General features: G+C 45.5%; 1 protein-coding gene and 1 pseudogene across 1 annotated transcript; one reads left to right on the forward strand and one right to left on the reverse strand.

The window, feature by feature from the left end:
* Nucleotides 1-112,601: 112,601 nt before the first annotated feature.
* GPC4 (glypican 4) lies at nucleotides 112,602-215,762 on the reverse strand. Its single transcript, XM_032843346.1, has 9 exons — nucleotides 215,069-215,762; nucleotides 144,835-144,993; nucleotides 130,933-131,324; nucleotides 120,240-120,405; nucleotides 115,394-115,524; nucleotides 115,119-115,265; nucleotides 114,215-114,351; nucleotides 113,403-113,578; nucleotides 112,602-113,288 (listed from the first exon to the last, which is right to left on the reverse strand). The coding sequence occupies exons 1-9, from the start codon at nucleotides 215,226-215,228 to the stop codon at nucleotides 113,086-113,088; spliced, it is 1,671 nt and encodes a 556-aa protein (XP_032699237.1). The 5' UTR covers nucleotides 215,229-215,762; the 3' UTR covers nucleotides 112,602-113,085.
* LOC116858547 lies at nucleotides 215,227-232,391 on the forward strand (annotated as a pseudogene).
* The last annotated feature ends 55,967 nt before the right edge of the window (nucleotides 232,392-288,358 follow it).

Raw genomic sequence — 288,358 nt, forward strand, 5'->3', positions numbered from 1 at the left:
CACATCCTCACCTTTGAAACGAGAATGATAACAAAAGTACCTATTTTATCTTTGAGTATTAAATGACTTGATAACATCTCAAGTGCATGGGGTGCCTGGGGGCTCAGTGGGTTAAGCGTCTGACTCTTGGTTTTGGCTCAGGTCGTGATCTCAGGGTCATGATCTCAGGCTCATGAGATCGAGCCCCATGATGGGTTCCGTGCTCAGCATGGAGTCTGCTTGAGATTCTTTCTTTCCCTCTCCCTCTTTCCACTGTGCTCTCTCTCTCTCTTTCTCAAAATAATATAAAATAAAATAAAATAACATCTCAAGTGCCTAACAGGGTGCTCAGCACTTAGTAAGAGCTCCATTAGAAGTAGCTCTTAGCCTTCTTACCAAGGCACATGGATGAGCAAAAAGCCCTTTTGTTTAGTTTGAGAAACAGAAGACATTTCATTCAACTGTTTTTAAAATCAGGAGTTCATAAGTCATGGAAATGAAAAGTATGGCATAGGCAATTAAAAATAATAAAATAAAATAAAATAAAATAAGGACTTGAAATCACAAATACTATTTACAAATGATTAAAGGGTTTTCTTCCATTTTATATTATGGACAGGTGAGGGGTGGGAGACCAGGAGAGAGGGAGATGGGAAACAGGGGATGACCAGAGAGGACAGATGGAGAGGTAAAGAACTGAAATAAGACAAGGGGAAAGGGGCAGAGACACAAGTAGAGACAGAGGATAAAAACAGTCCAGAGGGAATAGGTGAGATAAACAGGGGGCTACAGGCTGCACAGGTACTGGGGCAGTGACCCACCATTTCCTGCCGTTCTCCCAAATTCTGGCCATCGGAAGAAGTTGTCACCACTCTTCGAAATAACATTGCTTTTTTTTGGCTCTCAGAAGTAGCTTTTCTGCCTTTTTGCTAAACCTCTAAGTTTATTTCTGAAATAAAATGAATTTTGTTTATGAAAGGATGAGGGCTTTATAGCTGCCCATGGATGGAGGAATGGCTGGGGATTTAGTCATGTGCTTTGCAAGGCAAAAGGGTCCTCGCATTGACCATCTCCATGTGGAAGCCTGTTGGCCACCGGGAAGCTCTCAGAATGACTCAACTCTGTTCTTTGAGGCCGCCTTCTACAAATCAGTGCAGAAAGCAGTATGGCCCCTTGGTTCTCTGCTTCTGGGAGCAAAGGCAGAGGTGAGCTCCATAGGCCAAATGTTCCTCCCGTCTGCCTGTGGACCTCAAACCAGAACATTTCAAAACAACGGGCTTCCCAGGGATATGAGGAAGTTAGAGGTTTAGTGCTTGGTGCCCTGTACCTGTTCGAGGTTTGACTCTGTGGTAGAGGAGGGGTAGGGTAGGGTGAGGCTAGATGGGCTGGGTTTGAGGGGTTGCTAGTCCCCCTCTGGGCTTGTTCCAGTAGTACAGAGGTAGCCGGAACTTGGCGTCTTCATAAACTTCTTTCCAAGTCTCTGAGAGTAGGGCTGATGGGGCTGATAGACATTTTATGGAATAGGCCAGCTGGAGGTCTGCAGGCCATACTGGCTCTTTCACAACTAATCCCCTCCCCTGTTGTGGTGCAAAGGCAGCCCGAGACAACAGGTGTATGAATGAGCATGTGCTGTGTTCCCCTAATGCTTTGTCACTTGTCACAAAATAGTATTCTTTTGATTTTTCAACCATTTTAGAAAAGTAAAGGGGTGCCTGAGTGCCTCAGTTGGTTGAGTGTCTGACTTGATTTTGGCTCAGGTCAGGATCTCAGGGTCATGAGATTGAGTCCCGCAGTGGGCTCCATCCTCAGTGAGGTGTCTGCTTGGGAGTCTCTCTCTCCCTCTGCCCTTCTTCCTGCTCTCTCTCTCTAAAATAAATAAGTCTTTAAAAAAAAAGAAAGAAAGGTAAAGATCATTATTAGCTTGCAAAACAGGTGTACAGACACAGGTGGCAGGCCAGACTTGACCTGTGTCTCACAGTTGGCTGACCACTGGTCTACCTACAGGACTGAGTATCTGGGCTTAGAAAGGACCGAGGCACAGTGGAGAGTAAGGTGCTCGAGACCCTGGATCCCACTCTTGCATGAGGAAAGTTCTCCTCTGGAGCCATTTCTCTGTAAATGGAGGAAACCCAGCACTTCCTTAGATAACCTGAATTCCCTGTTGCCTGACTTTGTCAGATAACCGAAGGGTTAACAAATTACTGTCAAAGAAATATCAATCTTGCCTTCTAATTCCAATTCCCGAATCTATTTTTGAAGGTTAATGAATTTGGAGAATGAATAAGGTAAGTTTCATCAGCAGGTAAATTAGGGACTCTTACACTAAGAAACAACTCATTGAACAGAACTGATGAAATCTGAACCAATTTAGAGAACTAACCAATGGGAAGATGCCCCAAGCCTGTAGCAACTAACATGTTTAAAAATGGACATAACTTCCCAGTAAGAAGGGACCTCCAGGGACCCTGAGTTAAGTGCCATGAACCAAGTCCAACCCTCTTATCTAATATAGGGCCACTAAAGCCCTTTCAAGGGAAATGACTTACATAAGGTCACACACTTTGCCACGGGAGGGGGGAGCAGACACTTGGATTAAGCTCCCATAGAGAAAGGTCAAAGGTTACTGGCAAAGGTGAAGAAGAGTATGCCCCAGATGAGCAAGGAATTCTCCCCAAGCGCCAGAATTTCGAGGAGGGATTGGGAGTAGGGTTGGGATCAGCTAGAGGATAAAGTGGACCAGTAAAAATCCTAAGAGATACAAGCAATCATTTTGGAAGCCTGTTAGGAGCAGCGACTCTGAACCTTGGAATATTTTGTTTTCTTCTTTTTTGTTTGCATAGTATTGAGGGTGCTTTACACACCGTGTCCTAAGTCCACACAATTACTCTACCCTACAAAAGAGGGGAGCATTATCCCATTTTACAGATGAGACAACTGACTGAGTGGTACAAAAGACTTACTAACGGTTGTTAATGCTAGTGGGGAAAGAACCCTTTGCCACAGGAAGCCACAGGAAGGGCAAGGTCCATTCAAGGTGTGACATGCCTGGGAAGTAGAAAGCTCAGCTTCCTGGTGCCTGTAAATGAGCTCTTAGGGCTTTGCTTAGGGATGCAACTTCGGGAAGGTTTGGATCACAGGGCTACTTTCACTCACATTGATTGGGACCCATTACCCACACCCCACTGTCCTCTACAACTCTATCTTGCCCCCTCCCTTCCTGCCTCTATGACCCACAGCAGCAAAGGTTTGAGTGCTAGAGCATAACAACCTTGGAAAGCATGCATATTCAAAGTCTATTCAATTATCAGTAAGTGCATTGTTCACGGTTTGGGTCATCTATGCAGACACACGAGTCTCACCTCTCTTTGCTTCATGAAGTCAGTGTCCTGTCATGACAAAGAGCACATATCTGGAACCCAGGTCCTGGAACCAGACTCTCTGGGCTCGAATCCCATTTCCATCACTCAGTGGTTACCTGAACTTGAGCAGGTCGCTTAATCTCCCTCTGTGTTCTGTACCATTATCTGTAAAACGGGGATACTCGTGTACCTCTTAGGACTGTGAGGATAAAATGAGTTGTTTCAGAGAAAGCTTGCAGTGTGGGCTGTGGGAGTGAACTGCTATTGTTAGTAACACTAAGGTCACATCCCGAGTTAGACTGAACCAGGAAAGCAGCCAAGAGCAGTACAAAGGCTGCTTGTAAGAGAGGGTGTAGAGGAGTAGGGAGGTGGGGGAGAGAACAAGGGGAGGGAGGAAAATAGAAAGGTTGAGGAGGAGGGGGAGAGAGGAAAGCAAGGCAGGTAGAGGGATGGACAGGGCTAGTGGGAGTGCAGAAGTGAGGCATAGAACTTGACAGCAAACTCAACACTGAAAGAACATTTTAACAACACACCATGGCAAACAGAAGTAATTGCTTGATATCGGCAGGCAAATACCGATGGTGGCCATATTGTTGAGTACTATGTCCCAGGCACTGTGCTAGTGCCTCATTTGTGCTTGCTCTAACTGTAGAAGAGCTTCACCACAACCCTTTGCAGAAATGAGGATTTACGCTTAGGGAGATCCAGTAATGTGTCGAAGGCCACTCATCCAGTAAGAGGCACAGAGAGGCTCGGATTCAAATTCGGATCTGCCTACCTCCAAGGCTCATGCTCCAGATGCACCCTGGACCTGTGCCAATTCTATGTACTTGAAACCTGTCGGCACTAGATTACACAGAGAGATGCACTGACTATTCATTTAGAAGAGCAGTCTAATAAAAACCATTAGTGGTCATAAAATGACTAAGTATACCACTACTTGTTAGGGGATTCCTTGAGATGACAATCAAACTAGACTGACTTAAGATGCTAGCTGTCCCAGAATGCAAATCGGTTCACATTCTTGGTGTCTTCTCGAAGAGCTCATTCCCCAGGGAAACCTACTGAATGCTGGGAAGATTTAAAGATGATTCACTTCTCCATTTTCAAGATGAGGAAAAAAGCCCCCAGAGGGGAAGTGGTCTTCTTTCCTCCACAGAGTCACTCAGTTGGGTTGAGAGGAATTCCCTTTCCTGATTTGTCCAAATAAAAGACAAATGTTGAGAGGGAAGGAAATGTGCTTTCCCCCGACCCCGATGCAGGTGTGCTCTCTAGCTGACGAGCCTGAACTCAGTCCACAGCAAAGGGATTTGTCCCTGTGTTTTTAATGAAGAAATTGTAGAAGGGGAAAAAATGCACATGCACTTAAAATTCAAGTAGTAGATTTAGGGAAAAGTGGGAATTCTCTGGAGGCGCTTCTCAGGCCTTTTGGAATGTTTATCCTCTTGTTTTTCCCCTCCCTTTCTCCCCTCTCCTCATTTCTCACTCATGAGGGGCCCCAGGTTTTCTCTTGGCTGCAAAGGCCTGGGTGGAGACTACCTTCCTGGAGCCGCTGTGTGTTTGGAAGAGTCCAGAAGGGCCCACTCTTAAAGCTAGGCTCCTCCCAGATGCAAGCCAGGCCAATAATTCACAGGGCTCGGGCTTCCCCTGGCTCTGGCCAGCCCCGGGGACCCGAATCTGAAGCTATTGCTTACATCCAAGAAAGGCTTTTGCCCCAACAAGCTTTAACAATGTATTTTAAAAATGTCCCTCAAGTCGCCTCCTTTGTTTGGCTGGAAAGTCCTATGTGAGCTTTTCCAATTTAAACACCCATTGGAATCAAGTACTTCCTCACTTTTCTTTTCTGTTCTGGCTGCGGGGGCATCTCTCACACACGCTTTAATCACATTGCTGGGAACTACAATTATTTTGCATCTCCCCAAGGCTCCTGAGAGACAGCTGTAAATAATGGCTTACTCTCTTCACCAAACAAGAAGGCAATTGATTCACACAATCGCCTGAAGACGGGGCCTGGGAACCCCTGTTTGGTTCCACAGGGAGGCAGGAAGGGGCCAGCGGAGGGAGAGGAAGGGTCCCCAACGGAGGCTGGAATGGTCATTTTCAAGCCATATGTTTTTCCAGGCTGACTCCTAATTTTAATTTGTCTTGAAATACATTTAACTTTTGCTCTAAAATTCTCTTCTCACGATTCCTCTCCCTCTCTGCCCCTCTCTCTCCTTCTGTCTTTTTTTCTTATCAATAGGAGGGTGATTCCAGCTGCCCTGGGGCCTCTGAGGGACCGTTGTCATCTATGAAACCCAACAAATGGAAAATGATCCTGGGAGGCCCACTGGCTGGCAGTTTACAAAACAGATTTAAAAAGAATGATCTTGGGTCCCTTTTCTAAACACATTAACGTTAAACTTGACATTTGTTTAGGAGCCTCCCGGAGTCCATTAAAAGCCACCTTCCCCGCTCCCCTCTCTCTGGTTCTGGGCCTGGGAAAGGGGATTGATTAGGAGCTTCTCCCCTCCGTTTGGATACTCTTCATTCTCCGAAAGGGCGCTGAGAGGGTCGGGCTCTGATTGGTGGAGATTAACCACGAACAGGTGAGGCTTGGAGGTTTGCCCTGCTTGTCTGAATTCTGATCGAAGGCAGGGCCCACAGTTTGGACTTCATTCAAATACAGCCTCCGCCTGAAGGATCCTTATGTACACCGAAGGGAGCCGACGGAAAGAAAGGCTGGATGCTGTTGTCTGAATGCCGGAGAGGTGCATTCTGGGAGGTGGTAGAGAGCTGGGGACACACAGCCGTGGGCTGGAAAGTGGCTCAGAATTCCCTCTTCCCGGCACAACAATTCTTTTGAACCGTCCCTTGAGCTTCTCAAGACCGGGCCCCGCCCTTCCAGGAACACTGAGCCCCACCCCCACCTGTCCTGAAATTCCTGAGTCAGGCCTCCTGGTAAGGGAGTCTCTTCCGATTCCACTGCCTCCTGGAAAAAAAAAAAAAAGGCGAATTCCCCTGGGAAAGATGCCACTTGAAAATGTCATTCCTGATTTTTTTTTTTTAATAGGCCCCACATCCAAAGTGGGGCTTGAACTCAAGACCCCGAGATCGAGAGTTGTAGGCTCTACTGGCTGAGCCAGCCAGTCACCCTGTCACCCCTCAATTTTGAAAGAGGCCTCAGGTTCTTTTTCTTAAGGTACTAGAGACACTTCAGAAGCATTCAGCTCATCATGAGAAAAGAAGGGACAGAAGAGAAAGGAAAGGGCCCGGGATGGGAACTGAAGGCTGAGGTAAGAACAGCAAATCTCAACTCTCGGTGCTTCATGATTTGGCCTCAGGCCCTCCCCTGGAGGTCTAATGGCACAAGTAGGCCTGAGCCTTGGGAGGGAACTGGGAGGGAACCCACACAGGCCAGCTGCCTTGGTTTCTCAGGAGCTAGGACCAAAGAGAGTCCCTGCCCCTCACAGTTTCCCCGTTTCCTTTCTCCCCTCCACCAGCTGTGAGTCAGGTAACATTTTTTTCTTCTACACACAAAATCATATACATAAGTCAGTGGTTTCCTTCTGAACTCCACCCTTCCCTTTTGGAATCTGAACATTCGTCTTCCATTTCCTGGCACATTCCCCTCCCCATTAGCCAGCTCCTTTGATCGGAGCCCTTCTTCCCAAGGGGGCTCCCTCTGTGGAGAAACAAGAGAGGGACTGGAAAGGCGGGCCTGGCCCATGAAGGAGTGGCTCCATGGCCAGCTCCGCAGACCCACACATTCCCAGACGCAAGGCCCACTGAGGGTCTTGAACCCACGCGACCCCAAATGCTAATTCCTACAAATGTCTCCCGGGCTCCTGTGAAGACCCAAGTCTCCAGGAACTCAAGCTTTTGTGGAGCAGATGATGTGTGAAAGGGCTTTCTAACAAGGCCAAGGGAACTGGGTCCAAAATGGCTGGGGGAAATGTGAATCAGGCAGCTAAAATCTTTCTCTGCCTTCCCTACCCACCCTGCCTCCTGAAACAACCAAAACTTGCTTCTGAAAGGAAAGAAAAGGAAATATGTCTGAGAAACTCATTCATATGGAGGAGCTGGGAGCTTAATGGGTGGTGGTGTTGGGGCGATTTGTATTTGTTTTTTTTCCTTACTTTATTTTTTAATTTTAATTCCAGTCTCATGAACATGCTGGGTTATATTAGTTTCCAGTGTACAATAAAGTGATTCAATAATTCCTTATATCAGCCGGGACTCATCAGAACAAGCACCCTCCTCAAAGATGGCAAGGCTGAACACAAGGATGCTCAGAAGAAGTTTCCAGCATCGGTGGGGAGGGAGTAGTGTGGAGGGAGGGGGAGACTTTGCCACTGCCCCTCAAAGCATACCGTGTAAGAGACGACCTTCCTCAATGATCAGGCGTGGCTCTCGCCTCTCATACATCTACTTTTCAGCCCCCGTGGTCATGCTTGAACCACAGAGAAGGGCAGAAATTTCCCTCTGAGATGCCCTTCTTGAACCTCTTCCCTTGGGAACACACAATTATGGATCTCCACTGCAAAACCACAACACTGGATACTCATTCTCTGTCCCCAGAAAACGTTCTTCCTAACCCACAGTTGGATTGCTCACTGAAAGCTATATTTTCTCTGGGAAGCGAAAGATGTTATGCCAGAGTTACTCTCTCAAAGTTTCTGAGAACAGCCAAGCATTGTTTGGTGCCACCAGCATTCAGGCTTAGGACAATTATATAACGAATCAGAGGCATTATAAGGTTGTGTCTCATATAACTTATCTTGCATCATTGCTTCCAAATCTCTTAATCATCCAAAGAGCTATTATATCTATGGATTACCACGTTAATTGAAGGAAATCCCAGATTTCAATCAAACTTCAATGGTGCTAAACCGCCTATCACACCTTGATTTTTTTTTTTGAGTTATGTAAAGGGTCACTGCTTTCTGGGCTTTGTTTTAATAGTGGTGGTAATGAAAGATGAGGAGGGAAGTTACTGCCTCATCTTTTACTTGCAATCTTAATGCCCTGGAGAGAGCTCTGGATTTAAAAGTCAGAAAATCTTTGTTCAAATCCTGCTACCTACAATATCAACTATTTCCACTTTGAGTTGAGGGGCATTATTCAGTTACCCAAGGAAAATTTAAAATACATGTGTATATATATATATATACATATATATATATATATATATATATGTTTAGAGAGTGCCTTTAAATATTGGCTCAGTCACTTGGGTGTCTAAGTCGTGATTTTGGCTCAGGTCATGATCTCAGCATCATGAGATGGAGCCCAACGATGGGCGCTTAGCTTGGAGTTTGCTGGGAATTCTCTCCCTCTTCCTTTTCTCCTCCTCCCACTCATGCGCATGTGTGCTCTTTCTCAAATTAATAAAATCTTTTAAAAAATATTTAAAGGATGCCTGGAAATCTTGTCCCTCATGTTCTAGAGAAGAAAAAAATCACAATGGAAAATCTATGTAAAACTATGTGAAGGTGGGCACCTGGGTGGCTCAGTGGGTTAAAGCCTCTGCCTTCAGCTCAGGTCATGGTCCCAGGGTCCTGGGATCGAGCCCCAAGTCGGGCTCTCTGCTCAGCAGGGAGCCTGCTTCCTCCTCTCTCTCTCTCTCTGCCTGCCTCTCTGCCTACTTGTGATCTCTGTCAAATAAATAAATAAAATCTTAAAAAAAAAAACTATGTGAAGGGAAGCTATTATCACAAGGATCCACCCAAATTGAAGTTTCTTTTGGAAAGGAATATAGTTTAGATTCTAGAAAAACTAAAGCAAATTGTCAACACAGTCCAACAAGCCTGTTTTGGATTTTGATTTCATTGAATTCTCATAGCTATAATGTAATATGTGTAATGTAATGTAATATGCGGTTCCTATTTAATAGATAAGAAAATTGAGGGGTGCCTGGTGGCTCAGTGGGTTAAGCCTCTGCCTTCGGCTCAGGTCATGATCCCAGGGTCCCGGGATCGAGCCCTGCATCGGGCTCTCTGCTCAGCAGGGAGCCTGCTTCCTCCTCTTTCTCTCTGCCTGCCTCTCTGCCTAGTTGTTATTTCTCTCTGTCAAGTAAATAAAATATTTTAAAAAACAAGAAATCTTTAAAAAAATAGATAAGAAAATTGAGGTGGAGAGGAAGTAGAAGACTTGGCCAAGGTCACACACCTAGTGCATCCCGCTGGCAGAGTATCCATTATAGGAACAACATATGTGGGTTGAATTCTCTTCTGAAAAGGAGAGTGACAAGGTCATCTGGCTGGCTCAGTTAGTAGAGCATGTGACTCTTGATCTTGGGATCGTGAATTCAAGCCCCATGTTGGGTGTAGAGCTTACTTTAAAAAAAAAGGTAGGGGGACAGGGACCTTGGGTGGCACAATCAGTTAAGCATCTGACTCTTGGTTTTGGCTCCGGTCATGATCTCAGGGTCATGAGATCAAGCCCAGCGTCATCTCCATGCTCAGCATAGAGTCTGCTTGAGATTCTCGCTCCCTCTCTCTCTGCCTCTCTGCTCATGTTCTCTCTCTCTTTCTCTAAAATAAATAAATAAACCTTTTTTAAAAAAAAAAAAAAAAGGAAATGTATTTTATTTTCTTATTTTAAGTAGGCTCCACACCCAACATGGGGCTTAAACTCAGGACCCTGAGATCAAGAGTCTCACACTCTACTGACTGAACCAGCCAGGTGCCCAGGAAATGTATTTTAAATAGAAATACATGAACTGATTCAAAGTTAAGAGCTGGCTTAAGGTCTATTATAGTTGATACCAAAGCCAGTAAAAAGAGTAATTTCTAATCATATAAGACAATATAGATACCACAGCAAAAGAATAGGAGACTGAACAAGGAAACCATAATAAAAAGTTAATAAAACCTGAGGCACCTGGCTGTCTCAATCGATACAACATATGACACCTGACCTTAGGGCTGTGAGTTTAAGCCCATGTTGGGTGTCAAGATTACTTTAAAAATAAAATGAAGATGAAGAGAAAGTCAACAAAACCTAATAATCTTTAGGTCCCAAAGTACAAAGCAACAACATATATTGAAAAACAAAACTGACAGAAATATCAGAAGAGTCCAATTAAATTTAATTAGCAATCTTAATACTTGAGATAGAATGGTCCACAGTATATTAGGGCGATGGTGGCTTATGTAATAAAAATAAACCCCAACATTCCAGTGACCTAACACATTAGAAGATTCTCACTGACTTAAAGAGTAGAACATGCATGTTCCTGGTTCACGGGCAGCTTTCTTCATGATAATTAAGAAACCGAATTGCTTCCATTCTGTGTTCCTACCATTGCCAAAGAATCCCAGAGTCCTCTGGCCATCAGAAGAGGAAAGGAAGAGTGGGAAAACCCCACCAGCTCTCAGAGGCCCCAGCCTAGAAGTGACACATTGCATATTAGCTCACATTCCATGGCAGAGAACACGACAACGCCTGGATGCAAAGGGTGCTGGGAAATGAAGTCCCTGGATTTACAGCAACCTTCCAGGAACAATTCCACACTGTGCAAGAGGGAACAGGATTGTTTTTCATGGACCAGCTAGCCACCTCTGTTCCAGGCAGGTGAAGAACAAAGCCAAACACAGAAGCGGAGGTGGCGTTTGTCCATGAGTTCACTGCAATGCTGAAGGGCAGATGCAACTAGGAGACACATTGCCTGAGGCGGACTCAAAGGAGCAGTTGAAGTGGTCAGAGGGAAGAAAGAAGCATTCATCCATTCATTCCTAAGACTCAAGGCACAACAGAAAGGAACTAACAAAGTCCATGGCTAGGAGAGTAAAAACAAAAAAGCAGCTTCCTTACCCCACACCCGAAAAAACCAAACAAACAAAAAGGGGACAAGGTTTGAAGTTTGAGTCCGATTAGTTCTTTGTTCAGGTCTCTTTAAAAAAAAAAAAAAAAGGTATGTTTCAGTGATCTCCCTTTAAGTGGAGGCACCTGGGGAGGGAAGCACCTGGGATAACTTTTTGAAGGTGCATCACAGGGCTGGACAGCATTATCACATGGAGATCACCTCATGATCAAGCAGTAGAAAACACTTTATTTTTAGTTACTACAGAAACATCTCAAAAACCAGTCATACACAGAAAATGCAAACGTTCATTTGGTAAATATAAAAAAAATCTACATAGCACATTCTCAGGCTATAATGAAATAACATTAAAAATATATTGCAAGAGTGGAACTAAATAATAAACAGCAATGTCGAATTTTTAAGACTCTCTTAGGTTATTTCCAAGTCAAGGAGGAAATGGAATACAAAAATGACAGAATGTTTTTAAATGAAAATATAAAGAGTTTCATAATATATGGAATGCTGCCAATTTAGTACTTAAAGGAGAACTTGTCACTGTAAATGCCTGTATTAATAAGAAAGATAGAGAGGGTGAGAGAAACATGATGAACTAAAGCCCTTTAAAAGGAAATAGGGGCGCCTGGGTGGCTCAGTGGGTTAAGCGGGGGTCTCTTGATTTTAGCTCAGGTCATAACCTCAGGGTTGTGAGATCCAGCCCCACATCAGGCTCCGTGCTCAGCACTGAGTCTGCTTGAGATTCTCTCTCTCTCCCTCTGCACCTCCCCGCCCCCTCTAAAATAAATAAAATCTTTTAAAAAATAAAATAAAAGGAAATGAAGCAACCAGCCAAAATACAGAAATAGAGAAGCCAAATAAAAATAAGCAAAATGTGGGGTGCCTGGGTGGCTCAGTGGGTTAAAGCCTCTGCCTTCGGCTCAGGTCATGATCCCAGAGTCCTGGGATCAAGCCCCACATCGGGCTCTCTGCTCAGCAGGGAGCCTGTTTCCTCCTCTCTCTCTCTCTGCCTGCCTCTCTGCCTACTTGTGATCTCTGTCAAATAAATAAAAATCTTTAATAAAAAATAAAAAAATAAGCAAAATGGAACAGATACAATACAACAGATACAGAAATATTTGGTAAACAAATTAATAGCTGTTTCTTTGAAAAATTAGCAGAATTTTTGGTCAAATGCTTTATAAAACAGAAGAAAAAAAACAATAAATCAGAGATGAGAAAAGCAATTTAACAGCACATAGGAGAGAAATTCAAAACACTTGGGACTGCATGGCCCTCTTCTCTGTTTCTATAGCACCCCATGTATATCTCTATCAAAACACGTTTGTACTATATACATTTACTTGTCTGTCTCCTTGTATTAGCCAGACTCCTGGCAGGAAACAGATGGCACACTCCAAAATGTTTTACTGGAGACTAATAAAGGCACTGTTTGTAATAATGCCCCCAGGGTTAAAGGAACTAACAAGGGAGGCTGAAGCGCTCTGGGGCTAACAACAGCAACAATACCACCTTAGCACTAAGGGGCAAGGAGCAGAAATGATGTTAGGGATGTGAAAATCAATAAAGGGAAACTTCAGTAAAATGGAGTTGGGAGGTGGCCACGGGCAGCTCTCACTCCCTACCTACTGCTCATGGTCAATTGCAGACCCAGCATGAAGAGAAGGACCTTTCAGGTGGATACTGTTTTACCATCCCAGTAGGAGGCAGGAAGACTTCCTCTTCCCCCTGGCAACAGCTCAGCCAATGAGAAGCCACTATACTTAGAACTCCCAGTTTACTCCAATGGACTTCTAGTTTACAAGAGCCCTGCCCACTGCCCCCCTTTATTAAAGAGGCTAACCCCTTCTTCTTTCTCTAGACTTACCTATGATGTTGCCCTAACTTGCTTGTCCCAGATTGTAATTCTCTGCTGTTCCCAAATAAACCCATTTTGCTGGTAAAATAACTGGCACTTTTATTTTTTAAGGTTAATGGGGACCATGGCAAGAACTGGAGCTGTAACAGAGGGGCTGCCTGACAGGAGCTGTGGCGTTAGACAAAGAATGAAGCCACCATCAAAACACCGCCTAGAAGACAGGAAGCCAGGAGAACAAATACGTCAAGCTCCCATACCTCCAGAAGATGGAATCTTACCTGAAGCCAGAGGGCAGGAGAGCCTTGATGGTTGAGTCTATAGAGGTCAAACTCCCAGGACACAGAGAAGTGCAGAGAATGGATTGGAGTGGGATTAAGGTGACCACAAAAAAGAGACTAACTAGCACACTTTACAAACTGTGGTCCAGTTGTATCTTCCTCATTTTTGTGCCACCAGAACCTAGGGCAATGATTCCAAAGTATTTGTTGAATGAGCTGAAGATTGACTTGGGTGAGTTATTATCATTAACAGCTATGTGCTAATAAAAGTGATAACAGTAGCTAGGAAAGAGGACCTACACAATATATACGATACCAATTATGACACAGGAAAGTTAATATGAATTGACTATTCACAAAGGAAATGACAGAAAAAGGAATATTCAAATAGTGTAGTCACTATACCTCAAGAAAGCTGAAATATAAGAATAAACAAAAAGAAAAGAAAAGAATGTAAAATCAGGCACCTGGCTCTGATCGATTCAATGGAGAATTTTTCCAAGAAACAATTCTTCTATTAAACAATCTGTAAGTTAAATAATAAAAATATAGAAAAAGGTATACCACCAAACTTGTTTTATGAGGCAAATATGATTTTTATTTAAATACTCAAAAACAATAATATCAGGAAAGAAAAATATAGGTTAGTTTTATGACTATGGACACTAACATTCTAAACAACATCATAACAAAAAGAAACTGTGAGTGAGCTAGGTACAAAAATGTTATAACCATAGAAACACTTTGAAAACATATCAGTTTAATGGATAAAGTATAAAATTATACCCATTTATACCTTCAAAAAATATGTATCGACTGCCTCATGTGTGTCAGGCACTGGGGAGGCAACAGTGAAGGAGACAAGCAAAAAGCCCACCTCTCTTGGAGTTTCCATTCTCATGGGGGAGGGAAGCCACTGAGGCAAAAGCTAACTAGAAGAGTTTCATATGGTGACAAGCGCTCTGACGAAAATAAGACAGAGTGACATAAGAGTGTGGCCAGAGGTGAGTGGGGCACAATAGATAAGGTCATGAAGGAAGGAAGGCCTCTCTGGGCCTGTTTGAGCTGAGGCTTGATATTCAGAAGATGGTGAGGAGACTTTTCTCAAAATTCAAAACTTCCATTGGTTACACAAAATAAAAAGGCATGGGAGTTTTTCTTTCTTTATTTTTTTATCCTGAGATAAATTATTTATTCTACAAATGATGTTTAGTGTGAAAAGAGACTTGAGGACTGCCTTGTATAATTTTTTTTTATTGAAATGTAGTTGACATACGAAAGATTATCTTTCTTAACAGGATCATTACACGCACATAAAATCAAGAGCCAGATGCACTGGAGACGTTCTATTAAAAACATAAATATGACAAGGATGTCTCTCTCATCAGTCTTAATTAACTTGGTAATAAAATAAGATTGAAAATGAGTTATAAGTATGTGGAAGGAAGAAATAAAAATATCACTCCTCTCAAATGACAGGATTATATAATGAAGTCCCAGGCGTCAACACAAAATTCATTAAAAATTAAATAAATATATTCAGGAAAGTAGTATAATAGAAGATAAATGACAAAAGCCAGTTGCATTCCTAATAAGAGTGACACCAAGCTAGACAGTATAATGCAAAAGGAGATTCAAGATGATGACAACATATTAAATACTTAGTCATTCACTTAATTTGAGAGAAAAAAAATACACTAAAAGAAAATGGCACAATACTGATGGGAGAAGTAGAGAAAGGACATGAATAAATGATGATATTTACCAAGAAGAAATAATACTTGAGGGACCAAATATTGTAAAGTTAGCTATGTTTGTATATAAATTTAACACCATAAAAATGAAAGCAGTTTTATAGACTTTGGACAACTTGTTAGAAAAATTCTTCTGAAAGAGCACAATTATTGTAGACTCCTTTTAAGATTTTTAAACAAATCATTGACACATATACTTGGATTTTAAATGCTCAAGGAACTATTAATACTCTGGAATACAATTGATTATTTAGTAACTCAACATCTGGCAAACCAGAAACAATAATAGAAAAAGAAATAGATAATAGATAATAATAGAAAAAGAAATCACCACTTAATTAACAGACTTCAGTGTGGATAAAAGTAACTGAGATCTATAGTTTAAGTCATAGAGTAAAATAAATCCGAGGTGAATGAAAGACTTAAGTATAATAAAAATATTAAGAAGAAAATGTACTCATATTTTAACCCCAGCTGTGGAAGAGGGAAAACAGTTTATCAGATAAATGGAGGCTATCATTTATCACATTTTAATAGACACCTTTGCAACGACATAAAGTATAGTCAATTGTATTTCAATTTAAGTAAATAAAACAAATATTTCCGAATCTGCAAAATGGACACACAAATGTGAAAACATTATCGGTGAGATCATGCTGTTAAAATACATTTGGGGGATGCCTGGGTGGCTCAGTCAGTTAAGTCGCTGCCTTTGGCTCAGGTCATGATTCCAGGGGCTTGGGATCAAGTCCCACATCCGGCTCCTCGCTCAGCAGGGAGCCTGCTTCTCTCTCCGCCTCTGCCTGCTTGTGCGCTTGCTCTCTCTCCAATAAATAAATAAAATCTTTAAAAAAATAAAATAAAATAAATAAAATACATTTGGAATTGAGAAAAAGACACAAAATCGACATCCAGATGCTACTAGAAAAGTGGCCAAAGGAGATGGGGAGCTTCTGCATGAGAACTACAGACAAAAATCACCCCACAGATGAACAGTCACCCTGGCAATGACAGAGTAGAAATCAAAACAGATGTAAAGTGACACCTTGTCACTAGGGTAGTAAAGAGTAAAATGAGAAAACCTAATGTTTGTGAGGCTGTGGTGAGTTAGGTACAGTTACATATGGCTCATGGAACTAGAAATTAATTTGTATTTTCAGAAAAAGCAGTCTACTGATATTTTACATACTCTTGATCTCATAATCTTGGTTTGGAGAATATAGAAATAACTTGGGTTATTCTCTGTATATTGGACAGTAACACATATAAAGATGATCCTAGCATTGTTATTTTAATTTTGAAATGTCAAAAACAACTTGGAAGGTCCCCCCAAATAAGGAACTAGCTAAGCAAAGTATAATACAGCACCATGATGCATGTAATTTTTGCTCTGCAAAATGACAAGTAGATGGGTAACTTTGAGAAAAATCAAAAAGCTATATGTGACTTGTGCATTTTTCTATGTAGCAAATCTGTTACACTTTGATTAAATTTTATTTTAAAATTGACAAACATATAAACTAGGTTAATATGACCCATTGGGATGTATGTGAAATGACATTAAGTGAAAAAAGCATGGCACACAATACTGGACACACCCTGATTATAAATACACAAATAAATATATGTGTAAGCACTGACAAGGACTGGAAGTGAATTGGGGTGATAGGAAATTTATATTTGTTTCTCTTTTTCTAATAACAGCTTTATTGAGATATAATTCACATATTATGAACCTTACCCTCCTGAATTCTGCAATTCTGTGGCTTTTAGTACATTCACCAGGTTGTACAACCACCACCACCATCGAATTTTAAAACTTCATCTCCCCAGAAAGAAACCTTTACCCATGAGACAGTGAGACCTTAATTCCTGATCTACTTCCTGCATTTGTAGATTTCCATTCTGGACATTTCATATAAATGGAATAATATATAATATATTACATTTTCTCTCTTTTTTTTCAAAGACTTTATTTATTTATTTGACAGAGATCACAAGTAGGCAGAGAGGCAGACAGAGAGAGAGAGGAGGAAGCAGGCTCCCTGCCGAGCAGAGAACCCGGTGCGGGACTCGATCCCAGGACCCTGAGATCATGACCTGAGCCAAAGGCAGAGGTTTAACCCACTGAGCCACCCAGGCGCCCCACATTTTCTCCTTTTTAAAGATTTTATCTATTTGATACAGAAAGAGTGGAGGGAGAGGGGGAGATGGAGAGGAAGAGTGAGAGGCAGAATCCTCACTGAACAGGGAACCTGATGCAGGGCTTGATGCCAGGACCCTAAGATCATGACCTGAGCTGAAGACAGACATCCAACTGACTGAGACACCCAAGATTCCCTGATCTTTTTTTTTTTTTTTAAAGCAGGTCAATCAAAGCAGTGAGAGTGGAGAAGGAACAAAGAAATCCGTAATTGGCTGTGATCAATTAATTGTAAACATTACTGCACTTGGATCAGCCTACCTGATCTTCTTTGACATGTTTCTTCACCTTAGCCTGTTTTCAAGGTTCTTCCAATCTGTAACATGTGTTAGTACTTCATTCCTTTTTATGGTTTAATAATATTCCATTGTGAGCATATACCACATTTTGTTTATCCGTTCGCCAGTTGATGGACAAGTAGGTTGTTTCCACTTTTTTTTTTGGTAGTCTAATTTGTATATGTGCATACATTTTTCTCCACTTTATTGGTAGAGTTGACAATTAAACATTACATGTATTTAAGATGTACAACTTGATTTGACATAGTATACAATGTGGAATAGTCATTATAATGAAACTAACACATCAATCATCTCACATAGTTATCACTTTTGTGTGTGTGGTGAGAACACTTAAAATGTATCCCCTTGGGGTGCCCAGCTGGCTCAGTCAGTAGAGGATGTGACTCTTGACCTAGGGTTGTGAGTTCAAGTCGCACTTGGGTGTAGAGTTTACTTAAAAACAAAATCTTTTTTAAAAAAAGTACCCTCTTAACAAATTGCAAGTATACAGTACAATGTTGTTATCTATACTCCTATTATTGTATATTAGATCTCCAGAATGTATTCGTCTTGCAAAACTGAAACATTCCCCCCTTGACCAACATCTCCCTGCCTCCCAACACTTACACCCACCCTGCCGCCCCTGGCCTGGTAACCACCATTCTACTCTCTGTTTCTACAAACTTGACATTTTTAGATTTCACATATAAGATCATACTGTATTTGGTTTTCTGCATCTGGTTTATTTCACTTAGCATAATATCTTCCAGTTTCATCCATATTGTCACAAATGGCAAGATTTTCCTTTTTAAAGACTAATAATATTCCACCATATATATTTTTTTCTTTATCCATCCATCTGTCAATGGATATTTAGAATCGTTCCATACCTTGGCTGTTGTGAATAGTGTTTCAGTGAACATGGGAGTGCAGGTTACTCCTCGAGATACTGATTTCATTTCCTTTGGCTATATACTCAGAAGTGGAATTGCTGGATCATAAGGTAGGTCTATTTTTAATTTTTTGAGGAAACTCTGTACTATTTTCTGTAATGACCGTGCCAATTTCCATTCCCACCAACAGTACACAAGGGTTCATTTTTCTCCACATACCCACCAACACCTGTTAACCTTTTGTCTTTCTGATAATAATTCTAACAGGAATGGGGTGATATCTCATTGTGGTTTTGATTTGTGTTTCCTTGATGATGAGTGATATTGAGCACCTTTTCACATATCTGTTAGTCATCTGGATGTCTCCTTTTGAGAAATATCTGTTCAGTCTTTGTCCATTTTTTAATTGGGTTATTTGGTGTTTTGCTATTGAGTTACATGAATTCCTTATATGATGCGGATTGTTTCCACTTTTTAGCTATTGCAACATGATAAGTAATGAACATTCGCCCATGAGTTTTTGTGTTAACATTTTCACTTGTCTTGGGTACATACCTAGGAATGGAATTGTTGGGTCATATGATCTCCGTTTAATTGTTTGAAGAACTGGGGCACCTGGGTGGCTCAGTGGGTTAAGCATCTGCCTTCAGTTCACGTCATGATCCCAGGGTCCCGGGATCGAGTCCTACATTGGGCTCCCTCTTCAGTGAGATGTCTGCTCCTCCCTCTCCCTCTACCCCTTTCCCTGGCTTGTGCTCTTGCTCTTGCTCATTCTCTCTCTCTCTCAAATAAACAATAAATAAATAAAATCTTTAAAAAAACTGTTTGAGAAACTGCCAGCCCATTTTTCAAAATAGCTGTACCATTTTACATTCCCACCAGCAATGTAGGGGAGTCCAATTTCTCCACATCTTTGCCAACATTAATTATTATTACTATTATTATTGTCATCCTGATAGGCATTAAGTGATGGTTAATGATGTGAGCATCTTTCCAGGTGCCTGTTGGAAATATGTATATCTTCTTTGAGAAAAGGTCTATTCAGATCCTTTGCTCACATATTAATTGGGTGGGTTGAGTTTTATTTATTTGTTTTTTTTTTTAAGATCTGATTTATTTTTTGAGAGAGAAAGTCAGAGAGGAGCAGAGGGAGAGGGACAAGCAGACTCTGCACTGAGCATGGAACCTGTCATGGGGTCCGATCCCACAACCCTGAGATCACGACTTGAGTCGAAATCAGGAGCTGGACATTTAACTGACTGAGCCACCCAGGCACCCCTGGGTGGGTTGTCTTTTGTCTTGCATTGTAAGAGTTCTTTATATACTCTGCATGCTCAATCCTTAACAGATAAAAGGCTTAACCAATATTTTCTGTCATTCTGTGGGTTTTTATCTTACCCCCTTGATCGAATCCTTTGCAGCATATAAGCTTTTAATTTTGATGAAGTCTAATTCACCTACATTTGTTTCTTTCAGGGCAGTTAAGTTCCAATTAAGTAAATAAGAGCTATGCACAACATTTAGAGGGCAATGGCTGCTGGCAGGAACAGGGACCAGCAAACTAGACACTGCATCCTCTCTGTTGCATGAGATGTTTCATCTTGGCCTCTGTCTGAGCTGCCAACGATTGCTCTCAAGGTGGATCCTTTTGACTATTGCATCCATTTATTCAATATATATGCCCTAGATCCTACTACGTGTTAAGCATTTGTTAAGAGCCTGGGCTACAAAAATGAAAGAAAACAATCCCTGCCTTCAAGGAGCTGACAAAGTAGGAAGGTGGTAAGTCTCGTACCCTCATCATTGCAACAACTGGGTATCATAATGAGAACCCTCTAAGGGGTTTATGGAAGAGTTCAGATTATGGAAAGGACACATCTGGTTGGGGACTTTCATAAATGCTGCTTTGGCTGAAGGTATTTTAAACCACGGGGGGGAAAATAAACCACCACCACCAAATCAAGGAAACCATAGTCACTGAGTAAACACAGTTATAGGAATGCTTAAATATGGGGTGGGGGGTGGTTTCCTAGACAACACTGTCTAAATTCAAACAATGCAGAGTGTTCTGTTTTCTTTTTGTTATCCTTCGGCCCACCCCCTCCCTGCAACAGTCTTCATTATTCTGATCTATATATCTGAATCGGTATAGCTAGGTATATACCATTATACTCACTGCTGATGAACGATAGCCAATCCTTTAAAAAAATTTTTTCTTCTATGAAGTTAAATTTACCACAGGTAGCATTTGAATTCGTGTGTCAAAAAGGTCTCCTTGGGGGTGGCGCCTGGGTGGCTCAGTTGGTTAAGCATCTGACTCTTGATTTCCTCTCAGGTCATGGTCTCAGGGGAGATGGAGCCCAGTGTCAGGTTCCGTGCTCAATGGAGAGTCTGCTTCAGAGTCCGTCTCTCCCCCTCTCTCTGCCCCTCCACCGCCCTTTCTTCCTGAAACAAAATTTAAAAATATTTTAAAAAAGAAAAAAGCTCTCCCAGATGAAAACAACATGAATTTCTGGAGCTTAAGTATTCACTCAACAAATGACTACGGGGCTCTTACTGTATCAAGCACAGTGGGAAGAGATAGGGGAGGGAAATAACCATAAATAAGACAGATATGCTTTCTGTCCTCTGAGAGCCCACAGTCTAGTGGAGGAGACACAGACATAAATGCACAGTTGACATAAAGTGAAATAGGGGAAGTGCAGGTTGTGTGTATGTGTGAGCCTCTAGGAGGAGCATTGAGCCTGGACTTGAGGTTAATTTAGGATGCTAGAGACTATGATGTCCAATCTGGGGCCTGAAAAATGAATAGGAGCTATTCAGTCAAAGGCAGGAGCTGGCAGGAAGAACTTCAGGCAAAAGGAAAAGTGTGGATAAAAAAGAGAATATAAAGTCTTTGAGGAATGGAAAGATTAGGCAGCCTGGGGTAGGAAAGGGGCAGTTGGGGGGAGAGAGAGAGACGAAGCTGGAGTAGAAACCAACCATGAAAGCATGGCCATGGGGCGTGACCTGACCAATTTTCTGTTTTAGATTACATGGCAGCTGTGAAAAGAATGTGTAGAAAGGGAGAAAGACAGGAGGATGAGAAGCTTTTTTGTTTGTTTGTTTTTTATCTGTTTTGTTGTTGTTTTGTTTTTTGTTTTTAGGTAAGCTCTATGCCCAATGTGGGGCTCGACCTCATGACCCCAAGACCAAGAGTCACATGTTCTACTGACTAAGCCAGCTGGGCGCCCCAAGATGGCGATACCTTAGAGGGGGCAACAAAGGAAGTGCAGAGACGGGTAGATTTGAGGGATTATTTATGAAATAGAATTGACAGGACAGGGTGATGAATCAGATTTGGTGGGTGGGAAAGTGTACTAGACTTCTCCAGAGAAACAGAACCAATGGTATACATACAGATACAATAGAGGAAATTTATTCTAGGACTTAGCTCATGTGACTTTGGAAGCTGAGCTATGCCTCACTAGGACCCATGCAAGCTCAAGAAGCAGGAGAGCTGGTAGTAAATTCAGTCCAAGTCCCTACCAGGAGCTCCAAGGCCCGAGGACAGGAGAAGACAGACATCCCAGCTCAAGAAGCAAGAGAGAGAATTTGCTCTTCAGCTGCCTTTTTGTTCTGCTGGGGCCCTCAGTGGAGTAGGCGATGCCTGGCCACATTGGTCAAGATGGATCTTTTTCTACTCAGTCCACTGATTCAAATACTAATCTTTTCCAGAAACACCATGAAAGACACACCCAGAAATAAAGTTTAATCAGCTATCTGGGCATCCCTTAGCCCAGTCAAGCTGGCATACAAAATCAACCCTCAGAAAAGGGGGAGGTGGGAGAGTCCAGTTTGACACCCACAAGGAGGACTCCAAGGAGCACTGGCCAAAGTGCTGGGGGAGGCGCAGAGATGCCTGTCCTCAAGAAGCTGTCTATCACAGAACCGCTAGCACACAGTGTTTTTGTGTAAATGAGAGAAGGTGCCTGGCTTCGGCCCCCATTTGCCCTCTCAGCCAGGCCCCTGCATTCGGGGCACCACCAGAACAACTATCAGGCAGCCCCGCTATCAGGGAAGAACACAAATCACTGAAGGACGGGCGTGGAGACTGAGCATGTCCAGCACTAGAAGAGCTCCGAAAAGAGGGAAGAAACAGGAAATGGAGGTGAGATTAAATCTGGCCCAGCCGGTGGGGTAGGATTTTCAGAGGTGGAGACAGGGCTGGTGCAGCAGAGTAAGTGGAAGACTCTAGGAAAGAGAATGAGAGCCCAAGACTGAGAGACAAGAAAAAACAGAGCAGGTTGAAGGGAGAAGAATAGTTCCACTGAGGGCGGCGTTGACTACGTAAGTAGCTCTTCTCAGCTTCTCTTCCCCGCAGAAGGTGTAGGGGCAGAAAAGTGTTCCTTTCTTCCCTTCCTGGTTCTTTGGCTGGTGTAAGGATTAGATTGATATGAGACAGAATAACGGGAGAAAAACAAAAGCTTAATATTGTGTATATCTCCTGTGTATATGGCAGAGACCCAGGAAATCTGCGTTAACTCTCCAAAAGGGCTGAAGCCATCACCTTAACTACCACCTTGGGCTAAAGACAAAAGATGTTGGAGTGGAGAGTCAGTTTTGGGAGGCAACTGGGGAAAGTACAGTAAATAAGGGTAAGATTGTTGATTTAAGTCATTACCTTCTCCACTGATTAGAGTTTCTAGAGATTTGGAGCCATCCCCTTCATCCTGGTACAGTCAGTAAGATGCTCTTAAAAATGGAGAGTTCCCTTATAAATGTAAATGTCCAGTATGAAGGGTAACTTTTACTGGGTTTTCAGAGGTATACCTGTGTCTACTGTTTCTTAACAATAACCAGCTTAGGGGCGCCTGGGTGGTCCAGTCAGTTGGACTTCCAACTCTTGGTTTTGGCTCAGGTCGTGATCTTGGGATCATGGTATAGGGCCCTGCATCAGGCTCCACACTGAGCATGGAGTCTGCCTGGGATTCTCTCTCTCCCTCTGCCCCTCCCTCCCTCTTAAAAGAATAACCAGCTTAAAATAGTCAGTGTACCAAGGAGACATATTTGGGGGTGGTATATTTTTCTCCCCTTCACACTCTTCTTAGAGCATGAGAAAAGTTGGCTGGATGATCCATATACACAGACACGCAGGTGCACACGAACCTATGTACACACATACTGAAATCCCCATAGTAATTCTCCAGTTTTTTTCTTTGTAGGGGAGGAAAACTTTCCTCTTCTTCCCTTCTAGGTTCTTTGGCTGGCCCAATAATTAAATTGACATAAGACAGATTCATGGGGAAAAAAATTAATCATGTACAGGTAGGAACTTCACAAAGACATGAGAGGCTCCCCAGTGGTTAGGCAATTGAGGTTACTGTGCCATCTTGAGCTAAGAAGAAGGGGATAGGGACCTGGGATTTCAAAGGGGAGGAAGATAATTCACAGGAAGTTGGGAAGAGCAAACGTTTGGTAAACAAATGTTGTCCATGCCAAGGAGAGAAATCTTCCTTAATGTAAAAAAAAAATTATCTTTGGTAATAGCTCTCTTCCTTGTTTCCTGGCACAGGTTCCCTACCTGGAAGTGGGGGGGGGGTATAAAAGCTCTTCTTGAGTCTGTTGGACCTCAATCATCTTCAGCTCGACATAACCTACATGCCAAAGTGGCAAATTAGCAGCATGCCCCGAACCCCATCTCCTTCTATTTTTCCCTTCCAAAGCACTTTCCAGGAGAATGCTACAGGAAACAACAAAAGGTCTACTTTGACTATTAACCATCTATCAACCCCTTAGGAGAGAGTAGTATAGTATATAAGTCAAAAGGTCCCAGACATAGGCTTGACTGCCAGGCGGGGAAGTTCTGAAGTTGGTAGGCAGTGGGGAGCAACTTGACTCCAGTGAGTAGGGAAATGCGACTCTCAGCTTGGTGTTTTGGGATAATTAATCTGCTGGTGTTGTTTAGAATGTTTCAAAGAAGCAACCTGAGCAAAAGACGGGGAGACCAGAATGTTTTTTTAAAATTATTTAAAAACTTAATGTATTTCCACAAAAAACCTGAATTAGCTTATAATGTGGAGGAAAGTCACTGTTGATGTGGAGAACAAAGGCAAAAGACATATGGGGGAAAATTAAACTTCCTCACAACTTACAGCCCATTGACAAGTCCTTGGGACAGGCAGTGACTTTCATTCAGGAACCCAGCTGCCTCAATGATGATATTTTGCTAGAGGCAAAAGACAACTTTAGCTTGACATTAGCCCCATCTCTAGGATCCTGTAAGTCTTCTTTATTGTAAGAAAATGCCTTTAGAAACTTCCTTTAACTCTATCCCACCCCACTTTATATATTACCAATCATCCTCAAAGCATATGGCACACTGATATACATCGGAAGTGTCTCATGACTACAGTTTACTAGAAAGTAGTGAATGACCTTATTCTCTCTTTTCTTTTAAGATTTTATTTATTTAAGACAGAGTAAGAGAGAGTGTGTGTGAACTGGAGGGAGGGGGAGAGAGAATCTGAAGAAGACTTTGCACTGAACAGAGAGCCTGACACAGGGCTCGATCTTACAACCTCGAGATCATGACCTGAGCCAAAACCAAGAGTTGGCCACTTAACCGACTGAGACACCCAGGTGCCCCTGAATGACCTTATTTTAACAGCAGCTAGCTCCTCAACATCCTGGAAACCTTGCTTCCAAATTCCTTAGAGACTTCTGCTCTCCCTATCTCCCTCCCGACTTGAAAGGATATAATCAGTCACCCGTCACAATCCCAGTGCAACTCTTTCTGCCCACAGGTCTTGTCCCCATGCTTTAATAAAACCACCTTTTTTGCACCAAAGACATCTCAAGAATTCTTTCTTGACCATTCGCTCCCAGACCCCAACATTTCACATCAACTGTCACACAGACCCCAGTCAGATGAGGGAAGTTACTTGTATTCTCTTCATAGTGTAAAGGTGTTTGTTGAGTAACATAGATGAGCAAGGCCACCATCAAAGACTTAACTAAAGGCCCCAAGAGAGACTACCTCTCTTTCCAGTGATTTTTTTTTCTTTTGAAGACACAACCAAAACATACTTTTACTTTTCTCACCAACTATTTTTGGAACCCCTACTGTGTGCCTGTTGCTTTACATACAGTATCACATTAAGTCCTGACAAAACTCCCCCTATTTTTCAGCTGAAAGCTAGGGCTCAGAGTCCAGTCAGGGACCTTCCTCAACATTCCGCAGCTAACAAAGAGCAGTACAAGAATTCAGAACCCAAACTATCTGACCCCAAATTCACTGTTTGTCTTACCATAGCAACATGGCCTCCCAGCCCAAATCATCAAAGGAGGAAGGAAAACTAAAAGTAATCAGATTGAAGGGGACCAAAATTTGGCACCGCAGGATATGTCCCTTTAGCGTAAGGATTATTTTGAGCCGATCGTTTTTAAGGAAGAACAGGCACAGATGAAGCTCTGAGAACCAAATGGAAGATGCATTTATAAGGGAAAAATCCTCATTTGTAAGGGTGTCTTCCCAGCTGTGCCACGAAGAGGAAGAGGACTGTAAATTTCTAGAAACTGTTGTCAGTGGAGAAGTCATGAGCTTAACTCTAACAACCTTACCCTTGTTTCCCATACTTTTCCCAGTCACTTCCCATAACTGACTCCTCATCCCAACATCTTCTTTTGTCTTTAGAGGGAAATGTTTTTTTAAGGTGATGACTTCAGCCATTTCAGAGAGTTACTCCAATTTCCTGGGTCTCTCCCATGTGCGTGGGAAATACATATATTATTAAACTTTTTTTTTTCTCCTGCCAATCTGTCTTTTATTATAAGGGGGTGGGGAGGATTCTCAGCCAAGAACCTAAAAAGGTAGAGGGAAAATTATTTTTCCTGCCCCACCAAATCAAGCAGTTTCTGTTATTATGCTCAAAGTAGAAATTGATTTGCATGTCACCATTGTATTGTTTTCTTTTCTGAACAGATGAGAAAAATGGTTGCTGCAACAGCTTGAAAGTGTGTGGTGCCAGGCACTGGGGAATCATTAGAGCCACTCTTCTTGGACCAAACACAAAGCACCAGCCTAGTGATTCCAACAGTGATGGCAGATCACCAAGAATATTTGATGACACGAAGCATTTACTTAAGGAAAAATATACTGTATAGATACATAGATATTGTAGGGGTTCAGGACAGACCCTCTCAAGAATGTGCCACTTTGGCATGTGGATTATGTTGGGCGACTCAATCGCTTGATTGATTGATTGATTTGGTGGAGGCCAGCAGCACTGGCAGGGAAAGAATTCACCCAAGGCAGGACAAAGGAAATAGAAGTTTATTGAATACACAGTGAGGGAGCAGTGGGCAGGATGGCAAAGGAGAGACTGCCAGGAGGCAGTGGTGGGGGATTACATCTATGGGGGAGGAGGGAGTGATGACGCATGGGAATGTATGGAATTTCCTTTTTTGGTACCTGTGCCCCATTGTAAGTAGCCCATGGGTCAGCTAGGGCCTATGGTGATTTTTAGGTGGGTCCCCTAATGAGCCTGTGTGCATTCAGCTCTGGGGCCACTGTGGGCCCAGATCACCAAGAGGATTTGATGACGCGAAGCATTTACTTAAGGAAGAATATACTGTATAGATACATAGATATTGAGGGGAGACCCTCACTCAGGTCTCCACTGCTCAAGCCCGATGCCTGAAAGTAGCCAGTACAGATTTTTTTCGGCTGAAAGCCCTTGAGACCCTGCCGGCTCCAGGGAAACTTTTGCCCACCCTTAACCACATAGAAAACTCTAAATTTGGGACCTTTCCCAGAATAAGTGTTATTAGCAGAGATATATTTTATCTGAGTGACCTATCTGGATGGCAGGCCAAACATCTAATTAGCAATATCTGTTCTTCTTATTGCCCTGTGAAATGCATTCCTTTCCTTTGCAATCCTAGACCCTACCCCCTTCTCCTTAGCTCAGGATGACATCTAGACCTCTTTTTGCCTGCCTTTGGAATTTCCATGTCTATATAGATTTCCCATACATCTGCCTATTAAATTTGATGTCCTGTTCATCTGTCCCATGTCAATTTGTTTCTTAGTCCAGTTAGAAGAACCTCTGAAAGGACAGGAATTCTTGCTCCCTGACAATCTCTCTCTCTCTCTCTCTTTCTACCTGCTTTTCCTTTACCCAGTAACCAAGTCAATGTTAGAACCCTTCTGTGCCTATCTATGCATCTGCTTTTCCTTCCAGTTCCTCCAGGTAAATCAGTTTGGTACTTCTACCATAGCTCATGGGCTAAAACAATGTAAAGAGTACTGTGGGAGGCTGAGGACAAGGGGAGGGACTTGAAAGTGGACATAATGAAAAAAAAAAAAACCCTTCAAACTTTCATTTCAATACCGCACTTCCAAATTGGCTTTGATATCATTCCTTATTTCAGCAGAAGGAAAAATTTGTCAAACTCTAGAGTTCCCAGTCAATTGCTTCAATCTTAGAAACAACTTAAGCAGAGATTAGACATGATAAAATGAAAATCATTCCCTAGGGCTTATTCTCTATCTGGAAATGGTGAAGAATCATGAATATCGTTTTTTAACTGATAAGCCAGTATAGTAATGGTAAACCTAACTAACACTGGAGCTGGGGTCTTTCTCTTTTTAGACCTGCCATATCCCTCAAAGAGTAAGTTCTGCCTATCTGAAACTTACCATCCCCAGCATTGCTCTGCCTGCTCTTTAGAATAATAATGCCTCTTTAGTTATATATACTGCTTTCCAGTTCACAAAGCACATTCATATACATTTGTCACATAAATTCATAACACTTTGTGAGCTTTGAAATTATTATTATTATTCTTCCCATTTTAGGGTTGAAGTACCTGAAGTTCAGAAAGATTAACTGGCATTCCAAAGGCCACATAGCTGGTAGGGAGAACTAATATTCAAGACACAGCTTCCCAGCTGCGCCTGGCTGGCTCATCTGGTAGAGTGTGCAACTGTTGATCTCAGACTCATGAGTTCAAGCCCCCCATGTTGGGCCTAGAGCTTACTTAAAAATAAATAAATAAATAAGACCTGGTTTTCTGGTTTTGAATTGAGTGCCTGTTCCCTCAAACCCCCAGAGGCCTAGCCAGATCTCCCTGCCCTCTTCCCGCCCCTTCGCACAATGCCTATAAACTCCTGGAGGTCAGGGACCACATCGCATCCTTCCTGGTATTTCTGAAAAGCAGTAGGCAATCGTCAGGTTCATTTCACTGTTTAAAACTAATTTTAATTGTCTGTACATTATAATGTTCTCACATTTTAGAAAATGTTTCTGTCTGGGGAGAAACTGCCCCTCCTGGAGTAGTCAATTCTTAGAAATAGCCAGGGACCTAATCAGGAGCATGCCTTTGATATGCAAACCAACCAGTCCAAAGCCATCTCTCCTCTGTCTGGACCCTACACACCCAGGTGACAATATCAGGGCCAGGGGACAGACAACCAGTGCCCACCCCTGGAGCCCAAAGCCCATGGACATCAAACAAGCTGAAACTGTTCACCCTGCCCCACCTTGGAACACAAGAATGGCCACCCCTGTCTTCCCCTTCTTGCTCCTGTGTTCTGCCTCTTGACCACGTGCTGTCTCCCTCGGGACCCTGGGGCACATGTGCCTTCCTCTCTAGCCCCTGTAAGTATAATAGATTTTGTGCTCCTGAGCCTCTCTTCAGCCTCCTCTTGGGGCTATAGCTGACTAGCCATCTCATAAAAGAATACAGAATATCAACAAATACTTCTTTTCTTTTTTTAAAAGATTACTTATTTATTTATTTGAGAGAGAGAGAGAGAGCATGAGCCATGGGAGAGGCAGATGAAGAGAGAGGCAGACTCCCTGCTGAGCTGGGAACCCAGTATGGGACTCGATCCCGGATCCTAGGATCATGACCTGAGCCAAAGGCAGATATCTAATAGACTGAGCTACCCAGGCGCCCCTCCACAAATATTTCTTGAGCAACTGGCTGTGTCCCAAACCATGTGCTAGGGACAGGGGCTACAATGGTGAACAAGTCACACATAGTTCCTATCCTCAAGTAACATATAATATAATGGAAGAAAAAAGACAAGGAAACAACCTATTACTTAGCATGGTATCTTGTACATGCTAGTAATAGCTCTTACCATTTTTTTTTTTAAGATTTTATTTTTAAGTCATCTCTACACCCAGGGTGGCTCTTGCACTCACAATCCCGAGATCAAGAATCACATGCTCCATGGATTCAGTGAGCCAGGCGCCCCAGCACTCACCACTTATTAAGCTATTACTGTCAGATACGAGGCTAAGCACTATGTGTTGTCTCGGTTAATACTGAAAACAAACCTATTAGATTGCTCTATTACTGTTCCCATTTTGCAGACGAGAAAACTGAGGCATAGAAAGGTAAAGTAACTTGCCTGAGGTCACACAGTCAGTGAACGGGCGTGCCAGGATTTTAGGCTCTCTCTGTGTCACCCGTGCCCTCTACGGCACGCCAAGCCTAGTCGACCTATTTTGTCGATAAGAAATAAACCCTAAACAAAAATGCGACCTTTGCGTTGCTTATCTCAGGCTTGAGGCAGTCCTACAGGAAACAGGATCATGCCTCAAAGCCTTATCCCCAGATTGCACCAAGGGGACAGCATGACTGGCATTGTATTGTGTAGTTATATTGTCCCAACAACAACTGCTGTTGTCTATCAACAGCAGCCCATTATCAACATCAAGACTTGGATTTATATTAATGTCATCACATAAATGAGAAAGAAATACACTCAGAGTCCAACTTTGGTCCCCGGAGGAAGACACTTTAAAAATGGAATGACTGTCACTCCCGAGTTCTCTTATTCCAAATCCATGGCCTCATAAACACCAGCCAATATTTGACAGCAACGTGATTTCTGCTGCACATCACAGTGAAATCGAGACCGCTCAAACATGTGCAAAGAAAACATTCTCAACTTACTTTCATTACCCAGAGACCAATTCTGAGTTGGCTAAGACAAAATGGACCACACAATATTTTCCATATTTGATTCATTTGAAAAGGAATCTCACATTTTCCAGTGAAAATGACTATTTGGATCAAGTAAAAGTCACATGAAAGCCAGGGAAAAAGGCTAGATGTCTCCTTTTACAATTTCCACTTATTTTATAGTGAAAGATAAAATAATAGTACACAAAAATTGGAAACAACAACAAAATAAACTCTTACCCTGGATGTCATGGCCTGAATGCCACTCTTTGTGCGTGTGGGTCAGTCTTTTGTAGCCCTGTCCATATGTAATCATGTTCCCTGTAATTGCGTTCGTAGTGAATATACAATGTGGTATTTTGCTTTTATCACTTGACATCATACAATGCATATTTTTGGTATTGCTCCTTAGCCTTTTTAATTATCATTTCAAGTTTTGTCACGGGTTGCATTAATATTCCATAGAGTAGTGGGACCATAATTCACTTAACCAGTCCCCTGTTGTTACACCTGCAAGTTGTTTCCAACAGTTCAGTATTATAAATAATAGACATATGAACACTCTCATTCATGTAGGACTTTTTTTCCTCTTACTTTTGGATATTTCCTCAAGATAAATTCCCTTAAGTGGAGTTGCTGGGTCAATTACGTGCAAAAAATTTCAAAGCTACAGAGCCAAATGGCTCATTGTTAGGTATAGCTCTTGCTCATCCTTCAAAATCCAGCTCAGTTTCCCTCCTTCCACTCCTACTTACACTCCACGCATAGCGAATTCCTCCCTTATTTGTGCAGGAAGTGTATCTTGTATAGACCTCAGTTATGGCATTCACAGGACAACAGAAGTCAACTTCTTTAACTTCTCTAAGCCACAGCCTCATTGTCTATAAAATGAGGCTGACTCAAAAGGCCATTGTGAGGATTCCATGAAATAATGTACACAAAGTCCTTAGCATGGACCTAGTGCTTTAAAAAGGAAAACCATGATCCAGGTGCCTGGACAGCTCAGCTGGTTAACTTGGACTCTTGGTTTCCTTTCTGGTGGTGATCTCATGGGTCATAATCCCATGGGTTGTGGGATCGAACCCCACGTCGGTCTCCACGTTAGGCTCCACACTCAGCAGGGAATCTGCTTGGAATTCTCTCCCTCTGCCTTTCCCCTTCCCCCACCCTGTACACACACTCTCTCTCTCAAATAAATATGTAAATCTTTTTGAAAAATGTAAACAATTATTGTTATAGTGTGTTGTTATTTTGTAGTTACCTATTTGGCTGTGTACTTTTGAAGGGAGGGATCATGCCTTGGTCATCTCTGTGTCCTCAGCACATAGCACACTGCCTGGCACATAATAAGCATTCAACTAAAACATTGATTCAATAATATAAATAAATGAATGTGGGTGTGAATGAATGCTCATTGAAAAAAATTCTATACAACCACCAACACTGTGTAAAAATACTATTTTTGCACTACTTTTACTAGCATTGGGTATTTATGCTTGATATCTATAAGGAAAAGTAAATTTATTTTTCATCATGTCCAAATATATCATCATGTTTCAGTAATGTGAAAAATAGATGCTCTTTGGAAATAAGCTTCAGTTTTTATTCTGCTAAAAAGTATTGGAGATACTGAGCCATAATTAGGATAGCCACTAGCCACAGGTGGCTACCTAAATTTGCCTTTTAGTAAAAAAAGAACAAGAATAAAATGAAATTTAAAATTCATTTCTTCAGTTTCACCAGCCACGTTTCAGATGCTCAATGTTTACACATGCCCAATGGCTACCCTATTGGATGGTGCAAAAATTTCTAGTAGGTAATGCTGGTCTAAAACCCAAAAAGAATTTCCTGTTTGGTTTTGAAAGCATTTAATGATGACTTTGCAGTAAAACTTACTTGAAAAGTTATATTTGACTAATTTTGGACTAAACAGACTGATTTTAAAATCAGTTAAAGGGCACATGGGGGCTCAGTTAGTTAAGCATCAACTTGATTTCAGCTCAGGTCATGATCTCAGGGTCATGAGAGGGAGCCCTGTCTCGGGCTCAGCATTTAGTGGGGAGTCTGCTTGAGATTCTCTGATTCTCTCTCTCCCTCTCCCAATGCCTCTCCCCCTCTCTTTCTCAAGTAAATCAATCTTTTTTTTTCAAATAAATAAATCTTAAAAAATAAGATCAAATCAGTTACTATGCCCTGAGGATTTATCAACTGTGCATGTGGGAATATTAGGGGCTTGAGAAGAGGTCAGGAGAAGTCCAAATGATATTAAAAATTTGCCATATGGTACCTCAAAAAGGTAAATCTAGAATTACTATATGACCCAGCAATTCCATACCTAGATATATACCCCAAAGAATTGAAAACAGCTACTGAAGCAAACATATGTACACACATATTCAGAAGCAGTACTATTTACAATAGCCAAAAGGTGGAAATGGCCCAAAGGCCCATCAAAGAACGACTGAATAAATACATTGTGGGATACCCAGGTGGTAAAATATTATTTAGCCATAAAAAGGAATGGAGTGTTATTGATCTGTGCTACCACTTGGATGAACTTTAGAGACATTATGCTGAGTAAAAGAAGTCAGACCGCAAAGATCACATATTGTATGCTTCAATTTATATGATATATCCAGAATAGGTAGAGCAACAGAGAAAAGAATGAAGACTGGTGGTTGCCAGAGACAGGGAAAGAGGGGAATGGGGTGATGGAAATGTTCTGCAACTAGATAAAGGTGGTGGTTACTCAACATCATGAATGTACTAAACGCCACTGCATTGTTCATTGAAAATAGTTAATATCATGCTATGTGAATTTCACCTCAATAAAAAAATTGCCATAAATGTTCCACAAAGTGAATCATTGGCACATAGATAAGCTGTATTATTATTCCAACTACAAAATGGGCAGTGGTTTCTTCAGCTGAGTTTTGACAGAGTGAGAAAGTTGCAGATTAGGGGAGGCAGACCTGGTCAACATCAGGTCTCTCCAAATAGTGTATTGAAGATGAGCACTCAGAAAACATAACCCAAGCTGTTGCCTTTGGTTGGCTGAGCTTGGCCCATGGATGCAAGGAAACCCAGCCTCTCCCTTTCTGTCCTCTCCTTTTTGACCACCCACCCAACTCACTCCAGACATACCTTCTGTGAATTTTATGGAATGAACACAGTGTCCTGTATAAGTTTAGAAGAGTGGAAGCAATAATTGGAGAAGAAAATAATAGAAATTTTCCAGCAGGGACTAGCTCTTGGCTGTAACCAGGAGAGACTAAGTGATAAAGCTGAAACATGTGGGAATGAAGAGAGCTTTTCTTGCTCAAGATTCCTGTACCAATCGGGAACCTTTAGAACCATAGATTAGAAAGCAATATTTTGATGTCCTTGATCCTCAGTTTGATGTCTGTGTTAAGCCAAAAGCTTAATTCTATTGCCTTAATTCTGTCCCCCCAAATTCATTACTTGGCATTGCACTGCCCTCATGCTCAAGCAACCTGGAGGCTAGGCCTGGCTCTGTTGGTGATTTACCAAGTGACTTTGACAAGTTCTTTCCTCGATATTGGCCTCAATTTCCACATCTGCAAGAACAGTGCTCTGAAAGACCTAGTTTCCAGGATAAGCTGAAAATGCACCATCTTCTTCATGAATTCACAGAAGCTAAAATATTTCATCTTTTGCTCCAACTAACCACCTAAAAATATTTGAAAAGACCAAATGATACATATGGCCATCCAAGGCTCCTTCACAGAAGAAAGCCATTTTTTATGATTGGGGTACTTGCCTAAGTCTCCTACCTGTCCTCCCTAAAGGTCATGAATAAAGTCCTGCAAAGTAATTCTGTCCCCCTCAAAACCTAAATATGCTATTTCATCAGTGGGTGTGAGGCTCATTGTTCTCTAAGCGGTGGCTCAATGTGCACTGAGCCATCTAGACTTTCCTGCCCAGGCTTGCCTGTGACCAACGTCGTGCTCACAGATGAAAGACACACCCCATCCTGCCAATCAATGGAAAACGAGGAGCATCCTACAGCTTGAAAACCAGAACCAGGGAGAAAAAAAAATAAGGCTGTGAAAACAAACCCAGAAAGGAAAAGAGGACCAGGTGCTCCCACTCTCTGTGGGGGCAATAAGATGGCGACCACCATGTGGAGACTATCGGGGAGCCAGTAGGACCAAAAAGCAGCTAAGATTCTGGTAAAGTACCAGTTATCTGGGACTACAAGTAAATTCTAACAGCCTCAGGAAAATGTCGACACAGAAAGTCTGCTTGTACTCTTTATGAAGTATTCCTTTGGGTTCTCTCCTTCATGGAGAGCAAAATAATTTGTTTAACACATCTGCCTGATCCAACTACATCTAGAGGAATTCTTTAAAGAAGTGCTTTGTCCACACTAGGGCAAGACCGTTAAAGGAGAAACACAAATCTTAAAAAAAAAAAAAAAAGAGGAGGTGATTTCTCAACACGATTTTTAAAGGTATGAAGACAAGTCCCAAAGGGAAGTGGCTCAAGAGTAAGCACCAGCCAGTGCCTTCCCTAAACACCAGGGACCTTGGTAGTGTTCTCTCTCCTCCTAGGGTGGATTGCCGCCATCTTTTTGACCCCTCCTACGTTGCTGGTGAGAATGTAAAATGGAGAATCTTCAAAAGGCTGAATGTAGAGTTCCTACATGGGCCATCAACTTCACTCTGAGGTATATACCTAAGAGCACTGGAAGCAGAGGCTTGAACAGATACTTGCACAACCATGTTCACGGTGACATTATTCCCAATACCCAAAAGGTGGAAGCAACCCAAATGTCAATTGGCAGAATGGAGAAACACGTGCAGGTGATGATGCCCCCAGCAGTAACAACTGAAGGGAGAGGACCTCAAGGCAAAGGACCCAAGAGGGTTGAGTCAACCCACTGGCACAGCCCTCTTTCTTCCCTTTGTAGCAGATCTGCCTAGAGTTTGCTCTGCTTGCCTAAAACCCTGGAGAGGTCTGCCCTGTGTTTCAATAAAACTCCCCACTTCCTTCTAATGCCTTCCTACTTCATGTAACTACAAAGTCTTTTTGGAAACCAAGGGAGTCATTACTTTCCTAGATGGAGTCAGACTTCCATAGGTAAGTTCCATAGATAACATCTCTCACTCTCTCTCTGGGCACAATCCCCATTTATGAACATGGCTCTATTTCTTTTAAATACCCACCATTCTTTGTCTTCACATAATTCTGCCCTACTAATTCCAGCACCTCAGCTTTGTCCCCAGTTGAAGTTCTCTCTCTCTACCCACCAACCCCCAATTCCTTGAACATATTCCCAGGCCTCACCACCATGTAAACCTGTAATCTTTTTATGCCACTATCCATATTGGTTTATAAAACAGAGGTATGCAAGACATTGGAAAGAAAAATGGCACCTGTCAAATACCAAACCCTATGAAATGCCTGTACAATTTCACTTTTCACCTAGTAAATATCCAATTATTTTCCAGAATAGCTCTTTCCAGAATTCAAATCTGTTTCCATTAATATTAAAAGTTTAGAGGTCTGGGAGAACAGGAAGGGGCTGATTAAAAGCAGACGGGGTTCATTATCTGGTTAATCACAATCCAGCATTTCCCACCCCCATTTCCCACTCTCCCACCCCACCCCCCAACACTGTTCTGCCTCAGAAAAGGTCACATGAAAATTCTGCAAATAAAACCTTATTCTACAACAGATCCAAGGGTGGAGCTCAATTTTGGAGGGTTTGAGCGTGGTATCATTATAAAAGAAATTGATTTCATACCATTTCACCCGGGAAAGAAAATGTCTCCCAGAACATTGCTTACCACTCCATCGCAGCGAGTGGGTGCCCGGAGTTGGTGAGAGCCAGGCTCTGTCTGAGTGTGATTCATGCAGTGTTTAGAGTTGGAAGGTGCTTCTTGGAGATTCCTTGCTTGTTTTAGTAGATAGGGAAACTGAGACCCAGAGAGGGAAGAGATTAGGATGCTTATCACCACAGGCGATGCTGGCGTGTGGGAAAAGTGCAGAAAAGGACTAAATTGAATAAATTATCGTCATTTCTCCATCCTCCACATTTCCATGGGCCATATGTTAATGGCTCATCTTTTATTGCTCCTCCAAGAACTGACTCAAAGGTGAAGCCAAAATGGGTATTTTAATGCAAAGCATATTAGGAGGCCAGAAGGCAGGAGGAGGTGCTGTCTCTTGCTGCTTGGCTGGGAAGGCTTCCCTCCATGCCTTGGGAGATTGCTCATTCAGATGCCCGTAACACCAGGGTAGCGCCCTGAGGGCAAGTGGAGTTCTGGAGGTGCCGTGCAGCCTCCTCAGTGCCTTAGGGTTTCTCCAAACTCTTTTAGGGATTAAAAGACTTCCAAGGTGGGACCTCCATGGTAAGACTTAATTTAAAAAGAGGACGTGGGGACGCCTGGGTGGCTCAGTTGGTAAAGCCACTGCCTTCAGCTCAGGTCATGATCCTGGGGTCCTGGGATCGAGTCCCGCATCGGGCTCCTTGCTTGGCAGGGAGCCTGCTTCCTCCTCTCTCTCTGCCTGCCTCTCTGCCTGCTTGTGTGTGCTCTCTCTCTCTGACAAATAAATAAAATCTTAAAAAAAAAAAAAGAGGAGGTGATTTCTCAACACGATTTTTAAAGGTATGAAGACAAGTCCCAAAGGGAAGTGGCTCAAGAGTAAGCACCAGCCAGTGCCTTCCCTAAACACCAGGGACCTTGGTAGTGTTCTCTCTCCTCCTAGGGTGGATTGCCGCCATCTTTTTGACCCTTCCTACGTTGCTGGTGAGAATGTAAAATGGAGAATCTTCAAAAGGCTGAATGTAGAGTTGCTACATGGGCCATCAACTTCACTCTGAGGTATATACCTAAGAGCACTGGAAGCAGAGGCTTGAACAGATACTTGCACAACCATGTTCACGGTGACATTATTCCCAATACCCAAAAGGTGGAAGCAACCCAAATGTCAATTGGCAGAACGGATAAACAAAACGTGGTCTATCCACACAAAGGAATATTATGGTGCCATAAAAAAGGGACGAAGTAGTGATCCATGCTATGATATGGATGAACCTTGGAAACACACTGAGTGAAATAAGCCAGACACAAAAGGACAGGTATCATGTGATTCCATGTATATGAACTATCTGGCATAGGTAATTTTGACAGAGACAGAAAGTAGAATGGTGGTTGCCAAAGACTGGGGGAAGACTGAATGGGGAGTAACTTCTAATGGGTGTCTAGTCCACTTCTGAGGTAATGGAAAAGTTCTAGAACCAGATGGTGGCATATAGCTTCACATAAGACAAACATGTCCTGTGTCCTTGCATTGTACTTTAAAATGGTTTAGGGGTGCTTGGGTGGCTCAGTGGGTTAGGTGTCTGCCTTCAGCTCAGATCGTGATCCTGAGATCCTGGAATTGAGCCCTGCATCAGGCTCCTTGCTCAGCAGGGAGCCTGCTTCTCCCTCTCCCTCTGCCTGTAGCTCCCCCTGCTTGTGCTTTCTCTCTGCCGAATAAATAAATACAATCTTTAAAAAAAATAAAATGGCTTAAATGGTAAACTTCATGTCAAGTATATTTTACCACCAAAAATGTCAAAATTTGAGTTGCAGGGGTCTGCAGGCAGTATCTAAGGCAGTAGTTCCCCACCCTGGCTGCACGTAAGAATCACCGAGGCAGCCTTTAAAACATCCATGCCCAGGGGCCCTTGGGTGGTTCAGCCAGTTAAGCATCCAGCTCTTCCCCTCAGCTCAGGTCTCCATCTCAGGGTGGTGAGTTCAAGCCCCATATCGGGCTCCACGCTACCTAAAAAGAAAAGACCAAGGGACGCCTGGGTGGCTCAGTCGGTTGAGCGTCTGCCTTTGCCTCAGGCCATGATCCCAGAATCCTGGGATCAAGTCCTGCACTGGGCTCCCTGCTCAGGGGGTAGCCTGCTTCTCCCTCTGCGTTCCACTCTCCAAGACTGTGCTCTCTCTGACAAATAAATAAACAAAAATCTTAAAAAAAAAAAAAAAGACCAAAAAATATCCATGCCCAGGGACATAACTCCAGAGATTCTGATTTCATAACCCTTGTTATTTTTACAGGCTTCATAGGTGACTGTAATCAGGGTCCAACTCGGGGCAGGTTCAGATATCCAGAGAAGCCAGCTGACGAATGTCATGGCATAGGAAAAAGGTACCTCCTTCTGCCTGCCCTCTTTTTCTCCTTTGAGAAAATGGTGGTGGAAGAGACATACCATAAAATTTCCCATTTTAATTATTTGTAAGTGTGCAGCTCAGACATTAAGTACATCTCTACTGTTGTGCAACACAAGCCATCATCCATTCACGGGACATCCTCCATCTTGCAAAACCAGAACTTGGTGCCCACTGCCCATTCCTGTTCCCCTCAGCTTCTGGCAACTGCCATGCTACTTTCCATCTCTATGCAATTCACTCCTCTCTGTACCCCATATAAGTGGACTCATATAGTATTTGTCCTTTGGCAACTGGTTTATTTTAACATAATAGCTTTAAGGTTGAGCCACATTTTAGGGTCTGTCAGAATTTTCTTCCTTTTTAAGGCTGAATAACAGTCCACTGTGTGCGTAGAGCACATTGCACTTATCGGTTCATCTGTCAATGGCCACGAGGCTGCTTCCATGTTTTGGCTGTCATGAATAATCCTGTTGTGAACATGGCTGTACCAATACCTGTTTGAGTCCCAGCTTTTGGTTCTTTTGGCTACAGTCCCAGAAGTGGAACTGCTGAATCATATGGTAATTCTTTTTAATTTTTTGAGGAACCACCCAACTGTTTTCCAGAGCAGCTAATCAGTTTATATTCATGCCGCCAGGACGTGTCTGCCAGATCCTTGCCAACACTTATTATTTTCTGTTTATTTCGCTTGTTTAATGATAGCCATCCTGAGGTTCAGTGGCAGCTCATTATTCATTGTGATCACTTGCCTTCCCTGTCTGATGGAATACTTTAGTGTCTTCTTCTCAAGGTTGGTTTTTTTTAAAGATTTTATTCATTTATTTGACAGACAGAGATCACAAGTAGGCAGAGAGGCAGGCAGAGAGGAGGAAGCAGGCTTTCCACGGAGCAGAGAGCCCGATGCGGGGCTCGATCCCAGGACCCCAGGATCATGACCCGAGCCGAAGGCAGAGGCCTTAACCCACTGAGCCACCCAGGTGCCCCTCTTCTCAAGGTTTTAACTGCAGACAGGTCAACCTGTGGCTGGAAAGATGTTTCTTTGAGAGACTGGGCTTGAAGAAAGCAATGGCTCCCTGTGCTGGCCCCACCCCGACCATACTTCTTCTGTCATGGAACCAAGGTCTCCCCACCGAGATTCTGACCCAGTTTCTTCCCACCGCAACCACGATTCCACATAGGCTCCATCACTGCTCTCTCCTCCTGCTTTGAAAATAATCAAACAGACTCATCTTGCTTCTAGGCAACAAATGGTTGCTGGGTAGATATGCCCTGATGGCAAGCCAGGAGCCTCCAGCCACCCAAAGGGGACTGATGAGAAGCAGATGTGTTTGTTCCCCTAGGGCCATCTATCATTTCTTCCCAGCCATTGTCCCCCAAGGGAAAGCTGGATCTGGGCTCCTGCGAGGTTTTTTTCTTCATGTTCTGGTCAACAAAGTTGCTGTGGAGGAATCCGGTTTTCCTCTCTCTGCCCAAATACCTGCCCTAAGGCTTCCTGGAGGAATGGCGCGTAGATGAAGAAGAAAAGGAGTTAATAAGACATAGTAGCATTTATTTGTCAGGCTGTGGGACAATCAATAGACTAGGGCCACAATCCACATCTCACTCTGGAGGCTACACAAGTTGCCAACCTGAAAGAGAACTAGAGGGAGTAGATAAAGCCTAGTAGTAGCCTCTCCCTCCCACCTCTAGACACAACTGCCCCCCACTCACCAAGTGGGCTAATAATGACTGGGCTGTGCAGCTTCTCCTTCCTCAGGCTTGCTTCTCCCCTCTTCAACACCTTCCCCTCGTGATTCCCACAGTGTGTGTGTAAGTGCACGCACACCTGCGTCTCAGTCTCAGACACACGGTAGTCCTCTCTCCATGCTGTAGCAGCAAAACATAGTTGGGTACAGGGGGAGTATTTAAACGATAGAAATTAATTTTCTCACAGTTCTGGAACTGCCAAGTTCAAGATCAAGTTTCTGGCAAGATCGGTGTCTGGTGAGCACTGTCTCCTCACCTTGCAGACAGCTACCTTCTCAAAGTGTCCTTACAAGGCAGGAGATGGGGAGGAGAGAGGCGGGGGAGGGGACAGAGGGAGAAAGAGAAAGGGAGAGAGAAAGAGAGAGATCTCTTTCTTTTCTTACAAGGCCATGGTCCTATAGGATTAGAACCCTATCCTTACAACCTCACTTAACCTCTTGACCTCCTAGAAGGCCTGTCTCCAAATCCAGCCACACTGGGGGTTAGGGCTGCAAAATAGGAAGTTTGAGGGGACACCATGCAATCCATAGCAAGTGCTTTACTGGGTTCTGTGTCAATGTCCTGTGGTGGCTGCAGGCAGGTGGGCTCTGCTAACATCTAACATCTTAACATCTGAGGGGCCCAGAGCAAGCGCACTAACAGAGGCCCATGTAACATACACCTAATAATTAAAAATTGTAAGCCAAGGCAACAGATTGTAACATATGTTCTGTGTTCCATCTTCTACCTTGACAATGACACCTTTATAACAAAAAGATCAATGAATATGTATCAAGTGATTTTTTTCTACTTTTGGAAGTCAGCAAAATATCAGCGATTAAATTTAATTGTGATTATGCATGTCTGGATATTCTTCTTTTTTTTTTTAAGTAGGCTCTCCTCCCAAGGTGGGGCTCGAACTCATGACCCTGAGATCAAGAGCCTGAGACTCTGCAGGCCAGAGTCTACCGACTGAGTAGGCCAGGCGCCCCTGGTTTTTCTTTTGATGGGCCAAAAATATTTAGATGAACAATACTTTATGGACATGCGTAATGGAGAACTTATCTTTTATTTTTTTCATAAAATTTATTTTTCTTGCCTTTATTACAGTGAACTCCCTGTTTGTATTATATGTTATTAAAATCAAGGTCCTTCATATAACTTGTGGAACTGTCAGTTACGCTCTAAAGCCGGGATCAGCCAGAGCCCTTCTGGCTCTGTCAGAAGAGCATGTGACTCTTGATTTCAGGGTCATGAGTTCCAACCTCATGTAGGGAGTAAAAATTACGTAAGTAAAAATAAAACTTAAAAAAAAAGCAGGGGTCCACAAAGTTCTTCCGTTAAGGGTCAGGTAATAAAAATGTGAGGCTTTGCAGACCATAAGGTCTATCTCAACTACTCTGTTGCCACTGTAACCCAATGTTCTGATAGACAATATGTTTTTTTAAAAAAAAAAAAAAAGATGCTTAGGTGATGATCCCAAGGCCCTGGGATCTAGCCCTGTGGCAGTCTCCCTGCTCAGCAGGGAGTCTGCTGCTTCTCCCTCTGCCCTCCCCCACTCATGTTCTCTCTCTCTTTGTCTCGCTTACTCTCTCTCAAATAAATAAATAAATAAAGTCTTTTTAAAAAAGCATTATTTACAAAAATAGGCAGTTTGCCTGTGGGTCATAGTTTGCCAACCCATGCCAAAGGATTAAAAAAAAGTAATTGTATTAAATATATAAAATGTCAACACATTTTGATCCCAAAATAAAATACATGCACACATTCTTTAAAATATTTTTGTGTTTTCAAAAAAGTTGTTTTTCTAAAGTATCCAAAATTTTTAAAAAGGCAAACTGTAAATAGCAAAGAGTATTCAAGTTTTAAACTAAATTAAATCAATGATAATAATAATTAAATGATATTTAAATTATTTTGCTAGAAGTCAGTTGTCCTGGAGTTCAATCTTACTACATACATTTATAGAAATAAAACTATCTGTGGGGCACCTGGGTGGCTCGGTGGGTTAAAGCCTCTGCCTTCAACTCGGGTCATGATCTAGGGGTCCTGGGATCAAGTCCTGCATCAGGCTCTCTGCTCAGCAGGGAGCCTGCTTCCCTCCTCTCTCTCTGCCTGCCTCTCTGCCTACTTGTGATCTCTCTCTCGGTCAAATAAATAAATAAAATCTTTAAAAGAAATTTTAAAAACTATTTGCAATTGTAGTATTCAATGTCCATTGGAATCTTCCCACACCCACTGTATGTACACCTACATATTCAAAGATTTAGGAGTGATAAACGAGTGATTTACTATTGCAAAATGTCCGTCAGCCACCAAGCACAAGTGGTGTGACTTCAGTGCTAATGTGAGAATGCCTCCAGAACCACGAGGTGAAAGTCAGGAAACAATTTGCTATGGAAGAGTCTACTGTGGTTACTCTATCAGAAAATAGGGTTTTAGAAATTAATTTGTCCTTTTTTTAACCTTCACACTCAAATCCCTTCTGGACTCCAAGATGGTGTCCCTCTCTGACCTCAGCAGCTCCACAATCCAGGAAGCTTCATGATTTTCAGATGTGTTTTGCTGTTGTGATTGTTGTTGGCTTGGGAACTAGGCCAAGAAATGGAGAAGTGTCTATGAATAGAATTATTCATAAGAGTGGCTGTTTAGAATTATGAATCCTGAGTTACGGAAACATCCGTGTGTTCTTAGAGTCCCTCATTCATTCATTCATTTGGCATTTGAGCTATGTCACAACAGTGTACCAGAACTGGCTCATGCCGGCTTGGGAGAGCCAGCTGGGGCATCTCTTCCCAATGGGGGCTTGGCGACATCACAGCGATGGCTGGAAGGCAGCTGTGGTGGGACTGCTTACACCATGAAAGTTGCAAACACTACAGACCTCTTGCCCTCCGCACCCCTCCCCCGACTCCTTTGCACAGACATTTATTAAACATTTACTGGCACACTACTGAGTAGGTGGGGTCATCGAAAGTGTGAGGCCCAGGACAGAGGTCCTTCTTGCCCTGTGTCAGCAGAGGACCGGCCTTATCAGGACTGGTTACATAACTTGTGGAGCTCATGCAAAATAAAAATGTGGGGGTCCCTTATTCAAAACTTTCTCAACAATTCAGGGTGTGTCTGTTTGGCTTAGTCGGTTAATCGTCTGACTCTTGATTTTGGCTCAGGTCATGATCTCAGGGTCATGAGATCGAGACCTGCGTTGGACTCCGTGCTCAGTGGGGAGTCTGCTTCTTTCCTTCTTTCCCTCTCCCTCTGCCCCTCCCCCCCCCACTCACACACACACACTCTCTCTCTATAATAAATAAATAAGTCTTTAAAAAAATTTTTTTTCAAGAATTTTAAAGTGGTGGCAATGGAACATTGAAACTAGTGCTGGGGCTTTCTGAGCACAAGGACCTATGTGAGCCCTGGACCTTATCAATGGCTTTTAAACTTTTGGTTGATACCCCCACCCTCCCAAGAGATTCTGGTCCCTCTGAGTTTGTTTGTTTGTTTGGGTTGGGATATAAGTAAAGCTTTCCAGCCCTTGCGGACACCTCTTGTCTCAGCAGAGCCATTACTGAGGTGAGTGACGCAGGTGCTGGTTACTGAAAGGATCCAGAAGCTTGTCCCAGGGCTCAGGAAAGCAAAGGTACACCCAGTGCTTCTACAGAGCAAAACAACCTCAGATCACCTATAGGAAGAAGGATTGAATTGGGACAAGGTATTTCCTGAGCTCCCACATGAAAGGGAAGGTAGTTTGGCTTAGTGGAACAGACAGGAGTCTTGCAAGACAGTTTCCAAGTTCTTGGTCCTTGACTTGGGAAGAGTCACCTTAACCTCTCTATGCCTTAGCGTCTTCATTTACAAAATGTTAAGCCTTGCAGCTACTCAACAAGTATCTGCCCCTTCATTTGCATAAAAGAGATTGGCCGTCATTTGGTTATCACTTTAGCTTACGCTTTGTTTAATGTCTGCTATCAACAATTTCTCCGCAGACAAATTTCGAGTCCTCCCGAGAATCCACAGGGTTCAAACAGGATTCCCAACACAAAGCCCTTTTGGTCCTTCAGCGTACATGAGAAATGGCTCAAGGAGGTGTGTCTCTCTCACCTTCTGATCCCCTTGGCTCAGGACAGTGCATGTGGTGTTGCTTGGATGAGAATCCTGTTAGGGGGATATCCGGGAGTATGTCCAAGATCCCTGAGTCTTACCATTTTCAGCTCAGCAAGTTTCTGGGATGGGGGTAGAATTTGATGCTATGGAAAGTAACTTTTCTCTGCAGAAGAAGAGATGTGATGAGAGCAGTCTTCAAATATCTGAAGAGCCATCGTGTGGAAGAAAGCATGAACTTGAACTTCGTGAGTCCAAAGGAAAGGATCAGGAGCATGAGGCAGAAGCCTCACAGGTGTGGGTTCCAACTGAATTTAAGAAAAATGGTACTAAAGGCAAAAGTGGTTCAACAAAGAATAGGGCCGCTTGAAGTCTTTGGGCAGGTAGCATTTAAGCAGAGGCCTTGTGTCTGTCTATTAAAATGCTACGGAAAAGCTTATTGGCCAGATGGACAATTGAGATAAACAGTTTCTCTACAGATCCTTCTAATACCATAGGAGTCTATGTGAATGCGTGGGACCCAATCACATTTGAGCAGGCTCCCAGTCTAGAGGCACCTGGCTGGCTCAGTTGGTGGAGCTTACAACTCTTGATCATGGGGTTCATGAGTTTGCTTCCCACACTGGGTGTAGAGAGTATTTAAATAAATAAATAAATCTTTTAAAAGATCTATTTACTGTGAGAGCCTGCCTTTGGGGGTTATGTGGTTATCTTTCCCTCAGCAAGCTGAAAACATCCTGCACCTCTCTTTTCTATCACCTGACATTGTAGTCAAGGTATGGTTGTCTACTGATGGTGAAACAAAGGCCCCCAGAACTTGTGACTTCCCAGAGGTCATCCTGAATATGTAGAGGAATTTGAAGCAGAACACAGATTTCCTAACTCAGAGCCCATTCTCCTGTGACAGCCCACACAATGCAAACCATGCTCCATTGCTCTGGGATAGAAGAGGCTCGCTCACTTGACCAATCTGCAAATCCTCTCACTGTGTTGAGATGGGTAGAAAACAGAATGTGAACTTTCCAAGTTCAAAGTCTATTTCCTACTGGGAAAATGAGACATCTGGTTCGTAGTTAAATCAGATGGATCCTAAGGGATCTTTGACAATGGGTTGCTTTTCTAAATCTGCGTTTTAGTAATTTAAACACACATGTGTCTGAAACATATGGATGAAATGTACAAAAAGCTAGGGATGCTGTTGGATTGGTAAACAATGAGAAAATCTTAGAATAATGGGGTAGCAGGGATTTCCAAGTGATTGATAATCTATTCTGTCTTCCCCTTTGCCTAGATATTTTGCTTCCATCAAGCAAGAAGTATTTAGTAAGAATCCACAGATTTTCAGCACCTGTTGTGTTGGGTGGCAGTTAAAAGCCTATCTCAGTGAGATAGGCTTCTGATCCTGAAGAAGATAATATCCTGTGTTTTGGCGACATGCAACTGTGAAGAGCAGCAATAGCGTGACATGTTCAATGTGAACACCTCTGTCTTCTGGGAAACAGAGCAAACTTCCATTGTGCACACTGAGTATTACACTGTAGGGCTGGGGTGGGAAAAGCAAGTGTGAGAAATACATAAAACATATGGACGGGAGGAACTTGCTGTTAACTGGCCTGCCAGTCATCCATTTTTGCATTAAAGCTACCTGAAGCAAAGATGCTTCTGCGTTGGAGGTCTCAACACATCCATGTACGTGTGTGTGTGTTTATGTTTTGGTTATTCACTTGGCAATGGACGTTTAAAAATCCAGGCCTTTACAAATCACAAGTTATAGGTCCTATAGCCAGACTCTCAGACTTACCATTAACTCACTTGGAAAGAGGCTTGTGAAGACCCGAACCCAAGATTTTTCTCATGGCCTTGGCTCACGAGCAGAAGTAGGTGTGGGAGAAATCGGATAATTTCTCCAACATTTCAAGGGGGGCAGAAAGCATTCTGGCTTCAAGAATGCAGAAGGGATAAAAGGAGTTTCAATAATAATATTTGATTAGAATTGCAAGGAGCTATAGTTTTTTTCTTTTTTTTCAAGATTTTGTTTTTAAGACATCTCTGCACCCAACATGGAGCTTGAACTCACAACTCCAAGACCAACAGCTGCACGCTCTATTGACAGAGCCAGCCAGATGCCCCAGAGCTGTAGCTTTTTCTGAAAAACAAGCAAGCAATGGGAAATTATGAACCACAGGCTTTAAAAGGCACTGATAAAATGTAAATCTGATGACCAACTGTATCTTTTATTTCAAACAATAAACACAGATCACTGGCTAAGTATATATTTTGCTTATATCTCTATAACAGAAAACAGAAAAGAAATTTAAAAACTTTAAGGCTTTAAGTGTTTGGGGGCAATTAGAGTCTGTTTTTTTTTAAAGTCTGAAATGATTAAAAAAAAAGAACTTTAAAGAATGACATAAATGTTCACTAAAATACATGAATGAGAAAATCCGTAGCAGCACTATTCATAACAGCCCCAAACTGAGAACAACCCAGATGTTCATCAAACATAAAATGGATAAATGAAAGGTCATATTTTAATGTCGTTAAATGCTGCACAACAGTGAAAAAGAACACACTACAGCTATACAAAACAACATGAATGGATTTCGCAGACACACTGTTGAGTGAAAGAAACCAGCAAAGATACATATCATACCATTGCATTTCTATGAGGCTCAAAAAGAGACAGAAGTAATCTACAGCCCCAGAGGTGGGAATGGTGGCTACCTCTGGGCAGGGGATGTTGACGGTCAAGGGGTGGGGCAAGAGAGAGCCTGTGATTTGCAGGCACTGTGGCAATTTGAGTACTTGACCATTGAATGTTAATCACATCTCAATGAACACCAACGTAAACATCAAAAAAAGAAAAGGCATTTGATAGCCTGCTCTCTGGCTCTTCTTCCTGGATTTGCCATTCCTCAGATCCATCCTCCCCTGCTGTATCCCTTTTTTTGTTCCTGGTTTCAGCCCAGAGAACGCTTCTTTATCCCACTGCATTAGAGTGGGCTACATACCTGTATGTCTGTTTGGCCACGTTGTAAGTTTCCGGGGGAGACGGCGCCTATTGGAATCATCTTATTCCCATGCCGTGGCAGGCACCTGGCCCCATACTTTAGAAGCCTCGCTCTGGCCCTCCTTTGGCTGCACTGCTCCCAGAAGCAGGAATCCCCTGGATCAAAGAAACATGCCCAGCCAGAGTCGTGTCCTTCCCTTCTAGTGTGTACCATAGATACCCAGGACCTAGGAATTTCCTACCTAAATAAATGGCCTTGTGCCTGCTTCTAGGGCCTTTGCAGGTCCCTGTCCCCTGTCCATCCTTGTAAGGGTGGAACACACAGCCGGTGTGCCGAACCCTTGCACGGGAGGGCCAGGGAATCCACACACATGTGTGACGCCCCTCATAGGACAGGACAGAGATGGGATGGAAGAGAAGGGGGTCAGCAGGTCAGGCTGGGGACTAGGAACCTACAACTGACCCATCTGTGCTGTCCTGTTCAGTCTGGAATGCTACAGGATCCAAGAATTTTATTTTTTTACGATTTTATATATTTATTTGACAGAGAAAGAGAGAGAGGGAACATAAACAGGGGGAGTGGGAGAGGGAGAAGCAGGCTTCCCACAGAGCAGGGAGCCCAATGTGGAGCTCAATCCCAGGACCCTGGGATCATGACCTAAGCCGAAGGCAGATGCTTAACGACTGCACCACCCAGGAGCCCCAGAATCCAAGAATTTTAAACTTGAACCTGAGCTTTCACATCGTGATAAAGATAGGCTGTATTTGCTCGAGGTATGAAGGCAGAACACATTCTATTAAACAGTGTTAGCTTAATTTATAACTTGTAAATCTTTAGACATATGGTACGTGGGATTCCCTTTGTACATTTGTCCTGGATCCCACATATGTTGGGGGCAGGCTTGGCTGACATCTAGTAGCAACTCAGTATGTAATTAGCTGAATGACTGTCACGGGCTCCGCTGTTTTCATTTCAGATTTCCATTTCTATCACCAAGTCTAAATGCAATTACATGAGGAAGTCCTATCCACTTGTTCCAAAGCAATTCATGTCACTAAAATGGCATACCAAAGACGACCAAAGTTTTGGTTCATCAATGCAACCTGTGTCTTCTCCTCCCCACCCCAAGACACATACACAGTCTGTGATAACAAAACTCTTGCTGTATTTTCTATCTGTCACCTTCAGGGATCATTCTAGCCTGGACCTGGGTTCCTCCTCCCTACTTAATGAGCCTTTATGAAATGAATTAGCACATGTAAAGTCTTTGGGAGCTTTTTCTTTTACTTGCACACAAAGGCTTTAGACAGATGGTTTCTGACTATGGATCTTTCAGCCTTCTACGCTAGGCAAGCCCTCCCGGGATCCTGCTTGCTACCTCTAGGTGTGGGGCGTGTGGGGGAGGCTTGCATTTTGATAGCGGTTTTAGCCGCTGTGGTAAGAAGCATATGTGGGCAGACAGGAGAAGGGGAGACATTTCCATAGGGGACCAGCAGTGTGTACAGGTGCCCCAACAGAATAAGCAGGTACCAGGTGAAGAGAGAGAAGCAGAAGAGTCCAACTAAGACAGCAGGTCCCTGGTTCACAGACATGGCCCCAGTACCTAGCACTATGCTGGGACATAGTAGGTGCATGATAAATATGTACCAGATTTAAAAAATTACCGAATGTGTCAGTGAAGTGGGGAGCGCAGTTGTGGAAAAGAGGCAGGCTGAGGTGTTTGCTCTTGGTGCCGGAGGCAACAGGGAGCCACTGAAAGTTCTTGAAGAGAAGACTGACTTGGTACGTGAAGTATTTTTCGGAAGACATAGCTGATATAAAGGAAAGACTAGTTAAGAGGAGAACGTGAAGAGGGAGAGGAAGTCAGCAGGAAAGGTTTTGCTGATTCACTTTGCTTCATCATGCCATGTCAGGTGTCATGCCCCAGGCATTTCATCAAGTGAAATCTCAATGTTGGAGGAAAAAGCACGATTGTGAGTCTTCGTTTGGTTTTCCATGGGCCTGATTTTGCATAAGCTCCCCATCACAGCCTGTGGATCTGGAGACAAGCGCCATACGCCGCATAACAGGATTTTCATGATGGAGTGAGATGTAATCTTTAATGCTATGGGTATCAGGAGCTGCCCATCAAAGTCACCAAATGTTACACAGAAAGGCACTTATGTCTCATTGCAAGGAACCTTTTCTCCCCTATGATCGGAATCACCGAATGTGCTGCAGAGCCCGATGTCTTTTGTATCAACCTTTGGATTTCTGAAGAAGCACTGTTCCCATAGGACCAATTTGCCAACACACAACAAATTCCAATAGGAATATTACATGAATGCCTTCAATTGTCAAGAGCTCCCCACCCAATTTACCCAGGCTAATGGAATTGGCACTGACCCCAGTGTTTGCACTGGCGCATGCATACTGTTCCAGCAAATGAGGGAGATACACACAGATGGGCATTCTGGCCACTCAGGGAAACTTGCACATGGTCCAGCATAGAGACAATCATGGAACGATGATCTCCAGACCTGGAGCTCAGGTTCTTAATAAGAGCAGCTACCTTGGGGCGCCTGGGTGGCTCAGTCGGTTAAGCATCGGCCTTCAGCTCAGGTCATGATCTCCAGGTCCTGGGATTGAGCCCCATGTCAGACTCCCCACTCAGTTGGGAGTCTGCTTCTCCCTCTCCCTTTGTCTCTCCCCCAACTTGTGCACACTCTCTCTCTCACTCAAATAAATAAATAAAATATTTTTTAAAATAAAAAAATAAAATAAAATAGAGCAGCTACCTTTTACTAAAGACTTACTATATGTCAGCCCCCAGGAGACTTCTCAAATCTTCTCTAATTTCATCCTCATAGCTGCTTTATGGGGCAGGGTTTCATCATACAATTTTGCAAAAAGGGGGATAAAGCTCTTCATAAATTAGAAAGATCAAGCCAGGACTCAGACCTCCAAACTAACCAGCCCCCAGAAGAACTGCTGCTTATTAGTTTTAAAAACTTGGGCAGGGGCACCTGGGTGGCTCAGTCAGTTAAGCATCCAACTCTTGGTTTTGACTCCAGTGGTGATCTCAGGGGTCATAGGATCAAGCCCCACATCGGAGTCGGCTTGACATGATCTCCCTCAATCCCTCCTCCCACTCGCACCACCCTCTTTCTCTCACTCTCTGAAATAAATAAATCTTAAAAAATGAAAACAAAAACAAAAAGAACTTGGGCAATGGGGCACCTGGCTGGCTCAGTTGGAAGAACATGCAACCCTTGATCTCAGGGTCATGAGTTCAAGTCCCACATTGAGAGTAGAGATTACTAAACAAACTTAAAAAAAATAACTTGGGATGTCACCTAGCCTCCCCGACCCTCAGTTTCCCCACCTACAAAAAGGGAATACGAATAGTACCTACTTTCCAGAGGTACTGGAAAGATCAGATTATCAGATAGCCTGGTGCCATGTAAGTAATTCAATAAATGGTAGCTATTATATTAATAGGCTATTAATATGACCAGACTCTCCGCCACTAGGCTTTATTGCTTCTAACTTCAAGAGTCCTTGATAGATTTTGGCTTCCTTGCCCAGCTTGAGTAGCTAAAATCCAATGCACACAAATACTAACAGTACTAATACAGATGAGTTCCCCTCCCCCCATCTCTGGAATTCATTATCCTAGGCACCATCTTGAGAGAACTTGGATTTCCAAAAGTATCTTCTAGGAAAAAGAATAGGAAGGAAACTGAAGGAATGGTATGAGTTAACATAAGAACAAAAGTAAGAATCCTGTCCATTCTCAGTATGCTGCTCTAATTAAAAGCAAAGATCCAGCTTTGTCCAAGAGACTAGAGCACAGTGTTCTTTGTGGAAAAGCAGCCAGAGCTGAGCTGACCAGACACAGCCACTCCATCCATACAGCTTGGAACCCTGCGAAACAAGAACTTCATCAAGCAACCAAAGCCACTGGACCTGGGTATTTCTGGGTCTTTGTAGATATTTTTCTGCTCAGACATTAAAAAAAAAAAAGCCCTAGTCACCTTGGCCTTCAGAGCCTTGTCAAGCTGGAAAAAGGCCATCCGTCTTCCTATGGCCATTTGGAGCCATTTGTACAAACCAGAAGCAAATTAGGATCGAGGTCAATTTCTACCTTAGGCCCAGGTTCTTGGGAAATTGGCAATACTATTATCTTGCTGGTTAGAGTTCACTTATTACATGGAATGCATAAACTGATAAGATTTTAGAGAACGAGGGCACCGGTGTGGCTCAGTGGGTTAAGCCTCTGCCTTCGGCTCAGGTCATGATCTCAGGGTCCTGGGATTGAGTCCCACATCAGTCTCTTTGCTTGGCAGAGAGCCTGCTTCCCTCTCTCTCTCTCTCTGCCTGCCTCTCTGCCTACTTGTGACCTCTCTCTGTCAAATAAATAAATAAAATCTTAAGAATAAAGATTTTAGAGAACAAAAGTGTTAGAAAAGTTACAACAGCTCTAGACCATGGATCCTAATGGCAGAGAAGGTGGCATTGGCCAGCATAACTGACTTAGCATACATTTTTCCCAGGAGTAATCATCTCAAAGCATTGGCATTTTGCTTTCTTGTTCCTTCTCTCTTCTTCTCTGCCTTTGCATGTATTTCAAAGCATAACCCGAGGCACTCTACTTCAAGGAAGCTTCTCTTGACCAACTGCTAGAGTCTTCATTATCTGAGCAACTTAGCTAGCGTATATCGTCACTTGCTGCGTTGCGCTGTTTCTGCTACAATTGTCTAGGGCTAATATTATCACTAATTACTATTTCATTAGCTGTTCAGATATGTATGTCTTCTCACCCCATTTATTCCTTAAAGACTGGGATCGCATAGTTCTAAAACATTATGATTTATCCCAAAAGTTTCCAAAAAGACTTGAAGATGGATGGGCCTCTTGTCTTAGAATTATTTCTGCCTTTCACAGAATTTAGCACAGTTATACCTAAAGAAAGTACATTATAAATGTTTGTTGAGTGGAGGAATGAATGAAGGATGAGTCCTTGGCCCATAAAAATCCAGTATATTCATTTGGGTCCTTAGCCTCACAGTGAGAACCAAAGTAAGTCCTCCCCCACTTTCCTGGGTACCCTGGGCCCACTGCATGCAGCAAAGGTAGGCATAACCCCAAGGTCCAAGGCACAAGAAAGGAGCAGCCTGCCAGGAACTGGAGAATCCACAAAGAATCATCAGACTTCACACTGAGCCTTCTCTAGGACTTCCCAGTATCCAGGACTTTGAAATAAATATATAGATATTGATGGCCCTGTGTCCCTTTAAGCAAACACTGAGTTTATACAACTCCTAAGGCCTCCTTGCTGTTCCTTAAACACATCGAGGGTGTTCTAACCTCATGGGTTTTGCACTCTTTCTTCCCTCTGTCCAGAAGGCTCTTTCATCAAATATCCCCATGACTCATTCTTATTGTCTCATACTTTTGGATCTCAGCTCAGACGATACTTCCTGCTTGGCTTCTGCCTTAGTGCTTGCGGTCACTTGATTTAATGCGTATTTCTTCATTTGTTTATGGACTGTCTCTCTCTCTCTCTTTTAGAATGTAAGATCCAGGTGGGTGGAGGGTGGTACTTCATCTTTCTCACCATGCTCCCAACAATCACCACGATCCCTGGCATGCTGTAGGTACTCAATAAATCTTTGTAGAATGAATGAAGACAGTGAGAACTTAGCTATAATAAGCTTGGACCCTTGGAGTCCTCAGAAATACTCCCTAACTGCATGTACAGGATTGGAAATTCTTTCTCTAATTCTCATTCACAGAGTAATGTCAACTTTTATTCACACATTCATCCCATATTGTAAAAATTCAACAGCAAAAACTATACTATAGTGAGTTAATGTCTTAAGACTTTATTATGTTCCAGGTGTGATACTAAGGGTTTTATACATGGCATTTTATTGAATCCTAAAACAACCCTGTAAGGGAGTACTTTTCATATCCCATTTTACATATAAGGAAACTGAGACTTGTAGAGGTTAAGCAATTTACCCAAGACCTCATTGCTAGGAAGTCATGGTTTGACTGTTCTTACCATGCAGTGTAAGTGGAATGGAGAAGGACATGGTCCAGTCATTGAAGACCAGATACTCAGAATGGGCAATTATGTGACTGAGCATGGGCGGCCAGGAGAGTATCCATAGAATAGGGAGGATGGGTGTGGGGTGAGAGAGGCCCGAGGGATGGGATCATTAGAAGAACTAGAAAATGGCCAGACTAGACTTTGAACCCAAGGCTCTCTAGCACCAATGTCCATACTTTAGGTCTCTATACTAGATGGATCACACCATTTGTGTAGTTGCCTTTTCCTGGAATGTCCTTTTCTTCCAATGTCCACACTTCAGCCTCCTGCATGAAGCCTTCCTGATCTTCTTTTGCCATGCCCACAGGCAGTCGGCTCTCTCCTGCTGTCATGAGGTGGGGAATATGGGAAAACATGAGATCAGGGAGCAGGGGAGTGCTGGGGCCTCTGGGATCAGTTAGCCCTGGGCTGGAAATGGCAGAAAGGCCCCCAAAGGCTTGTACTTAGAAGTCTCCACTTGTGTTGAGGTTGTAGAAATTCTGGAAAGTTCAGGGTAAACAAGAAAGTAACCTAGGCGTATACTCTCTGAAGCCTTCCCTAATTTCATGCTTCCCCACTCCCAACAGAAGTAACCAACAGAGGCATTACTATAGAACAGAAGATCAGGGGACAGCACACCATCCTTAAGTGGCAGAGGCAGGATTGGAGCCATAGTCTGAAAAATCCATGCTCCTTCCCATGTAACAATTTGCTTATTAGCCTGACATCAAAGACTATACACTCCAATTCCATACCAACGGAGTCTGTGGAATGAGCAGTAAAGTACACAGAATGACCACCTACACATTCATTTAATCAGAGGAGTGAGCATCCTTGACCTTAATAAACATCAGCCCTGGAGGTGCCTGGGTAGCTCAGTCAGTTAGGCTTCTGACTCTTAATTTTGGTTCAGGTCGTAATCTCAGTGTCTTGAGAACAAAGCCCAGCATCGGGCTCCATGCTCAGCATGGAGTCTGCTTGGGATTCTCTCTCTCCCTCTCACTCTGCCTCTTCCCCCAATCATACTTGCTCTCTTTCTCTCTCTAAAATAAGTAAAATCTTTTTTAAAAACGAGTTTAATAAACATCAGCCCCACCATAGCCCTGATTGCCTTTCATTAACGTCATCCTACTAAGTATCCTTGAATTCGCTGTAGCCTTAATTCAAGGCTATGTGTTCACCCTACTAGTGAGCCTTTATCTATATGATAATACCTAATGACCTACCACATACGAACCCCCAGCCCCTGCCACTCACGGGTGCCCTCTCGGCCCTTCTTATAATATCCAGTTTAGTAATATGATTCCACCTTAATTCAACCTGCCTTCTATCCTCGGGCTTAGCGACTAATGTTTTAACTCTATATTGGTGATGATGAGACATGATATGAGAAAGTACATTCCAAGGCCACCACACAGCAATCGTCTCAAAGGGGCTCTGATATGGAATAATCCTCTTTATCATTTCCGAAATCTTTTTTACTGGCTTTTTCTGGGCTTTCTACCGTTCATGTCTAGCCCCAACACCTGAACTAGGTGGTTGCTGACTGCCTGTTGATGTTAATCCTCTAAATCGTGACACTTATCTAACTAGGAGCACAGGTGACTAGGAGATCCGCTTGGGATCTCTTTCTTATGGCTCCAGTTCCTCCCACTCCAACCCTTTGCCCTGACCTTGTAGTAACTCAGTGACATCAATGCTCAGACTTTTCTCCTAGAGGTCAGCAAAACATAAGGTTGGGCAAGAAAACAATGCTGTCGGGGCTGTACAGGTAAGAGATGCTGGGGACAGAGCTGGATACAGCTGAGGAGGCTCATTCAGGAATCCTAGGTCCAGGCTAAGTCGATCCTATGTTTTTCTTGAGGGGGGGGGGCGGTTCTGCCCGATCCTTCTGTTAAGCTTCAAATTAAAACACCTGGTTATCTTACCAGCACAATGGGTTTATTGGGGGAATCAAGGGATCCCAATTTGGGACATGCAAGCTGGGACAAACCACAGGCAAGTCCACGGAACCAGGGAGAGGAACATCATTTCATAGAGAAAAAAGAGCAAGTAGGAGGGGCCGCTCTGAGTGAGAGTCTATTGGAGAAAAGTGGGGAGTTCAGGCGGGTGATGGTGCCTCATTGGTTAAGCTGTTGCTGACTAGGAGAAAATCTTCCTTCCTCCTGCTGGGGTAGTAAAGTGAACTTCTTCCTGCCCAGGAGTGTGAAAGGACCTATTTAGCCAGAGCAACTCCATCTTGGTTAAAAGCCATTTTGTTGTTTGTGCAGTAAAACTTAAACTGACCCTGCCCCCCCCCAAGAAACTTACTTAGAAGCAAGTCTGGGAAACCCGTGAAATGTGGTCAGCTAGTTCCTAATAACAGAGCCCAGAATACAAGGTCTGGTCGGCCAGTTCCTAATAACAGAGCCCAAAATACAAGGACGCTTGATAGCAAGAATGTGACATTCCACCAGGAAACTCCCAATTATCTTCATGCTGGTTAAAAAACGGCCTTGGCTTGATAGTAACCAGGACTTCAATATCCTGACAGTCTTCTTTACACTGATAGCTCTTCTGAACACCCCCTTTGTCCTCACCCACCGCCGAGTCCACCCCTACTCTGCCTTTAAAAACTCTGACTATAATCTGGCTCGGGGTCCAAGTCACTACTCCGCTGTGTCGGGTATACTTGGGCCCAGGCTTAAGCTTGTCAAATAAACCCTCGTGTGATTGCATCGGTGCTTGGCTCCTTGGTGGTCTCTCCGACGCAAAAACTCGGGCATAACAACTCAACTCCATTCTAAGTAAGGTTTGCCTTTATTAATTTTCACACTCTGTACTCTGGCTTTGCAAGAGCTTGACTTCTTAACTCCAAGTCTGGGTTCCTGTTCCAGCACCTACTCAAGCCAGGCTTCTTCTTCAACTCATGTCTGTCCCCCTTCACCCTCCACTCTGTGCCTCAGCACCCCTTTGGTCTATTGTCTTGTTTCTTCTGGAGGTGACAGGGGAAGCGTCTGAATTTATCCACCTGATTACCACCACATACCATAACCTCCCACGTGGGCACTGGCAGAAGAGGGAGCTGTATGAGAGTAGAGGACCATTATGACATTAAACAATTTAAAAAGCACACAAGCTCCGGGCAGAATGTTTTTAAAGTAAATTCTACATACAATATGGGGCTCGAACTCACGACCCTGAGATCAAGCATCCAAGCCAGCCAGGTGCCCCCAGGGTAGAATTTTTTAGCCAGGGTTCTCAACCTGTGGTCCATGGATCACCAGCCTCTGAATTGCCTAGGGAACTTCTTAAGAATACAGCATCTCGAGCCCCAAAGCCAATTCTACCGAACTTGCACTTTAGCAACTTTCCCAGGTGCACTAAAGTTAGAGACCCCCTGCCTTTATCCGCCTTAACCGGTTCAAGCTGTGGTTCTCAACCTTAGATGCATATCAGAATCACCTGCGGAGCTCAGAAAACTACTGGCTTCTGGGGTCTCACCCCCAGCAATTGTAATTCAATTAGTCCGGGGTTAGGCCTGGACATTTCAGGAATTTTAAAAGCTTCCCAGGTGTGCGGTCAGAGTTGAGAACCACTGGCTTAGAACAAACTCATGAAGCCCCCCTAGAGAAGAGCTACTCTATTCAGTGTTGTACGTGTATATGTATTTAAATACATCTATACGCATAAATTATATTTAATATTATATTTAATATAGAATATGAATAACACAGCATAAAATATTTATAATTATTAAAATATACATTAAAATATACATGAAATTTAATTAATTATCAATATAAATATATTTCAGAAATGTTCAGCTCTACTGGGCTTGATGTGTAAAGCAACATTTCTGAGCAGAGTTGGAATTCTGTTGGGGGTGGCGCAGGGTCCGGACCACAGCTCCGTCCCTGGCCCAGGTGAGCTTAGCGCTGTGGCATTTGGCCTTGGTACCATTTAAGCTTTATCCTCTGTTGGGCTCATCTCAGGCTCTCTTAAGATCTGTTGATCAGTGTAAAGGTGAAGATCTAAAGAGCCGACTTTTTTTTTTTTCCCTATTCCCTGCCCCCATCTGAAGAAACCAGATTTGCCAGAAGTAGCTCTCAAGTTCACAGCTTCAAGCCTCATAAAAGGCTCGGGACCATTTACGTGTCTTAGCTGTGACTGATGAACAGCCATCCATCCTCCTGTGACTCGAGTCGCTGCTTGTTGTCATAGTAGGTAAGCAATTGTATAAATTACCTTTCATCCAAGTCACAAAATGCGTTTGCCAAAATGATTTCTTCTAGAATGGTAAAAGTGGAAATAGAGTACACAGAGAGAAATTGAGTTTGCTCCAAGGGGCTATGAATGCACCATTAAGGAAGCCTCGAAAAGAGATTAGCAATCCATCTGGTGTGTTTGCACATCATTTAGTGCCATTTTGGGGGCATTTCCGAAGCAATGACAGTCACGGTAGGAAGGAAGAAGAGGAGGTGCCACTAGCTATTAAGACCATATACTAAGAGGCTGTGGTTATCAGGGTGCGCAGCTGGGCAACCCTCCACCAGCTCTGACCTCAGCTCAGCGAGAATTGCAAAACCTCCAAAGTTTAATAAAAATCAATGCTTGGATTCCAATGCCAGGAGATTTGTTAAGACATTGTTAGAAGCTTCGGGCCAAGTTCTCTGAACAAAACGACTCTCTGTACCCTCTGATTGCTCTCTCTCTCTCTCCCTCTCTCTCTCTCTCTCACACACACACACACACACACACACACACATGCTCTGTCACTGAAGAAAACTGACCAATAGATGAACCTGTACCTTTTTTATTTTATTTTATTTATTTATTTGACAGAGAGAGATTACAAGCAGGCAGAGAGGCAGGCAGAGAGAGAGGAAGAAGCAGGCTCCCTGCTGAGCAGAGAGCCCGATGCGGGGCTCGATCCCAGGACCCTGAGATCATGACCCGAGCCGAAGGCAGCGGCTTAACCCACTGAGCCCCCCAGGCGCCCCGAACCTGTACCTTTTGATACATCATTTTCCAAGCCAAACTGTGAATAACCTTGGTTAAATACGGGACATCTTAGTTAAATTTCCATTGAAAACCCCCATACTCTTTAGTAATTTTTAAATCAAGATATAAATATAATCAGAATATTATATAAGAATCATGTTGTAACAAAGTCACTTAAATTTTATACAAAATATTTCTCCTTTAGGGGCGCCTGGATGGCTCAGTGGGTTAAGCCGCTGCCTTCAGCTCAGGTCATGATCTCAGGGCCCCAGGATCGAGTCCTGCATCGGGCTCTTTGCTCAGCAGGGAGCCTGCTTCCCTCTCTCTCTCTCTCTCTCTCTCTGCCTGCCTCTCCGTCTACTTGTGATCTCTCTCTGTCAAATATATAAATAAAATCTTAAAAAAAATATTTCTCCTTTAGTAGGCAATATACTTTCTTGTGTGGCATTCTTTTTTTAAAAAAAGATTTATTTATGCATTTGACAGAGAGAGCGAGCACAAGCAGGCAGAACAGCAGAGAGAGAGAGAGGGAGAAGCAGCCCTTTTCTCCCCGTGGAGCAGGGAGCCTGATGTGGGGCTCCATCCCAGGATCTTGGGATTATGACCTGAGCCAAAGACAGGCAATTAACTGACTGAGCCACCCCGGCACTCTTGTGTGGCATTCATGCATTCTCCTTTACTGTTTTTCTTAAAGATCTTATTTCTTTATTTGGGGGGCAGTGGGTAGAGGCAGAGGGAGAGGAGAATCCCAAGCAGACTCCACACTGAGCATGGAGCCCAGTGCTGGGCTTGATCTCACAGCCCTGAGATCATGACCTGAGTTGAAATCAAGAGTCAGATGCTCAACCAACTGAGGCACCCAGACGTTGCTCTCCTTTACTGCTATTAGAAAACTGTACTCCCTGCAGTATACCTACATGGAGTAAGATGGGTTACAAGTTCATGTACCTCCTCGGGGCAGTTAGGAAATTTGTCTACCTCCGATGCTCACCCTTGTTCCACTAGCTGAAATCCCAGCCACTGGGCTATCTTCTGAAATGATTTTTCAGAGTAGATTAAAAACAATGTTCATAATGAAAATACTTATTTCTTGGCAGAAACACAACCTAAATGAAACAAGGAAATAAGGCCACAGAGATCTGCTGCTCCACTGAGAAACTGTACTCAGTTGGTTCTGAGTTCATCTGCTTTATTTTCTTTTTTGATCAGAATTGGAAAGGCATTGTTGGGTTTGAGTATGTGACGTGCATAAGGGCAAAAACAATAAGATATCTAGGAATAACCTAACCAAAGAGGTAAAAGATCTGTACTCTGAAAACTATAGAACACTTATGAAAGAAATTGAAGAGGACACAAAGAAATGGGGGAAAATTCCATGCTCATGGACTGGAAGAACAAACATTATTTAAAAATGTCTATACTACCTGAAACAACCTATACATTAAATGCAATCCCCATCAAAATACCACCAGAACATTTCACAGAGCTAGAACAAACAGTCCTAAAATTTGTATGGAACCACAAAAGATAGCCAAAGCAATCCTGAAAAAGAAAAAGCTGGAGGCATCGTGATTCCAGACTTCAAGCTCTATTACAAAGCTGTGATCATCAAGACAGTATGGTACCAGCAAAAAAACAGACACATAGATCAATGGAACAGAATAGTGACCCCAGAAATGGACCCTCAATTCTATGGTCAACTAATCTTTGACAAAGCAGGAAAGAATGTCCAATGGAATAAAGACAGTCTCTTCAACAAATGGTGTTGGGAAAACAGGACAGCTATATGCAGAGGAATGAAAGCAGACAACTTCCTTACTCCACACACAAAAAAATAAATTCAAAATGGATGAAAGACCTAAATGCGAGACAGGAAACCATCAAAATCCTAGAGGAGAACACAGGCAGAAACCTCTTCGACCTCAGCCGCAGCAACTTCTTATTAGACACATTGCCAAAGGAAGGGAAACAAAAGCAAAAATCAACTATTGGGACATCATCAAGATAAAGAGCTTCTGTACAGCAAAGAAAATGGTCAACAAAACTAAAAGGCAGCCTACAGAATGGGAGAAGTATTTGCAAATGACTTATCTGATAAAGGGCTAATATCTAAAATCTATATAGAACTTATCAAACTCAACATCCAAAAAGCAAATAATCAAGTCAAGAAATGGGCAGAAGACATAAATAGATATTTTTCCAGAGAAGACGTACAGATGGCCAACAGTCATATGAAAATATGCTCAACATCACTCATCATCAGGGAAATAAAAGTCAAAACCACAATGAGCTACCACCTCACACCAGTCAAAATGGCTAAAATTAGCAACACAGGAAACAACAGATGTTGGCAAGGGTGCAGAGAAGGAGGAACCTTCTTGCACTGTTGGTGGGAATGCAAACTAGAGCAGCCACTTTGGAAAACAGTGTGGAAGTTCCTCAAAAAGTTAAAAACAGAACTACCCTATAGTCCGGCAATTGTACTACTCGGTATTTACCCCAAAGATATAAAAATACTGATTCAAAGGGGCACATGTACCCCGACGTTTAAAACAGCATTATCAACAATAGCCAAACTACGGAAAGAGCCCAAATGTCCATTGATGAATGGATAAAGCAAATGTGGTACACACACACACACACACACACACACACACACACACCGGAATACTACTCAGCTATCAAAAAGAATGAAATCTCACCATATGTAATGACGTGGATGGAGCTAGCGTGTATTATGTGGAGAGAAGTGAAATAAGTCAGTAAGAGAAAGACAAATATCATGTGATTTCACTCATATGTAGAATTTAAGAAACAAAACAGATGAACATATGGGAAGGGGAAAAAGAAAAGGAGAGAGGGAAGCAAACCATAAGAGACTCCTAATGCTAGAGAACAAACTGAGGGTTGATGGAGGGAGTGGGAGCTGGGCCGGATGGGGGATGGGGAGGAAGGAGGGCACTTGCAATGAAAACCAGCTGTTATATGTAAGCGATGAATCAGTAAATTCTACTCCTGAATCCAAAATTACACTATATGTTAACTAGCTAGAATGCAAATGGAAATTTGGAGAAAAAAGAAAAATAAAGTCCACGGAGAAAGGAAGTTTGGTCAGTTTTGATCACTGGATAGTTCCATTGTATAGTTAAGTGACTTACGCATAGTAAGCACTCAATAAATACTTCATGTTGTTTTTTTATTTCTTTTTTACTGAAGTATAATTGAAATACATTATATTAAAGGTATACAACATAATGATTTGACATTGGTATACATTGTGAAATAATCACTACATTGTCTCTTTGCCCTCTGTCACATGTTTACAACATTATTTTTTTCTTCAGTGAGAACTGTAAAGGCTTACTTGGCAACTTTCAAATTTGCAATACGATATTACTGACTGAAGTCCTCATGTTGTACTTTATGTTCCCATGACTTGTTTCAAAACTGGAAATTTGTACCTCTTGATCCCCTTCACCCATATTACCCACCGCCTAACCCACCTCCCATCTGGCAACCACTAATCCGTTCTCTCTGAGTTTTGCTTCCTTTGTTCATGTGCCTTATTTTTTAGATTCCAGATATAGGTAAAATCATATGGTATTTGTCTCTCTCTGTCTGACATTTCACTTAGCATAAGACTTTCAAGGTCCATCCATGTTGTTGCAAATGGCAAGATTTCATCTTTTTAACAGCTGAGTAGTATTCCAGTGTGTGTGTGTGTGTGTGTGTGTGTGTGTGTGTGTGTGTGTGTGTGTGTGTCTATCACATCTTCTTTATCTATTCGTCCATCAGTGGATGTTAGTTTGTTTCCATATATTGGCTATTATAAATAAGGCTGCGATGAACATATAGGTATATATATCTTTTTGAATTAGTATTTTTGTTTTCTTTGGATAAAGACCCAGATATGGAACTGCTGGCTCAAAGTGCTGGTTTAATTCTAAATTATTTAAGGAACTTCCATTCTGTTTTCCATAGTGGCTACCTCAGTTTACATTCCCACCAACGGTGTATGAGGGTCCCCTTTCCTCTACATCCTCACACTTGCTTCTTGTCTTTTTGATACTAGCTAACTGACAGTGTAAGGTTAGATCTCATTGTTGTTTGGATTTGCATTTCCCTGATGACTGATGTCGAGCACCCTTCCATGTGTCTGTTGGCCTCCTGATGTCCACTTTGGGAAAATGTCTGTTCAGATCCTCTGCTAATTTTTTAATGGGACTGTTTGGTGTTTTATATTATTGAGTTGTAGGAGTTCTTTATATATTTTGCACAGCAACCCCTTATTGGATTGTGACTTGCAAATATCTTCTCCTCTTCAGTAGGTTGTGGTGGGGTAATGCTTGGGGGACAGCACCCCCACTGGTGCTAGCAGGGTAGAGGGAGAATGCAAAAAAAAAAAAAGGCACCCACCCACCTCTCCTGCCTGGAGGGAGACGCAGCAGCCTCCTGCCCCTCCTGCAGATGAATCACCTTCCCTTGTGGTCTAGATGCTGTTCAAACTGCAGCTTCTGTGCTGGGTCCCAGAACGAGTGAGCGTGTGCACAAGCTCTTTGGGAAGAAAGCCTCCATTCCCCCCAGTCCTATGGCTTTCCCGGAAGTATGCCCCATTGGTTTTCAAAACCAGATGTTTGGGGCACCCATCCCTTGAGCACAGGTCCCAAGGTTTGGAGTGCCTGATGTGGGCCACAAACCTCTTGCTCCTCAGGGAGACATTCCACATTTGTGGGTTTGCTCCTGACTGTGGGTTGTGGCACCTGGGGTGGTATTTTTGGCAAGGCCATGTCTCTCTCTCTCTCTCTTTTTCTCTCTTACTCATCTCTACATGTACTTTTATCCTTTATGGTGCAGGAACTTGTTCAGGTACTGTTCTGGTCTTTTCGAGATGGAATTTTTCCACCTGAAGCTATAGATTTGTTGTGTCTGTTGCAAGAGCTGAGTTCAGGGTCTTCCTACGCTGCCATCTTAAACAGCCTCCTGTGTGTCGCTGTTAACTGGAAAGCAGCTATGAATGTAAAATCCAGACAATGGCTGTGAGCGTAGGCTCAGCTGTTCCTGAAGCCAACAGAGAAAGGGATGAGACTCCTCACCCCTCCCCTGTGTTTCTTGGTCTTGGCCTCACTGACTTCTCAAACCCCTGCTACAAGTCTAGTTCAAAGTTGCTAGTTTAAATCCTTGTCCTGAACTGGTCACCGTGATGAGGTGGCACAGCTGGGGGGGGGGGCTGTCTAGTGCAGTAAATTGACCAAGAGAGCAGACAATGGAGAAAAAAGACGGCGTGCATCCTGAGGGCGTTGGCAGCCTTGGTGGACATGGTGCTTCTAGCCTTACAGAAGAGCAGCCCAAGCAGGGTGATGTGCACAAGTAGAACTCCTGACCGGGCTACCGGGGACAAGAGCTGCTTGTTTCCAGAGCCACGGAACCATTCAGAAAAATCTTGACAAGATCCACATGGCACTGAGCGAGCAACAGAGTCAAAATAATCGAGGTCCACCAGAAAGAAATTTTACCACATTGGCCAAGACATAGGTAGTCCATTTTATATATTGAGGTAATTCTAGAAGCTGAGAAAGATTCCTTTCTCAGAATAGTACTTGTCAAGAACAACCTAACCATTTACTGACCAGAAATGATCAGCATAAAAGCATAGGAACAGAGAGAAGAGTCATAGAGCATGACTTCTATAAACTAAAAACTGGATTTGTAAAGTTAATGAAACAATAACAAAAGAGTAAATTTTGGGTGGAGAGAAAGCACCCATGTCCCAAGACCCCAATGTTTTTCATTTTGCATGTTCCCTACCTCCCACCCTGATCTATATTCAAACTTTAAAAAATACATATATGATAATCTAAAAATCATTTATGATGTCTTATTTATAGAAGTAGTATATATTCATAATAGAAAATTAATACAGATAAGCAAAATGAAAATTAAGACTGGTCATAATTCTACCAGTCAGAGAGAACCGCTGTTAGCATTTTGGTGTGTATTTCTCAATTAAAAAAACTACACACACACACACACACACACGCACACACACACACAAATGCATACACACCCTAAACATCCTATTTAAGAAACTGCCTTTTGGCTTAGTAACAGTGAACGTATGTCCCTATCAATAAATACATCATTAAACAAATCCATCCATCCATCTGTCCATCCATCCATCCATCCATCCAAACATACATACATACACACAGGGGTGCCTGGGTGGCTCAGTTGGTTGAGTGTCTGCCTTCAGCTCTGGTTCTAACCCTGGGATCCTGGGATCGAGCCCACTTCTTCCTCTCCCTCTGCCTGCCACTCCCTCTGCTTATGCTCTCGCTCTCTGTCTCTGTCAAATAAATAAATAAAATCTTTAAAAATAAATACATCATAGTGAGATGACTTCTTCTTAATGAGCTTTCCCAGCCTTTTATAATGCTAGAAATATTTTATTGTCAAATTCTCAGGAATACTGCATTAAGCATCTATCAGTTAATCAAGGCCTGATCTATTACCTGGTGTGTGCCTGGCACAGAGTAGATACCGTGGACAAGTATAAACATATCCACCAGTGCTCACCTGCTTACTACGTGCCAGGCACTGGGCTATTGGCACATTTCCAAATGTTCTCTCCCAACCCTTTGAAAGAGACCACTGTTCCTGCTAGATGAAGAAACTGAGGGAAGATCAGAGAGGCATTTAAGCTGCTCTAGAAAGGGGAGGGGCCCCAAAGTGAAGATACAGCCAGCCCACTCTTGTTGTCTGAGAGACTAGTTTGGGAGGTGAGCTGTGTGGTGGTCATGTAATTTGAATCGGGCTGGAGCAGGGTGGGCGGGACAGCAAGACCAAGAAGGAGTCTTGACTTGTGTGGTAGAGATAATGAGTTCCAAGAGCCAGGAGGCATTAGAGAGATCCTTATTGGTTGGAGCAATCAAAGCCATCATCATGGGAAGGTAGAATCAGGGATGGATCTAGAAAGATAAGCAAGGAAGGCATCCTGGATGGGGGGCTGGGAGGTGGGGAGCCACAAGGGCAGAGGCTTGGTGGTAGAAATGTAACACTCAATGAACTTGGCTCAGTAGGGACATGAGTCTTATGAGAGGAAAGGGTTTGCCCTGGCAAGGAGCAAGGCTGCACATTGGACTGCCTGCATGCGCGGTCCTGGGCAGTATCAACAGAGAGTCACTCGTACTCTGACAATATTCGGGAAGCCAAGATATGTAGAACATTCTGTTTCCATATGGTTAGTTAGTTATGAATTCCAGAACTTGGAAACCTTGCAACCTTTGGAAAGAACTAGACTACATATTAGGGGATTAAAGTTTGAAATGTCATTTTCCATTTCTGTCCAAATGAGGTTGTGAAATTTGGGGATGAAGGGGAAAAAATTAAGCTTTCCATGACTGGTTTCTTGCACGGTATCTGAATGATTTGGATCACAGGTTGACTTGGTGGTTGCTGCTGAATGCTGAGACCCAAATCAGTTCTGATCATGTAAGATTTTCCGCATCAAAGACAGATCCTGGGGCAGAGCGGCAGGAGTTGGGTTTTAGAGTAGGGCACGATACCGAAATCTCTTTAGATTATCTTTGATAAAGCCATTTCTTTACAAAGAAGTCTTCCTCTCTAGTTTGATCTGTCATTTGCGTCTGACCTCCCCTCCAAAGAAGTGACCTTCTTTTAGCTATCCTATTTGATGAGCTAGACATATTCTAAAACTAGGTTGCGTCTTTGCTTACAAACCGGTTTCCTGATTTCAGTGTGTAGGTACAGACGATTTCACTGCATTTCTAGCTAGTTCACATACACACACATACAACTTCTTGTATGTGAAAGCATGTGATGGAGACTTCAGAGAAGAATGGAAATCAGCTCTTCCCCAGTTTGTTCTCAGCATCCAAAGTGGGTCACTTCTCTATAGAGAGGACAGAAATAATGTGACCCTGTGAACCCTCTGGTCTACTAAGGTGGGTGGAGTGATTGGTCCAAGAGACTCACAAGGTGACCCAAGTGGAGAATTACGATGGCCAAGTGGCTTGGACTGCTTTTAATCCATGCTGTCTTGAGATGGGTGGTAGCAAGTCATCTGCTGGCATGGGATTAATCCTGTTTTGTAGGAGTGGACAGCGCAAAGATCCCACCCGGTTCTCATACAACACGCTGGCCCTGGAGCTCAATATATTTCTTCTGTAATAATTCTTAGCTAGAGCATTCTGCCGAGTTTACATCATCATTAAGCCCAGTTTCGGGGGAAGACTGGAAATGCTAGCACCGAAGCTCAAGACCAGATACCAACTGTCTGCAACCCAAACCTTCCTGTTTTACACAAGCCTTATTCTCAGAAGTTGGCTTTCCTTATCAACTCAGTTAGTGTGGTCCTACAGTAGAGGAGACAGGTGATCTGAGATTGAGTTCCGCTACTCATTAGCTGTGTGACCCTGAGTGAGTCATTTCAGTTCTCAGGGGCTCCATTTCCTCTTTTATAAAGTGGTTAACTCTATTTCTGCTCTGCATATCCATCAGCGCTGCTGTGAGTTTCAAATAAGATAATGTACATAAAAGTGCTTTGAAAACCATATATTATAACAAGTACCAAAGAACATTGTAACTATTTTGGTTTTGGAGGGGCCTTATGATTATGTTGGCAATGAAACCTGAATAAAGCTTTCTAATACAGAAGTAATCGCTTTTAAAAGAAGAACACACATTTGGTGCCTTGCGAAGATTTGGAAATCGGCGCAGAAAGCTGGAGCACCGTATTGGGATCTATACCCCCCAAATTTCATTTGAGATAAACCAACCATTAAAACAGAGACTTTTTAACTTCAGGGGCTTCCAAATGCCCATCCCAGCAGATGGGCCCCATCTGTCGGTGACAATGGGACCCTTGCCAAGAGCCTATCATCCAGATGTTCTGTGTATCTGTTCCATGCTTAGAAAACTCCTAAACTTTCCAGAAACTACCTAAGACCCTTGAAGATGTTATTTACTCAAGGCAGTGGCACAGGAAGCAAACCCAAATCAAAGGGAGAAGCTCTAGGGCAGAGATTGGCAAATGCTCTGAAAAGAGAGTCAGACATAATGAGTCCTTGCTCTGTGTACATAGGGGTAAAGGGAACTGAGGGAGCACAGGTCCAGAAGTAGGCAAGGGTCACTAGGACGAGCCTCATTGTGATAGCCCACATACACTACCACTTCAAGACCCCTTTGAGCTGATAAGCACCTTTCCTTTAAAATGCAATTACTTCCTGGGAAGACAAGAGTCTATCAGCCATTCACACCTTAGTATAAATGTCTTTAGCTAACCCTCAGTCATGTTCTCCTCTCTACTACAACGCAACAGTAAAAATTTTTATAAGAAGTACTTTTACGCTAAGGGAAATAAATCTGTCAGAGAAAACCATCATATGGCTTCACTAATATGTGGAATTTAAGAAACAAAATTGGTGAACGTAGGGGAAGAGAAGGAAAAATGAAATAAGGTGAAAACTCAGAGGGAGACAACCCATGAGAGACTCTTAACTCTAGGAAAGAAACTGAGGGTTGCTGGAGGGGAGCTAGGGGGGTGGGGGGATGGGGTAAATGGGTGGGCACGTGATAGAATGAGCACTGGGTGTTCTACGCAACTGATGAATCACTAAATTCTACCTCTGAAACTAAAAAAACAATAAACAAAACAAAACAAAACAAAACAAATAGCAAACAAAACCCCACTGTAATAGGTTGGTTTTTCCCCAGAGGCTACAGCCTCTTTTGCTGGAATACTTTATAAATACATATTAAGCAGTAAGACAACAACTCCAAAAAAAAGAAAAACTTTTTGAGTTTTTTAGAATACTTATAGAGTATTTGGGGGTAGGCTAGCTCTGAGCAGATAGTCAGACGGCGCCTACTACATTTTCTGTGGGTATGATAAAGAAGGGCCACTAGAAAGCAAGATCAAAGCATACAGGTGGAGGGTGAAGGACAACACCCCAGGGTAGGTGGCCAGCTATCCCTGTAGGCCAAAGAAAATAATAAAAGCCTGGCAGTTTGGGGGATGCAAGCTGCGAACCGCCCATGGCTAACCCAGGGAAATGATGGTGAAACTGACATGAATTTGACTTCAAGGAGAATGGAGCGGCAGGAGACGCAGGAATAGTACACTCGTGCCGCTGGCCAGTCACTCGTGTGGTCACCTAGGTGGTAATCTAAGCCACCAGAGCCCCGGAAAGCTCTTCATGTAGTCTGAGCCACAGGCCCAGCACAGAACTGGGACAGTCTGACCTTGGGCTCACTGGGCCAAGGCTAACAGTCCATTAGCACAGCTGTGCCTCATCCTTTGCCCAAGGAGGCACAAATCCCCTGTATTTGTATCTACGCAGAAGCTCACCAGGGAAAATGAAGTCTTCGGGGGAACAGTGATTTTCCTTTTTTTTTTTTTTTTAAGGATTTTATTTATTTCTGCATGAGAGATAGAGAGAGAGGCAGAGGCATAGGAAGAAAGGGAGAAGCAGGCTGGCAGAGCAGGGAGCCGACTTGATCCCAGGACCCCGAGATCGCAACCTGAGCTGAAGGCAGATGCTTAACCCACTGAGCCCCCCAGGCGTCCCCATTTTTCTTTTAAAGTAAATAGGAAAAGAGTGAAAGCTTTGCAAGAGTCCCTTAGATCGCTCTCATTTTGAGCAAATTCAATTGGCCCAAGCCCACCCTTTGTGGGTCAAGAAAGGAAGGTGGATTCCTGGATGGCAGAGGGATGTTTGGATCCATCAATGACAAAACCAACACAGTCCAACGCTGGGGGCCAAATCCAGGTGTTGGTGTATGCATAGTCACTGGAAAAAATACTTCAAGTTTGCTATGTGTTTAAAATTTTTCATCGTAAAATGTTGAGGGGAAAAGGGGGACTCTCCCTCAGGAAAAAAAAAATCCACATTTGCAAAACTGATCATTTAGCATGTGGTATAGTTTTTTTTTTAAGGTTTTATTTATTTATTTGTCAGAAAGAGAGAGCATGAGCAGGGGAAGGGCAGAGGAACCAACTGAGCCACCCAGGAATCCCTATGTGATAAAGTTTTTATTTTTTTAAAGGTGGTGTTGTTGTTGTTGGTTGGGGTTTTTTTTTGTGTTGTTTTTTTGTTTTGTTTTGTTTGCCAGAGACAGAGAGTGAGAGCAAGAGAGCACAAGTGGGAGAATAGCAGCAGAGGGAGAGATAGAAGCAGACTCCGCTGAGCAAGGAGCCTGATGCAGGACTCGATCCCAGGACCCTGGGATCATGACCTGAGCTGAAGGCCGACGCTTAACCGATTGGGCCACCCAGGTGTCCCTGATTAATTTTTAAACCAGACCATCCCTTTTGAGGATGCAGTAACTAACAAAGTGGACATAATCCTTGCTGAAATTGTGTCGGCAAATGCTTCCTTCCCAGGGTTAGAGAAGAAACAGAAAAACAGAGATGTCCAAAGTGGCAGAGAAAATGCTACCAGGTGATAACGCTTTTTAAAACAATGTCCCCAAAACCCTCAAAAAAGGAAATATTCCTTCGAGTTGAAAACACCTGTTAGCTTCTGCTGGTCTATTTGTGTGTTTTAAATTCTCTTCCTTGGAGACTGACAGGATTTAATTAACAAAAAGTGGACAGGTACGAGTCTGCTCTTTAAAGCGGGTTGAAAAGAGATCGTGGGCGCAAAATTTCCTCTGTGAGGGGACAAGAGGGAGAGACTTAGAAAATGCAAAAATTCAGGGTGCCATCTTCTAAATGCTGGATGGGAGGACAGTCAGCTGGGGTCACACTCCTAGGATCAGGCTGCCCACTTAGACTGTCCCATTCTTGCTGCTTCTGCTCAGACTGAGAAGGCAAGAGAAGCGCAGTCTGGATTCTTCCACTCCTTCTCGAAAAAATGACACTGTGGTAATGACAGCCCACAAAGTGCCTTCCCATTTGATCTGCTCCTCCACACAACCCATCTTGTTCCCATTTCACAGAAGAGGAGCAGAGGCTCAGCGAGGGTCAGAGAGATCACACAGCTGGTCAAGGGCAGAGCAGAGCCACACACTCGAGTTGCCAGGCACCTGAGTGCTGTCTCTAAGGAAACCAGACCTGAGGGTCTCGGTTATCTACCGCAGGTGTCCGAGCAGGTGTGGGATTTCAAGCTGTTACAGCATTGGCATCAGCCATGACAAGACAGCTGCTTAGCATAGCTGAAGCCTTTTAGATGACTTCCGCCTGCCTCCTCTTCTCAGAAATTGTGCCTGGAAGATGTCACTCTCCATTGCTCGAAGGAACACAATCTTTTACCTCCGACTCGAGCCTGCGGCTTGCCTGGCAAGGGTCAGGCCATAGCATTGCTCCGTGGCTGCAAACGATGCATGTTCGGGCACCTTTGAGGACTAGAAGGCCAGAAGCATGTCTTGGTGTGATGGAGCTTTGCGTTTCCCTCCAGGATCTGCCAAGCAGAGGAGAGACTGTGGTAGTCTCAGGAGTGGTCTAGCCATTGAACTCTAGCTAGGACACCTGCTGTCTAGGTTTTCCCACTCAGATCATGGCAAAGATAGTCACGCCTCTCTCAGCCCCGATAGCAGGGAAATAAACATGTTAGGAAGGTCAAAATGGCAGGGAAAATTCTGCTTTTTCATCCAAAGGGATGTTTGGAGGAGAGTGATCAGAGTGCTTTGTTTCTCCCCACTGCCCCCCCCACACACACACACACACTGCTCCCTTGGCTGATTTCATAAAGGAAAAGAGGGAGGAGAAAAGTCTGTCCAGATTTCTCAAATGAAAAACACGTCCGCACTGACAGAAATAGACTGTTTTCTATTAAGGAATCTGGTCATGGTAACAATTATATTTTTGAATTTATCATCGTGTTTATAAAGTGATACTCAAGAAAAAGATTATACGAGGAGATTTTGTGAACGAATTCCTTCAGCCCAGTTCTCCTTGGGAACATGTCATTAGGCAACATTCCCCGTATTGCTGATGTGTCTCTCTTGAACTTTGACGGGGAGATTTTACAGTGGCTGCGAATTGAAGGAGAGGGTCATCCTCTGTTTTCCAATTTGTGATATTAGTATTTTCTATTTATCAAGTTCTCCATGCCACCTAGTGTTTATCTGAAGAAATACCAGATTCTTAAGAAGTACCCCAGTCCTGGACAGGATTCACGTTCCTGTCGCAACACAGTCACACATATGCACACAGACACAATGTGCGTGACATCCATACAAAGACCACGCGGGTGTGACATCCTGACTGGATGAAATATTTACAATAATCTTCATAATTTCACAATGAAACATGAACAACATGATTAAATTCTTGTCCCTGAAGACAACATTGATATTTTTTTCTTCCTTAGGATACACTGACATCAAAGAATCCTAGGACGGTCATAGGGGAAGAGACTTTCTAGACCTTTAGTCTACGCCCAACCCACTGTCATACCAGAAACTCTTGTCTACAATGCAGCATTAAATAAGAATCTCTCTGAAATTTCAACTTTGCTCTTCATTTTTTTTTCTTTTAAAGCATTTAAGCAACATGACAAGAAAGCCAGAAGGGGCCCAAACACCACTTAGAATCTCTGTGTTTTCTTCTGTCTGTTCAGAGAAAGCGAGCGCCAGGAAATAGTGCACAGAGAAAGACCGAGAAAGAAAGGGCCTGCTTTAGCTCTGGCAGATGCTGGCCCAGCAGAATCCAGGTCCTGTGGCTCACAGAGTTCTAGCAGGAAGGGCTTGATGGCTTTCCTCCTCCTTCCTATTCTCATCCAAAACCAATAAACTCTAACAAACAACGCCCATGATGTTGGCAACGGCAAAGCTGTCCTTTTCAAAATCTGTGTTCTATCATGTACCTTCATTGATGACCAAGTCCTTCTAAATACTACCAAAAGTTGAGTGAGGACTTGGAGGGGTATGGGGTTGGGGGCAGGGGGTAGGGGGACACAGAGCTGCAGGAACAAGACCAGGTTTCCAAAGGGTTCCTGGCAATCCTGCAGAGGCCCTTCCCTGGGTTTACAGAAAGTAGTGGTTGTCATAATTCTGGCAAACACATGTCCTGTATTTTATACAACAGTCCCGATGTCAAATATTTCCCCCTTGCCGTTCATGTAAGCACACTCAGCCTGGTCACAGCACGGGTCCTGATTTTTTTTTTTTTTTTTTTGAGGGGCTTGCTTGGCAATAGGCTCACCATCTTTCCGGGCTGAGGTCTCGAAAAGTGTGGTCCCTTTTCTGCCACCCTTGGCAAACTTTTCCCACAGTTGTCACCTCCAGCAGGGGCCCAAAGGGCCACACGTTGCTGATAGGGTTATTAGGGCTTGGGAAGTCAGCTAGAGGCATGAAGAGCTGACAACCCTGGTTTACACATTTGGAGTCTATAAAGCACGTTCACTTTGGGACTAGTAAACCCGAGGTGGCTCTTCATTTGGTTTTTTTGGGGGGGTCCCCTATGTGTGCCAACTCGGGCCATCTACAGATATTACTGCGATGGACGAAATACCATTAGCGTGACCTTATTAAAGCCCATCTGCAGCGAGACTGGGAGCCGATGGTCTGAAGCGTCTTCATGGGAGGCCCCAGAGGACGTCAGCAGGCGGGGAGAGCTACATTTGACAAACTCGGCAGGCTCTGGATTGCTTGTCAGTTGTGCAGAGAAAGGCCAACATTCCTGTTGCCCACACGACATATTCAATGTCCTTCCTTGTCACCATGCCTTGGAAGCCTTGGGTCCCGCCTAATCCTCAGTTTTGGTAGAGGTACTAAACGTGGGAGACTTTAGGGCAGCTCCGGGGAGGTAGTGCTGGCCAAGTTTTGAGGAAAGCCAAGGAAAGAGAGAGGAGACACAGAAGGCACCAGAAGTTGGGGGGGAGGGGGATAGAGGAAGGACGGCAGGCCACCAGAGCAAGAGGTCAGAACTGAGAGAATCCTTTGAACAAAGCCTCAGGAGCATAACAGGCCCAGGCAGGATGGGGAAGGAGGCCCGTGTGGCCAGGCCTTCAAGCCACACCCCCAGTCAAGTCTCCCCAGCCCAATCTGAGGAAAAAGATAAAAAGCTCTGCTCTTACTTTACATATTTTCATTACTTGGAGCCACATCACCACCACCTCTGTCTGTCTCTCCCTTTCTCTCTTTGTGAGTCTCTTTCTTGCCCTTCCTCCAGCGCTGTCATATCATTAGCATACCCCCTCAACGCATGCCTTCATCTCTTTCTTCTTTCCTACCCTGGCAGCTCCCCAAGCACCTTCTCATCCATGGAGTTTCCAGTGGCCACTCCCTTATTACCCCAGGATGGGGTGTGCCCGGGCCCTTGATCCCCACAGCTGCTTCGTGAGACGACAGGCATACCTCGGTTTACACACCCCACTTCACTGCGCTTTGTGACTACTGTGTGTTTTACAGACTGAAGGTCTGTGGTGACCCAGTGTCGAGCAAGTCTACAGTTGCCATTTTCCCAAAAGCATCTGCTCAATTCGTGGTTCTGTGTCGTAATCTGGTAATTCTCACAGACTTTTTTTCTCACAAACTCTTCAAAATTTTCTCACAAACTCTTCAAACTTTTTCTCACAAACTCTCACTTTTTTTCACAAACTCTTCAAACTTTCTCTCACAAACTCTCAAACTTTTTCTCACCAACTCATTTTATCACAAACTCTTCAAACTTTTTCTCACAAACTCTCTTTTTCTCACAACTCCTCAAACTTTTTCATTATTATATTTGTAATGGCGAGTGGCAATCTGTGACCTTGTATGTCACGACAGTAGTTATTTTGGGGGCACCATGAACCATGCCCCTGTAAGATGGCAAACTTAACGGATAAAAGCATGTGTTCTGACTGCTCCACTGACCAGCGAGCCACCAGCTTCCCTCTCCTCTGGCCTCCCTATTCCCTGACACAATGACATCAAGATTAAGCCTACTAATAACTGCAGTGGCCTCTAGGTGTTCAAGTGAAAGGGAGAGTCACATGTCTCTCACTTTAAATCAAAAGTTAGGCATGATTAAGCTTAGTGAGGAAGGAACACCAAAGGCTGAGCTCTACCTAAAGATAAACCTCTTCCACTACGCAGCCAAATAGTGAAGGCAAAGGAAAAGTTCTCGAAGGAATTTTAAGGTGCTAGTCCAATGAACACACAAATGATACAGAAGCCAAATAGCCTTCTTGCTGATGTGGAGAAGGTTTGAGTGGTCTGGAGAGAAGATCAAACCAGCCACCACATTCCCTTAAGCCAAAGCCTGACCCAGAACAAAATCCAGACTCTTCTATTCTGTGGAGGCTGAAAGATGTGGGGAAGCTGCAGAAGACAAGTTGGAAGCTAGCAGGGGTTGGTTCATGAGCTGTGAGGAAAGAAGCCATCTCCAGAACAGAAAAGTACGAGGGGAGGCCACAAGTTATCCAGAAGATCTAGCTAGCTACGCTAACCACCAGATTTTCAATGTAGACGGAACAGCCTTATCTTGGGAGAAGATGCCAGCCAGGATTTCTGTAGCTACACAGGAGAAGTCAAGGCTTGGCTTCAAAGCTTCGAAGGACAGGGTGACTCTCTTGTTAGGGGCTCATGCAGCCGTTGACTTCCAGTTGAAACCAGGGCTCATTTCCTATTCCAAAAATCCTAGTAAAATGTTAAATCCACTCTGTCTGTGCTCTATAAATGGAACCAAAAAGCCTGGATGACAACACAGCTGTTTGCAAACAACATGGTTGACTGAATATTTTAAGCCCACTGTTGAGAACTACTACTCAGGAAAAAAAAAAATTCTTTCAAAATGTGACTGCTCACTGATAAAGGACCTGGTCACCCAAGGGCTCTGACAGAGATAGACCATGACATTCATGTTGTTTCCATGCCTGCTGACACAACGTCCATTCTGCAACCCACGGATCGAGGAGTCATTTCAACTTTTAAGTCTTATTTAAGAAATACATTTTGGGGGCGCCTGGGTAGCCCAGTCTGTTAAGCATCTGCCTTCGGCTCAGGTTATGATCTCAGGTCCTAGGATCGAGCCCCACATCAGGCTCTCTGCTCAGCAGGGACCCTGCTTCTCCCTCTCCCCACACCCCGCTCATGCTCTCTCTTGCTATCTCTTTCTCTCAAAGAAATAAATAACTAAAATATTTTTTAAAAGAAATATATTTTGTAAGGCTAGAGCTGCCGAAGATAATAATGCCTCTGATGGATGTGGGCAACGTAAATTGAAAACCTTCTGGAAAGGATTCACCATTCTATTTTTTTTCAGACTTATTATTTTATCTTGGGGCGGGGGCAGAGGGAGAGAATCTTTCAAGCAGGCTCTACACTGTCATGGGGCTCGATCTCAGGACCCTGGGATCATGACCTAAGCTGAAGGCAGACAATCAACCAACAGAGCCCCCCAGGTGTCCTGAGGGTGGTTTCTTGAGATAGAATCTACTTCTAGTGAAGATGCTGTGAAGATTATTGAAATAATAATAACGTTTTTAGAATATTACACCAACCTAGTTGATAAGAGAGCCACAGGGTTTGAGAGGATGGACTCCAATTTTGAAAGTTCTGCTGTGGGTAAAATGCTATTAGCCAACCTCACAAACTACAGAGAAATCATTTGTGAAAGGAAGAGCCAATCAATGCAGCAAACTTCACTGTTGTCTTATTTTGGGAAACGGCCACAGCCACAGCCACAACCTCCCCAACCTTCAGCACCCATCACCCTGATCAGTCAGCAGCCATCAACATGGAGGCAGGACCCTCCACCAGCAAAAAGATCACGACTGTCTGGAAGCTCAGATGACGGCTAACATTTCTCAGCAACAAATTCTTTTTTCTTATCTTTAAAATTTATTTATTTGAGAAAGAGAGAGGCAGCGAGATAGGGAACACAGGCAAGGAGAGTAGGAGAGGAGGGTTCCCGTGGAGCAGGGACCCGGATACAGGACTTGATCCCAGGACCTTGGGATCATTAACAAAGCCAAAGGCAGCTGACTGAGCCACCCAGGCACCCCGAAATTGTTTTTATTTGTTATTTATTTATTTATTTATTTTTGGCGATTCTGCCGGGACCTAAACCAAAATTGTTTTTAAATTAAGGTATGTACATTGTTATTTCAGACAATGCTATTTGCACATGTAAGAGACTACAGTATAGTGTAAAGATAATTTTTAGAGGCACTTGGGAAACGAAAAAATTCATTTGACTCACATTATTATGATGGTGTGGACCTGACTTGCACTATATCTGAAGTATAACTATTCCCACATCCCTTTCCTTGGCCTCACCTTCCCTGTGACCATCACGGCCCAGACTGCAAGTCCACCCCTAAAGAGAGCTGACCAATGAATGCAGCTGGCTTTGGCAGGACCCAATCTTTTGAGTCATGGTGCTGTCCAGGGTGGTCCTGGCCTTCCACTTTGGCAGGAACGATGTTTGCAACTCCACAACCCAGGACTTTGGATATCCCTTCCTCGATTTCACAGTGTAGACGCCGTGGTCTATATGGAATGTGGGTCCTTTGCAAGGGCTCCCACCATTGGCTCCCTACTCTAGACCAAGTGACATCAAAATAAAAAGCAGAATATTCCAAGTTGTTATTCTTTTTTTTAATTACTGCAAAAAAAATCACAAAGATTAAAACCCAATTTCCCAAACTTCTGCTCCCTGCACTTAACTTCCATGGCCAGGAGTGAGAGATACAGCTCCCTTTAGCTTCTGTGCTCCACTGCATTGAGGAAATAGTTTAATGTTACCATAGCTTCATCTGCAGTAGAAGGAACTAGAGCCAACTCTGCAGCCATCTCTTATTACTACCAAATATTCAGGAACAATTCCTTGAAAAGAGACTTTCACACCATTGGGAATAAATTGGTCCCAAACTGGAAAAACTAGAGATAACCCAAATGCTGACCATCAGAGTCACCTACCCATGTCTTCTGCACGACTCTGCCAGGAATGAAGCCTGGTCCTCCAGAGTTAGGAACAAAGGAAAAGGGGCAACAAGATGAGAGGCTCCCTGAGATTCAGGATCCAACTGGCTGCTAGCACAGTCCCTAAAGGGTAGAGAAATGCCATTGAATAGGGCGGGGCTCTTGGGTCTTTATTCAGCGGCTGCATTCAAGCACCGGCTCCCGCTAGCCCGAGGGGAGTGGGGGGCGGGGGCGGGACAGCGCCTTGGGGGGAAGTCCCGACAGCTGCACTTTGCAACTGGGGAATAAAGCACCAAGGCTTTGATCTTTTCTTCTTGTCCCTTCATGTTTAATCTTGGGTTTCTCATTTCCCTCTTCACTGCATATTTGACAAACCCAACGACTTTAGGATCTAGCAAATCTTGTAAATAATGTCCTACATTTCCTCCTCTGAACCCAAGAGGCTTGGACCTATTTGAACTCTGTGGTTTTCATGAAATTGCCATGGGCCCCAGGGGACTCTATCTACTTTTTCAAAAATCGTCTAATCATTGGATCTCATGCTGGAAGAAGCAGTTGAAATCCTCTAGTCTAGCCTCATCATGTTATAGGTGAACAAACTGCTGTCCAGAGAGGTTGGGAGGCATGTGCAATGTCACAGGCTGGGAGCTCGGACTCCCAGCTCCCTTTCCAGGTTTGTTTTGCTTTGTTTTGAGAGAGAGAGCAAGCTAGAGAGCAGGAGCAGAGGGAGGAGCAGAGGGAGAGAGAGAGAAGCAGACTCCCTCCCGAGTGCAGAACCTGAGGCAGGGGCTTGATCCCAGGACCCTGAGATCATGACCTGAGTGGAAGTGAAAGGCTTAACCAACTGAGCCACCCAGGCATCCCTATTGGAGGATTCCAAACGGTGCCATACTTCAAGTGGTTTGAATCCATGCCTGATTATGGGGGAATATGTTTAAGGGGCCATAGTCACACAGTGAGTTTTCAGAGTAAATATGTGTCTGTCTCCATGGATATGTAACTTCCTTTGGGGATCCAAAGAGAAACATCAGAACACTTCCATGAGGTTAGCAATTCATGAAAACCAGGCCAAATCCCCATGGGTGCTGTTACACAAGACCTTGACAAGTGAGAAGTCTCATTTCTGGCCAGAAGTTGCTACTGTCACGCTTCTAGGGACAAAGCCACAGGATATGCTCTGGGCTGGCCACTCAGTCCTTAGCCACTCCTATCTACCCGGGCCAAAAGGCTACAGTGTCACTTAGAATGGTGTCTCTGGCCTGACATTAGCCTGGTCTCCGTGGCTCCCATGGCTTTTCCGCCTTCCTGATGGAGCTACTCCTATCTGTGTCCCTCTCAGTGAGGGAGGAAATGGAGGCTTAACAGGGCTTTCTCAATCTTAGCCTGCCTTAGATAAAAAGAGGGAGCTGATACCATGATCCCCAGTGGTGGCCCTGTTCTGGGAAGGTCTGATGCCACTTAGCTATTCCTCACTTTTCCCAGTGCCCTTCAATTCATCCCTTTTTCTCAGTTCAACCTTCCCTACAGGTACACGTCCTGTAATTGTCTCTGCCGGCTGGTGGTACGCAGGTGACGTCAGCCACACTCAACTCATGGAATCTCATCTCTAAAACCCTCCCCTTAGGAGAAGGCCATCTGCTTATGAACTTCAAAGCTTCAAATTACCCAGTAGCAAAAACCCTGGTCTCCAAAGTTGACTCACATGGTTCTTTCTTGAGCTAGAACATCATCAAACCTTGGGACATCTGGTCTTATCTCTCCCATGGCCTATCCTTGGAAGACAGTTAACTGTCTATAGAAAGCTATAGCTGTATAAAGCTATATCCATTATGGGATGATAAACATGTTCCTACCAGAAACCAACTCACTTCTATTTATTCATTCTGTCAATATTTTATTGACATATCCATTCATTCACTCATCAAACATGTACATGTCACATCGATGGCTCCCCAAAGCCTTCCTTGACCAACTCAAGAACTGTCCAACCTCCAGGTCATGTCATCACATGACCCTTTTATTTTCATCATAGCATTTACCATAATCAGAAATTAACTTACAAAGTGGGCTACTGTCTTTCTCGTCCAACTAGAATGTAAGCTCGTTGAGGGCAGAGGTCTTGCTTGTCTTGTTCACAGATATATACCAACACTATGTTTCCCCCAGGACACCTAAAGGTTAGCACAGTGCCTGAGACATAGGAGACAAATTACACACGAATTAAAAACTGTGTGGCCACTTAAAAGAATGGAGAGATCTCAGTATGTACCACCATGAAAAGCTCTCCAAGCCGACCCTTGCATGAAAATCAAACCAAACAAAATAAATCTGCCCAGTCTGATATCATTTAACTTTTAAGAAAAGATTCTAAACAAAACTACAGATTTCTGTACATATACACACCTCTGTAAGTGCATGAAAAGGATCTGGACACAGAGGAGGGAACACTTCTAAACTCATCCTATGAGGTCAACATTAATTACCTTGATACCAAAGCCAGACAAAGACCCCACAAAAATCCTGCTGACCAACATCCCCAATGAATTCTGATGTAAAAGTCCTCAACGAAATACTAGCACACTGAATTCAACAGCACATTACAAGGATTATACACTATGGCTAAATTGGATTGATACTTAGAATGCAAGGATGGATTCAGCAGATGAAATTCAATCAACGTAATACACCACATTCACAGAATGATGGACCAAAGAACTGCCACATCATCTCAGCTGAAGCAGAAAAGGGATTTGACAAAATTCAGCCCCTGTTCATGGTAAAAACAATCAACGATCTAGAAACAGAAGGAAACTACCTCAATATAATAAAGGCTATAGCTAACACCATATTCAACAGTGAAAGACTGAATAATTTTCTTCTAAGATCAGGAAAAAGGCAAGGATGCCCACTCTTGCCACTTCTATTCAACAGAGTACTGAAAGTTCTAGCCAGAGAAATTAAGCAAGAAAAAGAAATAAAAGGCATCCAAGCTAGAATGAAAGAGGTAAAATTATCTGCTCACAGATTAAAAAAAAACCCTAAAGATGCCACATTAAATAATTGTTAAAACTAATAAACAATTTCAGCAAAGTGGCAGGATACAAAATTAACACATTAAAGTCAACTGCATTTCTATAAGTTAAAAAATAACCAATCTGAAAATGAAATTAAGAAGACAATCTCATTTGCACTAGCATCAAAAAGAATAAAACACTTAGGAATAAACTTAATCAAAGAGGTAAGAGACTTGTGCACTAAAAAATAAATTTTTTTTTCTAAAAGAAATCAAAAAAGATACAAATAAATGGAAGACATCCTATGTATATGGACTGGAAGACATAAGGTTAAAATGTCCATACTACCCAAAGGGATCTACAGATTCAAAGCAATCTTCATCAGAATGCCAATGGCATTTTTTTTATAGAATTAGGAAAAATTGGTAAAATTCATAGGGAATCTCAAGGGACCTCAAACAACCAAAACAGCCTTCAACTAAGAAAGAAAAGTTGGAGGTTTCACACTTCTGATTTCAAAACCTACTATAAAGTAATAGTAATTAAGATAGTATATTATCAGCATAAAGACAGACACACAGACCAAAGGAACAGAATAAGCCCAGAAATAAACCCTTGCATATATGGTCAAATGATCTTCAACAAGGGTGCCAAGACCACACAGTGGGGAATGGATAGTTCCTTCAACAAATGTTGTAGAGAAAAAACTCAATATCCACATACAAAAGAATGATGTTGACCCTTACCTTATGCCATACACAAAAAAAACTCAAAATGGATTAAAGACCTAAACTTAAGACCTGAAACTCTAAATGCCCAGAAGAAAACACACAGGAAAAGCTTCAGCTCATTGGATTGGGCAATGATTGTCTGGATAGGACGCCAAAAGCACAGGCAACCAAAGTAAAAATAAATGGGGTTACATCAAACTTAAAAACTTTTGTGCATCCAAGGAAACAATAATAATCAAAATTAATAAAAAAAAAAAGCAACCTACGTAATGGGAGAAATTATTTGTGAATCATGCATCTGGTCCAGCTTATCAACAACAAAAGTAAATAAACTGGTTAAAAATAAGCAAATGAGGGGTCCCTGGGTGGTACAGTCAGTTGAGTGTCTGACTCTTGGTTTCAGCTCAGGTCATGATCTCAGGGGCCTGGGATCGAGCCCCGAGGTGGGCTCCACACTCAGTGTGGAGTCTGCTTGGGATTCTCTCTCCTTCTTCCTCAGCCCCTCCTGCTCATGCTCTTTCTTTCTCTCTTTCAAATACATGGATAAATCTTAGAAAAAGAAATACATAAGAAAAGGAGGAGCGCCTGGGTGGCTCAGTTCATTGAGCATCCGACTCCTGGTTCAGCTCAGGTCTTGATCTCAGGGATGTGAGATTGAGCCCTGCAAGGGGCTCCGATGTGCTGGGCATGGAGCCTGCCTAAGATTCTCTCCTGCTCTCTCTCCCCCTCCCCACTCTAAAAATTTTTTTAAATTTAAAAGAATAACCAAAGGACCGCAACACATAATTCTCTAAAGAAGATATACAAACATCCAAAAAGCATATGCAAAGATGCTCAACATCAGTAATCATTGGAGAAACGCAAATCAAAACCACAATGAGATATCCCCGCATGCACATTAGGATGGCCACTATCAACAGAACAGAAAACAACAAGTGTTGGCAGGGATGCAGAGAAATCAGAGCCCTCGTGCTTTGTCAGTCGGAATGCAGACTGGGGCAGCAGCTCTGGAAAACAGTCTGGTGGCTCCTCAAAAAATTAAAAAATAGAATTACCCTATGAGCCAGTAATTCCACACAGTAAGAATTTACTGCAGGATTTCAGAGATATTTGCACACCCGTGTTGATTGCTGCATTAGTCACAGCAGCCAAGAAGCGGAAGCAGATGAAGGGATAAACAAAATGCAGTAATAGCCATATAGTGGAATAAGATTCAACTTTAAAAAAAGAATGAAATTCTGACATGTGTTGCACCATGGAGCAACCCTGAAGTCATTATGCTAAGTGAAATAAGGCAGTCACAAAAGGATAAATATTGTACAGTCGTATTTATGAGGTACGTAGAGTAGTGAAAATCACAGAGACAGAAAGTAGAAAGGTGGTTGCCAGGGGTAGGAGAGGTGGGGGTAGTGTTTAATGGGCATAGTTTTCACTTTTACAAGAGCAACACGTTCTAGAGATCTGTTGCACAGCAATGTGAATATACTTACTGCACTGTATACGGTTGACCCTTGCACAACACAGGTTTGAACTGTGCATGTTCCCTTAGATGTGAATATTTTCCAATAAATACAAGGCAGTCGTGTAAATGTATTTTCTTTTCCTTATGATTTTCTTAGTATTCTCTTTTCTCTAGCTTACTTTATTGCAATACAGTATATAATAGATACAGCTTAGAAAATATGTGTTCATCGACTGCTTATGTTATCTGTAAGGCTTCCAGTGAGTAGGAGGCTCTTAGTGAAGTTTTGGGGGGATCAAAAATTACACACGGATTTTTGACCACACATAAGATCGGTGCTCCTGACACCTGGGTTGTTCAAAGGTCGACTGTACTTAAAATGATTAAGATGGTAAATTTAATGTCATGTCCTTGTGACCACAATTAAAAATAAAATTTAAATTTAAAACAAAACAGAAAGATTAGGATAGATATGGAGGGAACAAGAATAGGGGAATGAAAAAGAAATGCTGTTTTATCTTTATTTTTGTTACAAGGAAATTTTTCAGGTATTACTTGTATAATTAAAAGGGCCGTTAAAAGCTTGAGGCCAGGGGCACCTGGGTGGCTCAGTGGGTTAAAGCCTCTGCCTTTGGCTCGGGTCATGATCCCAGAGGCCTGGAATCAAGCCCCGCATCGGGCTCTCTGCTCCACGGGGAGCCTGCTTCCCTTCCTCTCTATCTGCCTGCCTCTGTGCCTACTTGTGATCTCTGTCTGTCAAATAAATAAATAAAATCTTTAAAAAAAAAAAAAAGCATGAGGCCAACTAAGTGCTCACCAACAAATGAATGGATGAAGAAGAAGGGGTATATATACACAATGGACTATTACTCAGCCATAAAAAATAATGAAACCTTGCCATTTGCAACAATATGGATGGAAAGAGAACTATAATGCTAAGAGAAATAAGTTAGAGAAAGACAAATATCATATGATTTCACTTATATGTAGAATTTAAAAACAAAACAAAACAGAACCAGACTCATAGATACAGAGAACAAACAAAAAAAGTTGTTTGGCAATGTAGATGAAGGGAATTAAGAGGTACAAATTTCCGGTTATAAAATAAATGAGACACAGGGATGAAAAGTACAGCATAGAGAATATAGTCAGAAATACCATCACAACTTTGTATGGTGACATGTGATAACTAGATTTATTGTGGGGATCATTTAACATGTAAAAATATCAAATCACCATGATGTGCCCCCTTGAAACTAATAGGATATTATACATCAATTATACTTCAACTTAAAAAAAGCTTTCAAAGGTGGGCTCCGCTGGAAGAGCATGAAACGCTTGACCTCAGGGTGGTGAGTTCGAGCCCCACACTGGGTATAGAGATGTCTTTAAAACAAATGATGTAAAAATAAATAAATAAATAATTTTTTTTTTTTTTAAGAAAAAGCTTTAGAAAAAAATTTCAAAAGGGCCCTTGCCCTGGAGCCATTAAGAGTCAAGGGAAGGAGCCAGATGTGCACACGCGGCATGTGCTGGGTGACGTGCTAGGGGTTGTGACAGGGTCCGCACCAGGTGCTGCAGGCATGAGGGCGGACAGCACATTCCACCTGGGAATCACAGAATGAACAGCCATTGGTGGCTGACTCCAAAGACAGGGATTTATCTGGCGGCAGGCTCGTGGAGGCCCCAGAGACCACACCACTCAAAACCTTCCACTTTATTTCCAGAAGCTCAGCTGTAATATATTCAAAACACGCTGAGCTCAAATAATGCTATGAAACGTGAGGTGGGGGGAAGAAGTCTTTGAAAGACCTCTTTGAAAACAGTTGATAAAATAACTAAACTAAATGTCAAGGAATGCTAAAGCCCCAAAGCTTATTATATGCATACACAAAGTGATCGAAAGCAGAGGTGGGCTGTGCCAGAGCCCATGAGCTCGTTCCAAGGTTATTTTCATACAGTCATTAGGTTGAGCCTAACACAACGATTACATAGAAGTCCTTGGACGGTCCACTGAATGATGAAGAATGATGATGCTGATTAGCATATGATTTCTTTATGTAAGTGTATACGTCAGCAGTGTTTGACGGGGGTTGAGACATTCTCTTTAATTCATCCAGGCATTTGGGTTTACACCATTCATTTGCTCAGCATCGAGTCAAGTTATTTTTCTAGTCAACTCTTCGTTAACCCCGCAAGGAGACGAGAAGCGTGCGCACGGAGTTCTGATAGTACGTTGCTTTCTTTCAGGGATACGGCAGGGGGGATTTTTCTTTTCACCACCGTATTTGCCTCTCCTGTTTTGTTTTCTCCGGTGAAACAGGAAAACTGGCTTGCACCCCCAGAGTTCCTCAGGGGCTAGAGTCATTCATAGAAGAGCCAGCTGGTTATTTCCAAGAACAAATTTTTCAGGAACTCTGAAGTCAAGGGTAGCTCTGCTTTACTCTGGAGATCTACCTCAGTCATTCCAGTCCCCCAGGGAGCCAACCCAAGCAGAATATCTTCAAGCAGACCGCGTATCCCATGGTGGTTAAAAAAAAGGGTCTCTGAAGCCATCTTTTTGTCGGCCTGGATTGCAGCTCTGGCACTTGCCAGTTGTGTGACCTTGGACAAGTCACTTAAGTTCTCTGCACCACGTCTGTAATACAGGCATGAGACTTATGAGGTGCAAATGAGCTTACATATGGAAAGCACTTAGGTGAATTTTAAAGCTCTCAATGTATGTTAGCTCTTTATTGGTTCCTCCTTCCTTTGGGTCAGATTGGCCCCTCCAGACATCCTGAAGCCTCATAGAGGCCTCAACTTTCTAGAGGCTATGCCGCCATGTGGACACTTGTCACATGATACTGCATTGTTTATCTGCCCTCCCCACTAAACTGTGAGCATCTTGAGAGCGGGTCCAAGTCTTAGTCATGGTTATATATCTAGCAGCTAGCAAAGTCCCTAGACAAGAAAAGAAAAAAAAATAGCAGCTCAGTGAAAGTCTTTGACTTAAGCTCTTTCGAGGTTCCCTCAATTCTTAAATTTTTCATTCTGAGCTCAGCAGTAGCCCAGTCACAGGCCCGGAGTGGCTCATCTCTCTCTTTTTTTTTTAAGATTTTATTTATTCATTTGACAGAGAGCGAGAGACAGTGAGAGAGGGAACACAAGCAGGGGGAGTGGGAGAGGGAGAAGCAGGCTTCCTGTTGAGCAGGGAGCCGGATGCGGGGCTCGATCCAAGGACCCTGGGATTGTGACCTGAGTCAAAGGCAAACGTGTAATGACTGAACCACCCAGGTGCTCCCCCAAGTGGCTCATTTCTGAGGTCAGTGACATGTCTCATTGTCAGAGATCCCTGTGAGTGGCAGGGGAGAGTCGTGGAGTGACCACTCTTGTCCCATATGATGTCTCTGCTACAGTTTCATCAAGTGCCAGGAAGAAAACCTAAATCTTTACAGCTTCATCTGTAAGTTATTTGAGAAATAGGCGGTTTCAGGGAGCCTAGGCAAGGCAGGGTAAGTAATACCCGACACCAAGATGCCCAGGTTCTAATCCCCAGGGCCTGTGACCTTTCATGGCAAAAGGGAGCCTGCAGATGTGATTATGTGAAGGATTCTGAATTGGGGAGGTTATCCTAGATTATTCTGATGGACCCAGTGTCATTACAAGGTCCTCATAAGAGGGAGGCAGGAGGATCAGAGTCAGAGACAATAGGTCAGAGAGAGAAATTTGAAAATGCTGTACTTGTGGCTCAGAAGGTGGAGGAAGGGGCCATTTACTAAGAAGACATTCAGGCAGCGTCTAGAAGTTGGCAAAGGGAAGGAAACAGATTCTCCAAGGAAGCTTCCAGAAGGAATGCAGCCCTGTCTCTCCTATCCTCTTCCTTAAAAAGCAGGGCCCATCACGTCCTTCTCTCATTCTCCTCAAAATCGTTCAAAGGTCCCTCATCACCTACAGGTAAAAGTTAACCTCCTCAGCATTCCATTCAACCTCTAGTCCTTCTTCCCTTCGTGCATCAAGCTGGGGCCCCGATTCTGCCAGCAGATTACCAACACCTCCCTTGAGCCTTTCCCATTCCACTTCATTAGATGTTCACACATTTGTCCATCACCCTAGAGCATAAACACAGTGAGGACAGGAGCAATAAATAAATATACTTACCATAAGAAAATAAGTACATTTCTCGAAGCTCTCTTTTATCTCTCACCACCAGCCATCTCCTCTACACCCACACAATCTAGACATACAGCAGTCATGTGGTAAACACTGCAAGAAGGACTATGCGCTGGGGTCACACATGACAGCACCGCCATGGACCAGGGTCTACAGGCCTCAGACGCTCTCTCCATTCTGCTGAGGAGAAAGGACGAGGGGAACCAGAAGTCGGAGTTGTCGAGGTTCTGGGTTCAAATCTGTGTCCTGACACATATCAGCTGTGTGACTTAAGGCAAGGTCCCCAACAGCCCTGTGCTGCTGTTTCCTCCTTTTATGAAATGGGAAGAGTAAGAAAACCTTCCTTCATAGCATCGTGGTTAGTGCAATGAGCAAATACATCCCAAGCCCTTAGAACACGAAATAAGCCAGAGAAAGACAGTGACCGTATGATCTCACTGATATGTGGAATTTAACAAACAAAACAGAGGATCCTAGGGAAAGAGAGGAAAAAACTGAAACCAGATGAAACCAGAGAGGAAGTCAAACCATAAGAGATTCTCAAGCATAGAAAACAAACTGGGGGTTGCTGAAGGGGAGGGGGACAGGGGGATGGTGGGGCTGGGAGATGGGCACGTAGGAAGGCACATGATGGAATGAGCACCGCAGGGGTTATAGAAGACTGATGAATCACAAACCTGCACTTCTGAAACCAGTAATACATTATATCCTAATTAATTGAATTTAAATTAAGAAATGTTTTAAAAACACACACACTATCTGGCACGAAGGAAGCACCATCTGTCCCAGCTATTATTGACAGGATGATGATGGTAACACTGAGTGTGTGAATAACCGTATCTTTACTCTCTAAGCCTGGTCGGCCCGGGCTTGTCCCTTTACCCCCACCATGGCCTCAGTTTCCTATGTCACCGAAATATTGGCCCATACTTCTCTGCTTCTTCCCAGGTTTGCACTTTATTTAAATATATGAAAAAGTGATTTTATTGAACAAGGTTTGCTGGAGGGATTCCACGAATGTTTATGACTTTAGTCTACCAGGTGCCTCTCCCCAACACACACTCTGTCCCATCACCAAAATGGGAACTCAAGTTAATGAAGATTAATGGTAATGATCATTCCTAAAAGAATAGTAATAATAATGGTAATTTTCTCAATAATAGTAATTTCGAAATCTTTTCCTTACAGTTTATCAGTGGACTGATCCTTAAAAGAATACCCCTTTTTGTGAATAGCCCAAGGGTTTTTTGTCATCATTTCTTTTTTTTTAACAACAGATTTGACATCCCGCTCCAAATGGAGACAGGGTGGGAAGTCTGTCAAGTTCAAGTCATCTCTGCAGCTCGCTACTTTACTCTGCTTTTAATGAGCTGCCGTCCTCCTTTTGAGACGGACAAGTGAACTTGGATCAGACCCTTAGTCCTGAAACAATGCGTCCTACCTTTGTTGCAGCCCGAAGAGCTTTTCTGTGCAAAGGCCAGTGTGATTTAACAAATGGCATTCCGCGGCTCCAGCCTCAGCGGGATTCCACTGCATTCTTGGCAGTCGGGCTCCTCTCCTCTGGCAGGGGGTCAGCCTGGGGCCACTTGAGGTCAAGGAACCTCCGCAGGCTGCCCCTGCCTGGGGGAGTTGGACAATGCGCGCCCCCACCAAAGCGCTTCCTGCTTCAGCAGCTCAGGCTCGCCCCCTCACAAGCGCGCAGCGCGAGGGGCTCCGGCCCGCAGAGGACCCCTCCGGCCTCCGCTGCCCCTGGAGCTCGCAAAGAAGCCAAAGGGGAGAGTCTCAATTCAGTTTCATGAGCCGAAGGAGGGGAGTCCTGTGGGAAGGGGCTGGGAGGCTTCCGCTTCCTTAGGAAGCCCTGGCCGGCAGCCCATGCTGTGGGCAAGGCACCGAAGGAGCCCGACTGCCACCGAGGTCCCGCTCGCAGCTGGGCCTCCTTGGAAGTGTATGAGGCCCATCCAAAGGCCGCCCGCAGGAAGGAAACCCTTGAGCTGTGATTATGTTTGGGGAGAGGGATTGTGAGTGAGTTTCCCTTACCTCCCTTATATTCACTGTATTTTCTCATTTATTTTAACAATGACACGCAGGCGAGTGTCACAGCATTTCCCCCACTGCACCTTTAACGGACACTTCCCAGCGATGCAGTCCTAGGGTGGAAAGGGTCCTGCATTGGAGGAAGGCTGGGATGAGGCTCCGATTTCCAGAAGGCCTTTTTTAAAACGCACGAGAGTGAGCGTGCGTGCGTGCGTGCAAGCGTGCGTGCAAGCGTGTGTGTGTAGTGGGTGGAGGGGCGGAGCAGGCTTGCCGCGTGAACCCATGGGTGCCCGTTCCTTTCTGACCAGGGTGGGGCTGTCTGGTTTGGAAGCCTTGAAGGCAGCACCTGCCGCACCAGGCCACAGCGGAGAGCATTCTGGTTCGGGTGGGGCTGGAAAGGTGGCGCTGTACAGAGTGCGGAGAGGAAAAAGCAAAGCGTTATGAGCCAAGACTGTGCAGTGCACATGCGCGCTCGTCTCTTTGCCGGCCCGTTTCTCAAAGTAAGAGAGCAGTCACACCATAAAGGAAGAGAAAAGAGCTGGGATAAGAATTGAGAGGTTTGTAGGGAAAGTCTAGGAAGGCAGACGGTCTCATTAGTAAGTGGCAAAATACTGATTATGTGTTCAAGTGATAATATTTTGGTTATATCAGGTTAAAGCAAATATATTGCTAAAATTCAGTTCACCTGGCTTTTTTGTTTTTCCTTTTTAATGTGGCTCCCAGAAAATGTAAATTGTGCGTGTGGCACACGTTTTTCTATTGGACAATGCTGGGCTGCACAATCATCACAAAGCTTCTTAAATTTTCCCATTGAGATATCACCAAAAGCTTATACAAGTGCCCCCTGAAGGGGGGTGGGGGGTGGCAGGCTCTGAGCATAATATGAACCAGTCTGCTAAAAGCAGGGGGTTTCTTTGAAATCTCTTCTTTTCAGTTTAAAATGCTTCTGTGCTGTTTTAATATAAAAAAGGTCTAAAAGAAAAAAAAAAGTTCTCTCCCTGCCTCCACTCGCCAATCAATATCTTTAAGTAAAGAAGACATAATGTTTCTCCTGGGGTTTCAAGTCCGACCCCACCCCAGCACACTGTCTTGGAGTTCTGGGGGTCGGCTGACCTCTGTTTGGGAAACACAGGTGGTGATCTCTAAAAGGGCCCCTCCATCTTTCAGTTTCTATAGGAAACTCCTGAGTTCCTAATTGCCACATGTCCCCTTTTGTTCTGAGGTTCTCACCTTTGCTTCCCACCCCTTAAAGTTCCCGAGGCCCCCGGAGTAGACTGGGCCAAGTAGAAAGGGCAGAGACAGCCTTTCTCTCCCCTTTGTAGCCCCACAGAGCTATGCACACAGGTGCCCCATAAATACTCATCATGTTGAATAGTTCAGTAACCAGAACTGGGGCCCGGCTCCCGCTGCTGGTCGCAGTGTGAAAAGGTCTTTCAAAATGGTTCTGCTTTGAAAATTAACTAGGGAAGAAAGCCGCCTCCAATCCTTTGGAGGAAGCAGATGGGGTTGAAATCAAATGATAAATAAGCAAACTAAGTAAGCAATCAATTTGGAGCCAGCACAATTCAATCACGTGATGCTCCATCACCAGACTAGAAGGTAACCCTTAGGAAAGTTCCACGCCAATTAGCGCGGTAAGTCAGGACCCATCACTTGCTGGGCGAATTTCGCATTTTCTTTCTCCTAACCCTGTCTGAGCTTTCCAGTGAACTTGGCTGCTTCATGTTGACACCTTTTTCCATTTTAATATTCCCTTTCGGACTATCGATTCCAACGGCCCTTCACTCTCAAAGATGCCACCAGTGTCCAGCTCTGGGCCACTCGTCAGGCTGCAGCTTCCCTAAGCTCGGTGTAGGGGGATCGATCCTGCAACACATTCTCAAACAGAACCTGTGGATGTTACAAGTGTTTTTCTGGGTAACCCAATGACTGGCCTTGAAATAAGCCGTCCCCAAAGTGTGTCCTTGTCCCCTCAGGGGGTCTGCTGAGATCACTGTGCCTTCCTCTCATTCCCAGCCCACAAATAAAGAGGAGCCGGGAGCTGGTAGCAGGTGCCTGGCTGGGGAGTGGGGAGGAAGGCTTAGAGTTGTTTCCATAAATGGGAAAACCAGGACTGCTTGCCCTGCCTACGGCCCAGGGCTTTGTGATCCTCCCTCTTCCCTGGGAGTTCCTCTGATCTGAGACCCGGGAAGCTGCTCCTGGGTACAGAGCTGGACCTACCCCGAGGCTAGCTAAGGAAACCCCCATGGGCACACTCCCTAGGGCAGAACTCACTCACTCAGCTGTTGAGCAGTTCCGGAAACTCGGAAGGTTTAATGAGCTCCAGCCCCTTACGCTGCCCTGGCCGGTGGGAGCTCCACATTCCCTCAGCTGGCTCCCCGGGGGGAAACAAACCGAATTGCCTCTGGGTCAATGTGGTCCCTTTCCTGTTAGCAGAAAGCAAACTTGAAGTTCACAAGAAAACCTGAGTCCCATCAGGGTGCAATGATTGAACAAAAGCATTTGTCTTTCTCCTGTGGTCAGGGAGGGTGTTTAATGGTGTAAGGTAGGAAGAGTCATGGTGTTTGTGTCACTTAAATAATTCTGATGGAACGATTCGGGGATAAGCTTGGTCAGATCTCTGGGAAATGCAGTGCTTCTCTCATCACAGACTATGTGAACTTGGAAGGAGATTTTACTGGCTACAGGACCAGTCCCTTCATTGCTAGTGTGAAGAAATGAAGCCCGGAGAAGGAGCAACCATCTGCCAATCTCACAGCAAATTGTGGCAGAGCCAGGGCGAGAATCCAGCTCCCCCTGTTCCGCAGATATTGTAGGGCACTTACTATGTGCCTCATGTTTTTTCCTAGGCACTGGGAAGACAGCAGCAAGGAAGAGAGATGTGGACTCTGCTCGCTCAAAGATTCCCATCCAGGTTTTTTGCAGCTTTGAAATGGAGCAGATACTAATTCCAGTCAAGCCTGGCAGTATACTTGGAGGCCTGTTTGCACCAGCAGGTGGGAACTAAAATTAGTCCGGCTGCCCTGTGGCTTGGGCCAGTCCCTGAGCTGGTCAAGCTGACAGCTCTACCCTTCACCTTCCCATCATTCACACGTCAGCAAATACTTGGTTTTTGTTTTTGTTTTCTTCATTTAAAAATAATTTACCTGTTCAAAGCAGGATCAAACTCAAATTCATTCATTGCAATTGGTCAATATGTTTCTTAAGACTTTTAAAACCAATAAGGTCCCCGTTTCCTCTTTCTCCCCTTTTCTCTCTTGTGTTTGTCTTGTCCTATTTCCCCTAGGTTGGGTTTTACTAACTGCAATGCAGTCCTTTGTTCCCAGATTTCTTGTCAATTGCACGTTAGAATGAGAAGCTTGATCAGGTTCAGGTTCAATTGTTTGGGCCGAGCTACGTCAGAGGTGGTGTCGCAGGGGTCGTCAGGAAGCACACATTATCTTCTTGTCACTCTGCCTGGGATGCTAATACAATTGGTAATCAATGCCTAGACCCACTGATTGATTAGTGGATACAAGCGCTTGACGTCCCAACCCTGCCTCTCTCTTCATTTATTAGCTGGAATGCTTTCTATTAAATGAATCTTCCCCTCATAATGTTTTTGGTTCCCCTCTGGGGTAGGGTTTATGTAGGGAGGGAAGATAAAGGCTCCAAGCTTTCTTTTCATGCACAGCTTCCCAAATGAGTTAGCTACCTCACATCTTCAAAGGGGATCAACCAGTTTATTGTCTTGTTCTTGCTTTGTTCTTTAAGCAACATTATCCTATTTGTTGTCATGGATTAAACAAATACTTTTTGGCCTCCTGCTGTGTGTCAGGCGTGGTTCTAGGCACTGGGACTGCAACTGAGAATAAGACAGACCTGGGCCCCAGCCTCCTGCAGTTTACAAGCAACAGGGGGCATTGTTCCAGATGCTACCATGTGACGGTCCGTATACAGAGCTCCATAAATAAGACCCTTCTCGCCACGCTCCCCTGCCCCTGAAGGCTCACCTTTTGTAACATCCTCTCTCCCTGCTCTTCTGCCTTTGATATTTACTTGAAGCAGATGCGGAGGAAATTATCTAACAAGAGGGACCTATACAGTCTCATTTCCTCCCTCTTCCGGATGTCCCAGTAATAGTCCCCATCCCCAATCTGTCCCACTCAAACAGCTTAAGGGTGGGGCTCTTCTAGAATGCTGTGGCTCTGGCGTCTGTGAGCAGTTCTCACCCCACCACCTGTAGCCCACCTGGTGAGAATGGACCCCCCCCCCACTGTGTCTCTGTAAGGGAGCGGTTCTGCCGAGGGGCAACAGCCCAATGTGTAGGTGTAAGACCCTCGGCCACCCAAAACCCGCTGGCCACCTTGCTACCCACTAGCTGTTTCTCTCCCTAGCATGCCCGGCTCGGGTCCCACCCACAGCTGAAATGAGATTGGTTGGAGAGGCTGCCGACTGCGGTGAACAGGGGATCTTTGAATTATTTATTTTGGGTCCCCTGCATGTGTAGAACCTCATGGCAAGGTCAAAGCAACAGCCCACACAAAAGTTGGCAAAACATGTAAGAGATGGAAAATGTTGATGGTGGCAACTAAATATAGACACACATATGGGTGGATTCCAGCAAGTGCAGAGCGGTGAACTTGACACTGAGCCCCAGCAAGACTCTGGACCACATTATCAAACAGGTGGCTTTTGCGTATTTGGGAAAGAATACAGAGCCCACACACTACTGGGCTTCAAAAGGTTAAAGAGGAGACCTCCAAGCAGCTCCGGTGAAGGAGCGATGCCTGATGATGGGAGACAGGCAGGGCCATGGTGGGGCCATTTCTATGACAACACCTGGAGGAGGCTGTAAAGACAGGGTGTCACAAAGATAATGGGGAGCACTGAGCATGACTGAACCTATGGCATGGGTTATATTTTGCTACAAGCGTATGTAAACAAAACTACAAGCAACAACCTAGAATAGTTTATAGGAGGTTTCTGATACTGACTTTTAATTCCTTCCTTCCTTACAAAACCGTGAACTCCCCTCTCCAGATTGTCTGGTCTAATAACTACGCTTTTTGTAACTTACATAGATTTTTTTTTTTAAGTAAGCCCTACACCCATCGTGGGGCTTGAACCCCCAGATCAGGAGTCACATGCTCTGACTGAGCCAGTGGGGCACCCCTAATTTGCATCGTCTAAATTCTGTTGATCTTCTCTGTGCTGTCTTTGAAGATAATCTCATCAATAAAACAGTGCAGTGGTGCGCCGGCTGATAATGTTTTAGGAGGGTTGCTCATGGTAGGCTAACTCTACGCAGGGGACTGATTAATGGCCATGTCTGGCGGGAGGGAGGACTGGGCAGCCCAGAAGGCCAGCCCTGTGCTGATGAATGTGCTTCATCCAGGAAAGATGCAAACAAAAAGGGTCTCTTGATCAAATTTGTTCACCACCCCAAGCTGAGAGGGCTGGCTTATCTGATTCTATACAGGGGCATACACACAAACTCCTACCCCAAGCCCTCCACCAGAGACTTGGGGGTATCAAGAGCTGGAGGGATTCATTGACCCCGCTCACATTCCTGCTCTCAAGTGCAATCTCTCCCTGCTGGTTGAAGATCCCTTGCTCTTATCTGCTTGATCTCTCCTCCAAAGAAAGAGCACGCCTTCTATAGTGCCTCTGTTCTCCCTCCAGGTCCACCCCGGGAGAAAACAATAGTGGGTAGGTATCCATTTCATTCAAAGATCCTGGGAAAAGGAAATCCTTCGTAGAGATCATTTCATGGTAAAGCTGTGCACACCGTCCGGACTCTGGCTCTGAAGGGAGTCAGTGTAACCAAATACAACGTGAGCGCGGAACTTCACATTCTTAACGACCGTTATTTGTCCAATAACAAGGCCTTGCTCTCGGGAAATTCTTTGGGTCAATCCCGTCATGGCCAAGTCTATTACTGAGAAGGCAGGCGAAGGGAGGACCAGGGGAGCTGTGAACGCAGCATGCTGGCTTCTCGAAAAACGGCCTCACCTTCACCCAGCCGCCCTGGGTTTATATGATTTGGGGAGTGCACCCCTCCTCCTTTGTTCCCGAAATGACGTCCAGGCTTGGATAAATCTCTTTGAAGCTGTGGCCTGCCCAGCACTCTTCAAAGAACATTCAAGCAATTCATTCACTTTACTTTTGCCAACGAACCCATGAACAATGCCCACCCAAGCCAAGGAGAATTGCCCACTGTCTGGTTGCAACCTCCTAAGAAAGCCACGAAATTTGGGAATATGCTGATTGGGACTCGCCAACTTTTCTTTTGGTGACTTAGGTCATTTGGGCCAGGAAGGCCCTTGGGCCAGGGGTACAGGAACACACACGTTCTCCTCCCCTCTCTCTCCCCTCTGGAACTCCTTATTGAACAGGTGGTTATATTTTTGCTTCTGCGTCTGTCTTATCAGCACCTTATTTGCCATGGAACAAAGAAGGCATTTGTGCAAACATTCTAGTATATACTGATCAGTTACAAGGAAAGTTGTGCATTCAAATACTCTGCCCGGAAAATAGCTTCCAAGTCCAAGAAGATGAGGTTGGCCTCAATTTAAATTCTAGCTTACAGTTGGGAAGGAAAAACCTAGTTTATCTTGTTCTGAAATCAGAAAACCTAATAAACTTGGTAAATGCAAAACTTCATTTCTATTTTCATGGTCTCGGGAAAAATAAATGGAAGTGCTTAGACTGTGCCCATACCTCTACCTTTTCTCTTTACTTCTTTTTCTTTTAAGATTTTATTTATTCATTTGTCAGATGGAGAGAAAGAGCAAGTGCACAAGCAGGGGGAGTGGCGGGCAGAGGCAGAAACAGGCTCCCCACTGAGCAAGTTGCCCCATGCGGGACTCCATCCCAGGACCCTGGGATCATGACCTGAGCTGAAGGCAGACGCTTCACCAACTAAGCCACCCAGGTGCCCCTACTCTTTATGTCTACAAATATGACCAATTTCTCCTGGATTTAGAAATGAGTGGTTAACAATATGGGAATTTCTACAAAGCATAAAGAAACCAGAAAAGGTCTCCAATATACTCTATGTAGTTCAATACTTAGGTGACTTTGGTGAATTCATGCTAGAGAAGGCAAATCCACAATGTATGTTTTTACACACATTTGCGAGAGAAATCTTCCCGAAAGAGAAATCTTCCCGAAAGTTAGATGAGGCACCTCTCACCCCATTTTTCCTTCCTCTGTTCACATACTGCATAGACTACCTTCAGACCTTTGGTCCTTTCTTGACGAGGAGGTGTCCTCCAGAAGCCGGTTTGGGTAGGCTTCATTGAAAAATTCATGACTTGGTGGGGCGCCTGGGTAGCTCAGTCAGTTAAGCGTCTCCCTTCAGCTCTTGATCGCGGGGTCCTGGGATCGGTCCCGTATTGGGCTCTGTGCTCAGCATGGAGCCTTCTTCTCTCTTTCCCTCTGCCTGCTGCTCCCCTTGCTTTTGCGTTCTCTCTCTCAAATAAATAAATAAAATCTTTCAAAAACAGAAAAGTCCATGACCAAGATCAAAATTCACCCTCCATCAGTCACTGATGAGGACCAGGATTCAGCGGTGGTTTCCCAGGTATCAGAAAACATGGCCCAAGAAGGGGTCCCTGGGAGCCACTGTGGAGAGCACCTTTGTAAGATTTGAGAGACAAAATCGAGTACAGTCTTCAAGAAACAAAGATAAGAGCAGAAGTCTCCGGGGAAGAACAAAACAGAATCTGAAGCAATTACCCAACTAACTCAGCAACAAAATTAAAAAGACCCATTCAGTCCCAGGAGCATTTAAGACCCCTAAATGGTCATAAACAAAATGGCCTCCAATCTCAGATCCCCTCAGGCTACACAGCTCTGCTTTCCCACTGGGGGCTCAGAGCCATGGGCTGTAGAGAGGCTGCAGGGCGTTTGGATAGGAACCAGAAAGTCGCACCAAACTTGCCCCTCATCTTACATGAAACAAAGTTCACCACTACCCAGTGGGAACCGAAGGCAGAGACTTGCCTAGCTCACTGCAGATATCCATTTGCTGATTCGTGGAGATTTGTACGAGGCAGACATTTTGTATTCTCAAGGAAGCGCTTGAGACCAGAACTATGTCAAATCTCGCGAGTTTTCCCAGAAATTCCATTCATCCAAACAGATGGCTAGTTGTGGCCCAACACATTGGAAAATGTCACGGGAAATTTATTTTCTTCATTGTGTTCAAAGCCTTCAAAAAAAAAAAGCCATACTCAAAGGTGATGCCAACAAACATGGGGTCACCTTAAGCCCCTGGCTACCCTCCCCCTACTGTGTAGAGCTCAGTGTAACCCACCGAGTGGTCTTCACATCACCAAAGTTGAGAGCAGGTAGAGACTTTCGACATCACATTCAAACGCCCAAGCATTACCTAAACCTAATGGTCTTTTTTGATCCAAAGGAGGTTTCTGGGGTGGGCTGGGGGTGCCAGAGTCCCCACGTTCCCTTTTTTCAGCCCAATGTACAATGACAGGTGTTTTTTTTTTTTTCCTCTCTTTTTAAGAAATGATGAAATAAGAAAAATGCTTAGGCCACGTCAGCTAGCATAGGGGTAGTGGGCATTCAAATGCAATAGACTTCATAGGTAGCAACACTGGGACCGATCACACTCTTATTCTCGACTGCCCTTGACAATAAACACACCGCAGGGTAAAGATGAGACTATGGTTTGCAGAGAAAAGAAAGGAATGCATTATTTAAATAATAACCAGCTCTCATTAAAAAAAAAACAAAAACCAAAAACCTTCTTTCTTACCTGATTGACATCTTTCTCCATGGAAGGAATGTATCTCAATGTATCAAGGGGTCCATCAGTTCCGCTTATAAAACTGTCCTATCAGTACTACTTGGTTGGCAGCTGTGTTGCCTTCCACTGGTATCATTGTCCAGATCACTTCTATCTTCCGTTAGCAGAGAAGCCCAGCTTTCTCTCTCGCACATGTCCGCACGGCACCCGGCATGGAGCTGGGGCTCAAGTTTTACAGTTGCTTCACCAATTTGCTCCCCCGAATCTCGGGGTGCACCTACGGGCCAACAGGGCAGAACGTGAGCTTCTTGCTGCCCAGACAGGCAGCCCCTCCTTTCTCTTCCCGCTCTTCCTCCATTAGGCAAGGCCTGCAACTTGACCATAACTCCACATCCTTGGTGACCTTCAGGGAGCCCCTTCGGAATAGAGGCTCAAGTAGGCCTTGTCCTTAGTGGAAATCCAAACCCACAGCAGGCTGAGACTTTGGAACCAGAAAAGCCTGTGGGCCTCAGACAAACCATTTCAGAGCGTAGGCAAGAGCCCAAACACCACCTGTTTTCAATATGAGTGCCTCCATTACCGAACACGCATTTTTACTTAGGCCTCAAATTAGGTCGAATGCTAAACCGGCCTCCAATTCCCCACCAGCCCAGCCCGCCCCAGAGCAGGGATCCGCCTGTATAATCAGCTTGCCTGGGCCACGGTGGTCTGGCTGGCGTCCACTCACGGTGCCTTCAGCCCTGAGTGCTCACTCCACGAGCCACCCGACAAGTCTGGCCACGTCACCAGACAGGGTCCTGCCTGTTATTAAGACAGTGAACAGGGCGAGCCGTGCCTTCCCTCCAGCAGACAGCCGGAAGTAGAGACTGCATGGAAACCATCTTCCTTTTGGCCAGTCATGACCAGATTCTGGAGATCTTCTTGGCGGCACGATCTCTTGACGTGAAATGGTCCAGCGGCTGGGGTTTTTCGGAGCTAATGAGTGATTTGGGAAACTTGGAAGGAACCTCCCGAGCCCTGACCTTCCTGTCCACCCTTGCCTCAAATCCCTAAATGACACTGTCATGGCCTCAGCCGAATACTTTGCTCCCAGTCGAGATGCAGATGCTCCAGGAGAGAAAGCAGGCCATCAGAGCCTCTGGGGTTTGGGGGGGTGGGCGCCTGGGATGAAACTTTCTTTTCCTCACATTTTTTCCCCAGAGTCTCAGAATCTGTCGGTGAGAGATCACACAGATGGCATCTCTGTTGGGTCTGACCAGGCCAGTGGTGCCTGCCAGTGCAGGATGTCACAGAGGACAAGATGACAGAGCCCAGCATTTGAGGGGGCTGGATAAGACCTCGTGAGGAAGTTTGCCACCAAGCTGACAGGCCTTCCTGAGGCATCCTCCCAGCCGGCGCCAGACTGATGACTTGTCACGAAAGAGCAGAACGTGCACGTCCAAGGAGTGCTGGCTCCTTCCAAGGGCAGGGGTGCCTTGAGAGGTCGTTGACTAGCTCCAGCCAAACTGTCACACTCCTGTGACCTGGGGCACTGTTCATGTGACCTGCCTCCTGAACCGTTTCTGAGACATGTGAGAAAATCCCTCTCCTTTCAGAATTACATCTCATTCCTGAGCAAAATTGTGTGTGTAAAGATTTTATTTTTTTATTTGCGAGAGAGAGACAGAGGGAGAGAGAGCATGAGTAGGGGGAGGGGCAGAGGGAGAGGGGGAAAGAATCTCAAGCAGACTCCCCAACAACCCCACACACACCTCGCACTGAGCACGGAGCCTGACGAGGACCCGGATCCCTTGATCCTGAGATCATGACCTGAGCCAAAACCAAGAGTAGGACACACAACGCACTGAGCCACCCAGGCACCCCTGAGCAAAATTATTGACCTTGAGGTTGAGGGAATCCCATGAGAACTTGGTTTTCTTGGCACCTATATTCCACGCAAACGGATCTGGTTGGTGAGGGAGCCCTTTGGCCAGCGCTCTAGGCATGACCTTTACTAACTTCTGGCTATTCAAAAAAGTATATCCCTCATCAGTGGCAGGAGATATGCCCCCAAGTGGGGACAACTCCAAGTACACTGCAAGCTAGGAAGGCATTCCCTACGGGGTAGCATGAGCACTGGCTAATGTTCTGAAGCGTCAACCTAAAGAGACACCACTGGAAAAATGAAGGCACACTTGTTAAAGAAGAAAGGTCAAGTGTAATTTTTGGAAAGTGGGAGCAGTTTTCGCAAGGTTGATTCCACAGGCCGCGTCAAGCTCTCGGCCGCTGCTAGAGAAGTGTGAGTCTGCATTAACCCATTAACCCTGTTTTGACAAAACCAAAACCAAAGCCAAAACCAAAACCAAAGCCAAAGCCAAAGCCATATCCGGACTTGGGTCGGGTGGGCCCAAAGAAGGGATGGGGAGAGGAGAAGAGGCCACTTCGCTTCGAGGATAGCGGCTTCCAAGTTGGAGGAGGAAAGGAACACAGATCAGGAAGGTGGGAAAAAGAGCAGATAGCATTAGAGATGGAAGCAACCTTGAAATTAAAAGTTTCTGCATTTTTGACAATGCAGGCGTATTTACGGGCACTCTTCCCTGCTGGAAATAGAAACCGTCTTTCCACAGCATCATACTGATGTTTGAAAACAACTGGCCACAATCCAGGACCTGGTGAACCTGACAACTCCCTTTGGTCTGGCCAGGCAGTGGTGATCTCCACAGTCAGAGAAGAACAGGGTCCCCGGGGCACAAACGTCCACTTGGCCCTCTCTGGGACCCTGCCCCTAACATGGCAGTCAATGTTGCCAGCCAAGCCGCTGATCTGTCTTGGCCCACGTGAACACACCAAATACACCATCGTACTCTCGCTCTGAGGTGACACCAAGGGCAATGATCCCCTCCTCCCATGGGGGCAACCGGCAGTTCAAGCTGGCCTTCTCCAGTCTGAGGAAGGAGCAATGTGAGTCCTACGTACAACGACTTCTTTTTTAATAAAAGATTTTATCTATTCATTTGAGGGAGCGCGCGCACGCGCACACAGGAGTGGAGGGGAGAGGCAGAGGGAGAGGGAGAAGCAGACTCCCCGCTGAGCAGGGATCCTGATGGGGGACTCGATCCCAGGACCTGGAGATCATGACCTAAGCCAAAGGCAGACACTTAACCCTCTGAGCCACCCAGGTGCCCCACAACAACTACTTTTAAAGCTGATACCGCAAGGCATTTCCTTAAAACATTTCCCCCGAAAATGTTAGTTATTAGGTTATGCTATGGTCTAATCTCTCGTTAAAATTTAAACCATTCAAACCAAAAACAGGTTTGAATTACGAAAAATATATAAAGATCTTAAAGCAGACAAGCCAAAATTTTCCCAGAGTTATTTGATTGTTTATTTTTTAAAGTATCTCTTGGCAACATGTACAAATCTGCAAGGAAATTTTAGTTAGGAACATCTGAAAAGTTCCATTTACGGTGGAAACACTGACAGCAACTTCAAAGACTCTGCCACCTAGTCCCTGAGCAAACAGTACATGTGTGTACATTTTGGAGTCAGAAGAAAACGCTTTTTAACGTTTAGAGCTGCCTAGAGATAGAATGGTGTGATAGGTAGTGAGATCCTCATCCCTGGAAGTGTTCAAGCAGTGGCTGGCCAACCACGTGGCAGGACTATTGTAGAGGATGATCAATAATCAAGGATTCAAGATTGACCTGGCCGACTTTAAGGGACTGGGGGAATTGAGTTGTGTTGATGTATGTCTAAAAGATGATAACTTGATCTGCGTGTAGCTCTACGTACATTCCAGAACCGCAGAATCAACATGAAGTTTCCTATCCCGGCCAAAGCTGCTGCTGGCTAACGCACTGATGTAATGTTCCGCTTCTCCGACCGGCATGCAGTGAGAGCACCCTATGCTCCAACTAGTGTTACCCTCCAGCAGTGCACAGGTCTAGCCAAGCCGGTTGTTGGCCTACCCTACAGCCTTTCCTCCCTTCCTGCTTGTCAGTCAGCCCCTGATTTGTTCAGTGCCTCTCCTCCCCGCTGAAGCCATGTCTTTCAGAGAGGATTGGCCTCAGCCCAGGGCATGAATCTTGGTTAGCCTTTCTACTCAACAACTTAGGGCAGGTGAGCCAATTTGAGACAACGAGAGCTGAGAGGATGCTTGCAGGAAGAGGGGACCTTTGAGGAAAGATTTCTTAGCTCTTCAAAAGAGACCTGAGGAAAAACACAATAAGTAAGTCTCTTATTGCTACCAGCAGAAAGTGGTGTGCCAAGATGTATTCTTACTTTAACCATGACAGCCATGTTTTCCACCAACTCTCAACCATGAGGGAAGCTATCCAACGTGCTAAGGTTGGCAAAGTTGAAATATGGAAAGAATCTGGATCCTTGATAATAACATCAAGAAATAACCATCCCTGGAGATGCTTACATGGCAGCTTCTTGTTATAGGAGATGATAAACCCCTTATTGTTTAACTCATTTTGAGTTGGATTTATCCTCACTTGTAGCCAAGAACATCTTAGCTAGTACCACAAGCTTTGATGGAATCTTGTCCTCTCAATGGGGTATAGAGATGTGGTGAAGCCAGTCTTCTCATCCATGTGTTCTGGGCTTGAACTCTTCAGGAAGACAGACAAGGCAAGTGCTTGAATCATCCTTGCCCTCTACTACCGCTCTGGAAGTATCCCCATACCTTACTCAAGCTTCCCTTGTGGTGGGAAGTCCTTAATCCCTAATGAAATCAGACCTCCCTGCCCGCTCCCTCCCCGCCCCACCTCCGCACTCCACTTGCCTGGCCTTTTCCAGAGTCTGACGTGTGGTGGACAGAACTTGGGCTCAAAAAAAAAAAAAAAGAACTTGGGCTCCTTTGGGGCATATTAAAGCCTACCTATCCTGTCAGTGGGGCCAGACGATTACAGTCTTGGGCATTGGGCAATTTACCTGAATCTTTTCTTCCAGGTGTTTCTTCAGAGTTGCCCCTGACTGACTGCCCACAGGGCTGTGTGCCCTGTATCAAAGGCCAGGCTCAAAACTGCTTTGCTTGGGGCACCGGGGTGCCTCAGTCGGTTAAGCGTCTGCCTTCAGCTCAGGTTCTGATCCTGGGGTCCTGGGACCAAGCCCCACATGGTGCTCCCTGCTCAGTGGGGAGCCTGCTTCTCCCTCTCCTTCTTCCTCCTGCCCACTGCTTGTACTCTCTCTTGCTATCCCTCTCATAAATAAATAAATAAATAAATAATCTTTAAAAAAAAAACTGCTTTGATTGGGCCAATAATCCTCAAGGCATAGCCTCCAGCCAGCAACAGCACCTGGGAACTTGGTAGGACTGCAAACTCTTGGGCTTCGAAGAAACTCTGGGCATAACGCCGGCCACTTGTATTTTATCGATCCCTCCAGGACTTCCTGATGCGCGCTCAAGTTGGAGAACCGCTGCCCTAGACCTTGGCTGCCGCCGTGACTGGAACTGGGGGTGTGGCCATTCCCTGGGGGCTCTAACTTGATTCTTCCCTACTGCAAGGGTCCCCTTTCCCTCTGGAATTAGACCTTCTTCGCTGTGACTATCTGATTGTCTCTCTCCCTCTCTCGTGGCGAGCTCTACGAGAATGGTCACCGAGTCTACTTTGCTTCGTGACAGTATCCCCAGTGCCTAGAACAACGCCTGGCCCATAGCATGTTCTCTGTCAACATTTGTGGACTAGGTCAAGAAGGGTCCCCATGGGCCACATAAGCTACCGGGAGAAGTATTTTTCTCCCTACTGAATTCAGTCAATTCTCACAGTAGTATCTAGCCTAGCTGTCCCAACTTTTCACTGTTTTCTCTCTAAGCCGGATACAAATGGTCCACTGGCTTTCACATTTGCCCAGCTTGAAGCAATGAAGTCACCTTCCAATTCCTCTAGAAAGTGACTTCCACTCAGCAGGCTGTCATGCTAAAGAACCATGGATATTGGCTACTGTTCGCTACAGGATGTGCGTGGAAGTCCATTTTCCTTCGTTCCTCCCCACACCACCCCCCCAAAGCCTTGGCCCTCAGAACACCAAAGATCTCAGGGCCAGCATAAGAGGAAACATGCAAAACACCCAGAAGGCCCGAGAGGGCTTTTTGTTGGTACCAGCCCAACCCTACTCACTCCTGGCCCTTCCGAGACCACCTAGGATTTTTCTGGAAAGTATGGATGGAAATTGGATGCTGGGAAACACTTCTGCACAGCTTTCTCCCTCCTCCCTGTCAACCCCAGAATCAGGGCAGCTGGTGTAACTTCACTAGGCAACCAGGAGAGAAGAGCCTGGATTCACAAAGGAGAGGCAAGTCCCCTGGGGACTCAGAGTCTGGCGGGAAGTTGGGGACAGAGGTGGGGTGATGTGAGGTGGGGGTGCCCCCTTGAGCGTCCTGGCTGCCTGCCTCCTAGGAGGGAGGCTCAGGTTGTGGGACCCCTCTCCCCTAGCTGCCCAGGTGGAGAGGAGTGGAAAGGGGTGTTTCAGGGACAGAGGACAGTGCCTCAGCCATAGAAAGGGACCGTTTAAAGCTGATCCTGTTTTGAACTCTCAAATCAATAATAAGTCGTTATTAGAGACTCAGAATTTTCTCCTGTGGGGAAGAACCAGGCTTCACACTTCCATCTGCTCATTTTGTATAAAACCCCAGCCATAAGGCTTTGATCTAAACGCAGCCTTCCTGCTACCACTTGGCAAGGCTGGTAGACGGGGCAGCCCCCTTCCAAATGCATGTGGTGTGTAGCCCCCAGAGGGGGCGCCGAGACTGCCGATGGGGCCACCGTCCATCTCCGAGTCCTCAGCAGGAGCTCCTTCCTGCCCAGGCTCCAACCTGTGCCCATGGCCCGAGGTGGGGCTCGGCAGCCCGTCCTCGGAAATACAGTCATCCCTCATGCAGGGACCTGAGTGGTCATGGAGTCTCGTGTGCCCAACCCGGTCATGGAGCTGCTCCCGGCACCCTAGGCCCCCAGAAAGGCACTTTCCCCCTTGGAACTCCATGGTATTTTCCAGCCCCCAAAGCCCCGTCAGGTGCATCTTTCTAACGGTTCCTCATGACCATCCTGCGCGATAGCCAGAGCATGGAGAGACCTCATTTCAGAGAAAAACCCAAAAAGAAGTCAAGCAGCTGCTTTGTAGTTTTCCAGCTGCGATCCAGGCCACCCAAGGGGGAACGTGACATAAGCCGTCGAGGACTTGCCCTTCTGACCCCCTCATCAGAGGAGCCCCTCTTTAATCTGATACATATTTGATCCATTCATCCTGCGGGCTAGCTGTCTTGATGCTGAAGGAAGTTTCCCTTCTTCCCTGAAATCCCAAGTCCCTGCGGGATGGCGTCTGGGGAACCAGAGTCCAGAGATGCTTCTCTCTGTTTCTCTCCAGAACCAAGAGGACAGAGCCGAAGAGAGTGGCCTAAGATGCCTGGCAAGTGTGGGATGCCTGAGGGGTTGGGGCTCTGCGGGTGAGCTGGAAGCAATGCTTGGAGAAATGGAGATAACATAGCCAGGTGGCTGGCTGCAGTCCAAGGGTGTGATGGGGCGGGGGGCCGGGGGAAACACTTGTAATGTGTCTGATTGCACGGTGAGCCTGGACATCCAGAAAGTACCCACCATGTGGAACTGGATTGTCTTTACCACAAGGCTCCCAATCGGGACGATCCGGGGGCAGAGCTTGCTTATGAGGTGTGAGGGGAGCTGAGCCCCTTCAGGACAGTAGAGTGCTGAGCACTGTCAAGCCCAAGGTCAACGCCATGGGATCCACGCCACAGGTGTCTTAGTTCATCTTTATACACCCTGGGCAGCATGTCAAGACCTAAGCAAGAATTTCCACTAGATGGTGCCCACCTGAATTTTAAATTGCCTTGCCTGGCTTTTGAGGACTTCAGACTCTGATCCTATTCTTCTCTGGCCCTGCACTAACTAATCTTCACCTCCACTCTTAAAAAAAAAAAAGAGTTTATTTCTTTATCTGAGATAAAGAGAGCATGCCTGAGCAGGAGGGAGGGGGAGGGCAGAGGGAGAGGGAGAAGAAGATTTGAGCAGGGAGTTGAGCAGGGCTCAATCCCAGGACCATGACCTGGACTGAAGGTGGACGCATCATCCACTGAGCCACGCAGTCACCCCTCCATTCTTTATTTTTACTTTAAAAAAAAAAGTTTTATTTATTTAAGTCATCTCTACGCCCAATGTGGGGCTCGAACTCACAACCCTGAGTCAAGAGTCGCATGCTCTACTGACTGAGCCAGACGGGTACCCTTTCACCTCCATTCTTTAGACACCTCATTTCCCCGCCCCTTGTCAAGCCACATCTAGCCCACCACCGTCCTCAGACCACCTGTCTGCCCTTACCCCTTCAATTCCAGGGCAACCTGTAGCATCCAAAGTGTACTAAGAACCAATAATGGACCCTGCCCACAAGGAACTCCCAGGATCATTCCCTCTCCCCGCTTCCTTTCAAGTCCAGCTAGAGCCCCGTCCCCCCAAAGTCACCTTGTCCCCCACACTGTATGCTGTTCTCCCTTGATCAGCAGGGCAGCCAAGAACTTCTGTATTCACTGGCATGTTTCCTGGATGACTCTCCTGTCCCCGGTGGAATGACGGGCTTCCTGAGAGTGAGGACCCCACTTACATCCTCACTTGTCCTCCCACACAGAGACCAAAGCCAGATGTGTCATAAATGACATTACTGCCAAGGGGACACTTATCGTGATGAGCACTGAGTGGTATATAGAGCCCCTGAATCACTCTATTGCATGCCTGAAATTCCTATGACACTGGACATGACCGATACCGGAATTTTTAAAAATGTTTTAATAATTGTACATTTCTAAATAAATAAATAAATCCTATTACTGCCTCAGATCCCATGTGGTTTTGGCAACCCACACACACACCCGGAGCCAGAGTGACTGCCATTAGTGATCTCTGCTAACCAAGGGCTGGCCTCTTCTGATAATTTCTTCTGTGGAGCGTGTTTCAACAGATCAGGGACCTTTGAATTCTTTGGACATAAATTATAGTTCTCCAAAAAGGAACTTGGACAATGTGCGGCACATAAGGGCCCATCCAGCCCCGAACATGTGGGCCAATGGCCCAAGGGGCAGGTTGAAGAAGAGTAACACCATCTCTGACGGCCACCTCAGGGGCTGCCTGCTTCACCCACAACCACCCGGACCCACCTCTGGAGTCCAGCGACTTTGTTCTCCATCAGCTTGTCACCACCAGCCTTCAGCACCTGTGTTGAACTGATTTCGTAAGTCACTACTCGATTCCCTAGGTACGCATAACATGGTCGCAGACGAGTGACATCCCTTGGCTTTCATCTGGAGGCTGAGTCCATGGTCCCTCCTTGGCTTCCAGGTTTCTTTCTGGACCTTGGATCAAGGTTGAGATCAAACACTAGAGTGTGAGCACCCCTAGGTCAGCACCTGTCCGGTTGTTTTCAGCACATACTACCTGATGGGAACGCCAGTACAGGCATTCAAAGGACAACCAACAAAAGCCTCCAGCTTCCCTCTCTGGGTGGCGAGTCGAATTCTCTTGTCCCTCAAGCACAGGTTTTGGCTTTGGACATGGTCTTTTCCAATGTGCACTGAGACCAGTCCTGAAGAAACACACCTATTGCGACACTGCCTGCGATCTTGGTTTTCTGTGTCCAATTTCTGACCGACACATAACTTTTAAAGTGAAATCCTGTTGAGGATTAAGAAACCCAGATTATACTCACCGGGGGGCATTCATCTCAAGATGTATTTACCCCCTCGCGAAGCTCCAGCTGATTAAGTGGGTATGAATTTTCCATATGTAAACCGTGGCATTTTTCTGAACAGATAGTGTTTGCTTAAGTGTTCAGCTGCAGAGCCCTGCCACACAAGGTCCCAGGAAGCTTTCCTGCAGAGGATGAACAGGGTCGCTTCAGGCCCGTTCTTCCAAGAGTAGCATAGAGGCCACGTGGTCCCTATGCACTATCAACTGAGCTCTTCCTGCTTTCACGCTCACCGGACAGAGAGTCACCGTGTGCAATTAGAAAACCTTTTGGACCAGGTTTGTCTCCAGAAATAAAAAAAAATAATAATGACAAATTTTCAAAATTAAAAAATCAAATAAACAAAGAAGAAAAAGGAAAAGGAAGATTTGTCTCCAGGTAGCCCTTGACTCCTTCACCTGGGCTCAGGTCAACTGGTCAGCCAGAGTTTGCCATGACCTTTAACTTGGCCTTCTGCACGTCCAGGACAGTGCTCACTACAGCATGCCCAACAGGCCTGTCCCTTCCTGAGGACTGTGACAGCAGAGTAAAGGGAAGAGGATAATGGAAGAAAAAGTGGCACTTGGGAAAAAAGGAAAAGAAAAGAAAACAGTCTCTGGTGGCCAGCCAACCTTGGTTTCAAATCTGGTTCTCACATTTCTTACCTGTAGGTCACCCTTGGGAAAGTTACCTAATGTCTTTGAGTCCTTATACTCATGGGCAAAATGGAGCGACTTCTACTGGTGATCATGGATGCGGCCTGGCCTTAGTGGCCTGCACCCGGGTTCATCCTGCTTCACCGTGAATAAACAAGAACTTTTTTTTTTTTTTTACAGTAAATACGTTTAAATAACTTTCTGTTGCTGCGGCCAGAGCTTGTTGCAAATTATTCAGAACTGAAACAAGTTTTTCATTACATTTTAAAAGCGAGATGAAGGCAGGGGCCCTCAAGACCTAGACAGGCAAGTGCAGCGAACGGGTTCAGAGCCCAAGGCCACTGTCCAGAAGATTACCCACCAACCAGCGTTCTTCCTTTGTGGCCGACCTGGCCCCAACTGCCCTGTGTGGGGAGACCCCGAGAACAGTGGGTTACAGTCAGCTTCGGGTTATCAATGTTGGTACAAAAAAGCAAGGCCCAGGCTGTAGTAAACCGAAGCAATTCTATCTGGAATGCATTTTATATGTGCGTGTGTGTAGTTTGTTCTTGGCAGGAGGCTTACCTTCCTAATTATGTTTCCCTTAGGCTATTATTAAAATTAGTCTGCATTCCCCAAGCACACACCACTGACAGCAGGGGGAAGGCAGCCTTTAAGTGAAAGGGTAAGGTCTGCCTGGGATTAAGTGTTTGAAAAGACACAAACCTGGATATAGGTATGTAGGGGTATGCAAGCGCATGCACACACACACACACACACACACACACAGACTCCCAGCTCTGCCTCGTTTAAGAAACACAATAACACAGTTACTACAAAACTTCCCCAGACACCTGAAAACAATACCTTAAAACCCCTTTGAAAAGCACCGTGCACATCACACACGCGTTCCCTTTATTCCTTAACCAGATCGGTCAACTCCCACCAGCTTTTACCTGGCAGGACCGACGCATGAAAACCTTTTTGCTCTTCAACAGCCCTGTGCCTTTGCCCAGGATTCCGGGAAAAGTCAAAAGTAAAATGTGCATTTAACGCCACATGTGGACACTCGTGCTGAGAAGCGGATTCCCCTAGATTTTACCGACTAAAGTGTCTCCGAACACTGATGAATAAAGATTCAACCTAACGTGATGACAGAACTTTGACAATCATTTGCATATTCTAATGGCTCCTTGGCCATCAGACAGCTCCTTCATGGGTGACGGAGATCTATGTATGCATTTCCCTAATATTCTCATCTCCAGCCTGCATGACGCGGCTGTGGCCTCAAGGCCTCTGGGCTTGAGGAAACATTAAGAGAACATTACCCTGGGGGCACCTGGGTGGTATAGTGGGTTAAGCATCCGACTCTTGGTTTCGCCTCATGTCGTGATCAAGGTCCTGATATCGAGCCTGGCACCAGGCTCCTAGCTGGGTGTGGAGTCTGCTTGAAATTCTCTCTCCCTCTCCCTCTGCCCCTCCCACCACAAGCTCTCACTCTCTAAAACCTTAAAAAAAAAAAAAAAGGACTACATTATTCTCCCATCCAAGTACTAACCAGGCCCGACCCTGCTTAGCTTCCGAAATCAGACGAGATCGGGCACGTTCAGGGTGGTAGAGCCATAGGCTGGACTATGTTATTCTAAGGGGAGTCATTCAGTTCAAGGTTTGTTTCTTGAAAACAAATCACCTCCATTCAACTGGGCCAAAATACCGAAAAATCCCAAATGGGGTACCACTGAGCAGCCATGCATTTAAAATGGGACTCCGCATCTTTAGGAATCCCTCAATAATGTAACTGATCTTGAAAACAGGGGGAAATCTCCATTCATATTTGCTTGTATATGTTTAAGGAAACTTTGGAAGATATATATAGGCTTATACATATACATATATGGTTTCTTTCAAATTTTCCATATATATACATACACACATGCACATCAACTAGTAAGTTTAGAGTGTGGGGTAACTGGACAGGTTGGATGTGGGAACAGGAGGAAAACTTTCCCTCTGTATCTTTATGTAGATTTTGGTTTTTAAACCCTGTCATAACATTACCTAATGGAAAGCAAAATTAGACAAGTAAATACTACGTGGATTGGCCTTACTGATGGGCTGGAATTCCTAGATTACCACAGGTTATCTTTCGGGGATTTTGCACCTCTGTAAAGACTTCCAGAAGAAAATAACCAGGAGATTAAAAGTAGAAATTGAACTTGTGCAATAAAGTGTATCCCACAACGCACAGGTGTATTTTCCCCACTAGGTTTGAAGTTGAAAAAAATAGTTCTCGGCCCTTGTTCCCTTATTTCAATGAAGTTGTATTTGGTAGTTGCGCACGTGCACTGACTTCCCACACTTTAGCTCTGCAAGTGGGCACATTCCACAGACACCAAGGGGCAAGCAGAATTTTGCACATCATCATCCACATCTATTTTTATGTCTGTTCTAGAATCACAAATGACAAAATCTTTTTCATGTAAACTGTTAGGTTTCGAACATGCAAGGACCAAAGTTTTTAAATGCATGTCAATTCTTTGTACTTTTGTCTTTTATCAAAAAATAGGTGCTAATTACGGACTGTTTTTGAAATAAAATGTAAATCTGAGAGTCGTTAAAAATGTTTTTTTCTTGAGGTACAGGGTGGTGAAGTGTTGGAAAGAAAAAATAATTTCCAAATGACTTTGTAAAACACAAAGTCACATGCTATTAACAGAGACTTTGGAAAAGGCAGGTCTACCAACAAAGCTTTTATTCTACCTCATACTCTGAACTCTTAAAAGATTTTAGAATATTCAGCTTGCGTTTATTCTTTCTTACGGAGCAGGGGTGGGACAGGGTGCAAGGGTGAGCCTGCCAGCTGTTTAGGAGCCAAGAGTTATCCAGTCAGATCTGAATGGAAAAATCTATGATTTGTTTATTTCATAGTTCAAGTTCAAAAGCAAGAGACAATTTAAATAATAAAAGGGTAACAGGAAAAAATGCAAAGAAAGAAAACAAATCAGTGAGAGTCCAGAAGAACCTTCAAGAATATTTAATTCGGAAAATGTTATTGGTGTAGAGAAGTTGACTGAAAGAAAACAGCTGGGCAGAGTTCAAGGTTTTAAATTAAAAACAACTCACAAGGTCTACGGGGATAACTCTCTGAGCCACATTTTGGAGACCAGATTCATTTCTACCAAGTCGAAGTAATAGCAGTCTAAGCTAAAAAGGAAATTCCTCACAACTGAGGTAGTTACTAAGTATCAGCACATTTTCCAAGTTCTCACAAGGCAGCTTAGCTATTTACAATCCATTTTTCCTCATACATAAATGGAGAACCTTTTCCATTTTAGGTCTTCTGTGATTTGTTAAAAAAAAAAAACAAACACTTATACACACCAGCCAGAATATGCCTATTTTATTAACATCATGCTTTAATAAATAACTGCATACTTCTAATAAAATTAAGCCTCTGTTTACAACAGCCCCCAATATTCCATGTTGACCATTCTTGAAGAATTTGGTGTGAAAAGCTGAATGAAATGTAGACCCTGAGCTATCAAGTGATTATGTTTCAATATAAAAATAGAGAATTAGTCTAACAACTGAAGATTCAACAGGAACACAAACCACCCCTCCGTGGGTGTTAGCTTCTGTGGCGTCGGAGATCTGGCTGCCTAACGCAGGAAGAGACTTGCAGGATCTTTCCTCTTTGAAGACTTTCTGGGAACTCCTTTTTAAAGGGAGCTGTTACATTCTCATGGTTTTATAAGCTGTCATTTGGTAAGGATACAAGGAACGGGGTTGTCTTTGGCCTGGGCCAACAGCTCTGGCCTTTGCCAGATCCCCGTGCCACCTACCCCTCCCCGCCCCACCCCGCCCCCAGATCCATGGCTAAGGGTCACCACTAAGCTATTGTCTTCTGGGCTCAATAGTCCCTCCCGTCCGCCTCTCAACAACGACAACATGTGAAAAAAGCCTGGACACCCAGATGGCCCCAAGCGGACTTTTTGGCTGACAAGGTAGCACATGGCCATGACCCACAGCAAGCCCTTCGCCTTTCTGATCAGATGGGCCTAGGGAAGACAACTCAAGTAGGACGCTTTAGAAACCTTGTTTTACAAAAACGGGGATCCAAAACCAGACGCAAATGCACAGACGAGAAGTTTGCTGGAGGAGTGCTGACAGCTACTTGGGGTGCCCAGACTGTACCCCGGTTCTGGCTGGCCCCCAGAGAGTTCCCTATTCTACACGGTGGGGTGTGAAATCTGGGATGCTGTAACAAGGAGGACCAAATGAGCTTCTTGGTCACTTATTTCTGCCTTCGGGATAGGAAATCAAAGCAGGTCAGTGTGGACATGAAGACCAGCACACAGCGGCTTGCTAACTTGCTTGGATAAGACACAAAAAGACAAAAACCCACCCCCTAACCTATGTGTGAACGTGTGATAACTCAGACATCCTGAACGCCTTCTATATTTCTAGGGAGAGTGTACTGAAAAGGAATCTTCTTCTAAGTGGGTTCTGCTCTAAGTATAAGCGGGTTCAAGAAACGGACCTGTGATCTTAGTTTATGTAATTTAGTTCGACCAAGACGGATATGGTCTACAGTGTCTTCCAGTCCTCGGCTATCAGGGAAGTAGAGCCTTCTTGCATTGATACCTGAATCCAACCTACCAAGTGGCTCAGAAGCCCCCTTGTGCCTTCACATTCTGTCCTAACTTAATAATAAAAAAAAACAAAATCATATCCATTCCTCTCCAGAGAAGGCAACCCATCAACAGGGATAAATGGACATTTTACTGCTTGTTGGGCTTTTTCTTTTAATAAGGTAACATGATAAATAAACCTGCTTCTGTACAGCTATTTAATATTTCAGAAATACGTACATGTTACATGCCAAGAAAGGACCCTGGTTTTCTTGTAAGAAACAAGGTGAGATCATAATCGAAGGAGAAAAAAAAACCCCACAAACAAAAAGAAAAAAAAAAAAAACAAGAGTGATAAAATCACAAATGCACAACTCACTACAGTTCTGTACCTACACTGTTAGCCACGTTTAACATGATTCTGGGGGAGCAGGAACTGCCTTTATACATACAAGTCACTTTTCCCCACAAAACTGAATGAAAACACAAAGTCGGCATTTTTTAAACCAGTGGCCACATAGTAAAAACTGTACATCGTTGTCCATTCATTTAAAAAGCAAAGTCACTAGGATGGTATAAAAGTGATAACCGGTGCCTTTTTAACTTTTTGAAGAGAACTCTTTCTCTACGATTCAGAATTATCTCCACTCTCTCTGCATGACCAGGAGCAAGATGCAGAAGACAGCGAGAAGGTAGGGCTGTGCCCTGGCAAGGCCACCAGCACCGCTGGCCTTATCGTTGGCGCTCTTCCCGGAGTGGTCGGTTGCGTTGTACTCAAACTCCGAAGGGCACTGCTGATACTCACAACCACTTCCACTTCCCTCTCCACTGCTCTCATCACCTAGTTTTAAAAAAAAAAAAAAAAAAAAAAAAGAGGAACAGACATTTCATTCCACTTGTTCTCATCACACAGTGGACGAGAACAAGGTGTAAGTTTCAAACCACAGGTACTTACTGATATCAAAGAAGTCCACATCGTTCCCATTGTAAGCATTCTTCATTTTACTGGTCATAACCCGAAGGGCCATGATCTGGCGAAGGATCAGTATGTCTGGTTTGCTGGTGTCCACCTGGACCTCCGGATTACTGCCCTGGTTGGCTAAGCCATTTCCCGTCACCGCGAACAGGTATCTGAAATGGAAAATGACCCCATTAAGATGATCGGTAAAGCTCAAAGTCGCCGAAGATCAGAGAATTCTGCCTTGATTCTAGTATTCCCACTGAGTGCAGTTCAGGGGAAAGTTGTCCCATTTCTTGTTTCTCCACTTTGATGGGGACGTTTTGGAAAGCTACCCCTTTTAATGGACGTTGGTGGGTCAGAGTCAAGGGCCGATACAGTGGGGACTTAGGAAAGTTACTGGGTATGGAGGGGTGGCTACATAAGACATCACCCAAGAAGAGAATGAGGCCTTTGGGGGAACTGGAGCTTTAGGAGGCCAGACTGGGGGGCTAAGAACCATAGGCATTAAAACCCTGGGAAGATGATGCTACCAGAACCCTGAGTTGCAGTCCTCATGCTGGACCAGAGCCACCATCGCAGACCTCTGGCCCAGTACGCTCCGCAAACAGCCGGGTGCCTTCACAAGGCTTGCGGGGCAAAGCCTGTTCCTTAGAACATCTAGAAGCCAACCATGCTATTGCTACCTACTGTCAAGTACTTCATGATGCCTCCCTCGAGTGACAACTTGAGTGACCCCCATCTGAAAGGCCCGCGAGCCCCCAGGCAGGTGGGAAGGGAGACCGCCACCCCACTTGCCCGTGGCTAACCTGCTCTTGCCTTTCCCGTTCCAGCAATCATCCTCGTTGCCGTTCCCGGCAGCCATCCTTTCATCGCTGCAAACATTGCTGGGCAGAGAGGACCAGAACTTCTTGGCCTGTTTCAGCTTCTCCTTGACATCAGTAACCTCATGGGGGGAGGGGAGGGAAAGAGACCTCTGTAAAAGCACGCAACAGCCTACACATGCGTCTTTTGATCATCTCTAAAGTAGCTCCAGAGCATTCGGCAATTCCTTTTCAACTCGAGTCACAAGAGAAAAATGCAGATCAAATTTATACAGAAAGAACAAACTCACTCCGATGAACTAATGGTTGGAATGCAGGCCCCGAGGGAGCGACCCAGACCCACCGTCCACTCTCCCTCTTCTTCGCAGCTACCGTCTGAGGCCCGCCAGCCTCCAGGCCCCGCGGGATGAGCAGACTTTCCCCTTCTGGCTGCAGCGTCTATACTGTTCCCTCTGTGCAACTGTGAGTGCCTGTCACCACGCCGCTCCCCCAGCCCTTGCCCTGGCGACACGTGGCAAGCAGCTCTCTCCCACCTTCCCGCCATCCCAGCACTCCCCGCACATCCCCTCCGCTCGTGTAGCCGGGGATGCCTGCTTCTCCCGCTGCGCCGGGGGCTTCTTGAGAACGAGGAGGCGTCCCATCGCTCTGCGCCTCCCTCTAACGGGCACAGTGATGGGCGCACAGTAGATGCGCCGCGTTTCCTAACGACGTACGGACTTTATGAGCCAGAAAATGAGAGGCAGATTTATGGACATCCACATGCAATCTGCTTGGAAAGTTTCACCTGAAAGACCCGCACTTGACAGACTTCCAACTAAAACTGCATTTGGAGCAAATGCTTTCGGTTCTTTGTCATTAAACACGCCCGCTCCTGCGCCAAAGTGCTCACCAGTCGGTCCAAACTCGTGCCAGCCGCCGTGGTCGGGCGTTCCTCGGGGTGATACGGTCTGAAGCGAGCGCTGAATGCCCCCTCGGAGATGGAACGGGAGGTCCGGCCAGCCGGGAGGGGTTTGGGGGGCCCACATCCCTGGAAAACCTGCATCAAAACAAACATGGTCACATTAGGGAAGGTGCATCCCAAGCCTGGGGTGGGGGGGGAGGCTGTGAAGAGGGGTTGGAGGGGAGGGCTCTGCCTCTCTTTGCCAGTTATCCTGCCTTCGTTACCTTCTGGGACACTTGCACACTGTTTTCCTGCATATTCATTATAGCGTCGGAAATCTTCACGTCGATGGGATCCATGACCGATTCGATGTTGAAAGGACCCTCGAGCCTCTCTGCCACCATCAGCATCGCGTCTAACAGGACATTTGGGGAAAAACAATACAGCGCCAAAAGTAAACCGTGAGTTCGGCCGTGGGTCATCAGTCTGCTTATCTCACCCCGTCTTGATTTCTGGGGGGGTGGGGGGGGTGTTAGGGAAGAAGGCACGTGTCCTGATCAACTCAGGTTTTTACATCCGTTTCTATTAACACCAAGCTGCATTTAGTCACCGTGTATCACTAGCTCTCCACAAGGTGAAATGGCCAGGTGGATGCTTTATTCCACAGAGAGGAAACCCAATCGGGAACATTCTATTACACTGATTACTCATTCCCTGCGTGTGTCGCTGGCTGTCGCTGTGAGGCTCTGCACTAGCTCCCGCAGACAAACCTGCGGCCGGGGTACAACAACATGCCACTTCTCCCAGTGACTTTCTGGGATCTTTTCATTTAGGTTCCGTTTACAAGACTCAGAAACATAAATCTGTCAAAATCCTGGCATATCATTTGCTTTCTTTCATTTTTTAAATGAAACCCTTTCAGCTCCTTGAGCGCACAGTTGGAAATTACAAATGACAGTGTTCTGAGGAATTCTAATGACTTTTCAAATAATGAAAATTTGAAAGATGCAATTTTGTATTAAGATAAACTTCCCATTTCAAACACAAGGGCCTCGAGTTAAAGCAAAACATGTGCCTCTTTTCATTTGGGTGAGAAGACAACAGAAGACACAGTCCGCAAAAAGCCCATGCTCCCAGTGTGAGTCTTCATTGATGACTCTGCGAGTCACCTTGGCCTTCTGGAGGAGTCTAGAATGTTTTAGTACTTGTTTTTCTGCCGTACATGTTCGTGGGGATCATGAGGCTCAGTACTGTTGCCTGATATTTCCTGGTCAAAATTCGAGGAAACTGGAAATGAGGAAAAGGGTGCTTCACTCTGGACAAGCACTGAACTTTTCCACGTGTCTGCTCTCCTTTCAACTCTGGTGCTTAAGGCCCGGCAGGGAAGGCTCTTTAGGCATAACGTGGGCCTACCATGTTATCCACAGTCTTCAGGTAGGCCGAGGATAGCTCCCAGCAAGGAGGGCTAGTTTCCAGAAGCCTCTATGCCCTTCTCAGAGAGGACTGCAGGCCACCACCATCTTCTACCTCAACTTTCTGGTGCAAAGGACTTTGGGCAGCAGCCTGTCCATGAAAACCAATTTGATCATCAACCTTTTACCTTCCACCTAGAACAGACCCAACACAACATCCGAAGGCATGGGGGTCATATCTCTAAGCTGCAATTCCGATGTCACAAACCACAAGCAGATTTCCCTGAAACGCACTTTTTTTGAAAAGCAGTCACAAATGAAGTTTCAGACTGCATTGTGGTAAGCACCAATAAAGTAACGCTTCCTACCTCTTAGTAAAGGCTGCCGGCATGAACATAGCATCGTACCACAGGGGAAAATGCTTCTGATGGGCTAGCAAAGGGAGACTTTTGTAAACAAGTCAAGCACCGCTTCAACGTGCTCATCATTGTCAAATCGTCAAGGACTGCCACGTACAGAAAGCACATTCTTTGTCGAGGAAGTCGCTTGCTCCAAATAAAAATGTTATGAATAGACAGATAGATAATCAACATCCAAAATGCAGAGGTTTAAGCAAGGGTGGGGGATCCAGTGCATTTTGGAACTACTCATTCCCCTACTGGTGAGGAAAGGCCGCATCACTAACGTGTTTGTGAAAGACTGAAAGGAAACATAAACCCGATTCTTCTGGCTGTTTGGCATCTTTGTCAACTCTGGGAATGGAGGGAAGCCGGGCCTTTGTTGGGGCCGGTGCCATGGCGTCCTGCACGGGGCGGCTGAGGAATGTGCAGAGTGGGCCCCCCCACCCCTGCGGGGGGGAGTCCCGCTTGGCTCTCAGTGCAGCCCTTCCCTACAAGTGGCCAGCCCTGATCAGAAGCCCCGAGGGAGAGCCAAAGATGGTGGGTCCAGGCTAAAGGTCTCTTATTTCTGGGATATCTGACCAGCCCTGCCTCCTGCTGGCAGCCCTGACACCCCAACATCCCAGCACGGAAGTCCTGTGGCCACAACGTGTGACACGAGTCAGGCTGGCTAGGTGTCAGGTGAAGGTTAAGGCAAACCACAGTACGTGACGGAAAGCAAGGTGCAACGGAGCAGCATTTAAGCTTGTCCGGAAACCGACTTTGTCCTGGTGGTGGTGGTGGGGGGGGGTGGGTAGTATTGGGTTGACCTTCTGAGCCGACCTCTTACAAAACCAGGTCCGGGTGTTCCAACTGTTTGGATCCATCTGGAACAAGGCTGGTAGCAATTCAAGAGAGGGAAAGGAGGACACAGCAGCAAGAAGGCAGATGTGGAAAACTGAGCCTGTCTCTTTGGGGGCCTGGTCCAGCCACAGGCTTTTGGCACTCAGGCTATGGGCACCAGGTCATCCCCATTCGTCCACAGAGAATCCCCTTCACACCAGGCAAACTGAATCCTTTAGCGCTGTGCTGCCAGGACTCACAAACCCCCATCTTCAGGCTCACGACCCACTGGGAAAACAAAAGGCAGTTTCCCAACTTAACCCCAAGATCTGATTTTAAAGAAGTTGGGGGAAAAGCCCATCACCATTCGTTAACTGCAGTCGTTTAAAGGGGAAAGAAAAATCCTTTGCGAAGGAAAAAAAAAAAAAGAACTTAGAGCAAAGGCATGTAAATTGGGACTGAATTCTACAACCACAGAGCAAATTAAACCCTGGTGAAAATTCATAAAAAAAGCACTGGGGATTAACAAAGTCTGTTACCCCTGGCCTGTGAGATCAGCTTATGGGACAGAAAGAATAAAATACCCATTAAAAATTAAGTTTAGATACAATTATATACCTCATCCCTCCAAGGAGGATCATTTCAAAGAACTGAGGAAAATGGATTCAGAAATCCTATCAATTTCCACTCGGGTTTAATTCTGTTTCTTGAAAGAACAAACGTAGTTTTTTAAATTCTCAACAAGAACAACCACCGCAACTCACTCCTCCTTGCTTGAAAACATTAATTAAGCGAGCCACAGTGCAGTTTTGATTTGACGTGGATCTGCAAACTCTTTGGAAAAATGTTAAAAAAAAAAAAAAGAGCGTGAGAGAATTTGTATTTTAATACAATGAGTTACAGTTTCTGCCAGACACGTTGGAACAAGAGAACAGTGTAAGGGACACAGCCCTCTGCACCTCACTCGTGACCGGTCTGTAGAAAGGCTGGCAAAACTCGAGGGCTGTCACTCTGCACTGTTTGTAGTATATGGCGAATTATCCTCCTTTGCCCGGAGAACGAGTACAGTAGATGCTATAAAGTTAAAAGGCGAACCAACATTTACAGAATTTAGCAGAAGGGAACTTCAAATTTGGCATCTGGGTTGTGAGGGGTGAGGGTCGGATTGAAAATTGAAAATTGAAACATCAACTTCTGATCTGGAAATGCCATGAGCTTTTATTTCCCGGGGTGAGGGATGGGGGGAGGGAGGGAATGATTTTAAAGCCACAATTTCTCCCATGGCTTCCTTCTGGGCACGTTGGGCCATCCATGCAAGAGCCTCTGCTGCCTCTGGCTACCCTTTCACAGGTCTTCTCACTTAGAGCTATTTAGGCTACAATTGTGTTGAAGTGCTTAATATTCATGTGTCTCTCCCCCCCACCCGCCCCGTCAGTGTTCTCAAGAATCTGTTGGAGCCAATTTATTGATGCATTTTCAAACAGAGTTAATATGGTAATTAGCTCTCATGCAGACTAAAAAATAAAAAACCACCTCTCCCGAGTCCAATCCCTTGACCGAAAGGTGCCAGCAAATTGCACACATGTTCCCATGATGCAAACAAGGAAGTGAAAAACAGGTGCTTCTAAAGCCACTTATGTTCTGCAATTACACAAACATGACTGGGCGCTGGAGGAAGAGCCGAGTCTGTTTTGTGAGCCGTTGGATTGTGTGTGCGCATGCACGTGTGTGTGTGTGTGTGTGTGTGTGCGCGCGCGCGCGCATATGGCGCCACTAACACAGAGGACCAGGAGCCCCCATGCCCGTCACGGATCTTTCAGGACTAAGCTGTGCGTTAATGGCACATCAACGAACTCAATGGCCGGACCTATAAACAATCCTTAAAATTGTCCTTTCCCACTGATGCTGATGAATCCTCTTGGAAAGTGGGCAACCCGCTTACACAACTGTTTGGATTCCAGATGTCAGGGAGCTGTGAGGATGCTCACCTCTAAGATGACTAGAGCAAAGGGGCCTCCGTGCTCACTAGAGCACTCGGGTTACTGTGAAATCCTCTGTAGAAAGAGAACCCCTAGATTCCCCCCGAGTCAGGTTTCACTTGGTTCAAACATCCAACGGGCATCGGGCCACTATATAGAAGGTTCAGTCCCAGGGTGACAGGTGATTTCAAAGTTTAGTCAGTAACGGCCATACTCCAGCATTTATAGGGACACAAGCCTATGATGCGTAACTAAAACAGACCTTCCGGGGAGGAAATGCCAAAAAGTCACATTCTCTGATACCTTGGTATTTGCTAGGTCCGAGGTCTTCTGTACCAGCACCATCAGTTCAAGGGAACACTTACCTGTAGAATGGTGCAAACTCTAAGTACACTTAGAACTCTGGCATCCCATAAATAAGGCACAGAAGAACTTTCATGGATGATAATTACAAAATTCCCCGTGCCCGGAAGCTGAGCTCTCTCTGGCGACACAACTCCCTCCCTCACTCTCACTCACCTATGAAATTGTTCCATTCAAAATCAAGATCGCCTTGGTTGGCCAGGCAGCCTCTCATGATGTTGGAGCAGTAGTTGTAACACGGCTTCACACTCACAAGCCCCTGGCAGTGGGAGCAGTAGGTCATCTTGAGCAAGGCCTGGGTACACTGGGCTGTGGGATTGACCTAGTTTAGGGGAAGACAAATACAGTGGTGAGGCAGCAGTAACAGATGACCTTGAAGGTGTGGCCATGAATTCGACTTAAGAATGAGTTGGGATGGATAACACCAAGCAGGCCTGGCCTGTTACTTGTAAGAGGCAGATTAGAGAGAAGGAAAGGGTATGCTAGGAAGAAGGTGGGTGGGGAGAGAGGGAAGAACACCACTCGACCGTTAATAAACCAGGGGCACACACTTCACACCCCCGAGGCACCCATGCTCCCTCCATCCGCTCTCTCACGCACGTTCACTCTCACTCATTTTATGTGGCTCAATTGTTCTCAAGTCCTCGTACACACACGGCTCCAGGATCAGGCAGGAGACACAGGAGGAGAGACGACCTTCTCCTGCCCACCGTGCATGGCCTGCTATGGCCTCTACCACCAGCGTCTGCCTTAGACACTTAGCCCCCCCGCATCGAGGTGTAGCAGGGTCCCTAGTGTGTGCTCCTTTCAGTACCAGTAGCTGTGCTGAAGGCAAAACTCAATGTCTTCTGTGGGCAAGAACGTGAATATAGGGCGCCGGGGTGGCTCAGTGGGTTAAGCCTGCCTTCAGCTCAGGTAATGATCTCAGGGTCCTGGGATCAAGCCCCATGTCGGGCTCTCTGCTCAGTGGGGAGCCTCTTTGCCCCCCACCCCCGACTTCCTTCCTCTCTGCCTACTTATGATCTCTGTCAAATAAATAAAATCTTTTTTTTTTTTAAAAAGAACATGAATACACTTAAACTTGGTCTGAGGTGAAGGCCTTCTGAGGCCTGGGAACAGTAAAGCAGAGTGCTCAGGCAAGGCTCAATGGAAGAGAGGAGACTTCGGTTACACTGGGGAGAAAGGGTTGGGTTTAACTGGCCAGCTGAAGGGAGACCACCACCACCAGGGAGAAGGCCAAGTTGGCTGGGTTGGCTGCCCAGGAAGGACTGTGTGCGTGGCCAGAACTGAAAGGCACATGAAGACCAGCCAGAAACAGATACTATTGGGCAGTTCACGAGGAGGGGAAGCAACAAGGGTAAAAGTGGTACTGGCCACCCTCCACAGAGAAAGGAGGCTTCTTGTCCTCTTCCACTTCTCTCCAGAGACACTGTCTGAGGCACACAGGTGCGCAGGCCACCTACCCTGCATCTTCATCAGTGCTTACAAAGGACAGTGGCTGGCCATCACGCACCGGCAGCTAGCCCGGGGTTCCCGCCGGCCTGTTCTTCCCGCCCCGCCCTCTGCTTACCCAGTCGCTATCAGAGGATTAGTGCATTCCCCTCCTATCAGTATCCACCAAGGTCCTGAGCAAACTTCTGAAAGCAGATACCGGGCAGGGAACAGATGCTGGAATGAACTACACCTGCCGTGAAGCGTGACTTGGGACACCGCTTATCAACACTACCCTTCCCAACAGGAACAAGGGATTAGAACTGTCAGGAGGAAACCTGAACACTATGGGCTCCTATCTGATGGATGGACACACACACACACACACACACACACACCCCGCCTCTTATCCCCACCAGAACGCTGGCCTGAAGCGGGCGGGGCAGGAGCCTCCAACAGCGAGGAGCTAATTGTGTAGGTCAAAGTCAACATCCCCTCCCAAGAAGGACCACTTTGCTGCTGCAGTTTGAACCCAGGCCCAATGAGTCTTTTCATTGTGCTTTAATGGGCAGTGAAATCTTGGCTACCTGATACCCTGGGGGGATGGCCAGTCTGGAGGGCTAGATTTTCTGGATAACTAAAAGTTCACTCTTTCAAGGTCACCAATAGTTAGGACTTCAACACCTGCCCGTCCCACCCCCTCCGTTTACAGAGGAGCACACAAGCCTGGAGGGAGGAGGTGATTGGAAAAGCACAGGAGCACAGAAGTCAGGGTTGGAAGGGGCCCTAGAGGTCACACCGAATGACTCTCACATTTAAGAGATGAGAAAAGTGAGGCCACACCTTTCCCAGACAGATCACGTTTCCCTGCCTTCTTCAGCACAGGCTGTGAAACTCTCATCTTGGGCACACTTGTCTTCCCCTCCATTGCTAGGGTTCGGTTCCACATTGACCATACCGCTAACTGGCTGGATTTCAGAGAGGTGAAGAGTTAGCGGGTAAACGCCTACGAGAAATGGGAGAAGAGCCCGTGGCATCTGTTGGATACTCTTGCTTCAGCAGAAACCATGCCCCGCCACGGAAACATGCACAAAGCTCAAGTGTCAACAACTAGTCACTGAGCACCTATCTCGTGTTGGGGATTATTCTGGAATGTACTTGTGATTAGGTAGCAAGCAGGAATCTCTGTATTAGAGCAGGGAACCTGCTCTCGAAAGCACACATTCCAAAATGGTATGGGCCTGTAGGAAATAAGCAAAAAATCTAAAATCGTGATAGTTTTATTCAACAAATGCGCCACTCCCCCCTCCTACCCAACCCCCCACCCCGGCTTTCTTTTCTTAACTCTTCATGGTCCGCTTTATTCTTTGTTCCACTCTAAGTCAAATCTGTGTTGCAGCAGGCCCAGTCTACTACACAGGTTGGTGTCTGCTCAAGGTTTAAAGACCGGGACCAAACAAAATGACACAGTAGAGTTTTATTAAAGGAAGATTATGAAACTGGGTTTGGCGGACAGTTTCCACTTTGTTCGCTGGCTAAGTACTGGCTCATGCTCTGCATGTGACCGGTTGTCTAACTACTAAAAACGATCATGAAGAACTCAGCTATAACATGTTATGGAAATACTAAATGCCGGAACTGAGAAGAGAGATGGGCAAGTTCTAAGAAAACAGCGATGGGCAAGGACATGCACAATACCCAGCTGGAGAAAATTAGACTCAAGTCTTTGGCCTCAGGACCACTACCTACAGCACTATGCATGACTTCACATTATTCAGATTGGGAAACAAGACCCTTGTGTGGGAATGAGGCTCTGGTACAGAGAAGCATCATGGTTTTTGTTAGTTTTTTAAATTTCATTAGAGAGAAACAGAGAGCAAGCATAAGTAAGTGGAAGGGGCAGAGGGAAAGAGAGAAGCAGGCTCCCCACTCAACTGACTGAGCCATCCAGGTGCCCCTCGAGAATGATTTTAACACAGTCAGGAAATGGAAAGGAACAGGGGTCCCCTGTGATGTTCGCCCCCAAGATTTACCAATAACGTGACCACCCCCCAGGCCTTAGGTCTAGGTCCCCACTCTCATGGACCCAGCCAAGCTCAGGATGGCAAACCCAGGATGCCAAGGACCACTTCTCCCTTTTGGCTCTGGAGTACCCAGTAGAGAAACAAAATGGTTGCTTATCTTTTGGAATCCTCAAGGGCTTCATTCTGGGGCTTTATTTATTTTGAATAGAAACTCAAGTTCAGGGGCACCTGGGTGGCTCAGTCAGTTGAGCATCTATCTGCCTTCGGCTCAGTTCATGAGCCCAGGGTCCTGGGATCGAGCCCTACGTCAGGCTCTCTGCTCAGAGGGAACTCTGCTTCTCCCTCTGCCTCTGTCTCTCCTCCCACTTGTTTGCAAGCTCTCTCTCAAATAAATACAAACCCTTAAAAAATTAGAAATTAAAAAAAAAGAAACTAAAATTCATTCACATTTCACTCCCTCGTAAGCCTCAAAATCAATTGTTAGAGGCCCTAAATAAGTTACTAAAGTACATTTAAGTGGGGACCCAAGTCCAAGTGGTAGATCCTGCACGTGGGGATTAACACGAGGGGCAACTATACTCCAAGGTCGCCTTTTAATCGTCAGTTATATATTGATGCTCTGTGGCTCAACATGCCGCTTAAAATGTTCAACATAATTATTCCTTTGCGCCACAGCTCTTGACTAACATTTGAGGTCTTCCCTCTGTTTAGAAGCCTCTGTTGAGCCCCAATGCCAGTAGGATTGGGAGTGAGGGGGGGTTATGAGTGCTTTGCTAAAAGGCACATGTTTCAGACCTCTCTTACAGAGTAGTTATTTCTCTAAATGACATTTAGAAACAAAGGGTGCAAAACTGTACTGTACACTCCTCCCTTCCCCCTTTGAACCACTAACACAAAGAATGGATCCATGGTCTCAGGAAAAAATGTTTATTTTGCTTCTATGGTTTCATGATCATGAAGAATCTTCATGTCAAAACCAAAGAGAAGGATATTCTACGTCAGAATTGCCGGTCTACTGAGAGCTTTTATTGATTTTATTGATATATATATCAATAAAATCAATTGTAAGCTAACTTACTATGTGCCAGGTTCTAAGTACTTTGCATGTATCAACTCATTTAAGTTTGCATGTATTAACTCATGTATTAACTCCTTTAAGCCTCCCGATAATCATATGAGAGGCATAATATTTCATTTCACACATGAGAAAGCAGGGGTCAAAAGAGATTAAGGGACTCACAGAAGATCTTCAAGGGCAGGGCCAAGATTTGAATGTGGCCATTTTGGTTCTAGAGCCCACGCACTCGGCTTCCTTGATGTGCATCAGAATGGCTTCCTTGAGTAACTGCACTTCAGGAACAATGAAAAGAAACTCGAGGGCAGCACATGGAACCTGGTCCTTCTCTGTACGGACCCAGACCTAGCACAGGGGAACCACACACAGCGAACGCTCAGCTATGAGGCTGGATGGTTTTCTGGCAAAAATTTGCAGTTTTCAAATTTAGTGACCAAATGAAATCATTTTTATGTTGGAGGGCAAGTTAGGATTCACCCACATGGCAGATGTGCTTGACTAGACCCCTTGGATGAGATGACATACTGTTTAATGAACAACAAGGACTTACTCAGCCAATGCTCTATCTTCACAATGGGTCAAGATACCACAGGGGCGAGGAAAAAAATATATATATGTATACCACCGACCGGCTCCTGCTCACAGAGAATTCAAAAGCTCCAGTAAACACTGCTGCCCAGGGAGAAAAAAAAGAGCTCACTTAGACAAACAAAAATGCCAGCAAACAGTACACCAATATTTTGAAAGAATTGGGGCTAAATGTAGCAGAGGTGATTAATTTCTATTAAAAAGTGGGATGTTATGTAAGAAAAGGGGTTTGACATTATTTATGTAAGAATGAGGTGGTCTGACTTGTTTAGTTTGGGGGGACAGTACGGTAGAAATGGGATATCCTCTGGACTCAATACTCCTCTATGTCCTCAAATCAAAATCTATCTGAGTTACTGACCCATAATGACAAGATATTAACAGCCAATCTCCAAGTCTTATAATAAAATCCTACAAGACTGATCAAGGTCCTTCTAAACATTGAAGTGCATGAGGATTTTAGGAGGCTGTCTATGTTTCACGGTTAAAAAAAAGTCAGTAGGAGTGTGGGGAGAGCGGGGGGAAGAATCCTCATTTCCCATTTGTAAGACACTCATTCCTGCCCCCCCAATAGACATCTGCACACCATTTCTGCTATAAAAAGCCTCTGCAGAAAAGTCTCCTTCCCTGCAAAGACTTTTAATATAGATTGAGCCTTTCTACTCAATAACCTGCATTTTCCAACCACCACATTAAAAACTACTACAAGCGGCCTGGAAAAGGAAAACTGCTGGAGAAGACCTCTTCGTGCAGCCTGGATTTCATTTTGGTAATTCCGAACGAGCCTTAAGCCACACTGCACAGTGATGGCAGTCAACACGCTGCACTCAAGTTAAAAACACATTTCCTTTTAGTTTATTCCAGTCCCTTACATACATTTGCTGCAACATTTTTTTGGTCTGCAAAGCCAATCGCACCAAACAAACAAAAAAGACCTAGATTTTATCTGTTGCTTGGTAACATAAGCACCCAATAAAAATAAGGGGAAATATTTCCCAAAATTATGGGGAAAAAAAAAGATAGGGAACCCAAACATGCTGTGAGATGTGATGAGTTTATTCAACAACTTCCTAGGGTTTTTTTTTTAAGATTGTCTTTATTTATTTGAGAGAGAGAGAGAGAGAGAGATAGAGAGCAAGCGAGCAGGCAGAGGAAGAGGGAGAAGCAGGTTTCCCACTGACCAGGGAGCCCGAAGCGGGGCTCGATCCCAGGACCCTGGGATCCTGACCTGAGCCGAAGGCAGATGCTTAACCAGATGCTTAACTGACTGAGCCAGCCATGTGCCCCAACAAATTCCCAGTTTGAATTCACTGCACACACACGAAGAAAGAAGGATGAGATGTTCCTAGTGCCCTGATAACAGAATTTTAAAGACAGAACAAAATATATGGAACAAACCAGGGCCCATTCAGGAGTATTTGTCCATGTGCTGTAGATAAAACAGAAGCATCCTTATATTAACCTCCCTGCAGAGATTTTTGTCCTGAGAGCACGCTGTCTCAAGTCCTTAACCCCTTGCACAGGTTCCTGCCATACCCCACTTGCTCCCCCACTATGAGTTAGAGTCCCACCTTCCTCTTCTGGTTAAGGTTGTGAGTGTAAACAAATATTCAGGGTTGAAGAAGTGTCTACACCCAGCGTCTTAAAAGCTTTTTGGACAGAACTTTATTACAATTTACATTTATAATGATGCAGGAAATGGCAAAATAACTTGTGCAGTACTCTTGTATGTGTTGGGGCACTGTGAACAGACGGGATCAAAGGGCGGGTGGTGGGAGGAATGGAAATTGTTCTCGAGGCAGGACAATCATTTAGACATCACAATGGTAAGGAACTGCTTTCTAATTATAGCCCCTGGAGTTTGGGGTGGGGGTGTAGACATAGTCCCATTATGTCAGTGTTAATTGAAACCATGAGAATGCAACTCTCTTTGGCACGGGAGCTATTCATTTTCATGGTGCATGGAACCACTCGTGCATTCTTCAAAGACCACAACAGACTTCACCCTTCCAGGCAAAACTGCTGCTAGAGCAGGTAAATAAGCAATGCATCATGAACCATGACAAATAACGAAGGGCTAAGTCATACAGAGACGTATAGTGCCAGGGTGCTCGTGAGCCATTTGTTGCTCATTAAAGGGACTCTTCTGCAGTTGCAATGGCAAAGCTCAGTGGAGTAAGCTGCAGTCACTCCACGTTTGGGCCCAAAAAATCTGAAGCAAGGCAAGGATACTTGGACTGAGCCATGACTTTCCCTTGAAGTTAAGCTTAGCTTACTGGTGCTGATGGCCTTTAAAAGGCTTAGTGATAATCAAGTCATTGCTCAGCATTTAACTACAGCCCTTGTGTGGCAAAAGTAATCTGGAAAAACAGGGCATCCACTTCCAAAGAGAAAGTGGGAACATGTTTAAGTATGCGGTAACTAACCCAAGACCCCAGTGCTTCTCATACTTGACTTTCAGAGACATCTTCGTAGATGAGGTGGGTGAGGTGACGGTCTTTAATGTTCTCCATTCTGAGTGGTCTTTTCCATGCCCAAGGTAAAAGAAGGAATGTCTAGTTCTTGTGTTGCTCTAGTCCCACCTGCAGACAACCCTTGGACAGCAACTGCAGACTTTGTTTCCAACATGTACAACTTGAAATAAGGTTTTGATAGTCGGATCATTTACTGTCTTCCCCATACCACTGTATCTTAACTTAAAATCTATTTGGTAGTCATACTCCAGAAATTAACGTTAATAAGTATTTCCTCAAATATCCAAGTGTTCCTTACATAATTCTAGACAGAAACATTGCATAGATGAGAAATTTTTCAATAATTTGTGTTTTAACTCCTTTAGAAATTGACCTGATGCCTGAGTATCTTATCCTTGTGTCATTTAGATAGCATGACCCAACTTAGTTGGACGGTTTGATTTCAAATCAGTCCTTAAGTCTAGAAGAAGCTCAGTAGGGAAGCAAAACAGTACTAAAAAGTTTCCAGTTATAAATTCAACTTTTCAAGTAGACACAAAAGAGTATTTTTAACTAAACAATTGGCAAGCAATGTTTACTCAAAGTAAATTAAGCCTTATACCTTGTATTCATTGTATTCTCATATAACTATGCAAACATCTCTTACGCCGATATTAGAAAATACAATGAACATAGACTACAGATTAATTCTGAAGCAAATTTAGGGTTATATTTAGAAAGGAACTTTCTCAAACAACTTAACAATACTAAGGTACACAGGAAATCTCTTGCTAAAAAAGAAAAAAAAAATTCATACCAGAAAAAACACCAGAAATTGTGACTCTTTTGTTCTGAGTCACATACTCTTTATTGTATAGTTAAGAGGGTTTGAATCTTATATACAAAAGCCAATCTTATGGATTTCCCACCATGAATTCTGAGAACCATGTCAAGAAGAATGGGACACGGGGAAGCCACAACTGCTCCCTTCTCCCTACCCTGGGAGGTGGGGTAGGATGGACAACAGCAAGCCTTCTAAGCCCTTGACTTTCTAAATCTGCAGTGAGGGGACCTGAGTGGCTCGGTTGGTTGAGTGACTGTCTTTGGCTCAGGTCATGATCCTGGAGTCCCAGGCTCCCTGCTCAGCAGGGGGTCTGCTTCTCCCTCTGACCTTCCACCTCTCATGCTCGCTCTCTCATTCTCTCTCTCAAATAAATAAAATCTTTAAAAAATAAAATAAAAATAAATAAATCTGCAACGAAGGGTCTCTAAATCACTTCCTTGTTTCATCTACTGCCTTCCACCATGAGCTGGAGTTTCTGGAACCTCAGCTCTCTGAAGTGGGGCTCCCACCTAGCAAAGTGAAGTGAACCAGACTTCTGCTGGCTTGGTCTCCTCTTCCCAAGAACTGAAAGAGGGATGGCTAATGGAAAGCAACCATTTTTTAGATGCTTGCAAAGGACGTTCTACTTCATGCCTTTCTCTTTGGCTCAAGTGTCTGTGCGCGCGCGCAGACAGACACACACACACACACACACACACTCTCTCTCTCTCTCTCTCTCTCTCTCTCATTCAAAGCACACAGCCCTGCCTCCCTGTCTGTTCAGCTGAGGATGAACACAAGGACTTGTTGGTTAGGTGAGCTACCATGTAAATAACTGCCTTGTTTCAGGGCTCTGAGATGAGCATCTGGAGGATTCCTAATGATTGCTGAGGTTGGCCGAAGTTCAGGAATCAGATTATTCCTTTAATTATAACCGTCACCCTGCTCAACTAGCTCTCACCCACCATTTATAAGGAGAGTATCTGGAAGAAAAGGAGTCAACAAGAACATGTTGGAAAGAACTGCCGTTCCCTGAGAGTTCAGGTGCCTGGAGAGGAGAATGAAGGCGACCAATCAGCTAAGCCTCCTTTCTCACCCAGTCCTGGGATGGAACATCCTAGAAACACCTACATCTGATGGTACACAGTTCTTTAGAATCTCACCTTCACTGGACTAATCTCAAAGTTTCCTCTCTAACTAGGGTAACCCGGAAGCCTGGTCTGCTCAAGGCAGCCCTGGTTGCCTCAAACTTAGCGGTACATGCTGTCTGGGTGGGACTGCTAATAAGCACCTCACGGCTTGCTCGGCAGGGAGCCTGCTTCTCCCTCTACCTCTGCCTGCCACTCTGTCTGCCTGTGCTTGCTCTCTCGCTCTCTCTGACAAATAAATAAAATCTTAAAAAAAAATAACATCTTAAAAACAAAACAAAATAAACCCTCTACTTTGAAAAGCGAGAAAAACAAAGCTTCTCTGGTGCAGCAAGGAGGGAAAGGCACAGAGGCGGAGTCTCCGTTCCAGGAAGGCTCCATCCGTCTCCCTTGCCTCTCACCTCTGGAAGGAGGCCCCTGAACGACCTCCTTAGCTGGCTTCAGAGAACACTGTCCAGTTCTTTTACTTTACAAATGAGGGAAATGTGCCTCATTGCACCTGCTCTTGCCTACACAGTACGATTTCATTCTGTCCATTGGTAACCTTTTATATAAACAAAGCTGCAAGTCAAGAGCACGGGGCACCCACTAACTGTCATAAAAAGCTCTGCCTTCTAAAGAGTGCTAGGTACACCTTAAAACAAGGAAACCCATACTAACGCATGTTCAATACAGCTCTAGACTGTAAGGCGGGGGCCCCAAACCCAGTCACTCAAAGCAAACAAACAAACACGGAGCCGGCCTGCTTCTTTCTCTGGAGGGGAAAGAGAACAGGAGCTGAAGAGCATGGCCATGCTAAACCCACTTTGGAAAATTAAGATTCCAAAATGAATATGCATTCTGCTTCCAAGAATGGCTACCAGAGAAAGCACTGGAAAGACTGACGTTATGGGATGGTGTTCATCACAGCACGGTCCCTAACTCCAGGATGTACCTGTATCAGAACAAAGTGTGTGAGGGAAAGGCCAAGAGAAAGAAGAGAGCAGAATAGGAGAAAATGGTTATCCAGCCCATGGAATTCTATTGATTTTCCAACCTCCCAAACTTTCTCTTTTTAGACTTATTTATTTGAGAGAGAGACAAAGAGAGAGCACAAGCAAGACGGACAAAGAAGGGAGAGAACCCCGTGCAGACTCCCCACTGAGCGTGGAGCCCGACCCAGGGCTCCAACCTGCGGCCCGGAGAGCATGACCTGAGCCAAAATCAAGAGTCTGACGCCCAACCGAATGCACCCCCTTAGCACCCTCCAAACTTTCTTTTGAAATGAAACAACAGAAACAAAGGCGTGGGATGCAGAGAGCACTTACCACGGAGACTTTGCTCACTACGTCTCTCGCGACTGCTAAGCCTTGAGCAAAAGTACGGGCGGCAACAAACGCACGCGTAACCTGCAGCTTCAGTTTCCGAGGGACGTCTCCAAAGGGCTTCAGCTGCTCCGTGTACTTGCTCACGCACTCCAGATACTCGTCTGTGAAGTGGTACTGGGAGTTCACCAGGCGGAACATCCGCTCCAGAAGGCGAGCCCAGAAGTCACTTAGCATTTCTTCCAGGTTCACGCTTCCCGCCACGTAGTAGCGCTTCAGCTCTCCGAAGAGATCTTTAAATAGCTCAGAATTTTGCATGTATAAGCGGCCATAGGTCTTCACGAACATGTCATTCAGGGATTTCTCTGCATTTTCCAGTAGTTCTTTGAAGAATTCTAAAGACAAAAGAAAAAAAAAGGAAGAAAAGATTTTCAGTAATTAAGTAACAAAGTGTTTTTCAGGTCAGTTTGAAAGCTGGGGGAAAAAATGACGAAATTGGAAAACACACTCATATATAAGGTGGATTTCTTTTCATGTCAGTAAAAGGAAATCCAGGTCACAAGCCACAAAGTCATGTACACGTGTTTACACCTAAGAGAGGGGAAAATATTTTAGACCAACAACTTCTCAGGAATCAATATAAAATACACACACATGCATGTATGTACACACACACGCACACACACACACACACACACACACACACATCTCTCGTTCAGTCACAAGGTAAATAAAGAGCTGGATAAAAATGGGTACATGAGATCTAAAACATGAGGCCTGCCAGAACTTTCTACAGCAAGAATCGAAACCAAAGCTAACGATGCCTCCTAACTGAAACCTGACACCCGGACAGGTATTTTCAAAACATGTTGTTTTACTCGGACCCATTTTTTTTTTCTTTTCTCCTTACATCTACGTGACATGCAAGAACACTGCCTAGTACATGCTGGAGGCCAAGAAACATAATGAAATACCACAAAAGCTAGTGCTGAGGTTTTCTGAAAAGAAGTTCTCAGGTGTTCCCTGTGACATTAGCACAAATTGGGGTAACCAAGTTGAACATGGGTTCTTAAAGGATTTCTATGGTAACATCATGAGATTCTTTGTTGGGGGGAGAGGGGAAAAAGGGGGGGGAGAGGGGAGAGGAGGGAGAGAGACACGCAACATGAAATCTGTGGTTGAGTCATGTATTTACAGGCAACAGGAAAATAACGGAGAAAAATACGTAAGAATACCTGGTTATTCCACATTTACTTTCTGGCCTAAATGCTGAAAGATTTTAATCTCTTAAGTACAAAGGGCAAATTAGGTTTTCCTGAAGCTTTTGTGAGGCAGTTCAAAGAAGGAAAGAGCTAATGGTGTATCTGTAACAATCATTCTTAATGAATCTGTGGCTGGTATAAAAATAAACACTTCAAGATATTAAGTTTACAAGCAGGGAATGTAATAAATACTAAAGCGAAATATAAGGACCGCATTAAGAAAGTGCCTCCAAGAGAACATGGAGTAGAAGAAAAAATCTGGTGCCTCCTTTGAAGCCAGAAGAACATTAGCAATCTTCTCGAAATGCAATAGCATGGCAAAGCCATTATCCATTATCTTCTCATGTCCGGCAGGCAAATGAGAGGCTGAAAACTACTTTCCAGTAGTCTCTCAAAACTTGCACTGGAAACACTGTAAGCCTTTTGGAAGGGGTGTGGGTGACTCTGCGTACTTCCAAGAGCTTCCATACTTGTGCCCCCAGCTCATTACCACATGGTGACTTGAGACCGCAAGGCCACCGTCTTCTGGGTTCCAGCTTCCCAAACTATGTGTGTTTTGTCTGTGGGTATTTCTGTGGGGAGAAGGGCTCTTTCCTTTCCCTTTGGTTGAAGTTTCACTTGTTTTGTATTTCCTGGGCGCTCTTCAAGGAGGAGAGAAGAAATGGATTCCCTCTGAAGAGCTAAAAAAGGGGGGCGGGGAGGCGGGGACCTGAGGAGAGGCCCGCAAGTCAAGTCAACTCCTCTCCTCCATTACCAGCACAGCCTGGTGTTTTTACCCAAGGTCGCTCCCTGGAAGACCAGAAAGTACGCAAGGAGCTAGGGGAACCATATGAAAAGCATTACTCAAATCAGGTGCCTGAGAGGCCTCTAATTCTCTCCAGAATCCCAAGTGATTCTCAAGTGCGGTCCCAAGACAGGCCACCAGCAACACCACATCAGCAGGGCCCTTGTTAGGAATGCAAGTTCTTGGGCCCCACCCTAAACCCACCAGATCAGAGACCCCGGGCGTGGAGCCCAGCCATCTAGGATTCCGGTTCCCCTAATGTTTGAGAACTGTTGTTCTAGCCAAGGAAACATGTCCCATTTCACCCCTCAACAGTAATCAGCACCAGCTCGGGGCTGTGCTAAATATGAAGCATAAGGGTTAAGCGTTTTAATTAGAGGAAAACGTCTTTCCAATGACTTGGGTTTTTTCCATTTTTTTCTTGCATTCTTGGGTGTGATTTATAATTTTTGGGGTGGGGCGAATAAATTTTCTTGAACGGAAGTCTCTCAACTAAGTGTCCAGAAGGCAGGTAGCACTTTCCTAGAATTCAAAGCTGGGGGGTATTGGGGTAAGACGCAACATGAAAGTGTCATCTGGTCCACTTCCCATACCTTGTTCGATTCCCTAGCAGCCCTGCCCTAGCTGCTGGTTCACTGGGGACACGATAAAGAAGGTACGCCAAGCCACGTCAGTATGCATCTGGTAGGCCGCACACGTACCTCACACACACTGGGAAACTAAAGGCTGGTCGCTGAGCTCTATCCGCGAGCCTTGTGTCAATCCCCTGCTATTAGTATTTCACAATCCTGAAGAAAGGATTCCAAAGGCGACCATAGGTCCTTCCCTAATATTGGATTTTTATTATATTGCTCATAAAATAGGCACACATCATTTAGGGTAGAAGTAGGATGTTGGAAATTATTTGCCTTGTGCTTTGATGACTCATGTAATAAGGAACTCTGAATACACACTTGCATGTCTAGGGGATGGCACCCACAGTTGTATAGCTTTTAAGGGTGGGGGCAGGGAGGCATTTCAGAAGTGCTTTAATTTAAAACAGCTGTACAGTGTCAGAGTTCATTGTTCAGGCTCCAAAGGGCTCTAGGTCAAAGAAATGCCAAGACACTGAGCATTTGATGGGGGGGAAAAAAATAAAAGTCTTAAAGAGTTCCTCATTGAGATCAAGAACCCATGGGTTAGTTGTTACTCTGTGTAACGTAGCTGCTTTGGAGTGTAAGAGAAGTGATCTAATTAAGATAATGGATTTCAAACCAGCATGCCCTCTGTCCAGTACCACCAGGGAACTTATTCTGTTTCCCATGACTCAAATTCTGTCTAGGAAGGGTTGTGTGCATGCACGTAGGATTGCGTGTGTGCTGTGTGTGACGTTAATTTAAACAGGAGTTAACTTGGTGCTACATACATGTTCTAATTCTTTTGATTGTTCAGAACATTGATTTCCTTTCTGATCCACTTTAAGACTCTTTAGTATAGCCATATAAGTTGCAAATACAAAGATTGTTTGAGTGGGCTACATGCAAAAATTCTATAAAATTGACATAGCAAGTTAAAATCTGATCCATGAATCCCTCCTAATGGCCACACAATTTGACAAGTACGTACTGAGTGGCTATTACGGGCTCAAATCAAAGCACACAGTTGTATCACGCATCTTAACCTTCTTGCCCAATCAGACTGTAATCAACATTGCCGACAAGACTTCCTTCCTTCATCCAACTCACCTTTACTATACCGCCAACACTCCACACGTGCTTTTACGTGCAGAGACTTTTAAAGCACCTATAAAATCCTTAATCCTTCATTTCATATAGCGAGTTTTAAAGTATCTCTTTTGCCTATGGAAATTAACAGAACAAAAGCCAAGGGCCCTGAAGGGCCCAAACTCCCTTCTCTTTAGACTTACTCTTACTGACCCTGTTAAATGAGACTATGTGGCCTATGCGTTTTGCCCCAGAGACCATGTAAGGATGGCAGACATAATTTAAATTCCAAAATCCATACCAGTTATGTCCAATATCACCCAAAGCATAATAATTTGCTGTAAGGAGAAAAAAGGAGAAAAGGGGGTAGGGGAGCTCCTCCTATCAAACTACCAGCTTCCACATGTTCGTGTATGATTCCTCCTTTCCTACTAGGACACTTCCTTCTCATTGAGGAATAGAGCAGAATTAGACCTTCGGGTCTTGGTCCCAGTCCCCCGCCATCAGTAACAACTTCACTAATCCCTGTAACATTCATCTTCTCTTTTCTCCATTATTCAGAATTCAGGATTAGGGTCTGGTCTTAACTAAACAACTGTACAGGCCCCAGACACCTAGCAATGACTCCTTCTTAATCACTATGCCTGAAGCCAATTATAAGACACTTGGTGGCTAACAGAAGACCGGCCAGAGCAGTGTACCCAGGACTGCACAACCATCAGAAGCTTAGGTCATCGGGAATTAGATCTCCCTTGTGACAACTGCTTGTATTCATGGAAAATGCCAGGGAGGGAGTCTGTTTCAAGGGATGCTACAGGTATCTGAAAGACGGGATTCAAAGGTGATCAGGGTGTATTTCTCCCTCAGCTTTCAGCTTCAGTGTTTACATTCAAGGATCAAGCAACTGCTACTCCCAGGACTCATGGGCGAGCACTGAACACAAACACTGTAACATGCTGCATATCGAAACGGGTGAAACATGGGCAAAGTGTGGGATCCCTCACTTACGAGCTGTGTGGCCTTGAATGGACAGAAGGGCCTCACCCATAGCATAAGGCGGTTACTGCTCACCTCGTGGATAATGCCCAGCACGCCAGACATCCTCAATAAATGGTACTACTGATGATCAGCGAAGTGTTCTTATTGTCACCTTCATGGTTTCTTCCTATCTACAGTCACTTTAAAAATCTCTTAAGGCTCGTTTTTATCCTTTTTGGCAGAGTCGAATATTATCCAGCTCGGGGAACATAAATTAAGTCAAAGCTGCTGGAGGTCAGTTAAGAAGACCCAAGGCCTTATAAAACTGGGAGCAATTTAGGCAAAGGAAATGCTTAATGGCTCCAGCTTCCAATGCTGTGAAATGTCCCTGACATCTGCAAGGGTGGCAGCGACCACCAAGTGAAAGACACCGAAGGGAGAAACCTCAGCCCATGGGAGAGGCTTTCTATTAAAAGAGGGTATCACACACATTACACACATATAAACACAGATCAGGGTTAAAGATTAAGCAAAGAATCGGGGAAAGGAAAATTAAGAATGAAGCGGCAGGTCCACCCCCAACCCTCCCCACGCATTTCATCTGCCAGAAGTCCGCTCAGTACAAGGGCTGAGCTATGGGACTGAAAGTATTTTCTAGTTGTAAAATGGATTATTCTGAATGTCAGTAGTATCAGTTTAACACAGGAAAAACTAGAACGAGAGGTCGCCTTTTCCATATAGAAGTTTTCTATGCAAATATCCTTCTTTTAAAACAACGAAGAGGAACATCCTGTTCTTCTCTATCCCCAGCCACTTGTCTTGCATCAAATAAACATTCAAAATTCTTGACAGAGGTCAAAAGGTCCCAGTTCTGCTATTTAACACCATTAGTTACTCCATTATAAACAATCGACTGGCTATTGATTATTAATGAGCTAGAAAACGTTCTAGAACTAACCCACGACCTTAAGAGACTGGAAGCCCTTTCTACTCAATCCACTTGGCTGCATGTTATAAATTGCCACCTTGTATTTATATTATTAGGAAACCTCCTTTTCCGTCGAAGGATTAATTTCCCCTTTACTGTATAAAGACTGTACTTCACAGCCCTGGCATGGCATGTGAATAGTAAGTTACCACCTCGACAAAATTCCTGAGAAAAGCAGGCTCCTTGTAAGTGCTACAAATCATACTTTTCTCCCTGTTAAGAAAACTCGAGTTCTAGTCACCCCTTCATTGGAGATCTCGCATTTAAGCAAGAATGGCTAATGTAAGCATCTACAAATGAAAGAGAAAAAGGAAATGAAACAAGCATCTTACCCACTGAAATGAAACGCAAAGAAACACAAACTTCGGTCTCTGATAATCTTCCCCCTCTGCTTTGCTTTTTCGGTAATGTCTGCTGAAGTTTCCGGCAGGCACTTTCCTCTGTCTTGGCATGATCTTACTCCCTCCAAAGTGCCTGCTAGGGCACGATGTACTAAAAGGACACGTACTTGACTAATGCTCGTCAACTGATCGCACATCCACAGACCTCCCCTAGGATGACAGCACGACGGCCAACTGCAGTCCTCACAAGGGGCTGTGAATGTCCGCAAGGTTCATTTTCTTGGGTAATCCATTCTGAATGCTAAAGGTCCTTATGGTATCTCCCGTGGCACCCGTCTCTCGCTACTGTAGCCGGAGACATGGGGTCACAGCTCTTAAGCCTTCTCTTGGACCCCATGTCATCCGTACCAAGGGTACACTCAGCACTAGCTAGCCAGTTCCCTTTGACACACGTACTCCTTCTCACTCAGGTGCCCAGAGGAGGCTGACTTAAGAAGTTAAGGAAGCCAGGAGGCTGGAGCAGCCAGCCCAGAGGTTCCCTATACTAACCTTTATGTGGATCTATTCTACAACCTCCCATAGAAACCTTCTAATACGGTCTAGGTGCTCATGACCTATTATCAAGAGAAAACTAGGACACAAGGTAACTGTAATCTGTTAGGATTCCAATTTGCATCTACCTGCACAAAAAAGACGAGGCAAATACAATGTTGACGTAAATATAACAGGTGTTAAGGACCTGAGGTAATTTTTTTCAACAGACGTTTCTCAAATTTGTTCACCCAAATTTTTCAGTGACATTTTATAACCAGAAAAATACTGTACCCTCATGTATTCACAAAGTACTTTATTTCCCTCATTCCATTCGTTTAACTTAATTGCTGGAGGTTTCCATGCCTTTTTCTGTCTACATAGGGTCTATAGTGACCAGTGTGATATGTTAGACGGGAAAAAAAAAACCCCACCCAAATATTTTCTTAAAATGCCACCAAAGCATTTCTTACATTTTTTCATTTAAAAAATACAATTTTAAGTATCCCATTCAAATTGTAGCAATTTAAAAAGTCTGGCAAGATACAAAGAAAATATAAACATACTGCCAATAACCCCACTAGTAAAGCACAACAATGATGCTTTATTGATTGTCTTCTTCCTATGAAGATATGTATTGTTACAGGCTTGAGATCGTATCGTATCTGTACCCCATTCTCGGGTGACACCGTGAGCTCAGCGTTTCCTGCGTGATTAAAGATCCTTCAGAAACCTCACCAGTAACAACTGCATGTACCTGACACCATGTGGATGGGCCAGAGCCATCATGGGACATTTAGACAGATTTCCTGTTTGTCATTATCGGAAGTAATGCTGTGATGAACATGCTTGCGCAGAAATCTTTCTTTCCTTGAGATAAATACCAAAAAGTAGAATGACTAACTCAAAGGGTATGAATGTTTTCAAGACTTCTGACACACTGACCTCTGGAAAAGGTGTGCAAACGTAACACTCTGAGTCATATTAATTTTGCAAGTTTCGATGGCTTTGCCGATTCTTTCCAAGGGAGGAGGATGGAGCTGGGCCAGGACAATAAACAAGGAAGGCCCGACTGGCTGGAGAATTCCCCCAGTCAATCAGTTGGGAGGCAGTGCTAGATCAAATACGCCCTTTTCTTCGCCTGGCCAGACAGACACAGAGAAGGAGGTGGGCAGAGAGGAACAACAGCGTTCTCCACTCCCAGGCTCAAAGTGCAGTGAACCAACAAAGTAGATAAAAGGCTTTCAGCTGACGCTCTTCCATTTTATTTACTTGCCTCCAAACAGATGACCTGCCTATTGCTGATGCTGTGACTCCTTAAGAAGTCAAAGCTAACAGGAGAGGCCCACAGCGCTGGGGCTCGGGGCTCCCCTCGAGCCTCACTAGCCTTCCCAACCCGGCGAGATAGCCAAGGCTAGCACAACAATTGGTCACACTTCAGATAACAACTCAAAGGGCAGAAAACCTTTGTCAATACGGAAATGTGTGTGTTTTGTCTGAGCTCTTGATTTGACTACAGTAAGCTGCCAGTGTCTCTTTTTCATCAAGTTTCACAGAGAGATTATCAAAAGAGTTAGCCAAAATGCCTGGCATTTTAGTCCCCTTCACAGGGAAGGAAAAGAAAATAGAATGGTAAAGAAAAGAGAAGTAGTGCGGTCCAACGAAATCAAAGACCCCCGGTATTAGGATCTGGAAAGAGCGCAACATTTGCAGGATGGCAGAAGGCCTAGCATGTGTCTCTGTCTCTCTCTCCAATTCTGAAGATACTTGTCCCGTGAAATGCTGTCCACTGCACTACAGCAGAGGTTTAAAAAAGCAACACATTTTTTTAAACATCTGAATGGATCAAATCTGAGGTGAGGATTAAAGTCACCCCACACCAAAGACACAGATGTAGTGAAAAGAAGGGCCATCTGTACCCCAATGTTCATAGCAGCAATGGCCACAGTTGTCAAACTGTGGAAAGAACCAAGATGCCCTTCAACGGACGAATGGATAAGGAAGATGTGGTCCATATACACTATGGAGTATGATGCCTCCATCAGAAAGGATGAATACCCAACTTTTGTAGCAACATGGACGGGACTGGAAGAGATTATGCTGAGTGAAATAAGTCAAGCAGAGAGAACCAATTATCATATGGTTTCACTTATTTGTGGAGCATAAGGAATAACACAGAGGACATGGGGAGATGGAGAGGAGAAGGGAGTGGGGCGAAATCGGAGGGGGAGACGAACCATGAGAGACTGTGGACTCTGAGAAACAGATTTTGGAAGGGCGGGAGTTGGGGGGTTGGGTGAGCCTGCTGGTGGGTACTAAAGAGGGCACGTACTGCATGGAGTACTGGGTGTGATGCATAAACAATGAATTTTGGAACACTGAAAAAAGTTAAAAAATTTTTTTAAAAATTAAAAAAAATTAAAAGTCACCCCCCTAGGATGGATGTATGTACTACATTCCTACTACATGTTTATTTTGGAGGATATTTAAGACTTGCTTTTTAATAAACATAAAGACCTTCCCCAGGGGTCTTCAGCCAGTCGACATGGAGGTGCAGAGCACAAGAATAAAAGGACGTAGCTGAAGAAATAGTGAAGGTCAAAGGTCAGGAAAATTCCAGAAATTTCAGCTTAGCTAATGGCCATGAAGCTTAGTCGGACACATTTGCCTTTAAAGGTGAGTGGCCAGCTTCCTCCCACTGAGGTCACTGCTTTCACGGGCCTGTGAATGCTAATGCCGTCAGCTCCCTGCGCCTCTGCACTGGTCGCTGGTTCCCCGACCGGCCTAATGAAGGGCTAGCCGCTGTGAACTCTGGGAAATTTCCAGTCAGTGATTAAAACACAGATTTGGCTAAATCTGCAGAGTGCGACGCGTCCTGCCTTTGTGAAGTGATAGAAAACAAGGGGGCTTGAGGGCTTAAGGGAAGGGTGGCCACTTTGATTTACACTTGGCCCATGCAGATAGATGGGACAGACAATTATTTCTTTTATGTGCGTTTTAAGCTAATTCAGAAAATTTCTACTATTATTCGAGTTAACAAGCTTCAGGCTCATGGGAGGGTTTTCAAAGACCTGGGGAAAGTAGTGGAGTTAAGAAATGATAGCAGGAAAATAGAGGGTACCAGACAGGCGGCTAATTAACATCTTGTGAGACCTTTCACTAAAGCAGCTGGTCCAGTCACATGTTTAGAAGATTCACAGAATTTTTAGAACTGAAAGGGTCTTTATAGAGACCATCGAGCTCAACCCCCTCATTTTATGGATGGGAAAACTGAGACCCAGTTAATTGCCGCGGGTCACAGTGGGTTCACAACAGAACCAGGCTGACAATTCAATGTGCTCTGCTTCCTGAAGTTACTACATTTGTTCCCTAAAATGAGGAATTAACACTTTTTGCAATGCACTGGCCTCAGACATCTCCATTTCCTTAAGATTTCTTCAGCATGCAAACCATTTGATTCGGGAAGTGAAGCAAAAATGTATTTTCATATTTGTTACTTCATTTTTACTGTGTGATTCAGAGATATATTTAACGTGGCAGCTCTAATCTTTTTAATCTATTTGGGTTGTTTGATTGAACTATGCTTCTTTTAAAAACAACTAGTCTCTCACAAAACGCGACATTTTGGGGTGGGCCTTTATGTTGTGGTCCTAAAACACGGATTATGCCCCACTTCTATTATTTCTACTCCTTTGCCTGGCAATTCTTTCAAAACCCCTGAACTGAGCATCTGATTAGCATATTCATGAGACAACCCATTCAGCTATGTTAATTAGCAGTTCTACTTCAAAAAAAAAAAAAAGAAAAAAAATTTTTTTCCCAGAACCCACCAAGAGGGGGAGCAGCTAGCTCTGCCACTTCCCTTTCTGGCTCTAGGTCTCTAGCCTAGGTATGGAACTTCCTCAGTTCAAGTGTACATAAGGGAGATTACAGTGTAGAAAAATAAAGAGGTGAGACCTTAAACTCAGATCTACAAGTTTAAAATAGGAGAATCCTGAGAATTCCGGTGGGGAGGGATGCTGCCTAAGGAAGTATGCTTCTGTACTTTAGCTAGGTCTGAAAACACATGCATGCACACAGTTTATAACTTAAAAATAGATTTACAGACTGTATAATCTCTTTAGATGGGCAAACAATAAAAAATTAAACGTGTAAAAAAAATTAAACATGTAGAATAAAAGAAAGCCTTTAGAGATAAGGGAACTGGCTCCGAAACGCCAAGACTGGCACTTGAACTCTGGAGCTCCTTGAGGAAGAAAGATAGAAATTTGAGGTAATGGGATGGTTTCCAGTTAAAGAAGGCTGACCTGCTAAAAGCCTATCAACCTTATTTTTGTTGAAAAGTTTCTAACAGGGGCGCCTGGGTGGCTCAGTTGGTTAAGTGTCTGCCTTCAGCTCAGGTCATGATATCAGGCTCCTGGGATCCAGCTGCTTCTCCCTCTCCCTCTGCCCTGCCCTCACCCACCGCTTGTGTGTGTACGCTCTCTCTAATAAATAAATAACCTGTTCCGGCCATAGAAAGAAGTGGTATCTCATCAACAGGACTTGAGTTTTGATGGTAGAGAAAGTTGCCTGGGCTCAGGGTCACCACTTCAAATTTATACCATAAGCTTAGAGATGGCAAAAGATGCTCCTTTGAAGTTGCCTGACCTTGTAGGTTTCCATGTGTCCCTATCCTATTTCCTCAAGACTTGTCAGCCTTCTTCGTGCCACTTGGCCACCACAGCTTGGTTCTCCAGTGGCCATCTTGTTGCTCGGCCCAACCTCCTCTCTTTCATTCACATCAGTAACTTCGGGCTTGTCCTTTATAATGGCCTGGACCATTCTTGGACCAAGCACCCTGCCCTTGGATTTCTGAGCATCAAGACAACCCCTATACAATTTCACTCAACCTCCTCTTTAGGCATAAGGAGTACTGACGGGTCCTAACTGCCACCCTTAAAAATCAGTCAACAAACATGGTGCCCACTTGAGGATTATGGTTTGTTGGATACCAGTCAACTGGGGTTTTACCATACAAAAGCTTTTAATTATCCCAGAAAACCTGGCTGGAAGGAAATAGGCAATGCATCCCAGCTCTGTTCTGATCTCCGGGCCAAACACATTTCAACTACTACTCCTTCAAAAGAAATTTACTCTGTGCTCAGTACCTTTATTGTCTACGCCATGTTTTAATTTGAAGTCAGAAGAAACAAACTAAAGTTTCATAATCAATTTTCATGACCAGTTTTGAAACTGAGAAACAAACAGTGTTAACACATTTATTGAATGTGAAACCTGGTAGGGAAAGGCCAGAGAAACTGTTTTTCCGTCCGTCTTAAAAAAACATATGTTAACACTTACTGATAGTGTTTCTCTGTATGGCTTTTTAAAAACTACACACTGGAATCATAGGAGTAACGCTATAAAACCATGGGGAGCGGGAAGGGGAAAGAATAGCTTAAGCAGCAGGCCCTTAGGTGAGAGAGGTCACAATGTCCATGGGCTCCGCACCCGGAGGAGACACGTCTAACAGGAAATGGGGCCACTGGGAGGTGGCAGAACTTGAAAACAGCTTGATCTCCACTCCATCATGCTACCAACGGGCCTGCCATTTGTGAAGAGCAGGACTTTTTCCCATCTAAATGCCCTTATTAAACCCCAAGGGGTCATTTTTGTATTTCAGCATCTCAAGTTTTCAAAGATGGCCATCTGATTATCTTTCTAAGTATTCTCCTCAAAGTAAAAGAAAATGCTAAGGTTACGGTCTTGAATGAGAAATGCCAGAGTCAAGTAAATTACCATCCTTTTCAATAATTACACTAACAGTTTAGTGACCAAGAGAAACTCAATAATTATGCTAACAGTTTAGTGACCAAGAGAGACAGAGGTGGCCTAATGATGTCTTTTGACAATAACACCCACCTTCACATGGTGTTAACATGTTGTTAAGTACTTTTAATGGTTATAGCACACGTGTGGGGGGGTGTGGACTGATAAACAGGATATATAGATACATAGAACATTTTCACCCATCCAAGAAAAGGAGGACATAAAATCGAGACTGAAGGAATACGATTTTGCACGGTAACTGGTGGCAGAATGGGTATGATAAATGACATGCTACACAGAGAAAACTTTAGTTCAACTACGTTACAAACTCAATATGCTCTCTTGGCCTAGCCTGGGAACCTAACACCTATTAAATCGGTTATAAGTTTCAAATAAGGAATCTCAAAAGCCAACATTTGAAATACAACCTGTTCTTTAGCTGGGGATTGCCTTATCAGCTATATAAATCTAATTTAGTCCAACTTCTCACCATGGTAACAAGCCCTTTGCAGAAATACTCAAAGACATTTCACATCTCGAAAATTTGCCTTGTACTTCTTCACCACACATAATGTCAAGAAAAGCATGCTTCAAAGGTACTATGTAATTAGAATGGCCTTTAAAACAGGCAAAAAGGAAATCATTCCTATTAAAATTAAATCTACTTCATAACAATCTTCAAACTGAGTGAAGAACACCAGAGAAGAGAATCCTGAGGTGTTTTGGACCCCATACTCCAGAGTTTTTCAAGTCTATCATCTGTAACATTGCTTCAGATATGATTGACGTGCCTCTCACTTGGCTCAGATGGGCTATTTCTTCACTATTAGAAGACAGCATGCGTATGAGAATTCATGTTTGGCACAGAGGACTGAAATGGGTCTGGTCGTGGCTTTACATGGATAGACTAAGCCAAAGTGCCAGCTAAGGGATGAAGCCCAGCTTAACAACAATTATAAATATGGTAGCTACTCCTGGGCCACTGCTGCATGCCAACTTAAGAGCTGAGTTTTAACCCTATCTGTGTTCTATGGGGCTTCTAGGAATTCTAGTTATCTCTGGGAAATCCAGTTTGCAACTTAATTTGAAGTCCAGCATCTGCAGAATCTCTATGCTTATTCTAAGTCTTCAGATGCCTGCCTGCTTTCTATTAGGGAGATTTTTTTTTTAAGTGACTTGCGTCAACAGCACTATTTTGTGTTCACCCAAGAAAATAAATGAAAGCCCTTAAATGAAACTACTTCAATCTCTTTTTTGGCTCTTTGCAACCATATTTCCATAATGCCTACCATACAGATTCTAGTGCATCCAGACGGATCCCAGCAGTGAAGCTGGAAGGCTAACTGGCCCTTAGGATCCAACAAGGAGAAAGTCTTGGGAGTTCCGAGAAAGCAGTCGTGGAAACTGAACTGTCGCCTCTGAACCATGACTTGCAGAAAAGGTGTCAAACGGATTCAAGGACAAAGCACATACTGCTGCTTACTGGGACCGAAGTTCCCGCACCTACCATCAAACTTCTTGTAACGGGAAGCAAAGACAGCTTGCAACTGATCGCACTGTTCGCTGACCACACTTTTGAAATCATCTTTACTTTGCAGGCTGTATTTCTCCTCCATCTCCTGAGAGCAGCAGGTATAGCCCTGGGGACAGATCTTCAAATGATCACCTGGAAGATAAAATTGTAGGACAATCAATCTCCATCATCCTTCATCAAGTCGAAAAGAGTTTGGTTTTAGTGCACACACGCCTTTCCTGCAAAAGCCTAGGCATTGTGTGTATCTGAAAAGTTTTACGAAAACTAAATACATCGAGACAGCTAGCAGGCTCAGTGGGGTAGAGCATGCAACTCCTGTTCTCAGGGTCGTGGGTTCAAGCCCCATGTTGGGGGATAAACTAAAAGCACCCCATTCCCTTATGGAAAAGCCACCTACGATAGACAAAAGAACATGTGAATCAAGAAGATTGCTATACTACAGGAAAATCGGTGTGGCCAATAAACACTATCATTCAAGATCAACCCAGACCTTTTCTTTCTTTTTTTTATTAAACAAATCATTCAAGATTCTATGCTAAATACTGTAGAAGTCATACAAATGACACGTAAGTTTTTCTAAGTTTGGGGAGTTTACATTCCAAGAGAGGGCACCCTTAATGAAGAATGATCTCTATAAAGTACATGTCAGGGGTGCCTGGGTGGCTCAGTGGTTAAGTGTCTGCCTTTGGCTCAAGTCATGATCCCAGGTCCTGGGATTGAGTCCTGCACTGGGCTCCTTGCTCAGCAGGGGAGCCCGCTTCTCACTCTCTCTCTCTCTTCCCCTGTGCTTCCCCACTCTAACAAATAAAATAAATAAATAAATAAATAAATAAATAAAATATATGACAGCCAAATACATGATGAGCGAACACACCAGCGGTAGTTATACTGTGGGGAAGCCAAGGGGTAAGTAGATCTCAAGGGGTTGTTGGCCAAAAGAAAACAATGGGAGTTCACACTGGGTAATTTCAGGCTATGATAAGTCACAAAGGGTAACAGCAAATGACCCTTAAATTTCAGATTTTCTCGTTCGGCACCTCTTGTGCAGTTGTCAGACACCATCTGACCTTATAATACCGGATAAGTGCCCACTCATCCCAGTATAGACTAACGGCTTCGAATAAATGTCATCTTCACGCAGTGATGTAGTCCTAGGAGTCAAGAGAAATGCTGTAAGATGCATCACTCCACAGCAGCTCAACCCACAAGGTATCTCTCTCCCTCTACACCAACTACGTTTGCTTGTAGTTAGGACAGGAAGGTTTGGAGGGCTTTTTTTTTTTTTAAAGATCCCAAAGTTCACCCACACCTTGTTCTTCCTGCCATAGAACACAACTGTGCTTTGCAGAGACCATACTTCTCCCTCATAATGCCCAAGAGATGGGGTGCCACTGAAACCTGCACCCCAATAGTTCTTACCCCTCGAGCCACACCGCCATGAATTGGTGTGATCTAATTTTTACAGATGTTTACAAGGACTTACTGCCATTGCCCCTTCTGCTATTGCCATCCACGTTCCACATAAGACAAAGGGTCTGAAAACAAATCAATACCTTGGGAACTCAGGAACAGAGTATGTTGAAGATACATGCACCTGACTCCCATAAGTGGATGCAATAAATAAAGGGTTGGAGAATGAGGGGCCACTCAACCACCACCAGTCAAGGAAATGAACTGGCCCATGAGCTGGCCATTGCTGCTTCCTGGCTGACTGTGTTTCCAAGAATGACCTTGACCTAAGATAGATACCGCAATGGCTTTGGAGAGGTGGGGCACTGCAGATGAAATGGACTTAAGCAAACTAGGACTGTCTACGGCATGTATGCAAATAATTACATAATCGTACGTGTGCCTGATCATCTTTCCTTCTCGACAATTAAAAATTAGGGAGAATATTGCTGCTACACAAAAAGGGGGGGGGTTACAGTAATCAAGGACTATTTAGGAAAAGGTGGAGGGAAACAATCTTCAAACAACTTCCTCATCCAGAAACTGCTGAAAGTCTCTTTTGGCATTCTTGAAACTCTTGGTCAACAGATCAATCTAACCAAAAAAGGGCAGGGGGCGGGGGGTAAGATCGGGTATAAGAGTTTAGGAGTTGTCAAGCTGCAGTGTCTCAGATCTCATTAGCCAAAGAAGCAGGTTGCTAAGGCTCAGTTTTCTGCAAACACCTTTGTTACAACCAAAAACAAAACTCCCTCTTCCCTGGCTTAACAAGTTCACAGCAGGCCCTTGGTACCAAGGCACATAATTAACAGAGAGCTATCCAGTCGTCTCCAGGTTTCAGGGCTGAGGATTTCCCCCAACACGGTCTTGACAAGTGAAATAATATGAAGGACCCCAACTTGCTATAGTTGGGTTAAATAATCCATCACACTCACACCCCACACAGAAAACTAATTGGAATGCTCAGAGTGAGAGCTTAAGACACTGAAGGGCTATTTAAATGAATTATAGTTAAGGGAGCAGCTACTTCTTAAGTTTGTCACAGGCTAAAATTCATTGCATACTGGTTTTCAAACACCTGCAAAGATTCCATTGGGATATACACTGAATTGCCAAGGCAAAACAATTCACGAGTTTGGAAAATAATCTACGTTCACTGAATCTTAACAGGTTCACACATATAATAAACCAAAGGGGCCACTTCATGGATACTATCAAAATAGGTTTCTAACCCCAAGGAAAAGTGCACCTTCTTTCCACCCCTAATGCATAACACACACGGGGACACACGGACACACACACACACACACAACCTGAAGCCAGAAAATTCAGAGACAGCAGGAAAGAATAATTTTCTATACTTAAGAAGGTGCTAGACATTGATGGGTATAAACTGACCCACAGGAATTTTACACTAAGACACCTTTCAAAAATGTCTAATGGCAATAAAAGTTACCAGTAACCTGCCATTTCCACAGACACATGTATACAGCAGAGCATCTAAAAGGTCCGGCGTATCAGGGCGCCTGGGTGGCTCAGTCGGTTGGGTTTCCGACCACCCAATCTGGGGGCCATGGGATTGAGTCCCACGTCAGTCTCTGTACTCTGGACGGGGTCTGCTTGTCCCTCTCCCACTCCACGCTTGTGTGCATGCGCTCTCTCACAAGTAAATAAATAAAATCTTTAAATAAATAGATAGATAGTCCAGCACAGTCAGGCTACTCGTCCTGTTTCATAGCAATCGGGGGCCCTTAGCACGACCTTCTGGATTATACCAGAACACTAGGTTCCATGTTTGTTTTTGCAATAACTAATCAAAGAGAGTCTGCTTTCATTTCAGAGAGAAGGTCTTTCCAGGAAGACTCTGTCTGATGGTAAAAGGCTTGCCTTGTGTAAAGGATGACAATGGGATAGACCCTTGGCTAATGCTGCCTCTGGCAAAGTCGTCTTCCTCTTGGTTTCAAGAAGCCCACTCCAACAGGCCACTTTTGCCCATGTAGCCTGGAACACACCACTTATTCAGTCTGTATTTCTAAAAAGCATTACTTGAAAATGTAATCTGACATCCCTGCCCAAAGCCCTGCCTGAGACAAACGCAGTCTGAGACACACTTGTGAATTAAATCCCTAGACACACGTAGGCTACTGGGGGCTTGGTGCCGCAACTGCTTTCGGTTGATGGGAAGTACAAGGAGGAAGTGGTGGGTGGGTCAGTCTTCGTGCACTTGAAAATGGAATCCGAGCTCCACATTCTGGTAAGAACTAAAACCACTCATTTGGTTTTTAAAACATCGAGGTGTCTGGGTGGCACAGTCGGTCAAGCGTCCCACTCTTGGTTTCAGCTCGGGTTGCGATCTCGGTGTCATGGGATCGAGCCCCATCTGAAGCTCCGTGCTCAGTGCAGAGTCTGTTTGGGATCCCCGCTCTTTCTGCCCCTAGCCACCCCAACCACTATGCAGTAGCTCACGCTTAAAGAAATAAATAAATCTTTAAAAATAAATGAATAAAACTTGACTATTTCTGGGGCACCTGGCTGGCTCTGTTGGAAGAGCACTCTTGATCTTGAACTTGAATATTTCTACTTTAAGTGCCCCAAATGGTTTATATTAAAAGGGCACACGTATTATTTTAAAGACATTCTCTTTGTCTGTGACTGCTCCTAAAATGGTGTGTCTGAAGGACAAATGCCTATTCTTTCTAGAGATCATCTTTCTAAAGCTGGTGATCCTTTCTCACTTACGAAAGATGGAGCGATGCTTGCTTTAGGCTGAGAGAGTGAGCACAGGGACAAGAGGACCTGATGTGGCACAGGTGGGCAGACAGTATGGGGGTAAGTACTAAGCATGTGTTTTTTTTTTTTTTAAGGGCCTTACGTAATTCTGCTACAGACACTGCCATAAGAATTAGTACCTGAAAGGCTTAAGTAGCAGAGCCACGGAAGAGCTGGCAAGTTGTGAACCAGTTAGTCCAATGGCTCAGGTGAACAGCAGGCCATGACCCAAAGCTATTCTTGTTTCCTCAGTTTCCCTAGCTCAACCTCCTCCTTCCATGACCCCTGCTGTGTGCAGGCTTCTGTCCATGTATCGCTTCCTGGCTGCTTTCACTCCTTCCCTCTCCCCGGACTGTTCTTCATCACTCTCCTGTGTAGCTTCGGACAGCCCTGAATATGAACCCGGAGGCTTTTTTCCTTTTCCTTTTCTTTTTTTTTTTTTAATTTGTTGATTTAGAGTTCCCTGATCTTCATTTAAAAAGCAGGTAAGTTGAATGCTTTACGGTTTTCTAAGGAAGCACCTAAATTAAGTTGCTTTTTGTACAAGGCCCTTGATTGGATTTTTCTTTGTGGGTCAGTGGCCTTCTAAAGAAAAAAGGTCCCCTAGCCCTGTCCTCGGAGGTTTGGATGAGATTCAATGAAGCGTGATTTTAAAAGCTTAACTCTATGTCATTGAAAACCAAAAAATAAATAAATAAATAAAATCCCTTGGAAGAGCCAAACTTTTTTCAATCATACCAGTTCTATGTAATTTCTCTTTAGTCTTGATATCAGTGCCTTGGTTTTCAAAGCTGAACGAAGACAATCACCATCAATTACTACTCGATCCTGTATTGGTTCCTTTCGGAAGCTGTTCAGATCAGTGCTTAAAGAGGCAGACCCTGAGGATAAGGAATCTAGTCCACCCTTTACCAGGACTCGGGGGCAAACAATCTGGACCCGTGCTTTCTACTTTACCTCGCTCACTTCCTCTCACCGAAGGCTGGCTCCGAGGTACACAAATGGGGTGCAGCCGACGTCTGTGGATTTTCGGCTGCTCATACCCACCTCCCTCTAGAAAGTGCTACAAGTGGTGAGCAATTCTCACCACTTGTAAATAAGCAGAGAGCTGCTTATTTACTACCAATTCGACTATTTTGCACTATATCTTACATTCTTACATTACATTCTAGGTCTTTCTCGGAAAATTCATTTAGAAGTCCGACTAGATGCCAAGAACATGTCTCTCCGATTCTCACATGTTTGGGGGGAATGGTGATAGGAGGATGCTTATAGTCACCACTCAGCGTTGGCTTCCTGCATCTGTAGGAGATACTGGGAGATTCTAGTCTTCAGGTCCCCCCAGAACTGTGAATGGAGGGAACCTCTCCGGGACATGGTGGCAGAGAACCCAGGCTCGCCCACACCGGCATGATTTGTGGGGCATTCTCAGCACCCCAACTGGTTTTCACCAATAAAACAACCAAATGCCCTTGGTAAAAGAGACACAAATTGCACCCTAAGGGAAAGGGCTGCCGTGGGGAACATCTGAGAAGAACAGACTGGAAAGCACTCAGTCAATTGCAAACGTAAGAAGACTATAATTTGACATTGCTCCTTCTTGCCAAAACGGAGTGCCTGCCTCACTTGGGCTTTGAAGAAAACTTAGCTCTTTACAAGGGGTTTTTAGTAAGTTGAGTTTCGAATTCCAAATACTTAACGCCATTTGGATCTTTCATTCTGCAAGGCTGGTGGTAATGGTAGTCTCGGGATAAGAAGACTGATGTGGGAAGCCAGGCCCCGGGTTGGAGTCTCAGCTGGACGTGGATCACTGCAGGCACGTCCACTGCAAGGAAAGCCGCTCACCCACCAGAGCCTTGCAAAGCCCTTTGTAAACAAGGAAGCATTCCATAAATGTAAAAAGTGCAATGAGGAAACGCAGAAAGAAAGAACATCTATTCTACTCTAATGAGCTACTGAAGTCATCCAGGTAGAGACTTGTACCAGCCGAGGGAAGAGGGGCCGGGAGGGCAGCACCTTCTGTCCTCAGGCTAGTTCAGGAAAGTTTCTTGTTCAAGGGTGGATCTGAGGGGAGTCAAGACAGCCAGACGAGAGGCATTGAACTGAGAGGCATTGAACGGCACGCATAAGTGAGAGAGAATGGATGAAAACAAAACACAAGACATCTCAAGGGCCATCAAAAGCAAAGCCCTGGGAGCTTAAGGGGACATGATGATGGACTAAGATAAGGTATTCTGGGTGGGTCCCTGGACCAGAAAAAGACACTGGGGGAAAGCTAAGGAAATCACACAAAGACTTGTATGTGAATGTTTATAGCAGTATCGTCCTAATGGCGAAATGTCCGTCCGTGGGGACAAGCAAAATGGGGCCTATCTGTATGATGGATCATTCCACCAGGAGGAAGAACAAAGTCCTGGTACATCTTAAAACATGGCTGGATCTTAAAAACAAACAAAACAAAAACCCAAAACTATGCTAAGTGAGAGAGCCAGCCACCAAAGTCCACACATATGATTCCATTTACAGGAAATGTTCAGCATAGGTCAATTTACAGAGACAGAAAGGAGGTTAGTGGGTTGCCTAGAGGAATGGGAAGTTAGGAGAGATTGCAGCTAAAAGGGAGGGGATTTCTTTCTGGGATGATGAAAATTTTCTAAAATTGCTTTTGGTGGTGAATCCATAATTCTGCAGGTATATTAAAAGCCCCTATACACTTTAAATGGGCAAATCATTTAGGATCTGAATTATATCTCAGTAAAAGCATTAGTAAAATAAAAAAGAAACTAAGAATATCAGAATATCAGAATTAGATGGGGACTTCAAAGAATAATAATGCAACCGCACTGGTTTTTCGATTGTGACAACGCACCACACTAAGGTAAGATGCTAATGATAGGAAAACTGCCTGTGCTAGCCTCCCAACTTCTGTAAATCTGAAACTCTTCTAGGATAAAAAAGTTTATTATTATATTTTAAAAGCAAACTTCAGTTTCCAAAGGAAAAAGGGGTAAATTGGGGGGTGAGCCTTAATCAGGCTTTTAAAAAATATGAACATTTGGTGTAATTTTATTAGTCGGAGCTACATTAAGCTATGATTTGCTGGGGGTGATTTTCCTAATCCCTCAATTGCTACTTTACTCTTTTTCTAATTTTTATTTGTTCCAAAAGTAAAACAATTCCTTGCCGTCAGTCTCAAGAGTTACCAAAATGGTTTCTGCTCACTTTCAGATCTAAATCCATGAAGCCACAAAGTGGGCTAAAAAGCAGGTTGCTGTGTAACTCCACTGCTTCCAAGCTACCTACGAACCCCAGGAGGAATCCACAATGTTCTGTTTCTCAGGAACAAAGAAAGAAAATTTCTAAAGGGTTTTAATATTCCCAGGGGGGCGAGGGCAGCATATACATTAATCCACCCGCCCCTTTGCAAAAAGGAGTGGAATTACCACATGGGATATGCGAGGCACATCGAAAGCCTTCAGTCATTTGACCTAAGCCTTAGTAAGAAAGCACATAAATTATAGTTATTATGTAGATGTAGCATTTGAGATCACCTACCAATCAGTAGGAGAAATGCAGCTAGTTAGTATTTTGCAAAACCTTGCCAAAATACAGCTCTGGAGGGCTTAAGACTACCAATTATTGTGAGGTCCACTAATCCTGCAAGGTGGGCTAGAGAAGGCCAATCAGAAACACATACATTTTGAAAATCAGTTGTATTATATTTTTCCAGGAATACCTTCCTGTAAGTATAGTTGGAAGAGTCGGGGTTGCTACTTTCCAACTCCATGCATCATTCCAACGAGCATTCAGATCCACTTTCAAATCCACTCCAGATAGAAATCAGCAGGGTTTTTAGTGCTTTTTAAATGATAAGCAAATTATGAACCAAAGTTTCTATCGGGCCATCTTGGAACCCCCTTTTAGTAGTAGTAAACCAAAGCTTTCCTAAAGTAATGCAGTATCACCCCAGCGGGCGAGCGGCAGGAAATGCAAACTCTGACCTAGGTTACAGTCACTTAAGAGCAGCGAGAGCTGGGCATGGATTTTGCCCATTTACAACCCCTTTGTTCGAGGCCCAGGACCTGCAAAAGGAACAGCACTACTGGTGATTAACCTAAAACTCAATAACTCAGAGGCTCCGATGTCCACTACCTAAGCAGTTGGTGCTAATGAAGGCTCACAGGCTTGTAGTGGGGACTGCTGGGGGGCTGGCCAGGGGCAGGCAGGAAAAGTCGGAGTTCTCTCGCTTTACCACAAACAGAAGACCGCTTTCCTGTCCGGAGTTTCTCTCCAACACCAATTAGTAATCTTCACTGGGCTCACAATTTAACAGAATGCTTGGAGGTAAAGGGTTGCGAACGCCTCAGTTACATATTCAGCGACCCACAAAAAAGTAGCCTAGAGACAAAATCCCATTCATTGGCTAGAACATCCTGTTCTCTGACACCCAACAGTGCTTCTGGATCACAATCCCTGGCAGACCGAGGCCCTGTTGGGGTCATCTCTAAGACAGCTCATCAGGCCAGGCTCAGAGGGCCACAGGCACTTCCAGGGTGTGAGGAATGCTGGCCACCAGCATCTCACTCTTTCTCTGCACACCCCCTAGTATGCACAAGTCTTAATGTTGCCCCCGTGAGCGGTCTCCTGCAGGCAATCACTTAAGACTACAGACAAAGTGGATGGGGCAAAGTGTCCTTGGAAAAACAGGGAGTGATTTTCCTTATTATTCCTAAATCATCTCTCCAGGAACCCCCCAGGAGCCCCGTTCTCAGATAACCTGCCAAAGCCATTTAGGTTAAGTAGTAAGATCAGAAAGAGTCAGCAGCTGAGTCCCAAGTTTATCACAGATGTGGAAGAAAATGCAGCTGGTGGATGGGCGAGTTCACAGACAGACACTTCCCCTAATGCAAATATCAATATGTCCCATTTCATATATGCTACATGGGTCATGTGGGTCATGAACATTTTTTAAAGTAGCTTCTCTTTTTTTCATAATTGCTTTCAGCTTGGGTGCCTAGGAAAATAAAAACCCTCAACTTTTTTTTTTTTTTACTCTCTTTCATGATACACCTAAAATTCCTCCCTCCAAAAGTATGACAACGGGATTTTAGTAAATCTACTTCCTATGAAAAACATATCTGCAGAACAACATACTCCTTAAGAAGGAATCCTCCCAAAGATATTTCTCCAAATGGCTATCTAGACAGCTTTTACACTAAGTGAGAGCAAAGTCGGCTGCCTCACAGAAAGAAAAATGATTCCCAACATCGGATTTCATGCCACAGGAACCATTCTTTAAAATTCTAGCCAGGACAGTGGGTTAAGCCTCTGCCTTCGGCTCAGGTCATGATCTCAGAGTCCTGGGATGGAGCCCCGCATCGGGCTCTCTGCTCGGCAGGGAGCCTCCTTCCTCCTCTCTCTCTACCTGCTTCTCTGCCTACTTGTGCTCGCTCTCTGTCAAATAAATAAATAAAATCTTTTAAAAAAATAAAAATAAAAAAAAATAAAATTCTAGCGAGGCATCAATAAAATGGTGAAGAGAAAAGATACATTTACATTTACAGTGTTCATACTTCATGGCATCGCTTAAAATCCACTTTCACGAAATTCTTGCCCAAGTTCACAGTGAGCTACAGCTTACTCTAACACAGGTCTGCACTGAGGGACTCTTCACTAGCCTCCATTCCACACATATGGACATGAGCCACAGCTGAACAGGGGTCAACTTCTGTAACACGGGAGGAAAAATTCGGCACCTTGCTTAAGCACCGGCAGATAGAGGAGGCGCAGGGTCCTCCTTTTGCCAGGCTGTCTCTCTCCAACCCTCAAAAAAGCTCCTCTCCTCACCATTATCAAATACCCTAACCCCTGGGGGCCTGCTGCCTTTGGGGACATACACCACAGAATTTATTCCTTTTTAGTGGGCTCTTTGCTCCTGAAAAAACTTCTGTTGACAGAGCTTGCAGAGGATACTTCCTCTTCTAGGTCACTTATTGGAGCTCTAAGTAAAACATCTTGGTCCTAATTTTGCGGAGCAGGCACCACTAATATAGCCATCCAGAGAATTCTCTACCCATACTCTTTGCTTCCTTCCTCTGAGTCAGCTGCTGTATAATGTTTGATGGAACAGTCCCACATTCCTGTGGTGATGCCCATTATTTCCAGTTTCCTTGGCTTGGTGTGCAACAGCTTTTTGAAGGCCCAAGGAGACCATGTGCCCTGGTTTCCCTTTGTCCACATATGCGTTAGTCCCTTGAAAACCACAAGGTCATTCATTAGCCGAGCATAGATTCTGCCTTAGAGAAATGATGTTGCCTTTCCCAGAAGACTGACTTTGCTTAAGTTCTCAGTGTCCCACTCTTTACTGGGATTCTCCCAGCTTACCTGGTTAGGCGAGGAAGCCCCCATCTGACCGGGATTTATCCTACTGGCAATCTACTAGCTCCTTGGCACCACTCGATCCCCCATTTCAGAATCTTTCCTTTAGGATCAGATCTATCGATTTGATTACACTTGATCTGTTCTTTAGGTTAAAAAATGCAGTATCTTTATCACTTCCGGAACTAGTTACTTCCACAGTCCACCGCAAGAGATTATCTGGGAAGAGAAGGCCGCCTTAAAACTTTCCCTAGGCCTAAATCAACAACGGTTCACTTTACCCAGACTAACCTTTGACCCAGTTTGGCAACACAGAAACTGTGCCATCCACCAGTGCAGAAAATGCAAAAGGCGTGGTCTCTATTCTTGAAAGTTACACGGATTTTATTGTTGCTCCGCAGGCGTTTTCTTTCTCCCTCTTACTCCATAATCGGAATTCCTGCAGCCCCTATCCCTCAGAATCTCCGAGATCCTCTGATCTTCTCTTAGAACAACTCAAGTTCAAAAGATAGGAGAGTTGACACTATCCCGGGGAAATCCACCCAACCCATGCTTCTCACCCTGGGGCTTCAACAGATGGGCTTTTTGGAGGTGCCTCTGGACAAACTGGGAGAAAGAGTTTGACTTGCACACACTCAAATACAACCCATGCATTGCTGATGAGCTGTGTTCATTTTCTGAGTCGTCCAAAACAGGAGATGTTCGTCTGGACTCAAAAGAAGAATCCCGTAATGAAAGGAATAAGCAGACTCCTTGGGGATTGGGTTTGGCTACCTTTCTTGGTTAACAAAGCAAAATCGTCAAAGCGAAAACTGCTCACACAAATGCTTTTTTTTTTTTTAAGCTATTTGGCTTAACATGTCAGGTCACTAGTCATTCAAATGTACTTTAAAACATCCCACCTCTCAGACGGTGTTAATGCTTTAATTTTTACAAGAATCAGACTCTGGTCATTTAAGGCTGAGCTTCCCTAAACTTATATTCCAACAGGCAATAAATCACTGACATGCCCCATTCAATTTTTGCAAGCAAGGTCTCAAGAGCGAGCTTTTATGCCTTCAAGTGACCGACACACCAAACAGCAAAGGAGCTGAGATACTACACAATTCCTCTGTGCCACACTGGGATTAATCCCTGTTTGTTCTGGGCTCTGAAACTCTGATAAAAAGGTGCTTGAAACAAAATGTAAGGTATCAATTAGGGAATTCTTCAGCTGGGCCGCTGCCATGCCAACCACCTACTGTTTGACTCTTATTTCTTAACTATCACAGAGAGGAAAAAGTAAAGGCAGATCTTGAGCACTAAATTGAAGTATTAGTGTGATTATTTATTGATGACATGAAAAAATTTACTTCCTTACAGAAGATGATGGAACAGAGATTGCTGCTTTGCCAGCAAGTGACAAGGAAAAGAAAGAAACCAGGCATTTGCTTTGCACTCAAGTCCCTACAGGCCTGTTCAATTCCTGGCTATCCTCAGACGCAGGCCTCCAGATAAGAGGCCTCACAGTTACCCCCAGGGCCACAGAGATGCGAATGTTCCGAAAAACACCAGTGCAAGGGAGGTGACCAGCCCTCATGAGTGCAGAACTGTCAGATAATCAAGAATGAAGGGCTGCCTGTTACCATTTCTGCTTTGGGTGGGGATGAAAGGAAAGAGGCCACTCTAGTTTGAGCCTCTAAGAGGAAATGAAAGTCGCTGTCATAGGGCTGACACTGGAGTCACTGTAGAACGGTACCATCGTAGGACTTAAGGCAGGCGGCAGAGCTTCAGAAACCTGGGCAAGAGTCAAGCTTGAGACGGATGCTCATCGTCCCACATCAGACAGCTTGCCTGGGCTGGGTTAACAGATGCTCATTTCACTACGTCAGTATCCAACTTGCCTTCCGTAAATCTTTGGGGTCATGGGTCAACTGTTCACTTGTAAAGCAATTAATGCAGTCAAGTATCTGGTCCCCAAGGGAAGCTCCAGTCACTCTCCCCAGTCCCAGAACGTGACCCATCATGAAGGCCACAGGAGTGAGAGAGAGAAAGAACGGATGAGAACCGGGTGAGGGAGAATGACAAGGAAGATGCTGTCAGACCTGGGGCCGAGGGGTGGCAATCTGGCACAGGGGCCTCAGGTTCCACGGTGACTCTCAGTAGGCAGAGGGACATGTTTTCCTCTCTAGTTTCCATTACACAGAGCCTGCAGATGGCACACCATTACTCCTGCAATTAGTGGCTATAATTATGAGAAGTCTTTGATGTGAGAGCAAAAATTATTAAAATGGCCCTTCTTAGAAAAAGGAAGGCTGCAAATACAGCCTCCTTTGCAAGATTCAAGGACCAATTTCATACCAGGACCTTCGGCCAGAAAAAAAGGTCGTTCAGTTTAATATACTTGTTTTCAGCTTCTCCCCTTCAAGATGTTTTATCCCATGTAGAAAACGAATAATGGTATGTGGTCCATGATGTATTTTAAGAGTGTATTTAGGGGTACTTCAAAGGAAAATAAAAGAGTAAACTTCTCTGTGTGTGTGACTTGCACAAGCACCTGGTTTGTCTGCCCCCACAGTAAGCAACGAGAGGTCATTTTCAAAACGGTCATGGGGCACCTGTCCGGCTCAGTCGGTGGAACGTGCGACTCTTGATCTCAGGGTTGTGGGTTCAAGCCCCGTGTTAGGGGTAGAGACTACTTTAAAAGAATCAAATAAAAATAAAAGTCTATAAGGATGAGAACAAATGGCAACAGATAAATGTCAGTCTTGGTTTAAAGGCAACACTGGGCGGTGCTGAGCCTATCCGTTGGAATGAGTACATATTTTCATGTACTTAAATGGATACCAGGAACTAGAAATATGAAAGAGCTCGCTTTGTTTTCTTTGTCTTTTACAGGATCACAAACCATGCAAGATCCCATCTTAATTCTTTTCTTAATCTTCCTAATCTTAAATTGAAACTAAATCATAATCCCTAGTCTAGCCAAGGTTAAAGGAGCACATATATTACCCCAGTGCAAGATTTTAAATCATATTCTGGAAATCAGTTTCAATGTAGGGGAAAGGGGCCATTTCAAAGGTTGAAGCGAAAGCAAATGTCCAGCATTATGAGCCCTGCTTTTTTGCAAATGAGTGGCCTAAATTAGAATGAGTCTGACCAGGCTACGGGGAAAAATACTTAGGTTTCTGTCCATGGATATCTCTATTTTTAATATATCATCCCAGCCCAATATAAAAACATCAACTAACCTAACTCAAGAGTAACTCTACTGTGATAAACTCAATCATACAGAATGATAATACCACCATAAGCTTAGGGAAGAAGCACAGTTCAATCTCGAGTTTCACAAACATTTGGGGAGGTGCTTGGTAGCACAAGTCTGAGCTTTCATTTTGCCTAAATGACCAGATGGGTAAGGGTAAGTGTAGGACATACTTATAAAAAGACATGGTTTGGGGGAGCCTGGGTGGCTCATTCGGTTAAGTGTCCGCCTCTTGGTTTTGGCTCAGGTCATGATCTCATGGATGGGGAGATCAAGCCCTGCTTTGGGCTCTGCACTCGGTGGGAGTGGTGGGAATCTTCTTCAGATTTTCTCCCTCTCCCTCCCCCTTCCCCCCTCCCCCACTCACTCTCTTGTGTGTGCCAGAACACTCTCTCTCAAATAAAACTTTTTAAAAACGGCATGGTTTCATCCCTGTGAGATGAACTTTCATGATTTCAGGATTTGTGGGAGCAAACAGAAACACAAATTATGCCAGGGATTATTATGAAATAAGCCTGACACTTTTTTTTTCTTAAAAAAAGGTCATGACCCATTTTGCTAATATTGGTTAAAACTCTTATAATAGCACTGACAAATCTGGTGGCCCTGGGAGAGCGGACAGAAGCCCAGCTGCTTTTTCAGTAAAAAAAACAAATGAAGACAGTCACAAGTAGGAGAGGACACTCACTACATAAAGGGACTAGAAAAGCTTTCTACACACAGTACCTGCTCTGAGTCTGGGGTAGGCAGGCTCCATGGGATACGGAGAACATAAGGACTTTCGAGTTAAACTGGACCGAATTTGAACTCAATTCTGTGTAATTCTGGGTCAGTCTCTTCACTTCGGAAACTATTTAGTCTTCCAGAAAATAGGGACAAAACCAGAACCTACCTCACAGAATCATGAAAAGCAGTAAATGTATATGGTGCCTCACTCAATACTAGCTATTGCCAGTATAAATACTGCCCTCAGAAGAGAACTCTGTATTCTCCAGAAGGGGGATCCTTTCTGTGCTTCAGGTTTGGCTATACTTAAAAAAGAGTTGTTCGGGGCGCCTGGGTGGCTCAGTGGGTTGGAGCCTCTGCCTTCTGCTCATCAGGGAGCCTGCTTCCTCCTCTCTCTCTGCCTGCCTCTCTGCCTACTTGTGATCTCTCTGTCAAATAAATAAATAAAATCTTTTAAAAAAAAAGAAAGAAAAGTAAGTTGTTTTCTTATTACTGTTACTACTACTAGCAGTCGTCATCTTCGGAAGCATTTATTTTTAAAATTTACCCACCAAAGAGCAATTTAGCTTTATTTAGCCAAATATAAACTGTCTGTTGGTAAAAATCCACACTACTGCAATACCACTCTGGGATTACATGCTAGGCAATCTCTTCTTTAGTTCTGAAATGCCTGTTCTAACCTTGAGATTAATGAAAAATAAAGGTTGCTTCATATGAAACTGCCATTGTTTTAGGTTAAAAAGGTCAGGTAGCAAGCAATTTTATATAGCCTGGCCCAAGGATTTTGAGGACTCAACTTGGTATCAACATCCAAATATCTCTACCTATCAACTATGAACAGTTTGCATTCTAGAATTCCTGCACTCACGATTCACAAGAGTGAAAGAGAGTAATATTTACTTCCTTAATCACGCATCTTGCTTTTTAAAAAATGTGTGTGTGTAGGGTGTGCATTCTGTCCCTGCACTGTCCTGACAAACATTGGCTCCTCCCTCATGGCAGGGGCTTTGCCAAAAGCTCTATCCAATAAAGGTAGATGATTCAGAAATTTGAAATATCTGAGGATAAATGTATGTTAGAGGGGAAAAAAAAAAAAAGGAAAAAGGGGGGAAAAAAAACCACAATGAACCCACCCTGAGATGAAGGGAGTTTGTTCCCTGTCACATCAAAGGAAGGAAGAACAAAGATGGAAATGACAGCTCCCCGCACAATTGTGATGCATTTAAGTGCCTATTTTTTTGATGTTTCTGATGAGAGTGTATCGACCTCCCTCAGATCGTCTGTCAGTTTAGCACCTGATCACCTCTTCATACTCTATCTCTTAAATATTTCTGTCAAATGCATCTTCCTCTGCTAGGTTTTAGACGGGTACCATAGATTTCCCTCCATTTACCCCCTTACAATTATACAGAAGATCCACAGACATGAATAAGAAAAAGAAAACTCATCAACATAACGCTTAACCTGCCAAGATGAAAAAAACGAGGGCTTCCTGAACAAGTGTTTCTAGAAGAATGTGTGGGCGGAGCGTGCGGGGACGGAGGGAGGGAGGAACAGGTGCTCCGGGAGATACCCTGGCCTTGGTCCTGAGTAGTATATAGGATGGAGGGGCACCAGGCACGTGAGGGCGATCGCGGAGCAACAGCGTGATGAGGAAGAGAAAAGTTCCAAACTGATTCAATGTGTTTTTCCTATTTTAGGCTAAGAAGCTCTGGCAAAACCAGGCATTATTGAGGGAGAAAGGGTTCCAAGAGTAAACAACGCGCAAGATGCCTGGAGACTGGTTTAAAAATAGACAGAAAAACAAGCCTCACCTATTGTTACCTCAGAGTAAGTGCTCCCAAGTCCTTAAGATTTCGAGAGGGCTGCAGAGGGAAAAGAAATGGAAGCTTTCGCGTGGCTAAAAGGCAGAGTGAAAAGAAGTGAAGGTATCTTTGATGAGATAACAAGCTAGTCCAGACGGAGGAGAGAGAAAAGCCCACAGAACTAAAAACCAGGCAGGAGCAACTTGCGAGAGAGTGGCAAGCCAAGAGCATAAGAGGCTGCGCTCTGTCAAAAGGCGGAAGCCATTCAGAGCATTGGCGGACCCACTTAATCACAGTCACCGGACTAAAGAGGAGATGGTCGATAGACTGAATGAATTGTCTTCTAAGGAGATCTGCATTCCCAAACCAGAACACTGAACTCGGCAGGTCAGAGGTACTAGATCAAATAGTGGTAAACACATCTAATCAACAAACCAGGAGTAGATAAATCACTGTGACCAGATGGTATCCACCAGCCAGTTCTGAAGTAAGTCAAGGGTGAAATTGTTTCGGCCAACATGTGTAGGCCGTCTTTACAAACAGCCACTGTGCCCGAGGGACTGGTGCTTGTCACTTCGGTTCCTATTCATGAGGAGGGTTCCAGAAGGGACCCTGGGAAGTAGAAACCAGTAAGGCTCATTTCCATATCAAGCAGGCTGGCAAACTTGACAATAAAGGTGCAATCACTGCACATTTACAAAAATAAAGCCTATGGGGGAAGAGAAAATCAAATATTTTGGCGAAGGAGACAGATCACTTTCATCTAATAAACTCGAGCTCCTGGGGTGCGCAGCCCAAGAAAAATGTGCGGCTGGATAAAGGTGACCCTGAAGACAAAATGTACAGGGGTGCTAAAAACGCAACAGAAAAGATTGCCCTGTACCTATGCCCCTATGTCCAGGCATTGAATCTTATAAGGTACAGAGGGGAGATCAGCAAAATTCAAAGGTTGGTTGAAAAGACTGGGGCAATTCTTTAAGGGATGCGGCAGAGACAAAGGAAAATAAATTAAGGTTTGGTGTGGAAAGATGGGAATGTTATTTCTTTTAATGAAGCATATGGAGAGGCTTTAAAAGTGTTCTTTTTATAGTCTCCTGATATACTGAACTTATTCAATCAGCAACCCTAGAAGTAGAACAACGGCTCACTCACACATTGCTTCAACTTTTGGAACAACCCAATAAGCAAGGGAAGTCTTGGTCTATCCTCTCCCCAAAAAAAGGACAAGAAAAAACATTCAAAATCTGTGAAATTTACTGTAGAATATTGGAGCCACATTCTGAGACACAGCCTTTATTTTGCAAATATTCTAGTTGCATATTTAACCAACTCTGCTGATTTCTGGACATTCAGTTCTGCCCTGAATTAAACAGAGCCCTGAGGACATCACTGCTTTAGTGCACCATTTCTTAGATGATTTTCATGATGATGACCGTGGGTCTTCCTTAACTGATTAGTTTTTAATCCTTCTGTTTATAAGCCAGGGGAATAAATATTCCAGAAATATTTTCATTGAAATGTTTAGAACATTTTTTAAAACAGTTTGATATGTGAAAGGGTAATTATCTGGCAAAATCTCTTACTCAAAATATTTCCTTTTCAGATGAAGCAAGATAACGAAGATGTTATTTTAAAGCCACAAGCATTAAGGTCAACAGTTGGAACAGGATGCAACTCAAAAGCGTCACAAAAGTTCTAGATGTATTCAGAGAGCAGGTCAACCGGGTGATTTATTAAGGAAAATTCACTTGTGTTGTATATATTTAGATGCTTTGAATTTGTGTTCCAAAAAAGCACATTCATTTTCCTTCCACCTGACCATGGTGTCCTTGCCAGAGACACAAGTGACCAGAGAATGGACCCAGGCGGCAAGGCGGTTTTTTCCTTTCAAAAGACATCAAACAGCCGATTCATATTACCAAAAACATTAATCCCAGAAGACTTCTTAGGAGCAAAGAGTTAAGTAAACATGCAAATAACATTTATTTCTCAGGATGGGCTTCTTTATTTCTTCAAACACATATTTTCCCCTTTGGGAAGAGAGACTCTGCTAACTGCACTTTACACCATTCTTTCTTTCTCTCAAGACAAGTTGGGTTTGATGAAGGAAAAAGATCCAACATATCCGAGAAGAAAACAAAAATCAGATACTCAAGGAAAGCCAGCTCTCAAACCACATGCCTCAGGATAAGCCGCTGTGCGCACCAGAAAAGCACCATTTCTGGTCTTCGTTGTAACGTGTATTAACTGATCCAGGGAAATGAAATGGAACAAACACGGGGTAACAGCATGGAAGGCCAAAATAGCAAAGTTTTCTGGAAAACTAAACTGCAGAAATTCTACCGTTCCTTCTCCTTTCTATCGGAGTACCCAACTGCAAAATCTCCTCATCTCTCACAGAAAAGAGAAAGTGACAAGGCAGGGTTCTGAGTAAGGAAAAGACTCCCAGACACATCAAATACAATAATGGAAACAAAGACACTGAAAAAAGAAACTGGACAGAGAAGGGGCAGGGGCAAAGGGCGGCTCACTCGTTTCCATCCTAAAAATGCCAGTGTACAAAATGTCACACGCCATATCCGTACCCTGCATACAACACAGTACAGAAGGCGTTAAGAACGGTTTTACAATTTTAAATAGCCCTGGTCTGGAGACTGAACTTTGATGGAGACCCATCATTGCTCCCAGTCTCTCACGGGGCATTTCATAAATGAACACGTGTGTGGCCACAGATGACACTTAGCACTGATATTCGGAGACCATTTCTTTAGAACAATGGCCTCTTAGCAGGATCAGACACTAAAAGCGCTAAGAGTAATGCCTTGCTAAAGAAGGGATGAAAAGCTTACCATATTGCGGGCGGCTGGGAGAGAAATAAACATCCTCTGTGAGGGCTGTCCCGAAAACAACCCTCTGTAGTGGCTCTCACACAATCTTTATTTCATGACAACCTCCACAATGGTGACTTTTCAGTGAAAGCTTGTCAACTCCTGGTTTCCTCTCGCATAGCTCCATGGGTGCTGCTGTGGGCCTGGGCCCCCTCGAGCTCCTTCCAACTGCACTGCTGTCTCCCACCCCAAGAAACAGGTAAGTTGAGTCTGGAGAGCCTGGCTAAGGGTAGGAAGGGGGAGGGGGAAGGGGCCTTTTGGTAAAACAAATGCTGGTCGTGGTTTGCTCTTCGGACAGCAAGCCGGGGCATGACAGCAAGCTGGGAAGGCCACGGCAGAGACGTCAAGAGGCGCCTGGGTAAGGGTCATCAGCATTAACGATTTTGTCACCGGAATGAACCACACGTGCACGCCCTCAGCCAATGATCTGACAAATAATGTTTGTTTTCAAACACGTAGCTTTGTATCAGCTGAATATGCCTGTGTCACCCCCGATTTCACTTGTTGACACCAAACATGTGTAAGTAGTTGGAGGTGGGACTTGGGAAGTAGTTAGGTCATGAAGTTGGAGCCCCCATCAATGGGATTAGCGCCCTTATAAAAGGGCCCCCAGGGACCGTCACAGCAGACACTTAATCTCTGGGGTACCTTGACCTTGGGACTTCCCAGTCACTGGAACCCTGAGAAATACACTTCTGTTGTTTAAGCCACAGAGTCTCGGGGATTTTGTTATAGGAGCCAAAACAGACTAATAAGACAAGCTAGTTTTTTCTCTCACGCTTCTCCAAATACCCTCAGGCCTTTATTCTGAAAATATGCCATTTACCCACTCCTCACCTGCCAACACTGCATTCTCTGGAGGATGGAAAACAGTGAGCCAAGGTTCCACGTAAAGCAAAGGCTATCAAAGTTTCCGACCACTAAGAACTGGAAGGAGCCCATGACCCTGAGATCGGAGTCCCTCAGTCTATGGAAGAAAAGCTTAAGTTCTCTGTAAATATGGGTGAAACTATCCAAGGCGGTATGGCATACTAAGTTACCTGGGGTCTCCTGCCATCCGGTTTGGGATTTTTGTATCCCTTATCAATCAAGTGAACCCTGACATTAGCCACTAGGAAAAAGCAAATGGGAAATTCATGAGTCCAACATGGAGCTAGACCTGTTGCTTATCCCCCAGCCCCAAATATTTTTTAATATCGTCCCCCAACTCTTCTTTAATCAAAATAGAATTCACATGCCATCCAACTCATGCACTTAACGTGTACAGTTCATTGCGTTTTAGTTTAGTCACTGAGTTGTGCAATCACTAGTATCTAATTCTGGAACTTATGCATCACCCCAAAAAGAAATTTCATACCTATTAGCAGTCACTGCCCCTCCATCCCCTCCACCCACCCACGTACATGAGGTCTAGGCAACCACTAATCTCTCTTCTGTCTCTGTGGGCTTGCCTATTCTGGACATCTTATATAAAAGGAAATATACAACATGGAGTCCTTCTGTACTGGCTTTTTTCGTGAAGCCTCAAGTTGTTAAGGTTCATCTGTTGTAGCGTCTCAGTGCTTTGTTTCCCTTTATGGCTGAATGTTATTCCTCTGTATGGACTATACCATGTTTTGTTTATCTGTTTATCAGATGATGAATATTTCGACTGTTTCTACCTTTTCACAACCCTGAATAATGCAGCCACAATCATTGTTAAATTATTTATTAAACTAGTTGACTTTTATTTTGACATTGGATACAGACATTGACCGGAAACTCTCTTGGCAACACTAAAATCTTAATAATATCCAACCTTAGTTCTGTTTCTTTTCTTTTCTTTTTTTGCCCAAAGGGTTTCAAATTCTTTTAGGTATATACATAACTAGCAGTGGAAGCCCTGGGTCACACAGACCAAAGAGTCTATGCTGAACTTCTCGAGAATCTGCCGCTCATTGACCTTTTGGAGTTAAGAATTCCATCCGGACTGGCCTCAGATATGAGCTTAGCACAAGTTATTGGTCTCCACAAGCTAGCTGTTCTGGCCACCAGAAACAACAACGACATTTAAATTGGAAGTGATGACCAAAACAAAACAAACTCCAAAACATGGGTTTAAATCTCTCAAATAAGAAAACACACTTAAATTTAGTCACTACTTCCTGTTTTCATCCTAAAATTTAGACAAGGCATTCTGAACTTCAATACACACGCATCATAATTGTAAAAGTGGAATGAAATGGTAAATAAGAATCAGATATGAACCTTTCTTTAATAACTCCCATATGAATTACATCTTTCAGGAATGGTAATAGGAACACATAAGTTTCTGGATTGGAACACAATGAATTATCTCAAAGAGATCTAGATATGAACACTGTTGAAAATCTAATATCCACTGTTTCTGACACAGCTAAAAACTATGCTTCCTATGGTAACTAAGACATTTAAGACCGTCCTATTCTCTATTAAGAGACCCTACTAATGCAAACATTATCAATTCATTTTAGAAGGACAGCCTGGATGGGTAAAAGGTCATTCTTGTCAAAGATGGGGGGGCAGCAATGGGCCTTTCTATGGAAAGTCACAGAGCTTGCTGATTTCTTTTCATTCTGAAAATTCTTTTTATTAATTACTCAGGCTGTTAGGCAGAGCATTTTCCCTGATCACAGCTGCAGAATTTTAGCCCCAAAGCCAAATAAGTGATTCTTTACAACCTCCCCAGTTTTTTTTTTTTTTTTAGAATTCAGGAAATATGATAGTAGCATAGTTTGTTTTTTTTTAAGATTTTTTTATTTATTTCTTTGACAGAGACAGATCACAAGCAGGCAGAGAGGCAGGCAGAGGGAGAGGGGGAAGGAAGCAGGCTCACTGCTGAGCAGAGAGCCCGATGTGGGGCTTGATCCCAGGACCCTGAGATCATGACCTGAGCCGAAGGCAGAGGCTTTAACCCACTGAGCCACCCAGGTGCCCCCCAGTTTCTTGTTTCTTAATGTTTTATTCCATTTCAACTATAGTTTAGGTGGCTGCCTGGAAGGCACACCCCCACGGTTTCCACCTAATTTTTACAACTTAACCTTTTCATCCCAATTTCATTAACCTTTCACCACTCCCATGCTTGCTCTATCTATATTCCCATGAGCTATCCTTTCTTTCTCTACTCAATGAGCAGTTATTGGCTACCTCACATATGTGAGGCATGGCGCCAAATTCCGAGGACAAGAAATGGGCCACTTCTGCCCTGAAGGAGCTCAGAGTCTAGTACAGATCATGCCAGCCCTAAACCCTCCTTCCCATTTCCATCCCAGTTACGACAACATCCTACCAAGTGTGCACCTCAAAACTATCTTGAAAGCCTGTTGAGTTTGAGACTTGGCTATCTAGAGGTTCCCTGTTCCCAGGAGACCCTCTGCGATGGGATATGAACATTGATAGGGAAATCGCTTCAGAATATGAGAATATTAAGCATCTCCACCCTTATTTAATAAGCTCAAGTTAGAATGATTTTATTTTCAAAGGTTTTTTTTTTTTTTTTTTAAATCACAGCCTGTAGGTTTTTCTTTACTTTTTGGTAGAAAAAGGAAACAAGCCTGTTAAAACCTGCAAATATGCACTATTTTCTGCATTACTCATCTCTCCTAAATAGTTGCAGCTGTTTCGCAAGCTTTTCTCTGCAGAAAGATGGAGCCACGTCCTACCCTAGATGTTAGGTCAGAGGCCATACATTTTCGACAATAAGATCAGACGTGGCAAATGGCTGGATAGTGAGATGTTCGCAAGCAATCCCTCAGGAGCTGTGCAGAAAGGACGGAATACTGTATTCTCCGAGTGTTTATGTGCTATCAGAGCGGCCTTCTCAAGTTCTTATCAGCTTCATGGATTTCAGGTCAAATGCAGTGAAGGCACGAATCAGGTATGCATGGAGATGATTCAAGTTTAAAAGCATTTCAGTTCATCATATCAAGTTCCAAGACCCCGGCTCCAAATGTTATCATTACATAAAAGCATACACATATGTTTTCAATGGTTCTGTTCAGTGGTTCCCACCCTGTGGGTCTTAGAGGTATTTTCCAAAGTCTGTGGATTTACAGGTCCGCCAAGGACTCTGCACACTGAAGACTGTCTCACTTACAGAACACACCATGCGGGGCAATCATTGGTAAAATAGACCATAACCAGTTCCTGAGACCGTGTGGGCAGATAAAGTTGCCAGTAAAAATTCAATGAGCCAGGCACACTTAAGACAAATTATCAAAACGGTTTAGAAAAGGACGGCGACCCCTTCTCACTTATGTACTCCGCAAATGGTCACCACAAAGGACACCAAACCACATTCTGTTGGATCCCAAAAGAGCAAGTGCAATCCCACACAGTATCATCTGAGGAGCCGTGAGGAAGCGATGAGAAACCGTGGTCCTCGAACCGGCGGCCACAGAGTGGCTGTGTACATTGGGGGCAAGAGTCCCCCCACCTCTGGCTCTCAAAGACTTCATTCTTGTAAAATGACTTCTGACCTCCTGTCCGGCTCCAACATTCACAGAAGCTCTAAGATCTTACGTTCCCATGCTTCTGTGGCTCAGGGGCACCCAGGGGCCTCCCGTGGAGGGCAGAGCGGTTAACATCAGCCGCCAAATGAGCTCCAGACTGAGTTCCTCTCCAGCAGCCAAGGCTTTCTGTTATTCACCTGAGCTGACCGAGTTGCACTTGATAAATACTTGTTTGGGATGAAGGGGAGGGCTGGAAAGGGTTTCAGAACCACAGACATAGACCCAAGCTTTCATTTCTTAGTTGACTGAGGTGCTTAGAGATTCATAGAGAAATCTGATGATTCCTGATTCCTTCCGCAGTGAGCGTACTTCCTCTTCCTTAACCCTGCCTCTCCAAGTTCAATGGCAATTTCTACATTCTGCATTTAGTAGCAGGCTAAATAGGGTAGCTGTATTTTAATAGATTATGAGACTAAAGCTACATCTACCTCCGCGGGGTGGTTCAGTTTATACATTCCAATCTCTGAATGCCAAAAGCTGGGAATGGCAGAGGTTTCAGTCCATTACGTCTGCAGGGCTGGAAGCCTGCCAAAGCTAATGGGGGGGGGGGGGCATTTGTAGAGATAATAAATGGGCCCCTTTGCAGACTTTTGCTTTAGAAGCCAATTTAAACTTACACAACTGACAAACAGAATATGATTCCCATTCTATCAAAGGGTGAAGGACTGAAAAGCAGTAATGAATTAAAGCAAAACATTCTTCCCATAGCCACTGACTAACTTACCCTCAGTGCAAGTCTGTCAGGATGGAGGTTAAGGCCATAAGACCAATTTCATAAATTGTATCCAAGCAAAGCACTTAGCTTTTAGGGTCTCAGTTTGCCCTTTCACACTGGATGCCCTATAGGCTACTTCCAGTTCTAGTGTACTCTGGGATTTTCTCTATGCAATTTTTCAATTAAAAGAATCCAGGGGAAAACAAAAGATTGGGATTACATCAAGAGAGTAAGTTTTGCACAGCCAAGGAAACCATCAACAAAAGGAAATCCCAACCTACTGAATGGAAGAAGACATTTGCAAATGATACATCCGATAGGAGGTTAATATCCAAAATATATCAGAACCTCATAAAACTCAGCACCCAAAGAAAACACAATAATCTGATTAAAATATGCAAGGGACCTGAACAGACTACCCCCTCTCGCGAAGAAGATATGCAGCATGCCAACAGGACATGAAAAGATGCAAAACATCACTTATCATCAGGGAAATGCAAATCAGGACCACAATGAAATATCACCTCACACCTGTCAGAATGGCTAGTATCAAAAAGACAAGAAGTAACGGGTGTTGGCAAGGATGTAAGGAACTAGAACTGTCGGGGTGACGCGGTGGCTCAGTTGACTGAGTGTCTGGCTCAGGTCATAATCTTGGGGTCCTAAGATCGAGCCCCATGTCAGGCTCCACACTCAGTCCAGAGGCTGCTTAAGATTCTCTCTCCCTTTCCCTCTGCCCCTCCCCCTGCTCACCTGCTCATTCTCTAAATAAACAAATAAAATCTTTAAAGAAAAAAGAAAGAATAGGGAACCCTCTTGCCCTGTTGGTGGGAATGTAAATCGATGCAGTGACTGTGGAGAAAGTATGGAGGCTCCTTAAAGAATTACAGACAGACATACCATATAATCCAGTAATTGTAATACTGGGTATTTGCCCAAAGAAATGAAAACACTAAATGGAAAAGACAGATGCGCCCTGTTTACCGTGGCATTATTTGTAAGAGCCAAGATATCAGAGCAACCTAAGTGCCCATCCACAGACGAATGGATAAAGAAAATGAATGGATAAAGAAGGTGTGTGCGCAGTGTGCAGTAGGATGGGCCAGACAGGTGGTGGGGCTGAGAGACACAAACTCCCCATTACAAAATGAGTAAATACATCCTATGGGGAACATAGTCAATAATATTATAATACTGTTGTCTGGTGACAGATGGGGACTACAGCCATCGTGATGAGCATCACTTGACGTACACAACGGGCACATCACTAGGTTGTACACCTGAAACCAATGGAACAGTGTGTCAACTAGACTTCAATACAAAGGAATCCAGGAAAATCACTTGCAATCGATTGAAATAATAAAATCCTAATAAGTGTTCTAATAGCCCCTAAAACCGGAAGTGAGCAGGTCTAAATCAGCCTGTTCACACCACCGTAACGGTCCACACTTGAAGCCCTTGACCGTGAATCACAGGGGCACGCAGCTCCCTGGAGAGCATGCTGAGAGGGTTTCCAAAACTTCTACGTAACGAATCTGGACATTATGAGCTAAGGCACTTTTCAAATCCCAGAGATCTGTGGCTCCATCCTTCCTCCTTGCGTCGACTCCCCTCCGAACCGCACTGCTTCGGGGGCACTTACCAGCTGCTACATGGGAATCAAGTGATCTTCAGGAGGTATTTGCTGGCAAGTAGCTTAACTGTCTTCACCCACCGCTGCCCAAATAACGAAGTTTTCCTGTCATCAGCAAGGGCTCGACTGGGATCCCACCCTGCCCCGGCTTACGGCTTCACTGGGGGGGCCTGCCACTCAAGGCTCCAGTTTGCTGGAAAGGGAGATGACCCATCCCAGTGCCCCCAGAACTAGACCTAATCGTGCAAGCCTTTCCAGCTGCCGCTACACTCGGGGGGCACATTCTTGTCCAGGGGCCCTCCACATCCTGAAGCGCGTTATGCTTGCTCGGGGCCTCCCCTACGTTGGCAAGTGAGACACGAAGCTGAGCAAGTGCATCCATCTCCTGGAAGCAAGCAATTCCCTTCTTTAACCCCAGAAGAGGATTTCTGTATCCTCTTTAAGCTTCAGAAAGTAGAAAAGGGACCGAAGGCACAGAGGGATTAAGTGACTTATCCAAGGTCATCTAATACCGTGCAGGAATCAGTCTCCTAGCTCCAAGGCCACTAAACCACATGCCATAACAATAAACACATAAATCTGATTCCAAAACACCTATTCTACACTATTTGGACATTTCTGCATAGCTCGGGGTCTTACGGTGTTCCCGAGGCTGATGATATGTGATCGCTGGGCACAAAACCATAATTCACACTTTAGCCTACAGCACTGTAACCAGCTTTAAAAAACAAAGTGCACAAATAAAACAGGAAAGAGCGCTTCATTGCTACTCCTCCTTACGCCCTGGGAGGAGGGGCATAAAGCAGATTTGCCTTACCACGCGTTTCAAAAACAAAACGTTGGCAGGCCCTGGAGGGACACGGCTGCATACCATGCATTCAACTTGCACACACAGGCTCCGTGGAGGGAGCCAAAACCATATACACTGATGTCTGAAAAGGAATCCTAAAGAACAGAACAGAGTCAGAGGTGGGACTCTATCTGCATGCGTGCCGAGGGCCATGAGAAGGGATGTTGCCTTTTTTCTTGAAGCGAAACCATCTCAAATCATTTTGAACTCAAGTTCTTTTCGTGAACATCCCATTTCCTGACCTCAGGGTGACCTTAAATGACAGTCCACACCAGGACACATCCGAGAGTGAAAGGGGGCCCTATTAACCATCACGCTGGGACAACAGGTGTGAGCCTGAATTGCACCGGGCCAACCAGAACAAAGAGCCCCTCTCTCACCTATAATCATCTTCTGTTGAGATTCTTTCAAAGAAAAAGGGGAAAATAAAAAAAAAAAAAACCACCTAACTCCTTGCCATCTCTTCCAGCTGTGAATCATCTTGAAATGAAGAACTGGGTGTGCTCGATATTTTTCCCGACAGCATACAAAGTCTTAATCTCATCTCAGTTACCAGGAAGGCCAATGTAGGCCCATGTAGGCCCTTCAACGAGAATGCAGGTCTCCCTGAACAAGGCACTCCAGAGACAACAATACGGCACATTTCCCAGTGCTCCCAACATCCACACTGACTGTGGCCCTCATTCCTTCCATCCTCCACAGTGAAGTCTAAGAGGATATTTTCGATTCATGAAAGGGCTGTTTATAAAATCAGCCATCTTTCAGGGGTGCCTGGGTGGTGCGGTTCACTAAGTATCTGCCTTCAGCTCAGGTCGTCCGTCATCTCCAGGGTCCTGGGATGGAGCCCGAGGTCCAACTCCCTGCTCAGCGGGGAGTCTGCTTCTGCCTCTCCCTCTCCCCCACCCACTCACCCCTGCTCCTGCTCTAATAAGTAAATAAAACCTTTAAAAAACATCAGCTGTGTGTCAACGTGTTTTCTACTCCTTATCATCTAAGAAGTTTTTTTTTTTTTGATCCATTTACAGCTTCCCTCTTAAGATTTTTAAGAGCACGGTGATCTTATCATCTAAGAAACCATTGAGAACATCACTTCAAAAAAAAAAAGAACATTTCTTCAATATAAAGTAATATAATATTAGGTAACACCTTTTTAAAAAAATTTAATTTGTCAGAAACAGAGAGAGAGAGAGAGAGAGCGAGCGAGCGAGCGAGCACACAAGCAGGAGGAGTGGCAGGCAGAGGGAGAAGGAGAAGTAGACTCTCTGGGACCATGACCTGAGCCAAAGGCAGATGCTTCACCAACCGAGCCACCCAGGCACCCCAGGTAATGTGTTTCTATGTTTGGATGTGGCTTCTTGATTTTGTTCATACATCGAACAGAAGATCTTACCTTATACATGGGTATATACATGGAAGGTGTCATAAATTACAATACCTTATGACAGGCAAAACCAAGGAATTCATTTTATTCCACTTGCAATTAAATAATTTCATAGAAAACTACAGCCTTAATCCCCCCAAGTAGGATGTACAGTTAATTTAATCCCTATTAGTGTTTTACGTTTGCTTTCAATCCTGTTACCGTATTCCTTCACACGATCGAGCGCTCTTGAAAAACTATTACATCAGTTAAGTTCGCCTCCTCAGAGAAAGGTTATGACCCTTTTATACCCTGTGGGGCTTTTGTCCCTAGTTCCTATTTTTCTTATATTTCTGTTAAGTTACAGTTCTCACAGAACCATCATTTACATGAGATAATTCAAGTCTGTCTTAAATGATACTGAACTTGTAACCTTCAGACAGTGTGAGCTAAGCAAAGAAACCTAATATTATGATGCAGTTGGTTAAAAAATGGCAGGAAAACCTAGTCAAGACTGTCAAAATATTTTTCAAGTGCTTCGCTTGCATAGTGACTTATAATGCAGTCATAATTAATTCCTTGGTTTTGCGTACCTTAAGGTACTGTAATTTAGGACCCCTTCTGCCTGCCCACCTATGTGTAAGGTAGGATTCTGCACTTGGATATATGAACAAAATCAAAAAGCCACGTCAAAGTGGGGGCGCCTGGACAGCTCGGTGGGTTTTGGCTCAGGTCAGGATCTCGGGGTCATGGGATCGAGTCCTGAGTCGGGCTCCACACTTAGTACAGAGTCTGCTTGGAGCACTCTCTCTCTCTCTCTCTCCCTCCCTCCCTCTACCCACCCTCCCATACATGCACATGCACACTGTCTCAAATATTTAAATACATTCTTTAAAAGAAAAAAGAAGCTGGGGCGCATGGGTGGCTCCGTGGGTTAAACCTCTGCCTTCGGCTCGGGTCACAATCTCAGGGTCCTGGGATAGAGCCCCGCATGGGGCTCTCTGCTCATGGGGGAGCCTGCTTCCCCCTCCCTCTGTCTGCCTCTTCTGCCTACTTGTGATATCTGTCAAATAAATACATAAAATCTTTAAAAAAAATAAAAAATAAAAGAAAAGCCATGTCAAAGTAATAAAAAAGTGTCAGCCACCCAATATTATATTACTCTATAATGAAGAAATTTTCTCAATATTTTCTTAGATGATAAAAGTACTATGCTCAATCCATGGAGCTATTCTCTTCAAAATGTATTTAAATTGAATTTAAAAACCCAGTATTTACAAAGCTTTCTTCTCAGGATAAATCATTCTCTGTGCATATGATATGAACATTTAAATGAGAATTCTTGAACAGCAAGTAACCAGTTAGATGTACAGGACTGGGTATTTAATTATCCTAGGGATTGGGGGAAGACAGGTTGAGAACTGGGGTTTAAATAAATCATTTCAACAGAAAATTGTTTAGTGACCTATGAAACATTCAACCAAGGAATGTGGAGTGGAGCACTCACAGCCCAGCTGCGACTAATATTACTATTAACAACCCACCATTCAAGAGGCAGATCAAAATAATTAACACTCAACTTGATAAAAAAAAAAGGCCAAATTACTCCCATATGATTGCTTTTAAAATACGCAGGTTATGTCAACTAGCTGATTACTTAGTTAAAAATGAAAGTTGACAAGGTAGGTTGAGTGGAGGTGGGAGGTCAGGTCTCTCAAGCCAGTACACATGAAAATAAAATTTCAAAGTCAAGTGTCTTCTTACCAAATGCTTTAAAACAAAAACAGAAGAGCTCCTCAAAACCCACCCACATCGCTCCAAAAATAAGCTTTTGCCCGGAGAAGAGAGGATATGCAATCTGAGGTTTTTGTTCACCTCGGCAGCCACAGCAGCAAAATCTGTCCCGAAAATTTTCTGGTAAAGTCAACAATCTGTTTTGTCTTTTACTGTTAACCCAGAACAAAACATGGGTGGAAGGGAGGAAGGAGGGAGCTGTTTTGCAAGAGTCGGTTAAGAGTTCCGGAGTTGTTTTTATGTGTTGGAAAAGGCAATTTTCTAGAGAACCACTTGAAATAAAGCAGCAAACAGCTAGACATGGAGCACAAGAAGTTGGTCATTTTACTCATCTTCAGTTTTGCTGCCAGTTGGAGCTCAGTATTTCCTAACTTCTTTGTTCCAGAGGGACAGTTCCATCATCTCTACTTTTCATCCGGGATCACATTTCCAGGCTTACTCAAGAGATGCTTTCAGTGCTCGAGTTGTAATAAGCCCTTTTGCTCCTTAGATGTTCTTTGGCCTCCAGAAGCCACTTGCAGATTTAACTCATTTCCCTTCCAAGGATTGAATGACCACTAGCTCAATAACGATATGAGGACCTAGTTCTACATTCAGAAAAATTCCACCGAATTGCTAACCAACAGAGATGTTCTTTTTAAGACTGTAGCTCTGGGTGGAGGGGGGGTTTGCTTGAAGCAAAAAGGAAGTTTCAATTACTTTGTGAAGTGAAGCAGAAAAATTAAGTGAGATCCAAGCAAACTTTATTAACTATGACAAGCAATCCTTAATGCTTTTGTTCCATGAGTGCTCTGAAACCTTTGCTAAAATATTTGAAAAATTCATCAAGCTATGCCATCTCAACGTAGCTGCCCTGCGTCTGGACGGGCGTGCATGTGTGCACTTATACACATCTGAAATTAGTCTTTAGAAGCGAGTTCCCATTCAGCGTTTCAGGAGCGCATTAGGGAATGAAGTCAAGTCCTAAGCCGCCTTCCCGTTCAAATATAAATGTAATTGGAAACTATGGTAAATTTAAAAACTGTTAATTAAAAGCCTACTTTAATTCTTGACTTTTAGGCCTAGACTGGCCTCACTATCTCTTCTTCTCAGGGTCTGTCAAGACCAGGGGAACAAACAAGATAGGGCATAACCACCAAGTGCTAAGAAGCTGCTCCAACTCGGTTATGTTCTTAGGGCAATTTTAGAAATTTAGAAATTTAGAATTTTAGAATGCCCCAAAGCTATAACAAGCTCACACTTTGTCATCTCAAGCTCATCAAATAAAAGCCTGCAGCCATCACTTCTAACTATAAATAAAGCCATCTTTATACGCGAAGCTTGTCCTTAATGGGTGCATCAATTCTATCAAACGGGTGTATCAATTCTTGGATAAGAAAAAAAAAAGTATGTTTGAGTTGATTTCTCTTCTTCCAAATTGGTTATACAAGGGAACCTTAGGCCACTCGACCTGTCACCATGTTTCTCATAGGAAAAGGCAATTAACTCACCCAACAGAAACTGAGGCCCCAAGACAAGAAATTTACTTCCAGGGACATTCTAAAATTGAGTCAAGGGGGCTGCAGGTGTTTTCACAGAAATGACTGCCGTTCCTACCCTAAATGAGTGCATTCATTCCTTCATCACTATGCCGAAACACCAAGCTGCTGCACCCAGACCCGGACTCCACAGCCTGGAAGAGGTTACATGAAATCCAAATTTTGCTTTTAAATTTCAGAAAGTCTTTTTGTTTTGTAATATACACCCCAAGGGTATATATTAAGGGTAATCATAACATCCTGGGGTTCATTTTCTAGAAAGAAATCTCCTGACCACTCCAAAGTTCAACACTTAGAACCCGCTCTCCAATCATCTACACCTACTAGTGACGAGTGCCCCCCCAAAGTCAGCTTCAGAGTTGCTCCTGGGAACCACAAGTCTGAGATGTTCGCAGAAAAAACACCAGAAAATGCAGTTTCTGGTTCAATAATAACATCTACTTACTAGCTCACTCAGAATTCTCCCAGTTCCTAAAATTTTCTGGAAATGATTAAAAATCAAGACACAGGACATAAAGGGAACATGTTTCCCTCCCTCACCCTCTCCCTCTCCCAGATACAAACACACACCCCAAAAGTAAATCATAAGTTTTCCTAAATGGCAAAATATGGTAAAAGACTACTGCTCTATTGCCACATGTCAGAGAAAAACAGCTATGGTCTCCGTTCACCGATAAAGAAACCACTATCCCTTCATCTTTCCCGAGGAAGATTGCATTACTTAAAAATCTGGTTGCTGACAGCTGTCTTTACAAAGATACCTTGCATCTCCTAAAATACTTCTCTCTCTGTTTTATAATCTACTTAAAAGCTTCTCCTGAAGAAACACAGATCCTAATTCTGGGACAAGTTATTATTACGTAAAGGCCACAGACACCAAGATGCATGTCACTTACTTTCCTAACACGCAGTTTTGTCTCCTGGACTGTTAAACATTCTTTCCTAAGAATTGCCAGTGGAAGCCATTTTTCAAAAAGGCTCGTTTCCTAGTTGGATCAGAGCTAAAATGGGGCCTGAGGGTGGGAGCAGTGAAAATCCAAAGCTTAACACGAGGTGGTTTGCTCTGCTGGGGTTTGAACATTTTTGTTCAGAGCGCGCGCGTGTCTTCAGCGCACAGTTGGAACAGTGCTCTTGGAGGAGAGCCGTGCCAACTTCTAAAAGAGGATCCTCTCAAATTCCCTTCCTTTTCTTATCAAATCCTTTCCCACTAGGCCACTGTCTACTCTTAGAAAGGTTCACCTGCCTCCGTAGCTGAAAGTAGAACAAAATGATAATTCCCTCCTCCCCGCCCCAAGACTCAAGAGGTTAAGCTCAACTAATACGCGTAATTGCCGAACTGAAGTTTTGCAAAGCCCTTTGATAAGGTCTCTGGTACAAATTAGGAACATTTTAGGCATTTGCTTAAGAGCAAGCACATGTCTTAGGAACCGTTGCACTGGCTGCTTGTCACTTTTTGAAAGTTGCCGGGATATTTTAGATAGCCAGCTTTAAAAGTTCAAAGCATCAATATTCTCCTCCTGAGTGTGCGGCTTTTAATATCCTATTGTTGGGCAACGTTGAAACCGAATGACCCAATGGGCTTCACTTTTGAATTTTTGCGGCTGCCGGAGGGCGGGGAGGGTGTGCTGTGGGTCAGAGAGCCCTGAGCTCCTGGGGGAGCCCCGTTAACAGTTACTGGGACTTTCTCAACTTCTGTGCCAGGCCCTCAGGGACAGCAATCCAAGGAATGTGGGATAGAAACTGTTCACTCCCACTTATTTTCTGACTGCAACAGGCATGTTGTCGATTGCAAGTACAAGCATTCCTTATCAGATGCTCATCCGCAGATAAAGAAGAGCTACGAGGAATCAAAGCAGTTACCTGCCACACAGATTTCTATAGCATTCGTAGGAAAGGAAAAACACAACTGGTCCTTTAAACCTTCTACTATTCTTCCCTCTTTGACACTTCACAGAGCCTCATGTTGTTGGCTCCTGGACAGGAAACAAAAGGTAGTGAGAAAAGAGTACATTTCTGATCAGTACCCCAAATGGGATATGACAAGAATTTATTCTGATTATCTGCTTTACGTGTTTTTTTTAAATGAATTCTACAATCAGGTTAATAAAAGAAAAGCACCCCAAAAAAGCACGACAAAAAAAAAAAAAAAAGAAAAGAAAAAAGAAAAAAAAATAAAGGACAACAGCACAAATGAGCTCGATTAGTTAACAGGGACAGGTATGTGTCAAAAAGCTAGGGTAATTCTGGGGTGTCTGGCTCTTGGTTTCAGCTCAGGTCATGATTTCGGGGTCATGGGATCGAGCCTCATGTTGGGCTCTGCACTCAACGCAAGTCTGCTTAAGACTCTCCCTCTCGGGGCACCTGGGTGGCTCAGTGGGTCAAAGCCTCTGCCTTCAGCTCAGGTCATGATCTCGGGGTTCTGGGATCGAGCCCCATATCAGGCTCTCTGCTCGGAGGGGAACCTGCTTCCCCCTCTCTCTGCCTGCCTCTCTGCCTACTTGTGATCTCTGTCTGTCAAATAAACAAAATCTTAAAAAAAAAAAAAATTTTTTTTAAAATTAAAAAAAAAAAAAAAGACTCTCCCTCTCCCTGTGCTGCCACCCCCATGCTCGCTCTCTAAAATAAATAAATAAATAAAATCTAAAACAACCAACCAACCAACCTAGGGGCACCCCTGGGTGGCTCAATCATTGGGCATCTGCCTTTCGCTCAGGTCATGATTCCAGGGTCCTGGGATCAAGGCTCGCATCCAGCTCCCTGCTCAGCGGGAAGCCTGTTTCTCCCTCTCCCACTCCCCCTGCTTGTGTTCCCTTGCTCTCCCTCTGTCCAATAATAAATAAAATCTTAAAAAAAAAAGAAAACTAGCGTAATTCAATCGTCATTACTATCAGTGTGGAAGTTCACTCACTCAGTGCACCCTGAGAGTCTATTAATGTCGCAGGCAGGCCGAAATCATGACCTGAGCTGAAACCAAGAGCCAGACACCCCAGAATTACCCTAGCTTTTTGATACAAACCTGTCCCTGTTAACTAATCGAGCTCATTTGTGCTGCTGTCCTTTTCTTTGTTGTTGTTGTGCTTTTTTGGGTGCTTTTCTTTCATTAACCTGACTGTAGAATTCATTTTAAAAAACTGCATGTAAAGCGGATATCAGAATAAATTCTTGTTGTATCCCGTTTTGGGCACTGATCAGAAATGTACTAATAGCTTGGAGCTTGGGTTACAAAGTCCCTGCCTTGATGAAGCTTCCAGTCCAGGGCTTCCCAGGACCAGAGCTTAGGGGCAAAGAGTAAGCAGTCCTCTGACAAAAATGAGGTTGCAGGAAGTCAGACGTCAGAGAAAAAGTGCCCAGAGGTTCTCCAAGGCCCCATTTTGGCACCTCTAGCAGAGAAACGGCAGGGCAGAATACACTCGTCTTTATTCGAGTTGACTTGCCTCTACAGCAGTCAGCAGCAGGCCCAGCTAATGAGGGAGAATGGGCAAAAATCAGGAAGGCCACCACCAAGGTGAGCAAGTGGGCGGCCAAGTGACTCCTCTCATCACAGGGAAGGACTGCTACTGGGCTCCCAAGACGTCAATCTCCACTCAGAAAGCAGATTGGTGGCTGCCTAGGCCCGAGAGAAGGAGAATGGAGACTGATTGCTAAAAGGTACAAAGTTTCTTCCTGGGTTGACAAAAAAGTTCTAAACAGACTGTGGTGATGGCCACACAACTCTGGAAACATCCTAAAACCACTGAATTGTACACTAGGAGTGAGTGTTATAGCATATGCTTTATACTTCAGTAAAACTGGGGAAGAAAAAGCCACCAATCTCTCATACCGTTGTGGTTCCAAGTGCCTGGCATGACGAGGAGGGGTTAAGAAAGACCAAAACCTCACCCCCACAGCCCTACTCTTTCTACAAAAGGATGATTCAATTGTGTCCAGAGTACCATGTTATTCTACAACTCAGGAAGACTAAGGAAGAGACTTTCTAGAGAAGGGCTGAGAAGGTGGGAGAAAGAAAAGAAAAAAGAAAAAGTCACAGGAAGGTAGAAGCCCAGTGGGAGAGACAGGGAAAGAAGAGAGAAATAAAATGTGCAAAGTCACAAAGAGTACGGCCAGGGTGAACCCAGCTTCTTTGATCATGGAAACCTTTAAAAGCTTGGAAGTACCCAAAATGGAGAGGGGGGGGGTGCCGAGCTGGGGGGGCTGCCGAGAAGGGCAAACAGAGCAACCTACAGTTGGTTACACATGTTGGGAGGAAACAAGTCAATCTGCCTCTAGGACCTTGAGAACAAATCAGTGACCCTTCTTGGGCTTCCACTTCCAGTCTTCAAACGCACTGTGATTCCTAATTATGCTCAAATCCTTTCCCATTAATCAAGCAGAGCCCTTAAAGAACCAGGAGCTCTTCATGGCAGGGCTATCAGATTCCACTCTAAGTTCCCAATACAGAAATTTACTAAGAAAGTCACTCAACAGGCATATGGATGGCATATAAATGGGCTAGCATTTCACAGGAGATACCAAAACCCTCCAAGTATCCACAGGGTTTTAAGACCTTGGCAAAACCTTTGACAAACTTTGTTGGTTTAGGCTGTAAAAACTCCCCAGGAACCTGCAGGTTTGTTATGAAACTGTTGCAGCCTATTAGGAGACTGTATATTTTTTGCTGCCTGGTTGGCCAATATCATCTAAAACAAGTAATATAAACACTTCCACATACTGCATAATAAAGTGTCTTCAAAGCTTCTGACCATTTCGGATCTCAATTTGTAAATATCATCTATCATGCATGACAAAGAATCTCACAGGATTAATACGATCATTGAAATCCTGCCAACATTTGTGTATTGTGGGATTACAGAAACCCAACTACCCACCCCTGGTATGTGTATATGTAGTAGTCCACAGCTTTCTGCTTTGTTAATGTGTCCTCAAGGAAATAATTTTAATGGAAGCAGTTCACAGCAAAGTTCTCCCCGAGAACCAAAAGAAATGTGGTAACAAGATGGATAGAGGCATTTTTTGTAGATTTATACCAAAGGGCAGTTTAAGGAAAATGCAAAAATCTGCCCATCTATTGTGGTGACCAGATTCTCAAAAAACAATTTCTTCATAATCATAGACTAAATAGCATTTTTTAAAGGTAAAAAACCACTGCCACTAAAAAAAGAAAGCTTACTAGGAAACCACTTTATAGCTGAGGCAATTTCCATTTCTGAAGAATATTAACTGGAGAAAACTACAAGTAGTTACACATTCTTGAAAATGGCCCACTTGTACTTAGGAATACCACTGCCCTTGGCCCTTTAGCAATCCAATTCCCAAGCTCTTCAGGAGAGCAAAGCCTCCCTTCTTTCTTTTGCTTTCCAGCCACTGAAAAGCAGACCTTTTTCCCCCCGAAGAATGAGAAATGCTAACCCAGGAAAGCAAGCAGTGGCTCTAACTTGTGCGACTATTAAAAAAAAAAACAAACAAAAAAAACGAATGCCTAGATTTGAACTTTCCTTCATACTGTCCATTATAACGGTCCTTAAAATATTTTATTGGTCCAGTTACTGGTCTAATCCCCTCCGTAGCTGCAGGGGATTACGCCATAGAGTTTGCAACAGTAAAAACTCGTTTAGGAAGGGAGAGAAGAATGTAACTTGAAATCAGACGGAGAGAAATGGCCCCTCTTCAAATTTCCCAGCGCAGCTCTGAGAGCTGTCCTACAGCCAAGTCTCCCCGGGGTTCTCCTAATCCTCAGCAGCCACTGAAGAGAGCCAGGATGAAACTTTTTTCCGAACAAAGAGAACTGAAAAGGGCCAAGTCTCAAAGTCACAGGCTCCCAGCTCGCCACTGGCTAAAAGCCAAGGAGCAGCCTGCATGCTCCGGCCAACAGCCCTACAGCTGATGGACAGACAGCAGGCCGGGAATAGGGGGTGGGGGGGCAGGGAGAAGCCACACATCTGACCCCGGGGCCCTCTCCCACCGCCCAGAGACAGCTCCCCAGGGGGACAGGGCTGTCCGCTCCTTGCCAGTGGCATTTCCCACTCCCCAGCTGTCCGGCCCTGAGCTATCCACAAGGGCCCCCACTGCCCAAGTGCGCATCCAGGCCAACACAGCCTTCCCACCTTGGTGATGGAATCCTTCCCACCTGGATGACAGATCTGGCCCCAGGATGCTCGAGGGGGCCCCAACCGCCCGGGCCCTGTCCGCTTGCGCTCACTGCTGGCCATCTGGAAGGGTTCTCCAGCCCTTCCATGCGTGCTCCGGGCCTGCCACCTCGAGGAGCTGGGGTGGGGGGTGGGAGGCTGACCATCTCGGCCTTTGTCTGCTCCCCACCAGGGACACTGTCTGGGGAGGCCTGGAGCCTGCGAGGACAAGCGCAGACAGCGGTAGCTCGCTTTTTCTGGAGGGGACGGCCTTCAACCTGAGAGTGCCTGGACAGACTGCTTTGTTCTGCTTTCCTGGCACTCACAAGATCCCTGTTGCCCGGACTCCTGGCAGGCGGCCCCCGTCCTGGACTTTTCCTCCATTTCCCTTGAAAAGCTGCTGGTATCTTTACTAGCATGGGCACCTACCTCCAAGGTCCTCAAAAGCCTGGGGAAGGGAGGCATTCAAGAGAGAGAGAGGAAAACATGCCCAAGGAAGCTAATCTACACCAGGACTCCTCCAAGTGTGGGATCATGACCTCCAAAGGAACTGGAGAAAATTTCAAGGGGGTCAGAGGCCCTGGAGCCCAGAGCCCAAGACCTCCCAACATCTGTTGTCAGTGAGGGCAGAGAAGCGTTTTTAATACAATTTCCTCTCCCGCATCACCACCGATGTGCTTTTTCTAGCCCCTAGGTCTACCCAGCACCCCCTGCCACATGACCTCATCTCTCATTACTATCCGAATCATTGCCTCATTACATTGTCCTGTATTGTTCATTTCCCTTGGCAGCGGGGCTGAACTAAGAATTTAAGTTTTAAGAGGAATTCTCCCCATTTCCTGCCTTTGTTGCACTATCATGAATACCATCTATCAGCTGGACCTTCAAAAATATTTTATGATGCTAATATTAATAGACAGCAACATGCTTCAAGCCCTTGTTGTGTCAGGCACCAAGTCAAGCACCATATTATCTGTATTAGCTCTTCTGATCATCACAATTCTATGAGGTAGGTACCTAACTATTATTTTACCTCCTCCTACCAATGTGAAGCCAGGAACAGTCACTAAGGAACTTGCCTAAGATCGGAGCTAGTAAGGGGCAGGAAGGTTCCAGAGCCTATGCTGTTCTATAACGTTTCATTGAGCTGTTCTGTAACGTTTCATTGAGATAGAATTCACATGCCATATAATTCACCCATTTAAAGTGTGCGACTCAATGGCTTTTAGTGCATTTAGAGTTGTGTGACCATCACCACAATCAAGAGTACCCCAAAAAAGAAACCCCATACCATAGTCATCACATCACTTCCTAGGTCCTAAGCAGGTAGACAGCAGTCACTGCTCCTACACACTCTAGATTTGCCCGTTGTGGACCTTTTCTTAGAACTGGAATCATACAGTGTGTGGTTCAGAACCTATACTCTCAACCACCACGGGACACTGAGGAAGAGGAGGATGTCCACTGACAAATCTCAAACCCTCAAAATGGGGGGTTTGAGATATATCATATAATATGGATTTGGGTTGGCCTTCCCCAAGCCAAATCTGTATTATAACCAACAATTTCTCCCCAAAACAGGAGACCTGTGCACATGCTTCTGTTGTTGGCTGGAGATGAGATCTGCCAGGGGGAGGGGGTGCTGGAGCCCTTGGGAAGTTAATAGGGAGACAGCATGGCCCAAGAAAAATGGGACCAGCCTCTAGAGTCGGGAAAACCTGTGTTCATCTCACACGCTGCTGACGGTAACATAAAATGGTGCACAGCCACCGTGGGAAACAGTTGGGCAGCTCCCCAAAAAGTTAAACATAGAATTACCATATGATCAGGCAACTCCACTCCTAGTTACATGTACACGGTTGACCCCTGAACAATGTAGGGGTTCAGGGCACTGACCCCCACCCCCCACCAACGCAATCAAAAATCTGCTGAATACTAGATACCCTGAAAACTTAACTACTAATAGCCTACTCTTGACCAGAAACCTCACGGATAACACAAATGGCCAGGGGCACCTGGGTGGCTCAGTTGATGAAGCGTCTGCCTTCAGCTCAGGTCATGATCCCCGGGTCCCGGGTCCAGTGAATGTTCACAGCAGCACTATCCGCAACAGGTGTCCGCCAAATGACAAGTGGATGAAAAATATGGTATGCCCACACAATGGAATCTTATTCAGCCATAAAAAGAAATCAAGTGCCGAAAGATGCAACAATTGGGGATAAACCTTGAAAACATGCTAAGTGACAAAAGCCAGGCAGAAAAGGTCAGATGTTGTAGGATTCCATTAACACGCGATATCCGGGACAGGCAAAATCCATAGGGACAGAACGAAGATTAATAATTGCCAGTGGCTGTGCAGTGGGAGATGAAGAATGGTTGCTTAATAGGTGCAGAATTTTACTTCTGAGAGGACGAAAATGTGCTACAATTAGAGAGTGTAGACTGTTGACAGTTGCACAATTTTGTAAACACACGAAACACCACAGGACTGTACCCTTTAAAATGGTTGAAATGGTAAATTTTCTGTTATGTGAAATGTACCTCAGTAAAAAACTAAATAAATAAAAGAGTTAAAAAACGGGACCCTGGGTGGAACAGCTAGCTGATTAAGCGTCTGACTCCTGGTTTCAGCTCAGGTCATAATCTCATGTTCATGAGATCGAGCCCTGTGCCAGGCTCCAAGATCAGCAAGGAGTCTGCTCAAGTTTCTCTCTCCCTCTCCTCCATCCTTCTCCAGGTTCGCTCACATTCTTTCTCTCTAAAATCAATTAAGTAAATTTTAACAACAACAACAACAAAAAAGATGCTAACGCTTTAAAAAAAAAAAGTTACAAAAGAAAATCCTGGGGGGCCTGGGTGGCTGGCTCAGTCAGTTAAGTGTCTGCCTTCAGCTCAGGTCATGATCTCAGGGTCCTGGGATAGAGCCCCATGTCCTGCTCCCCACTCAGCAAGCCGTCTGCTTCTCCCTCTCCCTCCCCCATCCCACCAGTCTTGCAATCACGTGCGCACTTGCGCTCTAATAAACAAATACAAAATCTTTAAAAAGAAAAAGGAAAAATCCTGGAGGAGGCTGGCTGGCTCAGTTGGTGGTGTGTGTGACTCCTGGTCTCACGGCTATGAGTCTGATTGAGCCCCACACTGGGGGGTAGAGATTTCATTTAAAAAAAAATTTTTTTTAAATCATGGGTTTGAAGCTCATGTTGCTTGATCCCACACAAGTGGCAGACGTCACAGTTCCATTAAGTGCAAAATAGATTTAACCATGTTTTTGTGAGAATTAAGGAGGGAACACATGGAAATCAGTACTGACACACAGAAAGTTCTCAAGTAAGAGAAGCCATCGGTGAGCCAAGGATCAAAACCACTGCCCTCACTCTAAGCAAAGATACCAGCTCCTATTCTCTACCTAGAACAGTGACATTTCTGTCAACATTTCTACCCAACAGCAGACTGGTCCTAAGTAGCAAATCCTTTCATGGAGAGAGGCTCCATGAAAACAGGACTGCTCTGACCTGGAGACTGGAGAATCTAGAATTTTCTCTACAAAACCTTTTAAAACATCAGACCCCACCTCTGAGGACCCATTCCCAATCAAGCACAGCAGCCTCATAAATTTGATGTAGCTTCTGGATGGCAAAAAGTTTTGTAAAGCTAAGAATCTATCTCAGCCAAGGCTTCCAGAGAATAGCAGAGTCACTCCGAGTCCAAAGCATTTTTGGGGAGGGGGGTTACAGGGAAGGATACACAGAGAACAGAGCATTTGCAGTTTGTGAGAAACCCTTCCCTCCATACAGAAAATAAGGTACTTCTTTCCCAGAACAGAAGGGCAGCATGTTGTTGTTGTTGTTTATATGCGATGTGAATGTCTATTTTTGAAAACAAATTCCTCTTTAAGGCGTTGTTTTCGCTTTGAAAATGAGTCTTTAACATGAAGAAAGTTTCCCTGGGAAGAAACGGTTTCTATAATCCATCAGGGGAAAAATGCACAGAAGAGGGATGCAGACACCACTGAATCCAGGCCTGCGAAAATCCATGCCAAGCTCTGGAGAGACCGCTGCTAATACACTTCCAATGACTCCGTGAAGACCGTGCATCAGAGGGCCCAAGCAGGCAGCCGGCCCTAGTCCTCCTGCCTCCAAGGAAGCCTTCTTGCCCTTCAGCACCGGCCGATGCTTCATCACACCAGCAGTTTTGAGTAAGCAAATATAAAACCTCTGCATGCTACCTGCCCCCCTGCAAGCTGCCCAAGAGGCCCCTGGTGAGTGGACAGTCTGGTGAGGAGAGCTGTGGTCAGGGACCTGTGGATGGCAGCATTTCGGGCAGCACCGACAAAGGAGGTCATTTGTGAGAAGCTACTATTAGAATGAAAGGGACCTACTATGCTCAAGAATGCATCAAGGAGAGGCTCTGGGGCGGCTCAGTTGGTTAAGCACCTGACTCTTGGTTTGGTTTCAGCTCAGGTCATGATCTCTAGTGTCCTGGGATTGAGCCCCAAGTCTGGCTCCAAGCTCCGCAGAGTCCACTTGTCCCTTGCCCTCCCTCTCTGCTCCTGCCCATCCCATCCCCCTCCATGCCCCAACACTCCCCAGGCATGCTCTCACTCTCAGAAAATAAAATCTTTGTGAAAAAAAAAAAAACATGTCAAAGGGTAGTCATGAGTCTGCTAGGCTCTAATGCTCATTTTGAAAATGTGAATTTGTTCCAATGTGATTAATATCTTAGGAAGCCATGAGCATGTGAATTTCACATTTGCTTCCTTGCACCGTATTTGTAGTATTCATGGATTTCCTAATCACCTAGCATGTGCAAAACTACGCTATTGTTTTTAATTAGGTTCCTTAGTTTTCAAATGTGCCCCCAGTCAAGTTTTTTAGTACCATACCCTAGCCCCAATCTTCCCACACCTGTGGTTTTACTGCCTGATTTCGCAGAGCACAATGATCTTTAGGAATGAGTATGTTGTGTTACAACAGGACTGACTGTACTTTCCTGCGATGTCTGTGCAGTCCACAGGGTAAGTGCTGGCTGCACACTTAGTTGATCACTAACTTTTTACCTGCCCTTTCACCAGAACTTCAGGTTAATCAAGTGAACCCTTTGGCAAAACCAGGGGAACACATACCAGGCATGGTCTACCCAAGACCCTGTGTATCTAAGTGGGAAAAGCAACCAAAATCACACTTTCCAATTGCCAATCAGAAGGGGCCAAGTCCACATCTGTCACAGGAAGAAACAGTATTAAGAATTATAAGAAAACAACCCGATTTTAAAAATAGGGCAAAGACTTGAGCAGGTATCTCAAAGAAGATCAACAGCTGGGGGCACCTGGGTGGCTCAGCTGGTTAAGCGTCTGCCTTTAGTTCAGGTCATGATCTCAGGGTCCTAGGATCGAGCCCCATATAATGCTCCCTGCTCAGCGAGGAGTCTGTTTCAGTCTCTCCCTCTTCCCCTCCCCACTGCTTATGTTCTCTCGCAAGCTGTGCTGTCAAATAAATAAATAATCTTAAAAGAAAGAAAAGATCTACTGATGGCATATGAGAAAATGCTCCACATCATAGGTCACTGGGGAATCACCAGCGAAAACAATGCTATACCACTGCCCACCTATGACAATGGCCAGAATCCAAAGCATTGACACCATCAAAGGTGCTGGGGATGTGAAGCAACAGGAACTCTCATTAGTCACTGGGGGGAATGCAAAATGGCACAGCCACTTTGAAAGAGAGCTTGGAAGTTTCTTATAAAACTGAAGATACTCACGCTCCTTGGTATTTATCCAAATGCGCTGAAAATTTATTCAGCACAAAAACCTGCACACAGATGTTTACAGCTTTGTATGGAATTGCCAAAACCTGGAGGCAGCCAACAGAGCCTTCAGCAGGTAAATGGGAGAAATAAACTGTGGCAATCCAGACAAGGAAATATTACCCGGGGCTAAAATGAAGGGAGTTATCAAGCCTTGAAAAGACACGGAGGAAGCTTAAATTTGTCTCACTCAGTGACACAGGCCAAACTGAAAAAGTTACATACTGGATGATTCTTACTATAGGATGGTCTGGGAAAGGCAAAACTGTGGAGCCGGTAAAGAGATTAAGTGGTTGCCAGTGGTTGTATGGAGGGAGGAATGAACGGCAGAGCACATGTGAATTTCAGGGCGGTGAAACTCCTCTGTGTGATAGTATAGTGATGGATACAAGTCATTGCACATTTGTCCCAGCCCACAGAAAGTACGTCACCAGGAGTGATCCCTAATATAAGGAATGGGCTTTGGGTGACGAGGCTACATCAGTGTAGATCCGTCCACAAATGTCCTACTCTGGTGCAGGATGTTGACAAAAGGGGAGGCTGTGCAGGAGGTCCATAGGAACTCTTTGTACTTTCTGCTCAAATTTGTTAGGAGCCTAAAATTTCTCTAAAAACTAATGCCCATTACAAATATTAAGACCTCTTAAATCAAAGTTAAAAGTTAAAATCAAAGTTAAAAGTTAAAAGCCCTTTCAGAAACATGTACACTCATCACTGTGACAATGCAACATGAGCATTCTCTCCAGAGAACTCAAAATACACAAAGAATTGCACTTTAATGTGTCCAAATGAACCCACTATCTGGGGTAAATGGCCATGCACAAGATAAAATGTAAAAGGCCTAACTCATTGTGACAATTTTGACTCCTGTGTAAAAGGGAGCCACACAATCTTTCTCTTTCTCTTTCTTTTCCATGGGGAGAATAGCACTATCCAATTTTTAAAAGTTAAGCCTGTCTCAGGGATCCTTGTCACACAAAGTCTTGTCCTTCAGCTGAAGACCAGAATGGGGCCATACCCTGTTGTTAAATCTCTAGTGAATTAAAGTTATTTCTTTTAAAAGAAAGGCTTTTTTTTTTTTTTTGAGGATCTCAAAGTTCAAACTTTGAAAGGGGAAAGAGAGAGGAGAGAAACTTTAGGGTTGCTATAAATGTGTCTGTCTTCGGTTTGAAAAGTTACATAAGGCGGCACAATTACCTGAGTAGGAGGGAGAGCCCAAGCCAAAAGCAGACTCTGGGCATTGTCCTTGGCACACGTAAAGCATTTCCAGAAGGCTTCAGACCTTGGGCTGGTGAACTGTGTGTACAAGCAGGGACCTTGAAAGGTCCCAGGTCAGGAATCACTCCCCAAGGGTGTCAAAGAACTTAACAGGAACCAAGAGCCCTAAGGAGTCCACTCTCACGCATACCCATCCGCAACCTCCCCCTCCTGAAATCTCTCGCTGGCCAGCACCAGCTCTCCACCAGCTCTCCCCTTTCCGACCCACCACTTGCTCTGTTCCCAACAAAACAGTAAGAGTATCTGGACTGGCTTAAAAACTAAGGCTTTCTCAGCAGTCTCTAGCCCTGCCGGGAAGTACTGCCCTCAGACTCCCCTCAAAGCCCTCTCGAACTCAGAGCCCCCTACCAGGGCCTGGAACCCTATGCCCAGACTCATAGCAAACACACCTCTGCTTGCACAAGATGTATCTTGATACGGGTAACTGATGCCTCGGAGAGCCTAGTATTCCTTCCTTACCAATTTCCGGCACTTGCTCATGGGAACGTGGTCTTTTTGACTTGGTGGTAGAGCATTTAGTTGGAGGACTCAGTACTGCTCGCAACCTGGGGGACCTAGTAACGCTTGCGCATCAATTTTTATGGGGTGGCAGGGGAAAGGGGGCATAAAATTGTTCATAATCGCCATGGTCTTAGGGAACACTAAGGAATTCAGTTGTTAAACATCAGGAACAAAAGAATTAGTTCTTTGGTTTTGAATTCAACTTAAAAGTACTTATAAACAAAACAGAAGTAACTAGTTTTTGGGTTTTTCTTCCCCCTAAGATAGGCTCTATGGGTAACATGGGGCTCGAACTCACAATCCTAAGATCGAAGAGTCTCAGGCTTTACAGACTGAGCCAACCAGGCGCGTCCAGAAGGAACTGTGTTAACAACGGCGACATCTCACATTCATAGGACACTGAAAGTGTCTTCAAATATATGATCCTGGCCTCCCCATAAGCTCTGAAGGTATGATCCTGTTTTACAGTCATGGAAACTGAAGCTCGGTTTCCAATCAGAAAAATGAAGATGACAATCGTCTTCCAAGGGGTTTGTGAAGCTGGGAGAAGATGATTAGGAGGTAAATACTGCAATATCCCCCGCCCCCGCCACTCCCCGCTCCCATCCCCCACCCTCCCCGGCCTTAACCCAGGGTGGGCACTGCAGTCCTAGCTAAAACGTAAGCCCTCACACTGCCAAGCTGCCCCACTGTCCACCTCCCTGCCAAAGCTAATGTTTGATTTGTGGATGGATTATAGATGTGTCAGTATAATTAAGCTAATGCTAAAATTAAAGGACATTTCTAAAATAATACCAGCTTCGCAGAGGACTAGGACTGGGATTTCGGCTGCATTGAGGGCACCGATGCTGGTCCTTTGTACCGCAGCTTTTCCTACGCAAGGGCCTTGCTGGGGGAGGGGAAGCTGTTCTACAACGGCGAGGACACTGGAGTCCATTTTACTTGGGGGTTTTTTTTGTTGTTTTCTTTCTTTCTTTTTTTAATCTAAGCAGTTCTTTCAGGGGATTCTAGCAGGGACACAAATGGAATTGAAAATGGTTAAACAAAGAATACATATTTGCTTGTTCAAATTAAAATTACTTCGAGGCGCATTATCGAGAAACTTTATCTGGAAAGTAATTGGGCAAAGCACAAGGGCTCTTAATTTTAACACGTAATGTTTCAGAGAGAATGAAAGGGACATGATTTTATTCCCTTTCAAAGAGCGGCAATAAAGACCCTGATGATCCTGTATTACACGCGATATGCAGCTCTTAATGCCATTAATGGAAATGGGAGGCAGGTGCATATACTCAGAGACTAAAGAACAACCTGAGAAGTGGCTATTAAGTCAGAGATCGGTCTATTCAGACCCCCCTTGCCTCCCTTGTTTTAAGGACCAGCTCAATAACCAGCAGAGCTGTTAAGGCATTAATAGTCCTAATTCGCTCTGACACACTTGAAGGAAAAGTACCTATTCTGTGAGTACAAAGGACTCCCCCCTCGTCCAGTTTCTGGTCTGCTTAGTTTGTTTTTGAGACTAGAGCTAATTTGATGCAGAATTAGATTTCAGAGAAAAAAAAAAATAAATGACTCACATGTTAATCTACCCGGTGCTTCGGGACCCCAAGCTCGTTCTCATGGCGATTAGAGACCCGATTCTATCTTAATACTCGGGCAGGGTGGGGGGCAGCAGCCAGGAGCCCCCAGTCCCCTCACCCAGGGACTCCTCGTGCAATGTGGCACGGTGGTAGCGGCTGAAGTTGGAACGTACAGCACATAAAAGAGGGGTCCCTGCACCCCTAGTGAACAGGCCGCTTAAATCCACACTAACTTATGATCAGCCAGATCCTGACAGGCCCCTGTTTTCACAAGGCCACCAGCCTCCATTCACAAGAGCAAAGTGGCTTCATGGACGAAAGCCTACAGTTATCCCGGGGGTGGGCTGAAAGGCTCTCCTTTGGTCTCCCAGTATTTCCTGTTATTGTAGTACTACTGCATGAAAGACAGCAGTAGGTTTCAATTATATACTGCAAATAATTCTCCTGAAGCATTTTGGGTTTTTTTTTTTAAAGATTTATTTATTTGACAGAGACACACCGAGAGAGGGAACACAAGCAGGCGGACTGGGAGAAGGAGAAGCAAGCTTCCCACTGAGCAGGGAGCCCAATGCGGAGCTCGGATCCCAGGACCCTGGGATCATGACCTGAGCCAAAGGCAGACGCTTAACGACTAAGCCACCCAGGGGCCCCTCCTAAAGCATTTTGTAGTGATATTAATTCCTTGTTGTTTATCACCGCCAGAGTGGAAACAGCAGCGAATGGGAAGTGAATCTGGTGAGTAAAGGTTAATATCTGAATATCAACTAAATAAATAAGAGTCCAAGAAGACTAAATGAGATTTCCACCTTGTTAGTGAATTAGGGCTTATGGGTTTAAAATGTTATTCTCAAATTCTTTCCTGAAAGGTTTAGGAATAATTATACACCACTTAAAGGACAGGCACGGCCAGATAAACCTAATAAGTCTATAATTTGTACTAGAGGCAGGGTTTCCTGTAAATGAGAGCTGATTTTATTTTATCATTTGTACTCTGAAATGTTTGTTGATTATTAATCACATGGTACGCCAGACTTCTGAGGTTGCAGCCCTGCATTTTCCTGATACAGGAGGGCTCAAATGCATGAACAAGAGTTCCCCCAGTAAGCTCGTCCGTTTCTAACTCTGAACATCCATTTACACTCAGTGTGAATGATCCCCAGCTCTATCGCCTTCATGGTAGACGCAAGCTCAAGAACTAGGTGATCAGGGGCGCCTGGGTGGCTCAGTGTTTAGGTTAAAGCCTCTGCCTTTGGCTAGGGTCATAATCCCAGGGTCCTGGGATCAAGCCCTGCATCGGGCTCTCTGCTCCACGGAGACCCCACTTCCTCCTCTGTCTCTGCCTGCCTGTCTGCCTACTTGCAATCTGTCAAATAAATAAATAAAATCTTTAAAAAAAAAAAGAGCTAGGTGATCAGAAGCTGGCTTCCAACACCCACATGTGGTCTAAAAGCCACTGTCTTCCTGGGAAGATTCTACGGCTGGGCTCTCCTGTAGCTTTGTAGATGGCATCAGAATCTTTCAAGGGATAAACAAAGGTTTGCAGCTAAAGCCACTTTAGCAACTCTGGGTGCAACAAGTTAGGTGGCAGGCTGGAATATGTACTTATCCAGGAGCACAAATGGGCAGAAGTCCTTGCTTCTGAGGCTTCACCATGGGAAGAGGACCCTGTCTCTACCTGGCAGTGAGCAGTCTTAATCCTCAGTGTTTTCAGTCCGCTCGATATGGAGGGAAGAACGTGCTTCGAAGTCTAACATCCCCACCATTAGATCAAAGCGCTCCTCCAAGGATGTCGCCTTGGAAAGGGCTTCTGGGAATGTATGCCCTTTGTTGTCATGGGAAAGAAGATGGATACTTTTCAGATCAAGCTAATACACACTTAGTGAGTCCCTGCACTGTACGCAAGGCGCAACGGGATTATAAAGCGGAGCAAGACACGATACCGAACTTCAGGGAGCTTACGATCCTGTAGAGGCAATAAAACCAACAGTCAATTTTAATATAACGTATTATTTCCTTGAGAACCAAGACCGTGTCTGTCTTATTCATTTTTTTTTTATTTAAATTTTGGTAGCTAACATACATCACATATCTTATTTGTTTTTATATACCAAGTACTGGACACTTAGCAGGGCACACAGAAGATGTTTAATAAAATCTTTGCGGAATCAATGAACAATTCACTATACTGATGTCAATTCATTTCTCCACTTACTCATTCACAGCAGAATGCTCTGGGGGAGAAGGGGAGATGTCCACCCAGGGGTATCAGAGAAAATGGGAGGCCAAGGTCTACATGAGACGAGCTAAGTGTTTCACTGGCAGAAGCAGGAAGAGGCGACAGTCCCAGCTAGTCCTTGGAAATGAGCAGTCTGACTTGGCTACGTGTAGACAGAGTACGAGGTGTGGGAAGGGGGGAACATAAAACTGGAAAGGTAGGAAGATCAGGGGTGGGGGGCGAGCGGTAAAGGGCGACTTTGGTGACCACAAAATACACACGTGGCCAGCACCACAGCCGGTGGGTCCATCCCACGACAGGTCCGACGGCTGGAAAGACTATTCTGAACATGGTGGCTGATCATCTGAGTTTGGTTTCATGCAGGGGCAATTTAAAGAAACTCTGGAATGAGGGTACGTATCTGAATGTTGATGCCTCGTGGTTTATAACTTTCTGAAGAAAGAAGACTTTGGCTCCAATTCCCACTCGGGCCTACGCCCCAAGACAAGGGGAATGGGGTCTCCGTGGCCTCTGGGAAGTCTGCGTGTGAAGGGCCAGGCACCGGCCAGATAAGCAAACCATGAACACACACACAGGCTGGGGCAGCTTGCAGGGCCCAGTGCCCGGCTTGAGGCAGAGCCACACCCCCAGCCAGCTTTCTCTTTAGAATCCAAGCTTCAAAAGTGTGCCTCCAGATTTCTCAAAGAGCAACTTGGCCCAGCTCTTCACTGCAAACTTCTTTTTTTCTTCTTTTACTCTTTTATGAAACAAGGTGTCTTCTGATGCAGGTCTAGCTGGAGGGCTGGCCCCAGGGAGAGACTGCATCCCTACTCCCCCCACCAAGCCCCCTCTCCTGGGTCTGTTCCCGTGCCTCCTCTTATCCACCTGCTCGCCTTCTTAATTAATTAGCACAGAGGAGAAATGTGCTTATTAACTACACTAATGTGTAGCCTAAGACAGATGAGGATATAGTGACCCATCGCCATTCTGGAGCCTAAACATAAACCCCCAAAGGCTCTGATCAGCGCAAGTCCAAGGGCTGGAGTCACAGGAGAGTCCCTTCCTCACAACCTATGTGCGCTTACTTGGCATAGAGTTCTGCCAAGATTAATGCTACGGTTTCTAAGACCACAAGGGAAGCAGCCAAGAAGGAGGGACAGAAGTGGCTAAAAGCAGGCATGCTGACAGCAGTGCAGAATGACAGCTGACGGCAAGGAGGGAGACAAAAACCATTCAGAAAGCTCAGTTACCCAGAACTGCTCATTTCAAGGTTTTATTGTATTCAAGAATACATATGCAATGAGGAAAGGGCTTTCCTTCTATTCCTCTTATCTTTCCAGATCATCTCATCAGCTCTCAACGCCTTTGCAGTGAAACCCAGAATTATCAGAGCTGGCCAGGATCTTAGTGACCAGCTAAGTTCAAAGCCCTCATTTTCTGAACACCAGGAACAGGGCCCTAACACGCTGACTTCCTGAATGCCCATCACCCAGCCGGTGGGTGGCAGGGCAGGGAACAGCACCCAGGTCTCCTGGCTCCGGGCCCAAAGCTTCCTCCTTCCTGACAGGGATATGCTTATGTGCTTGGGTTATAGCTTGTGTCCACTGAAAGAACAGCGAAACAAAACAAGACAAAAATCAGCCTGCTCAGAGTGTAACAATTCTGAAATTCATCATCAAACTGGAAAGACAGTAGCTTAGACCTTCTGCAAAGGTCAGTACAAGGAATTAAAAGCTCTATATATGTTGTCAAGTTCCTAGAACCCCCTCCCTAATCACCTTTTTATTATTATTGCTATCAATATCAATTGCTCTTACTTACGAGATGGAGACATCTTTAGTATTAGGGCTCTAGAAGTTACAGCGAATTCAAACACGCCATGCAACACGCCTCCCTTCAAGGACCGAGAGCTTTCTCGGCCTTAGCAGATGGCCCCCTTCCCAGTCATTGTTGCCACCGAGTTCTAGCACAAAAAAGGCAACAGTGGACAGCTTTCACTCCCTGTATTCACCCCCACTGATCATTCCATTTCTTCCCAAGAGGCCGCCGGTAAGCCAGGGTTGGGAGAGCACAAGAAAAGGGGGTCTGGAAAAGAACTGCCTGCATCCCAGATCCTTTTAGTTACTATGCACTAGTGTAGCTGCCGTGGTTTCTCCTGGTTCCCTCTTTAACTCCACTCACACCCTACATCCTGCTCTTAATTATTAACAGGCTTTAATCTGTTAAATGTACTGTAGTCCACGATACAAAAAAAAAAAAAAAAAAGATCGCGTACAGAGGAAGGACACAGGAATCAGAAAAATTTTACCTTTCTTCAAGCCACCTGGATTATTATTGTATAATTCTGTGCTATGCACATAAAACAAGACGTAAATTGAACATAAATGGCTCAGGAGAGGCGCAGGGGTGGGGGGGGAGGGGAGTCTGGCACAGGAGGGAAGATTTAAAGGGATACCTACATAGTTGCAATTCTTAGAACATCATTAAGTCCCATGAAAAATTATGACAATCTCAGGAGGCTACCAACAACCAAAGGTTCTAAGAGGTGGGGAGTGCTTTCGCTTTTAACAAAGAAGTGGTAACTCATCCAGGAGCCACTCGTTTGCCAGTCTGCTATCCCTGGTAGGTAGTCTCAACTGAAAAGAGCACAGCGAAAGCCAAGTCAGGGCTACTGAGAGACGGCCCTGAACACCAGGGCCTATGGGACCAAGTGGGATACCATGCTGCCCTGGACTCCCAAGGGGACAGCTCCTCCTGATAAGGATACCGAGGTTGTGAATGACTTATCACTCCTGTGCATTACAGGAAATTCATTTACCCAGTCACCTTTCCTGGGTCCTCATTGTTTCCATACAGGGTCCCCCGGTAAAAGGCAGAAAAGCCAGAAATGGTCCTAAAAAGGGTACAGCTGTCTTCCAACTGCACGCCTTATTGGCAAACTCCTCTTTCAAGGCCGCATTGAGGGAAAGGAGCATACTAATCACCAGCCATTTGTCAGATAGCCCCAAAAGCAGCAGCTACGCCAGCTCCTCTCCCCCTACCCACCCCCCTTCCCGCTTGCCCCTCCTCCCCCACCCTGCCCTTTAAAAGCACCTCTTTCACCAGCCACCTGTCAAAATAAAGCAAGCCACGGATCTTTCAAAAACTGACACTGGAAAGAAGCCGTTGGACGATTTCTTTCCAGGACCTGTTGAAAGATAAAAGACGAAGCAGACAATTTAAAAGGCGAGACTGTACCCTACCCATCACAAAGCTGCGAGCAGACAAACCGTGGAAGCCAATGACACAGGAAACGCCCTTTGACCAGAGGCAGACATTAGGCATAGCAAAGTTATTTTCCATAAAGAATAAGAAGCTGAATTAAGCCATTTCACAACTAATAGTCATAAAATCTTTTCATTGTAAAAAAGTGGGAGAGGAGGGTGAATGGAGAGTTATTACGAGCTCCTCCTTTTAGAAACAATGACACTGCTTTCTAGGAAGTTCTGTTTAGATGACAAATGTTTTAGGAAGGGTTTTGTTTGGGCTTTTTTCCCCTTTGTTGTGTTTTGTTTTTTAAAGGGAGACACACAGACATGTGGGAAATTCTGCTGCAAAGGGAAGAAGAACCACAGAATAAAGGCCCTGCCTTTCAGGCAACTAATGTGTACTCACCTTCCGGTTGAATCCCCTCCCACTGGCCAACATTTCAGCTGTTTCCGGGAATATTGCTGAATGAAATTTTTAGGAACCAAAGTAGGTGCAGGTTCCTGGCAAGAGCTCAGAGAGGGTGCATCTGGGAAACACTGGGGAAAAAGTGAACTCTTAGAGCTGACCAACAACCTGAGTGAAACCTCAGATTTCCCCCTCTTTCTCTCCCCCTGCAAGACCTGGAGCACAACGACCTGGCTTGGGCTGCGCTAGGCTTTGGGCTCAAGAGGAAGCTGCATGCTTTTACGCCTTCTGGAAGTTCAAAAACAAAAAGCAAACAAGAAACTCATCATAAAATTGAACTTCAAGAAGTTACACAACAGAAGCCAACCACGGAGGAATAAAGATCTTCGCTGTTGTGATCGGTATGAAACCACACACACACAAACTTGAACACTTACAAACCACCAGAAATAATCTCAACGTCCATATGGAGAGCCCAAAATAGAGGATTGTAGATGGTGGATTTACTTTGGGGAATATTATGCAGCCATTTGAACTGTAACTGTACAGAACTATCGAGGCATTTTTCATATCACGTTAAAAAGAACAAATCTATGCGGCGCCTGGATAGCTAAGTCGTTAAGTGTCTGCCTTCAGCTCAGGTCATGATCCCGGGGTCCTGGGATCGAGCCCGGCATCGGGGTCCCTGCTCAGCAGGAAGCCTGCTTCTCCCTCTCCCACTCTCCCTGCTTGTGTTCCCTCACTGTCAAATAAAATCTTTTAAAAAATAATAATAATAAAAAAGAACAGATCCACCCAATCTTATGTTCTACACTTTAAACCAAGTGCAAACGGATACACGTGCGAGAGAACAGACTGCGATAAGCAAAGGATCTAGAAGTTACTCCCTGTCATGGTTGTCATACCATCTTCTCAACTGGAAAAAAACGTAACCTACATAAACCATAATCTCTGGAGGCCAAATGACACTACAGCAACTCAGTGCCAGGTTCAAAGTCCAGAGGGCAGAGCTGGGGCAAGGAAAACAAAAACGGCCGAAGGAGCAGGGAAGTACTATCCACATCCCCCAAACGGTTTGAATTCTGGATCTCAAGTGGCTTCAGCCCGCGGGTTCAGGTCACCTTTCCCCTGGTGTGCGACTCTGCTTTTCTGGTCATTCCAGGTGGTTGTGTTTGCGGTTATCATGGGGTTATTAGCTACTTAGCAGGAGAGCTTGGACTCAGAGACCAAGAGATATGAATTCATACAGAAAAAGAAAGCAGTTACCAATAAAGATAAGAAGAGTTTGATTCTTTAGACCGAAGACAGTGACATGGGCTGGAAAGCCTGACCAGACCTCTCAAGGGTTGTTTCTTGGGGTTTTTACCGTACAAGAAATGAAATTACTGACGACACTGATTATCACACTGTTTATTGCTGGACCTAAGAATCTCTGTAACAAATACTTTCTAGATTTAGCAAGAAGAAGGAAATGTCTCGCCTAAGGAGCTGTTAAGGTTTCTTTTGATCAGATAAACAAAGAATGCAGAACTGGCTTAATGTCTTGCCTCCGCTAACTGCAAAATCTACTGGTCAAGTGTGGATGGTTCATTCCCTGTAATGATGGCCTTGTTTTTCAAGTTCTTTATTCCATCTTCCCTCCATGGGTCTTTTTCTTTCCTGTTTATATGAAATAGGTTCATCTACATAATGAATTCAAAAAAGACCCATAGTGAGGGCTTGGTAAATGCTATCTGTGGTTACTAAGATAATAATAAACAACCCTTATCAACAACCCTCATCACCAGGATTGTAGGAATCTGGTTGAATATGGATCAAATAATTTCAGGTAGGTAGGGTTTATATCACAATTAAAAATTCAAAAAACCTTGGAAGAAAATGACATGACTTCTTAAAGTTTCAGGCCCTGCCAGATTTTTAAAAATTAAAGACATATGGTTGAAGGATGGGTCACTAGCTCCTTTTAAAACTGCACCCTTGATGTTTAAGGACCAACAGATTTCCATTAGTAAAGCAATTAGAAGGCTGATGAAATCATGCCAGTCTCTTCTTGGTTGTTTTTGTTAAATGGGGAAAAATGATCAATATTGACTGATTAAACGAAACAAATAGGAGGAGAGAAAGAGAAGAGAGATGAGAAAGGCCCGGTCAGGGTTACGATAAATTGTTTAAAAAGGAACACCAGCACCAAACTGAATGCTTCAGTGGACAAAATTCAATACAACTAAAAAACACACTTATGTTACATGGCATCTGAAGAAATTTCCAACATTTCACATTTATCTGGAGTAAAACGCCCTGCTATTCCTCCTTATTTAAATTGACCAAAATTTCCCTTCATTTCAAAGAATGATAATCACAATCGAAATACTTAAAGTACATTTTAATGGTCCCTTGGAAACTGTCTGCAGTTGGGGGTTACACTTTCTTCCACAAGAGCACTACTAAATACACAACATTATACAAATTTAAGGTTTGACATAACTCTCTGATCACACATCAAATAACTGTTGCAAATGGTAAAAAATGCCTTTACAACCAATTTTTGTTAGGAAAAATACTTAATACTTGAGGCAATTTCTATTTGGTGAAGTGTAGGTTCTAAATCTACATTTCTTAAATGTCACCCCAGGAAGCCACAAAGCGTTGGCATAACGCTCAAACATATAGCACAGATTCAAAGACATTTCTGAAATTAATAACTGTGCCAAATGCAATCATTTCCCTTTATTCTTAGTGATCAGCTTGCATTCCTCTCACATTAAAAACACATCTCAGTTTGGGGGCTGTTTTCCCTTTCTGCAAAATACGAGGCTATAACAGCTGCTGGAAGTTTAAGAAGGAAAGCAAATACTCTATCCTAACAGCAGACATGCCACAAGTCTCTCGTGTTAATACGGTCAATTATAGAAATGCCTTCTATACATTTGGCTAATTAAAGGTAATATGGGCTCAGCTATCTAATATTTTACAATATCTCTACAATTATACAATATCTCTACAAAGAAATGCACACTTGTCTGAGGCACCTGGGTGACTCAGTCGTTAAGCGGCTGCCTCGGGTTCAGGTCATGATCCCAGGGTCCCAGTACCGAGCCTCGCATCCAGCTCCCTGCTCAGCATCCAGCTCCCTGCCCAGTGGGAAGCCTGCTTCTCCCTCTCCCACTCACCGTGCTTGTGTTCCCTCTCTCACTGTATCTCTCTCTGTCAAATACATAAAATGTCAAATACATAAAATCTTAAAAAAAAAAAAGAAATGCACACTTATCACTTTCAAGCACTAAGTGATCCCTGCCCCGGAAGCAGAGGCAACCGAAGCAACTTAGAGATTTACTTTAATAAGCAGAGATATAGTGATAACACAACGGTTTCAATTAAAACAGTTGTTCCTAAGTATACTAAGTTCCTAAGAAATACTTTCTTCCCCTCTCTAGGTGTTAAACATCTCCTAATACTGCATCTAGGCCATTCATGTGCTTTTAGCAAAACTTTTTTTTTTAAGATTTTATTTATTTATTTGACAGACAGAGATCACAAGTAGGCAGAGAGGGAGGCAAAGAGAGAGAGGAGGGGAAGCAGGCTCCCTGCTGAGCAGAGAGCCCATGCGGGATGCGGGGCTCAATGCGGGGCTCCATCCCGGGACCCTGGGATCATGACCTGAGCTGAAGGCAGAGGCTTAAACCCACTGAGCCACTCAGGCGCCCCTCGCAAAACTTTTTATTAGAGACCCAGCTGGGCTGAACAAGCTCGGCTTCAGCCCCCACTATCCCAGAATCTCACGTGGGTTTACTTCATTCTTAAGCTTAGAAGCAACCAAGGAAATCTCAGGGCTCCAAGAGAAACACTAAAAGGTTATTGGTGAAAACAGTACATGTTGTGTCTGCTTTAAAAATAAAAGCAGAGGGGCGCCTGGGTGGCTCAGTGGGTTAAAGCCTCTGCCTTCGGCTCAGGTCATGATCCCAGGGTTCTGGGATCGAGCCCCCCAACGGGCTCTCTGCTCAGCAGGGAGCCTGCTCCCCCCCCCAACCCTCTCTCTGTCTGCCTCTCTGCCTACTTGTGATATCTCTGTCAAATAAATAAATAAAATCTTTTTTAAAAAATAAAAATAAAAGCAGAGACAATCACTCCTCCCCAAAGTTAAAGCTATGTTTAGACCGATAAGGACTGGCTTGCCCTATCATGAACTCACGCATCTTAGCCCGTACCAGGAGAACTTGACAGCACAGAGACCATTTGATCGATCACACAAGAAAAAAAATGCTTATTTCTAGCCTTAATCAGGCAACTTTTCCTTATAATGAGAGCAAGCCAAAGTATTTTAAATAGGGCACAGGACATAATCATTATATTTAAATTCATATTTAAAATAGGGCAATTTTATTTTTCAGACTTTTTTTAATTAACCTTCTTTTTTAAAGACTTTATTTATTTGACAGAGAGAGATCACAGTGGACAGAGGCAAGCAGAGAGAGAAGAGGAAACAGGCTCCCTGCGGAGCAGAGAGCCCCATGTGGGACTCGATCCCAGGACCCTGAGATCATGACCTGAACTGAAAGCAGCGGCTTAACGCACTGAGCCACCCAGGTGCCCCCAGACTTTTTTTTTTAAAGCAAGCTCTGTGCCCAACGTGGGGCTTAAAACTCACTACCTGGACATCGAGAGTCACATGCTCTACTAACTGAGCCAGCCAGATGTCCCATCCTCATTCTAAAAAATCACTTTCTCTGTGGTACTTGGGTGGCTCAGTTGGTTAAGCATCTGCCTTTGGCTCAGGTCATGATCCCAGAGTCCTGGGATCGAGTCTGATGTTGGGCTCCACGCTCAGCAAGCAGGAGCCTCTGCTTGCTGCTCCCTGACTTGTGCTGTCAAATGAATAATCTTTTTTTAAAAAGATTATATTTATTTATATGACAGAGATCACAAGTAGGCAGAGAGGTGGGGGGAGGGCAGGCTCCTCGCTGAGCAGAGAGCCCGATGTGGGGCTCGATCCCAGGACCCTGAGATCATGACCTGAGCTGAAGGCAGAGGCTTAACCCACTGAGCCACCCAGGTGCCCCAGGAATAAATATAATCTTTAAAAAGTTTTTTTTAATATTTTCTCTTTGATTCTCAACCTGTGTGCTTTCCATTAATTAATATTAAAAATAAAAACTTTAGGGGCAGCTGGCTGGCTCAATTGGTAGAGCAAACTCTCAATCACAGCATCATGAGTTCAAGCCCCACGTAAGGCATATAGCCTACTTGAAAAAATAAAAAAATAAAGTAAAATAGGGCAACTTTAATCTCCGTGTCCAAGCAGGACTTGGCCCTTGCATATAAACATATGCCCCCAATTTACTACAGCGCCATCAGTTCTGTGTCACTGCCATGCAGACTGCCCTTCACAACTGGATGGGTCTGACTTAGAAGATAGCTAGAAACACTGGCTTGTCACCAGGAAATACTGAAATACTGGGATTTCATGACTCCTTATAGCCTTCTGAGTAAACTCTCCAGAGTCAAACCCATATACACTCCCAAGCCTCAGTTCTTCATCAGGCTTCTAAGCTCCTGAACAAACTAACAAAAACAGGGTCCTATTTATAGTGTTAATCTAAATTTCTGAAAAATATCACAGGGCAACTGGCTGGCTCATGTGGCTCTTTTTTTTTTTTTCTCTTTGACCATGAGGCTCTTGATCTCAGGATTCTGAGTTCGAGTCCCATTTTGGGCACAGAGATTACTTCTAAAAGTAAACTTCTGAAAAATATCAATTATATTTCAATTTTAAAAACAAGTAATCTGAGGGGCACCTGGCTGGCTCAGTGGGTTAAGCATCTGACTCTTGATCCCAGCTCAGGTCTGGATCTCAGGATTGTGAGTTCAAGCCCCGTTGGGCTCCACGCTGAGCTTGGAACCTACTTAAAAAAATAATACTAATAATAAGTCATCTGAAAACCCATCTTTCTTGAAATGAAGAAAGCCCTGTTCTCAGAGCTGAGGTGCACAGTAGAGATTCTCCTTCCCATATTTACTGCTGGGGCTGTATTTGCTTATAATCCTATCTCCCTCGACACTCGCTCCCCAAGCCAGCTCCTTCCTTCCCTCTGGGCAACTTCTGCATGCTTGGTCACCATTGACACAGCCCTGGAGAGGGCAGGAATATTGCTAGCAATTGACAGGTGCACCTGGTCCACAATTTGCTTCATTTGGGGCCACTAGTCATTCAAAATATCTTATATTTCTGTGATCTCTATGGGCTTAAAAATGGACGCCAAACTTTCCCAGAAACCTGAAGGCTTCAGGACTCTCAGTACTGGCATGGTTCCTCTGCAGCCCACTCCGAGGACGGAAAAAGAAGGACACAAGAGTTCATCTGCATTTTGGGGTGCCCATGCCGCCCCAACCCCTAAAACGATGGCTGAGGTTTATTACCTGAGAAGAGTGCTCCATGTAAGCCTTACCAGCCTGGCCCATCTCCCCTGCTCTGCTTCACCAAGTACTCCAGAGTTCACCTGGGGACCCAATGACAGAAACAAGACCCTGGCCATTCGCGTGTCTAGTGGGGGCTCTCCTGATGGGGTCCAAAAGCACTACTCCTGGGAGACGAGAAGAGCCCTACAGGGATAAATGCTGAAGAAAACTGTGCTCCACCCTGATCATCATTCCCAAGACCAAGGCCTTCTCCTTGGAAACAGTTGTCACAACTGTAATTGCCAAGACTAAAGCAGAGAGGGACGAAGTGTGTGTGTTTGGGGGTGGGGGGGTCAACTTTACACAGAGGTCAGGAAAGTCTTCTTAGTTGAGGGAATAGGTAAGCAAAGCCCCAAAACATTTGAGGGAGTGAGCCATGCTGCTATCTGGGAGCAGTGTTCTAGGTGCCAAGGATAAGGGCAAAGAAACAGAGAGGCCGGCATGTGGGGGGCACTGGGGGAAATGACAGAAGAGAAGACAGTGTGGACTGGCATGGGAGGGGGCCGTGGGCGGACGCCATAAGGCCTCATAAGCTTTGGCTTTCCCTCTGGATGGCAAGGGGAGCCCCCGAGGCCCTCTGAGGAGAGGAATGATATGGTCTAAGTCAGCATTAACAGAAAAGGACGGTACTGGCTGATGTGTGGAGACAGACCAGACAGGGGAAGAGGGGATGGCAGAGGAGGCCAGGACAGTAGCCGCCCAGGTGGTGAGAGGAGGCCAGGTTCCAGACACATCCTGAAAGCAGTGCCCAAAGGTAGAGCTTACGCAAGAGCATCTCCACAGAACGCACTTCCCACCCCGTCTCCTGACTCTGCTCAGATCACAAGAAAATAGACCCAGTCCCTTATTTCGGAAGGCTGTGACTTCCTCCTCTGCCCTCCAACTGGAGAGATACAAGGCCATCTGCTGAGACTGCCATAACAGGCAGAGCCTTCTTCCCAGAGTGTCTAGGCCCCACAGACCTGAAGGGGCAGGAAAAAGAAAAAATTAGCTCCCAACTGGGGAAAACATGAGGCCGACCAATAACCACGCAGCCAACTGGGGGGCCTTCATTCAAAGTCAGTCGAGAGCAAACCCCCTGCATGAACCCCATCGACACAAAGCACTGTTCCTCCTCAGTGCCTCCAGCATCCCAGCCGGGGAGCGACTGTGCAGCACGGGTTCTCAGAGTACACCCGCAAAAAGTTGTCTTGTTTCGCAATTGAGAATCTTAGCATGGGGAAATATTCTATAATTAAGGCAATTTTAACAATAGCAGATAATAATTTGACTATAAATTGTAAGGAATGTAATGACTGCTTATTCTGGCACCAAAGCAGCAGGACTTTCTGTGAAGTGACTGCCAAGAAAAATGACACTCCCACTCAGACTGGACCATGGCAAGTAGTAACTGTTAACCACACGCTTTACACTGCAGTCTGCAAAGACACGGCACTTTGTTTTCGTCTCTAACCAAACACGAGGCCGAAAATGCAAACGGGAGACAAACTCTGTGGTGGGATAGAAACAACTGAAGGAGGAAAAGAGAGTAGTCCTATGGCTTAAGGCTCGCTGGGATGCCCACGTCAAGGCTTTGGAGAATGAAGGAAAGTTCTGTGGTCCAAAAGCCACCACTCTTCAGCCCGCGCTCCCTGCAGCCCAGAAACCCTGCACAGAAGAAAGAAGCCAGGCTTAAGGAGGCTGGTGAAAGCCAAGGGAGAGAATAGCTGGGGATAGAAAGGACTAGAATGGAAAGGATGGCTGGGATGAAGTGAGGACAGGTGACCTTGAGGTAGACTATATGAAACCAAGCCTGCCCAGGGGCCCGCCGCCCCCCTCCTGAGGACGTGGCAGGAAGTGAGCTTCCGATAGAAAGCTGGAAGCAAGGACCAGGAGCAAAAGCAGCCTCCCTTTCCTAAAAGCACTGCCGCAGGTACAGCGGAGTTCCTCTTAACATCGGGAATGGACAGTAGAAGAAGCAACCATTTGTCCCCCAGGATTAAAACAAACCACATCAAGTACTCTACTCCTACCTCCAAGCAAGAAGTAACACTCAGTTTCCAGGTTTGAAAAGACGATTCTGTCTTTTGCCCTTTTTTGTTAGGCGTCTATGACTGAATGCAGAAATTTTAAAATAAACAGCTTCGCATGAGTTCACTGAAAAGGGAGAAACAGAAAAATATTCAAAATACACCGAAGTCAAAAAGCTCGCTCGAACTTATCTTCGAACCACAAACGTGGCTCGAACACCTGCCCTGTGACAGAAACTGGAGATCCATGGCCTCAGATCAGGCATGATGGGGCAAAGGGCTTTTTTTTTTTTTAAAGGTTCAAATGAGGCACATGGTCAAAGACAAGGACCATGCAATGTGTGTACTCCTATCCATAACTTCTGGTGCTTCTCTAATTATCATTATCCATTTACTCACTTTGGTAAATGTTTAAAAGGGAAATCAATATTCAAATATTTAAGCCTGTCCCCTCTAACCAAAAACCAGCTCTTGCCTCTTCTGACTTCAGGTCAGAATGCCCGTGTCCCAAGCAGAGCCCGGCAGGCAGTAGCATGAGTTAGGAACCAAATGGAACCCGGATGTTCTAAAGGACTTAGGAGAGCACCAACCAAAAGCTCTGAAGTGAGTAAGCCACTAAATTAATAATACACAGTCTAACTTTTTTTTTTTAAGAAAAGGACAAAGTGACACAGAATGGACTCCTTATCGATCCAGCGCTGGGAAACGAGGTGCCCTACCATGGTGAATGTGTAAGTGAACTGAACCTTCCTCTCTTTCAAGGGCAAGTTTGGATTTCAAATAGGCGTACTCTTTCCCCAGTCTACTCTCTAACTAGGTAATGATACCAAGCACTCTGATTTAATACTGCCCCAAACACCCTAGTGCCCCAGGGCTTAGGGAGCTCCCTCTGCCACTGGCCGCATCCTAGAAGCACTCAAGGGACCGAAAGGAACAGCCAAGATCAGCAAGTGCTGGGTCTGTCCCTGCCCTGTTTCACTCACTTCTCCCCAGAAGTCTTGCCTGCCTCTAAAATCATCCCCCCCCAACCCCGTGACCCTTCCACTCCCCAACCAGCACTACCAGCTACTTCTCAGGCTACTTCTCATCAGCCAGGGACTGGAAAGGCAGATAACTGTTCTATCTTCTCACCATCCCCCCCAATTTGAACGCAAGCACCTCAAAAGCTTGGCTCCTTTTAAACCTCTTTGAATCCCGAGCACCTAGCATTTTGCTCTTGATAGAAGAGCTACTCAATCATTGATTGCTGATGATAAATTCCCAAAGGCCTTGTCTCCAACTAGAATGCACGGGCCTTATGACAGCTGTTTCCATCCTGTAGCTTTTCTGCTTACTTCCACATTCCCAGCTGTGTTCTGGATGGCTGTGCCGGCCAGAAGCCTAGGGATTTACTGTACTTCTATTTCTTGATAAGATACTTGAAGAGAATAAACACATGGCAAAGAGGACATTAAAGTAAGGGATAAAGAGATCTTTTTTATTTTACCAATAAAGAGAAAGGGAAGAAATATCACCTAGCACACTGACACTTAATAAATGACAAGCAAGACTGGATTCCTTTCTAATTCTCTCCAAAGTACTCTCAATGGCCTCGGCTTACTTCTCTGCCCGCAGCGAAGCATCACAGGCTATGCGTCACTTGCATCTTGATTAAAAAAAATTTTTTTTCCAAGTTCAGACCTTCCTCTTAAATCCAAGTTAGCCAAAATTAAAATGAGTACGCACTGCATCTAAATTAAAGCTCTCCTCTGAGACAACACTTTATGATGAATTTCATTGGAAAATTTAGAATCGTAGAATCTGAGATGGAAGGGACTCAGACATAATTCTAGGGCGGTGGTTCTCAACCAGGGCTGTGTTGGGGAGCTGGGTCACTGGGACTACTGGGGAGCTTTTAAAAATGATCACGGCCTAGCCTCACTGCCAGAAAGTGTGATTTAATTTGTCTGGGGGTGGTGCCCAGGCGTTAGATTTTTGAAGCTTTCCAGGTGATTCTAAGGTGTGGCCAGGGTCAACAATCTCTGCTCTAATACAGCATTCTCACATCCCTGCTCCCATTTTTCAGACAAAGGAAAAAGAACCGGAGCAAAGGTATCAGACGTCGAATTTGTCAAGGCCAAACTAGGACTGCCCCTGCCAGGAAACCACATCCTCCTTGTGTAAAAACTACTCCCACCTATCCCAAAGGAAATGCGTTTTCTGACTATTCTTTGCCTTGGAATCCCATTGGGTAATTCACGCAAACCTAAACTATGTCTGCCAGTGGAGAGGTGCATCAGGCATGGCTTCCCCTTAAAGAAGCCTTCCTGCTTTGCCTCTGATGGGCTGGACTCCCTCAGCCCACCCTTTCCCCCATGATCGTCACTCGGCCTCCTTTCAAACCCCTTGCAAGGTGCACCTCCAGTTCCTTCAGGTAGCTCACTTTCTAGTCTGTACCTGCCCTGCCGAACCTTGCGGCCTTCCCCCTATCCCCCTGGCCAAAGCTCTTTCCATTTTGTGGAAGATTCCTTCTCCCCTGAAGCAGCCTCTCTTACTCTGCCAGTTAGTCATGCCGCCTTCTTTTTTGCTTCCCCCAAGCAGCTGGTCTTTTTGATGTCTGGCACACATTTATCTGGGCTTCCAATAAGATGTTTTTACATAGTTTCCAGGCTTCCTGGAGGTTATGGACTTTTTTTTTGGATAACTCTTCCATTCAATTTTTTCCCTAATTTCTAACATTTGTTAGAGTTTCTTTTTCAAAAGTTGAATACCTGCCTGATGGATCGCTTTGATTTTTCTCTCCCACCAGATTGCTGAATTAAATGCACCAGAACTTAAATATAACATTTCAAATTACCTCCAGGATGGAATCGCTTCATGAATTTTCTGCACTTTCATGTTCTCTGTAGTAAGCAACAGATGCTTAGCCAAGTGGAATTGAAATGCTAGTTCTTACCTGTGGGTGCTTTAGTGGGTCTGCTTATATAAAATATCCTGATATCCTTAAGCCTGTGTCCTTCTGCTTGGTAAAGACAATAAACTTCAGCTTTTATTTTGTAAAAGGTAACCAGTGTGCACTGAACAGCTCTACATGCCAAATCCGATGTGCTAAATCACTCTTCTAAATTCACTCCAAATTGCCTAACACGGAAGTCTCAGTTATCTATTCCTTAAAGGAGGAGATCTCAGCGAGAAGAAAAACAATTCTGGATCTTGCCGAAAAATTCCTGTAGCACTTGGTTTTTAATGAAGTGGTTAAGAGGAACACGCCATCCTCCCCCCCAAAAAAGGAATAAAAACATTTATTATATACTATACCGCCGTTATCACGGAGATTTAATGTAAATTTATTTCACTTCAAGTGTTTAGCTCCAAAAGATTCCCAGGATAGCAAGAGACCATGGGATGACAATCTATCATCAAGGCAGCCTAAACCCCATTATGGCACTGGGATCCTGGCAGAGAAAGCGAAAGAACGGTCTATACTATCCCCCACCTGTCACCCCACGGGCATTTACCGAATATTGCCTTGAGCTGCCCCACTTAGTACTCAGAACACCAGGAGCTGCCCCCTCTGTCCTCCAGCTGCTTACAGCTGAGAAGGCACGCGGGTGCCCACACGCACCATTGACCAGAACACGAGACAGTCTGTGCGAAGACCATCGATCTGATTCAAGCAAAGAAAGAGCTAGGAGGAAGGGGAGTTCAGAGGTGACTTAATGAAAGTATCATTTGTGATACTTGAAGCCACTGAAGCTCAAAGCGGAGGAAGGACTCCATTCAGAGATGCGGCAAGGAAACGAAGCTGGTGCTGGTCAGCACGGAATGAGAGGGTAACAAGCCGAGAGGAAGGCAGGCCAGTTAAGAACTGCATCCTTCTGTTCAATCACTATATCGTATACCTGAAATGAACAGAACACCGTATGTTCGCTCTACTAGAATTAAAATAAAACATTTTTTAAAGAGAACTGCGTACTTAAAACAGCTCTCACTGCCTTTATTCCCCCGGCCTCACTGACACTTAACATGCAGGGACACCAGTTCTCTTCCTCAAACAGTCTCAATAAGAACACTCCCCCCCCACTCAGAAACCATCACCGGCTCCCCACGGCCCAGGAAATACAATTTCTATTCCTTCTACTGTTAACACTAGGTTGTCCGTGTCTGGGCATTAATACTTCCTTGCAAAGCACAGGACTGGACCCCCTCTCTACCTCGGCATCAAAATAGGGCTGGGATGGTCTTTTGCTGGTCGGTGGTCCTCTCGTAGCTTCTATTTTTGAAGCCGGCCCTCCATGGGATTCGGGAAGGCACTCTGTCTTATGACCTATACAACAATGCATGGACCGCTATTCTGGGCCAAGGAAGACCTGCATTCAGGTCCCACCTCTACCACCGACCAGCTGTGAGCCAGTGAATCTATTTCCAAATCCCTTTGATTCCTCGTCTCATAAAATGGGGGAAGATGATGAAGAGAATAATACTTCTGATTTCTTATGGTTGTTGTGGATTTAAAAGAGAGAATATGTAAAGCCCTTAGCTTAGGACCAGGTCCAGAGAAAGCAACCAATAGCTACAAGCTCTTTTCCTTGAGGCCAAAATGTATTTTTTGTGAACATATGCAGGAAAAATCTCAGTGGTAAAACAGTTAACGTTCCTGGGGAGCCAGACACTCACTCCCAACTGATTTAGATTAACGCCGATGTTGTTTCCCTTGTAGAGACAACAAGAAACTTCCTTTTCATTCCTCAGTCTAGTCTCCGGCTAATCCTGAAATTGCATGCAACCCAATGTGAGTCAAATAAAAAAGGAAAATAGTAATTATGCTGAATCAAACATTTTATATTTGTATGTTCTAACTAGAGATTGAGCTGCATAAGCCAGAACTTTTTATTAAGGTCTTTTTTTGAGCATGTCCAGGAAGTAGTTCCTATACTACTTGAGACGATATCTATGCTGACAGGTCCTGTGGCTCAGTTAGACCCTCTTTCTTAAATAAAACAAAGGGAACCAAACTGAGGATTCCAACAGAAGATCACAAGTTCTCTGCAAAATCCAACCCACCTACTTCAAGTGGGAAAGAGGAAATGCAAATCTTGAGGACATATGTTGTGTCTTACACGCAGTAAGCAACTCTACATCAAAAAGGATGCCTACCTCTCCAGCACACGCACTTTCTGCCACGTAACCCTAACATAGCTTGTCATTCCCCGAACCCTTGGAGGCATACATATGTGCATGTGTGTATGTGTGCAAGTGCATTGCTCATGAACATGAATGGGAACAGGAAAAAAAAAAACAGTATCACCACCATGGCACAAAGTTCTCCTTGGTATCCTTCAACGTCCCTCTGAAAGAGACCTATGGCAGGCTTAAGAACACCCCTAACCAACTGTCTCGTTCTTAAAGACCATTTTGGCAAAAATTAGATTAGTAATAAAATCCCAATGCCTGAGGAGGCTCCTGGCTGGCTCAGTCAGTAGAGCACGTGACCCTTGATCTCAGGGTCATGAGTTCGAGTCCCATGTTGGAGGTAAACATCACTTAAATACTTTTAAAAATTACAAATAAAATTAAATGCCAACGGTTGCCTCTCTCTAACCCTGTCTTTATGGAAGGGAGACACAATGAAAATGGTTAGATTTTTAAATTTACTAGTGAATTAGTACTACCGAACTGATAATCTGGCCCCAAATCCTTTCTCCGCTGGAAGTTTGTGGGTGCTCCTTACTCCTTATCTGTGCCACTCAGATGGTACTTCTCTCACTCCATGTCACATTCGGAGTCTGCACGTGTGGCTTGTCCCCCTACTACCTGGAAAGGTCCTAGCGCCGGAGGCCCCTCCAGCCCTTCTTGTTGCCTCCACAATGCCCAGCACAGAATGCTGCACGTAGTAGGTGCTCCAAAAAGATATGCCCATTGAAAGCTGAATAAATACCTATCCTTTGTGTTCAAGATTCCTTCTGAACTCCCCATTATTTGATAAGCTTGGGGGTCAAGCGGATAAGCAATGTGGGACCTCGCCTGGGTCCCAGAGCCCTGTTGGCATGATGTACTCCCTGATACCCTTGAGAGCACATCAAAATTATCTTAATTATGATCTCAAAAGACTGAGCCTCCTTAAAAACAGTATTCTTAAAGCCTGTTCAAAGCTCTAGAAGGCAAGTACAAGGCTGTCAGAAATAAAACCTTCAACTTGGGCTAAGCCTGGTGCTAGGCACCCAGGTGTTAGGACCCTTTGCCTAAAAAACCATCCTGAACTTTTTGCATAGGAAAAAAAAAATAGGTCATTCCCACCCCACCCCCCTCCACCAGCACCACCACCACACACACAAACCCCTGGCCAGGGAAAGTGCCTGGCAATTCATTCAGACATAGGTCAAACACGAGTCACTGTATGGACTATGCTCCCCAAAATGACCAAAATTATCTGAGCGTAGCTCAGGGAAGACAAGGCTCATGTATATGCATCTGGACAGGCCAGGGTGATGGTAAAGATTACCCCCTGTTTCTATACTGGCCGTCTAAAGGTATTTACTTGGGTCTGTCTGTGTTGTGACAGTGTCCTAGACTCAAATGAATGCCTCTAACACTCCACATTTTTGAGCCATTCAGTCATGCATTTTTGTTATTGTTGAAAGTGGTGCGAAATTGCACTGCATGAGCTAAAGTCCTTGGTGGTCTTCCAAGGATTCCAGCTAAAAAGGCACTTCCTTTGTTCCTCAGGAGAATGCAGTCCAGTAGGTCATTCAAAAGGGGAAATAAAAGCAGCAGCCCTGGGAGGGAGATGAAGGACAAGACAAAAAGAATAAAATGTTTTGGGTGTGAGCACATTAGCTTCCATTTCCTGCTGCTGGTCACTAATAACTCTCCCATCTTTGGAGGAAATATCCAGATAGACATATATGCAAAAATACAGCTCAGGTGTTTGCTGGCCACCGGGGCAATCGAAGGGAACACCTAGCAGAGTCCTTGAGCACCCTTCAAACTTCCTTTTTCCTGAGATGCTGACTGGGAAGGTGTCCTGCCATGAGGAGCCTGCCCAGAGCCAAGCTGGAGAAAGCAGGGAGGGCAATCTCACAACCCACTCCTTGAATGCCTCTAGTCCCTCTCAAAGGCACATATTGTTTGCAGGAGCAGAAGATGAAAACTTGTCACATTCCCATTAAGTGCATCGCTGCCTCTATCCCTTCAAAATGTGGGAATGACAACTGTAACCTTCACGCCAATCATCTCTGCTGGGCCCAGGCCCAAACCGTGCAGGGCACAAAGACCCCAGGTCTGACCTGTGGAGCCCCCAAGCTTCAGTGGCTGCTGGTTCACTTCACTTCTTCTGGCGGGGCAGGAGGGAGAGGGGAAAGAAAGAGGGCTTTTCAGGGCTCCACAACCAATAAAATCGTGCCGCTGTGAGGACATACTTGAGTTCGCAAAAAGACAAGCAGCTCAAGGGCAAACAGTCTCTAATCAGTCGTGTGAGAGTCATTTGCTAACTGCCAAGGTGCAGCGGGCTCCTAGGCTACTCCGGCAATTTCTTGAGTTCTATTTCTAGAGGGATGCTGAATACACTGGGAAAGTGCCCAGCGACTTCCCTCAATTACCTTTGTAATTTATATGTAATTGATGACTGCACTTAATCTCCAAGGTTATTAATAGCCCTTCCAAAAAATGACCCCCACGTCTTCCTAAGCCTCTGGAAGCGCCTGGTTAAAATTACAGTATTTCCTTTGCTGGCTGCCGGCCCCCTGCCCGCCCCACCCGGGTGACCAGCACCGCGAGGCAAAGGCGCACTCTCATTTCCATGAAAGGTTCGGAATGGAGGCCTGCCCCCCCGGGGGCTCAAACCGCTCTCTCCTCCGTTAGGTTACGCTGGCCAGACGCCAGCTAGATGCGTGGTTCCTTTCGAACCCTCAGGGCGAACGGGCTACCTGCGCCGCCGCCGGCTCCAGTGCGGCCCGCGGGGCTGCGCGCAACAGTTGCCCTCCGCGAATGAGAGACCGCGACCCGGAGGGGACCCGCGGCCGCCGCCGCCGCCTCGCAGGGAGGGGCGAAGGGCGCCCGCCGAAAAGCCGCCTCCCCGGCGCTCCGAGAAGGGCTTTCACCAATACCCCACGCACCCCCAGCGCCCAAATCCGGTGAACTTTTTCACAGGCTAAGGCTTCTCCATTTGCATAACCATCTCCAAACTGCGATTCAGGTTTCCTGTAGTCAGTCCTTTCAAAGGTTTGTAATTGAATGTGCAATTAACCCTGAAAATGAGGTGAGAAAAAAGAAAGGGGGGGGTGGAAGTACCCTTCCCGTCCAGCACCTTCCGCAAAGCAGGAGAGTTCCCAAAATTCAGGGTTTGGAGGGGTGGAGAGTCGTTTGCTTTTTAAAGGCGATTTCTAAAGCCGCTGTAGCTACTGAAACTCCTAATCCGCGTCAGTGGTAGAGGAGAGGCGGGGAGAGGGGTTTTAAAAGAACATCAATGAAACCTCCATTGGAGTTCCACGTTTGGCGTCCCGGGGAAGCTGGCACGCTGTAGGCTGCGCCACCCCCCCGACACACACACAAACACCCCACCGGCGACCCTCACCTCCTCCCGGCTTCTCGTCACCCGCACAACAAAGCGGGGAGCCCAGTAAGGAGTTCAACCCGGAACAGGCGACGGAGCCGGTGACACGCACTTTGCGGGCCAGAGTCCTCGGGACTCCCCGGGACCGTGAAGACGCGGTGGGGCGGGAGCAGATGCGGGATGGCAGACGGTCCGGCGGCGGGGCACCCCGCCTCGCAGTCCCGGGGGGCCGCGCTGCTCGGGGGCTCGCTCTCGCGCTCTCTCCCGCCTGCCCACAGCTTCCCCCCCACCGCCGCCCCAGGCTACCTGCGGCCGCGCGGGGGTTCCGCGGCCCCTTCCCCGGGGTGCCTGCCTCCGCGCACGCCTCCCGAGGGCCCCCACCTACCGTTGATCTCGTGCGTGGGGGCATCGTTCTTGTTGAAGCCTTTGGACACGTAAAGCCGTCGCACTTCCGAGCAACTTTTCGACTTGGGCTCGGCAGCCAGCAGCGCGGTGCAGAGCACGGCCAGGGCGCAGAGAAGCGCGGGCAAGCCGAACCGGGCCATGGTGCGGGCCGGGGCTGACGCGGTCCCACCTCTGGGAACCGGGGGAGAGTGGCGAGCGCGGGCCGAGCGGCGCGGGGCCGGGGGACTCGCGAGCGGAGCGAGAGGGCGAGGGAGTTGGGGTAGGAGTTGGGAGAGCAGCGGGAGGAGACGCGGGGCGAAAAGTGGAGCTGGGCCTCGCGCGTCAGGCAACGGTCCCCGGTGCCAGGCGCCCGGCGGGGGTGGAAGAGGCCGAGGGCGTGGAGGCGGTGCGCGGCCCACGGGAGCGGAGGTGCGGGCCGGTGGGCTCTGGGCTCCGCGGGGCGGCGGACGGGGCGCGCCGGCCGGCAGCGGGACAGGGGCGCGGGGAAGGAGGGGAAGGTGGCAGGCGCCGCCGGGGCCGCGGAGGGCGTGGGCGGCGGCGGGCGCTCGCGGCGCGCGGCTCGAGGTTGCCCGGCGCGGGTCCGCTCTCCTGGCTCGGCTCGGCTCCGCTCGGCTCACTCTGCCCTCGGCCGCGCGGCTGTGCCCTCCTCAGCTCCGCCGCTGATTGACTGGCCGGCGTGCGCGGCGACGCTCGGCAAACTTGGCCCAGCGGGCGGCACTCAGGGGGAGGGGGGCGGGCGGCGCGGGGGGGGGGGCGCCGGAGACGGGCGGGAGCACGCAGGGCCGGGACGGGAGAAAACCTGGAAGCGGGCTGGGATCCGGAGCGGCCAAATCCACTTCCTAGGGGGCCGCACCGGGCGCGCGGCGCTCCCTCGCGCGACACGCCCCGCGGGGCTCCTCCCTCCGCTCCTCCTCCCCTCCCCCGGGAGGCGGGAGATGCCCGCCGCCCCCTACCCGAAGAGGGAGGGCTAACTTCTCCCGGGTGAAGGGACGAAGTCCTGGGGGGACCGCGCGCCTGGGCACTTGTTCCGAAGCCCGCGGCCGAGTCACAGGCTATCTGAGCGCGGCCACCTGACTCGCTGACCGTGGGCCAAAGGCGGGGGAGCCCTCCCGCCTCGATACCTGCCCTCCCAGCCGCCCCGCAGCCCCGAGGACGCCCCTAACAGCTCCTGGGCCAGGAGCGGAAGGCGCTGGCATGACTCGCATTGTTTCGCTGCAGGCACAAGGGGACTTCGGACTCCCAGCTGGCACTAGACCTTCACCTGGCCCTCTCAGACCTGCTTCCCATCCAACGGTGCTCCATGAGCACCGACTTGTTCCGAACCCCGGCAGGCATTCTCCTCCCCCGCCTTCCCCCGGCCACGCCCGGTTCTGCTACAAGTCTAACCAAACCCTGAAGTGGGAGAGCCCTCCCCCCTCACCCCAGGATAGAGGCGTTGGGACATTCACGGATGACCTCTGAGACTTTGGAAACCTGGCCCAAATCCTCGTCGTAAACGTAGGGAAACTGAGGCGCAGAGAAAGGGAGCGACTTGCTAATAGCATGCAGCTGGGGTGTGGGTCCAGAACCCTGATTTACTCTCCCAGGTCACGTGGAGTATAGGTAGCCCAAGACCCCAAGCCCCTTCTGCCCTCCAGCCTCTTGAGAGAGACTCACAGCTCTCTGGGACCCAGTCTCCACTTAGCCACCAGAAAACTGGAAATGGGCGAGTCTTCCCACCTTCCCAGGTTTGTCAGATTCCATTAATGAGTGTTTTTGAAGCTCCCAGGGCTCCTTTAATGAAGGGAACTGTGCAGATTGGGAACTTGTCATTACCCTTGTTATTGTTACAATCTGCTTTAAGAGGTTAGGGTGAGAAGTGCCTCAGACACCTCGGGAGTGTGCTGGGAACTGGGCAGATAAAAGGGGCTGGAACTTATTATTTGGCTAGACTCTCAATTCCCATAAAATTACATAGGGGGAAGATATGAACCATCATTACAATTATCACCCTCATAGGGTTTGTTGAGACTTCGTCCACTGCTGTTTGTAAACCACGTTGACATGTTGGCTCTGTGGAGTTGTAGAAACTTAGGTCAGCTATTGTTTTGGATGCCCACTGCACACTCTTCTAGATTTTATTAACTCTTGGAGATCATCAAGGTAAACAGATCCGTGACCTATTAGTGAAACTTACAATTTCTGTGGGTGGGCAGAATATTTAACCCTACAACTAGCAGAGGATTTTTTCTAAATATGCAAACTCCCCTCCAGGTGAATTTCCTGCCATTTTCAAGAGACTTTCAATTAGTCTGCCTTTTTCTCAAACTGATACCATTCAGATTATCGCTAGGGCTTAGTCCAGCACTTTTAACTTTCACTGATTGATGCATTTACTGAAAGATGTTCTTTACCAAAGATGATACAATCTGAGATGCAGCCCACGGTAATAACAAAATGAAAACCAGTGACCGTAAGTGAAAAAAAAGATCCTCCCAAAAACCATGGAGCCCAAATCTGAAAGCTACTTTTCCCAAGTCCAGGGGGAACTCATTCCTTGCCCCTACTCCCGTGCCGCCCAATTTACTCCTGTTTTTCCTGCTCATGTATTATTAACCAAAACTTGAGTCTTTTCCACCAGAAACAGTAACCCCTGGCTAGAAACGGATCTGGACAAGTCTGAACTTTACCACACAAGACAGGAACCCCAAGCCCTGCTCAGAGGCGGCTCCCACTTCAAAGCCTCCTTTCATTTAAATACAAACAGGGTGAACAACTGGCAATCTACGAAACAAATACCATCCAGCTTCCCTTTTCAGATGGCCCCTTGCTCCTCCTTTCCTCCCCCCACCCCCACTCCAGCTTTTCTCTTAGGAAGAGGCTCTTTAGTGGAGATGCCTCTACTCTGTAAGTTATCTGAATGCCAAAAAAAAAAAATGGATTGGATACTGCGCTTAGAATATAAGAACCAACAGCTTCTCAAGGTGATTAACTCTCATATAGCACTTTTGGGGGAGCTTTTCTATTGTGGTAAAATACGCAAACCTAAGTTTTACCATTTTCACCATTTTTAAGTATACAACTCAGTGGCATTTAGCACACTCACAAAGGTGTGCCATCATCACCACCATGTAGCTCCAGAATGTTTTCATCATCCCAAAAGGAAACACCATACCCATTAAGGAAAGTCTATTCCCTTCTCCCCACCGCCCCCCCAGCCCACGGAAACCACTAATCTGCTGTATGGATCTATGGATTTGCCTATTCTGACGTTTGGTATAAATGGAGTCCTGCCATATGTGACCTGTGTCTGGCTTCTTTCCTTTAGCATCAGGTCTTCAAGACTCATCCATGTGGGAGCAGATATTAGGACTTCTTTCCTTTCTGTGGCTGGATGGTGTTCCATTTTATAGATACGCTACATTGGGTCATATAGTACTTTACCATTTGCAGAGTGCCTTCAGCTGCACTCCTCTATTAGAAAATTTTAGTGTGTGTGTGTGTGTGTGTGTGTGTGAGTTTTAATAGATTAGCAAGGGCGCCTGGGTGGCTCAGTTGGTTAAGCATCTGGACTGCCTTTGGCTCAGGCGATGATCTCAGGATCCTGGGATCAAGCCCCACATCGGGCTCCCTGCTCAGGCAGAAAGTCTGCTTCTCCCTCTCCCTCTGCCTCTCCCCCTGCTTGTGCTCTCTCTCACTTCCAAATAATAAATAAAATCTTTAAAAAAAAAAAATAGGGGCGCCTGGGTGGCTCAGTTGTTAAGCCTCTGCCTTCGGCTCAGGTCATGATTCCAAGGTCCTGGGATCAAGCATGGGGCTCCTTGCTCAGCTGGGAACCTGCTTCTCCCTCTCCCCTGCACTGCTCCTGTTCTCTTCCCCCCCCCTCCCTCCCTCATAAATAAATAAATAAAACCTTTAAGATAAAATAAAATACAAAGTAAAAATAAAAAAAAATAGATGAGCAAACGTTCTTGGCAAGATTACGTGGCTCATTCACAGCCACGGAAATCTTGAGTAGCTGAACAAAGACTGAAAATTTTAAGGCCTCTGACCAAATCCCATGGGTCTCATTTAGGGTCAGCTGTGAAAGTGTAACTACCCAGATCCCACAGTAGCGTCCCTATTTCAGACAATTAAATGTTCACTGAGCACCTACTATGTGCCAAATGCTGCCCATCCCTAGAGGGAGGGAAGACATACATACCACAAAGCGTTTACAGTCGAATGCACTGGGTCAGACCCACAAGCAAAGGCTCGCTTAGGTAGAATACATTTACAGTATACCTGCTTCTCCCAGGCAAGGCATTTCTCCTGATAAGGCACTGGGGTAGGCTCACCAGCGCGCAGAGAACAACGTATGCACTGCCTGCTGCGCTCCTCCAAGCCAAGAACGAGCTCAGTCAGGTCCACTCTCTCGGCTCTGGGGGTACATCTCCTGGCCTGCTGGGGAGCTAGATTGGTTGCCAAACACAGGGATGGCGAGTAGAACGTGACTTCCTTTCCTAGGCTTGGTGCTGTCCCATAGCCCTCTAGCCTCTCCCTTTACCCAATCCCTCTTTCCCCCAGCCATCAGAGCGAGCCTCTGACAACACCCCCGAACCCCTGAATGGTGCCCTCCGCTGCTGAGCCCTGCCCCTCCCCCCATGGTACCCCATCGATTTCCAGATCAATTCCCAAACAGTTCAGCACCAGCACCACCATGGGTTGTCCAAGCCCTCTCTCAGGTTTTCTTTTTTATTTGAATGCTTATTGCCTGCAGAGTACAGGTTCACCTGCCGGGCCAGTCTCCCACAGGAATAAAAGACCTAGAAATGTATTTGAAATCTCCTGATTTTTAAATGTTAGTGACCACTTAAGAAGTCATGAAAGTTTGCCAGATAAACTATGCCCTTCTTCAGCCTAGATTTCACCAAGTAACCTTCTCTCCACCCCCACCCCCCGCAACGCTGTGACTTTCCTTTTTAAGCAGCCAAGAGAGTAATACCTGCTGACCACTTGCTATGTGCCAAGGTGGGTTCTGAGAAGGCCCTAGGAAGCTGGAAGACCGGAGGCATTTCAAGAGCTGACTGTCTGATTGGGGAGGTGGGATCTATGTGTGCGTGCAGAGAGACAATGGTGAGGGTAACACAGGGCAATGCCTGTCCCCTGGGACCGTCATCCCAAGTCACTCCTTGTTCTATGGTTGTCAGCCTCCTCTTGGTCCCTTTGGAAATTTACAGAAGTACCAGTAATTGAAGGATCAGTCACTTGGAAAGAGTTGATGTGTGTAGTCTGTTCCTGGCTCCTAATTTCATACTTCCCTTCAGTTTCTCTAATACTTGAAGTCTGCCTTAGCTTTCCTTCTCCCTCAGAGAGCTCATCTGTGTTTACAACTTTAAACATAGGCAGCGGGTACCTAGCCACTTTACTTCCTGTTTGTGCCTATGGTCCCCACTGTGCTCTCTTTTTCTTCTGTAATCACCTGGACAATTCAAGTCTTCCTTTTCACTCCATGGCCATCAGGGTCTGTCCAGGTTCCATTATCTCTTGTCTGGACTGTAGAGCCAACCTCCTAACAGGTCCTCTGGCCTCTGGCCTCTCTCTCTCTCCATCCATCCACCCAGGGCTGTCACAAAATCAGCCTGATAGCATCATTTATAAGCTTCCCACTCCTTGCCTGAAAACTCTTCCGTGGGAAGCCAATCTCCTAATAATAACTGATATTTGCTTAGTACTACAGAGTTTAGGAATTGCTTCCACATGTATTATCTGTGAAATATGTATTATTTTCCATAATTTATGGGTGAAGAAAATGGTTCAGAGCCTTAAATTGAGGCCCTCTGAGTCCAAGTTCAATTATAGTCACTTCTCACTGTGCCCCAAGCCCAAAACAGACCCAGGAAAACTTGGAAGACAGTGCAAGGCTAATGGGTAAAAGATTGGAGAGAGTAGGACTGCCTTTGGACCCTGAAGGACAGGGAGAAATTACCAGGCAGAAGAGTGGGGATGTAGGGGGCCAGTGGGGGCCAGTGAAAACCCGATTTTAGCTGAGTCCAGGTTCATCTGGGAGACTAGCACGTCAGAAGGTGCCAGATAACGGGAACACGTTACCCTGGGATGACAGTGCTATCTTGATCCCATCAACACTGATGATGTATAAACAGAGACTGAAAAGACAGAAGTGGTGCCGTAGAAACAATGATCTGGGGAGGCAGCGAGGGGGCACAGAATGGATTGAAAGCAGCCACAGCTGTGGTGAGGGCCCAGCATTTCTTCATCCAGGGATTCCAGATGAAGACCAGAAAACAAATGCATAAAAGACACAAAGGGAAAGGCAGTGAAAGAGGTGAGGCGGTGGGGCTACCCCCCACCCACCGCGAGAGTTAAGCCCTGGTTCTGCCATTTACTGACCATGTGTCCTTAGGTAAGTAACTTATCCTTCCTGAGCCTCACTTTTTTTCTCACACCTACCCCTCCTCGAGGATTACAAGAGAAAACATATGAAAAGCATTTCTCTTGGCCCCTAGCGCTTTCTATGCCCTCAGCACAAGGCATGGAGTAGAAACTACAGGGACTTAATCATAAAGCACTTAGCACCCTGCCCTGTACAAAGCCCTCATTTGCTATCCTTCTGATCATTCCTTCACTCAACAAGTATTTACTGGGATCGACACTCTTTAAGGCTTTGGGAGCACAGTTACAAATAAAACAGTATCCCTTCTCTCATGGGGCCTGAAAGTTGGGGCTCAATAGAGTAAACATTAGCTAATACTCTCCTTATGGTTATTAGACATTCCATCCACTTCACAATTTGCTCAGACCCAGCCCTGCCAGCATTGAAATGCTATTTAGTATGATAGCATATTTGTCTAATAATTTTTTTAGATGTATGTATTTATTTAAAAGAAAGAGAGAGCACTTGTGAGCACACAGAGGGAGATGGAGAAGCAGACTCCCCTGCTGAGCAGGGAGCCTGACATGGGGCTCCATCTCAGGACTCCGGGATCATGACCTGATCTGAAGGCAGATGCTTGGGGTGCCTGGGTGACGAAGGTGTTAAGCATCTGCCTTCTGCTCAGGTCATGATCCCAGGGTCCTGGGATTGAGGCCCGCATCGGGCTCCTTGCTCAGCAGGAAGCCTGCTTCTCCCTCACCCTCTCCCCCTGCTTGTGTCCCCTCTCTCGCTGTCTCTCTCTCTCTGTCAAATAAATAATCTTTAAAAAAAATCAAAGCAGATGCTTAACCGACTGAGCCTACTCTGGCACCCCCTAGTCTAATAATTTTGAAGATTTATTTATTTGAGAGAGAGAGAGAAAACGGGGGAGATGTGGTGAGGGGCAGAGGGAGAGAGGAACTTAAGCAGACTCCCCACTTAGCGTGAAGCCCGATGCGGGGCTCAATCTCATGTCCCTGAGATCACAACCTGAGCCGAAACCAAGAACCAGACTGTACCACCCAGGCGCCCCTTGGTCTAATAATTTTGTATCGGAACACATGAATTATATCCATATTGGTCTCCACAGTTAGCGTTGTATGATATGAGTTGTTGAACACAAAGGGATCGAGTTATTTTTATCTGCTAGGGTTCTTTCACTACAGGAAAGATGTTTCTTGTGCCCATTTTCCCGGTGAGATACCAGAGGCACAAAGAGTAAAATGGACATTCTCATGTCGCTGGTACTGATATGTTCCCATACTTTATTACTGGGGCAAAGGTTTCAGGAAGTTTGTAACGTCTATAAAAAATGACGACTCATATCTCATTCACGCTCATGGGAGAACAAAGACCAAACTCTGCATGGAAAGCCGGTTAGTCTTCTCCATCCCTAAGCTGTTATCTATAGTCTATTTATAAAGGGCATTCTAAGTACTGAAAAAAAGGACTCATTTTGCACTGGGTGCATTTCCTGATGACGGCAAAAACAGTTGCTGTAGTCATTACTCTAGCTTGTGGCCTACGATTTGACCTACGGCTTTAGATGTAAAACATGCATTTCAATATAATTGGGAGAGTTTCTTCTCTAATTTGCCCATCGGACATAAGTGGAACATTCATGGAAAGAAAATTATTTCTTCATATCCTTTTGATTCAATAAAAATTACCAGTACACGCAAAGGTACTTCTGAAACATTCATTTTTCAAAATTGTTTGTATAGCTTGTTCACATCGCAAGCAGCCAATGAGAAAATTGCATGAGCAAAAGGACAGAGGAGAGGCTGGTAGCCCAGCACTGTCCAAGCAGAAGCTACTCGAATATGAGATCTGGAAGGGACCTTGACATTTGTCTGGTCCATCCACCTCAACCTTGACCTTTCCTTTTGCATTTGAAATTTCAAGCCCGGGAAAGACGGTCAGAGGCAAAACATAGGTTCTGACTAGAACAGGGGCAATAGTGATGGTGTTTTCTATCCTTGTTCCTTCTAGTCAGGATTTCAGAGGGAACAAGGGTTTCTAGGTTTCAAGCACGTTGCGCCTCGAGATTGCAAAGGACACGTAGTTACATGTGGTAGCATGAGCTGCATTTTATGTTCATTCTCTACCTTGTTTGGAAAAACAGAGAAGTGATCTGGTGGCAGCACCCCTGCCCTCCCTTACAGGACTCCAAGGATCTGAAGGGTGTCCTCCCCAACTCCGGCCCTGAACATCATGAAACCTTGTCTCTGCCCACCACCCCACCCTCTTGCCCTGCTGTGAGGATCAGAAAACCCAGCCACAAAACCCAGGCTCCGTTAGAAAGCGACAGAACGTTTTAAGCGACATAAGAAAGTCCTTAATGAAATGCCAATCGAGCCCTACAGGTAGTGAGACTTGTGGTTTAAACCTGCAAAGTCAGATGGCATTCCTTTTCTTTTTTCTTCTCCTCCTCCTCTTCTTTTTCTTCTTCTTTTTCCATGGCACCACCATCCCTGCCTTTATGTGAAGAGACAATGCGCATTTTTAAGAAGACCCAGCAGGGAGTAGGCATTTTTATTCCAAAGAGATACCACAGATAAAAAGAGCTGAAGAGAGTCAGGGTCAGACATAGTTTGACATTTGTCATTTTCTAACCACTGATGGGTGATGTCTACAGCACTGTTGCTATAACAATAATGAATTCAAATGAGCGAGGAGACTAGGAACCTGCACAGACTTTCCGAGCATCTAGCTGAATCCAGGCTGCACACACAGCATGGGGGTGGGGGTTGTATTTTCCCATGTCCCTCCCTGCTCATGCTCACGTATACACACTTCTCCTACCCAGCCTGACTTTGGATAATTCAAACCGACATGGTCTTAATTCTCAGAGTACCCAGTGCTGTATTCCAGCATGCAGGGTTCGGTGGGGGGAGGGGGGAGGATGGCAAAAGCGGGCAGAACCCAGGAAGGGGCTTATGCCCGCTCACTTCCACCACCTCTAAGAGAACCCTGCCTTTCTTCCCCTTGACTTCTCAGGGTCAAGGGAAGGAGGCAGCTTAAAAAGAAAAATTTATCAAGAGAAACTTGTAGCAGTGCCTGGCTGGCTCAGTTGGTGGAACATGTGACTCTTGATCTCAGGGTCATGAGTTCAAGCCCCATATTGGATGCAGACCTTACATTTAAAAAAAAAGTTGGGGGGACACCTGGGTGGCTCAGTGGGTTAAGCCTCTGCTTTCGGCTCAGGTCATGATCTCAGGGTCCTGGGATCGAGTCCCGCATCGGGCTCTCTGCTCGGTAGGGAGCCTGCTTCCCCTTCTCTCTCTCTGCCTGCCTCTCTGCCTACTTGTGATTTCTGTCTGTCAAATAAATAAATAAAATCTTTAAAAAAAAAAAGTTGGGGCGCCTGGAGGGTTCAGTCAGTCAAACCTCCAACTCTTGATTTCAGCTAAGTCTTGATCTCAGGGTGGTGAGTTCAAGCCCCGCACTGGGGAGGTCTGTGCTGGGTGTGGAGCTTACTTTTTAAAAAAGTCAGGGGCGCCTGGGTGGCTCAGTGGGTTAAAGCCTCTGCCTTTGGCTCAGGTCATGATCCAGGGGTCCTGGGATCAAGCCCCGCATCGGGCTTTCTGCTCAGCGGGGAGCCTGCCTGCCTCTCTGCCTACTTGTGATCTCTGTCTGTCAAATAAATAAAAAAAAGTCAAAAAAAAGAAAACTAATTTTCAGACGTCCCATTTCTGATTTTAAATAATCAAATCTAATTTCTATACTCCTGACTTTATTTCCTTTAGAGTTTGGATTCATTTTGTTTATCTTTAATAAATGTATACAAATGGTATGATCTTGAAAAATTGCTGGTTTTAGTCAATATTTTAGGTACTATGAATAAAAGCATTCAAGGTTTTAAAACTACCACCTCTAATAAGGTGCAAAAAATATGTATCACCACAAAGAGAAACTCTATCCCCATTAAGCAGTCACTCCCCCTTACTCCCTCCCCCCGCCCCACAGCAGTCCCTTACAACCTCTAACCTACTTCGGGTCTCTATAAATTTGTCTGTTCTGGACATTTCATGCAGTGGAATCCTACAGTATTGGTCCCTGTGTGGCTAATTTTACTTTGCACAATGCCTTTAGGGTTCATTCGTGTTGTAGCAGGCATCAATACTTCATTCCTTTTTATGGCGGAATAGTATTCCCTCATATGGATACACACATTTTATTTATCCATTTATTGCTTGGTGGATATTTGTGTTTCCATTTTTTTGCATACCCAGGAATTTATCCTAAGGAAATAACCAAGGAGATGCATAAATCATTAGCTACAAGGCTATTCAGTGTGTGTTTATGTACTATAATCTGTTAATCCATTCATCCTCTGATTTCCGATTCTTCTGGGTATTAACCTACTATTTTTTTAAGAAACTTATTTACTTATTTTAGAGAGAGACAGCTTGCGCTCACACAAGCAGGAGGGGCAGAGGGAGAGGGGGAGGGAGAGAGAATCTCAAGCAGACTCCATGTTGAGTGTGGAGCCTGATGCAAGGATCAGTCTCATGACCCTGAGATCATCACCCAAGCTGAATCCAAGAATCAGACACTTAACCGACTGAGCCACCCAGGTGCCCCATGGCTGGGTATTGTTAAGAGAAGGTTCTATCCTGTTGCCTTTGGTATGGCAGTGGTGGAGTAGGCTGTCTTTGGCAGAGCTTGGAGAATGGCACGGTAAGAAGTCATTGGGCTGTGAATCAGAGTCCTCCCACTGAGTCCTAACTTTGCTACTATTCTTGACTCCAATTTTCTCACCTGTGCGACTGGGGCTCTGGAGTTCCTTCCAGCTCTGATACTTAACTTTTGCCCTAGACAAGATCCTGGCCCTCAAGAAACGTACAATTTTATCTAAAAAATTTTTTTTTATCAAGTAAACAGTACCCCCCCCAACGTGGGACTTGAACTCATGACCCCAGGATCAAGCGTCCTGTGCTCTACTGATTGAGCCAGCTGGGCACCCTGCAACTTACAATTTTAGTGGGCAGACAAGACATAGCCCCCGAGAGACAACTCACGACCCACAACAGCACATGTGAAACACTAGTGATCCGCCTCACAGTTGTTTGGAGAGAGATTTCCTTTGAGCCTACTTTCTCCATTCAACATGAGGAAGCCTCTTCAATGATGTTCCAATTTTTTGCTGCAACAGCTGCAGCCACTGCCAGTCATTTAGGCGTCTTGGGTTCTGCTCGGTTGGGGTATTAGCCACAGGGACCAAAGGCAACAGTGAAAACAGCGATGTCATTAAAGGTGGGGGCACTGAATTGCCAGTAATGCCCAAAGCCGGCTGCACAAAGCTAGAACTTCACTAGGAAATGAGGAGCAGCTGGCCATAGTGTCCTGCCCCACTTCCCTCCCCGACCCCCCCGCCCCCCCCAACCTGGGGAAGGGCTGCTTCCCTAAGCAGGAGGAAAAGCAGCAAAAACTCCAACCCGGCCCCTTGACTCATGAAGAAACCCTGTTCCCCCACCTGCCTTGCAGCTTCTCTGCTTCTCTGTGCAGAAACACAGCTACAACCCGCACCACACCCTCTCCATTCACTGCCACATCCCTTCTTTGAATTCCGTTTTCAATGTTACTTGACAATTGGGTAAAATCATGTTTCAAAGAATGCACTGGACAGCATGCAGCAGGGACCCATTAAAATCCTGCTTTGGTATATACAAAAATATACTCATTTTCACAGATTTAAATACTTCTCAGCTCTCTGCAAAGGACTGCATGACAGATGGTTTCAAAGCGAGTCACATTTACAAACAGCAGACAAAAATATTATTTAGCAGATTCTCTAAGAGTTCTTCTGAGCTGTTCAGAGCCAATCTTTTCCCAAGAGCTCTTTTATTTCTAATTTGTAGAGGCCAATGCAAAAGGCTTTCTCCTTCCTAGCAACCTCTATGTGTGCGTCTCTTGAGTTTGTAGAAGAATCGAAAGCAGTTCTAGAACTATGAATATTATTCTGGAGAATACTTCTTGGCCCCCAAAATATGAATTATTAACCCATCACAAACACTAAACCAAAAATGGCGGGGGCGGGGGGAGACCAAGAGGAGAATGAGCTGATGGAGAAAGGTCAGAGGAGTTATGAATCATCTACACAGCCATCTAGTGAATTACGCTTCTCCAATTAAAGTCCTCAAAACAAGGACTGCCTCCTGGACAACTCTGCTTTTTAAAGTTCTGGAAAAGGTCACGTGTCAAGTACATATTATGAACAGGGAATAAGCCACAGGGCTGGACTGTAATCCAGAAGCATCCACTGTCGGCAGGGAACACACCACTAATTCACAAGGCAGGCAGGGCATGTTGGCTCCAGATAGCTGGGGGTCCTCATGATCAGCGGAGGGGTGAGGTCACTGGGCCTTCTGGGGGTGGGTCCAGGCGAGGGGAGATAGCCACACCGAAGATCTCAAAGGGCTAGGTGGGCCTGTTAGATAAACAGCATGCCTTGCACAAAGGTCTAGAGGATGAGAATTGGGAGATGGGCGAGGGGGGGGGAGAGTGGGGGACAGGCGGCTTGGGGAAGAGTGGAAAGAGACGGAGGAAGAGCATAGAGCCACACCTGTGTGGTTGGCAGCTCAGATCCCTGTCCGGCTGGACCAAAAGAATGCTTGGCAACGTAAGTGTGAGCCATGCGGGTACACCGTCCCCATAAAGGCTGTCTTTCTCTTCCTGCTAGCCTTACCCTGAGAACCAACAGGGTTGACGTGGTCTCTAGCACATACTGACAAGGAAAGGAAAGAACCCGAGCAGAGCAACAGCATGCACAGCCCGGGTTCCATTTTTTTTTTTTTAAGAGTTCATTTATCTATTTGACACACAGACAGAGAGAGACAACAAGCAAGGGGAGCGGCAGGCAGAGGGAGAAGCGGGCTCCCCGCAGCGTGCTGGATGTGGGCCCGAGATCTTGACCTGAGCAGAAGGCGGACGCCTACTGACTGAGCCACCCAGGCACCCCCTGGGTTCTGGTTAATGGCACAGTTGTGGGTTGGCTGAGTGATGCCATCCCTCAAGAAGTTAGTGCATTTTCATCTTTTACAGTGAAATTTTCCTGTTTATTCCTCCCACTCATGTTCTAGAATTTTATTTATAACACTTTTTGGCCTGCTCTTTAAAGTGTGTGTGCGTGCCTCTGTGTGTGAGAGACTGACTGAGAAGCTAAAGTACTCTTACTGGGCTTGGAGCTTCTGGAAGGCAGGCCTCCCACCCATTCCAAGTATTATAATTACGATCGGTTTTGCATCAGGAGAAGCAAGCTAGACGGTGTCCCTCTCTTCTGGCGGCACCCTCTTGTCTAGCCGCCTCCTGCGCCCGTGGCCCTCCAGCCTCGGCTTCCCCTGGGGTCCCAGCAAGGCCGCCTGCCTGTCACCCAGGGCTCGGGGGACCCTCGGGAAAACTGGGTCGCGGTGCGAGAAGGGGTCTCAGAGAGTGGCCAGGGCCCGTGCCCTGCGGTCAGGCGGGTCCGGGACCCGACCACCCACCCAGGCGGGGGCTGAAGATGTCAAGGCAGAGGCCAGCGGCCCCGCCAGGCACCGGGCACAGAGCTGAAGCGGCCCAACAGGTGCCGCCCCAGATGCACCAGGGAGGGCCCCAGGGAGGAGGCGGCCTCCTTGCCCTTGCGTGTGGCCTGGTGGCCATGGCAGCATGCTGCAGAGGGGCTGGAGACACCGGTCTGGTCCACGTGTGGGCCAAGGGGAGCCTGGGCGTCTCTGCTGGGACAGGGCTGCCTTTCCAGCCCCAACTCGAGCCTGGACAACCCCTTGCCCTTTCACTGAGATGAGGCTCAGAGAAGGGACGCCCCTCCCTCTGCTGCTCAGGGTTGGGGGCTCTTCCTCTGGCCCGTGGGGAGACGAAGAGCAGCTCAGCACTCCGCCTGGGGCTCAGAGACAGGATGGAGGTCTGGGTCTGGGTGAGTCCATTTAACTCCATTTAGTGTTTGCTCCCCAACCCTCAAGCTAGCATTACCAGCATCACCTGGGAACTTCCTAGAAATGCAGACTCCCAGGAGCACCTGGCTGGCTCAGTCCCGTAGAACATGTGACCTTGATCTAGGCGTCTTAAGTTCAAGCCCCACATTGGGCATCGAGCTTACTTTAAAAATAAGTAAATCAATTTTTTAAAAAGTCTTGCAAAAACAAAACAAAAAAGTCTTGCTCTTTGAAAAAAAAAAAAGGAAAAAAGAAAGAAATGCAGACTCCCGGCCCCCACCCCCACACCACCTCCTTCCGCATCTGCATTTTAATAAGATCCCCAGGTGATTGGTATGTGCATTCCGGCAGGAGAAGCCCTGCCTGAATTGTTAAAGGCCTACTGGAATGAAACCTCCATTTGCAACTGGATGATCTGGGACAGCAACGTTGGTTCCAGCCACGGTCGAAGCCTAAAAACTTCCGAGGCCAGGCCGGGGTCAAGCAAAGCCACATTCGCCGCAGCCCAGCGCAACCTCCCCAAACACTCACGAGGTGGAACTTCCCGCTGGGCTACACAAGGGCCTCGGTGATGAGTGTCCATAACCAGTGGCTGCTGGGTATTGTTGTGTGTGTTGATCTCATCATCAACTAGACTGTAAGGTCTAAAAGGCCGGGAATCATACTGTATGAGTGTATATACTATGGGAGAGAAACGGCATATAATTAGCACAAGCTTTGAACTAGGTGGGCCTGCCTTCCTGGCCCAGAATTTCCACTAACTTACTGTCTAGTCTCAGCCATGGCACACGGTCTTTGGGACCCCAAGTGTGGTCATCTGTATCTAGTCGTAGTAAAAACCTACCTCCTAGGGTTGTTGGAGGATGAAATGAGTAAGCATCAAAAATGTACCTTTTAGGGGCGCCTGGGTGGCTCAGTGGGTTAAAGCCTCTGCTTTCGGCTCAGGTCATGATCCCAGAGTTCCGGGATCGAGCCCCACTCAGCAGGGAGCCCACTTCCCCCTCTCTCTCTGCCTGCCGCTCTGCCTACTTGTGATCTCTCTCTGTCAAATAAATAAATAAAATCTTAAAAAGAAAAAATGTACCTTTTAGGGGCGCCCGGCTGGCTCAGTCAGCATGGCCTGTGACTCTTGATATCGGGGTGGTGGGTTCCAGCCCTATGTTGCGTGTAGAGATTACTGTGAAAAAAAAATGTACCTCGTAGGGCACCTGCGTGGGTCAGTGAGTTAAGCATCTGCCTTTGGCTCAGCTCATGATCTCAGGGTTCTGGGTCGAGCCTAGGGTCGGGCTCCCTGCTCAGTGAGAAGTCTGCTTCTCCCTCTCCCTATCCCTCCTCCAACTCACTCATGTGCTCTCTCTGTCAAATAAATAAATAAAATATAAAAAAATAAAATAGATAAGTTAAAAGATGTACCAAAATAACAGGCGCTCAATGAAACAGTTACACATTTCCCTATGAATCTCCTTACCCCCCTGTGCCTAGCTCCAGGCCAGCACATTTTAAATGCTAAATAAAAATAGACCAGGTTAAAAAAAAATTTTTAATTTAAAATTTAAAAAATTAAAAATTAAAAAAAAAATAAACCAGGTAAATAAAAAGATGCTAGGTAACTAAAAATAGGCTAGGTGATGGATCCCTTAGATAGTGCTTAATAAACTGCATTTTAAATAAAAACTCCAACTGGTTAAAAAAAAAATCTTTTGAGCAGAATTTTGGTGTAATGCAATTTAAATAAAAAAACAAAAAACAAAACAACAACAACAACAACAACAAAAACCAAGAAAAGCGCCTTCAGGCACTGAGGAGATTACGACTCAAGGGAGTTGAGCCAGTTTTAGCCGGAGATGCCTATAGGGTTATGAAGGCAGTCTAGGTGAGAGTTTACAACTGCTTGGACTCAGGTCGTGACAGGAGGTGTAGCGAAGTGACTGATTTCAGAATATATTTTCAAGATAGCCATGATACGGCATATTAACATTCTTGTGTACGTTAAATTAGAAAATGGATGTAAACGTTTTCTCATATTTTGGGTATCAGGATGATAGACAACTATAAAATACTAGAAAAAAAAATCATGCAAATAAAAGGGTTATAGCCTAAGGTTAATCTAGAAAGTTCTTTAAATTTCTGCGCAAAATTAAAGACACAGTAGCTAGTAAGTTTATTTTTATTATTAATCTTTTCATTGATAAAATGAAACATGTTGAAAATCTGCAAAAAAAAAAAAAATAACTTACGGGGCACCTGGGCGGCTCTGTAGGTGAAGCGTCTGCCTCAGGTCATGATCCCGGGGTCCTGGGTTCGAGCCCCATATCGGGCTCCCTGCTCGGTGGGAAGCCTGCCTTTCCCCCCACACCAAGCTCTCTCTTGCCTCCTCTCCCTCTCTCAAGTCAATGAATAAAATCTTGAAAAAAAAAAACTTACTGTTTTCGTAACTGTTTTTCCAAATATCAACGCTCATCGTCCTTGTTATGGACAATTTGGGGAAACACAGGAAAGTATAATAAAGAGCTAGCTCTCTCCTTGCAGATCCAAAGCCTGGATTCTAGTGCATTCAAGACTCAGCTCCAGCCCTGGCCCAGAGGAAGGCTCTGCAGCTGCAGTCATCTTGGACGTTAATACTGTTTTACAAGGGGGTGCAGAAGACTGCCCTGGTCCAGGATGGCCCTAGCCCCGGGAATTCACAAAAGCTGCCAGAGCCTTCCACAAGGCCAAGCCCACCTTTGTGCGCTTGCATCCAACTGTGACGAGCCTGTGTATGTCAAGTTGGGGGAGGCCCTTTGTGCTGAACACCAAATCAACCTAATTAAGGTTGATGACAACAAGAGGCGAGGGGAGAGAGGAGGCCTCGGTGGAAGGGACACAGGGGGAGAGCCCCCCGCAAAGGGCTGGCTTGCAGCTGTGTTATAGTGAAGGACGAGGGCAAAGAGTCTCAGGCCAAGGATGCCGTTGAGGGCTACTTCAAATGCAAGAAATGAACAAATGAAAAAGTTGGCTCTTGTTCCTCAGAGGAAAAACAAAACAAAATCTACAATTTGCTATAATACCACCGGGCAGCCACAGACCACATTGATGCGAATGTTTTGGAATATTTCCTTCCATTATTTCTCTCTCTCTTATATTTATATAATATAAATATTATTATCTCTTTGATATTTATAGAATAGAAATAGAGATGCGGTGGAGGGGAACACCCGGCCGGCTCAGTCGGTAGAGGGAGCGACTCTCAAGGGTTGTGAGTTCCAGTCCCACCTTGGGGGTAGAGATTACTAAAACAAACAAACAAAAAAAAACCCCCCAAAAAAACAAAACAAAAAAAACCACAAAACTTTTTTAAAAAGAGAGAGAGAATCTGAATATGGAGATCAAAATAATTACCTGTTATTACTATTATTTTATATAAAAGTTTGTTGGTCTCAGAAGACAATGGGGACGGCTGGGTTTCCTTCCTCCCTGAACACTGAGCCCTCTCCTCTGGAAACCCAGGCCTCGGTACCAGCCACACTAAGACATTTCCCCGGTTCCCTGAGATCTCCACGTGGTATGTGCTACATAACCGTGCTTTCGAAGACAATACGCCGCCGGATAGAAAACAGGGGGATAAGAACACATCTGAACTCGTGACCCGTCTGACACAATCCATGTTTCAAACCCAAAGGCATTTTCTAGTGAAATAACAAGAAGTTGAAATAAGGAGCTAGGAGACAAGTGCCTTTGAAAATTTAACTCTGGGGCCGCCTGGCTGGCTCATTCAGTGGAGTGTGTGACTTTTGATCTCAGGATCATGAGTTCAAGCCCCATGTTGGGTAGAGAACTTGCTTCAAAAAAATAATAAAATACAATTTCTAAAAAAAAAAAAAAAAAAAAAGAAGAAAAAACTTAACACTGGCTTTGTCTAGTACAGGCCCTCTTAGCCCACACAGTTTCTACTTTAATTGGGACAGAAAGAGGAGGCGCTTGAAATGGAGCAGGAGACCGTTCTTCCATTGATCTAGGGGAGAGGAAAGCATGTCTCTTGACCATTGGTCTTTCTCCACCTAGGCCTGACCCCAGACTTTCATGGCCTGGATAAATGCTGTTTCTCTTTTGTCCTTTGTCCAAATCTTGTTCTTGATCCTGAAGGCCCTAGGTTTGAAGTAGGAAGGCATGGTTTCGAATCCTCCTTTCTGCCACTTGTAATATACATATGTGGCCTTGGCTGCGACAGGGAACCCCTCAGACCCTCAGTTTATACATCCATAAAATGAGGATAATGATATTACCTCCCTCCTTGGGTTATTATTCATCGAGATAGCCTCCAAACCATGGGCACAGGGAAAGTATTCCAAAAATGAGAGAGTGCAGGATTCCCTCCCCATTGTACCTGACAGATTCTGTAATCCAAAATTCATCCTCCTCCATCCCTTCACCAAATCCTTGATGCTGATCTCATGCCTGGAGCCCAGGCTCTTTTTCTTTCAACTGGTCCAACCTGCTGCTTCTATATCCATCCTTCTTGAACCTGTGACTTGGGTCACATCTTCCCTCCCAAACTCATCCCGCATTGCCTGGTCCCTTCCTCCCCACGAAGAATTTCCATCCATTTCTTCAACTCACCACGTCTCCCTGAATATGAGGACAGGACAAGCTCCCAGGCTTTATTCACTAAGTCATCTTTCTTCATTCAAATCCCACTCACTTCAAAAGGCTTGCTTAAAACACAGACAAAACTAGTAATCAAACTCCAGGGGAATAAAGATGTTCCTCTCGCTGTAAATCACAGCATAGTTACCCTGGAAGGAAAAAATCAACCAACATTTTTACAGAGGTGAGAGCCCGCGCCGGGACCCCGGGGGCTGAGAGGATACTCACCCACCATTAGGTAAGAGCCTACATTGGTTCAACCCCTAGGAATGCATCCAGGCAAGAGTGATGGAACCATGAACACGTTCATACTCATTAACCTTATATTTCAATTTCTATGAGGTGACTTTAAGGAAATGTTGAGACATTTGGGTGAAGGGACGCCTGGGTGGCCCAGTGGGTTCAATGTCTGCCTTCAGCTCAGGTCATGATGGGGGGGGGGATGTCCTAGGATCCAGTCCTGCATCCAGCTTCTTGCTCAGCAGGGTGCCTGCTTCTCCCTCTCCTTTTGCCACTCCTCCTACTCCTGCTCTCTTTGACAAATAAATAAATAAAATCTAACAAAAAAAAAAAAGAAATTTGGGTGAAAAGACAAGATGTTATGCTAATACACATTCCTGGTTGTGTTAGTTACAATAGAAGAACATCAGCGACCACCCAAAGGACCAACAACAACAAAACTGTAACATACATCCTACTGAATCCCTTAGGTGTAGTCTGCAGTTACTAAAATAATAAGGACCATGATGCATCTAGGTAGAAAAGTTTACAGTGTGAAAAACAAGGTGCATAAAGTGTGTGTGTATGTGTGTGTGTGTGTGTGTGTGAATATAGAGCTAAGAAAATGAAAGCTTTGAGAAAGGACTCAAAGAACAAAACAGAACACACAGCAAAATACTACCAGCCTCTGCGTTTGGGAGTTGTAATTATAAATGGGGAAGGGTTTTTCTTTTTCTCTGCTTTTCAAAGTTTCTCTAATGTGGTTACAATCCTGTTATAAATATATGTAAATTATATATGTTACTTTTATAAATATGTATCTGAAGCCTCCCTGGAATTAAGGAATTCCGAGCAAGGAGTTCCCTCCCAAAGAAGGACCACCAGGCAGCAGCCCTCTCCCCGGGCCACGTCAGTCAAACCGCCAACAGACCAACCCCTCAAGGGACCCTATTTTGGGATCTGCTAATCCCAAGGCCTGTGCCCGGAAGATGGGCCGGGTCTGCGCCCTCCGGACGTGGGAAACACTCGCCCCATCCCGGGCCGGCCCCGAAACACCTGGAGGGGCGGAAATGGGTGGCCGATCTCGGTCCCCGGCCCTGTCCCGGGCGCCCTCCGCCGAGCTCCGCCACTGCCTGGGGGAAGAGAAGTGAAAGCGGAGTCCGGGAAGCAAGAAAGTGTGGCGACGCACTTCAGGGGATGCCCAGTTGGGGCAAATACTTCGCGGGAAGCAAGTTTTAGTGGCAATTTGGAAAACTGAAAGCAGCAGTTCAGGTGTGTGTGCCCCTGCAGTGATTGCGAATGAGGGCTGTTGCTAAGACACGGACCGGAGTTTGGAGACAGTGGAACTGGATGGGAGCCCGCGGTGTTTGAGCGCTGGAAGGGAATTCTAGAGGAAACCAGAGTGCTGCCTACTGTGCGCCAGACGCTTTGAAAACATTATCCCGTTAATACCCAGCGTACCTCAGTCAGGAAAGTTTATTGTCCTTGATTTTACAGGGACGAGGGGGGAACTGAGGCTCAGAGACGTCTGTCTGTCCAGGGTTCCACACTGGCCAGTGGCAGAACCAGGGGGCAGGCCTCCAGCTGTGCTGGGCTGGGGGGGGGGGGTGCTTTCCTCTAGGTCCAGGCCAACCCCTTCCTTTTGGAGATGAGAAAACTGAAAGCCATCGAGGGTAAGTGATTATACACGTGTTGCAGAGCTCATCAGAAAGAGGCCAGGACCTGGAAGTCCTGTCCTGTGATCCGGGCCCAGCTCTCTTTCCGCCCCGCCCCGCCCCCCAAGGCCTCTGACCTACCTGCTTCTAGCAGGTTCCCCTGATCGGGAAGCCCCGGTCTGGGTGCCTCTCTGGGTTCTTTGCGATTTGGGACTCACTGTTATTAATGGCACGATTATTTTTATTTCATTGGATTGTTCACTTCTGTATCTCCTCCCAGGCCGGGAGTATTTGTGGAAAAACATTATCGGTAAAGTAAAGAACATGTAACTGAATACGTAAAAGCTGTTTGCCCTGGGGCTTTATGTTTGAAACTGAAGTCTGCACGACCATTGAGCGTATTATCTGGATGATATCTAATACCACCACTTTAGAGTGTGAGAATGAACTCTTTTCTTAAAAGAAAAAAAATCCGAAAAGAATATTGACCTTCCTAATGTTTCCCAGCACAAAGAAATCCATCTACTGTAGATTCCAAGACAGACCAGACCAATATGTTGACATGCTGGGCTCAGATTTCATTCCTGAAAATCTGGAACCTTATGCTGTATAAATAACATGATCTTTTCCTTCATTCAAATCAAGAGAGAAAACAATTGCTGGCAGATCTCAGAGTTTGCCCTCCCCCTAACTGTCCCCACAAGTCCTAGCTTGCTACCCACAAGTCATGACTCGCATATTTTCATTTGAAGAGTTTTGAAATGTTCTGGAAATCATAGGGGGAAAGAGAACCAAATCCTCCTGAGAAATAGAGTAAGGGGAATTTTTTGGTTAAAGAAAAAACAGAAAGGCGAAATGTTTTGAGTATATGAGTGTATATGGAAATAGTTAATGGGACTCGATAGTAAACTTTCTAGCATAGCCTTGTCAGATATAGAAGTGCTATTAGATCTGTCCTCATTTCTCAGAGGAAGGTACGTCCAAGACCAGAGAAGGAACTGGCTAACTTGGATTTCTGGTTATGGGCTCACTTCTCCGGGCAAATCAGAAAATATAAATACCTAAAGGTGTTTGTATTACCAAAGTTATTGTTAGAAGTCATTATAATTCTGAACATGTTTAGAGGTCTTAGAGCAGTGTCACACTCACTGCTGTTGAAACTACAGTCAAACCCTCTGATACATTTCTCCATTATTTAAGTCATGTTTTGGGGGTTTTGTTTGTTTGTTTGTTTCTTTAGAGAAAGAGTGTGCGACTGTGCATGTGGAGAGGGGATGGGGCGGAGGGGGAGAGAGAAAGAATCTAAAGCAGCCTCCATGCCCAATGCCCACTCTATCTCACAGGCCAGAGATCATGACCAGAGCTGAAATCAAGAGGTGCTTAAGCAGCTGAGCCATCCAGGTGCCCCTCTGGGTTTTATTTTCGTTTTTGCTTTTAAATTTAAAAAGCAGGAGAGTTAAAGGGGCAGTGGCCATGCCTTATTCTTCTATAGTTCTGTGCCTGGCACCTTGTGCCAATTGTATAAACCAGTTAAATAAATGGAAATGAGCCTATTGGCTAATTCCTAGGCTATTTCCTGCCGTACATGCTCAGAGACAAGGGAATGGGCTATAGAGACAGATAGAACTGGGTTGGAAGCTGAGAGACCTTGAGTGAGTGATTTCAGTAAGTATCTTGGGAGGAGAAGCAGAGCCTGACACTCCACTAGCATTTTCTGTCCAGACTTACTCCCCTCTGGTCCATTCTGGCCAGTATGACTTTCAGTACATTCTTGTTCTCATCAGGATCAAGTCCAAAGTCCACATAGGGTCCTCTGTGGCCTGTCATGCCTACCCCATCACCCAAGTGTCCCCCCACTCCTACCCACCTCTGCCCTGTGCTGAAGCCATGGGCTTTCCGTCTTTGCTCCCCACTCCCCAAGGTCAGAAGTTAGATGGCTCCAGGCCTCTCCCTTGAATACCCACGTCTAACCCCTTCTTGGCTAGTTAACTTCTACTCATTTTTTTAAAGATTTTATTTATTTATTTGACAGAGAGATCACAAGCAGGCAGAGAAGCAGGCAGAGAGAGAGGGGGGAGCAGGCTCCCTGCTGAGCAGAGAGCCTAATGTGGGGCTCGATCCCAGGACCCTGAGATCGTGACCTGAGCCAAATACGGAGGCTTTAACCCACTGAGCCACCCAGGGCCCCTACTCATCTTTTTTTTTAAAGGATTTATTTATCTATTTTAGAGGGAGAGGGAGAGAAAGTGAGAGCGAGTGAGCACACACACATATGGGAGGGGGGCGGATAGAGAGGGAGAGAGGGTCCCAAGCAGACTCCGCACTGAGCTTGGAGCCTGATGCAGCTCTCTGTCCCATGACCCAAAGATCACGACCAGAGCTGAAAACCCAGAGTCTGACGTTTAACCAACTGTGCCACCCAGGTGCCCCCTTCTACTCATCTTTTATGTAGTTCTCAAGGCATCTCCTCTAGGAACCTTTTCTCATTTTGGCATGCCGAGTGCGGCATTCCCTCCTCTCTGCTCCCCTGCACTCTATTGGTGTCTATATGTAGCACCTAGCATATTGGATGCAGTAGGAGAAGTCTGTGCCCCCTGCTCAAGAGGGATCTCCTTGAGGGTGACGACTGAGTTTTGATCATTTCTGAGTCCTGGTGCCTGGCACAGCGCCTGGCCACAGTAGCTTAGCCCGGCTACTGACATTTAACCTACTCCGAGGAGGAGTTTTTAATGGGTGAGACCCCAGCATCTTATTTGCAGGAGGAGCCAGAGGGAAAGACTAGGATCTCTAGGGACTCCAGATCTCCATAGAAGGAAGATTTTTTTTTTCATTTTCTGGAAACATTCGGCTAATAGTCAAAATGTCACCGTTGCCTGGGCTTCTCCCCCTACCCACCCCATCCCTCCTGTCTACCTCCATTCTGCCCTCCACCTCCACCCCCACGGTAAGGCCTAGTTTTCTGTGAGTAAGTTGTGGGGGCAACAGTTTGCTTTGGAATCCTATCAGGCATTACAGGATCTCCCAGGAGATCTCACCCATCCTGCAAAAGAGCAGCTTCTGGAACGGACTGATTGTCTTCTAGAATGAGAGCGAAAGCTGGGATCCAGAAGGATGTGCCAAGGCTAGCTACTATCTGAAAAGCAGTAAGAGCATGCTTTCAGCAATGAATGTTTTACCACTTCCGATCATACAGTGACAACTAACAAAGTGTTGCCCAAAGAGGTTGAGTTCGCCTCTTTGAATAAATACGAGAAAATAAAGTGGAACAATCCATTACTATAAGCAAAGCATTCCAAGTGCTTTATTTTGCTCGGAGTTTATTTTATTTTGTTTTTTTTTTTTTTAAAGATTTTATTTCTTTGACAGAGAGAGATACAGCAAGAGGGAACACAAGCAGGGGGAGTGGCAGAGAGAGAAGGAGAGGGAGAAGCAGGCTCCCAGGACCCTGGAATCATGACCTCAGCCGCAGGCAGACACTTCACGGACTGAGCCACACAGGTGCCCCTTATGATTTTATTTTTAAGTAACCTCCACACCTAACATGGGGCTCAAACTCACCACCCCAAGATCTAGGAACACCTGCTCCAATGGCTGATCCAGCCAGGCTCCCCTAAAGTAGACGCTTTAAAGACATCTGGTCTCTGGAGGTCCCTGGGGGCTCAGTGGGTTAAGCCTCTGCCTTTGACTCAGTCATGATCTCTGGGTCCTGGGATCGAGCCCTGCATTGGGCTTTCTGCTCAGCAGGGAGCCTGCTTCTCCCTCTCTGCCTGCCTCTCTGCCTACTTGTGATCTCTCTCTCTCTGTCAAATAAATAAAATCTTTAAAAAAATTTTTTTCTGTCTCTGTAGTAAGGTCAGACCCATTCCATTCAAACCCATTTCCATAGATGTTCCAAGGCAACACTATCCAGTGGAACTTTCTGAGATGCTGGAAATATTTTATATATGTGCTATCCAGTACAGGAGCCACTAGCACAGCTGGCTCCTAGGCCCCCGCAGTGTGGCTAGTACAACAGAGCAGCTGAATTTTAAATTTTGCTGCACTTCAATTAATTTACATTTAACTAGATATGCACAGCTAGTGATTACTACAATTCCAAATTAAAGGTCAGCCCTGTCAAGGCCCCAGTCACCTTGCCACATAGATCATGGCCTCTGGCCAGCTTTCTTTGAGCAAAGCAGTTTTTGAGAAAAACTGACATAGGCACTTTCCTGAAAAAGCTGGAAAGGTAAGGAAAAATGGAAAACTTCTTTATCCCCCATCCCAAGATCGTTATGACCACTGATGCATTTTGGTGCATTTTTTCCCACTCTGCCCAGCTTGCTCATGAGGATCTCGACCCCCGCCTTTTTAGAAGTAATCTCTACACCCAACATGGGGCTCAAACCCATAACCCCAAGACCAAGAGTCCAACGCTCTACGATTTCAAAGGCACTTGTCTCTTGTTAATCAGAAGGTCCTTACAGGGCAACAATAGGCTTGTGTTCTTCAGCGGCCCCCAGGGACCCTCAGGAGCAGCCTGGGCTGGTCCTCTATGACCGGACACAAGTGTGTCCGTGGGGGTGAGGCTGCTCACCACCGCAAGCCCAACCATCATGGCGCTCCTAGTTTTGAGGTGAGGCGGGGAGGATGGGGGTGGGGAGAGTCCTCTGTGTGCTCTAGTTTCATGTCCTGTCCTGTTTTTTAACTTCTAAAGACTCTCCTCAAGAGGTAAACTCTGGAATAGTGGAGCTGCGAAGTTCCCTAGCAGAGGGCCAGGGACTGAAAGAGATGGGATCCCTGCCTTTTGACTCCCAGGCCAGGGCTCCTTCCCCTCAATCACCGGTCCTTTCAGAAGCTTTCCAGGCCCAGTGAAGAGGGCCACTGCCTCCTTCCCCACTCCCCGACCCGCTGAGGGGGGTGGGGGGGGGCGAATGCCATGTACTTATCCTCTCCCAGATAGTCTCCTCTGTTTTGTTTGTTGAGCAAAGTAGGAGCAAGTGCCCATTGCCCGTCACTGTACCTGGCCTGTGTCACTTGGAAGCCCCAGCCAGTGAGTAAGGGAAGTCACCGTCACCATCACTCCGAAAAGCCTGCTTGCCTGCTCCCTCCCACCATTCCCTTCTTTCTGAGCCTTCTTTCTCCCAGGCCTTCTCAGAATGGCCGCTTGAAACCCGAGCCCAGTTCTTTCCCACACAGGCAGGAAAGGTTCCCACAATGCAGGCAACCTTTTTACAGGCTCCCATGGCACTCCAGACGGAGGACCACAGTCCTCCGGGAGGCCAGCTGTGGCCCCAGCTAGGCGGTAGGGTAATTTGCCCACGCTCCCCTGCCCCTTCAGGGGATCTTGCTGGCGAGGCCACACAGGCGCGACTCTCCCGTGTCCCCTTAGTTTCCCTGACCGCTCTGGCCATCTCGTGGTCTCCAGTAACTTGGAAGTCGGGACCCTGTTGCTACCTTCCAAATCCCCTAGCCCTGTTTGCTCCCAGTAAATTTAAACAACTGCATGAGTGGGTCTAAACTCCCCTTTGTGCTATAATTAGGCTGGAACAAGGCTCACCCCAGGACAGAAATACTGTATGGGGCGGGTTATACACCACTGCTGGTCCCCACAGTAGGGAAGTAGCGACCTTTTGAATAGGAGGATTAACACATTAGCACATAGATTCCTGCTTCCGGGGAGGGTTGAATTCTAGGATAAGAGCTCCAGCTTGTCCCAGATGGGGGAGGGGGAGGAGGGAGCCATGCAAACTAAAGACTGTGTGTTCCTGGGGTACCTGGGGGGCAGTCAATGCAGGAAGAGACAACAGGTATGAGGCGGGGGTGGGGGGTGCAGAGCCGCTCCAGACAGTCCCTGGCTCAGTGTCGTGCATGGGAACCGCAGACGCTCCGGAAGGGAAAGCATCTCTTGTCATCTGTCTCCTCCTTCTTCCCTGTCAGGTGGTGCTGGGGCAGCTGGCAAGCAGCAGCGAAGCCCCAGGAACAGAAAGGTCTGGAAAGCAAGGGGCTGTGTGACCCCTGGCAGGTGCCTGTGCCTCTCAGGGCCTGTTTCTTATCTGTCCGGGTACTAGGGATAGTAACATCAACCTCAGGGGGCTGGCGGGAGGATGAAAGGGGATAACTTCCTCAGTAGATTCTCCCCTGATTCTCGTCTTTGAGTCTGTTTCCAGTTACGCCCCAAGACAGTTGTCCCACTTCTGTCCCCTCCCCTTGCCCATTAGCATCTGGGGCCTGAGTTGAAGTGAGTGGGGTCCCTCTCAGCTCCCCTCGCAAAGGGCTCAGTCCTGAATGGCCACCTTAGCCCTGATACTCTCTGACAATCTCATGGAAAGGGCACTCTTGATGTTCTCAATGACCAAACGGGAGATGGGTGGTGGCCGGGAGGGGACCCACAGGGTCTTTGTACCCATTCATGGAAGTGCATTGAAATGGGTCCTGAGCCAGCAAGAGAGGATATAAACAATCAAGGGACCTCAGTGAGTTATCGGTTGTGATGTTCAGATTCATGGAGCACGTATGTTCCGGTGGTGGCCTGAGTCTTTGCTCCTTTCATTAATAAGGCCAGGTTCTTGAAAATTCTTTGTAAATTGTCAATGGAGATGGATACTCCCTCCCAAGTGTAAAGCATTATTATTGAAAGTAGCACCCAAAAATCTTTAATGTTTTCTTTAAAATAAATAGTCACTTAGGGGCCGAATGCATTTACAACTTGATGGCACTCCAGATAGAGCTCCAAATCTGCCTTTCAAAGCCCACATCTCCAGATGGAGTCTTTCTGGCTTTGTGAATAGCCACTCTTTCAGGGAATGATGATTTGTGTAGGGTCAAAGGTCAAGAATGCTAATTTCACATCCTTTAGGGGACCGGTGAGCTAGTGAAAAATGGTTGGGAGTTTATAAATGTCTTGTATGTACTTGTCAAGCTTGCTCGGTGGCAGCTCTTCCTTGGGGCCGAAGAATGCAAGTCCAAACCACTCTCTACGAGCATGCCCACCTGGCACCCAGAAAGTCCAACATCAGAAGGAAGGCCCCGCACCTGGAGTGCCCAGCTCCCCCAGGGTCAAAGCAGGACCATCCTAACTCACCCCAGGACATGCTCGGTCTGAGCCTCTCCTCCTCCGGGATCCCTGCTTAGGAGACCCAGCCTCAGTTTCTAGGGGGGAGAAATCCCCAGCCTCTGGGCCAGGACTGGCAGCGGACCCGCGGGCCACCGAGGTGAGGATGCCACGGTCTCATGCTTAGTCCCTTTGAATCGTGGGCGGTTAGGGCCTCGGTTTTGCAAATTTGGGCAAAGCAGCAGGATATGTGGTTAGGAAGACAAAATCAGAAACTTAAACACTCACCCACATGGAGAACTCATTACCTTAGCAGGCAACCCATTTAGGTTTGAACAGCTCTCGTGGGTTAGAAAGCTCTTCCTTATATAGAGTGGAAATCTGCCTCCTTGTAGCTTCTACCGTCCCTCCTTCACGGGGGGAACCACGGGGATGAAATCTGTGTTCCTCACCCCTAACAAAAGGACTGAGGAGCATTGTTCCCTGGCCCCGGAGAGAAGACGCGACAGTCCCTAAATCACATGCCATCTCAGGGGTTCCACTGGGAGTCCTTTCTGACCCCGGGTGAGCTCTCCTTCACCCCAAGATGAAAAGGCGGCCCTGGATTTGCAGTGTCAACCAAATGTTGTGCTTTGGCTCGTATGGTTGATGACCCTTCAGCCACCAGAAGCAGATGTTACACCAAGTCCCAGAGAGTGAGTGCCTTTACTGCGTTGGTGGCAGGAGCACGCAGAAGGTATCAGCTGGTTGCAGTCTTAAGCACACCTGAAAAGGTCAGGCTTTGAAAGGCTCCAAGTGTGCTGGCGCGTGAACAGACCCCTCCCCCCTCCTCCTGCCCCCTCCCTTCGGTTTCTATCACTTTTAACAGGCATTTTGCTGTCAAAGACTCAATGCCACGGAAGGTAATCTGGGCACGTGTTGTAGAGGTAATTATCTCCCATCTACTCCCGGAGATGACTGAGCCTTCCCTCCTCCGGGCCCCCTCCCCCACCCCCATCTGCTCCAGCCTGGCTAGCCAGTCCCAGTCACCAGTGAATGCCACTTAACACAACTTAAGCTGAGGCTTCTCACTAGCCTGCTGACCACGTCCCCAAGGTCAGACAGTCCGCTGCTTCAATGGAGGCTATGCCCTGTGTTGAGGACTGTTCTAGCTGCTGTGAGAGCCACAGGGAACAAAAGAAGTAAAAGCCAGGGGCCCTTGTCCCCGCCCGGTTTACAGGCCTAATTAGGGATCTCCAAGTGACTCTCTTGAGAAAAGATTTAAGGACACTTACAAAACAACATACAAGTGGGTATAATAGGGAGAGAAGTGAGCCAAAGGGAGAGTCTAAGTTCCTTGAGGGGAGGGCCTTGCCTTTGTGTCCCTCCCGGAAGGGCCTCCCCACTTCCTTATTAACCTTTTGTCTGGAGCCTTTCAAAGGAACTTTAGGCTGGCCAGCCTCCTCTTTCTCTCTGGCTTGGGGATCAAGTTGACAACTGTGCGGACTTCATTGACTTTAGGTGGGGATATCTCAATATCTTGCTGAGATGACTGAATAGGCCTTTGAGGTCCACCCATCTGGAGCTCAGCATTCTGCGGGGAAGGGAATGATAAAGCTTTCCTCTTAAGGGTCTTCCCCTATCCTTTCCTGCTTTATAATAATAATAATAAAAGTAATAATAATCATAACAGCAGCTGCTCACTATCAAAGCCCTGGTCTATGCTGGGCGATTTACATATGTTATTTTGTACTCTCTTTTATTCGTTCAGAAACAGCTGTCTGCTGAAACAAGTAAGCATTCATCGATTCTGCTTAGCAGTGATGAAAACTTACCAGAGGCCTGGGTCCAGCCTGGGGTTCTGTAGGAAGGCGAAAAACAAATCTGAAGAGGACACAGGAAAAAAAAAAAAGCCCACCAAAGGAATAAAAGGTTTTGAATGGATAGGTGAGAGCCTATTATATAAACCATGACATCACAGGCACATGGCCCTATAGCAAAATACTGGTAAAAACGCTGGGTGGTGGGACATTTCCTGAAAGCTGTGTTTAGAGCAATTGAGAAAATGAGATCCACCCTTCATGTTTTGACATGGATTTTTGAAAGTCGGTATGGCTCATCAAGGTGAAGAAGAAAGGGAGTTGGGACACCTGGCTGGCTCAGTCGCTGGAACATGGGACTCTTTGACCTCAGGGGTTGTGAGTTTGAGCCCCATGTTGGGAGTAGAGTTTACTTAAAAAAATAACCCTCCCCCAAATTGAAGGGTGCTAATATTTGTCATCTGTATGTTGTGTTCAAGATACTTTTAATCTTGGGGCACCTGGGTGGTACAGGCAGTAGAGCGTCAACTTCTTGGTTTTGGCTCAGATCATGATCTCAGGGGTGTGAGATAGAGCCCTGCATCGGGCTCTGCGCTCAGTATGGAGTCTGCTTGAGTTTCTCTCTCTCCCTCTGCCTCTGCCTCTCCTGCTCTCTCTAAAATAAATAAATTTTTTAAAAAATTATTTTTTTAATTTTTATTTTTTTTAAAGATTTTATTTATTTATTTGACAGAGAGATCACAAGTAGGCAGAGAGGCAGGCAGAGCAAGAGAGAGGAGGAAGCAGGCTCCCCGCTGAGCAGAGAGCCCAATGCGGAGCTCGATTCCAGGACCGGGAGATCATGACCTGAGCTGAAGGCAGAGGCTTAACCCACTGAGCCACCCAGGCGCCCCCCCACAAATTTTTTTAAAAGATATTTTTAATCTTTACAACCGCCCTTTGAGGAAGACACTATTTTTATTACCATTTTCCAGATTAGGAAACAAGCCTGGAAAAATGAAATAACTTTCCCGAGATCACATATGAACCAAGTGGCATAAGATACAAACACAAGTTTACCCAATTCCAAGTCTAGGATTCTTTCTACTATATCATATTGTCCTCTAGCAATGAATGAATTAAGCTAGACCATGGGACAGCGGAGGACAAACCCAGTTGTGTCCGTCCAGACCCAGGCGGAGTGCTGAGCTGCTCTTTGTCTCCCCACGGGTCAGAGGAAGAGCCCCCAACCCTGAGCAGCAGAGGGAGGGGCGTCCCTTCTCTGAGCCTCATCTCAGTGAAAGGGCAAGGGGTTGTCCAGGCTCGAGTTGGGGCTGGAAAGGCAGCCCTGTCCCAGTAGAGACGCCCAGGCTCCCCTTGGCCCACACGTGGACCAGACCGGTGTCTCCAGCCCCTCTGCAGCATGCTGCCATGGCCACCAGGCCACACACAAGGGCAAGGAGGCCGCCTCCTCCCTGGGGCCCTCCCTGGTGCATCTGGGGCGGCACCTGTTGGGCCGCTTCAGCTCTGTGCCCGGTGCCTGGCGGGGCCGCTGGCCTCTGCCTTGACATCTTCAGCCCCCGCCTGGGTGGGTGGTCGGGTCCCGGACCCGCCTGACCTCAGGGCACGGGCCCTGGCCACTCTCTGAGACCCCTTCTCGCACCGCGACCCAGTTTTCCCGAGGGTCCCCCGAGCCCTGGGCGACAGGCAGGCGGCCTTGCTGGGACCCCAGGGGAAGCCGAGGCTGGAGGGCCACGGGCGCAGGAGGCGGCTAGACAAGAGGGTGCCGCCAGAAGAGAGGGACACCGTCTAGCTTGCTTCTCCTGATGCAGAACCGACCGTAATTATAATACTTGGAAAGGGTGGGAGGCCTGCCTTCCAGAAGCTCCGAGGCCAATAGAATATTGAGTACTCTTTCCGCTAGTTTGACAATCATCCATGACATTGTTTCTATGCGAAATGTTTTCTAGTTCCCAGACTGCCCAGTTGCATGTTGGGAATTGGCTCACAGACAGAAGAGAGGGAGCAAAAGGTAGACGCCACTAAGAGTCAGAGGACCTGTTCAGAGAATGTGTTTTAGAAGTTCAGAGGAAGGAGGGAGGACACTGGCCTGGGCATTGCAAGACCTCCTGGAGCAGGGGGGCATGAGCTGTGCTTTCAGGAGGAGTAGGATTTTGGTGTGTGTGGTTGGGGGGGTTGTGGAAAAAGGGTGCCTTCTCCCGAGACAAGAACAGGGTGCTCACTCCACAAGCCGGGAGAAATGGTTCATGCATTCTGGCTGGGGTTAAGGATGTCAGAGCAGATGGGATTGCCTATGGAGCTCACAAAGGAGAGAAGGAGGGGTTGGGGGGAGAAGAGGCACAATTTATCATTAGTACTGTGGGCCAGGCACGTGACCTACATGATGTCTCTTCCTCATAGGGCCCCTCATTGCTTAGATGAAGAAAGAGCCTTATGGAGGTTGAGTGAGGCTCTTACGCTCTCCACGACCTCCCTGCCAGGAGAGTTAGAGTAAGTGCTACAGTCAGGACTTGAATCCAGGTCTGTGTGGGTGTTTCCATGACGTTGTGCCTTCTTACTCTTGCACATGTCCCTGACTCCTGTGTTGGACATAAAAATGCCCATGGAAGGAGGCCCTGGGTTGCTCCATTGGTTAAGTGTCTGCCTTCAGCTCTGGTCATGATCTCAGGGCCCTGGGATCGAGCCCCCACATGGGGCTCCCTGCTCAGCTGGGAGCCTACTTCTTCCTCTCCTTGTGTCCCTCCCCCCTGCTCGTGTGCTCACTTTCTCTACTAAATAAAATCTTAAAAAAAAATTAAAATGCCCATGGAAGTCCTTGTTTCTGAACATGGTCCAAAGGCCACTCGGCCCAGATCCTTGAAAAGTCAGAGGCCATGGGGACTCTCTGAGATTCTTAGGGCTACCATAAGAAACCACCACCGAGTGGAAGGCTCAAGACAATGTGAGTGCATTCTCTCAGTTCCAGAAGCCAGGAGTCTGAAATCAAGGTGTCAGCCAAGGTATCCCCCTCTGGAGCCTTTAGAGGACTATCCTTGTGTGTTAGTCAGGCTTCTCCAGAGAAACAGAACTGATAGGATACGTATATTCAATGGAGAGAGAGAGAGATTTATCATAAGGAACATGAGGGCTCAAAAGTCCAAAACCTGCAGGGTGGGCTGGCAGGCTGGAGACCCAGGAGAGCCAGTGTTCCAGTTGGAGGCTGAAGGCCTGAGCTAATATCTCCGATCAAGCTGAAAGTCAGTTTGCTGGGGGTGAGAGTCGGGTCATCTTTTTGTTTTACTCTGGCTTGGCTTTCAACTGCTTGGATGAAGCCTGTCTCCCTTATGGAGGGCAATCTGCTTTCCCCCAAGCCCTCTGATTTGATGTTAATGTCATCAGAAACACACCCTCACAGAAAAGCTCAGAGTAATCATGTTTGAGCAAGCATCTGGGTATCCTGTGGTCCAGCCAAGTTGACACTTAGAACTAACCATCATAGCTTCCTTGCGTCTTCCAGGTCCTGGGGGCTCTAGGCATTCCTCATCTTCCCACTGCATGATTCCAATCCCCGATTCCATCTTCACACAGCTTTCTTTCTGTGTGTCCTGGCCCAGTTCTTCCTCTGTCTCTTGGACCCATCCTAAATCTCGGATGATCTCATTTCAAGATCGTTAGCTTAATTACATTATCCAAGACCCTTTTTCCAAGTCAGGTCATAATCACAGTTTCTGGAGGTTAGGACACAGATGCATCTTTTTGTGGGGCAAACGTTCAACCCACGAAACTGGTATTGCCCCCTGGAAATCTGAGGAGTTCTGCTGGAATGGCTACTTCCTAGCTTCAGGTACAAAACAAAATAAAACCCTCCGAACTGAAGGCGCCGGACTATTACTAATCCTAGTGATGGAGGTAAGTTGGCCACCATTTGGGGTAGACGTTGTGTTAGCGTCATGCGCAGGGGGCCAGGAAATGTCGTTGCCCCCTCTGGAGAGCTGCCTGGCCCATCGTGGTGTGAAGTGAGGAGGAGAAAGATTGCCCAGAGAATCCTCACATTTTCTTTCAAAATGTATTTTTTTTATTTTTACAATATATTTGTGCATTATTTTGCACACAGCTTTTCCACAGTGGCCAGATATAAAAGGTTTTATTTTTACAGCTTCCAGGTTTTTTTTATTATGAACACATCTAATATTATAAAGAATTTGAGAGTGGAAAAGTAAATGACTCCTAATCATTCCATCCCGATACAGGCGATCTCTGTTCTTTATATTCCATTTCATTCTTGTCCATCTGTGTCTTAGCTCCTTTGTGAAGACTTCCCTTATTTTTCAGCAGGCTTTGATGTTCCTTCTGCCATCCAAAAGCAGTTTGTGGATTATAACACTTTTCACTTTTTTTAAAGGTTTTATTTGTGAGGAATCTCTACACTCAACGTGAGGCTCGAACCCACATCCCCGAGATAGAGTTGCATGCTCCGCTGACCGAGCCAGCCACGTGCCCCACACTTTGCACTTTGACTGTATGACTTGCACTCAGACCACATCTCCTGCAGAGCAGGGACCATATTTTTTCACCTTTGTGTCTCCTACACACAGTACAATACCTGGTACAAAGTAAATGGTCAATAAATTTTTCAAATGAATTCATATGTCTATGTGTACTGTCATGATCGTGATAAGCATGTGCTTTTGTTAGTGAGTATCAGAGTGCACACATTTTTATATGCTATTATTTGTTTTTCACATAATGTATTTCAAGAGTTTCCTAATATGTTTTTTAAGGGGGCGGGGAAGGGGAAGAACAGAGGGAGAGAGAGAGAGAAAGAATCTTAAGCAGGCTCCATGCCCAGTACAGAGCCTGATGCAGGGCTTGATCCCACAACGCTGAGATCATGACCTGAACCCAGATCAAGAATGCGACACTTAACTGACTGAGCCACCCAGGTGCCCCAATTTTCCCCAATATTCTATCCTATTAATGGACAGTTGTTTGCTGAGTCATCTCCCTCCTCTTGGGAATGGTTGTTTTCAGCCTCACACTATTTGCCATTATACTCAATTGAACACTTTCATAGGCAGAGCTGCTGCTGCTGCTTCTCCTTCTTTTTTCAAAGTAGGCTCCATGTCCAGTGTGGAGCCCACCGCAGGGCCTGAACCCATGACCCTGAGATCAAGATCTGAGCTGAGCTCAAGGGTCAGACACTTAACCAACTGAGCCAGCCAGGTATCCGTTTCTTGGTTTTTTTAGTGAATGAAATTTCCAAAAGTGGGATGAACATTTTTAAGAGTTCTTCTTAACATTTTGCTTCTCAAGAAGATCATGCTAGTTTGCATTAACAGTGTATAGAAGTAACATTATAACCACAATTCTTTGAATATTTTGTTCGAAAATTATTTTTTCTTTTTCAAAAGTGTTCATGTAAAACCTCAATTTTATTGTGTCATTATATGTTTTCCAACTTATCCATTGTGCATTTTATGAAATACCATTGAAAACACTGGTTACTCTTTCTCTAGATCTGTTTCCTCCCTAGCCAACAATAAAAGAAGTGATACGTAATTTTGGCTTTTGGTTTAGACAGCCCCTCACTTCCAGTATCAGTTTCACTATTTGTCAAGTGAGCTAAAATTACAAGAGCGACTTACTACATTAAATACTTATTTCTTGTTCATATTGTGTAAGAGTTGATAATTAGCTGAAGCTCTATCTCAGCTGTGGTTCCATTTCATGCATTGTTCATTTGATCAAAACTAAAGAAGTAGTCCTAATATGGCACGTACTCATTTCAGTATCTTGTACTCTCCATCTTTGTTAAGAACAGTTTCCAAAATCTCCTTACTTTTAGAGTTCTATGTTAGAGTTGGCCAGAAGAAGAGTTTGCTTGATATCTGCACCACCGCTCATCCAAGGTAGCACAGCCAAGTGCCAAAAAAGACCTTAGCCCATGATTTCCCAACTCTGCCCCGAAGCTCAGAGTCCCGGTGTAAAGACTCAAAGCCCCACATTTGGGCACCAAATGATGAAGTTTTAGAATATAAGTGAGGTTCGGTGGGGTGAGGTCCGGAGCTGATGACCAAGAAAGAATTCTTGAGACATCTTTGGTGCAAAATGGTGGCTTATTAAAGCACGGGGACAGGACCTGCGGGCAGCTGAAAATTATTTGTGTAATTGTTTTCAAACACTATTTCATCATAATTTTTAGTTTTGAATCCAATAAAACTTAACAAACACGTTTCGTTGCAGTTGTATATGTAAATCACACTTCTAGATAAAACTGGAAGTTTCCAGGTATCCAGCAGTGCACGTGTATCCCCTGTGGACAAGTAGAAAAGCAATGCATTTTGTTAAAAATGGCGGAGAGAGAAGAAAAAAGTCACTACTCCTGTACAGACCAGCCATTGGGAGACAAAGACCTCCTTGAGACGCATACGAAGTGATCCATTTTTGATCAGCTCTGAGACACTTCCTTCAGCCACACTGGTTAAAGCCTTCACGTATTTATAGTGAAGACCGGAGACTACCCATGTCTTTAATAGTAGGAAGCTGCGTATGGCTTTACTGATACTATGTGAATCCTGTCTTTTCAGTAAATTTTTTGGATATCTTTTGTAAGTCCTTAAGCCCCCTGCAGTATTTTATACCTAGACATTTAGCTAAATGAATACTTTGATTACCGAGTTTATATTTGGTCACTATTGCTTTTGTTCTCCATTCTTTCCTGAGTTTCTGAGTTTCCCTCTGGTATGATTTCCCATTTGTCTGAAGAACTTATTTCCTATAGCACAGGCCTCCTGACAATTAGTTCTCCTAGTTTTCTTTCATTCGAAATGTCTTTGTTTCATCTTTACTTTGTTTTTTAAAAGATTTTTTATTTGAAGTCATCTCCGCACCCATGGTGGGACTCGAACTTGTGACCTTGAGATCAAGTGTCACACACTGTAGTGACTGAGCCAGCCAGGTGCCCTTCATCTGTATTCTTGAAGGATTCTTCCACTGGTTGTAGAGTTCTGGGTTGACAGCTTTTCTTTTAGCACTTTAAAGATGTTCCAACTATATTCGTCCTTCATGGTTTCTGGAAAGTGGATTACAGTCATTTGAATGTTCATTCCTCTCTCTATATAATATTTTGTTTCTCTCTGGCTACATGCAAGATTTACCTTTTATCGGGGTGCCTGGGTGGCTCAGTGGATTAAAGCCTCTGCCTTCAGCTCAGGTCATGATCTCAGGGTCCTGGGATCGAGCCCCGCATCGGGCTGTCTGCTCAGCGGGGAGCCTGCTTCCTCCTCTTTCTCTGCCTGCTTCTCTGCCTACTTGTGATCTCTGTCAAATAAATAAATAAAATCTTTTAAAAAAAAGATTTACCTTTTATCCTTGACTTTCATCTACTTGATCATGATGCATTAGGTATGGTTTTCTTTGTATTTATCTGGTCTGGTGTTCACCAAATTTTGGGATGTTTTTGCCATTATTAATTTTTTTTCTTCCTTCTTGGACAATTCCCTTATGTTGGGTCTTTTGACACTGTCTCACAGATGCCTGTGGCTCTGGTCATTTTATTTTCTGATCTTCGTTTCTCTCTCCTTTAGACTGGAATATTTCTAGTGATCTCTTCGTGTTTGCTCACTTTTTCTCTGTCTTTTCCCACTCTGCTCTTGAGTCCATTCAGGGTTTTTTTCCCCCAAATACTATGCTTTTTGGTTTTAAAAATTCATTTTTATAGTTTCTAGTCCCTTTTTTTTTGAGATTTCCTTCTTTTTTTTTTAAAGATTTTATTTATTTATTTGACAGACAGAGATCACAAGTAGGCAGAGAGGCAGGCAGAGAGAGAGAGGAGGAAGCAGGCTCCCCGCTGAGCAGAGAGCCCGATGCGGGGCTCGATCCCAGGACCCTGAGATCATGACCTGAGCCGAAGGCAGAGGCTTTAACCCACTGAGCCACCCAGGCGCCCCAAGATTTCCTTCTTTTTTACATTCATTACAAGCATATTTTTCTTCCACTCATTGACTATCATTAGAATACCTCCTTCATTCAAAATCTCTGCTTGATCATTCCAACTTCAGGTCATCTCTGTGTTGAGCTCAACTGATTGTCTTCTGCCTTAGAATGGGTGGGTCGCATTTTCCTATTTTTTGTTTTGTTTTTGGAATTTTATTTGACACAGAGGGAGAGAGCACAAGCAGGGGGAGTGGGAGAGGGAGAAGCAGGCTCCCCACTGAGCAGGTAATCCAATGCCTGGCTCTATCCCACAACCCTGTGATCATAACCTGCGCCGAAGGCAGGCACACAACCGACTGAGCCATCCAGGTGCCCCGTTTTTGTTTTTTGTTTGTTTATTTTTGTTTTGTATATTTGGTAATTCTGATCATATACAGGACATTGTAATTGTCAGGTTGTATAAAGTCTCTGGATTTTCGTATAGTCCTCCAAAAGTGTTCATGTTTTTTGTTTTAGTGAGGAATTAACTTGGTTAGGCTCAGACTGCAAACTCTATCTGACCAGCTCAGCTCAGTTATCAGTTCAGATCTTTTAGCCCTAGCCGTAATGTGATTTGAGTCTGCCCTAGGCATGTGTGGTTCAAGGGTCCTGGGGTCAGCCAGAGACCTTGGCTGCATATAAGTTTATGCACAGAATATGGAGTTTTTCTGTTCTGCTTCCCTCCTTTGAATTCTCCTGGCATTTTCAAGTGGCTGTAGTTACCCTGAGTTCTGACATCTGGTTCTTCAGGCCAGAAAAGTTTTTTTTTTTTCCCCAAAGATTTTATTTATTTATTTGACTGAGAGACACAGCGAGAGAGGGAACACAAGCAGAGGGAGTGGGAGAGGGAGAGGGAGAGGTAGGCTTCCCACCGAGCAGGGAGCCTGACATGGGGCTCTATCCCAAGACCTTGGGATCATGACCTGAGCCAAAGGCAGATGCTTAACGACTGAGCCACCCAGACACCCCCAGAAAGGTTTTCTATTGGAGTTTTAGCTGTCTTGTGTCACGCTGTAACAGTAGTGTGGGCTCTGGCTATAAGCTAGAAAAATGGAAACTTACCCCATACCAGTCTTTCCTTCCCCATTTCAGTTCCCATCCAAAATCTGCCTGTTTTTTAAAAAAATATTTTATTTAGTTATTTTTTGAGTAATCTCTATACGTAACATGGGTCTCACACTCACAACCCTGAGACCAAGAGTCACATGCTCTATTAACTGAGCCAGCCAGGCGCCCCTTGTTTTGTTTTTTACTTGGCAGAATCTCTAGGTTTCTTTTTTTTTCTCTTTGAGTCATTTGTAATTGTTATCTTCAGGGAGAGTGTGCTGTTAACAGCTTATTCGGCCATCCTGGAAGTGGAAATGCTTTTTAATTTTTTTAAAAGATTTTTATTTATTTATTTGACAGAGATCACAAGTAAGTGTAGAGGCAGGCAGAGAGAAAGGGGGGAAGCAGGGTCCCCCTTTAAACAGAGAGCCCGATGCGGGGCTTGATCCCAGGACCCCAAGATCATGACTTGAGTTGAAGGCAGAGGCTTAACCCACTGAGCCACCCAGGTGACCCCTTTAATTTTTGAGTAAAAGAAGATGTTGGGGGATTTTCTCCTTGTTAAAAAAAATAATGTATGTGCATTTAAAAATGATAGGACATAGAGAAACACAAAGAAGAAAATAAAACTACCCATAATTTCATTTCTAAAAGACACTTAACAATTAACATTTTGGCATATTTCCTTCCATTTTTCATATTTTATATATATAAAATATATAAATATATATATATATATATATATATTTTTTTTTAATTAGGGGGACCTGGGTGACTCAGTTAAGCATCTGCCTTCAGCTCAGGTCTTGATCTCAGGGTCCTGGGATTGAGCCCCATGTCAGGAATCCCTGCTCAGCGGGGGACCTGCCTCTCCCTCTGCCTGCTGCTCTGGCTGCTTCTGCTCTCTCTCTGTCTCTCTGACAAATACATACATACATACATACATACATACATACATAAAATCTTTGAAAAATATATATATGTTAAGTAAGACTCCACATCCAATGTGGGGTTTGAACTCACAACTCAGATCAAGAGTTTCATGCTCGGGGCGCCTGGGTGGCTCAGTGGGTTAAAGCCTCTGCCTTTGGCTCAGGTCACGATCTCAGAGTCCTGGGATCAAGCCCCACATCAGGCTCTCTGCTCAGCAGGGAGCCTGCTTCCTCCTCTCTCTCTGCCTGCCTCTCTGCCTACTAGTAATCTCTGTCTGTCAAATAAATAAATAAAATCTTTAAAAAAAAGAGTTTCATGCTCTACAAGCTGAGCTAGCCAGGTGCCCCATATTTTTCATATATATACATATATATATATTTGAATTACATTGGATTATATATATACATATATATACATATATATAATATATATGTAGACACATACATGCTTTCATGTGTATATATCCAAATGTGTTTATATAACCACTGAAATATATATATATATATGTATATATCATATAAAACAGGAGCATTCTATGGGTGTATGATCACCTGCTTCTCCCCCGAACCCATTTGGGCAATGTATAGTAAACACCAAGAAAGAGTTGCTGTGGGTTCAAGAGTAAAGGGTTGGTGAACTTACTAAAGACAGATTGAAGAATGAGAGTTTTGTCCGAAAAGGGGTTGGCAGGAGGCGGTACCTCTTCTGGGTTAAGGTCCATAGAAGGGCGTCAGCCCCACGCCCTTGCTGCCATAAGGGAGTAGAGGGGACAGTGTCTCTGTCTCAGCCCTATGCACTCGGGGAGGAGCTGAGATCTGGGGTAGGGCTGTGGTTTCTTCTGTGGGCTCCTGGCTCTCAGCGACTCTGGAAGTCCCAGCCCTGGAGTGTGCGGGCGGGCCGCACAGAGAGCTCTGCGGGACACCGGGAGTCCCTGCAGCTTTTGGGTGGCCGTCGCAGCCGTGCGTCCTGGACCAGAGCTAAACGCCGGTGGAGCGGGTGAGCAGTGAGCACGGAGTTAGTGCGGCGCGGCCACGGTCCGCTGCACAGACTGGAGTCTTCCGGTGTGATCGACTCCGCGGAGGGAGAACGTCCTCCGGGGTCGGGTCGCCTGGTGGGAAGTCACCCGTTGTTCTTTCAAACCTGTGTCTGTTCTTGACGGCCTGACCTGAGCTGTCGATTCCCTGCTCTTCCCTCCTTACCCCACTTGTCTTTCTCTTAGACCTCCGTCTTCCCGTCCGTGGCTATGTTTCCGGGCCTTTTGTTCCACGAAGAGGATCCCCTAAAGGATTTCGAGTAGAGGAGGAGGGTGTGAGCAGATGTGGTGGGTGCTAGTGGAGAGGACGAAGCGGGGTGGAGAGGAGGAGAGGTGACCAGCGCAGAGCCGCATCTGGAGAACAGCAACAGACCACGCGAGAGATGAAAGCCGTCCTCGAAACGGAGGAGAGGATTTCAAGAGATGACTCGGACGTGAAATACCTTAAAATTTTCGAAGCCCCAAGAACGCTTGAAAAGTTTCAAAGATGAGGCTACTATGGTTCAAGACACGCGTTTTTTTAAAGTGAACTTTTCAACGAAGTATAACAGATGCATAAAAAAGCACACATGACTCCTAAGTGGCAGCTTGATGAATTTTCATAGTCGGAACGTAGCGACGTGGCCGTTACCCAGCTCAGAACCGGAGGGTTACCAGCTTCATAGAAGCCCCTCGGGTCCCGGCCCAGTCATGCAGTCTCCTCCAGGGGTGGTCACTAACTGGACAACTGATGTCATAGAGGAATTGTGCCCACCTTCTAACTCTGTGAATGGAACTCCGCAGTGTGCATTCCTTGGTTTGGCTACTTTCCCACAACATTGTGCGATTTCTCCAAGCACTTTTTAAAACGATTTTATTTATTTATTTGACAGAGAGAGACACACACAGCAAGAGAGGGAGCACAAGCAAGCAGAGCAGGAGAGGAGGAAGCAAGTTTCCCGCTGAGCAAGGAGCCTGACGTGGGGCTTGATCCCAGGACCCTGGGATCATGACCTGAGCTAAAAGCAGACGCTTAACGGCTGAGCCACCCAGCTGCTCCTTCTCCATGTTTTTAATAGAAATCATTCCTTCCTTCTCAATGCCATATTGTATTTTTTTGTTAACAGACACTTGTGTTGTGTCCATCTGGGAACTACTATGAATAGTGCTGTGTGAATGCCCTTGTTTACGTCTTTTGAGTACACGTATGTAGACATTTATGTTGGGAATATACCTAAAAGTGAATCTGGCTTATTCATAGACTATCTCTCTCTCCCCATCTACCTACCTAGCTGTCTTAGGGCCACATCGGTTTTCCAATGTGTTTGTACTCATTTATACTCTGCCTGGCAATGTAAGCAAGTTCAAGTTGTTCCAACACTTGGTATTATCTGCCTTTTTAAAAACTAGCCATTCTGGTAGGTATGGCGACAATGTCTTTTATTGGATGCAGCTAAACAGAATCACATTTACTTACTCTGAATTAAAGGTGGGTCAGAGTAAAGAGTGAGCTCGCCCTCAAGCAGCTCTAGATCCAGTGGGAGGCTCACTGACAGGCGAACAGATGATCACAGCATGTAACACGTGCTATTCTGAGGACTGACTTAGAGTAGAGGGAAGATAACATGCCAGGTTTGTTCAGAGGAAGGGCTGGTCTGCTCTTTCTACATTAGGGGGGACAGATTGGAGACCAGTCACATGACTGCAGAAATAGCGCAGGGACACCCCTCAGGCTCAGTCAGGAGAGCCTGTGACTCTTGATCTCAGGGTCATGAGTGAGTCCCGTGTTGGGCGTAGAGCCTACTTAAAAAATAAATAAATAAAAATCAGTAAATTGGGAGGCGAATAAAGAACAAAGCCACTGGAATTGTTAAGCAGGTAGAATTGACATGACATGACTACCTGACTACTACAATATGGACAGAGGGAATGGAATTCCCAGACGGCGATATTAAGGAAGTAGAATGGACATGTAAATATCTTATGTAATGTACAAAATCAGGGAGCCATCGCTGGTGACTTCCATGTTTTGGACCCAGGTGTCTGGTGACTGTTGTTATCAACCGAGAGAGGGGAAACAGGTAAAGGACCCAGTTGAGAGTGGGAGGCAGGGAAGGTGTTTTCACTTTGGACAGGTGTTGAAAGGCCTATGGGCCTTCTCTCAACCTTTCTAGGTGGAGCTCTCTGTCATCGGAAGGCATTTGGAAACACGGGTCTGGAGCTCATAAGAAAATGAAGGGAGAGAGCTGTGAGTCTTATTGGAGGGAAATGTGGTGTTTTGGAGGTGTTTGAACAATGGGAGTGCATCAGATCAGCAGGGAGACTGTGAGCCAGCTGAGGACAGAGCTCTGTGGAACCTAATCTTTTAAGGGCAAGCGAAAGAAGATGACTCCTCCAAATTGAGACTTAAGCACAATTATGGATTGGGGGCAGGAAGTGAGCAGAGAGGGAAAGTTTGAAGACATAGAAATTGGATATCATGAGCCACGTATCAAGGGCTCCAAGCCAGGAGGGATTGACATCAAGACACTGGAGATGAGGTAGGACAACCTCATCTTGGGAAACACATACCTACATTTAAATCAGAAGACAGGGAAGGGAAGAAGAAAGTTCCTATTCCGAAGCGTGTATGTCTGTTAGGGCAAGGCATGCTGTTAAGAGTGGGGGAAGCAGAGGGGGGCCAGAGATTTGAAGAGTGACAAGTCTTAGATTCGTCGTCATCATCATCATCATCTTAGATCACTAAGGACAAAATACGATTGCAGAGTAGCATTGAAGACTCTACCAAGATCAGTTGCCAAGTAAGTCAAGCTTCCCCAAGGGACAGGGAGCCATGGTAAAAACAAACCAGCAAGCGAATCACTCCCCTGGGGCCAACACCCTAGAAATCCACTTCATGTTGAACTTCCTGAGCCTGGCCTTCCTATAAAAGCGTGTCAGGGAACTTTAGGTGGACCAGAAGACGTCTTCATGTATCATAAATTGAATGAGGAAATGAGCCCGCCCCTTCCTGTGGTCTCATCGTCCTTCTCTCTTTTTCTAAATTAAGTCACCTCTACTCCCAACATGGGGCTTAAACTCATGACCTCGAGATCAAGAGATGCACTGATTGAGCCAGCCGGGAAGATCCACAGCTTCCTTCTTACACCAAGTAGCTGGATTCCCGTACCAGCCACATCCCTTTTTTTCCCAGACCAGTGATGGCAGTGGTGGAGTAGAACTCCCACTTCTCTTAGTTATAAGTTCTGGGGAATTTTTAGCAGTCAAGTCAGAATGAATTCGGCCAGCCTTTGCCTCCTCTTCCCATTTGCTTTTTGCTCTGGCTAGTATCTTCACCCAACCATCGGCACATCCTGTTCTTGCATTTTAAGCCAGCCCCTGCAAAAGCGAAGGCACCTTACAGCCCATGGGTTACATTTGAGAAACACAGGCCTGGAAGCATCACCTTTCCAATTAGATGGGGGGCGGGGGGGGGCGCCGAGGGAGATCTTGATCCAATGGGACCTCCAATGAAGATCTCATTACGGCGTTAGCAACTTTTTGGATGTTAACCAAAAACGGTCTGTCAACTTGCAACTCTAGCAATTATAGATTCCGCATGGGGATTTTATTCTAGATAGGACTACATTTCATCCAGGGAGAACTAGCTGGATGGCCCAGATTCAGGATGCAGGTGTGGGGGGAGATTTAAGTAGTTAACATTCGTGAAACACGCTGTGCTCTTTCAATGAAAGGTGTTTTGAGAAGAGTCTACTATTGTTAACTCATCTTCCTTTTGAGACACTCCAGGAGTCAAAGTGCTTGTTTTCACACTAGTTTCAGGAAATAAAAGTGTTGGACTACACAGAGTTAATCCATTTCTGCAAAATGCCTAAGGAGCCAGCGTGAATTGGAAAGCGAGTGAGGAAAGGGACCATCTGAAGATTCAAAGACCTCTCAGCACCCATTATGCCAAGAAACGTTAAGCAAATTAACACTTTGGCTAATTAAAAAATAAATACTCAGTGAAAATGGCCCATCACCCTGATAAACAGTCAATCTGTTTGAGTAGCATTTCCAGTGTTAATTGAGGTCTGGGTGACTCAGTGTCCTGGTGGCCAAAAATCAATCCCCAAAAAATAAAATAAAAATAAAATAAAATAAATAACATAAAATAAAGAGAAGGTACTCAGAGGCCAGACCCCAGAGCCTGTGGCTTCTCACATCTGTACGCAGCCCCCAGGCCAGCCTTCTAGAACATGAGATGTTTATGCTTCACTTCCTGACCTCCCTTCCAAATAGCAGCCCTTGGAGTCCCACTGAAGGGCTTTGCAGGCTGTTTGTTATTTGTGTAGAGTGCCATGGATTTGATTTTTGCCTGAAATGACTTCCTGACAGACTCGTTTCCCAAAATGACGATATTTCACTAGGAAATGGTTTTGAAAACAAGGACCCAGATGTGGACATGGACTGCATCGTTCTCTGCAGGCCTGAGAACCCAGATGGCATCGTGGGCAGGTGGGTGGGGGTAGGGGCAGAGATGCCTATGAACCAAGGAAGAGCTGGAGTTTAAGGCAAGGTATTTTTTGGAGTCCCTAGGGAGTTGCGAGCCTGGGAGAATTCTGCCTTCCCGAGCGCGGAAACCACGCCAAGGGTAACAAGAGCAGTAAACGAAAATGTTGAGCCTGGCAGTGTGAGAGATTGAGTAAACCCATAATTCAGGCATTGCAAAGTGGCTGGAGAACTCATCTTCTCGCTGGCGGAGCCGTCCCCTGTAGGCGATGACATACATGTTGGTACTAAAGTGCCTGTCACTCCTACTTGTGCCAGCAGGTCTTTGGTTCTGGATGCCACAAGGAAGAAAGGCACTGCTTGACTTCAGGACGCGAACAGACCAGTCACTTGGTGGAAAGGCCTGACCCAGTGCTTTTCAGCTCCCTGGACAGCCAGCTCGGGTGTGGAGACGGCTACAGGGCTGTGAACTAAGTGGTGGCTTCCTGAAGGGTTCCTTCGCTCCTCTGCGGCACTCTGTTTTGGGGAAACCCCAGTAGTCCAGGACTCAGTAGCATCAAGTCAAAACCAGCCTGAAACCATGGGGCACCTGCTCTGTGCCCGGATATGGTGCCCAGACCACATACCAGAGGAGGAGTAGGTCAGCGTGTTGCGGGCAGAAGAGAGTCACATGAGAAAATTTGAAGCTGTAATGGAGGGTAGACTCAAGAAGTGGACCTGACTGTGAGAGAGGGCTTGCCTCTTCGCAGAGTCCTTGGTGAAGGCTTGGGGAGGAGCTGAAGCCGGGGTTGGGGGGGGTTGGGGGGAAGGCAATTGCGGTGGAGGGTGACAGCATCAGCAGAGACACTGAGGCTAGAATGACCAGGGCCTGCAAGGGTGTCCGCGATGGGGAGGCGAGGGAGGGTAACTGGTGGAGAGAAGCTGGAGAGAAAGGGGTGCTCAGGGAGGGTGTTCGGGGCCAGGATGAGGATTCTGGAATAAGATTCCCAGGGAATCCACAGGACCCTAGGAAGGCGGGGAGGTGGAGAAAGAAGAATCTGTGGCCTGGGCTGTGCCTCCGTGTCCTGGTGTCGGGGCGGCTGGGCAGGGGGTGGTGGCAGCGAGGTGGCCCTGGGGTGGGAAGCACCTCGCCCAGGCTGGCAGCCAGTACGCTGGAGCCACAGCACGGCCTAGGGCGTGGGCAAGGGCTTCAGAGCCAGACATACCTGGGTTCAAATCCTCCATCCACCACTAATAAGCCCCCTAACCTGGAGTGGGAAACCTTTACTTGTCTCCTTCTCTGTAAACTGGGCCGATCCCCGTGCTTGGCTCATGGGGAAGTGGAGTAGATGAAAGGCGATGTGTCCACAGCACATAGGCGGCCCCATGAAGCAGTAGCCCCTTGTTTGTTCCCAGCAGAAGAGGCTTCTCAGGAAAGAACCAGGAGGACCTGGTACCAGGTAAGACTAGAGAGGGGAAGGTGGGGGAGTCACTGGTGTTTCCCACCGTTCCAGAGGGGCTGCACCCCAGCCCAAAGGCCTGAGGCTTCAGCTGGAGTGGGGCCTGGGTGGGGGCGGGGCCAAGCCAAGTTGTAGGGCGGCCACACAGCCCCGGGGGTTCCTGAGGGCCAGGGGAGCTAGTCATTTGTTTCCGTGAATATTCATCTTCTCCTGTGTTCAGGCTCCAAGAGGGCCTTGTTTAGAGATTGGCTGCTGCAAAGCAGGAGAAGGTATATTTTAAAGTGACGGGTCTAAAAATACGACTCTCCCCCTGCCCTGTCACAGCTGCAGCCTCTCAATCCCCATCCTCACTGGGAGAAATAATAAAATGCATATGTTTATAATAAAAATCATATTTCCCCCTTCCTGTGATGCCTCCCAGTTGTAGGTTCCCATCCGTTTGCTGTTTTACCTATCATTTAACAAATGTATTTTAAGAAAAGTAATCTTTTCCACTGACAGGTCCTATAAACGTCACATCTTCGGCTTTGGTTCTCATTGAGGAACAGAGATGCATGTTTTGAATATTTCCAAAAATGCTTTTCACTCCATTCCCAGGCACAGATTTTTAAATCTTTGGTTAGAGACAGAACATACAGAGAATGCACTCCACAGTGATGTGGGTCCCTTGGGCTGGATTGTCAGAGGACAAGATGGGAACGGGGACTCTGGGAGAATTCGCTACAACTGGCAGCTGAAATCCAGGCCTCAGTCCTCCTGGGGGTCATCCCTGAGGTGGGCTCGGGGTGAGGTGTCCTGGAGAGTCAGAACTTGGGCCTTACAATGAATGCGGTGAGTTAGACTCTGGGAGATTTCTCTTGAAGGCACTTGGATGGGATCGTGGGAACCAGTCAGGGTGCCAAGGGCAGAAAAAGCACCCCTTTCCCTTGGTCGGAGGGAGGAGGCCTGATCTGAGGGCACGTGGAGGGTAGCTGGCTTTGTTTGGAGATGTCATCCACATATGGTTCTTGGACTCAAATAGAATGTGCTCAATGCACTGAGTATGACACGTGTCCTGCAGTAGGCGCTCCAGTGAACAGGACAGGATGGCCATTGTTGAGGTCCCCACCAACCATACTGGCGGTCCAGGCAGCACTTGGGCTGTGGACTGGGAACGGGGAGGAGATGTGGAAAAGCTATAGTAAGAGGTGGAACACAGAAAGAATTGAGGAAGTCAAGCCAGGGAGAGCCCACAGGTTGGGAGAGAAGAATGTAGAAAGAGCTGTGATGCAGATACAGGCAGGAAGCAAGGTCACTCTGGTACTGGCTCATATCATGGATTCATTTGTTCGTTATCCTACAAAGACTTACTGAGCATCTACTCTGCCCTAAGCACTGATAGAAGTGTTAGGAAAACAGCAGTGAACCAAACAGAGGAGGACCCTAATCCAGCAGCATTTACAGACTCATGGCGATAGGCAACAGAGGAGACTGGGGGTGAGCCAGTGGTATTGGAGCCCAGAGCCAGCACACCTGAACTGCAGAACCCACTGAATGGGGGCCCAGCAGCTGTTCAGCTCAGTTGCCTCAGTTGTGATCTGTCTCAAGTCATAGGGCCAACCCCTATGCCACTCTAAGCTTCTTGATGGTTCTGGCTTTGCAAGGAGGAACAGGAGACATTGGACACTGAGGAATATTTCTGGAGAAAAGTGTAGGTTTCCCTGCCCCTACCTCCTGCAGAGAAGAAAGTCTAACTTTTCCCATCTCAAGACCCAAATATACTAGAGGGATCAAAGCTAAACTAGCTACGTGGTAAGTGGTAATTGCAGGTAAAGGGAAAAGGAGCCTGAAGCAAAGAGTTGTGAATTTCCAGAGGGGGGCTGGGGAGTCATTTAAATAAGGTACCATTTGAGTGGAGAACTGAAGGAGGAAAGGGATCTGGGATGGAGGAGAGAATTCCAGAAAGGGGGAAGAGTCTGGACAAAGACTCTAAAGTAAGAGTGTGCTTGGCATTTTCAAGGAACAATGTGAAAGTTGTGGCTGCGATGGAATGCATGAGGGGAAGCAGTAGAAGAAGGCACAATGGAAGGGCAGATCAAGTACAGTCTCATGGACCATAATTAGGACTTCGGCTTTGACTGTGAATGGAATGGGGAGCCATGGCATGGTGCTGAGCAGGAGTGACATGGTCTGAGTACAGTTAAAGTGGATTAGTCTGGCCGCCATGTTTAGAACAGGGTATAAGAGAACAAAAGTAGAAACATGGAAGGGGGCATCGCTGTCATCCAGGGCAGAGACAATGGTGGCCCCACCATGGAGGTGGTGGAGATGAGAAGTGATCATATTCCGGATACAGTTTGAAGATGGAGCCAACAGTATTTGCTAATAGATTGGATGTAGGGTTTGAGAGAAAATGAGGAGTCAAGAAGGGGGCCCAGGTCTTCAATCCAAGCACCTGGAAGCACAGAGTTGCATTCAGAGAGGTTGAGAGCACCGTGGGTGGGTTTGAAGAAGGCAGACAAAGACCCGGAATCTGGGGTTTGGTGCGGTCAGTTGGAGAAACTTATCCAACATCTACGTGGAGGCTGAGCAGACAGTTGGATATAGGAACTTGGACTCTATGTGAGAGGCCTGAGTGGACCTTTGATTGGCCGAGGGAAGGCACTCAGATAGCTATGTGGAGGCAGGGCCCTACCTAGCTTGGGTCTCTCCTCCTTCATCTCTGTTCTCAGGGCCGGAGCTGGACCTGGAGAACAGGATCCATCCTTCCTGAGTGAAATGGTGCTTCTTCCTCCCGTTACTGTCCCCTCGGCCTGTCTTGGTCTGTCTGTTTTCCTCAGGTTCTGATCTCCCTGTGCTGCTCTGGCTCCTCGGAGTTTCCCTTTAGGAGGCCCTTGGAGACGAAGAGCTAGCTAGGCTCCAAAGCTGGGTGGAGGGTGGCTGAAGTCAGCCAAGAGCTTCCTCGGGGTCACCGGCCATTGGCATCACCTTCAGAAACAATTTGTAAGAATAAGACGCTGGAGATATTGCAATGCATGTGTTCTTTGAACCTTTATGTGCAACTGACATCTTCTTTGGAGGTAACCTTTCTCATGTTTGCAGAAAGGATTTTTTTTCTCCCTGTGATGCTGTGGTAACATGTAGAAGTCAAGTAAGCTAGTGGGTAAATATTAGAGTCTTTCTTGGACATTTGCCTGAGTCTTCTTTTCTGATCTTGTATTTTCTATCTCAGTGCTGTGAGGTCCCAGGGGGCTCTCCCTGTTCTCAGCTATTCCTGGTGTAGAGGGTCACTGGCTTTTCCACACCTGGGAACCCCCCACATGGCTTACCTCCATAATTTCTTAGCAGCCCAATTTAGGACCTACCTAGGGGTTGGAGAATGAGCTGCTGTTTCTCACAAATGCTCTTGCTGTGTGGCAAAGCCAAATCTGGGCGCCTTGGTGCACGTGAAGATGCTCTCGTTACTAACCAGGGGGAGTCCCCTTCTTTCCTTGACAAGTAACACCGTTTCCTTAACCCTGCTCTCATGAAGTGCATACTGTATTCACAGACACACTCATAGGAAGCATGGGATTATTGATTTTCTCAGCAAGTCATTCTGACATAATTGCATAGAAGCCTTATGGAGCTTTGGAGATCTTCTGTTTATGAGTCACAGAAATTAACTTTCTTTTCATAAGAGCTCTTTATAAAAAGAAAAAAAAATTGAGCCAAATGCCTGTTCTTTGAACTTCAGTTGCCTTTCTGTGACTCGCTGAAACCTGAACCTAGACGTCTGTTAGTCTTAGCCTTGCTTTAGCTTTGAATTTCAATTATTCAGCTTCTGCACCCAAGAGATGGCCTGAAGTAAATGTGCCAACCTAGACCTCACCCATTTTGGAAATTGATCACTTTTATCCCTTGGGATTATGGGGAATCCACATATCTCTGTCACAAGGTGGCCATCCGGGGTTTTATAAAAAACCTTTAGAGACCCTAGGTGTGGAGAAATTCTGATGCCTGCTGGTATATGTAAATCAACTAAAAACAATATTCAGCAAAAAATAAGTATAAGGAAACCCAACAAATTCTGGGTTTTCCACAATGACTCCTTCAATTCTATTTGTGAGATACCAAATCTCAAATGATTTCAACTATTTTGGGTGGGGGGTGCCTTACTTCATAGGAGCGCTAAGCACAGGTTGAATTTGTCTATTGGGTAAGCCGTTGTTGTTGCCAGCGCATGTTTAGTGACCGTGTTTAGCTCGAAAAGTAACTGGGAGTAAAATGTGTTCTTGGGATGTTCGTCATCACTTTATAATTTTAGGCTTCTTGGAACAACATTTAAGAGATCTATTTTCTATTTAAAAGGGCTGGGCTTACACCTTGGTTTCATTGCCACCAGGAGCAAGAAGGGTATTATCCATCAGAGCTAAGACTCTAGGCAAAGGTAATCACAGAGTGGGTTGGGAGAGAGGAAACTTGCAGTCAGATTAGAGCTGGTGTTCTGAAGCAGGTGGACAGACCCGGAGTAAAGACCCCCGGGGTGACATGCCTACATAAAGCAGGAGGGCAAAGCCCAGGGAGCCCAGATCAGGAACCACAGCAGCCTGGTGGTGAAGGTAAGTGGTGAGACTAAGAGCAGGTGGGAAGACCGTTTCCAAAACTGAAAAGAAGGAAATGGGGGGAGGGACCATAGTGTGGTACAGGGGAGAAGGTAAGAAGCTGGTAAGCATTTGGCTCCACAAACACAAGACTCAAACCAGAAGACCTAGAGAATATAGACCAGTTTTGTGTGAAAGTGTGTTCCATTCCCTGGCATTGCAAGACCCGGTCCCGGGATGTGGGCCACCCGAAACAGGCTGGTGCGAGTAGTTAAGTGGCAGCGTCGCCAGTAGGGAAACTGAGGGGCTGGGAGACGAGAAGATAAGGACACGGACTCCCTTGGTCTCATGAACCACACGGAAACAGACGTGTTTCATCCGAAATACAGATGAGAATGAATACTGTAGCTCTCGGTTGTCCAAGCCACCTGAGACCATGGGACAGTCCAGGGCCGAGGGGTAACCCGGTGCTGGACACGGTCATGAGAACCCCACTGCCAGTGGCGCTGGCTCATCTGGTACACAGACTCGGTTCATGGCCTTTGACTGGTCTGGCCTCCCACGTCTCTTTGGGGCTGAATGGTAGCTGTGACTTGTAAGCTTTGCAGCACCCCTCTGTCAAAAGATTGGAGGATGGGTGTTCCCTAGACAGTGGACCAGAAGCAGTTGAGGAACCTGCGCTGTGTTTGGTGGACGTGAACTACTTCCTCCAGACTGATGGTCAGCAGGGGTCCAAGACTCGCCAGGAGTCTTCTGTTCTCTGCTTCGGGCCGGGATGCTTGTTTACCTGATGTATACACCTCATTGTGAGGGTTACCTTCCTCTTTTTTCTTTGTTTGGACATTCTTTTTTTTCTTTTAAAGATTTTATTTATTTATTTGACAGACAGAGATCACAAGTAGGCAGAGAGGCAGGCAGAGAGAGGAGGAAGCAGGCTCCCCGCTGAACAGAGAGCCCGATGTGGGGCTCCATCCCAGGACCCTGGGATCATGACCTGAGCCGAAGGCAGAAGCTTTAACCCACTGAGCCACCCAGGCGCCCCTGTTTGGACATTCTTAATCCAATTTGACCCAGGGACTTGCTCATTAAGTCCTCAGACCCTCTTCACCATTACAACTCACTATGTGGGGGCTAAAAAGAATGCCTCTTTTTACTGTTTTTTTTTTTAATCGGTAAAAAAAAACCCAACCATTTTAGCCATTTTAAGTATATAATTCGGTAGCATGAATTAATTCCACAGTGTAAAACTAACACCACTATTATTTCCAAAATATTTTATCACCCCAGACAAAAGTTTTGTACCCATGAAGCAATAACTCCCCGTTCCCCTGCTCCTGCCAGGCCCTGGTCATCCTAATCTCCTCTCTGTCTCTACGAATTTGCCCATCCTGGATATTTAGTATGAGTGGAATCCTCCAAGCCTTTTTTGTCTGCCTTATATCATTTAGCATAATGTTTTTTCCCCTTAAGATTATATTTATTTATTTGAGAGAGGGAAAGAGCCAACACAAGCGGGGGGCGGGGGGCGGGTAGGCCAGAGGGAGAAGGAGAAACAGACTCCCCACTGAGCAGGGAGCCCTACTTGGGGCTCGATCCTGGGACTCCAGGATCGTGACCTGAGTCAAAGGCAGACGCTTGACCGACTGAGCCACCCAGGCACCCTATAGCACAATGCTTTCAGAGTCCATCCAAGGTTGTGGCATATGTAGGGACTTCATTTCTTTTTAAGGCTGAACAATGTCCCATTGTATGGGTTCCATTTATGCACTCACCTGTTGATGGACACTTGGCTTGTTTCCACCTTTGTAAATAAGGATGCCATGGGTATGGGGATACAGATAGCTGTTTGAATCCCTGTTTCCAGTTCCTTGGGGGCGTATACCTAGCCGTGGTGTCGCTGGATCCAATGGTCATGCAAGGTTTCACATTTGAGGAGCCACCAAATTATTTTCCACCAAGGCTGTACCATTTCACCTTCCCACAAGCGATATATGAGGATTCCAATTTCTCCACATCTGTGCCAACACTTATTACCCCCCTTTTTATTGTAGTCACCCTGATGGGTATGATTTGGTATCTCCTGGGGTTTTGAATCCCATTTCCCTGATGACTCATGATGTTGAGCATCATTTCATGTACTCATAAGCCATTCGTGTACCTTCTTTGGAGGAATATCTCTTCATGTCCTTTGCCCATTTTAACTGGGAGGTTTGCCTTTTTGTTTTGGGTTTTTTTTTAAAGATTTTATTTATTTATTAGATAGAGATCACAAGTAGGCAGAGGGGCAGGCAAAGAGGGAGAGAGGAGGAAGCAGGCTCCCCACAGAGCAGAGAGCCCGATGCGGGGCTCGATCCTGGGACCCTGAGATTATGAGCTGAGCCGAAGGCAGAGGCTTAACCCACTGAGCCACCCAGGCACCCCTGCCTTTTTGTTTTTGAGTTATAGGAATTCTTAGGTCCTCCTGGAGGTTTATAATCATCAGCTGTAGGATTTACAAATCTCTTCTCCCATGTCTGGGTTGTTTTTCGCTCTCTTGACAGTGTTGTTTGATGCACAAAAGTTTTCCATTTTGATGAAGTTCAATTTATTTATTTTTTTCTTTTGCTGCCTGTGAGTTTGGTGTCATTTCAAAGAACCCTCTGGGATTTCTTCAGAGAGTTTTGTAGTTTAAGCTCTTAAATTTGGGTCTCTGATCTATTTACTTATTTATTTGTTTTTGTATGTGATGGAAGGTAAGGGTACAACTTTATTCTTTTGGATGCACATGTGCAAAATGTTAAGTGTCTGCCTTCAGCTTGGGTCATCATCCCAGGGTCCTGGGATCGAGTCCCACATCCGACTCCTTGCTCAGCAAATGGTTTGCTTCTTTCTCTACCCCTCCCCTCTGCTCCTGATCTCTTATTCTCTCATGCTCTCTCTCTCTCTCAAATAAATAAAATCTTTTAAAATATCAATTGGCTATATGGGGCGCCTAGGTGGCTCAGTAGGTTAAGCATCTGGGTCTTGATTTTGGCTCAAGTCATGATCTCGGGGTCATGGAATTGAGCCCCATGTCAGGATCCCCACTTGGTAAGGAGTCTGCTTGTCCCTCTCCCATCGCTCCTTGCTCTGAATGCACACACACACTCTCTCTCTCAAATAAATAAATAAATCTTTAAAAAGATGAATTGACTATAGATGTGAGGGTTTATTTCTGGGCAAACATGATACTTCTATGGAATGGTCAGTAGAGAGAAAGCTAAACTCAAGGTATAGCGTGGAGGGTTTTTTCACCATTAACAAGGACTATTTTGGATAGCTTACCTTTTCCTTTATTCTGCTCTAAAGAAAAATCCTTGGGGCACCTGGATAGCTCAGTCAGTCAAGCATCTGCCTTCAGCCCAGGTCATAATCCCAGGGTCCTGGGATCAAGCCCCACATCAGGCTCCCTGCTCAGTAGGGAGTCTGCTTCTCCCTCTGCCTACTGTTCCCCTGCTCATGCTTTCTCTCTCAAATGAATAAAAATCTTTAAAGAAAGAAAAAAAGAAAAGAAAAATATTTAGCTCGTACTCTTATTTACTTACTTTTTTTTTTTTTAAAGTAGGCTCCATGCCCAGTGTGGGGCCTGAACTCATGACCCTGAGATCAAGAATCGCATGCTTCACAGACTGAACCAACCAGGCGCCTGGAGTAGTTTTTATGTTTATTTACTTATTTTTAAAGATGTATTTATTTATTTCAGAGAGAGAGAATGCAGGAGTGTGGCGGCGAGGGACAGAGGGAGAGAGAAATTCCAGCAGACTCTGTGCTAAGCACGGATCCCCATGCGGGGCTTGATCCCACAACCCTGAGATCACAACCTGAGCAGAAACCAAGAGTTGGACATTCAACCGACTGTGCCACCCAGGCGCCCCGGCTTTTACATTAAAAAAATTTTTTAAACCCAAAGAATGGTATAAAATATTTGCGAATAATATGTTTGAGAAGGGATTTGTATCTAGAATATGTATGAAGCTACTTACAACTCAACAATAAAAATACAAGTAACCCAGTTTAAAAATGGACAAAGGGTATGAACAGACATTTCTCCAGAGAAGATCTACAAATGGCCAATAAGCATGTGGAAAGACACTCAGCATCGTGAGTCATTAGGGAAATGCAAGTCAAAACCATAGCGAGATATTACTTTACACTCGGGATGGTTACAATCGGAAAGACAAATAATTGTCAGTGAGAATTTGGAGACATTGGAACTCTCGTAGGTTGCCTGTGGGATGGGTGAATGGTGCTGGCAATTTGTAATACCGTCTGGCCATTCCTCAAAAGATTAAACATACAGTTACCATATGGGCCAGCAATTCTTCTCCTAGGGTATATATCCTCAAGGGAACTGAGCACACAGGTCTGCACAAACCTTGTGCGTGGGTGTTCACAGCAGCATTATTCAGAATAGTGCAAAGGTGCAAACAACCCATATGTCCATCAGTGGGTGGAAGGATCACGAAGTATGGTCCATCCATACAATAGAGTATCATGTGGTCATTAAATGGAATTAAGTACTGATACAGCCTGCCCCAACGATGAATCGGGATACACTATGCTAAGTAAAAGAAGCCATTTACCAAACACTACATATTTTGTGATTCCATTTATAATCAGGCAAACATATAGGGATGGAAAGTAGATTAGTGGTTGCCTAGAGCTGGGGGTGATGGGGGAAATGGGAGTGGCTACTAACGTGTACAGGTTTGTTATGTTTTGTAGTGATAAAACTTTAAGAGAGAGAGAGAGAGGCAAACCAAGAAACAGACTCTTAACCATAGAGAACACGCTGCTGGTTACCAGGGAGACGGTGGGTGGGGGGATAGGCGGAATAGGGGATAGAGGTTAAGTAAGGCACTTGTCATGAGGAGCGATGTATGGAAATGTTGAATCGCTCTATTGTATACTGGAAACTAATTCAATACTGTATATTAACAATCCTGGAATTAAAATAAAATAAAACTTGAAAACAATTGATTAGGGTGCTGGTTGTACCACAGTGAATGCCCAGAAAAGCCACTAAATTATATACTTAAGTGAAGAAACCATATGATCTCCGTGCATATTTGATCTCAATAAATTTGTTACAAAAGGACAAGAAAGAATATGCTAGAGACGGTAGTTCCTAAATAATTTACTAGTGGGTCCTTCCCAGAAAACGTATACTGGCTCCTGCTTTAGTCCTACCCTCTGCGCTCGTACTGAAGGTGGCTGTGACCCAGAAAGGGCAGAATGTGATGACCGGCCCATGCTCCCCCAAGTTCAGGAGTCCACCTCTCATCCTCTAGCTCACCCCTGGTTGACACAAAAGAACTCCAAAGTGGATGGTCTGTTCCCTTGAGTATTTTGAGTTGAAACCCCAAAGCCCCATTGCTAAGAGTTTCCCAATCCGAATTCACAGTCTTGGTTAGCCTTGAGGAAGTGAGAAATTTTCTCTTCCCATCACATGTTTTCAGCGGTACTAGTTCTGTGCTACTTGGGGTTTAACAGCACAACTGATGGGGCGCCTGCGTGGCTCAGTCCGTTGGGGGTCTGCCTTCGGCTTGGGTTGTGATCTTGGGGACCTGGGATCCAGCCCTGCGTCAGGCTCTCTGCTCAGTGGGGAGCCTCTCTCTCTGTGTGTCAAATAAATGAATAAAATCTTTTGGGGAAAAAAACCCAGCATAATTATTTTGCTTTGCTAAAGCCTAGACATCTAACATTTACAAATTGCTTCAGTAGAAGAAATCCTTGGAACCTGCCCTAAATAAGACTGTAGGCTTTATCATAAAACATTTAAAGTAAATTTTAAGCTCAGATTTGGAGGAGAGATCGAAGGATATTTCATCTTGCTCCTTCAGGATTAAAGGTGCACAAGAGCCTCTTTCCATGAAAATAGCCCCATGGTGATGCTTCACTTTGGTCTCAGGAATGGTGGCAAGCAGTCCATGTGTGCCCACACCTCCGTTTCTAGTCTTCCATTAGCTGCTTCGGGGGTTGTGCTCCCCGACAAGAAACTGTGATCTCTTTCTGGGGGGCAGGAGTACATACTTCAGCCTATACCACATGTAATAATATGCCAGTGATGTTATTGTCCTAACCAAGACTGTATCCTTCAGGGCACAATTTTATCTACAGATTGGAGGAAGACCCCATGAGTGGGGCCATGCCTGGAGGCACCAGTATCTTCGGGGTCTCTTATGCTTTTTTCTCGTACACCTTCTAGCCTCTACTCTGGCTCACGGCGGGGGGCCAGAGTCCTTGTTCCTGGACCCACTTCTTTGTCCGCCTCTTTGTGCCAATCCCGGGCTATTCCCTGTGCTCCGCTCAGCCCTTGGCTCACAGCACCTTGGTCCCTGAATTCTGGAAGGACACTCCAGTAGCCATGGGGTGACCCCAGGGCAAACTAGAAAGTGTGATCTGGACACTTTTTCTAGCTTTGGTGTAAATTCAGTCTAACTGAACGTTGACTATGCTGGTCCCTCTCCCCCTTTCATCACGAGGTTTCTGTTGGAAAATTGGTCAAATGCCACTTGGGTTCATTTCGGTAGGTTTTTGGTTTTTGTTTTTGAGATAAAGGAGATCCCCGACTCAAACCCACTCCCTTGCCACGACGGAAGCTGGGACAGAAGGTAGGTCCAGGTGGGGCTGGTGAAAACCACTTGTGGGATGTCACCGGGCAAACGGGGTCGGAGGTGCCCCAAACCGCAGTAGAAAGCCCCAGACACCAGACTTGAAATAGTCATTCCACAACCTTCAGTCCCGTTTTCCAGCCCATTTCTGGAGACAGTTGAGCTATTTGTTTGGAGATTCTTCCGTGAAGTTGATGAGCTACTCTCTTTCCAGGAGTGCTGGAAAATGCCAAGAAACTTCATGGATCATTTCACTGCTCCCCATTCTCTCTCGGGTCATTGTTGGCCTTCGTCCCAGGCCTCCTCTAGTAGCCAACTCCCTCATTCCAGCAATCATTTCTTTGCAGGAGTTTGCTTCTAACCTTTCAGCGTGTGTCCCAAATATTTAGTGATGGACTCAATCCAGTAGGATGATTTTTTTTCTCTTTAACTCATTTAGATTACTTAGGAAAAATGAACGCTGCATGTTGAATAAACAGTGTCGTTGTCTCCCTTAGTCCCTCCTGGCTGGGAAGCTCCCTGATCTAGCCCTTCCCAGGACCCCTTCCGTTCCCCCTCTCACCTTCATCGATGATCCAAGGACACTTGGGATTTAAACATCCGGTCCCCCAGGCAGGGCTTCCTCCTAGCGCGCCAGCCAACGCTGCCCCTTGAGCAATCAAACCTCGAGGGTTGTGTATGCTCCTCTTTGTTTCCTACAGGTTTATTCTGGGGTGTGACACCTGCCATTGATTATCTGACCCCGTCTCCTGGCTTAGCTGTACGGGGCTGGAAAGAGCTGGCTTCCCTCTGGAGAGGAGCAGGGCTGAGGGCTGGCACCGGGCAAAGCTGTATCCGGCTCCCTGGCGCTGTTTACTACTTGCTATTTTGAGACCTTCCTCCCATGGAAATGTCGCATGTCTCCAGTGCTAGAAAGAAGTGTGAGAGGAGAGCCATGCGAGGGAAACATTTTGAATGTGTTGACATGTTATGTTTATCTTCCAAGTCTCTCTTGCTGGTGTCTGCCTATGCAAACAGGGGGGGAATGGAGGTCTGCGGGGGTGACATTACCTGACTCCTTCAAGGCCACAGACAAAGATAGAAGGAAAAAGAACAGAAGGAGGGAGGGAAGGAAGGAAGGATGAGAAAAACGAATACCACTTGGTACTCCCCCTCTTTTTCTAAGATTTTAGTTTATTTAAAGATTTATTTATTTGAGAGAGAGAGCACTCACACACGCAGAGGCAGAGGGAGAGGGAGAAGCCAACTCCCTGCCTGAGCAGGGAGCCCAGCACGGGGCTCGATCCCAGGACCCTGGGATCATGACCTGAGCCAAAGGTAGACGGGTAACCGACTGAGCCAGTCAGGTGCCCTGAAGATTTTATTTTTTTTTAAGCAACCTCCACACCCAGCATGGGGCTTGAACCCACAACCCTGACATCAAGAGTTGCACGCTCTACTGAACGAGCCAGGCACTCCGTGGTCCCCTTTTCTCCACAGTCCAAGGGAACCTGTGTATTTCACCTAAATTAGACAGGGAGTCGACTCTGGGATCACATTCAGGTTTCAGAAACATACACGGTTTGTTCACACGGCCCCAACTGCTGTCAAAGGGGAAACCAACATCCAGGATTTGCTGACAAAAGAACCACTCTGGCGGGGGCTGGAGGCCGGATGGGGTGCCACAGGCGGTGAGCAAGTCACCCCGTGTGCCCACACGACCTCCAGGAAAAACCAGAAAGTGCATTAAGAGCAGGAAGAAGACGGTTAGTCTAACTCTCCCATCTTTGGGGGATTTACTCCAACCACGTCTCCTTTGGCGCTTTCGGATTCCCAAGGCTTCCTGGCTTCTCTCTGAGCAGATATAGGTATCTCCCTGGAGCCTTCGCTGTTCCCACGCGGGCTCGGCTGCCCTCCCTCCCCTAAGCTATTCCATATGCTGTGCCCTTTGTTCTCACGGTGCTGGGTTTTACAACTTCCCATTGACTCAGAATGTTTCTTTCTTTCTTTTTTTTCTTTCCCATTGGGCTCTCTGGGGATTTGCACCTCCTACTAATATACAAATTATTTTCTTAGTTGCATCATGTCCATTCCTAATTCTGAAAACCCTTGATCAGGAGCTCTCCCCTGGAAGGACCAGCCCGAGGAAGACAGGAAGGATGACACACACAGTCTCCATCCCCGCAGGCCGACCTCCCAGAGGGAACCCAAACCCCGGGACGTTGGTTCTGATCTGTCAAAGAAACAACGCCCCCACCACAGCAAAGAATGTGGAGGACCCACCTGCAGGCCGGTCACGCAGAAGATGCGCCAGGCTTGTCTTCTGGAGCTGATGACAGTCAGGAGAAGGCACGTGGCTCAGAGGAATGAGCCGCAGAAGCTTCGAGAGGTCCAGGTTAGACTGGAGTTTCCGAGGCAGCCCTCATCTCCTCCATCAGCACAGGAAGCCCCAGGCTTAGGCCCTCCGCCACCCTGTGAAGATGCTAGCACCTTCCACGACTTCATCCTTGTTCCTCAAAGCAGCCAATGCTAAAAATGCGGAGAGCCTCACCAGTGCACTCCCCGCCTCGCCAACTTACGGTGGTGGAAAGTGCGCTGTTACGACTCCATTGGAATCACCTGGGGAGGCTTTACAACCCATTCAGGCCCAGACCCCGCCTCTGCCTCCGGGGACTCAGCTTTAATTGGCCTGGGGTGGGGCCTGGGTGTTGGGAGGCTTCAGAGTTCCCCAGGTGATTCCAATGTGCAGCCAAGGTTAAGAACCCCTAGTGTAAATGAAAAAAACATGGCCTTTGAAGTTCATCAGGACTAGGCTCTAATCCCAGCTCTTCCCCTTGATGACAGTGGACTCTCCTGAGCCTCATTTTCCTTTTCTGTAAACCAGAGAGAACACTCCCACCTCTATCAGAACCAATGCAGTAGTATCCATAAAGCACTTAACAGTGCCTGGCACACAGTAGTTACTTAATAAATGCCAATCTTCCCAACAAGGTTTAACACGCACTGCTAAACCATTAAGTGCCAGCGGTTTGCAGAAATTACCCTGATTTTCTGAAAGATCAAAATATACTTGGTAGGAAAAAAGCCAATATGGAAGATCACTGAGCTCAAGGCTCCACGTTGAGCCCTAAGCCTTCCGGCCCAGAGGAATTTAATGGCATCTTCCTTTGGCGATCGCAACTTGGATAGTGGGCCACACACACGAAGTGCTGGGCCAAGTTTACAAAGATTCAGTTGTACAAAGAAGATGAGGGAGACACGGTTTGACAACAGTTCTATGAAAAAGACCTTCGGCGGAAGTGGTTGAGGTGACCACACGTTAAGTAAGGGCAGACGGTGCCACGTGACCGCTGGAACAGCCAACACCGTCTGATAATGTCCGAAGGACTTTGATGAACCAGAGGAGGGTTATGGGGATGGTGCCAGTGAGTGGAGAACGGTTGAAGGATCCGCGGCTTGGGAGAGGCTGTGTTGACCCGCATCGAATCTTTCTCACGTAGGAGCATGTGGCTTCGTCCGGGTTGAGCCAGGGGGCGGGACTAACACTAGTGGGCGGTAATCGCGAGCACTTTCAGCCTATCACTGGGGGGCCAGATCCAAGGAGATGGCTCTGGCAATCCTAGGAGATCGTGATTCTAGAAGCATCCTATTTTTGAAAAATTCCCCTTTCGTACGGACGACGCATGACCTAGTGGAAGCCGTGCCACCGATCAGCTGATTGATCCTGGACCAGTCACTGCGTCTCTCTGTGCTGTAACAAAATGAGGTTGGGTTGACGGATAGCAACATTTGTTATGTGCTAGTCACTCTACACAGCTTTTCCTGCCACCTAGGACATTTCAGCGCTTACTCGCAGCACGGACTCTTTGTCATGTCCGCACGCCCTCCCCGGATCATATGACTCGAAGCCTGGGAGTGATCTGAAGGAAGACTCCGTAGGGTTTTGAGAGCAGAATAGGCGGGTGAGGATCTTTGCCTGTATGGTTGGATGAGGCTGAGCGGGAATTAAATCCAGATTTACTCCTGAAAAAGATAAGTGCCACTTAGATTAGGGCTTTTTAAGCATCTTCACTATAAGCAGCTTTTCTATATAAGATTTGGGGATCAAAAGCATTTTCTGCACATGCGTGTGAGTATATATGTAGGCATATGGCAGGCTTCAGGAATCTCTGGTTCCGTGCCTAATTATATCCAGCCCTGGGAAAGTTCAGTAAGAAGTTTTCGAAGCTGCGGGAGGGAGACAGGTTAGACTGGGTTCCTCGTGAGTTGCCAGGTACTTCGGGGCCACTATGGAGTACTTGCTGGGGTCATCATGCTTGAGGGGCCCTGACGGAAAGACAAATCCGGGGCTGGCCTGGATCTCTCTCTTGCCCTGGATCAACAGATCCAAGAGGCTAACCCAGAGAGAGCCCAGGGGCAGCTCACCCCTTCTGTGTTAGACCTCACCTCTTCTGTGTCTGACATCCCGGGAGCCCCCGCTGCTGTCCCGTCTCCGCCTCTGCACCGGGAGCTGGCAGTGGGCGAGCAGCTGAGCTCCCAGCAGGAACTGCTCAATGGCCCTGGGCTCCAGCTCTCTCCTCCCGGCGAAGGGAATCCATCCACGGGCCCCCGTCGGCCCTGCAACCCCAGCAAGCCCCTGCTGGGCACCCCCTCGCTCGGCAGTGCCTGTGGGCCGGAGGCTTCCGGCTCTGACCACACCGTGGCTCTCAGTTGCCCGGACTTGGTCAGGTGGGATCTGGGGCTTCTGCTCTCCTCCTTGAATTCAGATTCAGCATGTGACTTCTTGCCTGAATAAGTGATGTCAGGGCTCTCCAAGAAAGACTGTAACGCAGGCTGACTATGCTGGGACAGACAAGCTCCTGACCCAGGAGTCAGCTCAAGCATTAACCATCGTGGGGCTCGAACTCATGACCCCATGATCAAGAGTCGCACGGTACGCTGACTGAGCCAGCCAGTTGCCCCTCCAACTTTATCTTTTTCAATAATTTTTTAAAAAGATTTTCATTTATTTATTTTATTTGAGAGAGAGATCAAGAGCAGGGGGAGGGACAGAGGAAGAGAGAGCATCTCAAACAGACTCTGCGCCTAGTGTGGAAGCTGGTGAGGGGCTCTATCTCACCACCCTGAAATCATGACCTGAACCAACACTAAGAGTCAGACACCTAACCAACTGAGCCACCCAGGTGCCCCATGTTTCTAACCATTTTCTTCCTTCCTTCCTTTCCTTCTTTCTTTTCTTTTCTTTTCTTTTCTTTTCTTTTCTTTCCTTTTCTTTTCTCTCCCTTTCTTTCTTTCTTTCTTTCTTTCTTTCTTTCTTTCTTTCTTTCTTTCTTCTTTCTTTAAGATTTTATTTATTTTGACACAGAGAGAGAGAGTGAGCACAAGCAGGACAGAGGCAGAGGGGGAGGGGGAAGCAGGCTTCCTGCTGAGCAGGGTGACCGATGGGGGGCTTGATCCCAGGACCCTGGGATCATGACCTGAGCTGAAGGCAGAGGCTTAACCAACTGAGCCACCCAGGCGCCCCTCCAATTATTTTCTATCTTCCTTTCCCTCCCAACCATTTTCCTTTTGGCACTCTCTTCCGTACCCTTCCTCGTTCGAGCCACCAGAAGGAAGGAAGCCTATCCGTAAATAGAACACGTGTGGAATCAAGTGTTAGGTCCACTTTCTTAATTACCTGATGTGGGTGGCTTGACGGTAAAAACAGGGCCCCAACACCTTCTCCTTCCCCTTAAGCAGTCACTGGCAACAGAAGTCTCTTTTGATAATTGTGTGTGACCTACAATCGACACTTGTTTTGTGGGTCAGTAGTCACCATGGTGGAGAGGCTCCTTGCCCTTGGCTGTGGCATCTGACCCACTTGGTTAGCTCAGGCCGTCAGCAGGGCACGGCTAAAGATAGCCGGCCTGGGTGGGGGCATCTTATGTGTAGCTTGAGACTTGAGTCTGTGAGGAGAGAAGGAAGTGCCTTGCCAGCTAGATAAAGCCTTGACCTTAACCACATTTCAGCCTTCAGTTTTCTCCAGGACAGAATTCCTTCTGTAATGAACAAGACATCAGACTGCCCTGAATCACCAAAACTAGGAAGGAAGGGTACTTGCACTTGGCGAAAAATTCAACTTTCAAATACTTTTTAAAAGATCTTTATCAGGGACGCCTGGGTGGCTCAGTGGGTTAAGCCACTGTCTTCGGCTCAGGTCATGATCTCAGGGTCCTGGGATCGAGCCCCTCATCGGGCTCTCTGCTCAGCAGGGAGCCTGCTTCCTCCTCTCTCTCTGCCTGCCTCTCTGCCTGCTTGCGATCTCTCTCTGTCAAATAAATAAATAAAATCTTAAAAAAAAAATATTTATCAGGGACGCCTGGGTGGCTCAGTTGATTGGGTGTCTGCCTTTGGCTTGGGTCATGATCCCAGGGTCCTGGGATCAAGTCCCACATTGAGCTCCTTGCTCGGTGGGGAGCCTGCTTCTCCCTCTCCCTCTGCCTGTGCTCTCCCTCCTTGTGCTCTCTTGTGTGGTCTCTCTCTGGTATATAAATCAATAAAATCTTTTTTTTTTAAGATTTTATTTATTTGACAGACAGAGATCACAAGTAGGCAGAGAGAGAGAGAGGAGGAAGCAGGCTCCCCGCTAAGCAGAGAGCCCGATGTGGGGCTCGATCCCAGGACCCTGGGATCATGACCTGAGCCGAAGGCAGAGGCTTTAACCCACTGAGCCACCCAGGCGCCCCTAAATAAAATCTTTTAAAAAAAATAAAAGATCTTCATCAGCCTGAGCATGACAGGAGTGGTTGTCCTGAGAGCCGGGAGCACATCCCGGCTAAACACCAAGTCCTGGGTGTCTCCAGGCTGGAGACCTGCCTTCTGAGGCCCCTCCAGATGTCTAGACATTGCCTTGCTGGTCCATCCCTGCTTTTTCCGCAGAGAGTTTAAAGGTCAATCTTCACCGGTCTGGTTGAAACTACTGCTAACTCCAGATTTAGTGAGGTGGGAGGGAAAAAAACTCAACTCTTTACACTTGAATTTTAACCTGATGACTTCCTCACCGTTTTCTCTCCTCCCATTCCCCACTCTGAGGTTTGCTGCCAAGGGCCAGCGAGGGGAGGGGCACAGGGAGAAGCAGACTCCCCGCTGAGCAGGGAGCCTGCCAGACGCTGGGCTGGATCTCAGGACCCCGAGATCATGACCTGAGCCAAAATCAAGAATTGTTTGTTTGAAACTGAGCCATCCAGGCGCCCGAGAATTGTGCCCTCTCTAGCATTTGTTGTACTCAATAAAGCTCACCAGCTCTTTCCACACTAGTGTCCACTTCACCTACAAGGATCACTGTAGCTTCTGCTGCAAATGCATTAGCTCCTCGGTCAGATGACCTCAGAACGCAGTCGACAGTGGGGTCTGCCAAGGGCTGCATGGGTAACTCAGGTTTCCCGTTCCGATAGGACCCTGGGAGATACAGGTGTATAATCATCAAAATAAAATTCGTCACAGGTATACGGAAGCTTTGTGCAATTCTTGTGTGCAAATTTTCCCTCAAAGGAAGAAGACCAAATGCATCGTTCATGCTAGTTAATTGTGTGAATGCAAGCGTTTGGGAGGAGAGTGTACTCATGTCTGCAGCTTATGTGGAAGTAAACCCCCAAAATATGATGGACTGATGGCTGGATTGAGGGATGGGTGAGTGGATACGATGCGATATAAAGCAAATAGAGGAAAACGTTGACTGAAAATCAAGCTGTTACTCGGGCGGGTTAATGCTTAAGCCCACCGCACTTGGCATCACCAGTCCGATCCGGTCCTGAGTGATGAGTTCCCCAAACCAAGTGAGAAGACATTTGGTCCTCGTTAGCCTTTCTCCCACTACCACCAACGCTGCCATCTCTTGAATCTGCATCAGCCGCTCACAAGTGTCTCCTGAGCTCCAGACCCCTAGTGTTTCCACCTGCCTTCTCAGTGTCTTTGGGAGGTTCCACAGGTACCCCAGACTCAACCAAACTCAGCATTTTCTTTCTCAAGCTCACTCCTTCTTCTGCATCCTCTAGCTCACCTCACAACCTCGTTTGAGACACAGCTCACGATTCACATCTTCACGATACCTTTCCCTGCCTCATAGGTGTTTCCATTGCTTTTGTAGAACCCTCTCTCCACAGCACTGCCCACGCTGTCTGGTCATTTTTTCTTAACATACCCTCCCCACCCTGCAGTACTATGAGTTCCTTCATGGCCGGACCTGGACATGTCATCATTATTGTACCCTTGTGCCTAATATCGCATGACGTGTAATAGGGGCTGAGCGTGTGCTAGCTGAACTAAGTGGAACTGAGTGACTGTCAGGGAAAGTTCAGTAAAGCTTCACAGAGGAGATTATATTTATACTGGATCTTGGAGAATAAATGTTTGTCAGTTGTTGTGGGAGTGGGACAGGAAGGGTACAAAGGAGACAGATAGAACAAGAACATGACCAAAGGGGCAGAGGGCAATGAAGAAGAGTGTGTTCTTGACGTGCCCCTGAAGGAACAATAAATGAGTCTGGAAGAATCAGTATGGGCCAAATCACAAAGGATCTTCAACACTTGCCTATGAGTTTACTTATTCATTTTTTAAAACAGTTTATTTTTAAGTCATCTCTACACCCAACGTGGGGCTCGACCTCAAAGTCCTGAGATCAAGAGTCACATGCTCTGCTGACTGAGCCCACCAGGCACTCTAATACTTGCCCATGAGTTTAGATTTTTAGCTTATATGTGTAATTAAAGGAGAACCACTGAAGAGTTTTTTGTTTTTTTTTTAATAGGTGCAACATAATCAGAGCTGTGCTTCTGGAAGTTTACCCCGCTGTCAGTGTAGAGAATAGATTTCAGAACTAGGGGAGACTGGAGGCAGGGAGACCCACTAGGAGACTCTCGTCATGGTCTAGGTGAGAGATAACAAGGTCATGGGCAAGGGAAGAGGTAGTAGGCATGGAAAGAAGTGAATGGATCCCAGAAATAGGGGCCCTACCTCTCATACCTAACCTAGGAAGTATATTTCAGACAGGTCAAGTACTCAGGCGAGTTGAAAATATATTTTTTTAAGATTTTATTTATTTATTTGGCAGAGAGAGAGAGATCACAAGCAGGCAGAGAGGCAGGCCGAGGGAGAAGGAGAAGCGGGCTCCCCGCTGAGCAGGGAGCCCGATGCGGGGCTCGATCCAGGACCCTGAGATCATGACCAGAGCCAAAGGCAGAGGCTTAACCCACTGAGCCACCCAGGTGCCCCCGAGTTGAAAATATTTTATGAGCATGCTCTATTTGAGCAGTTTATTACCTAGAGTGCTTGGCCAGAAAGTAATTCAGTGTTCGAAGTCTTTGTTGGGCATATGGTCTATTTGGAGACATCCACAAAATAGGATATGTAGGTTGTTGTTACCGATTAGAAATTTGGAATGAGGAGCCCAAGAAGACTCCAGGGATTTGGGCTCGTGTGACCGAGCAGAGGAGGAGTAGTTCTGGAATGATGGGAGAGGGGTGAGTGCTGTCTGGGCATGTTGAGTGTGTGAGGTCCACACCCAAGTGGAACCACAGGGGAGGCAGGTGGATATATGGGTTGGGAACCCAGGAAAGAGATCTGGGCTGAAGAGGAAGATCCAGGAGTTGCCTACTTGGAGACAGAGGTGAAACCAGGGGGGCAGATGAGATCACCCAAAAACAGTGTGTGGAGTGAGAACAAAGCCCTTTGGATAGAACCCTAGGGAAGAGGCAATCTGAGGGGTGGGCACACAGAACAGAAGGAGCTCACGAAGGAGTCTAAGAAGATGAGGACTGAGAAGCAGGGGGGAGGATGTGCAAGAGATCCAAAGGAGCAACTCTGCAAAACAAGGGAGGAGACTCACAAAGACATTTTATCTCCAAAAAATATACAAATGGCGAACATGCACATGTAAAGAAGCTTGACATCATGAGTCATTAGGGAAAAGCAAATCTAAACCACAATGAGGTACCCCTTCACACCCACTAAGACAGCTACAATTTTATAAAAAAACAAACTAAAGGGGCACCTGGCAGGCTCAGTTGGTAGAGCACGTGACTCTTGATCTTGGGGTTGTGAGTTCGAGCCCTGTGTTGGGAGGTTAATGATACCTAAAATTTGAAAAAAAAAAAAACTTTATAAAAAAGGAAAATAACAACTATTGACAAGGATGTAGAGAAATTGGAACCCTCACATGTTCCTGGTAGGGTGCAAAATGGCACAGCAACTATAGAAAACAGTTTGGTGGTTCCCCAATAAGTTAAACGTAGAATTAACCAGGTAACCTACAATGTAACCTACAATTCCTCTCCTAGACATATACCCAAGAGAATTGAAAATAGGTGTTCGAAGAAACACTTGCATTCAAATGTTTATCTCAGTAGCATTCACAATCACCAAAAGATGGAAACAAGTCAAATGTTCATCAACTGATGAATGGTTAAGCAAAATTTTATACCTATATGATGGACTATTATTATTCAGTCATAAATACGGATCCATTCTACCCCATGGGTGAACTTTGAAAATATTATGGCTAAGTTAAAGAGGCCACACCCCAAAGGCTACAGTAATGACTCCCTGTACAAGGAATTCTCAGAATAGGCAAAATTATGGAGACAGGAAGCAGACTCCTGTGTCGGCCAAGTGAGGGTGGTGGGGCCTGATGAAGAGTGACCACTGATAGGTATGTGTCTTCTTTTCAGGTCAATGAAAGTGTTCTGGAATTAGATCATGCTGATTGTTGGGCAACACGGTTAATATGCTAAAACCACTGAACTGTATGCTTGAAAAGTTTAAATTTTATGACCTATGGATGATGCCTGTTATAAATAAAGCTGTTAACTGAAAAAAGAATGGTGCCTTGGTTGGATTGTGTGAGTGGGGAGATGGTGGTCTTATTTACTGGGATGGAACAGACGGTGGGGCCGGTGGAAGTAAATGTATCCATTCAACAGGTAAATTTTGAGGGGCCTCTAAGACCGAAGTGAAGGAAAAAAGAAATAAGACTAAGGTCTTTCTTCTGAGGTGCTAGGGAGAAGCAGGTGGGGACCCTGACTGCTTAGCATTGAACAGGAAGATGAATGGGATCGGCTGGTGTTTGTCCAGAGTGCCTGGAGTCCGAAGTAGTTAGGCGGGGGGTGAGGTTATGAAGTAGGGGGCCTTGGCATGAGTCCTCTTGGACCCAAGTCCATTTCCACAGATCTACATACACACTTGGTCCTCTGGTCATTCTAGGGGCATTCAAAACAGTCTCTGGCTTTTGGCAGGGCTCAGGACAGGTCAGATAGGGAGGGCTGGGACTAGATGTGGTTTTCTTGCTGCCCGCCACCCATAGGTGATGGCATTACTCAGTCATGGATGCAGAATTTTCCTTAACACAAGCACGCTTATGCTTCTTGAATGATCGACCTTCCCCAGCACTGCAGACGTCGCTCTGCCTTCTGCGTAACCCAGACTAAAGTCTCCATCTGTAACGGCCAGGTGCATAGCTCTAAGACGTAGTCAAGGTATTGACTAATGTCCCTCATACCTCTTCTGGAAGGCCGGTGGTGGTGGCCCATCTCAGCAGGGCCTGCGACCTCAGCAAGAGTGCCTCTCTCCCAATCACGGAGCCGGGGCAAAAGGGAAAAGAACATCGTGCCTATCTGTGGGTGTCAGGTACCTGGGTTTGTTCGGACCCATGAGGCACCTGGTATAACGGGGCTCATTCAAGGCAATGCGGGGGCTGCCAGGACAGCAATGTCCTTGGGAGGGTGAGGTCTGAATCAGGGTAAGAGACAGGAATTCGGGAAGGTGGGGACGTTTTGGAACCAGAGTGGTGACAGGATAAAGTGGCAGGAGAAACTAGATCGGGGTTGAAGACAGTGGCAGGAGGCTCTTGGCTCACTTGGGCTGGGTGTGGGCAGGGTGGAGCAAGAGTTACGGCCAAGGACAGAGTTTACTTAAAAAAATAAATAGTTAAGTAAATAAATAAAGGGGCACCTGGCTGGCTCTATCAGTCGAGCGTGTGACTTGATCTTGGGATCATGGCTCCAAGCCCCTTGTTGGGAGTAGAGATGACTTAAAACCGAAGTTCACGTCCAGGTGCTGGCCAGGGGTGCCTTACATGGGAGACCAAGAAGAACAAGGGCGTATGAAGCCTGGGTGCCTTTGAATATCCAGGAGGAGATGACCAGGTGAGGTGCTCAGAAGGAGTCTGAGGCCTAAGGAAGGGACCAGAACTGGAGGTAGGGTGTCGGCAAGCCCTGGTGTGGAGCCGGTCACGGGAGCCTTGGGAGGGGTTTAGCTCCCAGGTCCCACCATGGGCGCCATGGATGTTTCAGAGCCGGCTGAGACAAGGGAGCAAGAGAAGCAGTGGCTGGAATGGCCAGAGGAGGGAGGGGGATAGTCAGCGGTGACAAAGTGGTCTAGGATGAGGGGGAAAAGGTTTTTTCATGGGTAAAATGGGAAGTCGGCTGTGCTCTTGAGTCAGAGGCCGGCAGGAGCCAGAGAGGGAAGGCCTGCCTGCCTGCCTGCCTTCGTTTCTTTCTCTTTTTCTTTTTCTTTCCTTCCTCTCAAGACAAATATTTGTTGCCGTTTATCTATAGTCATCTTTTTATTAGGAACTAAAACTCAGATACAGAACAACACATAGAACGAACTCACGGCTCAGCGATTTACTGCAATGTATTAGTGCCCTCGTGATCGCCACCCTGGTCACAGTGTGGGACTCTGCCAGTCCCCCGAGAAGTCCTTCCACATGCCCCATCACAGCTCCTCCCATCCCCTACATGCAACCCCTGGAATCTTCCCTTGTCCACAGAGGTAGAGTGGCCCCCGTGCCGAGTACTCACGTCCTGCCAGGACTGTGCTAACTAACCTCACTTCGTGCCGATCCTCTCATGGAACCCTCAGGACAAGACTTTGCCTTACGTACCATTACCCCCTTGTAGAGAGGCACATACTGAACTTCGGACAAGAGTGGGTGCGCGTCCAAGGCCACATGGTGACCGAAGCCGGGACCGTAACGCTAGTGCCTGTGATTTCCAATCCTGTGCTTACTTCCTCCACCCCAGCGGGTGCTGCACACCCCCCCACCCCCCAGCCGAGGGCCCAGGAATGCCCTGTGTTGCCGGCTTTGTCGGGTGAGCGCTTCTCCCAGCACTAAAGCCAGTGGCCGCACATCGGGAAGCAGGAAAGCTGGAGCAGCCCATCCTCCCTGGCCAAGAGGCTCTCTGATGTTGATTCTTGCTCTGGAGTCTGCAGCAAGCCTTTCCCGGACCCCTTAGAGAGAGGGAAAGCAACTTGTCACACACACACACACACACACACACATACACACACCCACACACCCTCCCAAGGCCTGGGGAGCGGATCGTCCCCACATTTGCAACTGTCTTTATTCTCTCCTCGTCACCTGATGCTAACATCCTTCCATTACCCAGTGGGAAAATAAACAGTGAATGGCCACACCAGTTAAACTGTTTAATTACGTAGGTTGGGAAGAATGACATTTGTGTACATTCCCCCAAAGACATGGATTAAAGAAATGACCTTTCCCTTGGTGCGAAACTAATTTGTTGTGTATTGGATGTCTGATTGGGTCAGGCAGCTTGTTGCCCCCACTGTTTATGTCTAAGACTGCCAATGAGGCTCAGCGAAGCTCCATCCTCGGCTGGGCTGATTTGTATATTAGTGTTTTCTAAAACAACCCCATCTGAAATATATTTCCCAAGACGTGTGTCTTTCTGTAGCCGGTCCTGGTACTTTGTGGATTTGTGTGAATGTAAATGCATCTGTGAACATCAAAGGAATATGAAAAATGACCTTTCCTGTGAGTCACTGAGAGAAAAAAATGCCCATGGATCAACAGAGGCTATTGGAAAGATGGAAGAGCATCATTTTATGGGGCTGGTGCTCTTTTTATAATTAAAAAACATCTGGAACCAGAAAAAGAAATGTTGGAACTAAATGTCAGGTGTCGCATTGGGAGAGCTTTATTAATTACTAATTAGTAAACTTCATTAATTCTTAATTAACTTCATTAGAATGTTTCTCTCGGGTAGTGTTAGGGCTCTGTTAGTTAAAACATGAGCAGGCTGAGATTGTACTCTACTCCTTCAGTGGCATTTTGAAATGGATTGTGGATATTTCCATAGGAGCTGAAATGCTTGAAACGTTTAAAAAAAAATGCATGTAGCAGCTCAACTTCTATTTATTTCGACTCTGGGGAACTTTGGGCTGATGTCACTTCCTTGAGTACAGAAAAATCTCTTTAAATTGGTGATGTCCACGAATAAAACATTATCACCGGTGCACACCCCCCTTGAATTTCAAAGGTGTTATGGGCTCTCCAACCCTCAAGTTGCAGGAGGAGAGAGCTGAGGGTCATCCAACGTAACATGTCTCAGAAGCCCCACCAGCTGCCACCAGAGCAGACACGAAGGCCACAATTTTCAGTGGTCTCGTGCGGGGGCCGCCATTTGGATTTTTTGTGGGTGGTGAACCACCAACATACAATTTATTTCCTGTGTCATTTAAAGAGTTGAACAGTTCTGATAGCTTCGAAGTAGGCTCCAACAGTGGGTTTCTAGTGAAATCAGATCAGATGTTTATTTTCAAAAGGATCTGACTCTGAACAAAATACGCTCCGTTTGATTAACGGCAACTTTCTTAGACAACAAAATCACTAGCTGTGTAAACATGCCAGGAGCTGTTCATCCGCTTCTAACAGGAACCCCCTTACCTCAGCTGAAGGGAATGCCATTAAGTTGTTACCGAAAGATTCCAACTGCTTCTTCGGCCCCACCCCTCCCCCTCTCACCCCTACAGGAGCCCTTCTCCTCACCCATCTCCCCCCAGGATGCGGCAATGGCCGGTGGCTGCACTTGCCCTGTCTAGTCAGGAGCTGGACGGAGCCAGGCCTCATCCCATTTCTTCCCTCTGTCTTCAAAGCTCTGACGTTCCCTCTTGGACAGTGTCTTCAGAGCAAATCTGTGGGCCTGCCATGAGTTCCTTGGGAGAGTCTCGGAACTCGACCTTCTTGACACTCTTTCTTCTCCCATGCCGAGCTGAGGCGGCCCAGAGTGGTTTTGTTTTCCCACACATTCCTGGCCGAGCCCTTTCCCTCTCTGAGGGCTACTTCAGCTTCATTATTTTTGGCCGGCTGCAGCAAACACAAATCCACCTTTTCGTTATATTGGTTCCCAGCTGCTTTGCTGCATTTGTAATTTCCACGAGAACCCAGCACCCTGGGGACCATGAATTTGGTAGCTATAAAAACACGCAAGGAAGGTGCAAATTTGGTCCCATTTTAGTCCAACAGTCCTGCTCTGAGGGCCCCCCTTTCTCATCTCTGAGGCCCAGCTGGCATTTTTCAAAGTTACAAGTTTCTCAGACACAGAACTCTGCTTTGTGTGTTGGTGGCTTAATGGACGGCATCCCCTACTCAAGGGAGCCAAGAACCGGGAAGAAATGTTCCCTCTAATATCGGAGGATGCGGGACTTCTGACAGCACTGTGAGAGTGAGTAGCGATTGAAGGGTGCTAAACAGAGTTTCATGTTGAAATCAAGGCTCACACACAGTTCA

Source organism: Lontra canadensis, unplaced genomic scaffold (assembly GCF_010015895.1).
Source record: "Lontra canadensis isolate GAN:19392208 unplaced genomic scaffold, GSC_riverotter_1.0 scaffold138, whole genome shotgun sequence".
NCBI lineage: Eukaryota > Metazoa > Chordata > Mammalia > Carnivora > Mustelidae > Lontra > Lontra canadensis.

Bases quoted from the DNA above. Each gene is read 5' to 3' on its own strand.
- GPC4 (XM_032843346.1), bottom strand. From the start codon at position 215,228: ATGGCCCGGTTCGGCTTGCCCGCGCTTCTCTGCGCCCTGGCCGTGCTC. The intron at 131,325-144,834 runs GTAGGTGCGGGA...TTTTGTCTTTAG, and splicing joins CCGTTACAAGAAGTTTGATG to AATTCTTCAAAGAACTACTG. The intron at 115,266-115,393 runs GTAACGAAGGCA...GTTTTGATGCAG, and splicing joins GTGTGCAAGTGTCCCAGAAG to GTTTTCCAGGGATGTGGGCC.